Source organism: Mangifera indica, chromosome 19 (genome assembly GCF_011075055.1).
Source record: "Mangifera indica cultivar Alphonso chromosome 19, CATAS_Mindica_2.1, whole genome shotgun sequence".
In the NCBI taxonomy this organism is placed as follows: Eukaryota; Viridiplantae; Streptophyta; class Magnoliopsida; order Sapindales; family Anacardiaceae; genus Mangifera; species Mangifera indica.
The window spans coordinates 8,067,774-8,305,789 of record NC_058155.1 but is presented as its reverse complement, the minus strand read 5'-3'; the positions used below and the strand labels follow the sequence as shown (position 1 = coordinate 8,305,789).

The 238,016-nt window shown below is 31.4% G+C and overlaps 15 protein-coding genes, 1 long non-coding RNA gene and 6 pseudogenes across 24 annotated transcripts; 9 read left to right on the top strand and 13 right to left on the bottom strand.

The window, feature by feature from the left end:
- Window positions 1-1,070: 1,070 nt before the first annotated feature.
- On the top strand, window positions 1,071-4,487 carry LOC123202893 (annotated as a pseudogene).
- A 4,086-nt stretch (window positions 4,488-8,573) lies between these two features.
- On the bottom strand, window positions 8,574-14,838 carry LOC123202998 (probable disease resistance protein At4g27220). The gene is made up of 4 exons (XM_044619155.1): window positions 11,311-14,838; window positions 10,738-11,217; window positions 10,044-10,562; window positions 8,574-9,641 (listed from the first exon to the last, which is right to left on the bottom strand). Exons 1-4 carry the CDS (start codon window positions 14,092-14,094, stop codon window positions 8,868-8,870), a joined length of 4,557 nt encoding a protein of 1,518 aa, XP_044475090.1. The 5' UTR covers window positions 14,095-14,838; the 3' UTR covers window positions 8,574-8,867.
- A 12,880-nt stretch (window positions 14,839-27,718) lies between these two features.
- Window positions 27,719-33,562, top strand: LOC123203308 (chlorophyllide a oxygenase, chloroplastic-like). Of its 2 annotated transcripts, XM_044619631.1 has the most exons (5): window positions 27,719-27,742; window positions 31,688-31,785; window positions 32,465-32,707; window positions 32,977-33,081; window positions 33,284-33,562. In XM_044619631.1, the coding sequence occupies exons 3-5, from the start codon at window positions 32,690-32,692 to the stop codon at window positions 33,551-33,553; spliced, it is 393 nt and encodes a 130-aa protein (XP_044475566.1). In that variant the 5' UTR covers window positions 27,719-27,742; window positions 31,688-31,785; window positions 32,465-32,689; the 3' UTR covers window positions 33,554-33,562. The 2 variants fall into 2 exon arrangements, with proteins under 2 accessions (XP_044475566.1, XP_044475565.1); XM_044619630.1 differs by lacking the exon at window positions 32,465-32,707 and having other exon boundaries at window positions 27,725-27,742.
- Window positions 33,563-35,349: 1,787 nt separating this feature from the next.
- On the bottom strand, window positions 35,350-36,883 carry LOC123202892 (TLC domain-containing protein fld-1-like). The gene is given in 4 exon segments (XM_044619045.1): window positions 35,350-35,737; window positions 35,740-35,887; window positions 36,023-36,257; window positions 36,744-36,883. Coding segments are annotated over 4 exon segments (687 nt in total). The 3' UTR covers window positions 35,350-35,573.
- Window positions 36,884-37,356: 473 nt separating this feature from the next.
- On the bottom strand, window positions 37,357-40,834 carry LOC123202891 (annotated as a pseudogene).
- Window positions 40,835-48,908: 8,074 nt separating this feature from the next.
- LOC123203305 (TLC domain-containing protein 2-like) lies at window positions 48,909-51,014 on the bottom strand. The gene is made up of 3 exons (XM_044619627.1): window positions 50,591-51,014; window positions 49,618-49,895; window positions 48,909-49,482 (listed from the first exon to the last, which is right to left on the bottom strand). Exons 1-3 carry the CDS (start codon window positions 50,841-50,843, stop codon window positions 49,168-49,170), a joined length of 846 nt encoding a protein of 281 aa, XP_044475562.1. The 5' UTR covers window positions 50,844-51,014; the 3' UTR covers window positions 48,909-49,167.
- Window positions 51,015-55,022: 4,008 nt separating this feature from the next.
- On the bottom strand, window positions 55,023-57,902 carry LOC123203302 (putative disease resistance protein At4g19050). The gene is made up of 3 exons (XM_044619625.1): window positions 57,455-57,902; window positions 56,761-57,279; window positions 55,023-56,353 (listed from the first exon to the last, which is right to left on the bottom strand). Exons 1-3 carry the CDS (start codon window positions 57,854-57,856, stop codon window positions 55,580-55,582), a joined length of 1,695 nt encoding a protein of 564 aa, XP_044475560.1. The 5' UTR covers window positions 57,857-57,902; the 3' UTR covers window positions 55,023-55,579.
- On the bottom strand, window positions 57,891-60,790 carry LOC123202890 (disease resistance protein At4g27190-like). Its single transcript, XM_044619043.1, has 2 exons — window positions 58,025-60,790; window positions 57,891-57,920 (listed from the first exon to the last, which is right to left on the bottom strand). The coding sequence occupies exons 1-2, from the start codon at window positions 60,788-60,790 to the stop codon at window positions 57,891-57,893; spliced, it is 2,796 nt and encodes a 931-aa protein (XP_044474978.1).
- A 2,837-nt stretch (window positions 60,791-63,627) lies between these two features.
- LOC123202889 lies at window positions 63,628-76,167 on the top strand (annotated as a pseudogene).
- Window positions 76,168-76,658: 491 nt separating this feature from the next.
- Window positions 76,659-80,691, bottom strand: LOC123202888 (probable disease resistance protein At4g27220). Its single transcript, XM_044619042.1, has 3 exons — window positions 77,926-80,691; window positions 77,359-77,838; window positions 76,659-77,183 (listed from the first exon to the last, which is right to left on the bottom strand). Exons 1-3 carry the CDS (start codon window positions 80,689-80,691, stop codon window positions 76,659-76,661), a joined length of 3,771 nt encoding a protein of 1,256 aa, XP_044474977.1.
- Window positions 80,692-93,600: 12,909 nt separating this feature from the next.
- On the top strand, window positions 93,601-98,158 carry LOC123203301 (annotated as a pseudogene).
- An 8,357-nt stretch (window positions 98,159-106,515) lies between these two features.
- Window positions 106,516-117,502, bottom strand: LOC123203297. The gene is made up of 10 exons (XM_044619617.1): window positions 114,007-117,502; window positions 113,438-113,917; window positions 112,735-113,253; window positions 111,787-112,545; window positions 110,983-111,639; window positions 110,305-110,823; window positions 109,278-110,036; window positions 108,475-109,131; window positions 107,787-108,305; window positions 106,516-107,578 (listed from the first exon to the last, which is right to left on the bottom strand). The coding sequence occupies exons 1-10, from the start codon at window positions 116,776-116,778 to the stop codon at window positions 106,805-106,807; spliced, it is 8,415 nt and encodes a 2,804-aa protein (XP_044475552.1). The 5' UTR covers window positions 116,779-117,502; the 3' UTR covers window positions 106,516-106,804.
- Window positions 117,503-124,915: 7,413 nt separating this feature from the next.
- On the top strand, window positions 124,916-182,484 carry LOC123203307 (chlorophyllide a oxygenase, chloroplastic-like). Of its 5 annotated transcripts, none has more exons than XR_006499274.1 (8): window positions 124,916-125,147; window positions 125,852-126,087; window positions 180,081-180,185; window positions 180,397-180,672; window positions 180,983-181,092; window positions 181,745-181,911; window positions 182,063-182,147; window positions 182,295-182,484. XR_006499274.1 is itself a non-coding variant. In XM_044619629.1 (5 exons), exons 1-5 carry the CDS (start codon window positions 125,099-125,101, stop codon window positions 181,085-181,087), a joined length of 771 nt encoding a protein of 256 aa, XP_044475564.1. In that variant the 5' UTR covers window positions 124,916-125,098; the 3' UTR covers window positions 181,088-181,418. The 5 variants fall into 5 exon arrangements, 1 of the variants encoding a protein (XP_044475564.1); XR_006499273.1 differs by having other exon boundaries at window positions 182,036-182,147; XM_044619629.1 differs by lacking the exons at window positions 181,745-181,911; window positions 182,063-182,147; window positions 182,295-182,484 and having other exon boundaries at window positions 180,983-181,418.
- On the top strand, window positions 128,333-129,348 carry LOC123203310. Its single transcript, XR_006499279.1, has 2 exons — window positions 128,333-128,711; window positions 128,859-129,348. It is a non-coding gene; the product is annotated as an uncharacterized LOC123203310 (long non-coding RNA).
- On the top strand, window positions 135,472-138,775 carry LOC123203304. Its single transcript, XM_044619626.1, has 4 exons — window positions 135,472-135,685; window positions 135,828-136,484; window positions 136,652-137,216; window positions 137,379-138,775. The coding sequence occupies exons 1-3, from the start codon at window positions 135,554-135,556 to the stop codon at window positions 137,174-137,176; spliced, it is 1,314 nt and encodes a 437-aa protein (XP_044475561.1). The 5' UTR covers window positions 135,472-135,553; the 3' UTR covers window positions 137,177-137,216; window positions 137,379-138,775.
- Window positions 144,001-152,500, bottom strand: LOC123203299. Of its 3 annotated transcripts, XM_044619621.1 has the most exons (8): window positions 152,264-152,500; window positions 148,882-151,747; window positions 148,316-148,795; window positions 147,633-148,151; window positions 146,471-147,226; window positions 145,666-146,322; window positions 144,961-145,479; window positions 144,001-144,611 (listed from the first exon to the last, which is right to left on the bottom strand). In XM_044619621.1, the coding sequence occupies exons 2-8, from the start codon at window positions 151,642-151,644 to the stop codon at window positions 144,030-144,032; spliced, it is 6,276 nt and encodes a 2,091-aa protein (XP_044475556.1). In that variant the 5' UTR covers window positions 151,645-151,747; window positions 152,264-152,500; the 3' UTR covers window positions 144,001-144,029. The 3 variants fall into 3 exon arrangements, with proteins under 3 accessions (XP_044475556.1, XP_044475557.1, XP_044475558.1); XM_044619622.1 differs by having other exon boundaries at window positions 147,633-148,097; window positions 148,882-152,500; XM_044619623.1 differs by lacking the exon at window positions 146,471-147,226 and having other exon boundaries at window positions 148,882-152,500.
- LOC123203309 (chlorophyllide a oxygenase, chloroplastic-like) lies at window positions 157,774-159,209 on the top strand. The gene is made up of 2 exons (XM_044619632.1): window positions 157,774-158,403; window positions 158,613-159,209. Exons 1-2 carry the CDS (start codon window positions 158,335-158,337, stop codon window positions 158,907-158,909), a joined length of 366 nt encoding a protein of 121 aa, XP_044475567.1. The 5' UTR covers window positions 157,774-158,334; the 3' UTR covers window positions 158,910-159,209.
- LOC123203298 lies at window positions 163,401-227,570 on the bottom strand. 2 transcript variants are annotated; one of them, XM_044619619.1, is made up of 7 exons: window positions 224,134-227,570; window positions 223,567-224,046; window positions 222,873-223,391; window positions 166,166-166,924; window positions 165,362-166,018; window positions 164,638-165,156; window positions 163,401-164,231 (listed from the first exon to the last, which is right to left on the bottom strand). In XM_044619619.1, the coding sequence occupies exons 1-7, from the start codon at window positions 226,888-226,890 to the stop codon at window positions 163,458-163,460; spliced, it is 6,465 nt and encodes a 2,154-aa protein (XP_044475554.1). In that variant the 5' UTR covers window positions 226,891-227,570; the 3' UTR covers window positions 163,401-163,457. The 2 variants fall into 2 exon arrangements, with proteins under 2 accessions (XP_044475554.1, XP_044475553.1); XM_044619618.1 differs by lacking the exons at window positions 163,401-164,231; window positions 164,638-165,156; window positions 165,362-166,018; window positions 166,166-166,924 and adding exons at window positions 218,460-219,864; window positions 220,271-220,789; window positions 220,956-221,612; window positions 221,707-222,471 and having other exon boundaries at window positions 224,134-227,568.
- LOC123203306 lies at window positions 185,243-187,442 on the bottom strand (annotated as a pseudogene).
- On the bottom strand, window positions 195,000-200,457 carry LOC123203300 (probable disease resistance protein At4g27220). Its single transcript, XM_044619624.1, has 4 exons — window positions 196,890-200,457; window positions 196,320-196,799; window positions 195,626-196,144; window positions 195,000-195,251 (listed from the first exon to the last, which is right to left on the bottom strand). The coding sequence occupies exons 1-3, from the start codon at window positions 199,653-199,655 to the stop codon at window positions 195,710-195,712; spliced, it is 3,681 nt and encodes a 1,226-aa protein (XP_044475559.1). The 5' UTR covers window positions 199,656-200,457; the 3' UTR covers window positions 195,000-195,251; window positions 195,626-195,709.
- LOC123203303 lies at window positions 205,415-231,991 on the top strand (annotated as a pseudogene).
- Window positions 231,992-233,120: 1,129 nt separating this feature from the next.
- LOC123202887 lies at window positions 233,121-233,774 on the bottom strand. Its single transcript, XM_044619041.1, has one exon. It carries the CDS (start codon window positions 233,772-233,774, stop codon window positions 233,121-233,123), a length of 654 nt encoding a protein of 217 aa, XP_044474976.1.
- Between the last annotated feature and the right edge of the window lie 4,242 nt (window positions 233,775-238,016).

Sequence of the window (238,016 nt, the reverse complement as noted above, 5' to 3'; positions counted from 1 at the left end):
TAGACTATGTATTCAAAGTGGACAATATCTTGACAGTGGGTCGGATTATTGGACCAGAGATGTTACAATATGTATATACTTTTCATATAAAAGTTAGATATACAAATAATGTATCATCATGTGATTAAGTGTTATTTTATTTTTAATTCAAAATTATCTAATTATATGATGATATATCATCTGTGTATATAAATTATGTACACTATTGTTACATGATAGAAAAATATCATAAATCAAATATAACATATAATATTAATTATAAAATTTTAAAATATCAATTTGTGATACTTTTTTAGTCATTTTCAACATCACATTCTTTATCAATTTCATTATATTTTAAATTAAAAAAACTCAAATAGTTGAAATGAATTTATTTTTATAGGTTCAATTGAGAAGAAAATGACTCACTATAAACATTATAAAAGAGACTTTATAGGAATAAGTAATGGTAAAATTAGACTTTTTATTCTCATATATCATTTCTAAGATATCTAGGTTCGAAAAATTTAAATGAAGTAGCTAATAATGCCACTTTCTATTTTAAATCTGTTATTCTATATGAATTTTTAATCTATGACATCTTTATAATAATATATGAGAATGAGAGTTTTAACTTAACTCTTGTTTGTTCTTACAGGGGTTCTCTTATTGTGTTTATACTAAGTCATTTTTTTTCATTGCCCATATATAAATGAATTCATCTAAATTATTTATCATATTTTTTTCTTAGAAAATAACAAAATTTTCAAATTTATATTAAAATCATCTCAAAAAACAATCAAAATGATTAGACTCATTTGATTTAAGATTTATTTTGATATGAATGAAACAAATATAATAATTGAAAAATTATATAAGCAAATGAAAATAAATTGAAATAGATATAGGAAATGTTTAATTAAAAAAAAAAGGAGGGCTTGTGGCCGTTGAGATGCTAGCCCTACGTCTATTGGCAGATTAGACGGTAGCTGCTGGGTGTAGAACTACTACACCCAATTTAATATTATTTTTTTAGATTTTTTCTTTTGAACTGTTACATTAACAAACCATGCTAATCTGACTCTTCACTATTCACAGTGCGCACTGTTCAAAAGCCATGAGCGCTATTGCTACTGCCGCTGTTCTGTCTCTTCCAATCTCGCTGTGTAGACCATCCAGGATTAACACTAAAAAGGTTTTTACTCTGTCTTTTTTGATTGGTTTGTTTACATGGGTAGTTTTTATTCTTGGAGAAGAACGTAGTTTTGGCGGTTAATTTGTAAGTTGAATTCGCTGCTTGTTTGAGGTGTTCAACGTTAAAAAGATGTATGTTTGTTTTTATTTGTTTGTGGCTTTCTGGTAATTTTCTTTGTAATCTGGGTAGTTTGGAGAGGAACTTAGTTTGGGCGGCCAATATGATAGTTGAATTCGCTTCTTGCTTTTTGTTGTTGAAAGTCGAAAGATTCGAATTTGATTTGTTTATATGATAGGTTTGTCTAGGTTGCTGCTAGATTTGTTGGAATGTAACTAGATCATAGTATAATGCAGTCTTGATAGGTTTACTTGCTGGTTTTTATTTGGCCATTTGTTGAATCTGGACCAAGGTTAAGCTTATTGAATAGTTGTTGCAGTTGTGGCTTAGAAGTGGCACAACATTGGAAACGTATGAATCCCTCCTTTTGCTCTTGCTTTTGTCCTATTAAGTTATATGCATTATTGCGAGGCCTCAAGAAAAATGCCCTGCTTATGTTTTTGAGCAAATCATGCATTTATCAAAAAGAGAAAGGAGCTTTCATAATTTTATTAGCTTAAATTTTACCATAATAAGAGAAAATCTCTATGTTTGCTGATAGAGTTCTTATGCGGTTACTTGGAAATAACATTTTTTGTTTTCTTATATTAAAATTGGTGCGGGTTTATAGTGCGTTCAAGGAGGATTCAGGGTATTAGCTGTAATTGGGGAGGACAGTGGCTTAGTAGATAAGAAGAATGGATGGAGCACACTCTTCGATGTGGAGGATCCAAGGTGTAAAGTCCCTCAATGTAAAGGAAGTTTTTGCATGTGAATCAAGTGCTTGAAGTTGCTAGGTAAAATATTCAGTACTGTGATTGGAAGGCTCGACAAGATGTGCTCACAATTATGCTTCTCCATGAGAAAGTCTCTGCTATTCCTGGCCTTTCTTGACTAATTAGAGTTTTTCTATTTCTGTTTGATTCTTAAAATTGTGAGGGCATTATATTTCTTCATCATCGTAAATTATGGATATTAGCATTACATCTGAATGATCTAGACAAACAAAAGCAGCATATTTTCAGAACTAGAATAACAGTGATAGCTGGGCTGATTTTGTCCTGGCATTGTAATGAACATTTGGGAGTTCTGATTGCTTCCTTAGGATGATATGCACTTTTATTGACAATGATGTAGGTTGTTGAAGTTCTAAATCCTTCAGCACGTGATTACAAGTCCATTGGCACAATGAGGAAAGAGCTTGCTGAGTTGCAAGAAGAACTATCTCTGGCTCATAATCAGGTCTTGAAAGTTAGCAATTGCTGATATATCATGTGACTTAAATATACTCTATTAATCTAAATTCTGTGATTTGGGCAGACTGAAATTCTTTCATTTCATTAATCATGACCTAGATGAAACAATTAAAGGCTAAAATACACCCAATATATGTGGAACTTATAACTGCCATCTCATAGCCGATATTCCATGAACAAAAACAGGTTCATATATCTGAAGCAAGGGCTGCCACTGCTTTGGATAAACAAGTTCACATGGAAGCATTGGTTAATGATAGGCTGTTACAAGATAGTAACACCTCAGACTCTGATCAATGTTGCTGTCTGCTTGTACTTCTATGTAATCGCTGGATACCATTAAAGCTAAGTTGCCCCAGAAAAGCTTGAATGTCTCCGGTCCAGTTCAATCATATCATCCCCAATTGAAAAACATCTGGTATCCAATATATTGATGTGCTTTAACAAATTTCATACTTGATGCTTTTGAATGCAGGCAGGGTGGTTGTGATGTAATGTCCAAAACTTTTACCTGCGGATATTTTGACATGTATCTTACCATCTCTGTTTCAGATTCCAATTGAATGTTTTGAGGAACCATGGGTTATCTTTTGCGGCAAAGATGGGAAACCTGGTTGTGTCCAGGATACATGTGCACATAGAGTATGCCCTCATCACCTTGGTTCACTAAATGAGGGTCGCGTTCAATGTCCAAACCATGGTTAGTTAGAACTATTAAAGATACTTGAATATTATGCACAGTTTTTATTATGGACTTTATGTGTCTATAGTGACTGATACAGCTAGAAAATGAATATTGCTGACTCTTGAAAAAATGTTTTGCTAGTAATTATCAGGGTGGAAATACACGACAGATGGAAAATGTGAGAAAATGCCATCTACAAGATTGCTTAATTTGAAGATAAAATCAATGCCATGTTTCGAAAAAGAGGGAATGGTATGGATTTGGCCAGGTGATGATGCTCCAACAGCCAACCTTAATTCTTTATTACCTCTTTCAGGATTTGAAATTCATGCGAGGTATGCTTTAATGGAATTGAAATTGTTTCATATGTTGTGGTTACAAGATTTACATCAATCATGCTTGCATGATCTCTTATAACAGTTTGTATCTTCTGTTATCTCTCATGTCCTTGAATGACAGATTGTTATGGAACTTCCAATTGAATACGGGCTACTTCTGGATAACCTTTTAGATCTAGCACATGCTCCATTTACCCACACTTCTACCTTTGCCAAGGGTTGGAGTGTTCCCAGGTTAGTTCTTTTAAATTTAAATTAAATGATCTTCAATTTGATTTTAAAATTGTTATAAAAAAGTTTATTCATTTGGAGATATATGCCCAAATTTCTGAACTTACTCTCTTGCTTTTATGTCATCCATGGCATTGGATGCATTTTCAGCTTGGTGAAGTTTTTAACACCTGCATCTGGCCTCCAAGGATACTGGGACCCTTACCCAAATAGATACGGAATTTCGACCTCCATGTATGGTGCTATCAACCATTGGGATATCAAAACCTGGAAAATTGGAAGGACGGAGTAACAGATAGTGTTCAACACTTTTTCATCATCTTCACGTCTGCTTACCTTCATCAACGAAGAAAACTAGGTTGTTATATAGAATGTCACTGGACTTCGCTTCTGTTTTAAAGCACATCCCCTTACTGCAATACTTGTGGATGCATTTCGCAGAACAGGTAAAAACTTTCCTTTTGTGGCCTATCCTGTCGCCCGGGGTTTTGGGATGGTTTAACAAGAATAAAACTCACCCACATGTATTTGGATAGTGATTGACTAATTTCTTGATATGTACGTAAAAACAGGTGTTGAATGAGGATCTAAGGCTAAAATCATTAATTATCAACAAAGCCATCTCAAGAATGAATATATATATATACATACACACACACACACACACATTGAAGAAAAACACTAATCGGTTCTGGAAACGGAAGTGACAGGTAGGGGGAAGAAGAGAGACAGCGGTATTAACAAAGAGAGGGTTCCGAGAGACCGCAAATCGGACGACCCAGTTGGACAATTGGAAAAAGCAAGCACCATAAACGGTCCACAGCAGCTCTTTGCGCTTGTTGAACACTATTTCGAACAAAATGGAGACCATCCACAGAAGCAGAGTGGCCAAAAAGAAGACACCAGCCTTGTTGTTATGACTTTGATTGTAGCTCGTTCTTGCCATTGAAAAACCTCTCCAATCTAACCAAAATTAAGAAAGGGAACACCTGATAGTTAATGGTGGCTTTTATTCGAATCTGTTGGGAAGGGATGGGAGTTATAGTGAGAAGACGAGCGTTGGCAGGATAGATTTATTTTTCCTTATTTTGAACTCTGGTCTGTTGGTCGCCCGTAAAGTTATACCCACCCGTGAATTATGATGGATCCGAACCGAATGTATCAGAATCCGTTTTGATCCGGAGAAAAATTATATTTCTGAAGAAAAGCATAACTCAAAAGATAATATTTGTTTATTCTTTTCTTGCAGCTCAAAGGGGCTCAAAGATAAAATTTATGTTTAATGTTTTCCGTTTTCGAAAAACAATATTTGAAAATAATAACAGTAAAAAATGTGTTTATTATTATTTGAAAATAATGACAATCATAATATATAAATTTCATAGTTTTAAAAATTAGATTAGATTAATCGATCTAATCAATTGAAGTGTTAATTGTTAATTGATTAGAGCATATATAAAATAAGGTTTGATTCAGTCAATATTAAAAATTAATTATCTTTTTCAAAAATTCATTATAAAAATTTGAACCAAAACTTTATTTATCATATTTGAATATATGTATGATCAAACTAAACATATTTTAATGTTAAATAAATTAAATTATATAATTAATTATAAGTTATATAATTTTTTAATATTATTTTTAAATAGTTAACCAATCTAATCACCGATTAACTGATCCAATCATAGATTAGACCAGATTGTCTTCTTCACCAAAGCCATACCCGATCCGGTTGTAAAAATATTGACATATATTTTTTATATTTTATGTTTTTAATATCTTAGTTTTTTATGAGATTTTTGGTTGTTTTAATTGTATTGGAAAATAAAAATAATGTGAATAAGTATTACAAATTTTTACAAAATGAAATAGAATAAAAACTTTAGGTGAACAACATATCGTAAATGAATTGAAATCATTTAGTACTCAAATTTTAGTTTTGGTTTTTACCTTAAATCAATTAACCTAAGTTAAATAATCCAAGGGTTGTTGAAACACATTTAATTAATATTCCTCATGACAAGCTCTTATACTCCAACACCAAAATAAAAATTTTGAGTATTTAAGATTGTTATCAACTAAAAAGCACGAAAACATTAGTAGAAGATGGTTTTCAGGTTTTTGAAAGATTTCAGAAACGAAACGCACCAACACTTGTACAAAACATGTTGGGCTTGTTTTCAAAAATATATAAAATTTTGAAGTGTGTTTCTTCGAATTGAAAAAGAAAACTAGAACATTTTTCTTTTCCAATATATGTTATCTTTTCTAATTATGCCACACACTTTCCTTTACAATTTCTTGGATTTCCACTTCTTTCAAGATCATTTCTTCAAATATTATAGGTATTTTGTTAAACCCTTTTTTATGAACTTTTTAGAGACGTTTGGTTCAAGTACTCAAAATTTTTTTTAATATTCTATCTTTTATTATTGATATTACTTTTGTTGATTTATTAGATAATAAAAATAATGTGAGGGTTACTATAATGAATAATCTTATTTTATTATAATTTTATCCAAATTTATTAATTTTTAGGATAAAAGTACTTTAATTCTCACTTAATATAACAATAACTATGAAAAATATTTTTGAATAATTATACTCAAAAATATTTAAGAAAAATAATAATTTTGTATTTTTTATTAAGTCAAACAAAACACAATAATTATTTATATCAAATATAATAATAATTTATATTCAATAATATTTTAAATAACCTATTTTTATGATAATATTTTACTTTTTATATATTGACAAAGTTTTACATGCTAAATTTTGACCCAAATATCCACCCTGAGCTATTATTGTTAGCTAGGGTTTAAATGACTGATTTACCCTTTCTTAGTGTAATAACTAAAAATACCATCATTAATTAATTTAGTTAAAAGTATTAATTTCAACTATTTAATTTAGTAATTGAATGTAAATTACTGATTTACCATTAATAATGTAACGTCCAAATTATAGAAAGGGACTCAACATTGTGTTATTTTCTTAAATTCATTATCCCAAGTGATAGCTGAAATCAAGTGAGCAGAACACCAGACGAAATAAGCTAACAAGAACACAACAGTAGCATGTAAATGCTTCTGTGCATAATCTATAAATTAAAACATTATATATGTACTTATCACAACAAAACCAAACTATGGGAAGTGTTGTGTTTTGATGCAGCAGAATTGATTTTGATTTGGAAGGGAATTTGAAAGGGCTTTGGATGTGGTACGAAAGTTGGTGGGAGATTTTATTTTGATTCAGAAATAAAAATTTTAAATTTTAAATTTTGAAAGGTAATGAGATTTGTATTATAATAATATACATTAAAAATTATATTTTTATTATTGTATAAATTATTGATTTTACACGGATAGGTATTTGAATTTTTAAAATTTAACAAATAAAATTTTGTTAATACATCAAACCTTGCGAGGATAAGTCTTTATGGCCTATTTTTTATGATAAAAGATTTTTCAAACCAATCTAACCCTTAATCTATAAAAAAGAAAAAAAAGTCCTACTTCCTTTGATGAGGAAGTTGGTGTAGAGAGGTGGTGGGGTTACATAAGATCACAGGCGAACTCTCCATTTCTTCTTGCTTGACCTTCAATTCCTCTTGCATGTGTTTACTTATTCAGGCAGCTGTAAAATTCTTCACAAATATGAGTGTCTGATTTTATTTATTTTTTAATTAAATTTATTTCTGTATCTTTATAGATATATTTATGTCAAATTACTCATCATGTTTTATTTTAAATTAATTTAATAATTAATATAAAAGATCACATGCGTGTGAAAATATTAAGTGGACAATTTCAAGTCTCACAATCCTTTCAGAAGAAAATATGTCATCTGAAAGAACCTCTTAACCATTCAAAGCCCTAACTTATTCTTGGTGAACTAAGTTAGTAAGAATTTTACCTCACATATTAAAGTCACATTTCCCATCAAATCTTTCAATATAAATCCTTGTTTGACCCATTGTTTCAATCATAATAATATATAAATTCTTTTCTAAAAGCAAAGAAACCAAGATAACAAAGAAAACAAGAAATGACATAATAACAAAAAAAGAAAATATCCGAAATTATTATGGTACCATTTGTTGGTTTCTTTAAAGATCAATAATTTCATATTCTAGCAATTACATCATGCAAAAATTTATTTAAATCATAAAGAAATATTGCACAAAGGATATTTAGTTAGTTCAAAATTTTTAAACAAAGTCCTACATCCAAGACATAGGAGATCTTCTAATTGAATCTACAAAAAAAAACAAAATAATATAATTTATAGTATAAGAAAACATAAAATTTTCTGATAACACAACAAGCCCTAGTCAATGTTATTGAAATTTATAGTATAAGTAAACATAAAATTTTCTAATAAGTAAACAATTGGTTAGAATTTTATCTTATTGAAATTTTAGTGCAAGATTTGGTGAATCAAACAACTTTAATAAGATAATAACACAAATCAGAACACAACAATATTTATTTGGTTTAGATTTCACAAATGAAATCCTATATCCAAGGTAGAGATATTTCTCTTGTCAAGCCTCCAATATAATGTCTAAGTATAAAGTTTTATACATTAGTTTATCCAAATCAACAAGATTAATAAGCCATTAACCCTCATATAGAAGGAACTAGTAAAGAGAAGTCAGAAATTTCTCATCAAACAAACCAAAATCAACAAACCGAAAAACCAAACAAAACTCTAACAACAGCTTGAGAGATGACTAAACTCAAAAGAGAAGATCTTATTGAATGCACAAAAAGCAAAATACCTAAGGTAAAACATTACTTTTATATACTTGGTTAAAAATATCATAATCGAGAATGTCAATGACTTATTCACAATATTACAAGACCGCCATTAAAGTCAAAAGGACTCATTTACCCTCAAAATGTCTCAAACAATACACTTAACATATCAAAATCCACCTACTCAAACAACTTTGGTTTTTTAATACTCAAGGTTAGAAAAATATCTAAGCCACCAAATGACTATTTTGACCCCACCAAGAAATGAAATATCAACCCTATTTTAATGAATTGCGATTATGCCCTTCAAGTAAAAGTTTAAGACATACAAATCCCGCACATGTGTTGGATAATGGAATTAAGGTCACCCTTCCAAATATATTTTGCATCAATAATCTCTGTTAGTTGTACCTTCTCCAATTTTGGTGTGCTTAAACCTCCATTAGAAAAAATCTTCAAATTGGGACATTGACTCACAATCACTTGTTCTAAGCATGGGAATCGAAAAGCGTAATTGGCAGAGCAAAAGCATGTGAGACTATTTAAACAATGAAGCTCCAACATTTCCAATTGGTTGAAAACAATCTCCTCTTCTATTGTCTCTATCTCAGACTCAGTTGCTATCACCTCTGTTACCAACTCACATTCTCTGATTCTGATTGTTGTGATTTGGGCAAGAGTTTTTGCTGCTGAGCATGCTAGTATATTTGCCAATCCATTACAACGGTTGACTTCCAAATGCTTTATGTTTTTGAAGTAAATGTATGAGGATGACATCAAAGATGTTAAACAATGACATCTGTCTATAATCAAAGCTTCAAGATTTTGGAGAAACGTTTTCATCTGAGAATTTTCTTTCCTTGTACATCCTTCATATGGGAGTAGTTCTTGGAATGTACAATCAAATAGAATGAGTGATTCCAAATTTTGCAATTTTTTAAGGAGATTAAACTGAAATCCAACCGAATAATCATCAAAGCTTTCCAGTCTAAGAAATTTAAGTTTCCCAAACCTCCTAGCGGGAATATGGTCAAGACATGAAGATGTTATGCTATCGGCATTTAAACCCAAGTTTTCCAAATTGGGTACGACCTGAAAATGGATGAACAAGTAAATACAAGTGACCAACAAGCAGTAGTCTGTTTCATTAGTTACTTTATATGAAATCATAAGCGGTTGAAATTAACAATTTGAAATGCTATGAAATTTAAAAATATAGGGCATAATATCCTATCTACTTTTAAAGAAGAAAGGTGACACTTTTAACCATTTATCTTTTTCCAATTAATTATATATATGCCTTTTAATAAATGTAATTTTGCAATCTGACTGTAAATATGACAAATTACAACTCCGTTATTAATTAACAAAAATTATTTTTCATTGAGACATGACAAATTTCCATCGGACTGATTTAAAGAGAAATAAAAAACTTAAACAAATTAAACGTAATGACTATGCTGCAGTTTTTTGTGTCAATCGAAGAAGTCATACCTTTTCAAACGAAAATGGGGCAAGTTGGCTCTCTCCATCTAAAGCATATACTTTTATCTTCCCACATTTGTACACAAGCAATTCCTTAAGCATTGGCCACTCTGCTGTATAGGACCCCATGTAGAAATGTTTGAGCTCTGGTAAATTGTCAAGATAGAGCCTCGTTAATTGAGGAAACAAAAATTCTGGAGTCCCATCTACTTCCTGCTCACCAACAATTATCTCCAGACCACAGGAGATTAGCTCAAGTGTTTTGAGTTGCAAAAGACCAATAGCTATGGAAACTGGAAAGAGACTTTTTATATTCCAACAGTTACCAACAGTTAATATTTCTAGATTCTGAAAGGTAAGAAATCCTTGAGTACTATTAGATGGAACAATAGTCACCAAATTTTCACAGAATTCAACTCTCACTTCTTTTAATTTGCAAAAGGAATCTCCACGGAGTTGATTGTGCCAGATCAGCTGCAAGTTATCCAAGTGTAAGAGTATCAGCTTCTCCAAGCCTGACAAATCAACCTACAAAAAAAGCAAGGAATCTAATAATAATTATACTGATAATGATAATTACAATTATAGTTTTAAGACAATTATTGGTAATTAAATGCATATAATGGTCACACTAATAGCTATAAAGAATGTTAAAAGTTTGAAATTGACAGGCCACGAAAATTTCAATAAGAAATTAGTTCACCTTGTCATCAAACAGGGGCTCTATATTAGTAGTAAGAATGTTCTCCAAGCTCACTTCTACACTAGAAGAATTGGGGAAGAATGTCTTTAAACTAGAGCAACTCTCAATGTGAAGTTCATTCAAGGCAGGGAATTGAACTAGATTTCCAATACCAAATCTTGTGAGTTTTGGAAGCCCTTGTAGCTTCAAGTAGAATAGTTTAGGAAAATTCATTTGAATTATCTTATCTGCTCCTTCTAATTCTTCTGACTCAAATATCACTGCCTCCATTGACTTGCAGTTGCATATCACAAGCTTTTGGAGTTGCAAAAAACTTTTGACCATAGAAGATGAAAACAGAAACTTCAAACCGTTACACTCTTCCACTGTTAAGCTTTTTAAGCACTGAATGTAGGAAGACGTTGGTTGGAGTAGATCAACCCATATGTTCTCAATCTTAATTGAGGACAGTTTCAAGTTCTCCAATCTTGGTAACGCAACCTGTAGACACAAATATTATTCCTTCATAAACAACTTATATATTAAAAGAAAATAGTTGAAAAAAGAAAAAAAAAAAAGCAAAGAGATACAGACCTCCAAGCCAAATCTTATGAGCTGCGGTAGGCCTTGTAGTACTACGGAGTGCAATTGTTTAAACCCAATCTTACAAACCTTTTTGTTTTCATCAGCATGGTCTTCGCTTTCTTCACCAAAAATCTCCTTTAGCGTCTTGCAATTAGTTACATTAATTTCTTCAAGCAGCAGTATGTTTTTGGCCATCGAGGATGAGAAGAGATACCTCAACTTGTCACAATCAGCTACTTTTATTATTCTTAATTGGCTGAAAGACTTTGCATTATCTAGGCGGCAACATATCTTCTCCATATCACTTAGATTAGTAAGAAAAATTGACTCTAAGATTGGAAAGGCATCACTAGGATGAGTGTACTCCATTGAGTTGACAACATACAAAATTTCAGAACTATTTTGTACCGAGAGATGCTTTAATTCTGGGAAACCTTCTCTGTCAAGTTCCCAAGGCATATCCTTGACACCATCCAGCTGATCTAGATAGAGGTATTTTGCTTTCTCCATCAAAATTTCGATCCCATGCCTCATATGAGGCCTTCCATTGAACTTCAGTTTCAATGTTCTCGAGGGTTCATATGCATAAGACCAGTCCCATACATCTCCAATATGTACATCATACTTTTCTAACTTCACTGGAATAAAGTCTTGCTGTATCATCTGCACATTCGGGATATGTATCCTTAAAGTATTCAATTCAGGCAATGCATTCAACTCTGCAAGACTAGCGTTATTTTGTCCTTCAACTTCCCATCGATCAAAGCTATTATATATATATAGCTCTTCCAATTGAGACAAGCTGGCTATGACATTTGGTGGGATTACTTTAAGCTTTGGACAATCGTTCAATACTAATACCTTTAGTCCCATCAATTGTTTAAAACTTGCAGGCACCTTCTCAAGATCACAATATAATAAGCCAAGAAACACTAAATTCCTTAGCTCTCCTATCATTGTTATGTCTCCCAAAGAGCAATTCATGAGACACAACGCATTAAGGTTTGTTAGGCAAACAAATGATGGTGGTGGTGGTAATAAATGAACTCCTTTCAATTCTAGTACTTTGAGTTCTTTCACTTCTTCAAAAAAGAGGTCTGGAATTTTTGAACGAAGATCTTTTATATTATTATAAATAAATGACTTTAGTTTTGGAAACTCTAGCCTCTCAGGAAGCTCATGAATGTCTCCAGAAGACACAGAAATTGCAATCGAATCTTTGTACGAAGATCTTCTCTCCATCAAGATCTCTTTAATGCCCTTGAAATCTCGAATAGCAAACATACATTTCTCTCTGGCAATTGATACAATAACAGTATGAATGACATCATGCATTTTGACTGTCTCCTTATCGATACCTTTCAACAACAAACACGAATCTTGGAGATAATCAATCAACGACTTTATTCTATTCCTTCCATCATTAATTGAGTTAACATGTTCAAACAAACCCAAACCCATAGCACGGATCAAGAGCCAAGAGATATGTCCACCATCAAATAGAGCACAAAGTAGAAGTAGTGATTGGGCTTCTTCACTGTTCAACAATTTGTAACTCAGTACAATAGTTGAGTGTAAAGTGTTATCCATTTCTGGAACGCATCTATGATTATAATTTTTTAACTGAAGTAGGGCATCCTTCCAGACATGATCACCTTTACCTTTCAAAGCATTTGCAATTGTTGTAATTGCAAGTGGTGACCCCGCACATTTTTCTACTACTTCCGCTGCTATACTGCATTTCTCTGATAAATCACCAACGATTTTCCAAAAAAAACTCCTTGCATCATTAGTAGCTAAAGGCTCGACAGATATATTCTTTTGAGTTTTCATTTGATTTAAGACAGCTAACATTCTAGCTGTTAACAATATTGCGCACCGCTCTTGCTCATCATTGCTTTCGTTCCTGTGTTCCGTCATGCTACCTTTATTATCATAGCTTAAAGGAATTCCAACATCCTTCAGGTCAAGCTTCTTCCAGATATTATCTACTATTACAAGGATTCTCTTGGACTTCTTCAACCGCTGACGTAATTGATCAGCTCTTCCAAACGGACTCTCCTGGTCCCTAAATACCATGCCCAATTGACCAGCAATGTCGGCTTGAATTTTTTTAAGATCCGGAGTTTGTGTTACCTCAGCAATCACCACCTCATCAAATAACTTATCTTCCTTGGCCTTCCAAGCAACTTTTTTGACCAGTGTGGTTTTACCCACACCACCCATCCCGTGCACTCCAATCATATTAACAGTAGAATCTTTCAATGCATCCATAATTTCCTGGAAATTTGACTCTCTTGAGTCAAAGTGTTCGTAGTCCTTACCGACGAATATGGATTCCGTCCTCCGTAGAAGGGGTGGGTGTGAAATTCTACTGAAATCTCCTTTTTCCAAGGCATTGGCACCTGCCTCCTCGACCTCCTCTGCTTCTTTGCTGAGCCTGTAACGTTTAATCAAATCAGGACACAACCCTTTGAAACAGCGCTTCTTTGCTTTATCTTCATCATCAACGAGCTTTGCTACCCGTTCCATGAACTCTTCCACACTCTTCAACCACTTAGTAACTTCATCAATAATCTCTTCACCTTGTCTTTCAGCTAATTTTACTTGTACTTCCATAACTTTTCTTCTACTTTTGAGCTTCTCAGCTTGCTCCTTCAGCTTTTTCATGTAGCTCCGGTACTTAAACACATAGTTAATCTGCCGACAACCGAATTCGCACACTGTCTCTGTAACTGTCTCTGCTGCTTTGGAAACAACAGCAGTAGCAGTAGCAGTAGCCAGTTCAGCCATTACGTATTTCTTGCAATTTACCTTTTTTATCTGTTCCTTCTTTTTGGTTTAAAGAAGTAAAGCCACTGACAAACTCTCAAAGAACAAAATCTAGCGACCAGAGAACTACAGGAGTAATTCTTGGATAATTAAAACTAGAAATATGAGAAACAATAAGATCAAAACACAATTTAGGAGAACTCTTTTTTTTTTTTTAACAATAAGGTGAAAAAAGTGTTTTTTTTTTTTTTTTTATTGTCTAAAAGCTGAATATACAAGAGAGAGCTTTAAGGAAACGGAGAAGAAAAAGGAAAAACACAGACAACAAAGAACTGCAGGAGACTAATCTTTGGATAATTAAAATAAGGGGGAAAAAAGGTGTTTTTTTTTTTTTTTTTTGTGTGGGTGGGGTGGTTTAAAGAAGTAACTCTAGCTGAGCAAATATAAAAGAGAAAAAGCTGAACGATAAAAAATCTAGCGTCTTGCAAACAGATAAAAGATAGAAATAGGAGGAATAAAAATCAAAGCAAAGCTAATAAAATATCAGAAAATTAATTATATTGAAACAGCAGAAAATTAAGAGACTGAAAATGAAAACAATAGGAAGTGGTTATGGAAGGCTTAGAACAAGTGAACCTGAATCGCTATCTTTCTGAGACTTGTTTTGGAGAAGCAGAGAGCTGTAATGGCTTTTCTTCTGCTTGAGGAAGATTGGCCCAACAATTATTAAAGTGTTTGACTGCAAACGAGAAAGAAAGCGTGCGTTCTCCGCTAAGAAAAGAAAGCCTATATTCCCCACTAAGCAAAGAAAATCTATATTCCCCACTAAGCTCAATCATGCTTTCGTCCTTAATAATGCGATATCTGTGCATAGAACAAATTAAAGAGTTAAAGAATGAGACCAAATTGATATTCAAAATACTTTACGTTCACAATGCATCAATAAAACAATATTTATGCATTGCAATGTACGTTGGTACATGCAGAGACTATAATAATAATTTATCATAGTAAGCCCCCTATTTTGCTGTCCACCGTCTCCACCCCTTGTCATTGCCTGGTAGCTTTTGCTAATTTTATTTTTTTTATTTTTATTAAAAATAAAATAATAATAATTTAATAAATTTATGTTTAATATTTACACTCCCACACCTTTATCTGTCAAAATGCAATTAACTTCCACTAAAAAAAATAGATTTCAAGTATAAAAAAGGAGTATTCGAAGCTTATAATATTTCAAAATTGAAGTCATGGTTTAAATGAGACAATGATTGTGGGTTGATTATTGAAATCATAATTTTATCTGTTCGATATAGTCAATTTGCCTCTTAAAAACCTGACTATGGAATTAGCAATGGTGGCCAGGGCAATAAAACAAATTCTGTTTCTTCCTATATAGTTTTTCTGTTTCTGTTTACACTTCTTAAGCTTTTGATCTTAACCCTTCGCCTTCACAGGCAGTGTACTCCCTCCGTGAATGACTATTTTTGCAGATTTTTTATTATTTTTTCTGGAAAAAAATAGAAAAAAAAAGTTGTTCTTGGTTCAATCTTTTTATGGGTGTTAATTTCTTTTTGCATTCTGATAAATCTTGGTTCATGCTTTTGTTTAAGTTGTTCTTCTGGATTCTTATAGTTTGATGCAAAATTGTTGCATTTTTTCAGTTTCAGTTGCTTTTGTGTGAAAACTTCATTTAAAAAAAAAAAATTCAAGGATAAAATATTAAAAAAAATTTTAATTAGTTAAACCCTTATTTCCAGAACCCTCCCATCCAAACTCATAACCTTAAAACTCTTTCAACACAAGTCCAAACTCATCGGAAGCATCATTCATCCAAATCCAAACCCATCAAAACCATTTGTAAGGAAAAAAAGAATGAAAGTGAAAGAAGAAAAAAGGAGTAAAAGTGACAAATTTAATAAGTAAAGAACTATATTAGAATTTTATTAATTTTGAGCGATATATTAATTTTGAGAAATAAAATAATTATTGTAATATAATAATTTAACATTTTAATAAAATATTATGATTTATTTTTAAATGAGATTATGTTTTTGGTTGTGATTTATGTATTTAATAGTGGGAAAAAGTTTTTAAGTAAATCACTACATATATAAATTAAAAGTAGTGTTACATGTATAAAAAATGTGTATAATTTTATATATAAATAATGACATGTTATTATATGATTTAATAGTTTTAAATTAAAGGTAAAGTAACACTCAATCATATAATGATATATCATTGTTTGTGTATAAAGTTATATACATTATTTATATATATAATTTTATTGATAAATTAAATGTAATACATGTTGATGCGATTTCTCACCACCAACCAATGTACACCATTTAGAATATTGCATAAAATAGACTACGATAGCAACGATTAGAGCTTGAAAAAAGTCGAATAAGCCTATTACGGGTGTTTGGAAATTCTTAGAGAAGTTTATATGTGTAAATAGAGTCAAGAAGAAATATTGAGACAAATATTTTTTTCCTTTGTTTGGTTGGATAATTAGAATGTCTATATTGAAATGTTCACACTAGTTTGTTGTTTTGCACAAAAATAATACAATGGTTCTTTCTCTTCTTGTGCACTTTTTTTCCCAGTTCTTCCTCTCTTCAAAATTAAACAGTGGTTTTGAATTTAAATGGATTGTTTATACATATATTAACTATATTTTCACTTATGTGTTGTTAACATCTTTATTGGAAGACGTTTGTAATGTAAGATGCCTAAAACTACGATATTTTCACTAATTTGTGATTTTGTACAAAACTATTACAATTGTTCCTAGAGGTGTCAACAAATCATGCTTAGCCCGCTACAATGTAGCTTTAGTAGATCGGGCCAACCTGCTACCAAATGAAGGCTCATAACATGGCTCAACAGTAATTGGACCATATTGTGTCAAACCCTTGACAAGTCGGTCTCAATGCTTTTGGTGGGCAGTTCACAAAATAAAATTTTCTATTTTCAAAATATGTAAAATTAATTGTATATTTCTATTACTTATATTCGTATTCGAATTAAACAAAACTTTATATTACAAAAAAAGAATTTTTAATAAGAGAAAATTTTTTCTATTCCTGTCATTAATACATTTAACAACAGTTGATAATAAGGTTTTTTTCATTACATTTAACGATGAGAAATGTACTTTTAATAACAAAAAATATACTTTTCACGACTATTTTCTTATCATTAAAATCATAAATTTCTTTAGTTTTAATGAGTAAATAAATAATTGGTTTCTAAGATCATAAAAAAAGTTACTCATAATAATAGGATATTATCCTTTTGTTATTGGTACTCTCACTAATTTTTTTTGTAGTACAAAAATTTTATTTAAAAAACCTCACTTATGATTGAGATAAGACCAATCCTATATACATATTTTAGTACACAAAATAGATATACAAAATAGATACACAAATAATATATCATAATATACATATTTTATTTTTAATTTAAAATCATTCAATTATATGATAATGTATAATTTGTGTATATAAATTATCTACGCCATTGTTATATTATATAAAAAAACATAAATCAAACATAATATAAAACATTAATTATGAAATTTTAAAGTATCAAAATATCAACGGTTGATTTTCTTTTTTTAGTTATCTTCGATATCACATTCTCTATCAATTTCTTCGTATTTTATATGAAAAAAATGTTCAGACTGTTGAAAAATTATTAAAGTATTTGACTGCAAACGAGAAAAAAAGCGTGTATTCCTCACTGAGCTCAATAATGCAAAGAAAGCGTGTATTCCCCACTAAACTCAATCATGTTTCAACAATTTTGAGTCTCCTATAAATTAAACTAAAGTTAACATTGATTTTGAATCTTAGCAGACTCTGATAATATCTGTGCAAAGAACAAGTTAAAAGGTTAAAAAATGAAACCAAATTTTTTAACAATATTTATCAATAAAATAATATTTATCTATTGGCCAAAAAACTTGTTCCCATCTAAGGTATATTGAAATCCTAAGATGATCATCTCTAATTTTTAAAAACTCAAATACCCATTTATAAAGAAAATTCAGTTAAAAAACTTAGTTAAAGTTAAGGGTAAAAACGTTATTTAACAAAAAATTTTAAAACATAAAATTCATTATATTTTCCCTTATAAGTTTTAAAAACTAATAACTTCACTCTTACCTAAAATTTTTAAACTGTGAAAAGTAGCATCCCCCCCACCAAACTTAGGGTTTTTTTCCTTCCTACTTCAACCACCGACGATGATACTTTCAACCTTAATCTGTAGACAAAAGTTTGACCATCTCTACCTAAGCCACAACATCATTTGAACTCATCTAGAGATGCCTTCGTCATTCAAATTAAGCTTAGTCTGGATGACATGCATCAGCAAGTGACTTTTCATCTGGGCAATAATGCATCTAGACGATTCATCTGGACATTATCATCCAAATGAAAATTGTCTAGATTTTCATATAGAAATCATCTAGATTTCTAGATGATTTTCATCGATTTATGGCCAGAGAGAAGAAGGAGAGAGGTCAAAAGGGAGGATAACTGACTGTTAGAGACGGCGGATCGTCACTAGAGAAAAGAGAAAAATCCAAGGAAAAAATTGTCACTTTTCAAACTTTTAAAAAAAATTTGGAAGGAAGAATTGTGAGATCTTTAATTTGGGAAAAAATATTATAAAAGTTTAGTTTTTAAAAAATTTGTTAAATAATAGTTTTACCTTTAATCCTAATTAAAATTTTTAACTAAAATTATTTTATAGATAGGTATTTGAATTTTTTCAAGATTGAAAGTAAGTCTTTAGATTTTTACTATAACTTTAGTGGGATTAATTCTTTTGGCCTCATATATTGCAATGTAGGTTCGTATATGCAGAGACTATAATAATTATTTATCATAGTATTTTTTCTTATAAAAAGGCCCCTATTTCGCTGGCCACCGACTCTACCCGTTGTCATTGCCAGGTAACTTTTGCTAATTCTAAATTTTTTAAACTTCTGGTAAAAATTAAATAATAATAATTTAATAAATGCCCGTGTATTTAATATTTACACTTCTCCACCTTCAGCTGTCAAAATGCAATTAATTTCATCCAAAAAGATTGGATTTCAAGTAGACGAGAGTAAATATTTAAATTCTATAATATTTTAAAATTAAAGTCTTGATTTAAAAATAATTGTAGGATTGATTATTAAAATCAAAATTTTATCTATTTGATGTAATCTATTTACACCTTAAAAACCTTAGTATGGAATTGGCAATAGTGGGCAAGAAAATAAAATAATTTCTATTTCTTCCTAGATCTTAATTTTCTGTGTTTCTCTTTTCAATTCTTAAGCTTTCCGATCTTAATATCTTCTCGTTCACAAAATAAAATTTTCTATTTTCAAAATATGTAAAATTATTTATATAGTTTTATTACTTATGTTCTTATTCGAATTAAATGAAACTCTAGAATTTTATTGAAAAAACTTCACTTATGATAGAGATAAAAACAATATTATGTGTATATATTTTTTATATAAAAGTTATATATACAAATAATATATCATTATGTGATTGAGTATTATTTTATTTTTAATTCAAAATTATTTAATTATATGGTGACATATAATTTATATACATAAATTGTATATATCATTATTACATGATACAAAAATGGTACAAATCAAATATAATATATAATATTAATCATAAAATTTTAAAGTATTAAAATATCAATCTATGATACTTTTTTATCCATTTTCAACATCACATTTTTTATCAATTTCATTATATTTTAAATTAAAAAAGTCAAATAATTGAAATGAATTTATTTTTATAGGGTCAAGTGAGAAGAAAATGAGTCACTATAAACATTGTAAAAGAGACTTCATATAAATAAGTAATAGTAAAATTAAACCTTTCATTCTCATATATCATTTCTAAGATGTCTTAGTTTAATAAATCTAAATGAAATACCAAATAAAGCAAAAGAGAATAATGTCACTTTTCACTTTTGCTTAATCTATTACTCTACTTAAATTTTTTAAATCATGAAATTTTTGTAATGGAATATGAGAATGAGAGTTTTGACTTTACTCTCGCTTGTTTTTATATGGTTTCTTTTATCATATTTATACTGAGTCTTTTTTTTTTTTTCATTGCGCATACATAAATGTATTCGTTTCAATTATTTATCATATTTTTCCTTTAGAAAATGATAAATTTTTCAAATTTGTATTAAACATCATTTCAATAATTAAACTCATATAATTTCAGATTTATTTTTATATGAATAAAATAAATATAATAATTGAGAAAATATAGAAGCAAATGAAAAGAAATTGAAGTAGATATAGGGAATGTTTAAATTAAAAAAAAAAAGGGCTAGAGGCCGTTGGGATGCTAGCCCTATGGCTACTGGCACATCAGACGGTAGCCGTTTGGGTGTAGAACTACTACACCAAATTTAAATTTTTTTTTTTAAGATTTTTTTTTGAAGTGTTACAATAACGGGCCACGCTAGTCTCACTCACCATGAGCCAAGTCTTGGGCTGACGCATGTCTCCTCTAATCCACTCACTTGACAGGATGACCATTCTTTGACATGAATTGGCCTATGACTTCTTTTTATAGCAGCCCAAAATTTTTCAAATTTATGTTCATATAATTGTGTTAAAACTGATAATTTTTATAAATACGAGAATAAAAAAAGATATAAAAAAGATATAAAAATTATATAAATATAATATAATATAATAAATAATTAAAAATATGTTTATAAAAAAATAGTTGTACAAATTTAATATTAAATGTATATATACAGATTTAATATGACATATCATCAATAATATATTTTTCAAAGTATGATAATATTAATTATAATTTTAATATTTTTTATAGATTTTCTTATTAAAATTAATATAATAATTTAAATGTAAAATATATAATTGATTATTAAAAAAAAAAATATAATATATAATTAAGATTCTTTTATCACAATAAATATATCATTTCATAAATTTTTATCAAATATAAAATATTTAATTGACTATTAAACAAACTTTAAATTATTAGTTTATAAATTTTTTATCAAATTATTATTAAAATATTACGATTTGTTAATGTTTGAGCTAAAAAAATAAAACATGTATGAGATATCCATAAAATACTTTTATAGTGCCAATAAAAATGTAAAATATATAATAGAGGTTTGAATGATAAAAATTTAATTTTTTTTATTTTATATAGTTATGATATTATAATAATTAATTGAAAATATAAAAAATATTTTGATAATTTAAAATTTTATATAAAAATAAAAACTTATAAAATAACAAAAATATATATTTAATATGAAAAACATATAAAATACGTATTTAATATGTTTTAAATTTAAAAATTTAGAATAACATATTTAAACACGAATTAAATAGAAACACAAATAATTCACGTCTTTACTTATATTTTTACCATATAAGAATATCTAAGCAATTTAAGCCATCAATCTACCATCAGAATCATCAATTTCATAAAAAATTAAGTGGTGGATAAGATTTTTTTCCATAAATCAAAAAAGAGAACACCGCTCAAAACCAAGTTTCACAGTCCAACAAAGCGATAGACAAAGATTTCTCAATAATCCGAGGTGGCAAGAATTCAGATATCTGGGACCCGCAAGTTTGGAGATACTCCGAGGCAGCATGTGGATGTCCAACAAGACACGTGTTCGACCGACGTGTCCACGCTTGTCCACGTGGCATACGATGGCAGGCCAACTGCGATCGCGGGCAACACCAACCTCTTATCAGCAAATTTGCTGGCATTTTTTTCCGGGATATTAAAATTTTTGCCACTTTTTTATTCCGTGTATACAAAAATACCACATATCTTAAAACTTTAACAAATATAACACAACAGTACTCACCTTCCCCAAAATACCCCTCTTTGATCTTTCATACACAAATTCTCTCTCTTCTTCTCTATAACTTTTTTCTCTCTTCTTCCTCTTCTTTCAAAGTGATAAAGGAATCACTCTCTCTTCTTCCTCATCTTCATAAACAAAAACATGAAGAAAAAAACTAAATTCTTTAGATTAAAAATTCTTCAAAGTAAAGATATAAAAAAAAAAATAATTCATAAAAACTCAACTATATCCACTTTATATCTTAAAAAAAATAATGATCGAAGAAGACCATTTAGTAGGATTTAATTGAAAAAAAAATTAGCATTTAAAGATTTGAACTGAAAAAAAAAATTTATGTTTAACTGAAAAAAACATAAAAAAAAAAACTTAAAACTGGGAACAGTGAGGGTTAGCGTTGACGCCAACCTTTTTTGCCCTTTTATATATATATATATATATATATATATATATATATATATATATATATATACTGTGACCTTTTTATTGATATGGGTTCCATCTCTTTATAAAAGATATAATACAAGGATTTACATGTGTACCATTTTATGAAATAAAATAAAATAAAGGGTTGATCACCCTTTTATTAATATATTATAATATTAAATATTATATTAATATATTATAATATATATTATATTATTATATATTATATAAAATATATTATATTATATATAATATATATTACTAAGGGTTGGTGGCATCGCCAACCCCTGGTTATTATATATATATTATATATATAATATATAATATTATATATTATATTATTAATATATATAATTAAAATATTAAAATTATATATTATATATAATATTATAATATATATTAATATATTACTACATATTATAATATATAATATAATATTATAATATATTAATATTATATTATAATATATTTATATATATATTATAATAATATAAAAAAAAAGAGTGTTGGCGTTGATCCTGTTTTTTTAATTAATTTTTTTTATTCTCAACGCCAACCCTCTTTTTTTTTAATTAAATTTTTTTTTAGAACGCAACCCTTTTTTTTAATTAAATTTTTTTGTTTAAAAAATATGAACACCTACCCTTTTTAATTTTTTAAATTAAATTTTTATTTAATTCAAATTTAAATTAATTTGATTTGGTTGGATTAATTTGAAATTTGATCCAATTTTAAATTAATGCAATAAAAAACAGAAGAAAATGATACTCTTCCAGAAGAAAATTAATTTAATTAATTTAAATATATATAATTATATATTAATATATTATTATATATTATAATATTATATATAATATATTATAATATGTAACTATAATATTTTAATTATATATATTATATAATATATAATATATTATAATATATAATTATATATATTAATAATATATATAATTAAAATATTATAGTTACATATTATAATATATTATATATAATATTATAATATATAATTATATATATTTAAATTAATTAAATTAATTTTCTTCTGGAAGAGTATCATTTTCTTCTGTTTTTTATTGCATTAATTTAAATTTGAATTAAATTAAAATTTAATTTAAAAAATTAAAAAGGTAGGTGTTCATATTTTTTAAACAAAAAAATTTAATTAAAAAAATAAAAAGGGTTGCCTTCTATTCAAAAAAAAAATTTAATTTAAAAAAAAAAAGAGGAACGCCAACCCTTTTGGCACCAAGTAGACCTGGCCACGGTTCATGAACCGTCGGTTTCGGTTTGAAACCACCGGTTCACGGTTCGAAAATATAAGAACCCTGAACCGAAACCGTAACAGGACGGTTCGTCTACGATTCGAAACCGTCGGTTCCGGTTCATGGCCCGGTTTGGAACCGACAGTTTCGATTCGAAACCGATATTGAACCGTCAATTCTAATACATGATCTTAATTTAATTTTTAAATTATTAATTACAATAATTGAAATTTAAAAGAAAGACTTGGACTTAATTTTTCAATTAAGCTTTCTACGTATCTTCTTGGGGTTTAGAAGAATCAAAGTCTACGTAGTTCTCTTACCTTTGCATATCTAATAGCTGGCAGTACCCCCTTACCTTATCATTCACCTCCACTATCTTGAGTATTATTTCCCGTCGTAATCGAACTATCCGTAGTTAAATCAAGCGATTCTTCATTGATGTCCACTTTCGTTTCTTGTTGTCGTAATTCGACTCTTGTCCAATCGTCCACGCATACTTGAGCTTCAATAGATTCGGGAGCCAAACTTGATCGTCTCTCATCCAATATATTACCCCCTTGACTAAAAGCTTGTTCTACTGCGACAGTTGATACCGGTGCTACTAGAACTTGTTTAGCAATAGCTGTCAATATTGGAAAAGTTGATGCGTGTCGACTCCACCATTCTAAAACTGGAAAGTCTTTACCTATATTGTTGTCACCAAACTCAAAAATAGTAGTTAAATAAATATCAAGCTCCGAGGTGGAGCCTAATGTTCCTCTTGGTCTTTTGCCCCTTTGCATCATAATACGATCCCCATAGCTCATATTTTGGGTTGATGATGGGGCAATAGGTGGTAGAGAGGAAGAAGAACCACCATAAATTAATGCATATTCAGCATAAATTTCTTTAATTAAATTCATAATATTAGTTATAGTTAATGGAATATTAACTTCAAACATTCATAATATAATGTCAAATAATCTGTGACACCATCTAATTTAAATCTAGGATCAAAAAAACATACAACAAGAAAAAGTTCTGGAATTATTTTATAGTAATTTAACCATTTTGTTTTCATTAAAGAAACAGCTTCTTGTAAAATAATATCTTGTTCGGCTTCTTGTAAAGCTCCAATAATATTAACAGCTTCATTTAAAAATAAATGAGAAGTGGGATAATAAACCCCACTTAAAGTATATGTTGCATTATTAAAATTTTTTAATACATTTAAAATTTTTGAACAAATATCCCAATGTTGGGGATATAATATAATTTGTGGCACATTTTGTGAAATAAATGAGCATAATAAATCCTTATAATCAAATGACTCGTTGAGTAATTCATATGTTGAATTCCAACGAGTCGGCACATCTTTAGGAAATCTTTTTGGTCTTTTATTATGTTGTTTACAAAATTTACCCCATTCTTTCATAATTTGGGGATGTGTCCATAAATATGAAATTGCTATTTTTATTGGACTAATAAAATTATTAAGACATTCTAAATCATCTTGTACACATAAATTTATCACATGATATGCACATCTAATATGAAAAAATATACCACTTAAATTAGGTCTACAAATATCAATTAAATTATTTATTGAGGAAGTATTTGAACGTGCATTATCAAATGAAATTGAAAAAATTTTATAAAATAATTTATATTCTTCTAATATTCCTTTAATTATTCTATAAATATTATCAGCCGTATGTCGTTCATCAAACACCCTAAATGATAAAATTCTTTTTTGTAATAGAAAATCATCATCTATCCAATGACAAGTTATACCCATATAAGAGTGAACTTGCCAATGGGCACTCCAAACATCACTACATAGAGATACACGTCCATTAAAATTTGTAAAAAATTGAATTAACTCTTTTTTTTGTTTTTTATATAAACTAAATAATGTTCTTTTTAATGTATTTCTTGGAATAGTTTTATATGCAGGATTTAATGCAGTTTTACAATAATTATTAAAACCTAAATTTTCACCAAAACTAAATGCTAAGTGATCTATTACTACCATTTTTGCAAATTCTTCTTCACTTTTATTATCACTATACATAAATAAAGATTTGTGTGTAGAAGAACCATACCGGGTTATTTGTGTTTGGCCTCGGCTTTGTCTCATTTTTTCCGGATGTTTTGACTCCAAGTGCCTTTTGAATGTCCCGTATCCACCTCCTTGTTTGAATTTGTAAATTTGCCTACAATAATTGCAAGCAACATCAAAATTACCATCTTCCTTTTGTATTTTCTTGAAATGAATTTTGAAAATATCGGATGTAGGAATTTTTTGAGATTGTTGTTCCATCTCCATCTGTTGTTGATGTTGTTGTTGTTGCTCCACCTCTTCATATTGGTTTTCACTTTCTTGTGAATGAAAATCATCTATAAATTGATTTTCATTCACATTTGATATATGTGAATATTGACCAAATCTTCGTGAACCGGAAGAATTTCCACTACTTGCCATTTTTTAATAATAAATGAAATTAATTATATAAATAAATTAAATGATTAATTATAAAAGATAATAAAAAAATAATAAATAAAATTAATCATAGAAATAAATTCTATAATTAATTATGAATTGTATAAAAAAAATTGAAATTGAAATTAATAAAAAATTAAGAAAGAATTTAATTAAATTTAAGAAAATTTAATTGAATTGAAAGATTGAGAGAATATTAAGAGTTTAAAGAATGAGAATGAGAGTTTGAAGGATTGAGTGAGAGAGTAGAGAGAGATTGAGATTTGAGAGAATAGAATTTAAAGTGATATATATAGAAAAAAACTTTTTTTAAAAAAATTAGAAATAGGGGGGGTGAATGAAATTCCAAAAAATTGCAGGGGACCAACGGTCCCCTGCAAATTTCCTTCAAAAGGCAACGGTTCCCTGCGCAGGGAACCGTTGCCTTTTTTAATAAAATTAAAACAAAAATAAAAAAATTTTCAAATTTTTTTTGGTTCAGCACAGTAAACCGTCGGTTCATAAACCGGTTTGAACCGACGGTTCCACGGTTTCAATTTATGTGAACCGGAACCGAACCGTAGAGCCACGGTTTCAGTTCCGATTTAGCCCGGTTCCGGGTCTGTCGGTTCCGGTTCCGGGTTTAGCCAGGCCGGTTTCGATCCGGTTCACGGGCCAAACCGGCCCGTGGCCAGGTCTAGCACCAAGGGTTGGCGTCCTGCCAACCCAACGCCAACCCTCTTTTTTAATTAAATGCCAACCTGCATATATATACATATGCATATATATTATATTATATATATATATAATATAATATAATATATTATATATATAAAATATAATATATTATATTATATATATAATATAATATAATATTATAATATATATAATATTATAATAATATATATAATATAAATATGTTTATACGTAAATATATTATAATATTATAATATATTATATTATATATATATTATTATATATTATAAAATTATTATAATAATACTATATTATAATATAATATAATATTATTATATTATAAAAGGTTGGCATTAATATTTATGGGTTGGCGTTACGCTAACCCTTGGCGTTAACGCCAACCTTTAAAAATTAAAAAAATGCTAATTTTTTTCAGTTAAATATTTAATTTTTTTTCACTTTAATTTTTAAATACTAATTTTTTATTTTTTTCTAGTTAGATACTACTATATCGTATTCTCCGGTCGTCATTTCTTACAAGATATATACAGTGAATATGTTTGAGTTTTTGTGAGTTGCTTTTTTTTTTTAAATCCTTACTTTGAAAAATTCTTAATATGAAGAATTCAGTTTTTTCCTTCTTGTTTTTGTTTTTGAAGATGAGAAAGAAATGAGAGTGATTCTTTTATCACTTTGGAAGAGAGGAAGAAGAGAAAAAAAAGTTGCAGAAAAGAAGAGAGAGAATTTATGCATGAAAGATTAAAGAGGGGTATTTTGGGAAAGATGATTACTGTTGTGGTATATTTGTTAAAGCTTTAGGATATGTGACAATTTTGTATACACGGAATAAAAAAGTGGTAAAAATTTCAATTTCCCTTTTTTTCCTCTCCCTCTCTCACTATTCACAGTGCGCACCTAAGAAGCACGGAAACGCACAGCAGTGTGCGTTTCCACGAATCTGAAATGTTTCAGTTTCCGAAACGGCCCGAAACTGGTACGAAACGTTTCGGGGCCGTTTCGGTAATTTTAAATAAAAGGGAAACGCGTTTCTTAACCTAAAGAGTTTCCTATACATACCAGAATTCTGAAAGTGCATCCTAAATGGATTCTAAAAAGATTTTCAAAATAAATAACAAAAATAGTTTTCTGTATATAATAGTCTTCTGGGCGTCTTCTCTTCTTTGCTGTGAATCTCCTTTGCCGTCAATCTGTTGGACGTCTTCTTCTTCTGCTGGGGGTCTTTTTCTCTTCTTTGCTGTCCAGGCGTTTTCTTCTTCTCTGAAACACTGGCTGGAAGAAACAAATCTCTATGAAAAAAGTAAGAGTTTTTTTGCCCTTCTATGATATAAATTAATTTATACAGATTTGAATTTAATGCATCTCTGGGCCAAGATTTTAATTCTGCTGCGTCTTCCAGATTTTGTTAGCTTTCCAAGATTTGTTAGTTTCCCAACACTTTTATTTTATTATAAAACATATATTAAATTATTATATATACTAGCCTGCCTTTTGCTCAAAGTAAATTAGACTCCATTAGCCTTTGCCGTCAATGCATGCTTTCTTCCAGATGTGTCAACCTCAACCTTGGAATTCTAATTTAATATAAAATATATTTTAAAACATTAAATTATTTGCTCTATTCCCCCTATATATATATATATATATATATATATATATATATATATATATATATATATATATATATATATATATATATATATATATATATATATATATATGCCATGAATATAATTTGTAATTATAATTCATAATTTATTTTATTAATAATTATTGAATATTTGATTTTATATAATTTAATCGAATAATTTTATAGTTTGTAATTTAGTTATTTTTGTTTAATTTGAATATTATTTATAGATAAAAGTTTTCCTATAATTAAATTGATTTATTTATGTTTCCAATTTGTGCTTTTATTTCAGTTGTGTAGTAAACTGCCAAGAAGAATAGTCGGTGATTTATGTGATTTGGTTGATTTTTTTGATAAATTCTAGCAAATTGTTGGTGATACTGAATTTGAGTTAATCATTAATGGATTCTGCTACTGGTAAGGAAAATTCAAATTCTAAAAGTAGTACTAGTAGTGTGGGTTCTGCAAAAAAGAATAATGATGAAGACCAAAATCCATTGTGGAAATATGTCACAAAAATTGAGAAACTTGGAGAATCAGGGGGTACATGCAAATGGGTTTGTAATTTTTGTCAGAAAGAAAGGCAAGGGACTTATACTAGAGTTAAAGCTCACCTATTAAAAATTACGGGGAAAGGAATCGGTGCTTGTTCTAAAGTGAAATTTGAAGATTTAGTAGAAATGAGAAAATTAGATGATGAAGCTACCAATAAGGTTTATAATTCTCAATCTAAGGAAGTGTCATTGCCTAGTAGTACTACTAATGTAAATCAATCATAGTCTTTATCCTTACCGTTATCGAGTGGGTTAAATCTTTTTTTAAAGAAGAGAAAAGTTGATGATTCTCCTATTGCTAAATCTTTTGACATACAAACTAGAGCTCAATTAGATGAGAAAATTGCTAGAATGTTTTACACTGGTGGTCTCCCTTTTAATTTTGCTAGGAATCCAAACTATATTAGTGCCTTTTCATTTTCAGCTAATCATTCATTGGGTGGTTATGTGCCTCCTGGGTACAATAAATTAAGAACTACACTTCTTCAGCAAGAGAAAACAAATGTGGAAAGGTTATTGGAACCTATTAAAAGCACTTGGATGGAAAAAGGGGTTAGTATTGTTAGTGATGGATGAAGTGACCCACAAATGAGACCTTTAATTAACTTCATGGTAGTTTGTGAATCAGGTCCGATGTTTATTAAAGCTGTTAATTGTGCAGGTGAAGTTAAAGATAAATATTTCATTGCTAATTTATTGAAGGAGATAATTGATGAGGTTGGTCATCAAAAAGTAGTTCAAGTAATAACTGATAATGCTAAAAATTGTAAAGGTGCTGGGGAAATCATTGAAGGTATGTTTCCACATATTTATTGGACTCCATGTGTTGTGCATACTTTGAATCTAGCTTTGAAAAATATATGTGCAACTAAAAATGTGGAATCTAATCAAGAGACATATGATGAATGTCATTGGATAACTGATGTTTATGGTGATGTTCTGGTAATTAAAAACTTCATAATGAACCATTCAATGCGATTGACTATGTTTAATCGATTTAGTCCTTTGAAATTACTTTCAGTTGCAGACACTCGTTTTGCTTCTGTTGTTGTTATGCTCAAAAGATTTAAATTAATTAAGGGTGCTCTAGAATCAATGATTGTAAGTGAACAATGGGGACAATATAGAGAAAATGATCAAGGCAAAGCAAGATTTGTTCGTGATAAGGTGTTGGATGAGAATTGGTGGGCGAAGGTCAATTACATTCTTGCTTTTACTGCACCGATTTATGATATGATTCGAATGTGTGATACAAATAAGTCATGTCTTCATTTGATTTATGAGAATTGGGATTCTATGATTGAAAAAGTTAAATCAGTTATTTATGAACATGAAGGAAAGTTTTCTACCCAAGATTCTCCTTTCTATTCAGTGATCTATAGTATTCTTTATGATCGTTGGGCAAAAAGTAATACTCCACTCCATTGTCTAGCTCATTCATTGAATCCAAGGTAAATATTTAATTGAATTATATATTTCTTTCATACTTATTTGATATATTTATTTATTAAATTGGGTATTAATTTGTTAACTATTTGATATATTTATTATTTGTGAAGGTTTTATAGTGAACAATGGCTTGAAGGAGTTGAAGGTAGAGTGTCTCCTCATATGGATGAGGAAGTATCTATTGAGAGGAACAAATGTTTTAGAAGGATCTTTTCTGAAGATGAGCGTTTTAAAGCATTGGATGAGTATGCTAACTTCTCTCTCAAAAGTGGACCGTTTGAAGATCCTGATTCAATTGGTGGTAGATTTAATACAGAACCGATGAAGTGGTGGGCATGTTTTGGTTCAAATGCTCCATTGCTTCAAAAGTTAGCATTCAGAGTACTTGGACAACCTAGTTCCTCCTCTTGTTGTGAAAGAAATTGGAGTACTTATTCTTTCATTCATTCAATTAGAAGGAATAAATTAATTCCAAAACGTGCAAAAGATTTGGTTTTTGTTCATAACAATCTTCGTTTATTGTCAAGGGTTAACTCTAAGTATTATGATGGTAAGGAGAAGATGTGGGATGTTGGTGGAGATGACTTTGGGAGTATGGAAGATGTGAGAGTTCTTCAATTAGCCAACCTATCATTAGATGAACCAGAATTGGAGTCTGTTTTTTTCGATAAAGATGCAAATGACATAATGGATAAGGAGAATGATCAAATAGAGAAAATGCAATAAATATTTTACTATTTTTTAAATTTTTTATTATATTTTATTTGATGACTTTGATATTAACCCTTGGAAATTATTATTTTGATGAAATAATATTGAGTTTGTAGGTTGATTTATTTACATTGTGATAAAATATATTGATTTATATACATGTTTATTTTCCATTTTAAAAGATGAATATATAAGTGTTGATTTAATTTATACATACATGTTTCAAGAACTTGAATTTGTAATTTATTTTTGGTACAAAATTATTTTGTTATATGTTATTTTAAATTGGTTGGAAAAAATCAATTGTTGTATTTTTTTAATTAAAATATAGGTTATTATATTTTTTATAAAAAGTTCATATTTATAAAAAAAACCTTATATTTTTTATATTTACACGTTTCCCCACGTTTCCGTTTCCTACTTTTTTAAGGAAATACGTTTCCACGTTTCCGTTTCCACGTTTCCACGTTTCCGTTTCCGTGCTACCTAGGTGCGCACTGTTCAAAAGCCATGAGCACTATTGCTACCGCTGCTGTTCTGTCTCTTCCAATCTCGCTGTGTAGACCATCCAAGATTAACACTAAAAAGGTTTTTACTTTGTCTTTTTTTATTGGTTTGTTTACATGGGTAGTTTTTATTCTTGGAGAAGAACGTAGTTTTGGTGGTAAATTTGTTAGTTGAATTCGCTGCTTGTTTGAGGTGTTCAACGGTAAAAAGAAGTATGTTTGTTTTTATTTGTTTGTGGCTTTCTGGTAATTTTCTTTTTTAATCTGGGTAGTTTGGAGAGGAACTTAGTTTGGGCGGCCAATATGATAGTTGAATTCGCTGCTTACTTTTTGATGTTGAAAGTCAAAAGATTCGATTTTGATTTGTTTATATGATAGGTTTTTCTAGGTTGCTGCTAGAATTGTTGGAATGTAACTAGATCATAGTATAATGCAGTCTTGATAGGTTTACTTGCTGGTTTTTATTTGGCCATTTGTTGAATCTGGACCAAGATTAAGCTTATTGAATAGTTGTTTCAGTTGTGGCTTAGAAGTGGCACAACATTGGAAACGTATGAATCCGTCCTTTTGCTCTTGCTTTTGTTCTATTAAGTTATATGCATTATTGCGAGGCCTAAAGAGAAATGCACCGTTTATGTTTTTGAGCAAATCATGCATTTATCGAAAAGAGAAAGGAGCTAAATCTGTGTGTTTGCTGACAGAGTTCCTATGCGGTTACTGGAAATAACATTTTTTGTTTGCTTATATTAAAATTGGTGCAGGTTTATAGTGCGTTCAAGGAGGATTCAGGGTATTAGCTGTTATTGGGAGGGCAATGGCTTGGTAGATAAAAGAATGGGTGGAGCACACTCTTTGATGTGGAGGATCCAAGGTCTAAAGTTCCTCAACGTAAAGGAAAGTTTTTGCATGTGAACCAAGCGCTTAAAGTTGCTAGGTACGATATTCAGTACTGTGATTGAAAGGCTCGACAAGATGTGCTCACAATTATGCTTCTCCATAAGAAGGTCTCTGCTATTCCTGGCCTTTCTTGACTAATTAAGTTTTTCTATTTCTGTTTGATTCTGAACATTGTGCGGGCATTATATTTCTTTATCATCGTAAATTATGGATATAAGCATTACATCTGAATGATCTAGACAAACAAAATGAGCATATTTTCAGAACGAGAATAACAGTGATAGCTGGGCTGATTTTGTCCTGGCACTGTAATGAACATTTGGGAGTTCTGATTGCTTCCTTAAGATGATATGCGCTTTTATTGACAATGTTGTAGGTTGTTGAAGTTCTAAATCCTTTAGCACGTGATTACAAGTCCATTGGCACAAGGAGGAAAGAGCTTGCTGAGTTGCAAGAAGAACTATCTCTGGCTCATAATCAGGTCTTGAAAGTTAGCAATTGCTGATATATCATGTGACTTAAATATACTCTCTATTAATCTAAATTCTGTGATTTGGGTAGATTGAAATTCTTTAATTTTATTGATCAAGATCTAGATGAAAAAATTTAAGGCTAAAATACACCCAATATATATGGAATTTATAACTGCCATCTTATAGCCAATTTTCCATGAACAAAAACAGGTTCATATATCTGAAGCAACTGCTGTCACTGCTTTGGATAAACTAGCTCACATGGAAGCATTGGTTAATGATTGGCTGTTACAAGATAGTAACACCTCAGACTCCAATCAAAGTTGCTTGTCAGCTTGTACTTCTACGCAATCGCTGGATACCATTAAAGCTAAGTTGCCCCAGAAAAGCTTGAATGTCTCCGGTCCAGTTCAATCATATCATCCCCAATTGAAAAACTTCTGGTACCCAGTTGCTTTCAAAAATATTATAAAAACTTGAACCAGAACATTATTTATCATACATGTATATATATATATCATCAAATTAAACTTATTTTAATATTAAATAAGTCAAATTATATAATTAATTATAAGTTATATAATTTTTTAATATAATTTTTGAATAATTAATCGATTTAATCATGAATTAATTGATCTGATTATTAATTGAATTAGATTGTCTTCTCCACCAGATCAATATCCAATCCAATTCTAAAAATATTGGTAAATTTTTTCTATATTTTATGTTTTTAATTGTATTAGAAAATAAAAATAATGTGAATAAGTATTACATATTTTTACAAATTGAAATAGAATTAAAACTTTGGGTGAACAACATACCGTAAAGGAATTGAAATCATTTAGTGTTCAAATTTTAGTTTTGGTTTTTACCTTAAACCAATTAATCCAAGTAACGTTCTAACTCTAATTTTTGTGATAAACAATCTAAGGGTTGTTAAAACACCTTTAATTAATATTCTTTATTGACAAGTTCTTATATTCCAACACTAAAATAGAAATTTTGAATACTTAAGATTGTTGTCAACTAAAAAGCACAAAAACATTATTAGGGGATGGTTTCGAGGTTTTTGAAAGATTTTAGAAATAAAAATGCTCCAACACTTGTACAAAACATATTGGGAATGTTTCAAAAAATATATAAAATTTTGAAGCGTTTTTTTGTTTTAGAAACATATTTCTTCGAGTTGAAAAAAACTAGAACATTTTTCTTTCCCAATATATGTTATCTTCTCTAATTATGTCACACACTTTTCTTTACAATTTCTTGGATTTCCACTTCTTTCAAGATCTTTTCTTTGAATATTATAGATACGTTGTTAAACCCCTTTTTACCAACTTCTTAGGGATGTTTGATTCAAATACTCAAAAATTTCTTCAGTATTCTATATTTTATTATTAACATTAACTTTGTTTGATTTACTAGATAATAAAAATGATGTGACGGCTAATATAAAAAATAATTTGATTAACATCTTTATATGAGATTAAAAAATTATCATGATAATCTTATTTTATTATAATTTTATCTGAATTTATCAATTTTTAAAACAAAAATGCTTTAATTTTCATTTAATATAACAATAAATATGAAGAATATTTTAGAATAATTATACTCAATGACATTTAAGTAAAAAAATAATTTAGTATTATTTTATTAAGTCAAACAAAACACAACAATTTTTTATATATATTTTTAAAATAGAGTAAAAACTTATATCCAATAATTTTTTAAATAATTTATTTTTATGATAATTTTTTGTTTTTGATGTATTAACAAAACCTATCCGAAAAACCTTTTTGGCCATATATATATATATATATATATATATATATATATATATATATATAACGAAAAACCTATCCGAATTAGATAGTTCTTAATCACAATAAACAAATTCAACTTCAGATATAATAATTAGTTTTCCTATCATTATTTTAAATAAATGAAAATTTTAATTTTAAAATACCCTATAAGAGATTTAAACCTATATCTTTTTATGCGTGTAACTTAAACTCCTCCATTGTCACTCTCAAACAACTCCTTGCAGGCCATTTCTATTAGTATGGATTAAACAATGAATCCACCCTGATCGTTAGAATTGGTTATCATTACAGGATAGACAGCACTCATTATATTTTCAATTTACTAAGTAGAGGGCCGTTGCATCCTCCAGTCATCTTAGATAGCAACTGCCTGCTAAAATATAAAAGATAATTTGGTATGTAATGAAGGTCAAAAGCTAGTAATAAGAGGTGTGAGCTTAAGTAACACAATTTTGTTGTCAAGACAGGTTTTACAATATATTTATCACCATCTGTATAAACTAAATTGTCTGATATAAATCAATATATTCATGGCTAATGACTTCCTGTTATTTTACAGAGCACTATTCCTTTCACCATAAGCTGAAGTGTTTTTCCTGTACAAAAAACAATGAAAAAAATGGAATATCTATGATACAGTTACAAACTCTTTTTTGGGGCCTTCATTGTATCAGTCAATCAGCATGATGATTATTCATCTGTGCTGGTGTTCTCTCCTTCCTGAAAGCCTTGAAGAGATCAATGGCAAGGAAAAAATTAAGCAAGTTCATGCCAAACATCCCAAACAAAGCAAGTGGCAACTCAATGCCCTTTTCAAACTTGGAAGCATCTTTAATAGCTTGACAGTGATCAGAACATGAGATGCAAACCTCGCAAGAACAAACATGGTCCAACTGAGAATCCACTCCACCCTAACAATTCTACTCTTGGCATCACGAATCCCAGCCATCCGTCTTACTTTCCTCACATGTAAAAATATGGAATGTAGCTGTATAGACATAATGAGTTCATCATCAGTGTAATACATAACTGGCAGCTAATGCAAGAACAAAAAGTAGGATTTAAACAAGCAGAAAGATAAAACTGCAGATGGAAACAACTTCGGGAAGACACTGAAACGCACCTCACAAATGAGAGTAAGAATAAGATAGTTGATAGTAATATTTCGGTATAAAGCAAGAGTGAAGCAAACCAATAGCGACAGATGATGCACAAGGATGGAAGGAATCAATCCACTGTATAACCGGTAGTGCAGCATATCCCACTGATCGTATGCAAAGTAACCACATGAAAAGCATAAAGCTGGGTATGCCCACGGCCAAGTACCACCAACCAACCGTGAGTGCTCAAACTTGAGACTGTGTGGATTGAGTTTATTTTATTTACATATTGAGGTATTTTAGCTTACACCTTTTTGTATGCAAATTTGAGTTAGTATAAGCAAACATGCACTTTATTTTGTTGTAATTGATAAAAGTTCAAGTTGTACATATCTCTTTGGATTATATTTTAGATAGGGGTATATGTCATGAGCTAAGAAGCACGGAAACGCACAGCAGTGTGCGTTTCCATGAATCCGAAACGTTTCGGTTTCCGAAACGGCCCGAAACTGGTACGAAACGTTTCAGGGCCGTTTCGGTAATTTTAGATAAAAAGGAAACGCGTTTCTTTACCAGAAACAGTTTCCTATGCTCCGTTTTTTTCCGTTGCAGAAAAGAGAAGAATTTTTGTCTTCTTGTTTTGAAACACATGCTGCTGATTTAAGCCTTTTATTATTTTTAGGGGCCAAGTGCCCACCGGAAGGAAGATTCTGAGGCGGGCTTCTTACTTCTTGGTACACTTACCTTCCCCCAGGAATTATTAGTAACTCCCCTTTCATCCAAAGCCACTGCTCAATCTTCCTTTTCTGATTGATTGAAAAAGGAAACACAAGCAAAAACTTTTGAGGCACAAGAAGCAAATATGGAATTGGGTAAAATTTCATGTGATTCTGAAAATAAATAACAAAAATAGTTTCCTATGCGGAATAGTTTTCTGGGCGTCTTCTCTTCTTTGCTGTCAATCTCCTGGGTGTCTTCTTCCTCTCTGAACAGTGGCTGGAAGAAAGAAAACTCTGTGAAAAAAGTGTGCGTTCCTCTGGGTCGGTTCGTCCTGATGTCACAGAGTTTTCTGAAACTGGGTCCTGGTGTCACAGAGTTTTCCAGGAACGGAAACTGCTGGGACTGGAACTGTTTGGCTGTGACATCAGGACGATCGACCCAGAGGAAGTGTGCGTTTTATTGTATTTTTTATAAAAATTTTATATTTATAAAAAAAACCGTATATTTTTTATATTTACACGTTTCCCCACGTTTCCGTTTCCTATTTTTTTAAGAAAATACGTTTCCACGTTTCCGTTTCGACGTTTCGGCGTTTCGACGTTTCCGTTTCCGTGCTACCTAGGTCATGAGAATTGTGTTACAAATCCTCTTTATAAGGTACAAAACCCAATTCCATCTGCCTATCAAGTTATGCAAGCTCATTCTCCATGTTACCTTCGACTACTGCGTCTTCCGTTGCAGGTTCAATAAATGTCACAACAATGTCTTTTCTGAAAGCTAAATAGATAATGGCTAATACATAAATGACCATCAAGGGAAACACTATAATGCTGATGAACACGTTTCCCACTTTGGGCAAATCGTTGTGGATTAGCCAACCTACAAATCCTGTGCTCAAGTAGTACACATTGATGCCTATTATTCCCAGGCCCAAGATCCATGCAAGAACAATTATCTGCATGTGCAGTGTTTCAGAATTATTAGAAGAATATCCAAACATGATTCTCAGAAGATTATGTTTTATACGAATTGATTCAGAAAAAGAGAACAACATCGAAACATGATTTTTAGAAGTTTAAGTTTTACATAAGCCCCAATATGGTTAACTTCAATTGGAAAACTTACCTAGAATAGAAGAAAACCAAAAAAAAAAGAAAAAGAACTTACATAAATAGAGTTCTTGTAGGGTCCCATTTTGTCGCTACTGTTGCTAAATTTTAGAAGCGGGATAAGAGCAAACGGCAGTTCAAATGACAATATCATCTACAATTAAAACTCAGTAAATATTTAGATTTTAATTTGATGCAGACATAATATTATAATTAATAACATATTTTAACGAATTTATTTTATCTAACCGAAGCAATAATGATTAATCTTCCTGCCCCTTGAGCTCCACCAATAATTGAAACAATGAGACTTGGTATAAGTGCCATGCACCTTGTTATCAAATTCCTCAGACATTTTCTCATTTTCATGTCCAGGAAACCCTGAAAATCACACAACAAGAAGCTAAATAAAAATTTTACAAAGAAATTTGTGATTATTGAATTTCAGTTTTTTTTTTTCTTTTTTTTTTTTATATTTCTGTTGACCTGCATAATAAATTGTCCAGCACAAGTTCCTGCGATGGCGGAGCTTTGCCCTGAGGCAAAAGGGCAACGGCATAAACGATGGAGCTCGATTTTCCCAGCACATTCTACACAGAAAGAATCGAGTTTCTGTTAGTATTTACCATATAGATCAAGTTTAATGCTACCAAAATCGATTACCTTGAGGAGGAAAGAAGCAGAGTCTAGTGTAATATTATTGCATTGCTCAATGGCATTTTCTGAGAGATTTGGGGCCGAGCAAACACTGGCGGTTATGGACACCATCGCTACATTAATTAACAATGCTACAAATAGGGGTATTGCATTCTCTATGAGGAAATATCTACACGCATCCTGTATAAAAAAACAAGACAAATAATAGAGATATTACCACCAAAACATTTATATCTAAAAGATGTATATATTTATTCAATGTTGTTAGTGTTTTCCTATGGCTTACGTTTATGGCACGGACAGAATTGGGCACTTTTCTGGTGAGCACAAGAGCTGAGTGCAGAAACAGATTATGCCTGCATTATTATCAGTGGGTTTTGTCAGATTTTTATGATTTTGATGGTCTGAATGTTAAATTTTGAGAATTATGTGAAGTTGGATGGATCATACGGCACGACGGTGGTGCCCAATAGAGCGATGGTGTTGCCTACAGCACCATGGCCACTTAGGTTGGGAATAAACAAGCCCTTGAAGATATCAACTGCATAAGGCTTTACATAACTCATTTCTCCAAAGAAACAGCCGGCCACAACGAGTACAAGTATTGCTATCAACATTTCCAGCTTCCTTATCTAATTTATTTAACCATTCGAAAGGAGGGAGATTAAATATGAGAAACTACCGTTAAGCTCCAAAATATAAAAACAAAACACAAATGGAAATAAATTAAATCAGTTCAAAGAGGGATCAGGGCAAAAATAAATAAATAAATAAATAAGAAGACAAATACCCCTGAAGAGAAACGTAAAATCTGTATAGATGGTTACAGAATGCATACATTCAATAAGTAAAAGGATAAGCTAATGAAAATTTTATAATTTCACCTTATTCAATGTTGATTTTGATGCTTCACCAGTAATAATAAACGAAGGATTGATTAAAAAAATTAAATATGAACTGTTAAAATACCCCATATCTTTGCAGGCCGAGCGACAAGAGAGTGACGAGGCCAGTAAGGAGAACTCCAACCCATACCGGGACATGAAAGAGTATATTTAACGCGAAGGCTGTCCCAATCACTGAGAAGAGGAAAAAAAAAAAAGCAATACAAATGTTAAATAAAGTACTTAGAAGGTTGAAAAAGTTTTCTCTTGGAATTAATGGATTTGCTTTCAGAAAACTAGTTATAGCATGTTATTGTCAGGTTTAGGCTTCTGTCTGGAAGCACTTCCTGCAGAATCACTCCCAAACTAAGACTTCCAGTAGTATTTTCTGAAATGAATTTATCGAATGTAAGGCAATGAATTTTAAGATGATTTAAGAATTATGGCTGCCTTCTGGGATATCAGCGGCTGTGACAGCTGTTTCGGCCAGCAACCACAGGCAGTACTTGACAAATCTTGGGTACTCAGCCTTGCATAATTCTGATAAATGTTTGCCTGAGATTCCAATGAACTAAGTTATTGTTATATACTAAAGAAGAAGTAACCAAGTAGTTGATATTCATCAACATAACTGTACTTGTAAATTTTGGTTAGTTTTGTGACTTACCAGTGCATACACCAAGATTTGCGGCAAGGGACTGGATTATAAGAGCAAAGATCAATCCGACAAGAAGTACCCATAATAGCTGAAAATGACAAACATGTTAGTTTTCTTCTTGCACCTTCAATTTGAAAAAGATAAAAGCTTCTCTTCCTTATTTTCGATATATACACGATATATTTTATTTATATATATATATATATATAGTATTTGAAGAATTTTGTTTCTTATATATACCTCGTATTGGTAAGTAGCTCCTGCTTGCAAATCAATTTCCACTGTAATATGACATCATAGAAAGTTTGTTAGTCACAGACACGGACCCAGAAAGAGAAACACACATTCACAGAGACAGCAGAAAGAGAGGAGCTTACAGTTTCCTGGGTCTATATAAGCCATTGAGATAAGGAAACCAGGGCCTACAAACGCCAAAAACTTTTCCACCCAGGTTTCTAATCATTATCAAAATCAAGTTCAAGAGAACTCCATCAGGCATCGATATCCTCACAACTGTAGGAAGATATCAGTTAATTAACATGGTTACCTCATTTCAGTTCACACGCCCAATTATAAGAAAATTTGTGAATTTTATGCCCAAAAATATTATCATATGTGGTGAATAATAGTTAAGAGAAAATAAACAAACTTAGAGACCTGCTGATCGTCAAAACTTTTGTCATCGTTGTGACTAGTGAAATTGGGAGATGGTGTCCTTCCCTCTACATTGGTAGCGGCCATGCGGTTGCTCCCGCCGCCCCATGATTGAGAAATCTCTGGTTGTTGTTGCTGATTCAGGCTTGCCATATCTCACTTTCTGCTATTTGCATGTATCTTGTTTACCACCAAATTTCTACATTAAAGCACACGAGTGCAACTTTTAATGAAGCTCAACTCCCGTATTTTTATAACAGTGGGTGGTCTGTCTTTAGCGTTCGTTGTTTAGCTTCAAGACACGTCACTTTGTTCTCCTAGAGAGAAAATAACTATATTCAATCATACATCAATAATTATATTTATTTTCAGTCTTCAAATTCTAATTAAGCCTGACAAAAATTGATACAGTCCATTAACTCGATACTATGTGATATAAAAAGAAAATCGAATAGGGTTATAATTTTCAACACATAAAATAGTTTAAATTAGGTTTAGATTAACCCCTGAAAAATTAGATTGTATTTGAATTAATACAAAGTCAACTCAAATAACTCAAACTAACCGAAAAAATAGTGACACTACTATTGAGTTATTATTATCATTGGTAGCATTGGTAGCATTATTATTGAAAACTGATAGTCAAAGCCAATTTAATGTAGCTAAAACACTTGTTTGCACTAGAGATTGATTGCTTAGCAAAGAGTAATGTTACGTGTATATATTTTTACACATAATTTTGGTACAAATATGATATCTTATTATATGATTAAATATTATTTTATTTTTAATTCAAAATCATCCAATCATATATAATATATTATCTGTGTACCAAATTATGTACTAAATGTGTGTATGTATAATTTTATTATTAGTGAAATTGGTAACTCTATTACTGATTTATTATTATTATTATAGTTTCAAATATGATTTACATATTTATTTTTCATAATTTCCTTTTTATGTTAATTCAGAAAATAATAACTTTAATTTGAATGAGTACATAGAGGATATTATTAATACTAATACAAATAAAAAAAAAATTTCAGTAAAGACAATGCTTTTATATTAGGAATTTTTCGGTTAAAACTTAATTTTAGCTTTTTTATTAGCTTAATTATGAAAGTTACTTTAAATTTACTTTTAAATCAATAGTTTTACTCTTTAAAACATTATATAGGTTAACTGGATGTTTACTTGGAAAAGCTAGTTTTAGGCCTTTTGATAGAAATTTATCATCTTTTACTAGAGACATTAATTATATTATAATAACTCTTTTTGATAGACTTTTAAAAATTATTTGTAGTTTATTTGTTTTTTTTTGTTGTTGTGTTGTAAGTATACTAATTTGAACTTATCATATTTGGTATGTCGTGTTCATATACATGTTAATAGTTTTAGTATTTATGATAATAACATTCATCATATTGATTGAAAATTAAATTTCTTAAATATTTAACAATTAGTAATTAATCTCATTGGTTATTGATAACATTATTTTGAAAATAAAGTTGTATATTATTTTTTTTATCTCTATAATTGATCATATAAAAAGACAATAAATAAACTATTAATACTAACCTGAGATACATTAATTTTGTTTTGACAAATTGTTATTTCATGTGGTTTTTTGTAAGAATCATTTTATTCTATGACATATTACAAAGTGTATTGTTTCGCAACAAATCATATCATTACATATTATGTTTTGACATGACTTTATCTATTACATAATTTGGGTTAATGTGGATGAGATTAGGTCAACTTAAAAATATTTAGGTTTGATTTAGAGGTGAAAAATTTTTACGCGGTTCTATATTGATGCGCATATTTGTGGTTATACTACAACATGTGCCTAAAAAATAATGTTTCTCTTGAGTATGACAGTTGTACGATTTATATTATTAAAATTTATATGTACAACAAGTGTCACCAAAATACAGTTTCTTTTGAGTATGATAATTATATGGTTGATTATATTAAAATAAATGTATACAATATGTGTTTCAAGAAGATGGTTCATCTTAAGTCTAACAATTGTATGAGTATGTTTATTTAGATATCTTGAGACAATTTTGGTGAAACATATTGGCTTCATTAGAAGTTGTGGATTTCTCTAGCTTTTATATTAAATATATTGATTTAAGAGAAATCATAATAAGGACCAACAAGTGATGACATATTTTTCTGATCACTTTTATATATTATTCTTGCCACACTTCCAAATCAGTAATTCATGTGATATGGTTGTGAGTAATTGTAATCACGGACGTTATATATTGTTGTGAAATATATAGATTGTCTTGGTTCTGTATTAATAATTATATTGATTGGACTGTTTGGTTGAAGTGTTGTTTATGAATCATGTTTTTTTCTTCTTAAAATGAGTGGCCATTTTAAAAATTAAAATTTCGTTTACTCAAGAAAAAAATGTTTTCTTTTCTTAATAAAAAAATTGATAATCAATGTTGTCTAAATGGAAGAATGTTGAGATTTCTTAAATGTCCATACATTGATTATGCTTTTCTTTTATTAAAATAGAATCATATAGATATATAGTCTAGAATCAGTTTATTGGGCATTGTCTGATTGAATTGTAAATGTGTATTACACTTTATTTAGAGTCTTATAATTTAGGTGACAAATGTAAGTTATTGTAATTTATTGAGTTTTTAATGAAAGGGTCTAATAATTTATTATATAAATGCTAAGTTCCCTTCCCAAAATAGTCAAAAACCATATATATTTACCCATCCACAATTATCGCTTTTGTTCATGGTGTTATTAGAATGAAAGACTAGTTCCACAAATTAACAATTGATTAGATTTAAATTGGTTCTATATCAACCATCAGGTTTGCCTGCATCCCTGAAATTTTTAATTTTATAATTCTATAAACTATATGCATATAATGATTTAATATTTGTCATTGATATTAGATTGATTAGATTATATATGAATATATATGTTAGGATTCATTTGAATCAATCTAACAATTAGGTGACGAACATTAACATGCTAAAGTTTCAAATCAAATATATATTAAATGTTGGTGTTGAGTAAACCTTCCATTTATTTCACACGTATCTCGGGCTTGGAAAACTTGCTTAAGGTACGTGCCTTAAGGTTGCTGCCATTTACATTTGTTTATAAATGAATGACGTCTTTGAAATACACAAATCGTCTGACTTTGCGTCTGATTATTTTGATCAATAATATTCGTTGTTGACTTTGTTTAAATAATATAATAATTGTTGTAACCTGAAGTCCCACATCGCTCCCGTACTGTCCACTGAGCATGTATATAGGCAGGGGTCAGAAACCCTTAACTTGAACGACGCGTTTTCATAAGAGAAACAAAACCGTGCAGACCTGAAGCCTAAAGCGAACAATATCGTTCAGGTTGTTTATAACACGTTATCAGCACGATAGCGATGGGGGGGGGGGGGGGTGTGTTGTAACCTGAAGTCCCACATCGCTCCTGTACAGTCTACTGAGCTTGTATATAAGCAGGGGCCAGAAGCCCTTAATTCAATAGACGCGTTTTAAAATCGTGAGGGCCTGAAGCCCAAAACGGACAATATCTGTTGGCCTGTTTATAACACGTTATCAGCACGATAGCGATGAGGGGTGTGTTGTGACCTGAAGTCTCATATCGCTCCCATACTATTCACTGAGCATATATATAGGCAGGGGCTAGAAGCCCTTAACTTGACGACGTGTTTTCATAAGAGAAACAAAATCGTGCAGGCCTGAAGCCTAAAGTAAACAATATCATTCAGACTGATTGTATCAATAATAATATTGTTGATTCCTCTTAAGATCTGATTTATCATTGGTTAATTGAGTTTTCCAAAGAGTTGCCTTGTTGATAGCGTAGCCTCGATAACAGTTGACCTCTTCATGATTTTGTACGAATGTAAATATGTTAATGAAAATTTTATTTTAAATCAAATAAAGAAATAATTTTGTTAGTAGTGTTCATTAACGATGTCTGCTCTAGTTAATATTGTAAGAATATTTTTTAAATTATACGGTTTCCTATTTTATGTGGATATATACATTTTGATTTGTTATTTTATATTATCACTTTATATATGGTTAAGGTTTTATATAAATTTTGATATCCTATCAACACTTTCATATACAAGAAATACAATTATTCAACTATTTTGCTATGATATCATATCGTTTTAGTGTTAATATAACACCTCATCCAGAAGTACTACAATCGGAATGAAACCATTACTATATTCAATCTTTTTAACATGGCTATAACTTAATTTGAGGAAAATAAAACCTAATTATTAAAATTACTAAAATACCCTTTATTAAAACAACTTAACAAAAACAAATAAAGATGTCAAAAATCAAAATCTGAAAATACAATCATCCAATTATAAAAATGTGTTATACCTAAATTATTATAATTTTTTAGAATATTTTTATAATAAAAAAACTTAATATGTTCTAAATAGAGAAAAATGTAGAAGTAATTGGGATGATTTCACTTTGTAAACTCAATTAACCAGAAACAAAGGCAATATAAACATGATAAGAGAGACCTTCTACAATGTTTATAAGTTTCTCTTATAGTATTTACATTACACCTATTTTAATTTTTATAATTAGATTATTGTATTTTCACATTTTGATTTATGTAAACTTGAGTCGTTGGTTGCTACCTTATGATTGTATTGCTAACGTGCTTCTAGATTATTTATTCCTAGTAACGTATGGAAGCTCAAAGAGAGTGATCATTGTGTTGTTAGAGAATTAATAATAAATAACTATATGAACATTTGTCAAAAGCTCCTTGTCCATTATTTCAACAGGGTTTTTATAATTTCTTTTCTTAAGGTGGAAGTAGAATGTTAGATTTTATCCATATTTGGTCACCACCAAGTTCGCTACTTCTTAATCCAAGTTGATGTTGATGGCTTAGATTCTATTTCCTATTCTTGCTACTACATATCTATATTTTCTAATGCGATCAGGAAACATATCCATTTTTTTCTTCAATTTTGTGTTCTCTCTCTTGATTTTTCCTCTTTTCTCCTAACCAAAAAAAAAAAGGAAATAATAAAATATTTTATAAACCTTAATCTCTACTTAAAATGCAAAAAATGATAACTTTAGACACAAGGAATAGACTTAATTTCTAAGTGCAACATAGGTCACCTAGTAGTACATCTATGCACAATCGAGCCTTCTAGAGTTCATGTTTTGTGTGGATATTGAGGTGCTTCCTTTTCTTTAGGTTCGGGAGTGGTTGTAACCAAGTGTGAAGGTTGTCAAAGTGAAGGAGCTACCAACATAAGTTTGTGCTCTATACTTTTCTTGGTTGTATAATTGTTTATACATATGTATGCCTATATGTTAATCGACTATGTTTGAATCCTATAAGGGTTTATAGGGTGTTTCTATGTGCTCAAAAATTTTAAATTGATTTATGCTACCCTTTAAGCACTCCCCATAACCTAACACTGGTATTAGAGCCACATTCGAGTGATTTTCATATAAAATTTATTATGTATACTTAAATTCAATTGAATAGGTTATCTTCTTATTTTGATTTTGAATTTGTGTTAAATATGTAACAATTGGTCAGCATATTGGCGTATGCTCAGTCAATATAAACAAGGACTAGGACTAGACCCCCATAAGAGTTGCATGTTATGAGCTAAAGAGAGTTTGATTTTGATAATGATTTCGAGCTAGAAAAGAGCTTTGACCTAGACAACCCAAACTTCAACTTAGGGCATATAAAGAGATTTCAAACTAGAAAATAGCTTTGACCTAGACAACCTAAACTTCAACCTGGGGCATAAAAAACAAAATGAAATAATAGGTTGAGATGTGAGCTAAAGTCACTATCTTGAAGAATTTTTACTCTATGAATTAAACAAGTGCCAAGGATTCAACAAGCTCCATCGACAAACTTTCAAGTTTAAGATCAACAAAATAGATTATAAATGTAAAACTTGTAAGGAAATCTTGTACGAAATTGATTTGCATTTATTTTGGTACAAAAATTAAGACTTTTTATAGTTGAAAATAAAGACATTACGCTGTAATAAAAATATATGAATGTTGGTTATGATGAACACACTACTAGTTAGCTCTTAAAAACATTATTTAGTAATATTATCGTTTTCATTGAAACTAAATTCAATGGTGTAACTTCTACCATGAAACATCACATATTTTAGGTAAGCATTTTTTGCAAAAGTATATAAAAATAATAATTAAAATGGTGATATATAAAACAAACTAGACACTATATTTTTTGAGCGCAAGGGGATCCACCAAATTACATATGAATTAGGCTTTCGGCCCAGTTTTCGTTTGCACAAAACCAACCCCTTTTATTTTTTTTTTTATAACCCCACAAAGCAATGATATTTATAAATCACAAGGAGATTACACATATGTGAGACTCAAATCTTTTAAGAATATTTCACATGTATACAACACAAATACCTGTCAACATTATAGCTTAATTATTAGTTTTATCAAGAGCTCATTCTTTGTCCCTTTTTATAGTTAATTTTTTAAATAACTAAAAAATAAGTCATGGATTATCTTCTCTACCTTATACTTGTCAATATTAAATAAGTCAAATTATATAATTAATTATAAGTTATATATTTTTTTAATATTATTTTTGAATAGTTAATCGATTTAATCATGGATTAATTGATCTGACCATTGATTGAATCAGATTGTCTTCTCCATCATATCAATATCCAATCCAATTCTAAAAATATTAGTAAATTTTTTCTATATTTTATGTTTTTAATTGTATTAGAAAATAAAAATAATGTGAATAAGTATTGCATATTTTTACAAAATGAAATAGAATTAAAACTTTGGGTGAACAACATACCGTAAAGGAATTGAAATCATTTAGTGTTCAAATTTTAGTTTTGGTTTTTACCTTAAATCACTTAACCCAAGGTACGTTCTGACTCTAATTTTTGTGATAAACAATCTAAGGGTTGTTAAAACACCTTTAATTAATATTTTTTATTGACAAAGTCTTATACTCCAACACCAAAATAGAAATTTTGAGTACTTAAGATTGTTGTTAACTAAAAAGCACGAAAACATTAGTAGGGGATGGTTTCGAGGTTTTTGAAAGATTTCAGAAATAAAAAGGCTCCAACACTTGTACAAAACATGTTGGGAATGTTTCAAAAAATATATAAAATTTTGAAGCGCTTTTTTGTTTTAGAAACATATTTCTTCGAGTTGAAAAAAACTAGAACATTTTTCTTTTCCAATATATGTTATCTTTTCTAATTATGTCACACACTTTTCTTTACAATTTCTTGGATTTTCACTTCTTTCAAGATCTTTTCTTTGAATTTCATAAGTACGTTGTTAAACCCTTTTTTACCAACTTCTTAAGGATGTTTGATTCAAATGCTCAAAAAGTTTTTTAGTATTCTATATTTTATTATTAACATTAACTTTGTTTGATATACTAGATAATAAAAATGATGTGATGGTTAATATAAAGAATAATTTGATTAACATCTTTATATGAGATTAAAAAATTATTATGATAATCTTATTTTATTATAATTTTATCCGAATTTATTAATTTTTAGAACAAAAATACTTTAATTTTCACTTAATATAACAATAAATATGAACAATATTTAGTAAAAAAATAATTTAGTATTATTTTATTAAGTCAAACAAAACACAACAATTTTTTATGTATATTTTTATCAAATAGAGTAATATTTTATATCTAATAATATTTTAAATAATTTATTTTCATGATAATTTTTTTTTTATGTATTAACAAAACCTATCCAAAAAACCTTTTTGGCCATATATATATATATATATATATGAAAAACCTATCCGAATTAGATAGTCCTTACTCACATTAAACAAATCAAACTTTAGATATAATAATTAGTTTTCCAATCACTGTTTTAAATAAATGAAAATTTTAATTTTAAAATACGCTATAAGAGATTTAAATCTATTGTCACTCTCAAGCAACTCCTTGCAGGCCATTTCTATTAGTATGGATTAAACAATGAATCCACCCTGATCGTTAGAATTGGTTGGTTATCATCACAGGATAGACAGCACTCATTACATTTTCAATTTACTAAGTAGAGGGCCGTTGCATCCTCCAGTCATCTTAGATAGCAGCTGCCTGCTAAAATATAAAAGATAATTTGGTATGTAATGAAGGTCAAAAGCTAGCAATAAGAGGTGTGAGCTTAAGTAACACAATTTTGTTGTCAAGACAGGTTTTACAATATATTTTTCGCCATCTGTATAAACTAAATTGTCTGAAATAAATCAATATATTCATGGCTAATGACTTCCTGTTATTTTACAGAGCACTATTCCTTTCACCATAAGCTGAAGCGTTTTTCCTGTACAAAAAACAATGAAAAAAAGGGAATATCTATGATACAGTTACTAACTCTTTTTTGGGGCCTTCATTGTATCAGTCAATCAGCATGATGATTATTCATCTGTGCTGGTGTTCTCTCCTTCCTGAAAGCCTTGAAGAGATCAATGGTAAGGAAAAAATTAAGCAAGTTCATGCCAAACATCCCAAACAAAGCAAGTGGCAACCCAATGCCCTTTTCAAACTTGGAAGCATCTTTAATCAGCTTGACAGTGATCAGAACATGAGATGCAAACCTCGCAAGAACAAACATGGTCCAATTGAGAATCCACTCCACCCTAACAATTCTACTCTTGGCATGACGAATCCCAGCCATCCGTCTTACTTTCCTCACATGTAAAAATATGGAATGTAGCTGTATAGACATAATGAGTTCATCATCAGTGTAATACATAACTGGCAGCTAATGCAGGAACAAAAAGTAGGATTTAAACAAGCAGAAAGATAAAACTGCAGATGGAAACAACTTCGGGAAGACACTGAAACGCACCTCACAAATGAGAGTAATAATAAGGTAGTTGATAGTCATATTTCGGTATAAAGCAAGAGTGAAGCAAACCAATAGCAACAGATGATGCACAAGGATGGAAGGAATCAATCCACTGTATAACCGGTAGTGCAGCATATCCCACTGATCATATGCAAAGTAACCACATGAGAAGCATAAAGCTGGGTATGCCCACGGCCAAGTACCACCAACCAACTGTGAGTGCTCAAACATTGTTTTTGAACCATTTATTATCCACTGATTAACTAATATCAATACCACTACAGAGGAATTGGAAGCACTTTATGATTAACAACAGGCAACAAGAGTTGAGATGAACAACCTAACAGAAAAATGAGAAAATAATCAGAAAAACTGATTTGAGCCTGCCTTCAAAGAAATTAATAATAGCACAAATCACTTAAACAACCTTAATAATTGTCATTAAACTGCCCAAGGTTATTGAAAGATTTTTTCTTTCCTTTTAATGCCATGCTTTTGTCCTCAAATTGGCCAATTTTCATTCCATTATCATGTGCTTGCATCGTACATCAAACACCAGTAACCGATTTATATAGAATAAAAACATTTTCTTGCTAGATTTGATCAGCACCATCATCCGATCGTCAAGTTCTTCTCAAGTACAATTTCAAACACAAAGGTTGAAAAAAACTCACAGTCATCAGCTCAATCTTCTCTAGTATAACTTCAAATAATTCAATTCTCAACTTCATGTCAATGATAACAACAAGAATATCAAGTACAAGAACTTTATCACCGACAACAAAGCCACGAATTAATAAAAATTCACATTTCCTCAGCCACAAAGATAACTTTATTTCCACAATGACCACTTAAATAAACAATAATAGCCACATCTTTTTAACTTGAGCTAAAATCATTTATTACCAACACAACCATCTCAGTAATGAAAATATTTATATACCATATTGAAAAGCAAAAGTAATATTGCAACCTGAAACGGAAGTGACAGTTGAGTGAAGAAGAGAGACAGCGGTATTAACGAAGAGAGGGTCCCGAGAGACCGCAAATCGAACGAAACAGTTGGACAATTGGAAGAAGCAAGCACCATAGACGATCCACATCAGCTCTCTGCGCTTGTTGAACACTATTTCAAACAAAACGGAGACCATCCACAGGAGCAGAGTGGCCAAAAAGAAGACACCAGCCTTGTTGTTATGACTTTGATTATAGCTCGTTCTTGCCATTGAAAAACCTCTCCAATCTAACCAAAATAAAGAAAGGGAACACCTGATAATTAATTGGAGCTTTTATTCGATTAAGTTGGGATGGAATGAGAGTTACGGCGAGAAGACGAGCGTTGGAAGATGGATTTATTTTTTCTGATTTTTGACCTTCGGCCTGTTAGTCACCCGTAAAGTTGTACCCACCCGTGTATTATGATGGATCTACCCGAATACGTGAGTTTCCGGTTTTTTTTCTTTTACATGAGTGAATATACTACTCAAACCTCGGCATTTTATGAGGGACTTTTTTTGCTTAAGCCAGTCTAACCAATCCTGAGTCACGAGTATCCGGTTTGATGCAAGGAAAAATTTTATTTCTTAAGAAAAGCATAACTCAAAAGATAATATTTGTTTATTCTTTTCTTGCGGCGAAAAAGGGTTCAAAGATAAAATTTATGTTTAATGTTTACCGTTTTCTAAAAACAATATTTGAAAATAATAACAGTGCAAATGTGTTTATTATTATTTTTATCATAAAAATAAAATATTGTAGTATAATAGACAATTATAATATATAAATTTTATGGTTTTAAAAATCAAATCGAATTAATCGATCCAACCGATTAAACCATCAATCGCTAACCAAACTACCTGGAGCATATATAAAATTGGATTTGATTAATTCAATATTAAAAATTGGTTATGAAAACTTGAATCAATACTTTATAATATTTGAATATATATACCGTCAAATTAAATTTATTTTAATATTAAATAAGTCAAATTATATACTTAATAATAAATTCTACAAAAATTTATTGATCAATAACAGGTTGAACGAGTAAGTCATCTCTATTGGATTAATATCCGATCCAATTCTAAAAACAGTGATAAATCCTTTCTATATTTTATGTTTTTGATATATTAGTAATTTATGAGATTTTTGGTTGTTTTAATTGTACTAGAAAATAAAAATAATGTGAATAAGTATTACATATTTTTACATAATGAGATACAATAAAAACTTTCCGCTCCAAGATTGGAATGAGGGGAAGGAATGGAAAGATAAATGGATGGGGAATTCCCCTATGTGCTGAGAATAAGAGGAGCCAACAAACTGAAAGATACCCGCATGAGAGCCTGAAGCCTATGTAATACTATCAACCCTTAGAAGATAGTTTGGCATCACCCTACCGATGAGTCTGGAGGAAAGACTGGTGAATCAGGCAACCCCTCTACCTTGAATTCATAACTTGCAAAACGAATTGCACCCGTGGTCGGATGCCCCTTTCCCCCGCCACCAATCTACGAATGCTCAGGAAGGAGTGAATCAACTAATGCAACCAACCACAATACAATATACCACCCGAGCAACTACCCAACACCCGAAAAGGCGGAATAATACCAGGAAGTGACCAAGCAACTCCAAGTGAATAACCCAACCACGACTATCTAACCAACTACCCATGAACTAATCAACAACCGAACGAGACTGAATCCAAGCGAGTAAATGAACGAGTCAAGGGTTTGTACTATAAAGAAATCGAAATAATTTAGTATTCAAATTTTAAGTTTGGTTCTCACTTAAAACTGATTAACCTAAAGTAGGTTCCAACTTTAATTTTTGTTATAGACAATCTAGAGGTCATTAAAACACCTTTAATTAATACTCCTTGTTGACAAGATTAGGTACTCCAACACCAAAATAGAAATTCTACTCTTTGAAATACCTTTTATAATAATATTTTATTTTTATGTATTGGCAAAATTCTACTCGTTAAGTTTTAAAAACTCAAATATCTATTCGTGAGTTGTTATTGTTAATGTGTTCTATTAATTTAGGGTTTAAATGATAATTTACGCTTTCTTAGAGTAATGACTAAAATACCCTCATTAATTAATTTAGTTAAAAGTATTAATTTCAACTATTTAATTTAGTAATTGAATATAAACTACTAATTTACCCTTAATAATGTAAAATCCAAATTATATAAAGGAACTCAGCATTATGTTATTTTCTTAAAGGCCAAATGACTATAAATTTTGAAAATTCACTTTTCCACCTTGTAACTTTTGAAAATTCAAATACCCAATTTTCTGTCAAATTTCACTGTTATTGTCAAGGAAAAAATCATTATTTAATAAAAATATTTTAAAAACTATAAATTTATCACATTTTATCCCACCAGGTTTAAAACTAAAAATTTTACCCCACTTTTCCCAACCTAATGTTTGAAAAATAAAAATTCCACCTAGGGTTTTTGCAACAACCGTTGGCAACTAGCAACAGTGGCATTCTTTCTCCTTCCTGACTTCTCTTTCAGCCACTGTTCATTTTCAACTATCATCGACTATCATTGGCCGACACATGATGGGTCTTTTTTGTGTTGGTCAGTGACGACTAATAATGGTAAAAAATGGACGATGGTTGAGAGAGAAATTAAGAGGGAGGGAGAATGCATCAGTCGCTATCGTCTCCGATCACCAGCGGTTGCTGAAAAACCCTAGGAGGGAAATTTTGATTTTTCAAATCTTGGGTGGGGAAAGGTGGGTAAAATTGTTAGTTTTTAATCCTAGTTAGATAAAATATTAGTTTTTAAACTTTTTGGGGGTAAAATGTGATGTATTTGTAGTTTTTTAAAATATTTTTATTAAATAACAATTTTGTCTTTGACAATACTAGTTAAATTCAATAGAAAAGTGAGTATTTGGATTTTTGAAAGTTACTGGGTGGGAAAGTGAGTTTGCACCACCTTGGGTGGGAAATAGTCTTTTTGCCTTTCTTAAATCGATTATCCCAAGTGATTTTTCAAATCAAGGGAGCACAACAACAGGTGATGCTTTAACGCAGCGGAATTGATTTTAATATGGACGAGAGTTAGAAAGGCCTTTGGATTTGATAAGAAAGTTGGTGGGAGATTTGATTTTGATTCAGAAATAAAAATTTTAAATTTTGAAAGGCAATGAGATTTGTATTATAATAATATACATTAAAAATTAGATTTTTATTATTGCACAAATTATTTATTTTACTTTTACTCTTAATAAAAATTATTAACAATAACAGTTTACAGATGGGTATTTGAGTTTTTAAAATTTTACGAGTGAAATTTTGTCATTACATCAAACCAGGTGTGGGAATAAGTCTTTATGGCCTATTTTTTATGATAGAAGATTTTTCAAACCAATCTCACCCTTAATCTATAAAAAAGAAAAAAAATAAAAATCCTACTTCCTTTATCAGGAAGTTGGTGTAGAGAGGTGGTGGGGGTAACATAAGATCACAGGCGAACTCTCCGTTTCTTTCTGCTTGACCTTCAATTCCTCTTGCATGTGTTTACATATTCAGGCAGTTGTAAAATTCTTCACAAATATGAGCGTCTGATTTTATTTATTTTTTAATTAAATTTTTATACGTAAGTTTATTTTAGTAACTTTATAGATATAGTTACGTGAAATTACTTATCATGTTTTATTTTGAGTTAATTTAATAATTAATATAAAAGATCATGTGTGTGAAAATACTAAATAGACAATTTTAAGTCTCTCAACCTTCTCAAAAAAAAACATATCATCTGAAAAAGCCTCTTTACAACCCAGAGCTCTAACTTATTCTTGGTGAACTAAGTTAGCATGAATTTTACTTCACATATTAAAGTCACATTTCCCATCAAATCTTTTGATATAAATCCTTGTTTGACTCATTGTTTCAATCATAATAATATGTAAGTTCTTTTCTAAAAGCAAAAGAAACCAAGATAACAAAGAAAATAAGAAATGACATAATACCAAAAAAAGAAAATATTCAAAATGGTTTGTTGGTTTCTTTAAAGATCAATAAATTCATATTCTAGTAATTACATCATGCAAAAAATTATTTAAATCATAAAGAAATATTGCACAAAGGATATTTAGTTAGTTTGAATTTTTTAAATGAAGTCCTACATCTAAGACATAGGAGATCTTCTAATTGAATCTATTAGAAAAACAAAATATTACAACTTATAGTATAAAAAAAACATAAAATTTTCTTGTAACACAACAAACCCTAGTAAAGAAGAATAAGTAAACAATAGGTAGAATTTTATCATATTGAAATTTTAGTGCAAGATTTCTGAATCAAACAACTTTAATAAGATAATAACACGAATCAAAACATAACAGTATTTATTTGGTTTGGATTTGGTAATTGAAATCCTACATTCACAACAGAAATATTTCTTTAGTCAATCTACTAATATAATGTCCAAATACAAAATTTATACAATAGTTTATCCAAATCGACAAGATTAATAAACCATTAACCCTAATAAAGAAAGAACTAATAAAAAGAAGTCAGAAATTTCTCACCAGACAAACTAGAAAAAAACAAACTGAAAAACCAAACAAAACCCTAACAACACTTAAAGAGATGACTAAACTTAAAAGAGAAGAACTTCTCGAATACACAAAAATCAAAATACCTAAGGTAAAACGTTACTTTTATATACTTGGTTAAATATATCATAACCGAGAATGCCCATGACTTATTCACAATATTACAAGACTTCCATTAAAGCCAAAAGGACTCATTTACCCTCAAAATGTTTTAAACAATACACTTAACATATCAAAATCCACTGACTCAAACAACTTTGGTTTTTTAACACAAGGTTAGAAAAATATCTAAGCCACCAAATGACTATTTTTGACTCTACCAGGAAATGAAATATCAACCCTGCTTTAATGAAATATGATTATGCCCTTCTAGTAAAAGTTTAAGACATACAAATCCCACACATGTGTTGGATAGTGGAATTAAGGTCACCCTTCCAGATATATTCAACATCAATAATCTTTGTTAGTTGTACCTTCTTTAGTTTTGGTGTGCTTAAACCTCCATGCGAAAAAATCTTCAAATTGGGGCATTGACTCACAATCACTTGTTCTAAGCATGTAAATCGAAAAGCGTAATTGGCAGAGCAAAAGGATGTGAGGCTTTTCAAGCAATGAAGCTCCAATGTTTCCAGTTGGTTGAAAACAATCTCCTCTTTTGTTGGCTCTATCTCAGACTCAGTTGCTATAACCTCTGTTACCAATTCACATTCTCTGATTTTGATTGTCCTAATTTGGACAAGAGTTCTTGCTGCTGAGTATGCTAGTATATTTGCCAATCCATTACAACAGTTGACTGTCAAATGCTTTATGTTTTTGAAGCAAATGTATGAGGATGACATCAAAGATGTTAAACGATGACATCTCTCTACCCACAAAGTTTGAAGATTTTGGAGAAATGTTTTCATCTGAGAATTTTGTTTCCATGTACATCCTTCAAATGGGAGTAGTTCTTGGAATGTACAATCACATAGATAGAATGTTTGCAAATTGTGCAATTTTTGAAGGAGACCAAACTGAAATCCCACTGAATAATCATCCAAGCTTTGCAGTCCAAGATGCTTAAGTTTCCCAAAGCTCCAAGCTGGAATATGATCAAGACATGAGGATGTTTCGTTATCGGCATTTAAACCCAATGTTTCCAGATTAGGTATGACCTGAAAATTGATGAACAAGTAAATATAAGTGACTAACAAGTAGCAGTCTGTTTCATTAGTTACTTTAAATGAAATCATAAGCGCATGAAAATAACAATTTGAAAAGCTATGAAATGAAAAAATACTAGACAAAAAATCCTATCTACTTTTAAAGAAGAAAGGTGACACTTCTACCCATTTATCTTTTTTCAATTAATTATATATATGTTTTAAATAAATATAATTTACAATTTGACTGTAAACATGACAAATTGCCACTCTATTAATAATTAACAAAGATAAATTATTTTTCATTGAAACATGACAAATTTCAACTTGACTGATTTAAAGAGAAAAGAAAAAACTAAAACAAATTAAACTTAAATGACTATGCTGCAATTTTCAGGGGCAACAGGAGAAGTCAATACCTTTTCAAACCAAAATAGGGCAGGTTGGCTCTTTCCGTCTAAAGCATATACTTTTATCTTCTTACAACCGTACACAAGCAATTCCTTAAGCATTGGCCACTCTGCTGTATAGGACCCCATGTAGAAGTATTTGAGCTCTGGTAACATGGAAAGTTTAAGCCGCGTTAATTGAGGAAACAAAAATCTTGGAGTGCCATCTACTTCCTGCTTGCCAAAAATTTCCTCCAAACCGCAATAGCGTAGCGTGAGTTGTTTGAGTTGCAAAAGATTAGTAGCTATGGAAACTGGAAACAGACTTTTTATATTCCAACAGTTGTCAACAGTTAATGTTTCCAGATTCTGAAAGGTAAAAAGTCTTTGAGTACTACTAGATGGAACAATAGTCACCAAATTTTCACAGAATTCAACTCTGACTTCTTTTAATTTGCAAAAGGAGTCTCCACGGAGTTGATTGTGCCAGATCAACTGTAAGTTATCCAAGTGTAAGAGTATCAGCTTCTCCAAGCCTGGCAAATCAACCTACAAAAAAGGCAACGAATCTAATAATAATTATACTGATAATGATAATTACAATTATAGTTTTAAGACAAGTATTGGTAATTAAATGCATATAATGGTCACACTAATAGCTATAAAGAATGTTAAAAGTTTGACATAGACAGGCCACGAAAATTTCAATAAAAAATTAATTCACCTTTTCATCAAACAGGGGCTCTATATTAGTAGTAAGAATGTTCTCCAAGCTCACTTCTACACTAGAAGAATTGGGGAAGAATGTCTTTAAACTAGAGCAAATCTCAATGTGAAGTTCATTCAAGGTAGGGAATTGAACTAGATTTCCAATACCAAATCTTGTGAGTTTTGGAAGCCCTTGTAGCTTCAAGTAGAATAGTTTAGGAAAATTCATTTGAATTATCTTATCTGCTCCTTCTAATTCTCCTGACTCAAATATCACTGTTTCCATTGACTTGCAGTTGCATATCACAAGCTTTTGGAGTTGCACAAAACTTTTGACCATAGAAGATGAAAACAGAAACTTCAAACCGTTACACTCTTCCACAGTTAAACTTTTTAAGCACTGAATATTGGAAGACATTGGATGGAGTAGATCAACCCATATGTTCTCAATCTTAATTAAGGACAGTGTCAACTTCTCCAATCTTGGTAACACAACCTGTAGACACAAATATTATTCCTCCATAAACAACTTATATATTAAAAGAAAATAAACTAAAAAAGAAAAAAAAGGCAAAGAGATACATACCTCCAAGCCAAATCTTATGAGCTGCGGTAGGCCCTGTAGTACTATGGAGTGCAACTGTTTAAACTCTATCTTACAGACCTTTTTGTTTTCATCAGCATGGTCTTCACTTTCTTCACCAAAAATCTTCTTTAGTGTCTTGCAATTAGTTACATCGATTTCTTCAAGCAGCGGTAAGTTTTTGGCCATGGAGGATGAGAAGAGATACTTCAGATTGTCACAATCAGCTACTTTCAATATTTTTAATTGGCTGAAAGATTTTTCATTATCTAGGCCGTAACATATCTTCTCCATATGACCTAGATTAATAAGAAACATTGATTCTAAGATTGGAAAGGCATCATCAGAATGAATGCACTCTATCGCGTTGACAATATACAAAATTTCGGAACTATTTTGTACAGAGAGATGCTTTAATTCTGGGAAACCTTCTCTGTCAAGTTCCCAAAGTATATCCTTAACACCATCCAGCTGATCTAGATAGAGATATTTTGCTTTCTCTATCAAAATTTTGATCCCGTACCTCATATGACTGCTTCCATTGAACTTTAGCCTCAAAGTTCTCGAGGTTTCATATTCATAAGACCAGTCCCATATATCTCCAATATGTACTTTATACTTTTCTAAGTTCACTGGAATAAAGTCTTGCTGTATCATCTGCACATTCGAAATATGCATGCATAAAGTGTTCAATTGGGGCAATTCCTTCAACTCTGCAAGACTAGCGTTATTTTGTCCTTCAACTTCCCATCGATCAAAGCTATTAATTATATATAGCTCTTCTAATCGATACAAGCTGGCTATGACATTTGGTGGGATTACTTTAAGCTTTGGACAATCTCTCAATTGTAACAACTTAAGTCCCGTCAGTTGTTTAAATCTTTCAGGCAACTGTTCAAAATCACAACTTAGAAATTCAAGAGTCTCTAATTTCCTTAGCTCCCCCAACATTGTTATGTCTCCTAAAGAGCAATCCCAGAGAAACAATCTTTTAAGGTTTGTTAGGCAAACAAATGATGGTGGTGGTGGTAATAAATGAACTCCGTTCAATTCTAGTACTTTGAGTTCTTTCATTCCTTCGAAAAAGTGGTTTGGGATTCGTAAACAAAGATCTTTTTTAATATCGTAAGTAAATAACTTAAGTTTTGGACACTCTACCCTTTCAGGAAGCCCATGAATGTCTTTATTAGACAGAGAAATTGCAATCGAATCTTTGTACATTCTGTTCATCAACACCTCTTCAATGCCCTCGACATCTGGAATATGAAACATATATTTCTCTTTGGCAATTGATACAACAACAGTATGAACGACATCATGCATTTTGACCATCTCATTATTGTTACCTTTTAACAACAAACACGAATCTCGAAGATAATCAATCAATGACTTTATTCTATTCCTTCCATCATTAACTGAGTAAACATTTTCAAAGAAACCCAACCCCATACCTCTGAACAAGAAGTGAGCGACATGGGTATCATTATATAGAGCACAAAGTAGAAGTATCCATTTGGCTTCTTCACTGTTCAACAATTTGTAACTCAATTCAATAGTTGAGTATAAAGTGTTATCCATTTCTGGAACGCATCTATGATTATAACTTTTTAACTGATGTAGGGCATCCTTCCAGACATAATCACTTTTTCCTTTCAAAGCATTTGCAATTGCTGTAATCGCAAGTGGCAACCCTGCACATTTTTCTACTATTTCCGCTGCTATACTGTGTTTTTCTGATAAATCACCAACAATTTTCCCAAACAAACTCCTTGCATCATTAGTGGCTAAAGGCTCAACCGATATATTCTTTTGAGTTTTCATTTGATTTAAGACAGCTAACGTTCTAGTTGTTAACAATATTGCGCACCGCTCTTGCTCATCATTGCTTTCTTTCCTGTGTTCCGTCATGCTACCTTTATTATCATAGCTTAAAGGAATTCCAACATCCTTCAGGTCAAGCTTCTTCCAGATATTATCTACTATTACAAGGATTCTCTTGGACTTCTTCAACCCCTGACGTAATTGATCAGCTCTTCCAAACGGACTCTCCTGGTCCCTAAATACCATGCCCAATTGACCAGCAATGTCGGCTTGAATTTTTTTAAGATCCGGAGTTTGTGTTACCTCAGCAATCACCACCTCATCAAATAACTTATCTTCCTTGGCCTTCCAAGAAACTTTTTTGACCAGTGTGGTTTTACCCACACCACCCATCCCGTGCACTCCAATCATATTAACAGTAGAATCTTTCAATGCATCCATAATTTCCTGGAAATTTGACTCTCTTGAGTCAAAGTGTTCGTACTCCTTACCGACGAATATGGATTCCGTCCTCCGTAGAAGGGGTGGGTGCGAAATTCTACTGAATTTTCCTTGTTCCAAGACCTTGGCACCTGCCTCCGCGACCTCCTCTGCTTCTTTGCTGAGCCTGTAACGTTTAATCAAATCAGGACACAACCCTTTGAAACAGCGCTTCTTTGCTTTATCTTCTTCATCAACGAGCTTTGCTACCCGTTCCATGAACTCTTCCACACTCTTCAGCCACTCCGTAACTTCATTATAAATCTGTTCACCTTGTCTTTCAGCCATTTCTACAGCTTCTTTCACATCTTCTCTTCTAATTTCAAGCTCCTTAACTTGCTCCTTCAGTTTCTTCATGTAGCTCCGGTACTTAAACACATAGTTAATCTGCCGAGAACCGAATTCACACACTGTCTCTGTAACTCTCTCTGCTGCTGTTTCCAAAGCAGCAGTAGCCAGTTCAGCCATTACGTATTTCTTGCAATTTAGTTTTTATCTTGTCCTTCTTTTTGGTTTAAAGAAGTAAAGCCACTGACAAACTCTCAATGAACAAAATCTAGCGACCAGAGAACTACAGGAGTGATTCTTGGATAATTAAAACAAGAAATATGAGAAACAATAAGATCAAAACATAATTTAGGAGAACTCTTTTTTTTTTTTTTTTTTTTTTGGTTTAAAGCTGAATATACAAGAGAGAAAGATTTAAGGAAACAGAGAAGAAAAAGGAAAAAACACAGACAGCAAAGAACTGCAGGAGAGTAATTCTTGGATAATTAAAATAAGGGTCAAAAAGGCTTTTTATTTATTTATTTATTTTGGGTGGGGGGTTTAAAGAAGTCACTCTAGCTAAGCAAATATAAAAGAGAAAAGGCTGAATGATAAAAAATCTAGCTTCAAGGAAACAGATAATTGATAGAAATAGGAGGAATAAAAATCAAAGCAAAGCTAATAAAATACCAGAAAATTAATACTATTGAAACAGCAGAAAATTAAGAGACTGAAAATGAAAACAATAGGAGGAAGTGATTATGGAAGGCTTAGAACAAGTGCACCTGAATCGCTATCTTTCTGAGACTTGTTTTGGAGAACCAGAGAGCTGTAATGGCTTTTCTTCTGCTTGAGGAAGATTGACCCAACAATTATTAAAGTGTTTGACTGCGAACGAGAAAGAAAGTTTGTGTTCCCCACTAAGCTCAATCATGTTGTCCCCCTCAATGATGCAAAGAAAGCGTGTGATCCCCACTAAGCTCATTCATGTTTACGCTCTCAATAATGCGATATCTGTGCACAGAACAAATTATAGAGTTAAAGAATGAGACCAAATTGATATTCAAAATACTTACTCTTCGTTCACAGTCTATCAATAAAACAGTATTTATACAGTGCAATATACGTTGGTACATGCAGAGACTATAATAATAATTTATCATAGTATTTTTCTTATAAAAAAACCCCTATTTTGCTGTCCACTACTCCACCCCTCGTCATTGCCTGGTAACTTTTGCTAATTCTATTTTTTTATTTTTATTAAAAATAAAATAATAATAATTTAATAAATTTATGTTTAATATTTACACTCCCACACCTTTATTAAAAATAAAATAATAATAATTTAATAAATTTATGTTTAATATTTACACTCCCAAACCTTTTTTTGTCAAAATGCAATTAACTTCGACTAAAATTGTGTAACATATATTTTTTAAGAGTAATATTATATGTAATTAAAATAAGTATAAATTTGGATATCAATAGGGACGGATCCAAATTTGGATTTGAAAATTTTAAATTATCCTCTTTCTATAAAAAGTGAGTGTACACTATATAATATAATTGAAGTATCAAAAAAATCCTTAAAATTTCACATAGTCCTTTATTAGATTTTACCATTTCTTAATTAATCATTTATATATTTACTTTCATTCAATTTTGACCTTTTTTATGTTATATCTCTAAGTTTACCATTGAATATCAATGATAATAAATCATTAAGTTATTAGATAATTTTAAATTATAAAAAAATAATACTTAATTATATGATGATATATTATTATTAATAGTAAAATTAATACATATTATAAATATACATAATATTATTCATATCTATTTCATATTTTTGCATTGTCTATGCTTGTTATCAACCAAGTGTAATTAACTGTATCCAAGAAGTGGATTCCAAACACAAAAGTGTAAACGTTAAATCTCTATTAATAATATTTTAATATTAAAATTTTGATTTTTAATAAAATAATTCTAAAATCGGTTATTAAAATTAAAGTTTTAATTATTTGATTGGATCGATCCGCTCTAAAAGAGGATCCAGTTCAAGTAAATTTTATTGTTAAAAAAATAATAAAAAAAATGCTCAAGTTTATTTGGAGCGTTGGTCACCAAAAATCCCATGGGCTTAGCCCTCCGGGGCTGTGGAAACCAGAGGAAGCAGCAGCCTTCATCGGCTGCAGTCCAAGCCAATAAAATAATTTCTATTTCTCCCTAAATAGTTTCTCTATTTCTCTTTTCACTTCTTAAGTTTTTCGGTCTTCATCTCTTTGCTTTCACAGGTAGTGCTCTTATTCTTGGAAGGAAGAAAAAGATGAAGTGAAGGAAGAAAGAGGGTGAAAGTGGTAAATTTAATATGTAAAAAGCTATTTTAAAATTTTGTTAATTAGTAGTAATATGATAATTTTGAAAAATAAAGTAATTATAAATAATATGAAAACTTAACTTTTTAACACAATGTTATGATATTTTATAACTGAGTTTATGTTTTGAATGACAGAATATGATTTATGAATTTAATTGTGGAAAAAAAGTAAATCACTACATAATTAATTGGTTTACACAATTTAAAGATTGTATAAGATAAACTATAATATTATTTCAAGGGTGAATTTTTTATTTATCAAATGCTATGATTATAATGTTGGTTAATAGAACTGAATTTTACTTGTTTAATATGATAGGTTCATTTTAAAAAATGATTTGGTTTAAACAAAATTTTCTTACTCAAAAACAAAAAAGAAAAACTCAAGCTTGTGCTCAGCCACATGATTCGACCAATGGCTTATTTAATATTTTCAGAAGCCGAGATTCCCAAATTTGTGCTCAGCCACATGTAAGTTTCTAAGCATATTCCAATTCATATCTAACCTATTGCAATTTAAGCCATCAATCCCACTCACCATCACAGTCAACAATTTGATCAAAAATTAAGTGACGGATAAAACTTTCTCCATCTAAATTAAAAAAAAAAAAAGAAAAAGAAAAAACTGCTCAAAAACTTCTTTCAGAAGTCCCACAAAGCGATGGAAGAAGATATCTCAATAATCCGAGGTGGCAAGAATTCAGAATCTGGGACCCGCAAGTTTGGTGCTACTCCCTCCAGACCGAGGGCGCATGTGAATGTCCAAGAAGACACTTGTGCCACCGAAGTGTCCATGCTTGTCCACGTGGCATACGATGGCAGGCCAAGTGCGATCGCGGGCTACACAATCCTCTCATCAGCAAATTTGCTTACTTCTCTCCCCCTCTCTCTCTCACACTGCGTACGGTTCAAACGCCATGAGCACTGTTGTTACTGCTGCTTTTCTGTCTATTCCAATCTCGCTGTGTAGACCATCCAAGATTAACACTAAAAAGTAGCCCTGGTCACGGTTCATGAACCGTCGGTTTTGGTTTGGAACCGCTGGTTCACAGTTCAAAAATATAAGGACCCTGAACCGAAACCATAACAGAACGGTTCGAAACCGCCGGTTCCGATTCATGGCCCCGGTTCAGAGCTGACGGTTTCGGTTCGAAACCGATATTGAACCGTCAATTCTAATACATGATCTTGATTTAATTTTTAAATTATTAATTACAATAATTGAAAATTAAAAGAAAGGCTTGGACTTAATTTTTCAGTTAAGCTTCCTACGTATCTTCTTGGGGTTTAGAAGAATCAAAGTCTACGTAGTTCTCTTACCTTTGCATATCTAATAGCTGACAGTACCCCCTTACCTTATCATTCATCTTCACTATCTTGAGTATTATTTCCCGTCGTCATCGAACTATCCGTAGTTAAATCAAGCGATTCTTCATTGAAGTCCACTTTCATTTCTTGTTGGCGTAATTCGGCTCTTGTCCAATCGTCCATGCATACTTGAGCTTCAATAGATTCGGGAGCCAAACTTGATCGTCTCTCATCCAATTTATTACCCCCTTGACTAAAAGCTTGTTCTACTACGACAGTTGATACTGGTGCTGCTAGAACTTGTTTAACAATAGCTGTTAATATTGGAAAAGTTGATACGTGTCGACTCCACCATTCTAAAACTGGAAAGTCTTTACCTATATTGCTGTCACCAAACTCAAAAATAGTAGTTAAATAAATATCAAGCTCCGAAGTGGAGCCTAATGTTTCTCTTGGTCTTTTGCCCCTTTGCATCATAATACGATCACCATAACTCATATTTTGGGTTGATGATGGGGCAATAGGTGATAGAGAGGAAGAAGAACCACCATAAATTAATGCATATTCAGCATAAATTTTTTTAATTAAATTCATAATATTAGTTATAGTTAATGGAATATTAACTTCATCTAATTGCAAACATTCATAATATAATGTCAAATAATCTGTGACACCATCTAATTTAAATCTAGGATAAAAAAACATGCAACAAGAAAAAGTTCTAGAATTATTTTATAGTAATTTAACCATTTTGTTTTCATTAAAGAAACAGTTTCTTGTAGAATAATATCTTGTTCGGCTTCTTGTAAAGCTCCAATAATATTAACAGCTTCATTTAAAAACAAATGAGAAGTGGGATAATAAACCCCACTTAAAGTATATGTTGCATTATTAAAATTTCTTAATACATTTAAAATTTTTTTACAAATATCCCAATGTTGGGGATATAATATAATTTGTGGCATATTTTGTGAAATAAATGAGTATAATAAATCCTTATAATCAAATGACTCGTTAAGTAATTCATATGTTGAATCCAACGAGTCGGCACGTCTTTAGGAAATCTTTTTGGTCTTTTATTATGTTGTTTACAAAATTTACCCCATTCTTTCATAGTTTGGGGATGTGTCCATAAATATGAAATTATTATTTTTATTAAACTAATAAAATTATTAAGACAATGTAAACCACCTTGTACACATAAATTTAATACATGACATGCACATCTAATATGAAAAAATCTATCACTTAAATTAGGTTTACAAATATCAATTAAATCATTTATTGAGACAATATTTGAACGTGCATTATCAAATGAAATTGAAAAAATTTTATAAAGTAATTTATATTCTTCTAATATTCCTTTAATTATTCTATAAATATTATCAGCCGTATGTCGTTCATCAAACACCCTAAATGATAAAATTCTTTTTTGTAATAGAAAATCGTCATCTATCCAATGACAAGTTATACCCATATAAGAGTGAACTTGCCAATGGTCACTCCAAATATCACTACATAGAGATACACGTCCACTAAAATTTGTAAAAAATTGAATTAACTCTTTTTTTTGTTTTTTTATATAAACTAAATAATGTTCTTTTTAATGTATTTCTTGAAATAGTTTTATGTGCAGGATTTAATGCAGTTTTACAATAATTATTAAAACCTAAATTTTCACCAAAACTAAATGCTAAATGATCTATTGCTACCATTTTTGTAAATTCTTCTTTACTTTTATTATCACTATATATAAATAAAGATTTGTGTGTAGAACCATACCCGGTTATTTGTGTTTGGCCTAGGCTTTGCCCCATTTTTTCTGGATGCTTTGACTCCAAGTGCCTTTTGAATGTCCCGTATCCACCTCCTTGTTTGAATTTGTAAATTTGCCTATAATAATTGCAAGCAACATCAAAATTACCATCTTCCTTTTGTATTTTCTTGAAATGAATTTTGAAAATATCGGATGTAGAAATTTTTTGAGATTGTTGTTCCATCTTCATCTGTTGTTGATGTTGTTGTTGTTACTCCACCTCTTCATATTGGTTTTCACTTTCTTGTGAATGAAAATCATCTATAAATTGATTTTCATTCACATTTGATATATGTGAATATTGACCAAATCTCCTATTACCGGAAGAATTTTCACTACTTGCCATTTTTTGATAATAAATAAAATTAATTATATAAATAAATTATATGATTAATTATAAAAGATAATAAATAAATAATAAATAAAATTAATTATAGAAATAAATTCTATAATTAATTATGAATTGTATAAAAAAATTGAAATTGAAATTAATAAAAAATTAAAAAAGAATTTAATTAAATTTAAGAAAATTTGATTGAATTGAAAGATTGAGAGAATATTAAGAGTTTAAAGAATGAGAATGAGAGTTTGAAGGATTGAGTGAGAGAGTAGAGATATTGAGATTTGAGAGAATAGAATTTGAAGGGGTATATATAGAAAAAAACTTTTTTGAAAAAAATTAAAAATAGGGGGGTGAATTGCAATTCTAAAGGTCCCCTGCAACTTCTCTGAAAATTGCAGGGGACCATTAGTCCCCTGCAAATTTTCCTTCAACGCCAACGGTTCCCTGCGCAGGGAACCGTTGGCTTTTTAAATAAAATTAAAAAAAAATTTAAAAAAATTCAAAAAAAATTCAAATTTTTTTCTGTTCAGCATAGTAAACCACCGGTTCATAAACCGGTGTGAACCGGCGGTTTCACGGTTCCAATTTATGTGAACCGGAACCGAACCGTAGAACCACGGTTTCGGTTCTGGTTCAGTCCGGTTCCGGGTCTGCCGGTTCCTGTTTTATCCGGGCCTGTTTCGGTCCGGTTCACGGGCCAAAACGGCCCGTGGCCAGGTCTACTAAAAAGGTTTTTACTTTTGTTTTTTTTATTGGTTTGTTTATATGGGTAGTTTTTTATTTTTGGAGAATAACTTTGTTTTGGTGGTTGATTTGTTAGTTGAATTTGCTGCTTGTTTGATGTGTTCGTCGTTAAAAAGATGTATAAGTGTTTTTATTTGTTTGTAGCTTTCTGGTAATTTTTTTTTTCATCTGGGTAGTTTGGAGAGGAACTTAGTTTGGGTGGTCAATATGATTCGAATTTGATTTGTTTATATGATAGGTTTATCTAGGTTGCTGCTAGATTTGTTGGAATATAGCTTGATCATAGTTTAATGCTGTCTTGATAGGTTTACTTGCTGCTTTTAATTGGTGGTTTATTGATATGGACCAAGGTTAAGCTTATTGAATTGTTGTTTCAATTGTGACTTAGAAGTGGCACAACATTTACAAAGTATAGATCCCTCCTTTTGCTCTTGCTTTTGTTCTAGTAAGTTATATGCATTATTGCAAGGCCTAAAAAAAAATGTGCTGCATATGTTTTTGAGCAAATCATGCATTTATCAAAAAGGGAAAGGAGCTTTTCATAATTCTGTTGGCTTAAAGTTTACCATAATAAGAGAAATCTGTATGTGGTTAAAGTTTATCAAAGAAAGCATGATAGGATTTAGAGGTTTGCTGATAGAAATCCTATGCAGTTACTGGAAATAACATTTTTGTTTACTCTTATTAAAATTGGCGTGGGTTTATAGGGTGTTCAAGGAGGCTTAGTAGATAAGAAAGAATGGATGGAGCACACTATTCAATGTGGAGGATCCAAGGTCTAAAGTCCCTCAATGTAAAGGAAAGTTTTTGGATGTGAACCAAGCGCTTGAAGTAGCTAGGTACGATATTTACTACAGTGATTGGAAGGCTCGACAAGATGTGCTCACAATTATGCTTCTCCATGAGAAGGTCTCTGCTATTCCTGGCTTTTCTTGACTAATTGAAGTTTTTCTAATACTGTTTGATTCTTAAGATTATGTAGGTATTATATTCTTTATCTTCATAAATTATGGATATGAGCTTTACACCTGAACGATATAGACAAACAAAGGCAGCACATTCTCAGAACTTGAAAAGAGAGATAGCTGGGCTGATTTTGTCTTCGCAGTATAATGAACATTTGGGAGTTCTGATTGCTTCCTTAAGATGATACGCACTTTTATCGACAATGATGTAGGTTGTTGAAGTTCTAAACCCTCTGACACATGATTACAAGTCCATTGGCACAATGAGGAAAGAACTTGCTGAGTTGCAAGAAGAACTATCTCTGGCTCATAATAAGGTCTGGAAAGTCAACAATTGCTGATATACCATGTGACTTAAATGTACTTAAACAATTTCTATTAATCTGAATTCTGTGACTTGGGTAGATTGAAATTCTTTCCGTTTTATTAATCAAACCCACATGTGGCAATTAAAGGCTAAAAAAACACCCAATATATTTGGAATTTATAACTGCCATGTCATAGCCAATTTTCCGTGAACAAAAACAGGTTCATCTATCTGAAGCAAGGGTTGCCACTGCTTTGGATAAACTAACTCGCATGGAAACATTGGTTAATGATAGGCTGTTACAAGATAGAAACACCTCAGAATCTGATCAAAGTTGCTCTTCTTCTTATACTTCTACGCAATCGCCGGATACCATTAAAGCAAAGTTGCCTCGGAAAAGCTTGAATGTCTTCGGTCGTTCAATCTTATCATCCCCAATTGAAAAACTTCTGGTATCCTGTTGCTTTCTCCTCCAATCTCAAGGATGATACTATGGTAAATCCTTCAAAATTATGATTTTAAGTGAAAGAAATACTTGATCTGCAAATTTCATGTCCTAAAACTACCAAGATTGTCTTCTAGTGAACTGAAGCAAGTTAAATAACTGCGGTTCCACTGTCTTTGTTTTATTTCATTAGTTATTTAATTTTTTTAATGGCTGTGTTACTTAGCTATCAAATATATTGATGCGCTTTAACAAATTTCATACTTGATGCTTTTGAGCGGGAGCAGGGTGGTTGTGATGTATCGTCCAAAACTTTTGCCTGTGGATATTCTTACATGTATCTTACCATCTCTGTTTCAGATTCCAACTGAATGCTTTGAGGAACCATGGGTTATCTTCCGTGGCAAAGATGGGAAACCTGGATGTGTCCAGGATACATGTGCACATAGAGTCTATAATGACTGATACGGGTAGAAAATGAATATTGCTTACTCTTGAAAAATGTTTTGCTAAAAAATATAAGGGTGGGAATACACGACAGGTGGAAAATGCGAGAAAATGCCATCTACAAGATTGCTTAATGTGAAGATAAAATCAGTCCCATGTTTTGAAAACGAGCGAATGACTTGGATTTGGCCTGGTGATGAGGCTCCAACTGCCAACCTTTCTTCTTTATTACCTCCTTCAGGATTTGAAATTCATGCTGAGGTATGCTTTGATGGAATTGAAATTGTTTCATATATTGTGGTTACAAGATTCACATCAATCATGCTTGCATGGGTTTTCTAAGAGTTTGTATCTTCTCTTATCTCTTACGTTCTTGAATGACAGATTGTTATGAAACTTCCAATTGAACACGGGCTACTCCAGGATAACCTTTTAGAACTAGCTCATGCTCCATTTACCCACTCTTCTACTTTGCCAAGGGATGGAGTGTTCCCAGGTTAGTTCTGTTAAATTTAAATTAAATGATCTTCAATTTGATTTTTAAATTGTTATAAAAAAGTTTATTCATTTGGAGATATATGCCCATATTTCTGAACTTACTTTCTTGCTTTTATGTAATCCATGGCATTGGATGCATTTTCAGCTTGGTGAACTTTTTAACACCCGCATCTGGCCCCCAAGGATACTGGGACCCTTTTCCAATGGATATGGAATTTCGACCTCCATGTATGGTGCTATCAACCGTTGGGATATCAAAACCTGGAAAATTGGAAGGACGGAGTAACAGATAGTGTTCAACACATCTTCATCATATTCACGTCTGCTTACCTTCATCAACGAAGAAAACAAGGTTGTTATATGGAATGTCTCTGGACTTCGCTTCTGTTTTAAAGCACATCCCCTTACTGCAATACTTGTGGAGGCATTTCGCAGAACAGGTAAAAACTTGCTTTTTGTGACCTATCCTGTCGCCCGGGGTTTTGGGTTGGTTTAGCAAGAATAAAACTCACCCACGTGTATCTGGATAGTGATTGACTAATTTCTTGATATGTGCTAAAAACAGGCGTTGAATGAGGGTCTAAGTCTAAAATCATTAATTATCAACAAAACGGAAGTGACAGGAAGGGGGAAGAAAAGAGACAGTGGTATTAACAAAGAAAGGGTTCCGAGAGACCGCAAATCGGACGACCCAGTTGGACAATTGAAAAGCAAGCACCATAGACGGTCCACAGCAGCCCTTTGCGCTTGTTGAACACTATTTTGATCAAAACGGAGACCATCCACAGAAGCAGAGTGGCCGAAATGAAGACACCAGCCTTGTTGTTATGACTTTGATTATAGCTCGTTCTTGCCATTTACAAACCTCTCCAATCTAACCAAAATTAAGAAAGGGAACACCTGATAGTTAATGGTGACTTTTATTCGAATCTGTTGGGATGGGGTCGTAGTAATGGTGAGAAGACGAGCGTCGGAAGATGGATTTATTTTTCCTGATTTTGACCTTTGGTCTGTTAGTCACCCGTAAAGTTATACCCACCCGTGAATTATGATGGATCCGACCCGAATGCATGAGTATCCGTTTTGATCCCGATCAAAATTATATTTCTTAAGAAAAGCATAACTCAAAAGATAATATTTGTTTATTCTTTTTTAGCAGCGAAAAGAGGCTCAGAGATAAAATTTATGTTTAATGTTTTCCGTTTTCGAAAAACAGTATTTGAAAATAATAACAGTAACTATGTGTTTATTATTATTTTTTATAATAAATATAAAATATTGTGGTATAATAGAAAATCATAATGTATAAATTTCATAGTTTTAAAAAATCAGATTGGATCAAAAAATATAAAATATTGTGGTATAATAGACAATCATAATATATAAATTTCATAGTTTTAAAAAATCGGATTAGATCAATAATCTAATCAGTTAAATTGTTAATTACTAATCAAATTGATTGAAGAATATATCAAATTAAGTGTGACTCGGTCAATATTAAAAATTGATTTTTTTTCAAAAATTCATTACAAAAACTTCAACTAAAATTTTATTTATTATATTTAAATATATATACCATCAAACTAAACTTGTATTAACGTTAAGTAAATCAAGTTATATAATTAATTATAAATTATACAAAATTTTTTTAATATTACTTTTAAATAGTTAACCGATTTAATAATTGATTAATTGATCTGATCATGGATTGAACCGGATTGTCATCTCCATTGGATCAACATTTGATCTAGGTCTAAATACATTGATAAAATTTTTTCTATATTTTATGTTTTTAATATCTTAGTAATGAGATTTTTGGTTGTTTTAATTGTATTACCACCTTCATATGGTATTAAAAAATTATTATGATAATCTTATTTTATTATAATTTTATCCGAATTTATTAATTTTTAGAATAAAAATACTTTAATTTTCACTTAATATAACAATAAACATGAAGAATATTTCAGAATAATTATACTAAAAAATATTTAAGTAAAAAATAATTTAGTATTATTTTATTAAGTCAAACAAAACACAACATTTTTTACATATATTTTTATCAAATATAATAATAATTTATACCCAATAATGTTTTAAATAATTTATTTTTATAATAATGTTTTAAATAATCATAATGTTTCACTTGCTAAATTTTGACCCAAATATCTACCTGAGCTGTTACTATTTGTTTAGGGTTTAAATGACTGATTTATCCTTTTTTGTATTGACTAAAATACCCTTATTAATTAATTTAGTTAAAAGCATTGATTTCAACTATTTAATTTAGTAATTGAATTTAAATTACTGATTTACCCTTAATAATGTAATGCCCAAATTATGCAAAGGAACTCAGCATTATGTTATTTTCTTAAATTCATTATCCCGAGTGATTTTTCAAACCAAGTGAGCAGAACAACAGGTGAAATAAGCTAACAAGAACATAACAGTAGCATGTAAAAGCTTCTGTGCATAATCTGCAGCTAAACGAACTCCATGTCCATCGCATATTGCAAAATGCGCACGTCGACAAATTAAAACATTATATATGTACTTATCTCAAACTGCCAGGAGAATCGGTGTAGGCATCTGCTATGAAGCGTCCTCCATAGTGTGACTCGACCCTCTATCTTCGACTGCATCAACTTCTATTTCAATAAACGATCCTGATTTTTCAACTTTTTCGATTGAAGTCGAAGTTACATTTGCGCTTGTGCTGCTGGCTCTGGCTTTCACTCATTCTGGAGTAGTGTTTTCGCTCAATGAAAGAAAAGGTGTATGCGAAATTTATTATTTTCTCGCGAAACAAATGGAGACGATGGGAAATGCGGTGTTTTGATGCAGCGGAATTGATTTTAATATGGACGGGAGTTAGAAAGGGCTTTGGATTTGGTAAGAAAGTTGGAGATTTGATTTTGATTCAGACATAAAAATTTTAAATTTTAAATTTTGAAAGTTAATAAGATTTGTATTATAATAATATACATTAAAAATTAGATTTTTATTATTTTATAAATTGTTTATTTCACCTCTAATTGTAATGCAAATCATAAATAATAACAGTTTATAGATGAATATTTAAATTTTTAAAAATTTAGTGAATAAAGCTTTGTCATTACATCAAACCTTTGGTGAGAATAAGTCTTTATAACCTATTTTTGATGATAAAAGATTTTTCAAACGAACCTCACTCTTAATCTATATAAAAAAAAAAAAATCTTACTTCCTTTGAGCAGGAAGTTGGTGTAGAGAGGCAGTGGGGGTATCATAAGATCACAGGTGAGCTCTCCGTTTCTTCTTGTTTTACTTTCAATTCCTCTTGCATGTGTCTATATATTCAGGCAAATGTAAAATTCTATTTATTTTTTATTACATTTTTATACTTAAGTTTATTTATGTATCTATATAGATATATTTATGTCAAAATACTTATCATGTTTAATTTTTAATTAATTTAATAATTAAATGTAATATTTCTTTGAATTCTTTTATTCACAAATTTGTATATAAATAAATATTTGAATATTTATATAATATAATGAAATTCATAACATCATAAAAATGTGCACAATTTGAAAATACATAACATGGACATGAATTGAAACATGACAATCACTAGTTCCTCGTCATGCATCATCTCAATTGACAGACTCGCTACTCCCCACTCCTCTCTTATTGACAAAATAACATAAAAGAATGTTTATGTGTGAAAACATTAAGTAGACAATTTCAGGTCTCCCAGTCTTCTTCGAAAAAAACATATCATCAGAAAGAATATTTTTACCACCTAGAGCCCTAACACACTCTTGGTGAACCAAGACAACATGAATTTTACTTCTCTTGATATTGAAGTCACATTTCCCATCAAATTTTTCTTATTAATCTTTGTTTGACTCATTGTTTCAACCACAATAATATATGTGTTCTCTTCTAAAAGCAAAGAAATCAAGATAACAAAGAAAACAAGAAATAACAGAATACCAAAAAAAGGAAATATATAAAATGGTTATGATACCATTTGTTGGTTTCTTTAAAGATCAATATATTCAGATTCCAGTAATTATAACACGCAAAAAATTATTAAAAGCATAAAGGAATATTGCACAAAGGATATTTACCTAGTTTGAATTTTTAAACAAAGTCTTACATCCAACACATAAGAGATCTTCTAATTGAATCTATTAAAAAAACAAAATATTATAACTTATAATATAAAAAAGGCCAAAGGACGTATTCCCACCCAAAGTATTCTATTTGCCTAAGTTTTTACCTTTTAATTTTAAAAATCTCAAACACCCACCCATATGCGGTTAAAATGAATGAAACCTTAATTCCTTAAAACTTAATATTCTTTTCCCCTCTAGGCTAAGTTTTGAAAAAATGACATTTCCTCCCCCAAGGCTTAGTTTTCAATCTCCAATGCTAAATTTGGCGATAAAGAGTTCGCGACACATAATCATACTCTGACGATCTCTCTCCCTTTCTCTAAAATTTCAATCGATGAAGATCTCATCTAACAAGATAAGATCTTCATTGGTTAGAGTTCTAAAGAAGGGAGAGAAACCATTGGAGTATGGTGATGCGTTGAAGATTTTTCATCGCCAACGATGGCACCAGATTTGGTGCCAAAAATTGAAAACCAAACCCTAGGGGGGGGGGGGGAATGCCTTTTTTCAAAAACTTGGCTTAGTAGAAAAAAACTTTTAGTTTTTAGGGTTTAAAAAGAGAAAAGAAATTAAATTTTAATTTATTTTTAATATTACATATAAAATAAGGATTTTACCTTTGAAACTAATATACTTAACCCCACATAAGTAAGTATTTGAGATTTTCATAGTTAATGGTAGATATTTAGGAAAACAAAATACTTTGGGTGGGAATAAATCCTTTGGCCTATAAAAAAACATAAAGTTTTCTCACAATACAACAAAACCTAGCAGAGAAGAATAAATAAACAATTGGTAGAATTCTATCTTGTTGAAATTTTAGTGCAAAATTTACTGAATAGAACAACATTAACAATATAATAACAAGAATCAAAACACAACAATATTTATTTGGTTCAGATTTTGTAAATGAAATTTTACATTCAAGACAGAGGTATTTCTCTAGTCGATCAACTAATATAATGTCTAAGTATGAAGTTTATATAATAGGTTATCTAAATTAACTAGATTAATAAACCATTAACCTTAATATAGAAGGAACCAGTACAAAGAAGCCAAAAATTTCTCACTAGATAAATTATAATCAACAAACTAAGAAATCAAAAAAAACCCTAACACGCCTTAGAGAAACGACTAAACTTAAAAGAGAAGAACTTATCAAATGCACAAAAAAGCAAAATAACTATGGTAAAACATTACTTTTATATGTTTGGTTAAAAATATCATAGTTGAGAATACCCATGACTTATTCATAATATTACAAGACAGCAAATAAAACTAAAAAGATTGATTTACCCTCAAATTGTTTAAGACAATACACTTAACATATCAAATTCCACTCATTTAAATAACTCTAGTTTTTTTATACTCAAGGCTAGAAAAATATCTAAGCCATCAAATGACTATTTTTGACCCTACCAGGAAATGAAATATCAACCTCGCTTTAATGAATTGTGATTATGCCCTTCAAGTAAAAGTTTAAGACACACAAATCCCACACATGTGTTGGATAGTGGAATTAAGGTCACCCTTCCAAATATATTCTGCATCAATAATCTTTGTTAGTTGTACCTTCTTTAGTTGTGGTGTGCTTAAACCTCCATGAGAAAAAATCTTCAAATTGGGGCATTGACTCACAATCACTTGTTCTAAGCATGGGAATTGGAAAAAGTAATTGGCAGAGCAAAAGCATGTGAGACTTTTCAAACAATGAAGCTCTAACATTTCCAGTTGGTTGAAAACAATCTTTTCTTTTGTGGTCTCTGTCTCAGACTCAGTTGCTATAACCTCTGTTACCAAGTCACATTCTCTGATTTTGATTGTTGTGATTTGGACAAGAGTTCTTGCTGCTGAGCATGCTAGTATATTTGCCAATCCGTTACAACGTTCAACTTCCAAATGCTTTATATTTTTGAAGCAAATGTATGAGGATGACATCAAAGATGTTAAACGATGACATTCATCTACTATCAAAGTTTGAAGATTTTGGAGAAACGTTTTTATCTGAGAATTTTGTTTCCTTGTACATCCTTCATATGGGAGTAGTTCTTGGAATGTACAATCACATAGATAGAGTACTTCCAAATTGTGCAATTTTTGAAGGAGACAAAACTGAAATCCTATTGAATAATCATTCAAGCTTTGCAGTCCAAGAAATTTAAGTTTCCCAAAGCTCCTAGCTGGAATACGGTCGAGACATGAGAATGTTTCGTTATCGGCATTTAAACCCAACATTTCCAAATTGGGTATGACCTGAAAATCAATGAACAAGTAAATACAAGTGACCAACCAGTAGCAGTCTGTTTCATTAGTTACTTTAAATGAAATCATAAGCGCATGAAATTAACAATTTGAAAAGCTGTGAAATGAAAAAATATGAGGCAAAAAATCATATCTACTTTTAAAGAAGAAAGGTGACACCTCTACCCATTTATCTTTTTTTAATTAATTGTATATATGTTTTAAATAAATATAATTTGTGATTTGACTGTAAACATGACAAATTGCCACTCTATTAATAATTAACAAAGACAAATTATTTTTCATTGAAACATGACAAAATTTAGCTGGACTGGTTTAAAGAGAAAAGAAAAAACTGAAACAAATTAAACTTAAATGACTATGCTGCAGTTTTTAGGGGCAACATGAGAAGTCATACCTTTTCAAACCAAAATAGGGCAGGTTGGCTCTCTCCCTTTAAAGCATATACTTTTATCTTCTTACAACCGTACACAAGTAATTCCTTAAGCATTGGCCACTCTGCTGTATAGGATCCCATGTAGAAATATTTGAGCTCTGGTAACCCGGAAAGTTTAAGCCACGTTAATTGAGGAAACAAAAATCTTGGAGTCCCATCTACTTCCTGCTTGCCAACAATTTCCTCCAAACCGCAAGAGCGTAGCGTGAGCTGTTTGAGTTGCAAAAGACTAGTAGCTATGGAAACTGGAAACAGACTTTTTATATTCCAACAGTTGTCAACAGTTAATGTTTCTAAATTCTGAAAGGTAAGAAGTCCTTGAGTACTATTAGATGGAACAATAGTCATCAAATTTTCACAGAATTCAACTCTCACTTCTTTTAATTTGCAAAAGGAGTCTCCATGGAGTTGATTGTGCCAGATCAGTTGCAAGTTATCCAAGCGTAAGAGTATCAGCTTCTCCAAGCTTGGCAAATCAGCCTACAAAAAAAGCAACTAATCTAATAATAATTATACTGATAATGATAATTACAATTGTAGTTTTAAGACAATTATTGGTAATTAAATGCATATAATGGCCACACTAATAGATATAAAGAATGTTAAAAGTTTGACATTGACAAGCCACGAAAATTTCAATAAGGAATTAGTTCACCTTGTCATCAAACAGGGGCCCTATATTAGTAGTAAGAATGTTCTCCAAGCTCATCCCTACACTAGAAGAATTGGGGGAAAATGTCTTTAAACTAGAGCAACTTTCAATGTGAAGTTCATTCAAGGAAGGGAATTTCACTGGATTTCCAATACCAAATCTTGTGAGTTTTGGAAGCCCTTGTAGCTTCAAGTACAATAGTTTAGGAAATTTCATTTGAAGTATCTTCTCTGTTCCTTCCAATCCTTCTGACTCAAAAATTACTGCTTCCATCGACTTACAGTTGCATATCACAAGCTTTTGGAGTTGCACAAAACTTTTGACCATAAAAGATGAAAACAGAAACTTCAAACTGTTACACTCTTCCACTGTTAAGCTTTTTAAGCACTGAATATAGGAAGACACTGGCTGGAGTAGATTATCCCATATGTTCTCAATCTTAATTGAGGACAGTTTCAAGTTCTCCAATCTTGGTAACACAACCTGTAGACACAAATATTATTCCTCCATAAACAACTTATATATTAAAATAAAATAAGTGAAAAATAAAAAAGACAGAGAGATACATACCTCCAAGCCAAAACTTATGAACCGCAGTAGGCCTTGTAGTACTACGGAGTGCAATTGTTTAAACTCAATCTTAATAACTTTTTTGTTTTCATCAGCATGTTCTTCACTTTCTTCACCAAAAATCTCCTTTAGCATCTTGCAATTAGTTACATCGATTTCTTCAAGCAGCGACATGTTTTTGGCCATGGAGGATGAGAAGAGATACCTCAACTTGTCACAATCAGCTACTTTTATTATTCTTAATTGGCTGAAAGACTTTGCATTATCCAGGCCGCAACATATCTTCTCCATATCACTTAGATTAATAAGAAACATTGACTCTAAGATTGGAAAGGCATCATTAGGATGAGTGTACTCCATTGAGTTGACAATATACAAAATTTCAGAACTATTTTGTACCGAGAGATGCTTTAATTCGGGGAAACCTTCTCTTTCAAGTTCCCAAGGCATATCCTTAACACCATCCACCTGATCTAGGTAGAGGTATTTTGCTTTCTCCATCAAAATTTCGATCCCATGCCTCATATGAGGCCTTCCATTGAACTTCAGCTTCAATGTTCTCGAGGTTTCATATGCATAAGACCAGTCCCATACATCTCCAATATGTACTTCATACTTTTCTAAGTTCACCGGAATAAAGTCTTGTTGTATCATTTGCACATTTGGGATATGTATCCATAAAGTGTTCAATTGAGGCAATGCCTTCAACTCTGCAAGACTAGCGTTATTTTGTCCTTCAACTTCCCATCGATCAAAGCTATTATTTATATATAGATCTTCCAATTGAGACAAGCTGGCTATGACATTTGGTGGGATTACTTTAAGCTTTGGACAATTGCTCAATTGTAATAACTTAAGTCCCGTCAGATGTTTAAATCTTTCAGGCAACTGTTCAAAATCACAACTTAGAAATTCAAGAGTCTCTAATTTCCTTAGCTCTCCCATAATTGTAATATCCCCCAAAGAGCACTTCCAGAAACACAATCCTTTAAGGTTTGTTAGGGAAACAAATGACGGTGGTGGAGGTAATAAATGAACTCCTTTCAATTCTAGTACTTTGAGTTCCTTCATTCCTTCGAAAAAGTGGTCTGAGATTTGTAAACAAAAATCTTTTACAGTATAATAACTAAATAACTGTAGTTTTGGAAACTCTACCCATTCGGGAAGCTCATGAATGTTTGTATAAGACAGAGAAATTGCAATCGAGTCTTTGTACATTCCCCCCATCGACACCTTTTTAATGCCCTTGACATCCCTAATATCAAACATACATTTCTCTTTGGCAATTGATGCAACAACAGTATGAATGACATCATGCATTTTGACTATCTCCTTATCGATACCTTTCAACAACAAACATGAGTCTCGGAGATAATCAATCAGCGAATTCATTCTATTGCTTCCATCATTAATTGAGTAAACATTTTCAAACAAACCCAACCCCATACATCTTGAAAGGAAGTGAGAGACATGTGTATCATTATATAGAGCACAAAGTAGAAGTAGTGATTTGGCTTCTTCACTGTTCAACAATTTGTAACTCAATTCAATAGTTGAGTATAAAGTGTTATCCATTTCTGGAACGCATCTATGATTATAACTTTTTAACTGATGTAGGGTATCCTTCCAGACATAATCACTTTTTCCTTTCAAAGCATTTGCAATTGCTGTAATCGCAAGTGGCAACCCTGCACATTTTTCTACTATTTCCGCTGCTATACTGTGTTTTTCTGATAAATCACCAACAATTTTCCCAAACAAACTCCTTGCATCATTAGTGGCTAAAGGCTCAACCGATATATTCTTTTGAGTTTTCATTTGATTTAAGACAGCTAACGTTCTAGTTGTTAACAATATTGCGCACCGCTCTTGCTCATCATTGCTTTCTTTCCTGTGTTCCGTCATGCTACCTTTATTATCATAGCTTAAAGGAATTCCAACATCCTTCAGGTCAAGCTTCTTCCAGATATTATCTACTATTACAAGGATTCTCTTGGACTTCTTCAACCTGTGATGTAATTGATCAGCTCTTCCAAACGGACTCTCCTGGTCCCTAAATACCATGCCCAATTGACCAGCAATGTCGGCTTGAATTTTTTTAAGATCCGGAGTTTGCGTTACCTCAGCAATCACCACCTCATCAAATAACTTATCTTCCTTGGCCTTCCAAGCAACTTTTTTGACCAGTGTGGTTTTTCCCACACCACCCATCCCGTGCACTCCAATCATATTAACAGTAGAATCTTTCAATGCATCCATAATTTCCTGGAAATTTGACTCTCTTGAGTCAAAGTTTTCGTACTCCTTACCAATGAATATGGATTCCGTCCTCCGTAGAAGGGGTGGGTGCGAAATTCTACTGAATTTTCCTTTTTCCAAGACCTTGGCACCTGCCTCCGCGACCTCCTCTGCTTCTTTGCTGAGCCTGTAACGTTTAATCAAATCAGGACATAACCCTTTGAAACAGCGCTTCTTTGCTTTATCTTCATCATCAACGAGCTTTGCTACCCATTCCATGAACTCTTCCACACTCTTCAGCCACTCGGTAACTTCATTATAAATCTGTTCACCTTGTCTTTCAGCCATTTCTACATCTTCTTTCACATCTTCTCTTCTAATTTCAAGCTCCTTAACTTGCTCCTTCAGCTTCTTCATGTAGCTCCGGTACTTAAACACATAGTTAATCCGCCGAGAACCGAATTCACACACTGTCTCTGTAACTCTCTCTGCTGCTGTTTCCAAAGCAGCAGTAGCCAGTTCAGCCATTACGTATTTCTTGCAATTTACTTTTTATCTTTTCCTTCTTTTTGGTTTAAAGAAGTAAAGCCACTGACAAACTCTGAATGAACAAAATCTAACAACTAGAGAACTACAGGAGTAATTGTTGGATAATTAAAGCTAGAAATATGAGAAACTATAAGATCAAAACGTAATTTAGGAGAAGGTTTATTTTTTTAGCAATAAGATAAAAAATGGTTTTTTTTTTTTTTGTGTTTTGGATTTTTTTTTTTTGGGGTTTAAAGCTGAATATATAAAAGAAAAAGCTCTAAGGAAACAGTGAAGAAAAAGGAAAAATAAAGACAACAAAGAACTGCAGGAGAGTAATTTTTGGATAATTAAGACGAGGGAAAAAGGCTTTTTATGTTTGTTTGTTTTTTAATTTTTTGGGGGGAAGGGGGTGGGTGGTGGGGTTTAAAGAAGTAACTCTTGCTAGGCAAATATAAAAGGGAAAAAGCTGAATGATAAAACATCCAGCTTCAAGCAAACAGATAAACGATAGAAACAGGAGGAATAAAAATCAAAGCAAAACTAATAAAATACCAGAAAATTAATAATATTGAAACAGCAGAAAATTAAGAGGCTGAAAATGAAAACAATAGAGAGTGATTATGGAAGGCTTAGAACAAGTGCACCTGAATCGCTATCTTCCTAGACTTGTTTTGGCGAACTAGAGAGCTGTAATGGCTTTTTCTTCTGTTTGAGGAAGATTGACCCAACAATTATTAAAGTGTTTGACTGCAAACGAGAAAGAAAGCGTGTGTTCCCCACTAAGCTCAATCATTTTGTCGCCCTCCATAATGCGAAGAAAGCTTGCGATCCCCACTAAGCTCAATCATGTTGACGCTCTCAATAATGCGATATCTGTGCATAGAACAAATTAAAGAGTCAAAGAATAGACCAAATTGATATTCAAAATACTTACTCTACGTTCACAATGTATCAATAAAACAATATTTACACATTGCAATGTCCGTTGGTACATGCAGAGACTATAATAATAATTTATCATAGTATTTTTCTCATAAAAAGCCCCCTATTTTGCTGTCTACCGACTGCACCCCTTGTCATTGCCTGGTAACTTTTGCTAATTCTATTTTTTTTATTTTTATTAAAAATAAAATAATAATAATAATTTAATAAATTTATGTTCAATATTTACACTTCCACAACTTTATCTTTCAAAATGCAATTAACATCATCTAAAAAAATAGATTTCAGGTATAAAAGAACAAATATTCAAAGTCTATTAAAGTCTTGATTTAGATTATACAATGATTGTGTATTGATTATTAGAAGTGGAATTTTATCTGTTTAATGTAGTCAATCCACCCCTTAAAAACCTGACTTTGGAATTGGCAATAGTGGCCAAGGTAATAAAACAAATTCTGTTGCTTCCTATATAGTTTTTCTGTTTCTGTTTTCACTTCTTAAGCTTTTGATCTTAATCCCTTCGCTTTCACAGGCAGTGTACTCCCTCCGTGAATGATTATTTTTGCAGAATTTTTTTCTGGAAAAAATAGAAAAAAAAAAGCTGTTCTTGGTTCAATCTTGTTACTTCATTTCTGGGTGTTAATTTCTTTTTGCATTCTGATAAGTCTTGGTTCATGTTTTTGTTTAAGTAGTTCTTCCGGATTCTTATAGTTTGATGCAAGATTGTTTCATTTTTTCGTTTCAGCTGCTTTTGTGTGGAAAATTCATTTAAGAAAAAAACAAACCATTTCAAGGATAAAATATTTAAAAAAATTTTAATTAGTTAAACCCTTATTTCCATGACCACTCCCATTCAAACTCATAACCTTAAAACTCTTTCAACAGAAGTCCAAACTCATCGGAAGCATCATTCATCCAAATCCATACCCATCAAAACCATTTGTAAGGAAAAAGAGAACGAAAGTGAGAGAAGAAAAAAAAAAAAGTAAAAGTGACAAATTTAATATGCAAAAAACTATATTAGAATTTTGTTAATTTGGAGTGATATATTAATTTTGAGAAATAAAGTAGTTAGTGTAATATAATAATTTAACATTTTAACAAAATATTATGATTTATTTTTAAATGAGATTATGTTTTGGTTGTGATTTATGTATTTAATAGTGGGAAAAAGTTTTTAAGTAAATCAGTATTTATATAAATTAAGAGTAGTATTATATACATAAACAATATGTATGATTTTGTATATAAACAATAACGTATCATTATATGATTAAATAATTTTAAATTAAAGTTAAAGTAACACTTATATATATAGTGATATATCATTGTTTGTGTATAAAGTTATACATATAATTTTATTAATAAATTAAATGTAGTACATGTTGATGCGATTTCTTGTCATCAACTAATGTACACTATTTAGATTATTGCATAAAATAGGCCATGATAACAATGATTAGAAGCTTGAAAAGAGTCGGATAAACCTATTATAGACGTTTGAAAATTCTTAGAGAAGTTTGTGTGTGTAAATAGAGTTAAGAAGAAAGATTGAGACAAATATTTTTTTCCTTTGCTTGGCTTGATGGTTAGAATATCTACATTGAAATATTCACACTAGTTTGTTGTTTTGTACAAGAATAATACAATGGTTCTGTAACATCCCCCTAAAAGTACTATCCATTGAAAGAGAAATATTACACATTAATATCTGGAGCGTCTATTTTTTTCTTTTAAAATACTTTAAAATAAACGCATCACTAAAAGTGTTTAGAAAGTATTTTAAGAAAACTGAAAATCTAGAAGCGAACAAAAGATGTATATACTCATATGAAAACTCATCTAAAAGTGTCTGAAAGTAGGGAGTAATCATATATGACTGTACAATCATATCAAAAAGTCAAAAGTCGACAAGAACATGTCACTGTATGCATGTAATATAACCAGAGATAACCTGCTCCAGCCGAATCTACCTACGTTGACCTGACCCTGCCTCGCAGCTACTTCGATCACCTATACCTGCAATCAGGAAAGAAAAGGAAGTGAGTGATAAGAACATTCAGTAAAAGGAAAGAATTAAGTAAACTATTTTCTTCCTGTTCTAACTCACTCTTGGGAACTCAACCTTACTCATGACCCCCATAAGAAATCGAAGGGATAATCTAGTTCATGCTTTACTATTTGGGTCACACTTTGTCCCATCTGATGTCTATTTGATATTTTCTAGAAGCTAACTATAGAGATTTGACACTTTTCTAAGCTTGAGCTCTCTTTCTTTCTTTCATTACACCATTTCTGAATCTGAATTAAGTTTTACTACGAGCAGACCCTACTGGGGGTCTATGTCTTACTATGAACATGTCTTACTGCAGACGTGCCCTACTGCAGACGGTGTAGTGTAAAGTGTCCCCTCATAGTTCATAGCATGCATGCGAGTCTTATATCTTACTGATTTTGTTTTCATCTAAATTTATTCATAACTCACTAGATATTACTCTTAAGACGACCCCTGAATCTTGAGCCCTAAATTCCTTTTGTTGCTTTTCTTTCTTTTCTTCTTCTTTTCTTTTTCTCTCATTTCTTTTCCTTTCCAAAACTGTGAAATATTGTTCACAACCCTATTCATTTGACAGGGCAGCCCTCTTTTTTATACAATTTCACAGTCCAAATGGTTTCTAATTCATACAAGCTGTATATCGTTGAAAAGAGTATTCAAAGAGCTTTTCAACAGGTTACAATAGCACTCATAATTCATTAGATAAGGCAGTCAAAACATAAGATGAATTCAGTGGCAAAAACTGTCTCTTCTGTTTATTTGGTAAAGTAGTCCTTATAGTTTATATAATATTTAACAGTCCAAATGATCCTCAATTCATACAAGCTATATATCATTGAAAAAAGGATTCAAAGAACTTTACAACAAGCTATAATAGCACTCATAATTCAAAACGTGAGATGAAATCAGTGGCAAAACTACCTCCTCTGTTTATTTAGTAAAACAGTCATTATGGTTCATACAATATTTAACAGTTCAAATGATCCTCAATTCATACAAGTTATATATCATTGGAAAGAGAATTCCAAGAGCTTTCCAATAAGATATAATATCACTCATAATTCATCAGGTAAGGTAGCCAAAATGAGGGACAAATCAGTGGTAAAATTGTAAATATTATGTAACTTTCTGTCATGAACAAAATCATACACATAGACATCCCAAATGGCAAAACAACATTTCTCAGCTTCAAAATCATCATTTATAACATAGATCCAAGGAACCAAAAGCCTAAAACATGCAATATATCAAGGATGATACCCCTTACCTTGTTTCAAGTCAAATCTTTACAAGTTGACTTCTTTCTCTTTGTTTTGTTTCCTTTAACACCAAAATTACTTTAAATCAACACCAAAACATACTAACATATTCATATAACATGTATCCAATATATATATAAGCATAGGAAAAGGGAAAAAGAAAGAGATCTTTTGGTTACCAAGCTCCAAAAGTGTTTCCTCTTCTTTTCTTTCCTTACTCTTCTTTCAAACTCTTCCAAGCATCTAATTTCCTTCTAAAAAATGAAGAAAACAAGCATGAAGGGGCTGATTTTTCTGGAAGGGCAAAGGAAATGATGGAAAAATGGTATGAGATGCCTTTTTTGACTTTTCTCTCTATATATCTAAGTTTTATCTCTTTTTTTTTTTTTGTTTTCTATATATATATATATATATATATATATATATATATATATATATATATATATATATATATATATATATATATATATATATATATATATATATCTATATCTAAAAACACACACATATATGTTAATACATATATCTATATTTAAAATTGAAAATATCTCCAAACAGGGTCAAAAAACATAAATACCTCTGAAACGTACCTGAGGATATTACAGGTTCCTTCTCTTCTTATGCACTTTTTTCATTTTTCTCCCTCTCTCTCTTTCCTCTATGTACATAATTTTGGAGGGAAGGGGCCTCCCTCCCCCAACCCACACCCCCCCCCCCTCCCCCCGATTCTTCCTTTCTTCAAAATTAAACCATAATTTTGAATTTAAATGAATTGTTTATACATATATTAACTATATTTTCACTTATGTGTTGTTAGAGGTGTCGATGGGTCGAGTCAGGCTGGCTCTGGCTCAGGCTCATCGAGCTAATGGGTCAGGTCGGACTCAAAACTCAAACAGTAATGGGCTTTCAGGTCGGGTCAACCCATTAATATATAAAGGCTCAACCCATATAAAAATGGGTCGGGCCGGGCTTTAAATATTTAAAAAAATTATTTAAAATTTTTAAACACAAATTATTTTTCAAATTATAAAACATAAATAAATATATACTATGATAATATTCAAATGGATTGAATTCATTTGATGTTTGATCCATTTATAATATTTTGTAATGATAAAATTAAAATAAAAATAAAATTATAAATACAAAAAATTATTATTTATGAATTCAGATATTTTTTGAAAGATAATTGATGAGAGAAAATGAGATTAAAAATATAATGAAATAATTGAGATTGAGAGATTTGTAAATGAAAGTGAAAATGAAGAAAAATTGAATAGGTTCATATAAAAATAAATAAATTAATTAAAATTTTTTTTTTTTAAAATGAAGGCCAAGGCTTCTACTACAAGACAGAAGTCTTGCTTCCCTTTGCCTAACAAGGCTTCTGCCGCAACGCAGAAGGATACACAAGGCAGAAGCCTTGCTTCTGCCAGTAAAAATTTTAAAAAAAATATTTTTAAACAGTATCGCCCCGGGCCAACCCATGAGCTTAATATTAAAGCATGAGGCCCAGCCCAATAGGCCTATGGGCTTAGCCCGACACGCTACAGTATCGAGCCGGGCTTTCTCGTGTCAAGCCTTTATTCGACCCGGCCCAATTGACGTGTCTATATGTTGTTAACATCTTTATTGAGAGACTTTTGTGACGTAAGATGCTTATATTTACGATATTCTCATTAATTTGTGATTTTGTACAAGAATATTACAATTGTTCCTACAGATGTCAACAGGTCATGCCTAGGCCCACTACAGTGCAACACTAGTAGGTTGGACCAACCTACTAGCAGATGAAGGGTCACAACATCGCTCAATGCTAATTGGACCGAATTGTGTTGAACCCTTGACATGCCGGTCTCAATGCTTTTGGTGGGCAATTCATAAAAATAAAATTTTCTATTTTCAAAATATGTAAAATTAATTGTATATTTCTATTATTTACATTCGTATTCAAATTAAATAAAACTTTATATTACATAAAAAAAAGGTTTTAACAAGAGGAAAATTTTTTCTATTTCTGTCGTTAATATATTTAACGATGGTCAATGATGAGATTTTTCTCATTGTTAAAACATTTTAACAACAAGAAATATACTTTTAACGACTATTTTCTCATCATTAAAGTCATAAATTTCTTTGATTTTAACAAGTAAATAAATAATTGATCACTAAAATCATAAAAAAATATTTATAACGACGAGATATAATCCTTTTGTTATTAGTACTCTCGCTAAAGTTAATATTTTTTTGTAGTACTAGAGTTTTACTAAAAAGACCTCACCTATGATTGAGATAAGAGCAATACTATATACACACTTTTAGTGCACAAATTAGATACATAAATAATGTGTCATAATATATACATTTTATCTTTAATTCAAAATCATTCAATTATATGATATTACATAATATGTGTGCATAAATTATCTACACCATTGTTACATCATATAAAAAAAAAATCAAACATAATATATAACATTAATTATAAAATTTTAAAGTATCAAAAAATCCATGTTTCTTTTTTTTTTTTTAAAAATTACCTTCAGTATCACGTTCTTTATCAATTTCTTCGTATTTAATATGAAAAAAATGTTCATAGTATTGAAACAATTAATGTATTTGACTGCAAACGAGAAAGAAAGCGTGTACTCCCCACTAAACTCAATCATGTTTCAATAATGCAACTTTTCATCACCAATTGACGTAGGCAATTTTGAGCCTCGTATAAATTAAACTAAAGTAACATTGATTTTTAATCTGAGTAGACTCTGATCATGTCTATTGATGTGTAATATCTATAAAAAGGACAAGTTAAAGAGCTAAAAAATGAGGCCAAATTTTTTAACAATATTTATCAATAAAATAATATTTATATATTGGTCAAAAGACTTGTTCCCCTCTAAGATATAGTGAAATCCTAAGATGATTATCTCTAACATTTGAAAATTCAAATACCTACCTATAAAGAAAATTCTGTTAAAAAACTCAGTTAAAGTTAATGATAAAAACGTTATTTAACAAAAATATTTTAAAAAATAAAATTCATTATATTTTCCCTCATAAGTTTTAAAAACTAATAACTTTACTCTTATTGAAAGTTTTCAAACTATAAAAAGTAGCATCCCCCCACCAAACTTAGGGTTTTTTCCTTCCCATTTCGACCACCAACAATGATACTTTTAACCTTAATTGTAGAGAAAAGTTTGACCATCTTTGCCTAAGCCACGACATCGTTTGGACTCGTCTAGATGACGTCGTCATCATCCAGATGAAACGTAATCTAGATGACACATATTGACGAGTGACTCTTTGTCTGGACGAGAAAACATCTAGATGATTCATCTAGATGTTGTCGTCCAAATGAAAATCGTTTGGATTTTCATATAAAAATTGTCTAAATTTCTAGACGATTTTCATCGATCTGTGGCCGAAGAGGAGAGGGAGAGAGGTCAGAAGGGAGGACAACTAACTATCAGATATGGCAGATCATCACAAGAGAAAAGAGGAAAACTCAAGGAGAAAAATTATCACTTTTCAAACTTTTAGGAAAAATTTGGGGGGTGAAATTGGAGATTTTTAATTTGGGGAAAAATATTAAAAAAGTTTAGTTTTTAAAATTTTTTTGTTAAATAATAGTTTTACCTCTCATCCTAATTAAAATTTTAACTAAAATTATTTTATAGATAGATATTTAAATTTTTTAAAGATTAAGAGTATAATTCTAGATTTTTACTATACCTTTGTTGGGAATAAAGCCAAAAGTCTTTTGGCTTTATATATTGCAATGTAGGTTCGTTTATGCAGAGACTAACTATAATAATAATTTATCATAGTATTTTTTGGGTAATTAATTAAAATAAGCAAAATTTTAAGCGTTTATACGTTTTTAGGTCACCCTAAACAAGTTTTACCAAAATAAGCAAACCGTATTTTTTTTACCCTTATGTTGAAAAACCCAGTAAAAATATTTTTTCTGAGAATGTGCATTGGTTTATGGTGGTTACAATGGTGGCTAGGGATTTTACACTAAACCCTAAATATGTCGAATTATGTATATGGATGTTTTTGAATATTTCGAACGCTTAAAATAATGTAGTTTCAATGTTAATGGATGTTTGGAAGTGTAGCCGTTAAGAGACAAAAACGCGCAAATTTACAGTGTCACGTAAATTGCGCAAATTTACAGTGTTACGCAAACTGCGCAAATCGCGTAAATACTGTTTACACCGCGCAAACCTATTCACATCTCGCAATCATTGTTTACATCGCGCAAAAGTAGATATTATAGTCTGTAAACGGTATTTTTTGCGCGATTTTGCAAGCAGTTTGCGTGACACTGTTCACAGTTTGCGTTTTTGTCCCTCAACGGCTACACTTCTAGGCATCCATTAACATCGAAACTACATCATTTTAAGCGTTCGAAACATTCAAAAACATCCATATACATTCGACATATTTAGGGTTTTACTGTAAAATCCCTAGCTACCATCGTAACCGCCGTAAACCGACGCATATTCTCAGAAAAAATATTTTTACTGGGTTTTTCAACATAAGGGTAAAAAGGGTAAAAAAAATACGGTTTGCTTATTTTGGTAAAACTTTTCTAGGGTGGCCTAAAAACGTATAACCGCTTAATTTTTTGCCTATTTTAATTAATTACCCGTATTTCTTATAAAAAGCCCCCTATTTCGCTGTCCACCGACTCTACCCGTTGTCATTGCCAGGTAACTTTTGCTAATTCTAACTTTTTTAAACTTTTATTAAAAATTAAATAATAATAATTGAATAAATTCCCGTGTATTTAACATTTACACTTCTCCACCTTCAGCTGTCAAAATGCAATTAATTTCATCCAAAAAGATTGGATTTCAAGTAGACGAGAGTAAATATTTAAATTCTATAATATTTTAAAATTAAAGCCTTGATTTAGATTATACAATAATTGTAAGGTTTATTATGAAAATCAAAATTTTATCTATTCAATATAATTTATTTACCCCTTCAAAACCCGAATATGGAATTGGCAATAGTGGGCAAGGAAATAAAATAATTTCTATTTCTTCCTAGATCTTAATTTTCTCTGTTTCTCTTTTCAATTCTTAAGCTTTCCGATCTTAATCTCTTCTCGTTCACAGGGAGTTAACTCACTCCCTGAATGATTATTTTTGCGGATTTTCTTTTTTTCTGGAAATAATAGAAAAAAAAGAAAAAGTTGTTCTTGGTTCAATCTTGCTACTTCATTTCTGAGTGTTAAAGTCCTTTTGCATTCTGATAATTCTTGGTTCATGTTTTTGTTTAAGTTGTTCTTCTGGATTCTTATAGTTTGATGCAAAATCTTGCATCTTTTGATTTTTTTGTTTTAAATGAGATCATGTTTTGGCTGAGATAATGCGATTTATGTATTTAATAGTGGGAAAAAGTTTTTACGTAAATCACTACATATATAAATTAAAAATAGTGTTATATGTGTAATTTTATGCATAAACAATAACATGTTATCATATAATTGGTAGTTTTAAATTAAAGTTAGATAACACTCAACACATAATGACATATCATTGTTTGTATATAAAATTGAACATATTATTTTCACATATAGTTTTATTATATTTAGTACATGTTAATGTTATTTCTCGTCATTAACTAATATACACCATTTAGAATATTATATAAGATAGAATATAATAGCAATAACTAGACCGTAAAAAGAGTCGGGTAAGTCTATTATGGGTGTTTGGAAATTTTTAAAAAAGTTTGTATGTGTAAATAGCTAGAGTTAAGAAGAAAAATTGATATAAAATTTTTTAATTTGTTTGGCTCAATGGTTAAAACGTCTACGTCAAGAGTGTTTACGTTAGTTTGTTGTTTTGTATATGAACAATACATTAGTTCCTTTTTGTTTTTTATGCACTTTTTTAATTTTTCTCCCTCTCCATCTTTCCTAAACTAATGTGGAGGGAAGAGGTCTCCTCCCAATTCTTCCTCCCTTTGAAATTAAACCATGATTTTAAAATTAAATCAATCGATTTTTTATATATATTAATGATATTTACATGTATTAATGATATTTACATTTATGTGTTGTGAGTAGGGTTAGATTCGAACCAAGTCAGCTTGAGCTCTGCTCAATCGAGCCCAAAACGATCTAGCCTTAGCTGAGCTCGAGCTCGAATTACTCGTCAGATTTTCTAATTAAAATTTTTGATACAAAACAACATCGTTTTGATCAATATATATTAAAAACGATGTCGTTTTAATAACGAAAAATAAGTTGAGCCTAATTCGAGCCTTAGCCGAGTTCGAGCTCGAACTCGAGCCGACTATATATAAATCAAGTCGAACTCGAGGTCAAGCGAGCCGAGCGCTCGAATCCAGCCCTAGTTGTGAGCATCTTTATTAGATGACTTTTGTGACATAAGATGTCTATATCAATCTTGTTCTCGCTAATTTGAAACAACGCTTCTTTGCTTTATCTTCATCATCAACGAGCTTTGCTACCCGTTCCATGAACTCTTCCACACTCTTCAGCCACTTAGTAACTTCATCATAAATCTCTTCACCTTGTCGTTCAGCCAATTTTACTTGTACTTCCATATCTTTTCTTCTACTTTTGAGCTCCTCAGCTTGCTCCTTCAGCTTCTTCATGTAGCTCTGTACTTAAACACATAGTTAATATGCCGACAACCGCATTCGCACACTGTCTCTGTAACTCTCTCTGCAGCTTTGGAAGCAGCAGCGGTAGCCAGTTCGGCTATTACGTATTTCTTGCAATTTACTTTTTATCTTTTCCTTCTTTTTGGTTTGAAGAAGTAAAGCCACTGACAAACTCTCAGTGAACAAAATCTAGCGACCAGAGAACTTCAGGAGTAATTCTTGGATAATTAAAACTAGAAATATGAGAAATAATAAGATCAAAACCTAATTTAGGAGAAGTCTTTTTTTTTTTTTTAAAGCAATAAGATTAAAATTTTATTTATTTTTGGATGTTTTTGCTTTTTTGGTTTTTTTTGGGTTCAAAGCTGAATATACAGGAGAGAAAGCTTTAAGGAACGGAGAAGAAAAAGGAAAAACACAGGCAACAAAGAACTGCAGGAGAGTAATTTTTGGATAATTAAAATAAGGGGAAAAAAGGCTTTTTTTTTTGGTTGTTATTTGGGGGGTTTAAATAAGTAACTCTAGCTAAGCAAATATAAAAGAGAAAAAGCTGAACAATAAAAAATCTAGCTTCAAGCAAAAAGATAAATGATAGAAATAAGAGGAATAATAATTAAAGCACAGCTAATTAAATACCAGAAAATTAAGAGAGTGAAAAAGAAAACAATAGGAAGTGATTATGGAAGGCTTAGAACAAGTGCACCTGAATCGCTATCTTTCTGAGACTTGTATTGGAGAACCAGAGGGCTGTGATGACTTATCTTCTGCGTGAGAGAGATTGACCCAACAAATATTCAGAGTGTTTGACTGCAAACGAGAAAGAAAGCGTGTGTGCTCAACTAACCTCAATAATGTTTTGGTCCTCAACATGCATTGATGCAACTTTTCATCACCAACTAACGAGTGTAATTTTGAGTCTTATATAATCTAAGATAACAACAATTTAGAATCTGAATAGATTCTGATGTCGAGTGATGTATAATTTGTGTGCAAAGATCAAATTAAAAAGTTAAAAATAAGACAAAAAATTCTTAAAAATGAGATAGTATTATGATTTTTTTTAACCGAGACAATGTTTTGGGTGTGAAAACGTGATTTATAAAAACCATTATATATAAAATTTTTAAGTCAAAAAAGTTTTTAAGTAAACCACTATATATAAAATTTTTAAGTAGTGTTATATAGTAAATAGAAAATTGCAAAAAAAAAAAAACAATACGGATATAATATAACAAATAATAAAAATATATGTATAAAAAATCATAAAATTTAGATATAATATATATATATAAGGGTTTAATATAATAGATCATTAGTAATATATTTTTAAAAATACGATAATATTAATCATAATTTTATTATTTTTCATAAATTTTTGTATTAAAATTAATATAATAATTTAAATATAAAATATCTAATTAATTATTAAATATAATATAATATAAAATCACCAAAAATTATTATTTTTTGAATTTTTATTAAATATAAAGTATCTAATTAACTATTAACTGACTTTAAATTATTATTTCATGAATTTTTTATCAAATCATCGTCAAAATATTATGATTTGTTAATGTTTGAGTTAAAAAAATCAATTTTGTATGGGAGATCCATATAATACCTTTATAATACTATTAAAAATGTAAAATATGCATTATAGATTTTATTGAAAAAAATTAATTTTTTTGTTTTATGTAAATATAATATTCTAATAATTAATTAAAAATAACAGAGATATTTATATCTTTAAAAATTTAGTAAAAAAATAAAAATATATAAAATGATAAAAACATGTGTTTAATATAAAAAATATAAAATAAATATTTAATATATTTTAAATTCCAAAATTTAAAACGATATATTTAAACATAAATAATTCATGTTTTTATAAATTTTACCACATAAAAGTATCCAAATATATTCTAATTTATATCCTGCCAATTGCAATTTAAGCCTATGCTTGTATCTAAGCATGTGTTTAGGTATCTGGGATCCGCAAGTCTGGAGATACTCCCTCCCAGACTGACAACGAGACCCGTGTTCGACCGACGTGTCCACGCTTGTCCACGTGGCATACGATGGCAGGCCAACTGAGATTGCGGGCAACACCGACCCCTTAGTCTTATTAGCAAAATCCCAACGATAAACTCTCACTAAATTTGGTGACATTTTTGTCTTTCTCTCTCTCTCTCTCTCTACACTGCTTACAGTTCAAACGCCATGAGCACTGTCGCTTCTGTTGCTGCTTTGTCTCTTCCAACGTCGCTGTGCAGACCATCCAAGTTAACAAAAAAGGTTTATACTTTTTTCTTTTTTGATTGGTTTGTTTATATGGGTATTTTTTTTTTTTTGGAGAGGAACTTAGTTTTGGTGGTTGATTTGTTAGTTGAATTTGCTGCCTGTTTGAGGTGTTCAACGTTAAAAAGGTGAATGTGTATTTTTATTTGCTTGTAGATTTCTGGTAAATTTGTTTTGTTTCATGCGGGTAGTTTTGAGAGGAACTTAGTTTGGGTGGCCCTTATGATAGTTGAATTACCTGCTTGCTTTTTGGTGTTGAAAGTCGAAAGATTCGGATTTGATTTGTTTATGTGATAGGTTTATCTAGGTTGCTGCTAGGTTTGTTGGAATATAAGTTGATCATAGTATAATGCAGTCTTGATAGGTTTATTTGGTGGTTTTTATTTGGCCATTTGTTGAATATGAATCAACGTTAAGCTTATTGAAATGTTGTTTTATTTGTGGCTTAGCAGTGGCACCACATTGGAAACGTATGAATCCCTCCTTTTTCTCTTGCTTTTGTTCTATTAAGTTATATGCATTATTGCAGGACCTAAAGAAAAATGTGCCGCTTATGTTTTTGAGCAAATCATGCATTAATCAAAAAGAGAAGGGAGCTTTCATAATTTTATTAGCTTAAAGTTTACCGTAATAAGAGAAATCTGTATGTGGTTAAAGTTTATCAAAGAGAGCATGATAGATTTAAAAGGTTTGCTGATAGAGTTCCTCTGCGGTTACCTGAAATAACATGTCTTGTTTGCTCATATTAAAATTGGTATGGGTTTATAGGGTGTTAAAGGGGGATTCAGGGTATTAGCTGTAATTGGGGAGGACAGTAGCTTAGTAGATAAGAAGACTGGATGGAGCACACTCTTTGATGTGGAGCATCTGAGGTCTAAAGTCCCTCGATGTAAAGGAAAGTTTTTGGATGTGAACCAAGCACTTGAAATAGCTAGGTACGATATTCAGTACTGTGATCGGAAGGCTCAACCAGATGTGCTCACAATTATGCCATGAGAAGGTCTCTGCTATTCCTGGCCTTTCTTGACTAAATAGAGTTTTTCTACTACTGTTTGATTCTTAACATTGTGCAGGTATTATATTTATTTATCTTCATAAATTATATGGATATGACTAACAAAAGCAGAATATTCTCAGAACTTGAATAACAGTGATAGCTGGGCTGATTTCGTCTTTACACTATCCTGAACATTTGGGAGTTCTGATTGCTTCCTTCAGATGATACGCACTTTTATTGACAATGATGTAGGTTGTTGAAGTTCTAAATCCTCTGGCGCTTGATTACATGTCCATTGGCGAAAGAGCTTACTGAGTTGAAAGAACCATCTCTGGCTCATAATCAGGTCTGGAAAGTCAGCAATTGCTGATATAACATGTGACTTAAATATACTTTAACACTTTCTATTAATCTAATTTCTGTGACTTGGGTAGATTGAAATTCTTTCCATTATTAATCAAGACCTACATGCAACAATTAAAGGCTAAAAGACACCCAATATTTATGGAATTTATAGCTGCCATCTCATAGCCAATTTTCTGTGAACAAAAACAGGTTCATATATCTGAAGCAAGGGTTGCCACTGCTTTGGAGAAACTAGCTCACATGGAAGCATTGGTTAATGATAGGCTGTTACAAGATAGATGCACCTCAAAATCTGATCAAAGTTGCTCTTCTCCTTGTACTTCTACGCAATTGCTGGATACCATTAAAGCAAAGTTGCCCCAGAAAAGTTTGAATGTCTCTGGTCCAATTCAATCTTATCATCCCCTATTGAAAAACTTCTGGTATTCAGTTGCTTTCTCCTCCGATCTCAAGGATGATACCATGGTAAGTCTTTCAAAATTATGATTTTAAGGGAATTAAATATTTGATCTGCAAATTTCTTGTCCTAAAACTCCAAGATTGTCTTCTGGTGAACTGAAGCAAGTTGGATAACTGGGGTTCCACTGTCTTTTTTCTATGTCATCAAATATTTAATTTTTACAGTAGCTGTGTTACTTCACTATCAAATATATTGATGTGCATTAACAAATTTCATACTTGATGCTTTTGAGAGGATCAGGGTGGTTGTGATGTATCGTCGAAAACTTTTACCTGCAAATATTCTTACATGCATCTTACCATCTCTGTTTCAGATTCCGATTGAATGCTTTGAGGAACTATAGTTTATCTTTCGTGGCAAAGATGGGAAGCCTGGATGTGTCCATAACACGTGCACATAGAGCATGCCCTCTTCACCTTGGTTCAGTAAATGAGGGTCGCATTCAATGTCCATACCATGGTTAGTTAGAACTATAAAAGATACTTGAATATTATGCACAATTTTTATTATGGACTTTAAGAGTCTATAGTGCTGATACAGGTAGAAAACGAAGATTGCTGACTCTTGAAAAATTTTTTGTTCATAAATATCAGGGTGGGAATACACGACTGATGGAAAATGTGAGAAAATGCCATCTACAAGATTGCTTAATGTGAAGATAAAGTCAGTGCCATGTTTTGAAAAAGAGGGAATGATATGGATTTGGCCCGGTGATGATGCTCCAACAGCCAACCTTCCTTCTTTGTTACCTCCTTTAGGATTTGAAATCCAAGCCGAGGTGCGCTTTAATGGAATTGAAATTGTTTCATATGTTACAAGATTCACATCAATCATGCTTGCATGATCTTTTATAAGAGTTTGTATCTTCTCTTATCTCTCATGTTCTTGAATGTCAGATTGTTATGGAACTTCCAATTGAACACGGGCTACTTCTGGACAACCTTTTAGATCTAGCACGTGCTCCATTTACCCACACTTCTACCTTTGCCTAGGGCTGGAGTGTTCCTAGGTTAGTTCTTTTAAATTTAAATAAAATGATCTTCAATTTAATTTATAATTTGTTAAAAGTTATAGTTTATTCATTTGGAGATATGTGCCCAAATTGCTTTTTTCTCTTCTTTTTTTTGTGTAAATAACATTTAATTTCTTTTTTTTTTTTTTTTGGGTAGAATGTTTCAAAAGACTGCATATGACAAAAGAACAAACAAAGATCTTGAGTACCAACAAAAAAATAATTTCCAAGATGCCAGTTTTCTGTGTTTGAGGATCTGTCTATATATTCAAATGGTATAGAAACAAGTAATTTGAATGTTAAATCTCTCATTTGATCTGCCTATATTTTAGCATGGGAAAATGTTAGGAAGCATACATTATATTTTATCTGGAGATAATATTACCAAACTTACTTTCTTGCTTATATGTCAATCCATGGCATTGGATGCAATCTCAGCTTGGTGAAGTTTTTAACACCTGCATCTGGCCTCTAAGGATACTGGGACCCTTATCCAATAGATATGGAATTTCGACCCCCCATGTATGGTGCTATCAACCATTGGGATTTCAAAACCTGGAAAATTGGAAGGACAGAGTACCAGCCAGTGTTCAACACATCTTCATCAGCGTCACTTCTGCTTACCTTCAAGGACGATGAAAACAAGGTTGTTATATAGAATGTCACTGGACTTCACATCTGTTTTAAAGCACATCCCCTTAGTGCAATACTTGCAGAGGCATTTTGCAGAACAGGTAAAAAGTTGTTTTCTGTGGCCTATCCGAATAAAATCACCCATATGTATCTAGATAGTGATTGACTAACAAGATTATGTATTAGTTCACAGTATTTCTTCTATAAATTCTTATTAATTTCATGATATCTGGTAAAAACAGGTGTTGAATGAGGATCTAAGGCTTGTCATCGGGCAGCAAAAGTGAATGATAAACGGGGCAAACGTTTGGAATTTGCCAGTAGGCTATGACAAAAATTACCCTTCGGCAAACCAGCATAAAATTAAATTTAACGATGGATTGACTTATCTTGAGATGCTCAAGTGCAACCAAACTCCTAATAGTCTCAACTGCGCTGCACTCTCACGCAGACTTGCAAATAAACCACCAAACCACAGTAGTTTACATTACAACATTGTGCAGTTTAGACTGGATTGGAGAAATACCCAGGAGATCCACCGGAAACTGCCAATTTTTCTGTGGCAGAGAGCTCATAGTCTCCTCATACAAAGCCCCCGTATTTATTGTTTTTGTGTATAGTGCAATGTTTTTTCTTTTGAATTTATTTTCTAGGCTGATGCAGTGATAGTCTGTTATCTCCGTTTTACCGTAAGAAAACTTACAGGGAAATATAACATTTTAAAGGTTAATCTTTCAAAAAATTGTTAGTTTTCTAAACCTCAAGGAAAATAGATAACGTTTCATCATATTACTAGTTAAATAATGATTTTACTCATTTTTAGTGAAATAACCAAAAAACCCTCCAATCTAAATTATTAATTTTATACTCTAATTTTGTAACTAAATGTTAAATACCGATTAACTCCTCACTGTATAATGAAATACATGTTTCATTTGTTTATCTTAATTTCATTTGGGGTAAATAGACGTGGTGAATTGTTTTACAAATTCTGCAGCTTAGGTTTAAATTTCTAGATTTTACTATCGGCGATGTGGTGAATTGATTCGCAAATACGCATACGCAGCTTTGGTTTAAAATTCCAGATTTCATTATTGGCCATTATAGCTAACTAATGTTGTGTTAATGTAACCTGTCTCAGTGCATGAAACTCAAATCAAGCAAAAATCCAGAATTCCAAATGAATCAAATCATGAAATGTAACCTCTGTTAATGTTTCCATCTCCAGAATGGACATGGAAATGCATTAAAAAATCTGGAAATGAATCAAATCATTCCAAAAATCCAGAATGCCAGAATTCATACAATAGACCTACTGAAAACTCAGTATCCAGAAGATGATCCAACAGCAGAAACAAAACCAACTCAAACTCCAACACAGAAAATAAAGTAACTGCAAATCCAACATTACAACCACATTGCAACTCCAACAGAATTAGCTCAAACTGCAGTAATAAACAGTTGTGATATTAAACAGAACAAAGATTATACAAGGCACAAAAATGATTTATATTCAATGGAGAATATGCCACGTCAGGCTCAAAAATCTGGAAATGATTTATATCCAATAGAATCAACTCAGCCGTCCAGTACAACAATTTTTCTGCAGATTTACAAGTGCAATTTTCCAGAGAACTCTCTCACAAGAAACGGCAAAGGAGAGAAGAAATAAACAGACTATAATTGATTTCTTCAACTATGCTTTTGAACCTTGCCAGGACACGTGGCAATAACTTGTTCGCTAACAAGCGAATACAATGTGAATTTCATCACAGATTTTTTTAAAATGAGGGCGAAATGATAAAGGAATACTTCATGTGTCGTATAAGTCAATCTAACCTGATCCATAGCGGTTGATTCTTCACAAAAAATTTGAACCGTCAACCAGGTAGACTTATGGCGCATTAAATAACCAAAGCCCACGCTAGAGCATCCACCTAGATCGATAGCCTTTTAAATATATTAAGTTCGTTTTTATTAAGCACTTAAATTCATTTATAAATTAATATTTAATTATTTAATTATTTGATTTTATAAAATCAAAATATAATTAATGGTAGCTCGTTTCATAAATTTATAACAGTTGGGTCTCAAAGAAGTTCATCATTGGATGGTAAAAAAGCTTAGGAAGAGACCTTTAGATTTCTTTCTGGTGTTTTGTTTATTTACGCATGTTCTCTATGTGTTTATCTGTTACATAGTTTTAAGGCCAAACGACTATTTCCCACCCAAGGTTTGATGTATTCTCAAAAGTCCCCCCTTTAACTATAGAAACACCAAATACCCACCCATGGCCGGTTAGATTTAACCAAACCCTAACGCCTGAAAATTTTATCTCCTTTTGCCCCTCTAAACTTTAAAAACTGAAATTTTTCCCCCGCCTAAGTTTTAAAAAATTGCAGTTTAACCCTAGGGTTTGGTTTTGAAATCTCCGGCGATCTCTCCGGCTCCGTTGCCGACGGCCGCTCCCTCCCGAAGCAACCTCTCCTTCCGACGATCTCTTTCCTCCCATTTGGAGGTCCGATCAGCGCCCGGAGAAGCCGTGGGAGACGAAGAAAGACGAAGTTCTTCGTCTTCCCAGAGGTCCCAGAAGAAGACCTCTGGGAAGACGACCGTCTTCCCTTCGTCTGGGAAGACGATCTTCCCGACGAAGTTCTTCGTCTCCCACGGCGTCTCCGGGCGTCGATCGGACCTCCAAATGAGAGGAAAGAGATCGCCGGAAGGAGAGGTTGTTTCGGGAGGGAGCGGCCGTCGGCAACGGAGCCGGAGAGGTCGCCGGAGATTTCAAAACCAAGCCCTAGGGTGAAACTGTGATTTTTTAAAACTTAGGGTGGGGGAAAATTTTAGTTTTTAAAGTTTAGGGGGGCAAAATTAGATTCTATTTTAGTTTATTTTTAATATTATAGCAAAAATGACGATTTTAGCCCTACCACCGTTAGGGTTTGGTTAAATCTAACCGGCCATAGGTGGGTGTTTGGTGTTTCCATAGTTAAAAGGGGGACTTTTGAGAAAACGCTAAACCTTGGGTGGGAAATAGTCGTTTGGCCTAGTTTTAATGGTAAAATTACAGTGTGGTTCTCTTTCCAGTTGCTGTTACATTTTTAGTGACGTGGTGGTTCATTGAGTTTGTTGATGGTTTCTTCAGTCCAATATATGCAAGGCTTGGCATTGGTAAGCTTCAGAGCAGCAATTGGGTGTTCTTCCTACTCTAAAGTTTGGGTCTAGATTTTACTTCTCAACATTAGTTTATGGGTGAGGAAATCACGATATTGACATGGTTTTCCCTTTTCAAAACAGAGACCAAAAGATGTACCAAGCAAGTGCTAAGTTGTGGGTGTTAGGAAAAATCAGCAGTAAGCTTTTTGTGTAGCTGACATAGTGGAAAGAAGCTTAACTTACTAATTGACTTCGTTTTTGCTTACATATTAGGAATTAAGAGCTACTTGAGCTTTCTAGTGCTATGGAAAATGAGTAATAAAACCATACAAGGAAAATATAGATATAAATTCTGATAGGTTCTACATATATGGGGTAATTTTTCTTTGATATTATACTACAAAGAAGTGTCTGTGAATCACATCTCTTAGTTTTGGTCCCATGATTACCTTGAGGCCTCCATGAATCATACATCTCTGTTATATCTTCCCACTGCTTTCTTTGTTTAAATTATATTTGTTGTGTGCAGGCCTTGGATTTCTTACATCTATACTTTTCATATTCTCTGTTGGTGTATTTGCCTCATCATGGTTGGGTTCCACTGGTGTTCTTGATTGGGGATGGCTTATAAAGAGGATGCCCTTTATGCAGCACATATATTCTGCCTCTCAACAAATTAGCTCTGCCATTTCTCCTGGTAATAGTCAGTAGTACTGCTTTCATGCAAAGTTTTCATTAATTAAATCGCTGAGTACCATCAATCATTATGGGGTAGGTTTTATAATGCCCTTTTTCTTAAAAGTCGTATGTTTCAATAGGGATGACCACACTATTTGGTCCGTTTATTTATTTTTTGGGCATTTTATTCCACGCTATGCTTTTCTTACGTTGGAAGAAGTTTCCTATAGGATTATGAGGAAGGCTTACTTTTCAATTGGTCAGCTAGAAACCAGATTACTTTACCTAGTTACATGCAACGTTGCTTAAAATTCTTTGTGAACAGTAAGCATAACATAAGAAACTAGAAATACGAAAATTATGAATTAGCGCAAATCACATCAAGTCTAAAGTGGGAAATAGTTTATATCAAACTTTGGCAAGTGGAAATATTTTTTTCAACCAACTAAATTTTTTTTTTAACAAAAAGACCCCCCACTTTGCTGTCCACCTTGTTCAGGACATGGAAAATATAATGGAGAGTCATTGCCAGGTAACTTTGGCTAATTCTAATTTTTTAAAATAAACTTATTAAAAATAAAATAATAATCATTTAATAAATTCCCGCATATTTAATATTTAAATTTTTTTTACATTTATCCTTTCTATATTTTTTAGAAATATAGTTTCATATATATTTCGGTGTTTCTGTATTGTCCATGCTTCTTGGGTGTGAGATATAGGTGATAAGCTCCACATTTATCAATCAAATGCAATTAATTTCATCCAAAAGGAGTGGATTTGAGCAATGACTCAAATTCCGTCTAACAATATTTTAAAAGTAAACTTTTGATTTATCCAATATTGTAATTGTGAAATTGGTCGTTGAAACTAGGTTTCACTTAATTGATACGGTTGGTTTGCCCTGAAAAAAATCTGTCACAAATAAAATTTGTTTGTTAAAAAAGAAAAATCAAGTTTGTTTTAAGTGTGCGTAGTAAAAACTCCCATGGACTTAGCCCTCGGGGGGCTGTGGAAACCCGAGGAAGCACTAATGTATAATCAACAGGTTTCTGAAAAGCTGGTAAGTAAACGTGGTTGGAAATATGAATAGCCACATGAACAAATCCTCACAAAGGCTGACTATCGAATTGGTAATAGTGGCCAAGCCAATAAAACAATTTCTATTTCTCCCTAAATAGTGTCTCTGTTTCTCTTTTCACTTCTTAAGTTTTTCGATCTTCATCTCTTCGCTTTCACAGGTAGCGTTCTCGCTCCTTGAATGCTTATTTTTTGAGGATTTAAAATTTTTTTTTTCGAAAAGGAAAAGAAAAAAAAGGAAGAAGTCAATCTTGGTACTTCATTTCTGAGTGTTAAATTCTTTCTGCTTTCTGATAATTCATGTTTTTGTTATGTTCTTTTTCTGGATTCTTATAGTTTGATGCAAAATTGCTAGCCTTCTTTTTTTTTTGTTACTGTTGTGCGAAAACTTTCTTTAAACAAATCATTATAAAGACAAAATATTTTAAATGTTTAAAAATTTTGTAATTAAAGTTAAACCCTAATTTCGACTGTCACCGCCCGTCCAAACCCTTAACCTTAAAACTTCTTCAACATAAGTCCAAACCCATCAGAATCACCATCCCCCCAAATCCAGTCTGCCTAAACCATTTCCAAAGAAGAAAAAGATGAAAGTGAAAAAGGAAGAAGAGGGTGAGAGTGACAAATTTAATAGGCGAAAGACTATTTTAAAATTTTGTTGATTAAAAGTGATATGATAATTTTGAAAAATAAAATAATTATAAGTAATTTAATAATTTAATAAGTTTATGTTTTGGACAAGAAAATGTTATTTATGAATTTAATTATTGGAAAAAGTTTTTAAGTAAACCATTATATATACAAATTAAATATGGTATTCTTTAATGTGATTTCTTGTCATAACAAATTGATGTACACAATTTAATGTACGACATAAGATCGACTTAGAGCTTAAGAATAGTAGAATAAGTCTATTATAGGTGTTTGAAAATTCATAGAGAAGTGTGTAAATAAAGTCAAGAAGAAAAATTAATACAAAGATTTTTTACACTTTATTTGACTTGATAGTTGGAATGTGAATATCTAGAATGATATCACTAGTTTGTGGTTTTATACAAAAAGAATATAATGATTTCTTCTTTTCTTCTCCTCTTTTTTTGTTATTCTCTCTTGTCTTCCTTTCTTTTATATATATATTTTTGGAGGAAAGAGACCTTCCCCTATTCTTTTTCTTTCTAAAATTAAACCACGATTTTGAATTTAAATGAATTGATTTATGCATACATTAACAATATTTACACTTATGTTGTGTTAAACATCTTTATTGAGTGACTATCATTCGTATGATGACTACATCCATTGTGTCCTTACTAATTTGTGATTTTGTATAAGAATATCAAGTACAACAACTTTATCACTATCAACAAAGCCAAGAATTAACAAACATCCACATTTCCCCAGCCACAAAGATAACTTTATTTCCACAATGACCACTTGAAAAAAAAAATAGCCACATCTTTTTAACCTGAGCTAAAATCATTAATTATCAACACAACCATCTCAGGAATGAAAACATATATATACTATAGTGAAGAGCAAAAGTAATTGTAACCTGAAACGGAAGTGACAGTAGAGTGAAGAAGAGAGACAGCGGTATTAAAAAAGAGAGGGTCCCGAGAGACCGCAAATCGGACGACCGAGTTGGACAATTGAAAAAAGCAAGCACAATAGACGATCCACAGCAGCTCTTTGCGCCTGTTGAACACTATTCGAACAAAACGTAGACCATCCACAGTGGCAGAGTGGCCAAAAAGAAGACAGCAGCCTTGTTGTTGGAAGATAGGTTTATACTAACCCATGAATTATCCTTTTTTTCACACTTTAGTTTTGAAAACTGACAATTCTCTCAATCTCTTTTTTTCAGGTTTAAAAACTCACTTTTCCTAATTATGTCACATGCTTACCTTTACAATTTCTTGGATTTCTATTTCTTTCAAGATCTTCCCTCTACATGTCATGGGTATTTTGTTAAACCATTATTTTACCATCCTTTTAAGGGATATTTAATTCAAATATTCAAAAATTGTTTTAGTAATTTATATTTTATTATTATTTTATTTTATTTGTTTTGCTTGATAATAAAATATTTTATTAATCAAATATTACTAATGATGATATAACATGTAATATAGAAAATATTCTCATTATCAAAATAATATTAATTTTATTATAATTTTATCTAAATTTGTTAATTTTTAGGATAAAAACACCATCATTTTCAATTAATATAACAAATAACATCAAAATAATTATACTTAAAAATATTTAAGTAAAATAATAACTTATTATTCTTTTTATTACATAAAATCAAATATAATAATTATTTATATATACTAATTTTTATCAAACATATCAATAATTTATATCTAATAATTTTTTAAGTAATCTATTTTTATAATTTTTTTTTTTTGTGGTAAAAGATTATCCAAACCTAACGTATACTTAATTTATAATAAAAAATCCTACTTCATTTGATCAGGAAGTTGGTGTAGAGAGGTGGTGGGGGCATCATAAGATCACAGGCGAGCTCTTTATTTCTTCTTGCTTGACTTTCAATTCCTCTTGCATGAGTCTACATATTCAAGTAAATGTAAAATTCTCCACAAATATAAATATCTGGTTTTATTTATTTTTTATTAAATTTGTGTACTTAAGTTTATTTCTGTATCTATATAGATATATTTATGTCAAAATGCTTATCATGTTTAATTTTTAATTAATTTAATAATTAAATGTAATATATTTTATTTAAAAATTTATATATAAATGAATATTTATAATATAATATAATATAATGAAATCTATAGCATCATAAAAATGTGCACAATCTGAAAATATGTAACGTTGTCCGAAACTGATTAACATAACATGAATTGAAGCATGACAATCACTAGTCCCTCCTCATGCATCCTCACAACTGATAGACTTGCATCACTCATCTTTGTGTAGAATTTTATGCATAACTTTTATACATAAATAATGATGTGTCATCATATAATTTGATAGTTAAAAATTAAAGATAAAATAATATCTAATTATATGATGACACATCATTGTTTATGTACAAAATTATACACATAATTTTATTATTCATCTTTTACTTACAAAATAACATAAATGAACACATGAATGTGAAAACATTGAGTAAGTAGGCAATTTCAAGTCCCTTAATCTATCAGGAGAAGACATATCACATGTCATATGAAAGAGCCTTTATACCACCTAGAGCCCTGGCACACCTTTGGTGAACCAAGACAACATGAATTTTATTTCTTGACATATTAAAGTCACATTTCCCATCAAATCTTTCGATATTAATGCTTGTTTGGCCTACTGTTTGAGTCATAATAATATATTTGTTCTTTTCTAAAAGCAAAGAAACTGCGACAATAAAGAAAATAACAAATTTTCAAGGAGAAGACATAAATTCGAATTTTTCCTATGCTTGTAAAACCTTAACTTAACTGATATAGTGATTGTAGGCAGTTTACTATACACTAAGTTCACCCATCCAACCAATACGAGCAGGATCCTCGGTTACAAAAAAAAAACAGAATATTGAAAAAAAAAGAAATAGGGTTTGATACCATTTGTTGATTTCTTTAAGGATCAACATATTCGGATTTCAGTAACTATAACATGTAAGAAATTATTAAATGCATAAATAAATATTGCACAAAGGATATTTACCCAATTCAAATTTCTTAAACGAAATCCTACATCCAAAATAGAGATCTTTCAATCGAATATACTAGAAAAGCAAAATATTATAACTTACAATATAAGAAAATAGAACGTTTTCCCACGATACAACAAACCCTAATAGAAAAGAGTAAATAAACAATTGATAGAATTCTATCTTGATGAAATTTTAGCACCAGATTTACCAAATTAGACATTATTAACAAGATAATAACAAGAATAAAAACACAACAATATTTACTTGATTCGGATTTCATAAATGAAATCTTACATCCAAGATAAAAATGTTCTTCTAGTCAGTCTACTAATATAATATCCACGTACAAAATTTATATGATAATTCATTCAAATTAACAAGATTAATAAACTAAAGAACCAGTAAAGAGAAGTCACAAATTTCTCACCAGACAAACCATAATTGACAAATCGAGAAACCAAACAAAACCCTAACAACATTGAGACAAACAACCAAAAGACTAAACTCAAAAGAGAAAAACTTATGAAATGCACAAAAAGCAAAATAACTAGTGTAAAACGTTACTTTTATATCTTTGTTAAAAAAACACATAACCAAGAATGCACATAACTTATTTGCAATATTACAAGACTGCCATTAAAGCTAGAAAGACTTACCCTCAAACCGTTTGAGACACACACTCAATATATCGAATTCCGCCGACTCAAATAACCCTGGTTTTTTATGCTCAAGGACAGTAAAATATCTAAGCCACCTAATGACTATTTTTTACCCTACCAGGGAATGACATATTAACCCCACTTTATTGAATTGCGGTTATGCCCTTCAAGTAAAAGTTTAAGACACACAAGTCCCACATATGTGTTGGATAGTCGAATTCAGGTCACCCTTCCAAAAATATTTTGCATCAATATTCTCTGTTAGTTGTACCTTCTTTAGTCTTGGTGTGCTTAAACCTCCTTTAGAAAAAATCTTCAAATTGGGGCATTGACTCACAATCACTTGTTCTAAGCATGGGAATTGGAAAGCGAAATTAGCAGAGCTAAAGCATGTGATACTTTTCAAACAATGAAGCTCCAACGTTTTCAATTGACTGAAAATAATCTCCTCTTCAGTTGTCTCTATCTCAGACTCAGTTGCTATAACTTCTGTCATTAACTCGCATTCTCTAATTTTGATTGTTGTGATTTGGACAAAAATTCTTGCTATTGAGCATGCTAATATTTTTGCCAATCCATTACAATTGTAGACTTCCAAATGCTTTATGCTTTTGAACCAAATGTATGAGGATGACATCAAATATGTCAAACGATGACAACTCTTTACTCTTAGAGTTTGAAGATTTTGGAAAAATGTTTCCACTTGGGAATCTTGCTTCCTTGCATATCCTTCGTATGGGAGTAGTTCTTGGAAAGTACAATTACATACATCCAGTGATTCCAGATTCTGCAATTTTTGAAGAAGACCAAACTGAAATTCTGCTGAATCATCATCAATGCTAGCCACATGAAGAAATTTAAGGTTTCCAAAGCTATTTGCTGGAATACAATTCACGAATATGGATTTTACATTATCCGCATTTAAACCCAGTGATTCCAAAAGGGGTAGGACCTGAAAGTAGATGAACAAGTAAAAACATGTGACCAACAAGCAGCAGTCTGCTTCATAAGTTACTTTTATATGAAATCATAAGCGACTGAAACAGTTTGAAAAGCCATAAATGAAAATATACTAGGGAGAATATCCATCTACTTTGAAAGAGAAAAGAAAAACTTTCTGACTATGCCGCAGTTTTTAGTGGCAATAAGAGAAGCCATACCTTTTCAAACGAAAATAGGGCAGGTGGGCTCTCTCCATCCAAAGTATATACTTTGATCTTGTTACAATCATACACATACAACTCCTTTAGCAGTGGCCACTCTGTTGTATGTGACCCCAAGTAGAAATGTTTGAGCTCTGGTAAATTCTCTAGTTTGAGCATAGTTAATTGAGGAAACAAAAATCTTGGAGTCCCATCTACTTCTTGCTTGGCAACAATTTCCTCCAGACCACAAGAGTTTACTGTAACTTTTTTTAGTTGCAGAAGACTAGTAGCTACAGAAACTGGTAACAGACTTTTTATATTCCAACAGTTCTCAATGGTTAATGTTTCTAAACTCTGAAAGTTAAGAAGTCCTTGAGTACTATCAGATGGAACAATAGTCACCAAATTTTCACAGAATTCAACTCTCATATCTTTTAATTTGCAAAAAGAATCTCCATGGAGTTTGTTGTGCCATATCAACTGCAACTTACCCAAGTGTAAGAGTATCATCTCCTCCAACCTTGGAAAAGCAACCTGCAAATTAAAATAAATTAAAAAATAAAAAAGAAATATCACTTTCAACTATGCACACATAATAAGCGAATTTCTAATTAGAGTAAATAACAGTAATAATATACCAAATACAAAGGATAATAAAATGCAAAAAAAAAATTCTGAGAAGAAGAGTTTTAAATAAACAAACCTTTTCACAGAAGAGAGGTACAATAGGGTCTGCTTGGTGCATCATATCAGCAAAAACGAATGTCTCAATCTCTGGACATCTGGCTAATCTAATAGTTTTCAACGACGGACAAGCCAAACCATTAATTCCTGAACAGAATCTTGTCAAGTTTAACAATGACTCAAGACTAATGGACTTCAGTTGGGGGATAACAATTTTATCAATCTCTGCTTCATTTTCTCCTTCTTTCCTGATGATTTCTTCTACCAAAACACAGTTTTTGACTTCTATGTCTTGGAGCTGAACAAGGCCTAGGATGATGGAAGGTGTAAATATATATCTCAATCCATTACAATCATGCACTTTAAGAGACTTCAAATTGTTCAAGTTCAGAACATCTTGATGACTTCCCTTTAAAGTATGTCCATCAACATTTAGAGGTCTTCCTGTATCAAACACTTGTGTCAGTGAATCACAATTTCTTACTTCCAGTGTTTCAAGATTTTTTAAGTCGCTTAACACACGAGATGGAATTGCACTTGATGATTCCAAAAATGTGTCCAAAACCAGCGACTTTAAATTATAAAATAAGTCGTCTGGAACTTCAGATTTCCAAATTTTCTCTCTTAATTCAGGGAATTCAGAGAGTTTCAGATCCTCCATGTCGCCGAAACCGACCTACCAAATACGGAATATCAGGTAAGCACTTGTTAAAAGGGACCAAAGTGTAAAAGAAAAAAAACGTATTTTAAGCTTAAAGTATGAATTAATACATAGGTCCCTAAAATTTTAAACGTTTGTAAAAAGAATTTGTGAATAAATACCATATTTGTATGCATATGTTGGATAGTGGAATTAAGGTCATCCTTCCAGAAAGGCTTTGCCTTGATCTTCTTAGTTGGTTGCACCTTGTTTAATTTTGGTGTGCTTAAACCTCCTTGAGAAAAAGTCTTCATATTGGGGCATTGAGTCACAATTATTTTTTCTAAGGATGGGAATCGGAATACATAATTGGCAGAACAGAAGCATGTGAGACTATTTAAACAATGAAGCTTCAACTTTTTTAGCTGGCTAAGAACAATCTCCTCTTCCATGGAATCTACCTCAGTAGCTATAACCTTTGTCATTGACAAACATTCTTTTACTGAGATTGTTGTAAGATGGACAAGAGTTGTTGCCGCTGAGCATGACAATATATTTTTCAATCCATTACAACGATAGACTTTCAAATTCTTAATGTTTTTGAAGCAGGTGACTGAGGATGGCATCAAATATGCCAAATGATGACATTTCCATACTCTCAAAGTTTGAAGATTTTGGAGAAATGTTTCCATTTGGGAACTTTGTTTTTTTGCATATCCTTCATATGGGAGTAGTTCTTGGAATGTACAATCATATAGACCAAGTGTTTCCAAATTGTGCAATTTTTGAAGGAGGTCAAACTGAAATTCTACTGAATAATCATCAAAGCTATCCAGTCCAAGAAATTTAAGTTTCCCAAAGCTCCTAGCTCGAATATGATCGTGACATAAGGATGTTACGTTATCAGCATTTAAACCCAATGTTTTCAAATTGGGTATAACCTGAAAATTAATGAACAAGTAAATACAAGTGACCAACAAGCAGCAATCTGTTCCATAAGTGCCTGAAATTAACAATTTGAAAAACTATGAAATGAAAAATTACAAGGCATAATATCCTATATATATGCTTTAAATAAATATAATTTTGCAATGCGATTGTAAACATGACAAATTTCCACTCTACTGATTTAAAGAGAAATGAAAAACTTATACAAATTAAACTTAATGACTATGCTACAGTTTTTAGTGGCAAAAGGAGAAGTCATACCTTTTCAAACGAAAATAGTGCAGGTTGGCTCTCTCCATCCAAAGCATATACTTGTATCTTCTTACAATCGTACACAAGCAATTCCGTAAGTATTGGCCACCCTGTTGTATAGGACCCCATGTAGAAATGTTTGAGCTCTGGTAAATTGTCAAGTTTGAGCCTCGTTAATTGAGGAAACAAAAATTTTGGGGTCCCACCCACTTCCTGCTCACCAACAATTACCTCCAAACCACAAGAGAATAGCTCAAGGGTTTTGAGTTGCAAAAAACTAGTAGCCATGGAAACTGGAAACAGACTTTTTAAATTCCAACAGTTTTTAACAGTTAATATTTCTAGATTCTGAAAGGTAAGAGGTCCTTGACTACTATTAGGTGGAACAATAGTCATCAAATTTTCACAGAATTCAATTCTCACTTCTTTTAATGTGCAAAAAGAATCTCCATGGAGTTGGTTGTGCCATATCAACTGCAACTTACCCAAGTGTAAGAGTATCATCTCCTCCAATCTTGGAAAAGCAACCTACAAATTAAAATAAATTAAAATTAAAAAACATATCACTTTTAACTATGCACACTTAACAAGTGAATTTCTAATTAGCGTGGATAACAGTAATAATACAAAGGATAATAAAATGCAAAAAAAAAATATTGTGAGAAAAAGAGTTTTAAATAAACAAACCTTTTCACAGAAGAGAGGTGCAATATGGTCTGATTGGTGCATCATATCAACAAAAACGAATGTCTCAATCTCTGGACATCTGGCTACTCTAATAGTTTTCAACGACGGACAGGCCAAACCATTAATTCCTGAACAGAATCTTGTCAAGTTTGGCAATGACTCAAGACAAATGGACTTCAGGTCGGGGATAACAATTTTATCAATCTCTGTTTCATTTTCTCCTTCTTTCCTGATGATTTCTTCTACCAAATCACAGTTTTTGACTTCTATGTCTTGAAGCTGAACAAGGCCTAGGATGATGGACAGTGTAAATATATATCTCAATCCATTACAATCATGCACTTTAAGAGACTTCAAATTGTTCAAGTTCGGAACATCTTGATGACCTCTCTTTGAAGTATGTCCATCAACATTTAGAGGTCTTCCTGTATCAAACACTTGTGTCAGCAAATCACAACTTCTTACTTCCAGTGTTTCAAGATTTTTTAAGTCGCTTAACACACGAAATGGAATTGCACTTGATGATTCCAAAAATGTGTCTAAAACCAGCGACTTTAAATTATAAAATAAGCCGTATGGAACTTCAGATTTCCAAATTTTCTCTTGTAATTCAGGGAATTTGGAGAGTTTCAGATCCTCCATGTTGTCGAAACCGACCTACCAAATACAAAATATCGGGTAAGCACTTGTTAAAAGAGACCAAAGTGTAAAAGAAAAAAAAGGTATTTTAAGCTTAAAGTATGAATTAATATAAAGGTCCCCTAAAATTTTAAACGTTTGTAAAAAGAATTTGTGAATAAATACCATATTTGTAAACATATGTTGGATAGTGGAATTAAGATCATCCTTCCAAAAAGACTCTATCTTGATCTTCTTTGTTAGTTGCACCTTGTTTAATTTTGGTGTGCTTAAACCTCCTTGAGAAAAAGTCTTCATATTAGGGCATTGACTCACAATTACTTGTTCTAAGCATGGGAATCGGAATGCGTAATTGGCAGAGCAGAAGCATGTGAGGCTTTTTAAACAATGAAGCTCTAGAACTTTAAGTTGACTAAAAACAATCTCCTCTTTTGTTGTATCTACTTCAGTTGCTATAAACTTTGTCACTAATTCACATTGTCTTATTGAGATTGTTGCAAGATGGACAAGAGTTGTTGCCGCTGAGCATGACAATATATTTACTAGTCCATTACAACAATTAACTTCCAAATTTTTAATGTTCTTGAAGCAGATGAGTGAGGACGACATTAAATATGTCAAACAATGACATCTCAATACACTCAGAGTTCGAAGATTTTGGAGAAATGTTTCCAACTGGAAATTTTGTTTCCTTGTATATCCTTCATATGGGAGTAGTTCTTGGAAAGTACAATCATATAGACCAAGTTCTTCCAAATTGTGCAATTTTTGAAGGAGATCAAACTGAAATCTGATTGAATCATCATCAAAGCAACCCAACCCAAGAAATTTAAGTTTCCAAAAGCTTCTAGCGGGAATACGATCAAGACATAAGGATGTTACGTTATCAGGATTTAAACCCAATGTTTCCAAATTGGGTATGACCTGAAAATCGTTGAAAGTAAAAACATGTGAACAATAAGCAGTGCAGTCTGTTTCATTAGTTACTTCATATGAAATCATAAGCAGCTGAAACAATTTGAAAAGCTATAAAATGAAAATATACTAGGGAGAATATCCATCTGCTTTAATAGAGAAATATGCAGTTTCTAGTGGCAATAGGAGAAGTCATACCTTTTCAAATGAACATAGGGCAGGTTGGCTCTCTACATCTAAAGCATAGACTTTGAACTTCTTGCATCGGTACACAAACAATTCCTGTAGCATTGACAACTCTGCTGTAAAGGACCCCATGTAGAAATGTTTGAGCTCTGGTAAATTCTCAAGTCTGAGCCTCGTTAATTGCGGAAACAAAAATCTAGGTGCCCCACCTACTTCCCCCTTGGCAACAATTTCCTCCAAACCGCAAGAGAATAGCACAAGTTTTTTGAGTTGCAAAAGGCTAGTAGCTATGGAAACTGGAAACAAACTTTTTATATTCCAACAGTTCTCAACAGTTAATGTTTCTAAATTCTGAAAGGTAAGAAGTTCTTGAGTATGATTAGATGGAACGATAGTCACCAAATTTTCACAGAATTCAACTCTCACTTCTTTTAATTTGCAAAAAGAATCTCCATGGAGTTGGTTGTGCCATATCAACTGCAACTTACCCAAGTGTAAGAGTATCAGCTTCTCCAGGCCTGGCAAATCGGCCTACAAAAAAAAAGACAATGAATGTAATAATAATTATACTGATAATGACAATTACAATTACAATAACAGTTTTAAGACAATTTTTGGTAATTAAATGCATATAATGGTATCAATAATAGTTATAAAGAATGTTAAAAATTTGATGCTAACAGGCCAGGAAAATTTCAATAAGAAATTAGTTCACCTTTTCGTCAAACAGGGGCTCTATGTTAGTAGCAAGAATGTTCTCGAAGCTCACTTCCACACTCAAAGAATTGGGGAAGAATGTCTTTAAACTAGAGCAACTCTCAATGTGAAGTTCATTCAGGGAAGGGAGTTGAACTGGATTTCCAACACCAAATCTTGTGAGTTTTGGAAGCCCTTGTAGCTTCAAGTAGAATAGTTTAGGAAAATTCATTTGAAGTATCTTATCTGCTCCTTCTAATCCTTCTGACTCAAAAATTACTGCTTCCATTGACTTACAGTTGCATATCACAAGCTTTTGGAGTTGCACAAAACTTTTGACCATAGAAGATGAAAACAGAAACTTCAAACCGTTACACTCTTCCACTGTTAAGCTTTTTAAGCACTGAAGATAGGAAGACATTGGTTGGAGTAGATTAACCCATATGTTCTCAATTTTAATTGAGGACAGTTTCAAGTTCTCCAATCTTGGTAACACAACCTGTAGACACAAATATTATTCCTCCATAAACACTTATATATTAAAGAAAATAAATGAAAAAAAATAAAAAAAGACAAGGAGATACATACCTCCAAGCCAAAACTTATGAACTGCGGTAGGTCTTGTAGTACCGTGGAGTGTAATTGTTTAAACTCAATCTTACGAAACTTTTTGTTTTCATCAGCATGGTCTTCACTTTCTTCACCAAAAATCTCCTTTAGCGTCTTGCAATTAGCCACATCAATTTCTTGTAGCAGCAGTATGTTTTTGGCCATGGAGGATGAGAAGAGATACCTCAACTTGTCACAATCAGCTACTTTTAGTATTCTTAATTGGCTAAAAGACATTGTATTATCTAGGCCACAACATATCTTCTCCATATGACTTAGATTAATAAGAAACATTGATTCTAAGATTGGAAAGGCATCATCAGAATGAATGCACTCCATCGAGTTGACAATATACAAAATTTCAGAACTATTTCGTACAGAGAGATGCTTTAATTCTGGGAAACCTTCTCTGTCAAGTTCCCAAAGTATATCCTTAACACCATCCAGCTGATCTAGATAGAGATATTTTGCTTTCTCCATCAAAATTTTGATCCCATACCTCATATGACTGCTTCCATTGAACTTTAGCCTCAAAGTTCTCGAGGTTTCATATTCATAAGACCAGTCCCATACATCTCCAATATGTACTTTATACTTTTCTAAGTTCACTGGAATAAAGTCTTGCTGTATGATCTGCACATTCGGAATATGTATGCATAAAGTGTTCAATTGAGGCAATTCCTTCAACTCTGCAAGACTAGCATTATTTTGTCCTTCAACTTCCCATCGATCAAAGCTATTATTTATATAGAGCTCTTCTAATCGATACAAGCTGGCTATCACATTTGGTGGGATTACTTTAAGCTTTGGACAATCTCTCAATTGTAATAACTTAAGTCCAGTCAGTTGTTTAAATCTTTCAGGCAACTGTTCAAAATCACAACTTAGAAATTCAAGAGTCTCTAATTTCCTTAGTTCCCCCAAAATTGTTATATCTCCCAAAGAGCAATTCCAGAGATACAATCTTTTAACGTTTGTTAGGCAAACAAATGATGGTGGTGGTGGCAATAAATGAACTCCTCCCAATTCTAGTACTCTGAGTTCTTTCATTCCTTCGAAAAAATGATCTGGGATTTGTAAACAAAGATCTTTTTTAATATAGTAAGTAAACAACTTTAGTTTTGGACACTCTACCCTTTCAGGAAGCTCATGAATGTCTCTAATGGACAGAGAAATTGCAATCGAATCTTTGTACATTCTGTTCATCAACACCTCTTCAATGCCCTCAACATCTCGAATATCAAACATACATTTCTCTTTGGCAATTGATACAACAACAGTATGAACGACATCATGCATTTTGACCATCTCTCTATCGTTACCTTTCAACAACAAACACGAATCTCCGAGATAATCAATTAGCGACTTTATTCTATTCCTTCCATCATTAATTGAGTAAACATTTTCAAACAAACCCAACCCCATACCTCTAAACAAGAAGTTAGCGACATGGGTATCATTATCTAGAGCACAAAGTAGAAGTAGCGATTTGGCTTCTTCACTGTTCAACAATTTGTAGCTCAATTCAATAGTTGAGTATAAAGTGTTATCCATTTCTGGAATGCATCTATGATTATAACTTTTTAACTGATGTAGGGCATCCTTCCAGACATAATTACTTTTACCTTTCAAAGCATTTGCAATTGTTGTAATTGCAAGTGGTAAGCCCGCACATTTTTCTACTATTTCTGCTGCTATACCACATTTTTCTGATAAATCACCAACGATTTTCCCAAACAAACTTCTTGCATCATCACCGGCTAAAGGCTCAACTGATATATTCTTCTGAGTATTCATTTTATTTAAGACAGCTAATGTTCTAGCTGTTAACAATATTGCACAACGCTCTTGCTCATTATTGCTTTCTATCCTGTCTTGCGGGATGCTACCTTTATCATCATAGCTTAAAGGAATTCCAACCTTCTTCAGGTCAAGCTTCTCCCAGATATTATCTACTATTACAAGGATTCTTTTGGAAATCTTTAACCTGTGGCGTAATTGATCAGCTCTTCCAGATAGACTTTCCTGGTCCTTAAATACCATGCCCAATTGACCAGCAATCTCGGCTTGAATTTGTTTAAGATCTGGAGTTTGTGTTACCTCAGCAATAACCACCTCATCAAATATCTTATCTTCCTTGGCTTTCCAAGCAACTTTTTTGACCAGTGTGCTTTTACCCACACCACCCATCCCGTGCACGCCAATCATATTAACAGTAGAATCTTTCAATGCATCCATAAGATCCTGGAAATTTGACTCTCTAGAGTCAAAGTGTTCATACTCCTTACCAACGAATATGGATTCCGTCCTCCGTAGAAGGGTCGGGTGTGAAATTCTACTGAATTTTCCTTTTTCCAAGACCTTGACACACACCTCCGCGACCTCCTCTGCTTCTTTGCTGAGCTTGTAACGTTTAATCAAATCAGGACACAACCCTTTGAAACAGCGCTTCTTTGCTTTACCTTCAACATCAATGAGCTTTGCTATCCGTTCCATGAACTCTTCCACACTCTTCAGCCACTCGGTAACTTCATTATAAATCTGTTCACCTTGTCTTTCAGCCATTTCTACATCTTCTTTCACATCTTCTCTTCTAATTTCGAGGTCCTTAACTTGCTCCTTCAGCTTCTTCATGTAGCTCTGGTACTTAAACACATAGTTAATCTGCCGACAACCGAATTCACACACTGTCTCTGTAACTGTCTCTGCTGCTTTGGAAACAACAGCAGTAGCAGTAGCCAGTTCAGCCATTACGTATTTCTTGCAATTTACTTTTTATCTTTTCCTTCTTTTTGGTTTAAAGAAGTAAAGCCACTGACAAACTCTCAATGAACAAAATCTACCGACCAGAGAACTTAAGGATTAATTCTTGGATAATTAAAACAAGACAGAAGAGAAAAAATAAGACCAAAACCTAACTGAGGACAAGGGTTTTTTTTTTTTAACAATAAGATACAAAACGGACTTTTTTTTTTTTTTTGGATTTTTTTGTGATTTTTGGTTTAAAGCTGAATATATGAGACAAAAGGCTTTAAGGAAACAGAGAAGAAAAGGGAAAAATACAGAAAACAAGTAACTGCAGGAGAGTAATTTTTGGATAATTAAAATGGGGAAAAAGGCTTTTTTTTTTTTGGGGTTTAAAGAAGTAACTCTAGGTAAGCAAATATATAACAGAAAAAGCTGAACGATAAAAAATCTAGTTTCCAGCAAACAGATAAATGATAGAAATAGGAGGAATAACAATTAAAGCAAAGCTAATTAAATACTAGAAAATTATGAGACTGAAAAAGAAATAATTAAAAAACCAGAGAGCTGAACTTCAGGATTATGGAAGGCTTAGAACAAATGCACCTGAATCGCTATCTTACTGAGAGTTGTATTGGAGAACCAGAGAGCTGTGATGACTTATTTCCTGTTTGAGACAGACTGACCCAACAAATATTCAGAGTGTTTGACTGCAGACGAGAAAGAGTGTAGTCCTACAGTCAAAGAATGAGAAAAAGAAATCTTTAATCTTTTTTATCTACGTGAAAGAGTATGAATTGTTCTTTTATTATTATTATTATTATTTGAGTTATTTTATTTTACTAAATTGAAATTTATTTTCAAATAAATAGACATATTTGATTACTATTAATAATTATATAAAATTATTTTTAATGAATTTTATATGATTTATGTTTAAAAAATATATTAAATAAATAATTAATATTATTTAAAAAATTTATAATAATTTGATAACAAATTAAATTAATTAATTAAATCAATCTAACCATGACCCAACGAGACACCAATTCGATTATTAATCTGTTTTTAAAACCTTGGCAATTTTGAATGACGGAGCCTTGATGATTTGGATATTCCGAAGAGATGCTTTGAGTTAAAAAAAAAAAAAATCCGGGGGCCACGGAAGCTTGCACGACATAGCATGCTTCTTGGATTTTAATTAAAAAAAAAAAAAGGCTAAACGACTATTTTCCATCCAAATTATGTTGAACCCTTAAAGTTTCTTTATTAATTTAAAAAATTTTATTTATTAACCTATAACAGTTTAAATCTCTTAATTTTAAAAATAAAATTATTATTTTATATTTAATATTAAAAATAAATTTAAATATAATTTTATTTTCCTCCTAAATTTAAAAAACTAAATTTTATCTCCTAAACTAAATTTGAAGAGATCACATTTTATATTATTCTGCTGGCAGGTGGGTTGTTGTTAATTATATACATGAGTATCAGTCTCCCACTTTTCCAAACCAAGTTGTATTAAAATAATAATACTGCATTAGGTGGCTAATAATAACTTTTATAGCCAAGTTGGATTAAAATAATATAGAACTTAACTTTTTGTGATCGTTTTATAAAATAAATTATTAATTTTAATATAATCATTTTCAAATTAAATTACTAATTATTTTTAAATTACAACTTAGAATAATAAATGATTAAGAAAAATATATAATAAAAATGTATTAAATAGTTTTTAGTCCCCATTTCATTTAACTTTCTATTTTATAAATGAAAAGTGGGGAACCGGCCGCCTGAATTAGGTGAATGTTTGTTTTTCTTCTTTTATTCATGTTTAAACTATTCTTTTTCTTTTAGAAAATAAAATGTTTTATAATAGTGATCATTCATAATTCTATATAACAACTTTTTGACATCCATTCTTATAAATCAATTGCACTAAATCAGTCCTGTTTGAGGTGGCCAATAATGCGGTGTTATTTAGTTAAAAAAGACTTAGGCATTGACTCAAACTGAGTCTTCTCCTAATTTGTTATGCTAAATTATTGTGCTTAATAACATTGTTGTTCCCACTAGGTTTTTTTTTTTTACTAATCATATGGCAGGAACTCCCCAAATAGCTCATGATATGATAAAATTCCATTAAAATTACATTTGGAATGATACAATTCACGCAAATTTTCACCATCTTAGATTCTATTTAAATCAAATCGCACCATGATAGAATAATAACATAATTAAAATATTCATATTTGTATTTTATAAACTAGACAATGACATAATTTAAACATTTATGAGTTGCATTTAGTAAGTGAAACAAAATGATGTGATTTATACATTCATGATTTGTAATTTATAAAAGCGATAATAATATATTTAAAATATTCATCTTTACATTTTACAAAGAGAACAATTATATAATTTAAACATTCACAATTTGTATTTAACAAACATATAAACAATATAATTTAAATATTAGTAGTATTGAAATATATCTGAGTAAATTATACTAATAACATGATATGTATATTATACAATAAATTTAAAGAAGAATTGAAATATGAAAGATGGAAATATAATATATTGAAGTGACGGAAATCACTTTTCTCACAAAACTCAAAACACCCCCAAAATATCTTCCAACCTTATATACGAAAGGTTATGTAAAGTGTGCGGGGTGGGAGGCCTATTTATCAAGTATTCCCACCGCCTCAATTGATTTCTTCAAAGCAAAAAACCTATTATTATAATCGGCCAAAAGACTATTTTCCATCCAAATTTTGATGAAATGATAAATATATATTCACGATAAATAAAAAATTTAAATACTTATCATAGTTTTAATCTGTTAAGATACATTCATAAATTTTTTATTAAGATTAAGAGATAAAATAATTATTTACTAATAATAATAAAATAATTAAAATTATATTTCATTTTTCTCTTTTAATTTGAGAAACTAATAATTTTTTTACAAATTAAGTTTTGAAAATTTTATTTTTCCCCGCTAGGATACCAAACCTAAAATCTGACCACTTTCTTTGATGAATGGTGGCCCAATGATGAACAAATAAGATAAAGTCATCTAAAAACGATGATAGTCTAGCAACACGTTTGTTGATCGCCAATGGATGAAATCACTTTTCAAAATTCAAGTATAGAAGTGAAATGTTAATTTTTAAAACCTGAAAGAAAAAATGAGATAAAATGATATATTTTTTAATATTATTATTAAATAACGATTTTATATTCTTATATTTATAAATAAATATTTAAATTTTTTATGTGTCATAAATATATTTTTAAAATTCAGATAAAACTTAAATAAAAAATAATCCTTTGACCGTTATAATCCCACTCTCACTGCCCTAATTTATTTAATTGGCTTAGTGGAAAGCATCATTTCCTGACACTTCAGTTTTTTGTCCCCATTTCATTTAACTTTCCTTTTTATAATGTAAAGTGGGGAACCCGGCCGGCTGAATTAGGTGAGTGATTGTATTTCTTCTTGGATGGTTTCTTCTTGTTCTTTTAGAATATAAAATGTTCTAATATAGTGATCATTGTTAATTATACATATATCAGCTTCTGTTATCCACTTTTACAAATCAAATTGCACTAAATCAGTCCTGTTTAAGGTGGCTAATAACGTGGTATTATTTACATAGAAAGACTTGGGCATTGACTAAAGTAAGTCTTCTTCTAGGGTGTTATACTAAAATATTACGGTTAATTATAACATTGTTTGTATACAGCTATTAACTAGTTGTTCGTATAGATACACACTTTTGTGAACGTAAATGGATATATATATGTATGATATATTATTGTATGATTAAATGATTTTAAATTAAAGATAAAATAACACTTAATCAAATAATAACATATTATATGTATATCTATTTATATTCTCAAAAATATATATACATAACATTTTTCTTTTATTAATCCGTATCAAATGGCATTGTAGTTCCATTTTTATCTCTTTTACTTTGTCTATTATTAATATGACATGTTAATTTTTTATTTTACTTTTTATTATCATAGGGTGAGAATTGGGCAAATAGGATGCTGCAATTCAAGTCAATTTTCACCATCTTAGATACTATTTAGGTCAAATCATACCTTTTCAAATGTAATTTAGCGAAGATCGCACCAAATCAATATTGATTTGGTTATTTATTTTATTTCTTTTTTTTTTTTCAATTAAAGATAAAAATCTAGGTGGCTAATTCCTAAGTTGGTGAAGGAAATTGATTCCTAAGTTGTTATTAACCGTAATATATATATTGTAAAAATAAATTTATATACAATTATAATAAATATTAATGATGAAGAATTATCAAATTATTAGATTATTTTAAATTATAAAAAAATAATATTTAGTTATATAATAATATATTATTATTAGTACCAAAATTATCCAAACTGTGGAAATATAGTTCTGCCAAAGTGAGAAATAGTTTCTATCAAACTTTGGCAAGTGGAAATATATTTTTGAACCAACTAAATTGTGTGTATATATATATATTTTTTACAAAAAGTCCCCTATTCTGCTGTCAGTCCTTGTTCAGGACATGGAAAAGATACTGGACAGTCATTGCCTGGTAACTTTGGCTAATTCTAATTTTTTAAAATAAACTTATTAAAATTAAATAATAATAATTTAATAAATTCCCGTATAATTAATATTTACACTTTTTAACATTTACGTTTTCTATATTTTTTTAGAAATATGGTTCATATCTGTTTCAGTGCTTCTGCATTATCCATGCTTCTTGGGCGTGAGGTATAGGTGATAAACTCCACATGTATCCATCCATCAAGTGCAATTAATTTCTTCCAAGGAGTGGATTCCAGCAAAGGTTCAAATTCCGTCAGAGAGTATTTCAAGAGTAAACTCTTGATTTATATGATATCATGATTGTGAAATTAATCACTAGAATCAAGATTTCACTTATTTGGTATAATCAGTCTGCTCTAAAAAACGATTTACTGAAGAAAAAAATAAGTTTGTTTGGAGTGTGGGTAACCAAAAATCCCGTGGACTTAGCCCTCAGGGGGCTGTGGAAACCAGAGGAAGCACTAATGTATAATCAATAGGCTTCTGAAGAGCTGGTAAGTAAACTTGGTTAGAAATATGGGCAGCTTCTGGGAAGCCAACTTCCAGCCACAAGAACAAATCCTCTTAAAGGCCGACTAACGAATTGGTAATAGTTGCCAAGCAGATAAAACAATTTCTATTTCTTTCTAAATAGTTTCTCTGTTTATCTCTTTCTTTATTTTATATATAAATTTTTGGAGGAAAAGACCCCTCCCATCCCAATTCTCTATTTTAGGTTTTATCTATGATTTTGAATTTAAATGGATTTATTTATTTTATGTACACATGTCAAATAGTTCACAAAATTTTAGCCCAGTCCAACCCAACCTGATATTTTACATAATTTATTCAAAAATTAATAAATAAATAAAATAATAATTATGATATAAAAGATTATTTAAAAAAAAAATTGAAAAAAAAGGCTTGGTCCTAAGTATATAGGGTCGGATCGCAAGCCTTATGTATATTGTTTTGAAATATTCTTATCTTTTTCACTCTGTCCATTATTACCATGCCACATCAATTTTTTTTTTTTTAATTTTTTGTTATCATATGGTGAGAACTAAGCAAGCAACACATGACATGGTGAAATTTGATCAAAATGCAATTCAAGCCAAATTTCGCCATCTTAGATCTTATTCAAGTTAAATCGAACCATTTCAAATACAATCTAATCGAAATTGTGTCTAATCAATATTGTTTTGACTATATAATTTTTTTAATTAAAAATAAAGATCAAACTGGTTAATTCATAAGTGAAGGATACATGATTTGTTTATATGTTAGAATGTAATTGATATTAATTGTATCATATATATATATATATATATATATATATATATATATATAATTATAATAAGCATAAATTTGAATATTAATAGAGACGGATTGATTTGAAAATTTTGAATTAACCCCTTTGTATGAAAAATGAATATACCTCGTTTAGTTTTGAAAAATAACTAGTATAATATAATTATAATATCAAAATAATTCTTAAAATTTCACACGGTTTATTCTTAAATTTCATAATTTCTTAATTAATAATTTATATATTTATTTTTATTCGATTTTAACCCTTATGTATTATATCTTAGGTCTACCACTAGATATCAATGGTAATAAATCACTGAGTTATTAGATAATTTTAAATTATGAAAAAAAATAATACTTAATTACATGGTGATATATTATTATTAATGCTAAAATTAATATTAATTATAGATACACATAATGTTTTTACATTAATATATATGCAAAAATATTTATTCCGATATTTTTGCATTGTCTATGCTTCTTATCAGCCAAGTGCAATTAACTTTGTCCAAAGAGTGGATGGATTCCAAACACAAAATAGTAAAGGTCAAATCTCTTTTAATAATATTTCAAAATTAAACTCTCGATTTTTAACAAAGTAATTGTAAAGTTGATCATTAAAATTAGGATTTTACTTATTTGATGTGATCAATCCATCTTAAAAGAGGATCCAATTTAAGTAAATTTTCTCATTATAAAAATATAAAAAAAAAGCTCAAACTTATTTGGAGCATTGGTAACCAAAAATCCCATGGACTCAGCCCTCGGGGGGGAAAGCAGCAACCTTCGTCGGCTGCAGTCCAAGCCAATAAAATAATTTCTATTTCTCCCTAAATAGTTTTTTGCCTTGGCCTCTGCTTGCTCTGGCCCTGTTTTTTAAACTATTGGTGGGCTGCTGCTTCTCTTTTCACTTCTCAAGTTTTTCGATCTTCATCTCTTCGCTTTCACCGGCAGCGCTCTTATTCTTGGAAGGAAGAAAAGATGGAAGTGAAAGAGGAAGGAAAAGGGTGAAAGTGATAAATTTAATATGCAAAAAACTATTTTAAAATTTTGTTAATTTAATTGTGGGAAAAAGTTTTTAAATAAATCACTGCATATACAAATTAAATGCAATAACTATTGATGCAATCATCATAAGCAATTGATTTACACAATTGAGGGATTGCATAAGATAGACATTTGTGACATAAGATGTTTACATTCACTAATTTGTCATCTTTCTCATTGTTTATTCTTTTTGGCTAATGGATTTATTCCCACTTAAAGATTATACTTTTTTCAAGTTTTTATCATCTATCTTATAAAAATTTAAATATTTACTCATCTATTAAATTTTGTTATTAAAATTAAAGATAAAAATATTATTTAATTAAAAATATTTAAAAAATTAAAAATTTATCATATTAAATTTTAAAATGTGATAATTTTTTTTATTTTAGTTTTAAAATATTAATTTCTTTTCATTTAGTGTTTTCATATTTTTTTCATAAACAGCCGTCTCCCAAATTTTTAAAAATTTTAGTTTACCCTCACTTCAACTTTAGGTTACTCCTCTCTCAGTTTCCATTTACAGTCTTCAACTTCAGAGTTATTTTAAATTTAAATAAATTTATTTATGATATGTAAAGATTAACATAGTTGCCGGATAATTATTGTGACATATGATTTGACCATGACTTTTCCATTGTTTTAAAAAGCCGAGATTCCCAAATTTGATAAAAAATTAAGTAAGGATAAGAAACTACTCAAAAACTTCTTTCAAAGTCCCACAAAGCGATAGATAAAGATATCCCAATAATCCGAGGTGGCAAGAATTCAGATATCTGGGATCCGCAAGTTTGGACGTACTCTCTCCGTAAGGGGTAGGATTAGATTCAAATTGAATAGAGTTTAATTTAAACTCTACTCATTTTACATATAATTAAATTTAAACTCAATTTAAATAAATTTGAACTCAATTTGTTTCAAGCGTGAGCTCAATTTGATTCTATTTGAGTTTGAATTTTTAACAAATTTATTAATAAAATAATATTATTTTAATACATATCGATCAAAATAATAATATTTTATATTAAAATTTTTAATGTATGAGTTGAACGAGCTAAACAATTCAAAGTTTGAGTTTGAAAATATTGAAATTATAGACTTAAACTTAAAATCATTTAAAATTAGTTTATTTTAAATTTATTTAAATCGGGTTTAAACATGATTCGGATCTAATCCTACAAGAGAGTATGTGAATGTCCAACAAGACACTAGTGCCACCGAAGTGTCCATGCCTGTCCACGTGGCATACGATGGCAGGCCAACTGCGATCGCGGCCAACACCAGCCTCTTATCAGCAAATTTGGTTACATTTTTTTTCTCTCCCTCCCTCTTCACTCTGCGTACAGTTCAAACGCCATGAGCACTGCTGCTACTGCTGCTTTTCTGTCTCTTCCAATCTCGCTGTGTAGGCCATCCAAGATTAACACTAGAAAGGCTTTTGCTTTTGTTTTTTTATATTGGTTTGTTCATATGGGTAGTTTTTATTTTTGGAGAATAACTTTGTTTTGGTGGTTGATTTGTTAGTTGAATTTGCTGTTTGTTTGAGGTGTTCATCGTTGAAAAGATGTATAAGGGTTTTTATTTGTTTGTAGCTTTCTGGTAATTTTTTTTTCATCTGGGTAGTTTGGAGAGGAACTTAGTTTGGGTGGTCTATATGATTCGAATTTGATTTGTTTATATGATAGGTTTATCTAGGTTGCTGCTAGATTTGTTGGAATTCTTGATAGGTTTACTCGGTGCTTTTAATTTGGTGGTTTATTGATATGGACCAAGGTTAAGCTTATTGAATTGTTGTTTCAATTGTGACTTAGAAGTGGCACAACATTTACAGAGTATAAATCCCTCCTTTTGCTCTTGCTTTTGTTCTATTAACTTATATGCATTACTGCAAGGCGTAAAAAAAAATGTGCTGCATATGTTTTTGAGCAAATCATGCATTTATCAAAAAGAGAAAGGAGCTTTTCATAATTTTGTTGGCTTAAAGTTTACCATAATAAGAGAAATCTGTATGTGGTTAAAGTTTATCAAAGAAAGCATGATAGAATTCCTATGCAGTTACTGGAAATAACATTTTTGTTTAGTTATATTAAAATTGGCGTGGGTTTATAGGTGTTCAAGGAGGATTCAGGGTATTAGCTGTAATTGTGGGGGACAGTGGCTTAGTAGATAAGAAGAATGGATGGAGCACACTATTCAATCTGGAGGATCCAAGGTCTAAAGTCCCTCAATGTAAAGGAAAGTTTTTGGATGTGAACCAAGCGCTTGAAGTAGCTAAGTATGATATTCAGTACTGTGATTGGAAGGCTCGACAATGTGTGCTCACAATTATGCTTCTCCATGAGAAGGTCTCTGCTATTCCTGGCCATTCTTGATTAATAACATTTTTTCTGCTACTGTTTGATTCTTAAGATTATGGAGGTATTATATTTCTTTATCTTCATAAATTATGGATATGAGCTTTACACCTGAACGGTATGGTCAAACAAAAGCAGCATATTCTCAGAACTTGAATAACAGTGATAGCTCGGTTGATTTTGTCTTCACACTATATTGAACATTTGGGAGTTCTGATTGCTTCCTTAAGATGATATGCACTTTTATAGACCATGATGTAGGTTGTTGAAGTTCTAAACCCTCTGGCACACGATTACAAGTCCATTGGCACAATTAGGAAAGAGCTTGCTGAGTTGCAAGAAGAACTGTCTCTGGTTCATAATGAGGTCTGGAAAGTCAACAATTGTTGATATACCATGTTACTTAAATGTACTTTAACAATTTCTGCTAATCTGAATTCTGTGACTTGGGTAGATTGAAATTCTTTCCATTTAATTAATCAAACCTAGATGTGACAATTAAAGGCTAAAAAGACGCCCAACATATATGGAATTTATAACTGCCATCTCATAGCCAATTTTCCGTGAACAAAAACAGGTTCATATATCTGAAGCAAGGGTTGCCACTGCTTTGGATGAACTAGCTCACATGGAAACATTGGTTAATGATGGGCTGTTACAAGATAGAAACACCTCAGAATTTGATCAAAGTTGCTCTTCTCCTTGTACTTCTATGCAATAGCTGGATATCATTACAGCGAAGTTGCCCCGGAAAAGGTTGAATGTCTCTGGTCCAGTTCAATCTTATCATCCTCAATTGAAAAACTTCTTGTATCATGTTGCTTTTTCCTCCAATCTTAAGGATGATACTATGGTAAGTCCTTCAAAATTATAATTTTAAGTGAAAGAAATACTTGATCTGCAATTTTCATGTCCTAAAACTACCATGATTGTCTTCTAGTGAACTGAAGCAAGTTGAATAACTGCGTGTTAGCACTCATATATACATTTCCCGCAGCAAAAGAGGAAGCAAAAAAGGGAAGACTCTTAGCTCTTGGAAAAGGACCAGGAGACCATTGCTCTAATGCAAAATCAGCCACAGAAAATATGGAGACGTGGCAAAATAAAGGAAAAAGAAAAAGAAGTAACGGTGGAAAAATTTAAAAAGGGAGCAGGTGCCACAGAAGATGCATAGATGCAACATTTAGGGGAAGGTGGGGAGAGAGTGGTTCTCTAGGAAGCTGAGCTTATACAGCGGGGACTCAACTGAGTTTTTGTGAATCTCTTTGTGTGACTAACCTATTACTGGAATTGTAATTTTTGGCTAGCAGTTGTAATCAAACATAGTCTGGGAAAATAGTCATTGTATTGAAGAATTTATTTTGTAAACTCCACCAAGAAATATTCAATACAATACATATTTTCATCATCTGCTTTAATAGTGTTACATTTCTTTTTCTCTATTCCATTGCTTGTATGCCCTTGCTGCTGTTGTGAATGTTTTGCTGGAAATTGTGGAGAGTGCAGAGGAGATTGCCCAGAAAAGGTTCTGCAGTCAGCTTTAGGCCCAGGTATCCATCACTGCAGTTCCACTGTCTTTGTTTTATTTCATTAGTTATTTAATTTTTTTAATAGCTGTGTTACTTCGCTATCAATATATTGATGCACTTTAACAAATTTCATACTTGATGCTTTTGAGCAGGAGCAGGGTGGTTGTGATGTATTGTCCAAAACTTTTACCTGTGGATATTCTTACATGTATCTTACCGTCTATGTTTCAGATTCCAATTGAATGCTTTGAGGAACCATGGGTTATCTTTCATGGCAAAGATGGGAAGCCTGGATTTGTCCAGGATACATGTGCACATAGAGTCTATAGTGACTAATACAGGTAGAAAATGAATATTGCTGACTCTTGAAAAATGTTTTGCTGATAAATGTAAGGGTGGGAATACACGACAGATGGAAAATGTGAGAAAATGCCATCTACAAGATTGCTTCATGTGAAGATAAAATCAGTGCCATGTTTCGAAAAAGAGGAAATGACTCGGGTTTGGCCTGGTGATGAGGCTCCAACTGCCAACCTTTCTTCTTTATTACCTCCTTCAGGATTTGAAATTCATGCTGAGGTGTGCTTTGATGGAATTGAAATTGTTTCATATATTGTGGTTACAAGATTCACATCAATCATGCTTGCATGGTCTTTTATAAGAGTTTGTATCTTCTCTTATCTCTCATGTTCTTGAATGACAGATCGTTATGGAACTTCCAATTGAACACGGGGCTACTTCTGGATAACCTTTTAGATCGTTATGGTATGGATTTGGCCCGGTGATGATGCTCCAATGGCCAACCTTCCTTCTTTATTACCTCCTTCAGGATTTGAAATCCATGCCGAGGTGTACTTTAATGGAATTGAAATTGTTTCATATCTGGTGGTTACAAGTTTCACATCAATCATGCTTGCATGATCTTTTGTGAGAGTTTGTATTTTATCTTTTCTCCCATGTCCTTGGATGACAGATCGTTATGGAACTCTTAATTGAACATGGGCTACTTCTGGATAACCTTTTAGATCTAGCACATGCTCCATTTACCCACACTTCTACCTTTGCCAAGGGCTGGGTTGTTCCCAGGTTAGTTCTTTCAAATTTAAATTGAATGATCTTCAATTTGATTTTAAAATTGTTAAAAAAAAGTTTATGCATTTGGAGATATATGCCCAAATTTCTGAACGAACTTTCTTTATTTTATGTCATCCATGGCATTGGATTCATGTTCAGCTTGGTGAAGTTTTTAACAGCTGCATCTGGCCTCCAAGGATACTGGGACACTCATCCAATGGATATGGAATTTTGACCTCCATGATCAACCATGGGGATTCCAAAACCTGGAAAGTCGGAAGGACAGATTACCAGACAGTGTTCAACACATCTTCATCAACTTCATGTCTGCTTACCTTCATCGAGGAAGAAAACAAGGTTGTCATATAGAATGTCAATGGACTTCGCTTCTGTTTAAAAGCACATCCCCTCAGCTCAATGCTTGTAGGGGCATTTTGCAGAACAGGAAAACATTGTTTTCTCTGGCCTATCCTTTCGCCCAAGTAGGGGTTCTGGGTTGGTTTAACAAGAATAAAACTCACCCATATGTATCCTTTTGCCTAATGTGAAGGTTGGTTGGGTTCTGGGATACTATGATCAGATTTATAGCTACTGTACCAATTACATCAATGTTTCGTTTTATATAGTCTTACTATTTGATTCTAAGTTAATTAATTTAATTTTTTTTTCACACGAGTGAACATATTACTCAAACCTTTGGCATTTTATGAAGGATTCTTTCACTTAATCACTTTAGCTAACCTTTAGAGGCATGAGTATCATGCGAGAAAATTTTCTTAAGAAAAGCACAACTCAAAAGATAATATTTGTTTATTCTTTTCTTGCAGCGAAAAAGGGCTCAAAGATACCATATATGTTTAATGTTTACCGTTTTCTAAAAACAATATTTGAAAATAATAAGAGTAACAATATGTTTAGTATTATTTTTTATAATAAATATGAAATATTGTGGTATAATAGACCATCATAATATATAAATTCTATGGCTTTAAAAATTAGATTAGATCAATTGATCTAATCGGTTAAACCATCAATCGTTAACAAAATTGATTTAATATATATAAAATCAAATTTGATTCGTCAATATTAAAAATTGATTTTTTAAAAAATTTATTATAAAAATTTCAATCAAGATTTTATTTATTATATTTGAATATATATATATATATATAATATCAAACTAAACTTATTTTAATGTTAAATAAGTCGAATTATATATTTAATCATAAGTTATACAAAAATTCATCGATTAATTAATTCGATCACAGATAAAACCAAATCGCCTTCTCTATCAGATTGATATCCAATCCGATTATAAAAACATTGATAAATTCTTTCTATATTTAATGTTTTTAATGTCTTGGTTATTTATTAGATTTATAGTTGTTTTAATTGTATTAGAAAATTAAAATAACGTGAATAAGTATTACATATTTTTACAAAATGAAATATAATAAAAACTTTAGGTGAGCAACATACCATAAAGAAATCGAAATCATTTAATATTCAAATTTTAGTTTTGGTTCTTACCTAAAACCAATTAAGCTAAGGTACATTCCAACTTTAATTTTTGTGATAAACAATCCAAGGGTTGTTGAAACACCTTTAATTAATATTCCTCATTGATAAGGTCTCGACTCCATCACTAAAATAGAAATTTTGAGTACTTAAGATTGTTGTCAACTAAGAAACACGAAAACATTGGCAGGGGATAGCTTCCAAGTTTTTGAAAGATTTCAGAAACGAAAACACTCCAACACTTGTATAAAACATGTTGGGAATGTTTCCAAAAATATATAAAATTTTGAAACTAGTTTTTTTTTCGAAAACACGTCTCTTCTAATTGAACAAGAAAACTAGAAGATTTTTCTTCTTAAATCTGAAATCCCTACCTTTGCAATATATGTTATCTTTTCTAATTATGTAACACGTTTTCCTTTACAACTTCTTAGATTTTCACTTATTTCTAGATCTTTTCTTTGAATTTCATAAGTATTTTATTAAACCCATTTTTACCAACTTCTTAGGGTGCGTTTGATTGACGGTTTTTAAGTTTACCTTGGTAATCTATCTTTTATTCCCTTGTTTGGTTTATCAGTAATAAAATATTACAGTAATCTTCTATTACCAATGCTGACGTGACAGGTAATATAGGTGGTAATCTGATTACCACATTCACCTTAAGTATTTAAAAATTACTGGGGTAATCTTGAGTTTATTATAGAAAAATTATTATTTATTAATTTTTTGAGATAAAAATAAATTTATTTTAAATTAATATAACAAATAATATAAAAAATATTTAAAAATAATTATATTTAAAGGCATTTAAGCAAAATAATTTATTAGTAATATTTTATTACCTTTAACCAAACACAATAATTATTTATACCTATCAAATTTTATCAAACATAGTAATCATTTATACTCAGTAATCTTTTAAGTAATCTATCTTCAAGGTAATCTTTATATTTTAGTAATCAAACATTACCCAAACCAAACACCCCCTTAGGGATGTTTGATTCAAGTACTCAAAAATTATTTTAATATTCTATATTTTATTATTCATATTACTTTGTTTGATTTACCAAATAATAAAATATTTTGGTAATCAAATACTACTAATGGTGATGGGACGATTAATATAAGAAATAATTTGACCACCTCTACTTGATATTAAAATATTACCAATGTAATATGATTTTATTATAATTTTATCTGAACTTATTAATTTTTAAGACAAAAATACCCTAATTTTCATTTAATATAACAAGAAACATAAAAAGTATTTTAGAATAACTATACTTAAGGATATTTAAATAAAATAATAATTTAATATTATTTTATTTTGTCAAATAAAATATAATAATTATTTATACTTATTTTTGTAAAATTAATAATAATTTATACCTAACAATGTTTAAAATAATCTATTTTCGTTATAATCTTTTATTTTCGGGGCCAAAAAGACTTATTCCCACCCAAGGTTTGCTGCATTAACAAAGTTGAATCCGTTAAATTTCAAAAACTCAAATATCCATCCGTGAGCTATTATTGTTAATCTTTTCTGTTATTTTAGGGTTTAAACTACTGATTTATCCTTTCTTAGTGTAATGACTAAAATACCCTCATTAATTAATTTAGTTAAAAGTATTAATTTCAACTATTTAATTTAGTAATTGAATGTAAATTATTGATTTACCCTTAATAATGTAATGTCCAAATTATATAAGGGACTCAGCATTCTTTTATTTTCTTAAATTCATTATCCCAAGTGATTTTTCAAATAAAGTGAGCAGAACAACTGGTGAAATAAGCTAACAAGAACACAACAGTAGTATGTAAATGCTTTTGTGCATAATCTGCAGCTCAACGACCTCCATGTCCATCATATATTGCAAAATGTGTACGTCTACAAAATAAAACATTATGAATGTACTTATCACAACAAAACCAAACTATAAGCAATATAATGAAAAAAAAAAAAAAAGACAAACAAAATCTCAAACTGTCAGGAGAATCGGTGTAGGCCTCTGCCATGACAACCCGAGCGTCCTCCATAGTGTGACTCGACCCTCCATGTTCAACCGCATCAACTTCTATTTCAATAAACGATCCTGAATTTCCAACATTTTCAATTGAAGTTGAAGTTATATTTGCGTTTATGCTGCTGGCTCTCGCTTTCAATCATTTTGGAGTAGTGTTTTCGTTCAATGAAAGAAAAAGGTGTATGCAAACAAAGATGATGGGAAATGTGGTGTTTTGATGCATCGGAATTAATTTTGATTTGGAAGGGAATTTGAAAGGGCTTTGGATTTGGTAAGAAAGTTGGTAGGAGATTTTATTTTGATTCAGAAATAAATTTTAAAATTTTAAAATTTGGAAGTATAACGGTTTGTATTGTAATAATATATATATTAAAAGTTAAATTTTTATTACATTATAAATTATCCATTTTACTATTGCTTCAATTTACAAGTGAGTATTTAAGTTGTCAAAACTTAGCAGATGAAATTTTGTCAATACATCAAACCTTTGGTAAGAATAAATCTTTCCACCTATTTTTTGTGATAAAAGATTATTCGAATCAATCTCACTCTTAATTTATACAAAAAAATAAGACCCTACTTTTGATCAGAAGGTTGGTGTAGAGGTGGTGGGTTCATCGTAAGATAACAGGCGAGCTTTCCAATTCTCCTTGCTTGACCTTCAATTCCTCTTGCATGTGTCTACATATTCAGGCAAATGTAAAATTCTCCATGAATATGAATGTTGGATTTATTTGTTTTGGTTAAATTTTTATCCTTAAGTTTAATTTTGTATCTACATAGATACACAATAAAACTATACGTATATGTTTTTAATATATAATTTAAATATACAGATGATGTATCATTATGTGATTAAAAAATTTTGAATTAAAGATAAAGTAATACTCAATTACATGATGACATATTATTTGTATGAGAAAAAAGATAATTTTCTACCCAAGTTTTAGTCTAAATTTAAAATCATACCCATAACAGATTAAAAACTCAAACACCCACCCATGGGCTAATACAGTCCAAATTTTCAATTAGAAGTAAGGGTAAAATAATAATTTTACCCATAAGCCCTAAAACCTAAAAAATTTATATAATTTTCCCCCTTAGTTTAAAAAACTCACGTTTACCCCTTATGATTAAACTTTGAAAAATTAACTTTTTCTCCTTTCCAAATTTCATCTCCAATGGCTTAGGGAACCAATCGACAATCAAGAAGAAGTGAAGGTCTTCTCTAACGAAGGACAACCCTTTATCGTCCAGATCTAGATGACAAAGTGTCATCCAAATCGGGAAGACTCGACGAAGGATGATGAAGTTTGGATGACACGACGAAGGACGATGCATTGTCGTTGCTTCTGGACGATAATCGTCGTCCTTCATTGAGTCTTTTAGATAAGGAAGGACAACGCTTTGTCATCTTTTGTTGTCTCATGTGGATGATTGTTCTTCGTCATCCTTCGTAGTTAGATTTGGAAGATGGGTAAAAAATACTGATTGTCAATCGAAATGATGGTGGCCGGAGAAGGAAACAAACCCTAGAGGTAAAATCTAAACTTTTCAAACTTTGAGAATTGGGTTAAAGTAATAGTTTTTAAAACCTAGGGAAAATGATATACGTTTCAAAGTTTTAGGGTTTATAGGTAAAGTGATGATTTTACCCGTGCCTCTAACTGAAAATTTGGATGACAATTAATCAATAGGTGGGTGTTTGGGTTTTTTATTTATCGTGGGTATAATTTTAAGATTAGACTAAAATTAGGGTGGAAAATATTCCTTTTCCCTTTGTATAAATAAATTATGCACAAAAAATGTGTACACATAACATTGCTCATAGCTATATTTATGTCAAAATACTTATCAGGTTTAATTTTTAATTAATTTAATAATTAAATGTAATATTTGTTTGAATTCTTTTATTCAAAAATTTATATATAGATAAATATTTAGGAAATTAATTAAATTACCCGAAATTGAGGGATGCAAACAAAATTGCCCAAACTTTTTAACTTTAAACAAAACTGCCTTATTTCATTGTGAAGGCGAAAATACTCTTCATGAAAAAATGAAGAAAATGACAGTTTCGTTCCCAGCCACACGAAATCGCATGCTCTCTAGTCAATTTTCTCGGGCGAATTTGACAACGTTTTTGGCAATGAAAAGATTAGTAAAACAAACTTTGTCATGTTTTAATGCATTTTAGTGTAAGATTTAGTCGATTATATGTGACATTTGGGTGTTTAGAGTTAGGGTTTCGAATTAAAATATTTGTTGAAATTGTTTGATTTGTCAGTGTTTTGACTAATTTTCTTAGGGTTTTTGTGTTAGATTAGTTGTAGAGTTAAGTGTTGATGAAATGGTGTTTGAAAAATGAAATTTGGGAGGTGAAATCTCACTATACAAAATCGACAATCACCACGTGAAGTTTTTGTTCACCACATGAATTCGTGTAGTGATATTTCTTAAAGACGGAGAGATTTTGTGCATTTTTCAAACTTTTTGGATCATACGAATTCGAGTGGTTTAGGGCCAAAGTGTGAGTTTTAAAACAGTGAATTGTGTGGTGGGGTAGAATTGTAATTTTGTAAAATTGGTTGACATGTGAATTCGTGTGGTAGGGTGCAAATTACGATTTTTCAAAGTTTTCCATCACACAAATTTGCGTGGTGGGTGTTAGGGGTAGAATGAAATTTTTTAAAATTTTGGGTGTTTTTTGATATTTTTCATATGAGGGGCAAATTAAAATTTTTTTATTTTAAGATTTTTTTTATATGTAGAATTCGAATTCGAATTCGAATTCTGTTTTTTTTTTCATAATGCATTTATGTTAAGAATTGAATTATTTTTAATATAAAATTGATGTAATTGCAATTTAATTTTTTTTATAGAAAGCTCGACAAAAAAGAAAAAGGGATGAGAGAAAAGGTGAAATGAGATTCCCTATTGAAAAACACTTCAAGGCTTAAGTTATTACGCATGGATATAGAGATGTAAGAACTGTGATTAAGAAAATATTGACAGAGCAACAGTTACAAATGTTTCGGCGTATCTATTTTGGACACCTTCTTGACCTTAAGGATAGTCAATTTAGTAGAGTGTTAATACACTTCTTCATCCTAACAGTGGTAAATAAGACAAACTCGGATGATGAGTTATAGTTTAGAGTTAATAAGGATGACGTCAGGTTCAATCCGTACGAGTTTGCCATTATGACAAACCTTCGATTTAAAAAGTCTCACATGTTTCTGCTCTGCCAATTACGCATTCCAATTCCCATGCTTAGAACTAATAATTGTGAGTCAATGCCCTAATATGAAGACTTTTTCACAGGGAGGTTTAAGAACACCAAAATTAAATAAGGTGCAAAAAACAAAGAAGATCAATGCAGAGTCTTTATGGAAGGATGACGTTAACTCCACAATCCAACACATGTTTACAAATATGGTATTTATTCACAACTGATGTTTAAAATTTCAGGGACCTTGATATTAATTCATATCGTTAAGCTTAAAATACCCTTTTGTTTTTTCATTTTACACTTTTGTCTCCTTTAACACGTGCTAACCCAATATTTTGTGTTTGGTAGGTTGGTTTCGACAACACAGAGGATCTGAAACTCTCTGAATTCCCTGAATTCAAAGAAAAAATTTGGAAATCTGAAGTTCCGGATGGCTTATTTTATAATTTAAAGTCGTTGGTTTTGGACACATTTTTGGAATCATCAAGTGCAATTCCATCTTGTGTGTTAAGTAACTTAAAAAATCTTGAAACACTGGAAGTAAGAAGTTCTGATGCGCTGAAACAAGTGTTTGATACAGAAAGACCACTAAATGTAAATGGACATGCTTTAAAGAGAAGTCATAAAGATGTTTTAAACTTGAACAATTTGAAGTCTCTTAAAGTGCACAATTGTAATGGACTGAGATATATATTTACACCGTCCATCATCCTAGGCCTTGTTCAACTTCAGGATATAGAAGTAAAAAACTGTGCTTTGATTGAAGAAATCATCAGGAAAGGAAGAGAAAATTATGCAGAGATTGATAAAATTTTTATCCCCCAACTGAACTCCATCAGTCTTGAGTCATTGCCAAGCTTGACAAGATTCTGTTCAGGAATTAATAGTTTGGCTTGTCCGTCCTTGAAAAGTATTAGAGTAGCCAGATGTCCAGAGATTGAGACATTCGTTTTTGCTGATATGAAGCACCAATCAGACCATATTGCACCTCTCTTCTGTGAAAAGGCTTGTTTATTAGAAACTCTTTTCCTCACAATTTTATTTTTTCGCATTTTATTATCTTTTGTATTTACTATATTATTACTGTTATCTACGCTAATTAGATATTCACTTGTTATGTATGCATAGTTGAAAGTGATAGTTTTTTTATTTTAATATATGTTAATTTGCAGGTTGCTTTTCCAAGGGTGGAGGAGATAATACTCTTACACTTGGGTAAGTTGCAGTTGATCTGGCACAACCAACTCCATGGAGATTCTTTTTGCAAATTAAAAGAAGTGAGGGTTGAATTTTGTGAAAATTTGGTGACTATTATTCCATCTAATAGTACTCAAAGACTTCTTACCTTTCAGAATCTAGAAACATTAACTGTTGAGAACTGTTGGAATATAAAAAGTTTGTTTCCAGTTTCCATAGCTACTAGTCTTTTGCAACTCAAAAGACTTATGCTATACTCTTGCAGTTTGGAGGAAATTGTATCGAAGGGGAAAGTTGGTTTGGCACCTAGATTTTTGTTTCCTCAATTAACGTGTCTAAAACTTGACAATTTACCAGAGCTCAAACATTTCTACATGGGGTCTTATACAGCAGAGTGGTCAATGCTAAAGGAATTGCTTGTATACCAATGTGAGAAGTTAAAAGCATATGCTTTACATGGAGAGAGCCAACCTGCCCTATTTTCGTTTGAAAAGATATAACTTCTCTTATTGCCACTAAAACTATTGCATAGTCAAGAAGGTTTTTCTTTTCTCTCTTAAAGTAGACAGATATTCTCCCTAGTATATTTTCATTTTATAGCTTTTCAATTTGTTTCAACCACTTATGATTTCATATGAAGTAACTAATGAAACAGACTGCTGCTTGTTGGTCACATGTTTTCACTTGTTTATCGATTTTCAGGTCATAACCAATTTGGAAGCATTGGGTTTAAATGCTGATAACGTTACATCCTCATGTCTTGACCGTATTCTAGCTAGGAGCTTTGGGAAACTTAAATTTCTTGGACTTGGTCGTTTAGGTGATGATTCAGTAGGATTACAGTTTGGTCTCCTTCAAAAATTGCACAATTTGGTAGAACTCGGTCTATCTGATTGTACATTCCAAGAACTACTCCCATATGAAAGATGTACAAGGAAACAAAATTCCCAGATTGAAACATTTTTCCAAAATCTTCAAACTTTGAGTGTATGGAGATGTCATCATTTGACATATTTGATGTCATCCTCATACACTTGCTTAAAAAACATAAGGCATTTGGAAGTCTATAGTTGTAATAGATTGGTAAATATACTAGCATGCTCAGCAACAAGAACTCTTGTCCAAATCACAACAATCAAGATCAAAGAATGCGAGTTAGTAATAGAGGTTATAGCAACTGAGTCTGAGATAGAGACAACAAAAGAGAAGATTGTTTTTGGCAAATTGGAAACATTGAAGCTTCATTGTTTGAAAAGCCTAACATGCTTTTGCTCTACCAAATATGCTTTCCAATTTCCATGCATAGAACAAGTGATTGTGACTCAATGCCCTAGTTTGAAGATTTTTTCTCGTGGAGGTTTAAGCACACCAAAACTAAAGAAGGTACAACGACTAGAGATTATTGATGTAGAATATTTTTGGAAGGGTGACCTTAATTCCACTATCCAACACGTGTGGGATTTGTGTGTCTTAAACTTTTACTTGAAGGGCATAATTGTAATTTATTAAAGCAGGGTTAATATTCATTTCTTGGTAAGGTAAAAAATATTCATCTAGAGGCTTAGATATTTCTCCAACTTTGTATATAAAAAACCAGAGTTATTTGAATCAGTGAAATTCGATATGTTGAGTGTATCTTAAGTATTTTGAGGGTAAATGAGTCTTTTTGGCTTTAAAGCCGGTCTTGTAATATTGTGAATAAGTCATGGGCATTATTGGTTCTGATATTTTTAGCCAAACATATAAAAGTAGTGTTTTATTTTAGTTATTTTGCTTTTTGCGCATTCGATAAGTTCTTCTATTTCTAGTTTAGTCGTCTCTTTAGGTTTTGTTTGGTTTTTCAATTTGTTGATTCCAGTTTGTTTGGTAAGAAATTTTTGGCTTCTCTTTATTGGTTCCTTCTTTGTTAGGGTTAATGGTTTACTAATCTTGTTGATTTGGATAAATTATTATATAAACTTTGTACTTGGACATTATATTAGTGGATTGATTAGAGGAATACCTCTGTTTTGGATGTAGAATTTCGTTTATGAAATCCAAACTAAGTAAATATTGTTGTGTTTTGATTCTTGTTATGAACTTATTAATATTGTTTGATTTGGTAAATCTTGCACTAAAATTTCAACAAGATAGAATTCTACTAATTGTTTATTTATTCTTCTTTGGTAGCGTTTGTGGTATTGTGAGAAAACTATATGTTTTCTTATATTGGATGTTGTAATATTTTGTTTTTTTAGTTGATTCGATGAGAAGATCTTCTTTGTTTTGGATGTAAGACTTTGTTTAAAAAATTCGAACTAAGTAAATATCTTTTGTGCAATATTTCTTTATGCTTTTAATAATTTTTTGCATGTTATAATTACTGAATTTATTAATTTTAAAAGAAACCAACAAATGGTATCATAATTTATCCAAAAAAAAATGTAGATATTTCTTTTTTTCGGTATTTTGTTTTTTCTTGTGTTCTTTGTTGTCTTGATTTCTTTGCTTTTGGAAAAGAACATATATATTATTATGATTAAAACAATGGGTTAAACAACGGTTAATTCAAAAGATTTGATGGAAAATGTGACTTTAATATGTGGAGAAATAAAATTTATATTGTCTTAGTTCACAAAAAGTGTGTTAGGGCTCTAGATGGTAAAGAGACTCTTTCATATAACATGTTTTCTTCTGCGAAGATTGGGAGACTTGAAATCACCTACTTAATGTTTTCGCACGCATGCCTTCTTTTATGTTATTTTGTAAGTAAAAGATAAGTGATGTGGGGGACTAATGAGTCCGTCAACTGGGATGATGCATGAGGAGGGACTAGTGATTGTCATGTTTTAATTCTTATCCATGCCATGTATTTTCATATATAGTGCACATTTTATGATGATATGGATTTCATTATATTATAAACATTTAGGGAAATTAATTAAATTACCCATATTTCATGGGTTATAAAAAGTTTACTTATAATTTTGTGGCTTAAACGAAAATATCCAGATTTTAAAGGATTTAAACAAAAATGTCTTAAATATCCAAAAAAAATACTAAAACTACCATTTCTTTATTTTATATAAATTATATCTTTTCCTTTATCCATTAACATATACAATTTTACTCATTTTCAGAGAAAGATTTTTAAAGAGAGAAAAAGTTTGTGATCGTGATTTTGAGCAAAAAGAAAAAAGTTCGTAATATCAAGGTATTTATATGTATTATAATTTCAATCATTAATATTTTTATTGATAATGCAATTATATGTGGTGTTTTATATAATAACTTAGAGTTGTGTGTAAAAATTAAAATGATAAAAAATTATTGGGGGTATTTTGTAATTATAATAGTAAGGGGTGAAATGATATTTTATAATAAAAAGTATTAAAGATATTAGATAATATTTAGGGGTAAAATGATATATTACAACAAAGGGTGTTTGAGATATTAGATAATATTTGGGGATAAAGTAATATTTTCAAAAATTAGTATCAAATTATTCAAAGTATGTTCACAATATGTACTAGAATTATGGAATAGGTGTAATTGTACAATAAAAATAAAATCACAAAAATAGAACTTATTAATAAAGTAATATAACTAGAGGTGTCGATGGACCGAGCTAGGCTGGCTCAGGCTCGGCCAATTGGGCTAATCAACTGGGCCGGGCCCAAAGCCCAAACAATAATAGGCTTTTGGGTCAGACCGACCCATTAATATATAAAGGCCCAAGGCCCGACCTATATAAAAATGAGTTTTAAATGGGCCGGGCCAGACTTTAAATATTTTTAAAAAATTATTTAAAATTTTTAAACACAAATTATTTTTCAAATTATAAAACATAAATAAATATATACTATGATAATATTCAAACGGATTGAATTCATTCAATACTTGATCTATTTGTAATATTTTATAATAACTAAATTAAAATAAAAATAAAATTATAAACACAAAGAATTATTATTTATGAATTTAGATATTTTCTGAAAGATAATTAATGAGAGAAAATGAGGTTGAAAATATAATGAAATAATTGAGATTGAGAGATTTGTAAATGAAAGTGAAAATGAAAAAAAATTGAATAGGTTTATATAAAAAAAATTAATTAAAATTTTTTTTTTAAAAAATGAAGGCCAAGGCTTCTATTAGCTCTCTTCTATCTAACAAGGCTTTTGCCGCAACGCAAAAAGATACACAAGGTAGAGCTTCTGCCAGCAAAAATAAAAAAATATATTTTTAAACAGTATCGTGTCGGGTCGGGCCAACCCATGGGTCTAATATTAAAGCTCTAAGCCCAGCCTAACACTCTACAATGTCGATTGGGTTTTATCATGCCCGAGCTTTTTTTCGTGATTTGGGCCAGACCTCTATTTGGCCCGCCCAATTGACGTGTCTAAATGTAACACAAATTTTTAAATAGTATTTTTGGTTATATTATTTATGTTGATTATATATTTCATTGTAGGATTAATCCAAATGACGAGATATGCTTCAATTAGATAGGGGGAATGGATAGAAATGGGTGACAACGTAATAAAATATGTTAGAGGTAATAAGAAATTGATTAAAATTTCAGAGCACACGATATTCAAGAAATTAATCCAAATGGTGAACGAAAAGTGTAACATAGATTGGAGGGTAAAAAACATTCAGATAAGTATGAAACCAAGACATCTTGACAACAACATCCTTATTAAAATTTCAAATGATGAAGATGTTGAGGTTTTTAATAGTCTATCTAACCTCTTTAAAGAATATGTTCCAATTTTTGTAATAACTACACTTAATGATGATAGCTATGAGGTTCAACAAGCAAATGCAGGTTTACAAGATGATGAGTCAAACAGTTATCCACAAGATCATGAGATTGGTTTAGGAGTTCAAACTATCAAAATCAATCCAAAACAAGAATTTTTTGAGGAAAACTTTACATACTTAAATGATGTTCATATTGATGTATTATATAGTGTAAAGAATTTGTTCGTGGCAACAAAGAAATTTTTTTAGATTTGAGTGAATCTGATAGGAAGGTTTGCATGATATTCCCATTAAGGAACCGAAATTCGAAGAGAAGACACATGATAATGAAGATATTAGAGGTACAAGTAGTTTCTCGCAAACAAATCTTGATGACGAGAATGTTTGTATTGATATATTTCATTGGTTACCCAAATTTTATGAGCAGCCATCCGTATCCACATTCACAAGCCAAGGAGTGCAAAGAGATGGTAATTCTCTAAAAATTGGTACATTGTTTCTAAGTAAACAACATGTCATTGATGTAGTAACTCGAGATGCTTTTAAGAAAATATATCAGTTTAAAGTGCACAAGTCAAACACAACCAGATGAGAGGTTAAATGTCATAATCAACAATGCAATTGGCGTGCATAGGCAAACGAGGTGGGAGAAAGTGACAGTTTCAAACTATGTCATTTGGATAGCTAGCACACATGTTCTAGAGGTCAAATATTACCTCATCATAGGCAAACAGACTCTGAGCTTTAAGACAAATTTTGAGGACAAGATTTATATTAGTTGATCATGTGTATTGACTAAAGAGATCACTGTATATATCGTCGACCGATATAAAATTGATATATCATATGCACAAGTATGATAAGCGAGAAATTGGACACTTTAATCATTCAGGGACACACTAGTAGAGTTATTTATGTTACTGCCAAAATATTGTTATAATTTAGTAAGTTGTAATCCGAGGACTGTGACACATATACTAACAGATAAGCAAAAACAATTCAAATACTTTTACATGATATTGGGTTGTAGTATCCGTACATTCTAATAATATATTTGTTCAGTCATTTGTATTGATGTTACCTTCTTAAATGGTAGATATTTAGACCAATTATTTATCGTTGTTGCATTAGATGGTAATAATAAGATATATCCATTAGGTTTTGACATTTGTCCCAAAAAAGATCATGACACATGGTATCGGTTTTTAATAAAGTTGAAGAATTGTTTGGGTGAGGTATCTCATTTAGCAATAATTTCAGATCGATATGTTAGTATTTTCTTTGTAATGGTTGAAGTCTTCCTAGGTGTTCCTGGTGACTCTTGTTGTCATCACCTTCATTGTAACATGCGATCTAAGTACAAAAAGAATGCAAAAGTCGTGTAGTTGTATTGAAAAGTAGCTAAGGCATATACAGAGTATAAATTTTGAGAGATAATGAAGTCATTGTCCCCATATGCACCTTATCCTTTGTACAAGTCAATCGATATAAGATAAGATTGTCTCATCGAGCCAATGTATCATCAAAATAACGAATGGAGAAATCTAATCCAGTGACAAGCAAATCGTCTGATGTGCGCTTTGTGGCGAAGGGCACAACAGATGGCTTTGATGATATGCGTTTGATGGCAAAGGTCGTAACAAGAGGGCGTTGACAAGGGTGGGCTCAATGACAATAGGTTGAACAAGAGTCTTGATATGAGGTAAAACAACGACTAAAGAAGCAATATCAAGAAGAGTCGATGATGCTTCTTCTGACAACGATGGGGAGGATGTTGATGAAGAAGACTATCAATCTGACATTCCTATGTATCAAACAATGTCGTCAAACTAGTCTGTGACTTTTTCCACCGTAGTTAAAACTAACAGGAAATTAACATCATCCTGCAAATTTAGTTTAAGCAAATTTTGTTATTATACTTTATTCATATTTTAATCAATAACAAATTATTATTTACTGCATCTCTAGTGAAGATAGTTGAGATAACATCCCATCCCAAAATGTCTTTCGTGTGCCACCTTAACATCCAAGTAGATCTTGAAACTGACATGATATCCACCTATCGATGTAGTGTGTCTAGCGTCTTGTATATCTAAAACTATAATTTCAACTTAAATCTGTTACTTTATAAAATTACAATCGTATTAAATCAATTCTATTTTAATCACAATTTTTTTTAAGTTAATAAATGATACAATTACTTGGAAAGCTAGCTAGAACCCCATGATACTATATTATTTCATAAGTTTTTCCTTTTTCTTTATAAGGTCGGAATCCATACAAATTTGAAAAATATTGTCACAAATCGATCGATACATCATCTACCATACTCGTACTCCCTATGGGTATGCATTGAACCCATCAATTGTAATATATTTAGAGATATTGTTTTTCTCAAAATCATTCCTTGATAACCCCATGTAAAGATAATACAACAGGGTCAACTTTACTACATCAGTGTTGTCCTCCCCTTAAGGCCTCTGTTGGAAAATGTAACCCAGATCAACATATGTAACTGATTTATGTCTGTGAAAATATGTATGTTGGATCTGATCTATGACCTTTGATGGAATATATATGTCAATATCTAACATTCGATTAAATGCCCTAATATGAAGTCTTCATATTAGGGCATTGACTCACAATATATATGTCAATATCTAACGTTTTCAGTTGGCTAAAAACAATCTCCTCTTCGGCTGTATCTACCTTAGTAGCTATAATCTCTGTCAGTGACTCACATTCTCTTACTGAGATTGTTGTGAGATGGACAAGAGTTGTTGCCGCTGAGCATGGCAATATATTTTCCAATCCATTACAACAGTTGACTTCCAAATTTTTAATGTTTTTGAAGCAGATGGCTGAGGATGGCATCAAATATGTCAAACAATGAGAACTCCATACTATCAGAGTTTGAAGATTTTGGAGAAATGTTTCCATTTGGGAATTTTGTTTCCTTTCATATCCTTCATATGGGAGAAGTTCTTGGAACGTACAAGTCAATAGACTGAGTGTTTCCAAATTGTGCAATTTTTGAAGGAGACCAAACAAAAATCCTACTGAATAATCATCAAAGCTATCCAGTCCAAGATATTTAAGTTTCCCAAAGCTCCTAGCTGGAATACGATCGAGACATGAGGATGTAATGTTATCGGCATTTAAAATCAATGCTTCCAAATTTGGTATGACCTGAAAATCGACGAACAAGTAAATACAAGTGACCAACAAGTAGTAGTTTGTTTCATTAGTTACTTTATATGAAACCATAAGCTACTGAAATTAACAATTAGAAAAGCTATGAAATGAAAAATACAAGGCATAATATCCTATCTACTTTAAAAGAAGGAAGGTGAAACTTTTAACTTTTTATCTTTTTCCAATTAATTATATATATTCTTTAAATAAATATAAGTTTGCAATTTGATTGTAAACATGACAAATTTCCACTCGACTGATTTAAACAGAAAAGAAAAAACTTAAACAAATTAAACTTAAATGACTATGCTGCAGTTTTTAGCAGCAATAGGAGAAGTCATACCTTTTCAAATGAAAATAGGGCAAGCTGGCTCTCTCCATCTGAAGTGTATACTTTGATCTTGTTACAATCAGACACATACAACTCCTTTAGCGTTGGCCACTCTGCTGTATGGGACCCCATATAAAAATGTTTGAGCTCTGGTAAATTGCAGAGCATGAGCCACGTTAATTGAGGAAACAAAAATTTTGGAGTTCCATCTACTTCTTGCTTGGATACAATTTCCTCCAATCCGCAAGACAATAGTGTAAGTTTTTTGAGTTGCAAAAGACCAGTAGCTATGGAAACTGGAAACAGACTTTTTATACTCCAACAGTTCTCAACAGTTAATGTTTCTAGATTCTGAAAGGTAAGAAGTCCTTGAGTAATAACAGATGGAACAATAGTCACCAAATTTTCACAAAATTCAACCCTCAATTCTTTTAATTTGCGAAAAGAATCTCTATGGAGTTGGTTGTGCCAGATCAACTGCAACTTACGCAAGTGCAAGAGTATCATCTCCTCCAACCTTGGAAAAGCAACCTGCAAATTAATATGAATTAAGATAAATAAACATATCACTTTCAACTATCACATAACAAGTGAATTTCTGATTAGTGTAGATAACAACAATAATATAATAATAAAATGCAAAAATTATATATTTATATATATATATATATATATATATATATATATTCTGAGAAAAAAAGTTTCAAATAAACAAACCTTTTCACAGAAGAGAGGTGCAATATGGTCTGATTGGTGCTTCATATCAGCAGAAATGAATGTCTCAATCTCTGGACATCTGGCTACTCTAATACTTTTCAAGGAGGGACAAGCCAAACTATTAATTCCTGAACAGAATCTTGTCAAGTTTGGCAATGCTTCAAGACTAATGGAGTTGAGTTGGGGGATAAAAATTTTATCAATCTCTGCATCATTTTCGCCTTCTTTCCTGATGATTTCTTCTATCAAACCACAGTCTTTCACTTCTATATCTTGGAGTTGAACAAGGCCTAGGATGAGAGTCGCTGTAAATATATATCTCAATCCATTACAATTGTGCACTCTAATAGACTTCAAATTGTTTAAGTTTAAAACATCTTGATGACTTCTCTTCGAAGTATGTCCACCTAATTTTGGCAGTGTTTCTGTATCAAACACTTGTTTCAGCGAATCACAATTTCTTACTTCCAGTGTTTCAAGATTTTCTAAGTCGCTCAGCACAAAAGATGGAATTGTAGTTGATGATTCCAAAAATGCGTCCAAAACCAACGATTTTAAATTATATAATAACCCCTCTGGAACTTCACATTTCCAAATTTTTTCTTTTAATTCAGGGAATTCAGAGAGTTTGAGATCCTCCATGTTGCTGAAACCAAGCTACCAAACACAAAAACTTAGGTTAGCACATGTTAAAACAGACCAAAGTGTAAAATAAAAAGAAAGGTATTTTAAGCCTAATGATATGAATTAATATCAAGGTCCCAGAAATTTTAAACATCTGTAAAAAGAATTTGTGTATAAGTACCATATTTGAAAACATCTGCTCGATAGTGGAATTAAGGTCATCCTTCCAAAAAGACTCTGCATTGATCTTTTCTGTTAGTTGCACCTCGTTTAATTTTGGTGTGCTCAAACCTCCTTGAGAAAAAGTCTTCATATTGGGGCAATGACTCACAATTACTTGTTCTAAGCATGGGAATCGAAATGCGTAATTGGCAGAGCAGAAGCATGTGAGGCTTTTTAAACAATGAAGTTCCAACAATTTCAGTTGATTAAAAACAATCTTCTCTTTTGTTGTATTTACCTCAATCGCTATAACCTCTGTCATTGACTCACATTCTCTTACTGAGATTGTTGTGAGATGGACAAGAGTTGTTATCGCTAAGCATACTAATATATTTTTCAATCCATTACAATGGTAGACTACCAAATTCTTAATGTTCTTGAAGCAGATGACCGATGGCATCAAATATGTCAAACAATGACATCTCCATACCTTCAGAGTTTCAAGAGTTTGGAGAAAGGTTTCCATTTGGGAATTTTGTTTCCTTGCATATCCTTCATTCGGGAAGAGTTCTTGGAATGTACAATCAACTAGATCAAGTGTTTCTAAATTGTGCAATTTTTTAAGGAGACCGAACTGTAATCCTACTGAATAATCATCAAACCTATGCAGTGCAAGATGCTTAAGTTTCCCAAAGCTCCTAGTTGGAATACGGTCAAGACATGAGGATGTTATGTTATCAGCATTTAAGCGCAATGATTCCAAATTGGGTATGACCTGAAAATCGATGAACAAATAAATACAAGTGACCAACAAGCAACAATCTGTTTCATTAGTTACTTTGTATGAAATCATAAGCGACTGCAATTAACAATTAGAAAAGCTATGAAATGAAAAAATACGAGGCATAATATCCTATCTACTTTTAAAGAAGAAAGGTGAAACTTTTAACCATTCATCTTTTTTCAATTAATTGTCTATATGTTTTAAATAAATATAATTTTACAATTTTATTGTTCAACATGACAAATGGCACTCCATTACAAATTAACAAAGACAAATTATTTTTCATTGAAACATGACAAATTTCCACTCGATTGATTTAAACAAAAATGAAAAAACTTATGCAAACTAAATTTAATGACTATGTTGTAGTTTTTAGTGACAATAGGAGAAATCATACCTTTTCAAATGAAAATAGGGCAGGTTGGCTCTCTCCATTTAAAGCATATACTTTTATCTTCTTACAATCGTACACAAACAATTCCTTTAGCATTGACCACTCTGCTGTATAGGACCCCATGTAGAAATGTTTGAGCTCTGGTAAATAAGCAAGTTCCAACGTCGTTAATTGAGGAAACAAAAATCTAGGTGCCCCACCTACTTCCTGCTTGGCAACAATTTCCTCCAAACCGCAAGAGAATAGCTCAAGTTTTTTGAGCTGCAAAAGACTAGTAGCTATGGAAACTGGAAACAGACATTTTATATTCCAACAGTTCTCAACAGTTAATGCTTCTAGATTCTGAAAGGTAACAAGTCCTTGAGGACTATTAGATGGAACAATAGTCACCAAATTTTCACAGAATTCAACTCTCAATTCTCTCAATTTGCAAAAAGAATCTCTATGAAGTTGGTTGTGCCAGATCAGCTGCAAGTTATCCAAGTGTAAGAGTATCAGTTTCTCCAAGCCTGGCAAATCAGCCTACAAAAAAAGGACAATGAATACTGGTAATGATAATTACAATAATAATTTTACGAAAATTTTTGGTAATTAAATGCATAAAATGGTCACAATAATGGCTATAAAGAATGCTAATAAGTTTGATGTTGACAGGCCACGAAAATTTCCATAAGAAATTAGTTCACCTTGTCATCAAACAGGGGCTCTATATTAGTAGTAAGAATGTTCTCCAAGCTCACTTCTACACTAGAAGAATTACGGAAGAATGTCTTCAAACTAGAGCAACTCTCAATGTGAAGTTCATTCAAGGTAGGGAATTGAACTAGATTTCCAATACCAAATCTTTTGAGTTTTGGAAGCCCTTGTAGCTTCAAGTAGAATAGTTTAGGAAAATTCATTTGAATTATCTTATCTGCTTCTTCTAATCCTTCTGACTCAAATATTACTGCTTCCATTGACTTACAGTTGCATATCACAAGCTTTTGGAGTTGCACAAAACTTTTGACCATAGAAGAGGAAAACAGAAACTTCAAACCGTTACAATCTTCCACTGTTAAGCATTTTAAGCACTGAGTATGCGTAAACATTGGTTTGAGTAGATTAACCCATATGTTCTCAACCTTAATTGAGGACAGTTTTAGGTTCTCCAATCTTGATAACACAACCTGCAGACAAAAATTTTATTCCTCCATAAACAACATATATATTAAAAGAAAATAAATGAAAAAAAAAAAAAGACAGAGATACATACCTCCAAGCCAAAACTTATGAACTGTGGTAGGCCTTGTAGTACTATGGAGTGCAATTGTTTAAACTCAGTCCTACAAACCTTTATGTTTTCATCAACATGGTCTTCACTTTCTTCACTAAAAATCTCCTTTAGCAACTTGCAATTAGTTACATCGATTTCTTCAAGCAGCAGTATGTTTTTGGCCATGGAGGATGAGAAGAGATACTTCAACTTGTCACAATCAGCTACTTTTATTATTCTTAATTGGCTGAAAGACTTTGCATTATCTAGGCCACAACATATCTTCTCCATATGACATAGATTAATAAGAAACATTGATTCTAAGATTGGAAAAGCATCATTAGAATGAATGCACTCCATCGAGTTGACAATATACAAAATTTCAGAACTATTTTGTACAGAGAGAAGCTTTAGTTCTGGGAAACCTTCACTATCAAGTTCCCAAAGTATATCTTTAACACCATCCAGCTGATCTAGATAGAGATACTCTGCTTTCTCCACCAAAATTTCGATCCCATACCTCATATGACGGCTTCCATTGAACTTTAGTTTCAATGTTCTTGAGTATTCATAATCATGAGGCCAGTCCCATACATCTCCAATATGTACTTCATACTTTTCTAAGTTCACTGGAATAAAATCTTGCTGTATGATCTGCTCATTCGGGATATCTATACATAAAGTGTTCAATTGAGACAATTCCTTCAACTCTGCAAGACTAGTGTTATTTTGTCCTTCAACTTCCCATCGATCAAAGCTGTTATATATATATAGCTCTTCTAATAGAGATAAGCTGGCGATGACATTTGGTGGGATTACTTTAAGCTTTGGACAATTGGTCAATTGTAAAAACTTTAGTCCTGTCAGTTGTTTAAATCTTTCAGGCAACTGTTCAAAATCACAAAATAGAAATTCAAGAGTCTCTAATTTCCTTAGCTCTCCCATCATTGTTATATCTCCCAAAGAGCAATTCCCGAGATATAATCTTTTAAGGTTTGTTAGGCAAACTAACGATGGTGGTGGTGGTAATAAATCAACTCCTCCCAATTCTAGTGCTTTGAGTTCTTTCATTCCTTCGAAAAGGTTGTCTGGGATTTGTAAACAAAGATCTTCTACAATATGATAAGTAAATAACTCTAGTTTTGGAAACTCTACCCTTTCAGGAAGCTCATGAATGTCTGTATAAGACAGATGAATTGCAATCGAATCTTTGTACATTCTCTTCATCAACACCTCTTTAATGCCTTTGACATCTTGAATACCAAACATACATTTCTCTTGGGCAATTGATATAACAGCAGTATGAACGACATCATGCATTTTGACCTTCACGTTATCACTACCTTTCAACAACAAACACGAATCCCGGAGATAATCAATCAACGACTTTATTCTATTCCTTCCATCATTAATTGAGTAGACATTTTGAAACAATCCCAACCCCATACCATTGAACAAGGGGAAATCAACATGTGGATATTCAGATAGGGCACAAAGTAGAAGTAGTAACTTGGCTTCTTCACTGTTCAACAATTGGTAACTCAATTTAAAAATTGAGTATAAAGTGTTATCCATTTCTGGAACACATCTATGATTATGACTTTTTAACTGATTTAGGGCATCCTTCCAGGCATAATCACTTTTACCTTTCAAAGCATTTGCTATTATTGTAATTGCAAGTGGTAACCCTGAACATTTTTCTACTATTTCCGCTGCTATGCCACGTTTTTCTGATAAATCACCAACGATTTTCTCAAACAAACTCCTGGCATCATCACCGGCTAAAGGCTCAACCGATATATTCTTCTGAGTTTTCATCTGATTTAAGACATCTAATTTTCTAGCTGTTAACAATATTGTGCACCGCTCTTGCTCATCATTGCTTTCTTTCCTGTCTTGTGGGATGCTACCTTTATCATCATAGCTTAAAGGAATTCCAACATCCTTCAGGTCAAGCTTCTCCCAGATATTATCTACTATTACAACGATTCTCTTGGACTTCATCCTGTGACGTAATTGATCAGCTCTTCCAAATAGACTCTCCTGGTCCCTAAATACCATGCTCAATTGACCAGCAATGTCGGCTTGAATTTGTTTAAGATCCGGCGTATGTGTTATCTCAGCAATCACCACCTCATCAAATAACCTATCTTCCTTGGCTTTCCAAGCAACTTTTTTGACCAGTGTGGTTTTTCCCACACCACCCATACCGTGCACTCCAATCACATTAACAGTAGAATCTTTCAATGCATCCATAATATCCTGGAAATTTGACTCTCTTGAGTCAAAGTGTTCGTACTCCTTACCCACAAATATGGATTCCGTCCTCTGTAGAAGGGGTGGGTGTGAAATTCTACTGAATTTTCCTTTTTCCAAGACCTTGGCACCAGCCTCCGCCACCTCCTCTGCCTCTTTGCTGAGTCTGTAATGTTTAATCAAATCAGGACACAACCCTTTGAAACAACGCTTCTTTGCTTTATCTTCATCGTCAACAAGCTTTGCTACCCGTTCCATGAACTCTTCCACACCCTTCAGCCACTCAGTAACTTCATTATAAATCTCTTCACCTTGTCTTTCAGCCACTTTTACATCTTCTTCCACATCTCCTTTTCTAATGTCGAGCTCCTTAACTTGCTCCTTCAGCTTCTTCATGTAGCTCTGGTACTTAAACACATAGTTAATCTGCCGACAACCGAATTCACACACTGTCTCTGTAACTCTCTCTGCAGCTTTGGAAGCAGCAGCAGTAGCCAGTTCAGCCATTACGTATTTCTTGCAATTTACTTTTTATCTTTTCCTTCTTTTTGGTTTAAAGAAGTAAAGCCACTGACAAACTCTCAATGAACAAAATCTAGCGACCAGAGAACTGCAGGAGTAATTCTTGGATAATTAAAACTAGAAATATGAGAAACAATAAGATCAAAAACATAATTTAGGAGAACTCTTTTTTTTTTTTAAACAATAAGATGAACAAAGTGTTTTTTTTTAATTTATTTTTTATTTTTTTGGTTTAAAGCTGAATATACAAGAGTGAAAGCTTTAAGGAAATGGAGAAGAAAAAGGAAAAAACACAGACAACTAAGAACTGCAGGAGAGTAAGTAATTTTTGGATTGTTAAAATAAGGGGGAAAGGGGCTTTTTTTTTTTTTTTTTGGGGTGGGTTTAAAGAGGTAACTCTAGCTAAGCAAATATAAAACAGAAAAGCTGAACGATAAAAAATCTAGCTTCTAGCAAACAGATAAAAGATGGAAATAGGAGGAATAAAAATCAAAGCAAAGCTAATAAAATACCAGAAAATTAATTATATTGAAACAGCAGAAAATTAAAAGACCGAAAAAGAAAACAATAGGAAGTGATTGTGGAAGGCTTAGAACAAGAGCACCTGAATCGCTATCTTTCTGAGACTTGTATTAGAGAACCAGAGAGCTGTGATGACTTATCTTCCGCGTGAGAGAGATTGACCCAACAAATATTCAGAGTGTTTGACTGCAAACGAGAAAGAAAGCGTGTATGAAGGATGTTCATTGCGAACCACATTTCCTTCAACTCTTTACACATGATCTAATGAGGCATAGTAATTGATTTCAGACTTGGGTTTTTCCGAGTCCCACCCACCAATGTGTCAAACTCAAAACTCAGCCCACTTACTTTCCTAATCTTCTATTCTCATTCCACCTGAATTTCTCTTCTCACCTACCAAGTGTTTTAAAAACCAGCTCAAATCTATTGGTTTGATTGGTTGAATCATCAATCTTCAAAAAGGAAAATAACTTCAAGTTATTTGAAAACCGCTTTTAGAGTTTAATCATATTAAATCAGATAATTCAAACAATTAACTCTTATAAAAATCAAAATTCGATTAGGTCAACATGAAAATTTTTTACAAACTTCGCTATTAAAAATGAGACAAAATTCTTAACATGAATAAGCTGAATAGTATTATGATTTTTTTTGGGAAATTATAATAAATGGCCAAAATTAAGGGGGTCTAAGCGAAATTATTCAAAACAATCAGGTTGAAGAAAAATATCCAACTTTTGTGAAATAACCAAACTGCCCCTATATATAAACAAAGAAAATTTCCTTCTTTCCCACGGTAATCTTCCATGTTTTTCACTGTACAAATTCAAAGAAAATTCGCACTCGACGATCATCCCACGATCGAAGAGATTTTCAGTGATTTTTGTGCTTTCCGATGATAAAAAATGGCAAAGAAGGCTAGTATATCTTCCCTAATCTTGTTTGAATCAAGTTATTGTTCATATTATTGAGATTTGAGTGAGATTTTACGGTTTGAAACTTTAGGGTTTCGATTTTGAATAATGTTTAAAATGTTTTGATTTTTGGTTATTTTCGTTGAATTTGTTGAAAGGTTTTGTATTATAGTCTATGTAAATTTGATTTATGTTGAAATTGGAGGCTGAAATGACTAATTTTTAGTCGAAAAATGTGTCCGAAGTGATCGGCAATCCGACCGTGGGAACAGTGTATCCCACGGTCAGGAGAGACTAACCGTGGATTAGGGGGTCAAGTAGTGTTTTCAAAACATTAGGGAGTTGACAGAGACTAGTTAGTCCACAGAAGGTGTTTTTGAAATTTACCATGTAACAGTGGGCTAACGCAGTGAATACCGTGGGTTGGAGAGAAAATTTACTTTTTTGAAACTGTAGAGATGCTAATTAGAGATGGCAATTTGGACCCGATTTTAGGGGCCCCGACCCTCCCCGACCCTAACGGGGAGGGGATTCCCCGATAAAAACGGGGAAAGGGGCGGGGATGGGGATGAAAAAAATCTCCGTAGTCGGGGACGGGTCGGGGACGGGGATACATATTTCCCCGCCCCGCCCCGCCCCTCCCCTCCCCTCCCCGCCCCGCCCCGCCCCGCCCCGCCCCCCCCTCCCCTCCCCTCCCCTCCCCTCCCCGCCCGGCCCGGCCCATCCCCTCCCCACCCCACCCCTTCCCACCCCTTAAATCTAATATATTAATATAATAATTTCTAAACTATTAAATTCTATAAATTTTTACATTATGATTTATTAAAACTATAACTTTAATTTTACTAATTTTTGAATTATCAATTATCAGCTTTTACTAATTTCTGAACTATTAATCTAATATATTAAAAAGACCCCAGAATCTCATTATCATAAAATGCAAATGCACCAAATTAATTTTATTTCAACTTCAAAACTTAGTTAGTCAATTCACCAGGTTTTACAAAAAAAAAAACAAATTATAAACTTGATAAAATCAATTGAAGTGAATGAAAAGTGTTAAATTTAATGTTATTATAAAATTATCCTAAATCACATACATGAAGAGCTACTAATGAAGAGATTGATTATTGCATATTGTTAGATTTTATGAAAACTTTATATTTGAACTAAAATAATAATGAATATTTTGTAGCTCTTGTAGCAAGTGATATTTTGGGAGAATATGATTTATTTTATTTATTGAAATACATAAAGGAATTAAAATTTATATTTACGGGTATTGGGAGGGGATTTTTCCCCGCGGGGATGGGGCGGGGATGGGGAGGGGATTTTTCCCCACGGGGACGGGGCGGGGATGGGGAGGGGATTTTTCCCCGCGGGGACGGGGAGGGGATGGGGAGGGGATTTTCCTTCGCGGGGAGGGGACGGGGATTATTTTTTATCCCCGTAACGGGGACGGGGCAGGGACGGGGATTGATATCCCCTACGGGGACGGGGACGGGGATTGATATCCCCTCCCCGCCCCTCCCCATTGCCATCCCTAATGCTAATAGATTAGAAAATTACTGAGACGGCAAGGGATAAATATTGGACCTGTTTGAAGTAGAAATTTTCTTAGGGGGTAAATTGATATTTTTCATATCTAAGGTTTCTTGACGTGTAGTTTTCAAATTTAAAATTCGGTTTTTTGATTTTTGTGTTTTTTTTACACATTTTACAATGTAATGACGTAATTTCTGTTCAATATTTCGATTTTTTCATTTATAAGATATATCGATTCGTATTTTTGAATTTCAGTTTCGTTTTTTCGAATTTCATCATTTTATCATATATCAACTCGTATTTTTCAGATTTTCGAACTATTTTTTGATTAGTGACATTCTTACGTATTTCAACTAATAGAGTTCGAATTTCAATTCCGTTTTCTCGATTTTCGTCGTTTTAGAATAAATCGAGTCTTTTTTTCAGATTTTCTAACGATTTTTCGATTGTTCACATTTTATGGTATTTCAATGTATAGAATTTGAATTTCAGTTCCGTTTTTTCAAATTTCGCCGTTTATGATATATTAACTTGTATTTTTCAGATTTTTGAATGATTTTTTGATTGTTGACATTTTATGGTATTTCAATATTTAGAATTCGAATTTCACTGTTTTAGGATATATCGACTCATATTTTGAAGATTTTTGAACGATTTTTTCATTATTGACATTTTATGGTATTAATTTCAGTTCCGTTTTTTCTTAACCTATTATTTAAATCCTTCGTGTATTATGTAATTTCAAAATACCCCTTATGTTTTTTTAATATTATTTTTTGCCCCTTATAATTCCCTGACATTGCATTTACCATCCTTATATATTGTCTCATATCAAAATACATCTATCTATTCTTAAAATTTCATTTATAATGTTCTTACAATGTTTAATATCAAAATGCCCCTCATATCTTTATAACATTTCATTTGATCCCTCATAATTATCTAATACTACATTTAACACTCTTGTATGTTGTCTTGTATCAAAATATACCTATCTAGTCTTAACATGTTATTTAAATCCTTTATATATTTTATAATATCAAAATACCCCATATATTATTATCTACTATTCAAGTATCCCCTTTACATAACATATAAACTGGATTTAACAAATAAAATTAAGTTTTTAGGTTAAGATTCGTATAAATACTTTTTTTTCACGAATAGCCTTTTTTCAATTCGAATTCAAAAATACAAACTTTTTTCATCCGAACAAACTTGTACTAATTGATATTGAGTAAAAATGAGAGTGAAAGTGAGTGTTTCAGTGAGATGAGAAGTATGTGTAATAAGAGTGAGAGAGAGGGTTTATATAGATATGGTGAAGGGTAATTTTGATATTTTAAAAAAAGTTTAGGGCATTTTTGCTTAGAAATAGGAAAATTGGGCTTTTTTGCTTATGAATAGGGAAATTGGACATTTTTGCTTAATGTATGGGTAATTAGGCTAAAATTAATAATTTCTCTTTTTTTTAAACCAAGATTATGTTTTGGGTGAGAGAAGGTGATTTATATATCTAAGTTTTTAAGTAAATCATTATATATAAAAATTAAAAGTAATGTTATATGTATAATTTTATGTATAAATAATAATATATTATTATTTAATTAAATAATTTTAAATTAAAATTAAATAAAATTCAATTATATAAATATATATTATTATTTATATATACAATTGTATCTACTGCTCTCGTTAGCTTCTTGTTTTGTACAAGAACAAAGCAATAGCTCCTTATCTTCATATTCAATTTTTTCGTTTCTCTCTCTTTCTCCTCTGTTTACTTAATTTTGGAGGGAAGAGGCCCCTCCCAATTCTGACATATGATTCGGCCTATGACTTCATTTTATAACAGCCCAAAATTTTTCAAATTTGTGTCCGTATTATTGTCCTAGAACTGATAATTTTTACCATATATAGTAAAAAGAAAAATGCAAAAAAAAATATATAGGGAAATGATATGAATATAATATAATAAACAATAAAAAATATATTTATAAAAAAAATTATAAAATTTAGATATAAACTATATATATAAAAGTTTAATATGGCAAATCATTAGTAATATTTTTTAAAAAATATGATAATATTAATCATAATTTTAATACTTTTTATAAATTTTTATGTTAAAATTAATATAATAATTTAAATATAAAATATTTAATCAATTATTAAATATAATATAATATAATATAAAATCTAGATGCAATTATCATCGAAAATTATTATTTTATAATTTTTTTATCAAATCATCATAAAAATATTATGATTTGTTAATATTTGAGTTAAGAAAATTAATTGTGCATGAAAGATACATATAATACCTTCATAGTAGCATGAGCACTGTCGCTACTGTTGCTGCTTTGTCTCTTCCAACGTCGCTGTGTAGACCATCCAAGTTTAAAAAAAAGGTTTGTACTATTTTCTTTTTTGACTGGTTTGTTTATATGGGTGGTTTTTATTTTTGGAGAGGAACTTAGTTTTGGTGGTTGATTTGTTAGTTGAATTTGCTGCCTGTTTGAGGTGTTCAACGTTAAAAAGGTGAATGTGTATTTTTATTTGTTTGTAGATTTCTGGTAAATTTGTTTTGTTTCATACGGGTAGTTTGGAGAGGAACTTAGTTTTGGTGGCCTTATGATATTTGAATTACCTGCTTGCATTTTGGTGTTGAAAGTCGAAAGATTCGAATTTGATTTGTTTATGTGATGGGTTTATCTAGGTTGCTGCTAGGTTTGTTGGAATATACTTAATCGTTGTATAATGTAGTCTTGATAGGTTTATTTGGTGGTTTTTATTTGGCCATTTGTAGAATATGGATCAAGTTTATTGAAATGTTGTTTCAGTTGTGGATTAGAAGTGGCACCACATTGGAAACGTATGAATCCCTCCTTTTGCTCTTGCTTTTGTTCTGTTAAGTTATTTGCATTATTGCAGGGCCTAAAGAAAAATGTGCCGCTTATGTTTTTGAGCAAATCATGCATTAATCAAAAAGAGAAGGGAGCTTTCATAATTTTCTTAAAGAGCCTAAAGTTTACCGTAATAAGAGAAATCTGTATGTGGTTAAAGTTTATCAAAGAGAGCATGATAGATTTAAAAGGTTTGCTGATAGAGTTCCTCTGCGTTTACCGGAAATAACATGTCCTGTTTTCTCATATTAAAATTGGTGTGGGTTTATAGCGTGTTAAAGGAGTATTCAGGGTATTAGCTGTAATTGGGGAGGACAGTAACTTAGGAGATAAGAAGACTGGATGGAGCACACGCTTTGATGTGGAGGATCCGAGGTCTAAAGTCCCTCAATGTAAAGGAAAGTTTTCGGATGTGAACCAAGCGCTTGAAGTAGCTAGGTACGATATTCAGTACTGTGATCAGAAGGCTCAACAAGATGTGCTCTCAATTATGCCATGAGAAGGTCTCTGCTATTCCTGGCCTTTCTTGACTAAATAGAGTTTTTCTACTACCGTTTGATTCTTAACATTGTGCAGGTATTACATTTATTTATCTTCATAAATTATGTGGATATGACTAACAAAAGCAGAATATTCTCAGAACTTGAATAACAGTGATAACTGGGCTGATTTTGTCTTGGCACTATCCTGAACATTTGGGAGTTCTGATTGCTTCCTTCAGATAATACGCACTTTTTTTGACAATTATGTAGGTTGTTAAAGTTCTAAATCCTCAGGCACGTGATTACATGTCCATTGGCACAATGAGGAAAGAGCTTGCTGAGTTACAAGAAGAACTATCTCTGGCTCATAATCAGGTCTGGAAAGTCAGCAATTGCTGATATAACATGTGACTTAAATGTACTTTAACACTATCTATTAATCTAGATTCTGTGACTTGGGTAGATTGAAATTCTTTCCATTTTTAATCAAGACCTACATGCAACATTTAAAGGCTAAAAGACACCCAATATTCATGGAATTTATAACTGCCATCTCATAGCCAATTTTCTGTGAACAAAAACAGGTTCATATATCTGAAGCAAGGGTTGCCACTGCTTTGGAGAAACTAGCTCACATGGAAGCATTGGTTAATGATAGGCTGTTACAAGATAGATACACCTCAGAATCTGATCAAAGTTACTGTTGTGCTTGTACTTCTATGCAATTGCTGGATACCACTATAGCAAAGTTGCCCCAGAAAAGGTTGAATGTCTCCGGTCCAGTTCAATCTTATCATTCCCTATTGAAAAACTTCTGGTATGCAGTTGCTTTCTCCTCCGATCTCAAGGATGATACCACGGCAAGTCTTTCAAAATTATGATTTTAAGGGAATTAAATATTTGATCTGCGAATTTCATATCCTAAAACTACCAAGATCGTCTTCTGCTGAACTGAAGCAAGTTGAATGACTGGGGTTCCACTTTCTTTGTTTTATGTCATCAAATATTTAATTTTTACAATAGCTGCGTTACTGAACTGAAGCAAGATTTGATCTGGAGATAGATCCGACCCGCCCGTGAATATGAGGGTCTATTAGTCGCCTAAAAAGTTATACCCACTCGTGAATTATGTAGATCCGACCCGAACACCTGAGTATCCGTTTTGATCCGGAGAAAAATTTTATTTCTTAAGAAAAGCATAACTCAAAAGATAATACTTGTTTATTCTTTTCTTGCAGCGAAAAAGGGCTCAAAGCAAAATTTATGTTTAATGTTTACCGTTGTCTAAAAACAATCTTTGAAAATAATAACAGTAAAAATGTGTTTATTATTGAATTTTAAGATAAATATGAAATATTGTGGTGTAATAGACAATCATAATATATAAATTCCATGGTTTTAAAAATCATATCGAACCGATTAATCTGACTGATTGAATCGTCAATTACTTATTAAATTGATTAGATCGTATATAAAATCGGGTTTGACTCTATTAATATTAAAAATTGATTTTTTTTTTCAAAATTTATTATAAAAATGTGAACCAAATTTTATTTATCATATTTGAATACATATATCATCAAATTAAACTCATTTTAATGTTAAATAAATCAAATTATACATTTAATTATAGGTTATACAAAAATTCACTGATCAATCGATCCAATCATGATTTTGGACCAGATCGTTTTTTCCATCAGATTGATATCCGATCTGGTTCTAAAAATATTGGTAAATTTTTTTTATATTTTATTTTTTTAATATCTTAGTTATTTATGAGATTTTTGGTTGCTTTAATTATATTAGAAAATAAAAATAATGCGAATAAGTATTACATATTTTTACAAAATGAAATAGAATAAAAACTTTGGGTGAGCGACATATTATAAAGGAATCGAAATCATTTAGTACTCCAATTTTAATTTTAGTTTTCACTTAAAACCAATTAACTTAAAGCAGGTTCCAACTCTAATTTTTGTGGTAGACAACTAAGAGGTTATTGAAACACCTTTAATTAATATTCCTCATTGAGGAGGTCTGGTACTCCAACAACATAGTAGAAGTTTTGAGTACTTATTATTATTGTCAACTACGAAGGGCAAAAACATTGGTAGGGGATGGTTTCCAAGTTTTTGAGAGATCCAAAAAACGAAGACACTCCAACACTTGTACAAAACATGTTGGGAATGTTTCCAAAAATATATAAAATTTTGAAACGCATTTTTGTTTCAAAAACACTTTTCTTCATATTGAACAAGAAAACTAGAACATTTCTTCTCAAATATGAAATCCCTACCTTACAATATATGTTATCTTTTCTAATCATACCACACACTTTACAATTTCTTGGATTTCCACTTCTTTCAAGATCTTTCATTTGAATTTCATGAGTATTTTATTAAACCCCTTTTTACAAAGTTTTTAGAGACATTTGTTTTTTTTTTAATTTATTGATATTATTTTGTTTGATTTATCAGATAATAAAATATTTATATAATCAAATATTATCGACAGTAATATGATGATTAATATAATGAGTAATCAGATTATTATCTATACTTAGTATTAAAATATTTTCAAAGTAATATTTTTTTATTACAATTCTATCTAAACTTATTAATTTTTAGAACAAAAATACCCTAATTTTCACTTAATGTAACAAGAAACATGAAAAGTATTTCAGAATAATTATACTTAAGAACATTTAAATAAAATAATAATTTAGTATTATTTTATTAAATCTAATAAAATACAATAATTATTTATACATATTTTTATCAAATATAATAATAATTTATACTTAATAATATTTTAAATAATATTTTATTTTTGAGGTCAATAGACTTATTCCCACCCAAGGTTTGATATATTAAAAAAGTTTTATCCACTTCGTTTTGAGAATCCAAATATCTATTTGTGAACTGTTACTGCTAATCTTTTCTGTTAGTTTAGGGTTCAAATAACTAATTCTCTTTCTTAGTGTAATGACTAAAATGCCCTCATTAATTAATTTAGTTGAAAGATGAATTTCAACTATTTAATTTAGTAATAGAATTTAAATTACTGATTTACCCTTAATATTGTAATATCCAAATTATATAAACGGACTCAGCATTATGTTATTTTCTTAAATTCATTATCCCGAGTGATTTTTCAAATCAAGTGAGCAGAACAACAGGTGAAATAAGCTAAAAAGAACATAACAGTAGCATGTAAAAGCTTCTGTGCATAATCTACAGCTAAACGAAATGAAAACATTTTATATGTACTTATCACAACAAAACCAAACTACGGGAGATGCGGCGTTTTGATGCAGCGGAATTGATTTTGATTTGGGAAGGGAATTTGAAGGGGCTTTGGATTTGGTAAGAAAGTTGGTGGGAGATTTGATTTTGACTGAGAAATAAAAATTTTAAATTTTAAAAGCTAAAGGGATTGTATTATAATAATAAGTATTAAAAGTTAGATTTTTGTTATCATATAAATTTCTATTTTACCTTGATTTCTTATAAAAATATTAACTATAATAGTTTATGTATAGATATTTAAGTTTTCAAAACTTAGCTGATAAAACTTTGTCAATACAATCAACCTTGGATGGGAAAAAGTCTTTTTCACCTATTTCGGTGATAAAAGATTATTCGAACCGGCTTCACCCTTAATCTATAAAAAAATCTTGCTTCTTTTGATAGGAAAGCTGATGTAGAGAGGTGGTGGGGGCATCATAAGATCACAAGTGAGCTCTCCATTATGAGTAGTTGAACACTAAAACCATTGATAATCAAATTATTAAAAATTTTATTTCATCTTCTACAGGAACATGTACCTCAATAGTAAAAAAAAATATAAACTCACAATTAAAGATCTATATGAATATTAATAACAATAAATTTGACATGTGATAAAGAAACGTCATTATTAAAAACACACAAAAAAAAAAAATAGAGGAAAAACAAAAACACATCTGCTTTTTGCTTTCTTGAAGATGCTCACTGTAGTAAAAAATGGGACCCAAATTCTTCTTTTTTAAAAAAAAAAATGATTTAAAATAAGTTTTTTATACCAAATCCAAACCCAAATGATGTTTTCGTACGTTGTTGAGAATAAATTTGAGATGTCTTCTGTACGTATTCTAGCCTATATGTATTCTTATTCCAAGCCAAGCGAGGGTGGGCCTTTATATATATTCAAAAAAATTTTAGATAGGTTTACATAGAGACTTTCAGGTTTTTAAAATTTTAGGGTGGGTCTTGACCTACCCTCAATATAAGCCCAGTCCGCCCCTGCCTTTATGTGTTCTTGCTTGACCTTCAATTCCTCTTGCATGTATCTACATATTCAGGCAAATGTAAAATTCTCCCGGAATATGAATGTCTGATTTTATTAAAATTTTAAATTCTCCATTGTTTCAGTCAAAATAATATATGTTCTTTTCTAAAAGCGAACAAAACCCAAAAAACAAGGCAAACAAGAAATAATAGAATACCAAATAAAAAAAGATACATCCAAAATAGTTATGATACCATTTGTTGGTTTCTTTAAGAATCAATATATTCATAATCCAATAATCATAACAAAGGATATTTATTTAGTTCGAATTTTTTTAAACAAAGTCCTATATCCAAAATATAGGAAATCTTCCAATTGAATCTACTAAAAAATAAACTATTACAACTTACAGTATAAGAAAACATAAAAATTTCTCATAATAAAATAAATTGTAGCAGAGAAGAATAAGTAAACAACCAATAGAATTCTATGTTGTTGAAATTTTAGCGCAAGATTTACTAAATTAAACAACATTAACAATATAATAACAAACATCAAAACACAACAGTATTTACTTAGTTTGGATTTCATAAATGAAATCCTACGTCCAAAACAAAGATATTTCTCTGGTCAACCTACTAAAATAATGTATAAATACAAAGTTTATACAATAATTTATCAAAATCGACAAGATTAATAAACCATTAACCTTAACAGGGAAGAAACTAAAAAAAATAAGCCAGAAATTTATCATTAGAGAAACCAAAATCAACAAACTAAGAAACCAAACAAAACCCTAACAACCTAGAGAGACAACTAAACTCAAACGAGAAAAACTTTTCGAATGTACAAAAAGCAAAATAACTAAGGTAAAACTCTACTTTTATATGTTTAGTTAAATATATCATGACCAAGAATGTCCATGATTTAATCACAATATTACAAAACCGTCATTAAAGCCAAAAAAACTCATTTACCCTCAAATTATTTAGGACAACACACTTAACATATCAAATTCCACCAACTCAAATAACTTTGGTTTTTTTATAATCAAGGATAAAAAAAAATCTAAGCCACCAAATGACTATTTTTAACCCTACCAAGAAATGAAATATCAACCCCGCTTTAATGAATTACGATTATGCCCTTCAAGTAAAAGTTTAAGACAAACAAATCCCACACATGTGTTGGATAGTGGAATTAAGATCACCCTTCCAAATAAATTTTGTATCAATAATCTCTGTTAGTTGTACCTTCTTTAGTTTTGGTGTGCTTAAACCTCCATGAGAAAAATTCTTCAAATTGGGGCATTGACTCACAACCACTTGTTCTAAGCAGGGGAATCGAAAAGTGTAACTGGCAAAGCAAAAGCACATGAGACTTTTCAAACAATGAAGCTCCAACTTTTCCAATTTATTGAAAACAATCTCCTCTTCTGTTGTCTCTATCTTAGACTCAGTTGTTATAACCTCTGTTATCAACTCACATTCTTTGATTTTGATTGTTGTGATTTGGACAAGAGTTCTTGCCGCTGAGCATGTTAGTATACTTGCTAATCCATTACAACAATCGACTTCCAAATGCTTTATGTTTTTGAAGCAAATGTATGAGGATGACATCAAATATGTTAAATGATGACATTTGTCTGCCGTCAGCGTTTGAAGATTTTGGAGAAATGTTTCCATCTGGGAATTTTGTTTCCTTGTACATCCTTCATATGGGAGTAGTTCCTGGAATGTACAATCATATAGATCGAGTTCTTCCAAATTGTGCAATTTTTTAAGGAGACCAAACTGAAATCCTATTGAATAATCATCAAAGCTTTGCAATCCGAGAAATTTAAGTTTTCCAAAGCTCCTAGCTGGAATACGGCTGAACCATGAGGACGTTACGTTATCGGCATTTAAACCCAATGTTTCCAAATTGGGTATGACCTGAAAATCCATGAACAAGTAAATACAAGTGATCAACAAGCAGCAGTCTGTTTCAATAGTTACTTTATATGAAATCATAGAAATTAACAGTTTCAAAAGCTATGAAATTTAAAAATACAAGGCATAATATCCTATCTACTTTTAAAGAAGAAAGGTGAAACTTCCAACCATTTATCTTTTTCCAATTAATTACATATATGCATTAAATAAATATAATTTTGCAATTAGCTTGTAAACATGACAAATTGCCACTCTAATATTAATCAACAAATGCAAATTATTTGTCACTGAAACATGACAAATTTCCACTACTGTTTAAACAGAAAGGAAAAACTTACACAAGTTAAACTTAATGACTATACTACAGTTTATGCTACAGATTTAGTGGCAAAAAGAGAAATCATACCTTTTCAAACGAAAATATGGCAGGCTGGCTCTCTCCATCTAAAGCATATACATTTATCTTTTTACAATCGTACACAAGCAATTCCTTGAGCATTGGCCACTCTGTTGTATAGGACCCCATGTAGAAATGTTTGAGCTCTGGTAAATTCTCAAGTTTGACCCACGTTAATTGAGGAAACAAAAATCTAGGTGCCCCAACTACTTCACCCTTGGATACAATTTCCTCCAATCCGCAAGAGAATAGCGTAAGTCCTTTGAGTTGCAAAAGACAAGCAGCTATGGAAACTGGAAACAGACTTTTTATATTCCAGCAGTTCTCGACAGTCAATGTTTCTAGATTTTGTAAGGTAAAATATCTTTGAGTCCTATCACATGGAACAATAGTCACCAAATTTTCACAGAATTCAACCCTCACTTCTTTCAATTTAGAAAAAGAATCTCCGTGAATTTGGTTGTGCCAGATCAGCCGCAAGTTATCCAAGTGTAACAGTATCATCTCCTCCAACCTTGGAAAAGCAACCTGCAAATTCATGCAAAATCAGAATAAAAAAACGTATCACTTTCAACTATGCATACATAACAAGTTTTTTACTTGTTAGCCTAGATAACGTTAATAATATAGTAAATCAAAAGAATAATAAAATGCAATATATATATATATATATATATATATATATATTTATTTATTTATTTATTGTGAGAAAAATTGTTTCAATTAGACAAACCTTTTCACAAAAGAGAGGTGCAATATGGTCTGATTGGTGCTTTATATCAGCCAAAACGAATGTCTTTATCTCTGGACATCTGGCTACTCTAATTCTTTTCAAGGATGGACAAGCCAAACTGTTAATTCCAGAACAGAATCTTGTCAAGGCTGGCAATAACTCAAGATTAATGGAGTTGAGTTTTGGGAAAAAAATTTTATCAATCTCCACATCATTTTCTCCTTTTTTCCTGATGATTTCTTCTATCAAAACACAGTTTATTATATCTATAACTTGGAGTTGAACAAGGCCTAGGATGACAGACGGTGTAAATATGTATCTCAATCCATTACAATTGTGCACTTTCAGAGACTTCAGATTGTTCAAGTTTAAAACATCTTGGAGACTTCTCTTTGAAGTGTGTCCATCAACATGTCGCGGCCTTTCTGTATCAAACACTTGTTTCAACGAATCACAACTTCTTACTTCCAGTGTTTCAAGATTTTTTAAGTTGATTAACACACGAGACGGAATTGCAGTTGATGATTCCAAAACAGCGTCTAAAACCAACGACCTTAAATTACAAAAAACGTTGTTTGGAATATCATATTTCCAAATTTTTTCATTAAATTCAGGGAATTCAGAGAGTTTCAAAACCTCTATGTTGTCGAAACCGACCTACCAAACACAAAATATTGGGTTAGCATGTGTTAAAAGAGAAAAAATGTAAAAGAGAAAAAAAGGTATTTTAAGCTTAAAGATTTGTATAAACATAAAGATCCCTGAAATTTTAAACATTTGTAAAAAGAATTTGTGAAAAAATACCATATTTGTAAACATGTGTTGGATTGTGAAATTAAGATCATCCTTCCACAAAGACCCTGTTTTGATCTGCTTTGTTTGCTGCACCTTTTTTAATTTTGGTGTGCTTAAACCACCCTGAGAAAAAGTCTTCATATTGGGGCATTGGCTCACAATTACTTCCTCTAAGCATGGGAATCGGAATGTGTAATTGGTAGAACAGAAACAAGTGAGACTTTTTAACCAATGAAGCTCCAACGTTTTCAATTGACTAAAAACAATCTCCTCTTCTATTGTATCTACCTCAGTAGCTATAACCTTTGTCAATGATTGACATTCTGTTATTGAGATTGTTGTGAGGTTTACTAGAGTTGTTGCTGCTAAGCATGACAATATACTTTCCAATCCATTACAATTGTGAACTTCCAAATTCTTAATGTTTTTGAGGCATATGACTGAGGATGACATCAAATATGTCAAACGATGACATCTCCATACACCCAGAGTTTGAAGATTTTGGAGAAATGTTTCCATTTGAGAATTTTCTGTCCTTGTATATCGTTCATGTGGGAGTAGTTCTTGGAAGGTACAATCATATAGATAGAGTTTTTTCAAATTGTGCAATTTTTGAAGGAGACCAAACTGAAATCTGACTGAATTATCATCAAAGCATCCCAACCCAAGAAATTTAAGTTTCCAAAAGCTTCTAACCGGAATACGATCGAGACATAAGGATGTTATGTTATCGGGATTTAAGCCCAATGCTTCCAAATTCGGTATGACCTGAAAATCAATGAACAAGTAAAAACAGGTGACCAAAAAGCAGCGGTCTCTTTCGTTAGTTACTTCATATGAAATCGTAAGTGGCTGAAGCTATCTAAAAAGCTATAAAATGAAAATATACTGGGGAGAATATCCATCAACTTAAGTGAGAAAAGAAAAAACCTACCTGACTGTGGTGCAGTTTTTAGTGGCAAGAGGGGAAGTCATACCTTTTCAAATGAAAATAGGGCAGGTTGGCTCTCTCCATCTAAAGCATATACATTTATCTTGTTACATCGGTACACGTAAAATTCCTTAAGCATTGGCCACTCTGTCGTATAGGACCCCATGTAGAAATGTTTGAGCTCTGGTAAATTCTCAAGTTTGACCCACGTTAATTGAGGAAAAAAAAATCTTGTTGCCCCACCTACTTCACCCTTGGATACAATTTCCTCCAATCCGCAAGAGAATAGCCTGAGTCTTTTGAGTTGCGAAAGACTAGCAGCTATGGAAACAGGAAACAGACTTTTTATATTCCAACAATTCTCAACAGTTAATGTTTCTAGATTTTGAAAGATAAGAAGTCTTCCAGTACTATCAGATGGAACAATAGTCACCAAATTTTTACATAATTCAACTCTCACTTCTTTTAATTTAGAAAAAGAATCTCCATGAAGTTGGTTGTGCCAGATCAGCTGCAAGTTATCCAAGTGTAAGAGTAGCAGCTTCTCCAAGCCTGGCAAATCAGCCTAAAAAAAAAAAACAATGAATCTAATAATAATTATAATGATAATTACAATAATAGTTTTAAGACAATTATTGGTAATTAAATGCATATAATGGTCACAATAATAGCTATAAAGAATGTTAAAAGTTCCACGCTGACAGGCCAAGAAAATTTCAAAAAGAAATTAGTTCACCTTTTCATCAAACAGAGGCTCTATGATAGTGGTAGGATTGTTCTCCAAGCTCACTTCTACAGTAGAAGAATTGGGGAAGAATGTCTTTAAACTAGAGCAACTCTCAATGTGAAGTTCATTCAAGGAAGGGAATTGAACTGAATTTCCAATACCAAATCTTGTGAGATTTGGAAGCCCTTGTAGCTTCAAGTAGAATAGTTTAGGAAAATTCATTTGAATTATCTTATCTGCTCCTTCTAATCCTTCTGACTCAAATATTACCGCTTCCATTGACTTACAATTGCTTATCATAAGCTTTTGAAGTTGCACAAAACTTTTGATCATAGAAGATGAAAACAGGAACTTCAAACCATTACACTCTTCCACTGTTAAGCTTTTTAAGCACTGAATATAGGAAGACATTGGCTGGAGTAGATTAACCCATATGTTATCAATCTTGATTGAGGACAGTTTCAAGTTCTCCAATCTTGGTAACACAACCTGTAGACACAAATATTATTCCTCCACAAACAACTTATAAATTGAAGGAAAATAAATTAAAAAAAAAAAAAAAGACAAAGAGATGCCTACCTTCAAGCCAAAACTTATGAACTGCGGTAGGCCTTGTAGTACTACCAAGTGCAATTGTTTAAACTCAATTTTACAAACCTTTTTGTTTTCATAAGCATGGTCTTCACTTTCTTCACCAAAAATCTCCTTTAGCATCTTGCAATTAGTTATATCGATTTCTTCAAGCAGCAGCATGTTTTTGGCCACGGAGGATGAGAAGAGATACCTCAACTTGTCACAATCAGCTACTTTTATTATTCTTAATTGGCTGAAAGACATTGCATTATCTAGGCCACAACATATCTTCTCCATTTGACTTAGATTAACAAGAGACATTGATTCTAAGATTTGAAAGGCATCATCAGAATGAATGCACTCCATCGAGTTGACAATATACAAAATTTCAGAACTATTTTGTACTGAGAGATGCTTTAATTCTGGGAAACCTTCTCTGTCAAGTTCCCAAAGAATATCTTTAACACCATCCAGCTGATCTAGATAGAGATATTTTGCTTTCTTCATCAAAATTTCAATCCCATACCTTATATGACAGCTTCCATTCAACTTTAGTCTCAAAGTTCTTGAGGTTTCATATTCATAAGACCAGTCCCATACGTCTCCAATATGTACTTCATACTTTTCTAAGTTCACTGGAACAAAGTCTTGCTGTATGATCTGCACATTCGGGATATTTATGCATAAAGTGTTCAATTGAGGCAATTCCTTCAACTCTGCAAGACTAGCATTTTTTTGTCCTTCAACTTCCCATCGATCAAAGCTATTATCTATATATAGCTCTTCTAATCGAGACAAGCTGGCTATGACATTTGGTGGGATTAATTTAAGCTTTGGACAATCGCTCAATTGTAATAACTTAAGTCCCGTCGGTTGTTTAAATCTTTCAGGCAACTGCTCAAAATCACAACTTAGAAATTCAAGAGTCTCTAATTTCCTTAGCTCTCCCATCATTGTTATATCCCCTAAAGAGCACTCGCAGAAACACAATCCTTTAAGGTTTGTTAGGGAAACAAATGACGGTGGTGGAGGTAATAAATGAACTCCTTCCAATTCTAGTGCTTTGAGTTCTTTCATTCCTTCGAAAAAGTGGTCTGGGATTTGTAAACAAAGATCTTTTATAGTATAATAACCAAATAACTTTAGTTTTGGAAACTCTACCCTTTCAGGAAGCTCATGAATGTCTGTATAAGACAGAGAAATTGCAATCGAGTCTTTGTACATTCTCTCCATCAACACCTCTTTAATGCCCTTGACATCTCTAATATCAAACATACATTTCTCTTTGGCAATTGATACAACAACAGTATGAATAACATCATGCATTTTGATTGTCTCATTATCGTTACCTTTCAACAACAAACACGAATCTCGGAGATAATCAATCAGTGAATTTATTCTATTGCTTCCATCATTAATTGAGTAAACATTTTCAAACAAACCCAACCCCATACCTCTTGAAAAGAATTGAGAGACATGCGCACCATTATATAGAGCACAAAGTAGAAGTAATGACTTGGCTTCTTCACTGTTCAACAATTTGTAACTCAATTCAATAGTTGAGTATAATGTGTTATCCATTTCTGGAATGCATCTATGATTATTACTTTTTAACTGATGCAGGGCATCCTTCCAGACATAATTACTTTTACCTTTCAAAGCATTTGCAATGGTTGTAATTGCAAGTGGTAAGCCCGCACATTTTTCTATTATTTCCGCTGCTATACCACATTTTTCTGATAAATCACCAACGATTTTCCCAAACAAACTTCTTGCATCATCACCAGCTAAAGGCTCAACTGACATATTCTTCTGAGTATTCATTTTATTTAAGACAGCTAATGTTCTAGCTGTTAACAATATTGCACACCGCTCTTGCTCATTATTGCTTTCTTTCCTGTCTTGCGGGATGCTACCTTTATCATCATAGCTTAAAGGAATTCCAACCTTCTTCAGGTCAAGCTTCTCCCAGATATTATCTACTATTACAAGGATTCTCTTGGAAATCTTTAACCTGTGGCGTAACTGATCAGCTCTTCCAGATAGACTTTCCTGGTCATTAAATACCATGCCCAATTGACCAGCAATCTCGGCTTGAATTTGTTTAAGATCTGGAGTTTGTGTTACCTCAGCAATAACCACCTCATCAAATATCTTATCTTCCTTGGCTTTCCAAGCAACTTTTTTGACCAGTGTGGTTTTACCCACACCACCCATCCCGTGCACGCCAATCATATTAACAGTAGAATCTTTCAATGCATCCATAAGATCCTGGAAGTTTGACTCTCTTGAGTCAAAGTGTTCGTACTCCTTACCGACGAATATGGAGTCCGTCCTCTGCAGAAGGGGTGGGTGTGAAATTCTATTGAAGTTTCCTTTTTCCAAGACCTTGGCACCTGCCTCCGCGACCTCCTCTGCTTCTTTGCTGAGCCTGTAACGTTTAATCAAATCAGGACATAAGATAAAAAATGGTTTTTTTTTTGTTTTTTGGATTTTTTGTTTTTTGGGTTTAAAGCTGAATATATAAGAGAAAAAGCTCTAAGTAAACAGAGAAGAAAAAGGGAAAATACAGACAACAAAGAACTGCAGGAGAGTAATTTTTGGATAATTAAGACAAGGGAAAAAGGCTTTTTATGTTTTTTTTTTTTATTTTTTGCGTCGTGGTGGTGATTTAAAAGAAGTAACTCTTGCTAGGCAAATATAAAAGAGAAAAGGCTGAATGATAAAAAATCTAGCTTCAAGCAAAAAGATAAATGATAAAAATAGGAGGAATAATAATTAAAGCAAAGCTAATTAAATACCAGAAGATTAAGAGAGTGAACAAGAAAACAACAGGAAGTGATTATGGAAGGCTTAAAACAAGTGCACCTGAATCGCTATCTTTCTGAGACTTGTTTTGGAGAACCAGAGAGCTGTAATGGCTTTTCTTCTGCTTGAGGAAGATTGAACCAACAACCATTAAAGTGTTTGACTGCAAACGAGAAAGAAAGAGTTAGTTTTTCTTTAACTTGAGTTAGTTTAGCTCCATGCATCGATATAATAGTATTTTTAAATGAACTGAATTTGACCAACTTTTACATATTTTTAGTTTTTCCACGTTCTAACAATATTAGACAATAATTATCTCCATTTTCATGTGATTAGCCAATGTCCAATCGTCTCTCTCTTTAATCTTGCATTTTTTAAAAAAAATTTCTTAAATTTGTCTTTTTTTTAATTTAATTTTATATATATTAATGTATTTATTATTTTAAAATAATTTTTAATTAATAATAAAATAATATTTAATCATATAATAATATAATATTATTTATAAAAAAAATCATATTTATTATTTATATATATAATATTATTAACATATTAATACATTATTTTATAAAAATTTAAAAAATCAAAATTTAGGCTTAAAATATCAGTTTAAAATAGAAAACTCAATACCTGAATTGCTTTCACTCCTTCAATTCTATTCTATCATAAAGGAAGTTGTGGAAATCATAATAAAGTACAATTTTTGTCCTTGCACAACTCACCCGTCTTTACATTGATTAAAATTTATGTTAAATTATAATTATATTATATTTTTAGAGGTAATGAAAATGATAAAATAATAATATTTGATGACCATGATAAAGATGAAGAGTGATTGGAGTCTCTATTAAAATTTTAATTAAATTAACAATAAAATTTATAATTAATGTTTTTGCCTATGTATTGGACTATGAGTTGTTTTTAATCTTTTTTTTTTAAGTTATTTTATTTTACTAAATTGAAATTTATTTTCAAGAAATAGATATACTCGATTATTATTAATAATTGTATAAAATTATTTTTAATAAATTTTATATGATTTATGTTTAAAAAATATATTAAATAATTAATATTATTTTAAAATTTTATAATAATTTAATAATAAATTAATCTTATTGATTAAATCAATCAAACCATGACCTAATGAGATACCGATCCCATAATTAATCTGGTTTTAAAACCTTAGCAATTTTGAATGGCGGGTCTTGATGACTTGGATAATCCAAAGAGATGCTTTTAGTTTTAAAAAAAAAAAAAAATCGGGGGCCAGAGAATATCGCGTAGCATAGCATGCTTCTCGGATTTTGATAAAAATATTATTCTGATGGCAAGTGGGTCGGTCGTTGTTAATTATATACATGAATATCAGTCCCCCACTTTTCCAAACCAAATTGTATTAAAATAATAATGCATTAGGTGGCTAATAATAACTTTTATAGCCAAGTTGTAATCAAGTTGCACTAAATCAATCCTATTTAAGGTGGCTAATTATGTAGTATTATTTGTATAGAAAGACTTGGGTATCGACTCAAAATGAGTCTTCTTCTAAGTTATTATACTAAAATATTGTGGTTAATAATATCATTATTTGTATATAGTTATCAACTAATTATTTGTATAGATACACACTTTTGTGATTTTAAATGGATATATATATATATATATATATATATATATATATATATATATATATATATATATATATATATATATATATATATATATATATATATATATATATATATATATATATATATTTATATTATATTATATGTAATTAAATGATTTTGAATTAAAAATAAAATAATATTTAATTAGATAATAACATATTATGTATATATTTATTTATATTTTCAAAAATATATACATATAACATTGTTAATCCGTATTATATAACATTGTAATTCCATTTTTATCTCTTTTAGTTTGTCCATTCTTAATATGAGATGTTAATTTTTTATTTTATTTTTTGTAATCATAGGGTGAGAATTGGGCAAATAGAATGCTGCCATTCAAGCCAATTTTCACCATCTTAGATACTATTTAGGTCAAATCATGCCATTTCAAATATGATCTAGTTAAGATAGTACCTAATCAATATTGTGTTGGTTATTTATTTATTTTCTTTTATTTTTCAATTAAAGGTAAAAATCTAAGTGGCTAATTCCGAAGTTGGTGAAGGAAAGTGGTTTGTTTGTATCTTAGGATGAAATTGTTATTAACCGTATAATATATATTTTGTAAAACTAATCTTATATGTAATTATAATAAATATCAATAATGAAGGGTCATCTAGTTATTAAATAATTTAATAAATTCCCGTATAATTGATATTTACATTTTTTAACATTTATTCTTTCTATATTTTTTAGAAATATGGTTCATATCTGTTTCGGTTTTTTTGCATTATCCATGCTTCTTGGGCGTGAGGTATAGGTGATAAGCTCCACATTTATCCCTTAAATGCAATTAATTTCTTTCAAAGAGTGGATTCGAGCAAAGGTTCAAATTTTGTTTAAAAGTATTTTAAGAGTAAACTCTTGATTTATATAATATCATGAGTGTGAGATTAATTACTGGAATCGGCATATCACTTGTTTGGTATAATCAGTCCGCTCTGAAAAACAATCTACTCAAATAAAATTTCCTCCTTAAACGGAAAAAAAAAAAAAAAAACGTATGTTTGGAGTGTGGGTAACCAAAAATCCCATAGACTTAGCCCTCAGGGGGCTGTGGAAACCAGAGGAAGCACTAATGTATAATCAATAGGTTTCCGAAGGGCTGGTAAATAAACGTGGTTAGAAATATAAGCAGCTTCTGGGAAGCCACAAGAACAAATCCTCTTAAAGGCCGACTAACGAATTGGTAATAGTGGCCAAGCAGATAAAACAATTTCTATTTCTTTCTGAATAGTTTCTCTGTTTATCTCTTTCTTTATTTTATATATAAAGAAAGACCTCCCCCAATTCTCTATCTTGGGTTTTATCTATCATTTTGAATTTAAATGGATTTATTTATTTTATGTACACATGTCAAATGAGTTATGTCGCCCGGAGCTTAACCGAATGATAAAATTTTTGTTCAGTCCAATTCAATTTGATATTATGTATAATTTATTTAATAAAATAATAATTATAATATAAACATTATTTTTTAAAAAAAATTAACAGAAAAGGCTTGGTCCTAAATATATAGGGTTGGATCGCAAGCCTTATGTATATTCTTTTTAAGTATTCTTATCTTTTTCACTCTGTCCATTATTAATATGCCACATCAATTTTTTTATTTTTTATTTTTTGTTATCATATGGTGAGAACTAGGCAAACAACACATGATATGGCAAAATTCGATCAAAATGAAATTAAAGCCAATTTCTGCCATCTTAGATGTTATTCAAGTTAAATTGAACCATTTCAAGTACAATCTAATCGAGATTGTATCTAATCAATTTTGTTTTGATTATATAAATTATTTTAATTAAAAATAAAGATCTAAGTGATTAATTCCTAAGTGATGGATATATAATTTGTTTATATGTTAGAATGTAATTGATATTAATTATATAATATATATTTTTTAATATATTATATGTAATTATAATAAGTATAAATTTGGATATCAATAGGGACAAACCCAAACTTGGATTTGAAAATTTTGAATTACCCTTTTTATATGAAAAATGAGTATACCTCATTTAGTCTTGCAAAATGACTAATATAATATAATTAAAGTATCAAAATAATCTTCAAAAATTTACCCTTTTTTTTTTAGATTTTATCTTATCTTAATTAGTAATTTATATATTTACTTTTATTTAATTTTAACCCTTATGTACTATATCTCTTGGTCTATCATTAGATATTAATAATAATAAATCACCAAGTTATTAAATAATTTTAAATTATGAAAAAAAATAACACCTAATTACATGATAACATATTATTATTAATACTAAAATTAATATATATTATAGATACGCATAATATTATTCATTCTCCAAACTTTCAAAACATAGATTTGCCATTAACACTAAGTGGGAAATAGTTCGTTTTTTTTCAAACTTAGCGAGTGGAAATATATTTTTCCACCAACCAAATTGTATTTTCTTATAAAAAGCCCGCTATTTTGCTGTCCACCCGTTGCTCTAATTCAAACTTAAAAAAAAAATTTGGCTAATTTTTTTATTTTATAAAAAATTAATATAATAATAATTTAATAAATTCCTGTATATTTAATATTTATACTTTTTCAACGTTTATGTTTTCTACATTTTAAAAAAATATGATTTCATACCTATGTCAACGTTTTTGCATTGTCTATACTTCTTATCAGCCAAGTGTAATTAACTTCGTCTAAGGAGTGGATTCCAAACACAAAAGAGTAAAGGTCAAATCTCTTTTAATAATATTTTAAAATTAAATTTTTTATTTTTAATACAGTAATTATAAAATTGGTTATTAAAATTAAAATTTTACTTATTTAATATGATCGATTCATCCTAAAAGAGGATCCAATTCAAGTAAATTTCCTCATTCAAAAAATATAAAAAAGGCTCAGGTTTATTTGGAGCGTTGGTAACCAAAAATCCCATGGACTTAGCCCTCTGGGGCTGTGGAACCAGAGGAAGCAGCAACCTTCATTGGCTGCAGTCCAAACGAGTGTATGATCAATAGGTTTCTGAAGAGCTGGTAAGTAAACGCGGTTAGAAATATGAGCAGCTTCTGGTATATATAGAAGAAGCCACCTGCCCAGCCACAAGAACAAATCCTCTTAAAGACCCACTATCGAATTGGCAATAGTGGCCAAGCCAATAAAATTATTTCTGTTTCTCCCTAGATAGTTTCTCCGCTTCTCTTTTCACTTCTTGAGTTTTTCGGTCTCCATCTCTTCACTTTCACGGATCGTGCTCTTATTCTTGGAAGGAAGAAAAAAATGCAAAATAAAGAGGAAGAAAGAGGGTGAAAGTGACAAATTTAACATGCAAAAAGCTATTTTAAAATTTTGTTAATTAGGAGTGATATGATAATTTTGAAAAGTAAAGTAATTGTAAATTATATGATAATTTAATTTTTTTGACACAATGTTGTGATTTTTTATAATGAGTTCATGTTTTGAATGACAAAATATGATTTATGAATTTAATTGTGAGAAAAAGTTTTCAAGTAAATCACTAGATATACAAATTAAGTGCAATACCTATTGATGCAATAGTCATAACCCATTGATTTACACAATTTAGAGATTACATAAGATAGATAATAATAATATTTCGAAGACAAATTTTTAATTTATCTAATATCATGATTGTGAGGATGGTTAATGAAATTGGGTTTCACCTGTTTGATATGATTGACCCATTCGTAAAAACAATATGACTCAAATAAAATTTTCTCGTTAAAGAAAAAACTCAAAAAAAAAAAGAACTCAAGTTTGTTTGGTCTGTGGGTAACCAAAAATCCCACGGACCTCGCCCTCAGGGGCCTAATGTATAATCGGTAGGTTTCTGAAGAGCTGGTAAGTAAACGTGGTTGGAAATATGGACAGCTTCTTGTATAGAAGAAGCCACCTGCCCAGCCACAGGAACAAATCCTCTTAAAGATCGACTATCGAATTGGTAATAGTGGCCAAGCCAATAAAACAATTTCTATTTCTTTCTAGATAGTTTTTCTGTTTCTCTTTTCATTTCTGAAGTTTTTCAATCTTCATTTTTTCGCTTTCACAGGTAGTGTTCTCACTCCTTGATTGCTTATTTTTTGCTGATTTTTTTTTTTTTCTGGAAAAAGAAAAGTCAATATTGGTACTTCCTTTCTGGGCGTTAAATTCTCTTTGCATTCTGATAAATCTTGGTTCATGTTTCTGTTTAAGTCGTTGTTCCTCTGTATTCTTGTAGTTTGATGCAAAATTGCTGCATTTTTTGTTCCAGTGGCGCTTGTGTGAAAACTTTATTATAAAAAAATAACATTACCAAGGACAAAATAATTTACATGTAATGCAAGTTAAACCTGATTTCCACAACCAATACCTATTCAAACCCTTAACCTTAAAAATCCTTCAACATAAGTCCAAACCCATTGGAATCGCCATTCACTCAAATCTAAACTCACCAAAACCATTTGCTAGGAAAAAGAGAATGAAAGTGAGACAGGAAGAAGAGGGCAAAAATGACAAATTTAATATGCAAGAAACTATTATAAAATTTTGTTAATACAAAGTGATACCAAAAATTTGAAAAATGAAATAGTTATGAGTATATAATAATGTAATTTTGTGACACATTGTTGTTATTTTTTCCGATAATGAGATTATGTAATTGATATACATAATTTAGTGTCTTATATAACATAACCTATGATAGCAACAAAGTGTGTGTAAATATGGTTAAGAAAAAAGACTAAGAAAAAAATTTCTTATTTTGCTTGGTCTAATGAAGGAATGTCTACATCTATAGTATTCTTGCTAATTTGTAGTTTTGTACAAGAATAACACAATGGTTTCATCTCTTTTTCTACTCTTTTTACTTTTTTCACCCCTTATTCCCATCTTTTATATACATATTTTTGGAAGGAGGAGGTCTCTCCAAATTCTTCCTCTCTCCAAAATTAAATCGTGATTTTAAATTTAAATTGATTGATTTATGTATATATTAATGGTACTTACACTTATGTGGTGTTTACTATTTATGTCTTTATTGGATGACATTTGTGGCATAAGATATCTGCATTCACAGTCTATTCACTAATTTATCATCTTCTTCTTGTTTTTTCTTTTTTAGTTGAAAAATTTATTCTCACCTAAAGATTATACTTTTCTCAAGTTTTAACCATTTATTTTTTAAAAACTTAAATACTCATACAACTATTAAATTTGGTTATTAATGTTAAAACTAAAAATATCATTTAACTAAAAATATTTAAAAAAACTAAAAATTTATTATATTTCTCTTCTTAAATTAAAAAATATGATAATTTCCTCTAATTTTAGTTTTAAAATATTACTTTTTTATCATTTAGTGTTTTCATCTTTTCCCATTAACATCACCCTAAACTTTTAAAAATTTTTATTTACCCTCTCTTCAACTTCATATTACTCCTCTCCCGGTTCCCATCTAGGGTCTTCAACTACAGATTTATTTAAATTTATGCTATGTAATGACTGACGGTTACCGGATAATTATTGTGACATATGATTCGACCAATGACTTTTTTATATTTTTCGAAGCCGAGATTCCCAAATTTGTGCCCAGCCACATAAAAGTATCTAAGCATATTCCAATTCATATCTAACCAATTGCAATTTAAGCCATCAATTCCACTCACAATCAGAGCCAACAATTTGATCAACAATTAAGTGACAGAGATATCTCAATAATCAGAGGTGGCAAGAATTCAGATATCTGGAACCCGCAAGTTTGGAGGTACTCCCTCCCAGACCGAGGGCGTATGTGAATGTCCAACAAGACACTTGTGCCACCGAAGTGTCCATGCTTGTCCACGTGGCATAGATGGCAGGCCAACTGCGATCGCGGGCAACACCAACCTCTTATCAGCAAATTTGCTCACATTTTTTTCTCTCTCCCTCTCTCTCTCTTCACACTGCGTACAGTTAAACGCCATGAGCACTGTTGCTACTGCTGCTTTTCTGTCTCTTCCAATCTCGCTGTGTAGACCAGCCAAGATTAACACTAAAAAGGTTTTTACTTTTGTATTTTTTTTTTATTGGTTTGTTTATTTGGGTAGTTTTTATTTTTGGAGAATATATTTGTTTTGGTGGTTGATTTTTTAGTTGAATTTGCTGCTTGTTTGAGGTGTTCGTCGTTAAAAAGATGTATAAGTGTTTTTATTTGTTTGTAGCTTTCTGGTAATTTTTTTTTTTCATCTGGGTAGTTTGGAGAGGAACTTAGTTTGGGTGGTCAATATGATTCGAATTTGATTTGTTTATATGATGGGTTTATCTAGGTTGCTGCTAGATTTGTTGGAATATAGCTTGATCATAGTTTAATGCTGTCTTGATAGGTTTACTTGCTGCTTTTAATTTGGTGGTTTATTGATATGGACCAAGGTTAAGCTTATTGAATTGTTGTTTCAATTGTGACTTAGAAGTGGCACAACATTTACAAAGTATAAATCCCTCCTTTTGCTCTTGCTTTTGTTCTATTAAGTTATATGCATTATTGCAAGGCCTAAAAAAAAATGTGCTGCATATGTTTTTGAGCAAACCATGCATTTATCAAAAAGAGAAAGGAGCTTTTCATAATTTTGTTGGCTTAAAGTTTACCATAATAAGAGAAATCTGTATGTGGTTAAAGTTTATCAAAGAGAGCATGATAGGATTAAGAGGTTTGCTGATAGAATTCCTATGCTGTTACTGGAAATAACATTTTTGTTTACTCTTATTAACATTGGCGTGGGTTTATAGGGTGTTCAAGGAGGCTTAGTAGATAAGAAAGAATGGATGGAGCACACTATTCAATGTGGAGGATCCAAGGTCTAAAGTCCCTCAATGTAAAGGAAAGTTTTTGGATGTGAACCAAGCGCTTGAAGTAGCTAAGTACGATATTCAGTACTGTGATTGGAAGGCTCGACAAGATGTGCTCGCAATTATGCTTCTCCCTGAGAAGGTCTCTGCTATTCCTGGCCTTTCTTGACTAATTGAAGTTTTTCTAATGTTGTTTGATTCTTAAGATTATGTAGGTATTATATTCTTTATCTTCACAAATTATGGATATGAGCTTTACACCTGAATGATATAGACAAACAAAGGCAGCATATTCTCAGAGCTTGAAAAGAGTGATAGCTGGGCTGATTTTGTCCTTGCAGTATAATGAACATTTGGGAGTTCTGATTGCTTCCTTAAGATGATACGCACTTTTATTGACAATGATGTAGGTTGTTGAAGTTCTAAACCCTCTGACACATGATTACAAGTCCATTGGCACAATGAGGAAAGAGCTTGCTGAGTTGCAAGAAGAACTATCTCTGGCTCATAATAAGGTCTGGAAAGTCAACAATTGCTGATATACCATGTGACTTAAATGTACCTTAACAATTTCTATTAATCTGAATTCTGTGACTTGGGTAGATTGAAAATCTTTCCGTTTTATTAATCAAACCCACATGTGACAATTAAAGGCTAAAAAGACACCCGATATATTTGGAATTTATAACTGCCATCTCATAGCCAATTTTCCGTGAACAAAAATAGGTTCATATATCTGAAGCAAGGGTTGCCACTGCTTTGGATAAACTAACTCACATGGAAACATTGGTTAATGATAGGCTGTTACAAGATAGAAACACCTCAGAATCTGATCAAAGTTGCTATTCTCCTTATACTTCTACGCAATCGCTGGATACCATTAAAGCAAAGTTGCCTCGGAAAAGCTTGAATGTCTTCGGTCCAGTTCAATCTTATCATCCCCAATTGAAAAACTTCTGGTATCCTGTTGCTTTCTCCTCCAATCTCAAGGATGATACAATGGTAAATCCTTCAAAATTATGATTTTAAGTGAAAGAAATACTTGATCTACAAATTTCATGTCCTAAAACTACCAAGATTGTCTTCTAGTGAACTGAAGCAAGTTGAATAACTGCGGTTCCACTGTCTTTGTTTTATTTCATTAGTTATTTAATTTTTTTAATGGTTGTGTTACTTAGCTATCAAATATATTGATGCGCTTTAACAAATTTCATACTTGATGCTTTTGAGCGGGAGCAGGGTGGTTGTGATGTATCGTCCAAAACTTTTACCCGCGGATATTCTTACATGTATCTTACCATCTCTGTTTCAGATTCCAACTGAATGCTTTGAGGAACCATGGGTTATCTTTCGTGGCAAAGATGGGAAACCTGGATGTGTCCAGGATACATGTGCACATAGAGTCTATAGTGACTGATACAAGTAGAAAATGAATATTGCTGACTCCTGAAAAATGTTTTGCTAATAAATATAAGGGTGGGAATACACGTGATGGATACCTGGCTGGCTTCTCGTTCCCTCAGACTACAGCTCTGAGATTCCTACCACACCCCGTTACAGCTACACCCCTTTCTGCATCCCGCAGCTCCTTCATCTTATTCCTCAACCATCAATATTTTCCAGCACAAGCAACAACACAATAATACACACAGGCAAAGCAATGTAACAGTGCAAGCAATGAACAGCAATAATGTATTTATGTATTCATTAATCACTATCAAGGATTACATTGAATCTTCATTACAAAATATGATTCCATTCTTTCCAGAATCTGGACTCTGAATACAGAATACTGAGTACAAAAGTCACAAACAGTAACAAAACATCCTACACAGCATTCGAGAGGCTGTACTCTCCTTCACTTCCTGACTGTCAAATCTCTACTTGCCTCTCTACCTTGCCTGCCTCCTTTTTCTCTCCTTCCTCAGTTCTTACCAACTCTCTGCCACACCTCATTCTTTCTGTTGGAGCCTCATTGTCAAGGTGGACTGCTTCCAGAGCCACTTGTCTTTTGCCAGGCTGGCTATGTTTTTTCCTACGTGTGACATACACATTAGCTCTAACAACACGACAGATGGAAAATGTGAGAAAATGCCATCTACAAGATTGCTTAATGTGAATATAAAATCAGTGCCATGTTTTGAAAACGAGGGAATGACTTGGATTTGGCCTGGTGATGAGGCTCCAACTGCCAACCTTCCTTCTTTATTACCTCCTTCAGAATTTGAAATTCATGCTGAGGTATGCTTTGATGGAATTGAAATTGTTTCATATATTGTGGTTACAAGATTCACATCAATCATGCTTGCATGGTCTTTTCTAAGAGTTTGTATCTTCTCTTATCTCTTACGTTCTTGAATGACAGATTGTTATGAAACTTCCAATTGAACAGGGGCTACTTCAGGATAACCTTTTAGAACTAGCTCATGCTCCATTTACCCACTCTTCTACTTTGCCAAGGGATGGAGTGTTCCCAGGTTAGTTCTGTTAAATTTAAATTAAATGATCTTCAATTTGATTTTTAAATTGTTATAAAAAAGTTTATTCATTTGGAGATATATGCCCACATTTCTGAACTTACTTTCTTGCTTTTATGTAATCCATGGCATTGGATGCATTTTCAGCTTGGTGAACTTTTTAACACCTGCATCTGGCCCCCAAGGATACTGGGACCCTTATCCAATGGATATGGAATTTCGACCTCCATGTATGGTGCTATCAACCGTTGGGATATCAAAACCTGGAAAATTGGAAGGACGGAGTAACAGATAGTGTTCAACACGTCTTCATCATCTTCACGTCTGCTTACCTTCATCAACGAAGAAAACAAGGTTGTTATATGGAATGTCTCTGGACTTCGCTTCTGTTTTAAAGCACAACCCCTTAGTGCAATACTTGTGGAGGCATTCGCAGAACAGGTAAAAACTTGCTTTTTGTGACCTATCCTGTCGCCCGGGGTTTTGGGTTGGTTTAGCAAGAATAAAACTCACCCACGTGTATCTGGATAGTGATTGACTAATTTCTTGATATGTGCTAAAAACAGGTGTTTAATGAGGATGTAAGGCTAAAATCATTAATTATCAACAAAACGAAAGTGACAGGTAGGGGGAAGAAGAGAGACAGCGGTATTAACAAAGAGAGGGTTCCGAGAGACCGCAAATCGGACGACCCAGTTGGACAATTGAAAAGCAAGCACCATAGACGGTCCACAGCAGCCCTTTGATCTTGTTGAACTCTATTTCGAACAAAACGGAAACCATCCACAGAAGCAGAGTGGCCGAAAAGAAGACACCAGCCTTGTTGTTATGACTTTGATTTTAACTCGTTCTTGCCATTGAAAAACCTCTCCAATCTAACCAAAATTAAGAAAAGGGAACACCTGATAGTTAATGGTGGGATGGGGTGGTAGTTATGGTGAGAAGACTAGCGTTGGAAGATGGATTTATTTTTTCTGATTTTGACCTTTGGTCTGTTAGTCACCCGTAAAGTTATACCCACCCGTGAATTATGATGGATCCGACCCGAATGCATGAGTATCCGTTTTGATCCCGATCAAAATTATATTTCTTAAGAAAAGCATAACTCAAAAGATAATATTTGTTTATTCTGTTTTTTGCAGCGAAAAGAGGCTCAGAGATAAAATTTATGTTTAATGTTTTCCGTTTTCGAAAAACAGTATTTGAAAATAATAACAGTAAACATGCGTTTAATATTATTTGTTATAATAAATATAAAATATTGTGGTATAATAGACAATCATAATATATAAATTTTATAGTTTTAAAAAATTGGATTGGATCAATCGATCCAATCAGTTAAATTGTTAATTACTATTCAAACTGATTGGAGAATATATCAAATTAAGTGTGACTCGGTCAATATTAAAAATTGAATTTATTTTTTAAGAATTCATTACAAAAACTTGAACCAAAATTTTATTTATTATATTTGAATATATACACCATCAAACTAAACTTATTTTAACATTAAATAAATCAAATTATATAATTAATTATAAATTGTACAAAAGTTTTTTAATATTATTTTTAAATAATTAACCATTCCAATCATTGATTAATTGATCCAATCATGGATTGAATCGGACTGTCTTTTTCATTGGATCAATATTTAATCTAGGTCTAAAAACATTTATAAATTTTTTCTATATTTTATGTTTTTAATATCTTAGTTATGAGATTTTTGGCTGTTTTAATTGTATTAAAAAATAAAAATAATGTGAATCAGTATTACATATTTTTACAGGATGAAATAGAATAAAAACTTTGGGTGATCAACATATCACAAAGGAATTGAAATCATTTAATATTCAAATTTTAGTTTTGGTTTTTATTTGAAACCAATTAAACTAGGGTTGTGGTAAATAATCCAGGGGTTATGGAAAAACATTCAATTAATATTCCTTGTTAACAAAGTCTTGTACTCTGACACCAAAATAGAAATTTTGAGTGCTTAAAATTGTTATCAACTAAGAAGCACGAAATTATTAGTAGGGGATGACTTCCAGGTTTTTGAAAGATTTCAGAAACAAAAACAGTCCAACACTTATACAATGCATGCTGGGAATGTTTCCGAAAAATATATAAAATTTTAAAGCGCATTTTTGTTTGAGAAACACGTTTCTTCAAATTAAAAAAGAAAATTAGAACATTTTTCTTTTCCAATATATGTTACCTTTTCTAATTATGTCACACACTTTTCTTTACAATTTCTTGGATTTTCACTTCTTTCAAGATCTTTTTTTTGAATTTCATAGATACGTTGTTAAACCCCTTTCTACTAACTTCTTAGGGATGCTTGATTCAAATACTTAAAAATTTCTTCAGTATTCTATATTTTATTATTAACATTAACTTTGTTTGATTTACTAGATAATAAAAATGATATGACGGTTAATATAAAAAATAATTTGATTAACATCTTTATATGAGATTAAAAAATTATCATGATAATTTTATTTTATTATAATTTTATCTGAATTTATTAATTTTTAGAACAAAAATATTTTAATTTTCACTTAATATAAAAATAAAAATGAAGAATATTTTAAAATAATTATAATCAAAGACATTAAGTAAAAAAATAATTTAGTATTATTTTATTAAGTCAAACAAAACACAATAATTTTTTATATATATTTTTATCAAATAGAGTAATAACTTATATTCGATAATATTTTAAATAATTTATTTTCTTGATAATATTTTATTTTTGATGTATTAACAAAACCTATCCAAAAAACTTTTTTGGCCATATATATATATATATATATATATATATATATATATATATATATATATATATATATTTTAATGAAAAACCTATCCGAATTAGATAGTCCTTACTCACATTAAACAAATCAAACCTCAGATATAATAATTAGTTTTCCAATCACTGTTTTAAATAAATGAAAATTTTAATTTTAAAATACCCTATAAGAGATTTAAATTTATATCTCCTTATGCGTATAATTTAAACTCCTCTATTGTCACTCTCAAACAACTCCTTGCAGGCCATTTCTATTAGTATGGATTAAACAATGAATCCACCCTGATCGTTAGAATTGGCTATCATTACAGGATAGACAGCACTCATTACATTTTCAATTTACTAAGTAGAGGGCCGTTGCATCCTTCATTCATCTTAGATAGCAACTGCCTGCTAAAATATAAAAGATAATTTGGTATGTAATGAAGGTCAAAAGCTAGCAACAAGAGGTGTGAGCTTAAGTAACACAATTTTGTTGCCAAGACAGGTTTTACAATATATTTTTCGCCATCTGTATAAACTAAATTTTCTGAAATAAATCAATGTATTCATCGGTAATGACTTCCTGTTATTATACAGAGCACTATTCCTTTCACCATAAGCTGAATTGTTCTTCCTGTACAAAAAACAATGAAAAAAATGGAATATCTATGATACAGTTACTTACTGTTTTTTGGGGCCTTCATTGTATCAGTCAATCAGTATGATGATTATTCATCTGTGCTGGTGTTTTCTCCTTCCTGAAAGCCTTGAAGAGATCAATGGCAAGGAAAAAATTAAGCAAGTTCATGCCAAACATCCCAAACAAAGCAAGTGGCAACTCAATGCCCTTTTCAAACTTGGAAGCTTAATCAGCTTGACAGTGATCAGAACATGAGATGCAAACCTCGCAAGAACAAACATGGTCCAATTGAGAATCCACTCCACCCTAACAATTCTACTCTTGGCATCACGAATCCCAGCCATCCGTCTTACTTTCCTCATATGTAAAAATATGGAATGTAGCTGTATAGACATAATGAGTTCATCATCAGTGTAGTACATAACTGGCAGCTAATGCAAGAACAAAAAGTAGGATTTAAACAAGCAGAAAGATAAAACTGCAGATGGAAACAACTTCAGGAAGACACTGAAACGCACCTCACAAATGAGAGTAAGAATAAGGTAGTTGATAGTAATATTTCGGTATAAAGCAAAAGTGAAGCAAACCAATAGCAACAGATGATGCACAAGGATGGAAGGAATCAATCCACTGTATAACCGGTGGTGCAGCATATCCCACTGATCATATGCAAAGTAACCACATGAGAAGCATAAAGCTGGGTATGCCCACGGCCAAGTACCACCAACCAACTGTGAGTGCTCAAACATTGTTTTTGAACCATTTCTTATCCACTGATTAACTGAAATCAATACCACTGCAGAGGAAATGGAAGCACTTTATGATTAACAACAGGCAACAAGAGTTGAGATGAACAACTTAACAGAAAAATGAGAAAATAATCAGAAAAAACTGATTTGAGCCTGCCTTCAAAGAAATTAATAATAGGACAAATCACTTTAACAACCTTAATAATTGTCATTAAGCTACCCAAGGTTATTGAAAGATTTTTCCTTTCCTTTTAATGCCATGCTTTTGTCCTCAAATTGGCAAATTTTCATTCCAGTATCATGTGCTTGCATCGCACATCAAACACCAGTAACCGATTTATATATAATAAAAACATTTTCTTGCTAGATTAGATCAACACCATCAGCCGATCGTCAAGTTCTTCTCAAGTACAATTTCAAACACAAAGGTTAAAAAAACTCACACTCATCAACTAAATCTTCCCTAGTATAACTTCAAATAATTCAATTCTCAACTTCATGTCAATGATAACAACAAGAATATCAAGTACAAGAACTTTATCACCAACAACAAAGCCAAGAATTAACAAAAATTCACATTTCCTCAGCCACAAAGATAACTTTATTTCCACAATGACCACTTAAATAAACAATAATAGCCACATCTTTTTAACTTGAGCTAAAATAATTTATTATCAACACTACCATCTCAGTAATGAAAATATTTATATACCATATTGAAAAGCAAAAGAAATATTGCAACCTGAAACGGAAGTGACAGTTGAGTGAAGAAGAGAGACGGCGGTATAAACAAAGAGAGAGTCCCGAGAGACCGCAAATCGAACGACACAGTTGGACAATTGGAAGAAGCAAGCACCATAGACGATCCACATCAGCTCTCTGCGCTTGTTGAACACTATTCGAACAAAACGGAGACCATCCACAGAAGCAGAGTGGCTAAAAAGAAGACACCAACCTTGTTGTTAAGACTTTGATTATAGCTCGTTCTTGCCATTGAAAAACCTCTCCAATCTAACCAAAATTAAGAAAAAAAACACCGGATAATTAATTGTAGCTTTCATTCGATTTAGTTGGGATGGAATGAGAGTTAAGGTGAGAGAAGACGAGCGTTGGAAGATGGATTTATTTTTTCCGATTTTGACCTGTGGTCTGTTAGTCACCCGTAAAGTCGTACCCACCCGTGTATTATGATGGATCCTACCCGAATACGTGAGTTTCCGGTTTTATTTTTTTTACATGAGTGAATATTTACTACTCAAACCTCGGCATTTTATGAGGGACACTTTTTGCTTAAACGACTCTAACTAATCCTGAGTTACGAGTATTTGTTTATTATGATGCAAGGAAAAATTATGTTGCTTAAGAAAAGCATAACTGAAAAGATAATCTTTGTTTATTCTTTTCTTGCAGCAAAAAAGGTTCAAAGATAAAATTTATGTTTAATGTTTACCGTTTTCTAAAAACAATATTTGAAAATAATGACACCGAAAATGTGTTTATTATTATTTTTTATCATAAAAATGAAATATTGTATTATAATAGATAATTATAATATATAAATTTTATAGTTTTAAAAATCAGATCAGATCAATTGAACTGACTAGTTAAACCATTAATCACTAATGAAATTGATTGGAGTATATAAAAAACCAAATTTAATTAAGTCAATATTAAAAATTGTTTATGAAAACTTGCATCAATAGTTTATTTATCATATTTGAATATATATATATACACACATACACACACCCCATCCAATTAAACTTATTTTAATATTAAATAAGTTAAATTATATATTTAATAATAAATTATATAAAAATTCAACGATTAATAATAGGTTAGACGAGATAGTCCCCTCTATCCATTGATATCCGATCTGATTTTAAAAATATTAATAAATTCTTTCTATATTTTATGCTTTTAATAAATTAGTAATTTACAAGATTTTTGGTTGTTTTAATTGTACTAGAAAATAAAAATAATCTGAATAACTGTTACATATTTTTACAAAATGAAATAGAATAAAAACTTTGGGTGAGCAATATGTTATAAAGGAATAAAAATGTTTTAGTACTCAAATTTTAGTTTTGGTTTTTACTTGAAACCGATTATCGTAAGATAGATTTTAACTCTAATTTTTTTAACAAACAATCTAAAGGCCGTTGAAACACCTTTAATTAATACTCCTCATTCACAAGGTCTTTTACCCTAACACCAAAATAGAAATTTTAAGTACTTAAGATTGTTGTCAACTAAGAAGCATGAAAACATTGATAGGGGATGGTTTCCAAGTTTTTGAAAGATTCCATAACAAAAACACTCCAACATTTATACAAAATGTGTTGGGAATGTTTAAAAAAATTTATAAAATTTTGAAAGGCATTTTTGTTTCGAAAACATGTTTCTTTGTATCGAAAAAGAAAAATAGAACATTTTTTTTCTCAAATCTAAAATCCCTACCTTGTAATATATGTTATCTTTTTTAATTATGCCACACACTTACCTTTACAATTTCTTAGATTTCCACTTCTTTTACGGGTATTTTGTTAAACTCCTTTTTACTAATTTCTTAGGAACTTTTGGTTTAAGCACTTAAAAATTATTTTGATATTATATTTTTTTATTATTAACATCACTTTTTTTATTTATCAAATAATAAAAATGATGTGATGGTTAATAAATAATCTAATTATCACCTCCATTTGGTATTAAAAAATTACCATGGACTTAATATAATAAAAAACATGAAAAGTATTTTAGAATAATTATATTCAATAATATTTAAATAAAATAATAATTTAGTATTCAAACAAAATATAATAATTATTTTTATATATTTTTATCAAATTAATAATAATTTATACCTAATAATGTTTTAAATAATCTATCTTTTGTAATTATCTTTTATTTTTTATGTACTAACAAAATTCTACTCGATAAATTTAAAAAATTCAAATATCTACTCGTGAGTTATTATTATTAATGTGTTATGTTAGTTTAGGGTTTAAATGACTGATTTACCCTTTCTTAGTGTAATGACTAAAATACCCTCATTAATTAATTTAGTTAAAAGTATCAATTTCAACTATTTAATTTAGTAATTGAATTTAAATTACTGATTTAACCTTAATAATGTAATGCCCAAATCATGCAAAGGAACTCAGCATTATGTTATTTTCTTAAATTCATTATCCCGAGTGATTTTTCAAATCAAGTGAGCAGAACAACAGGTGAAATAAGCTAACAAGAACATAACAGTAGCATGTAAAAGCTTCTGTGCATAATCTGCAGCTAAACGAACTCCGTGTCCATCGTATATTGCAAAATGCACACGCCTACAAATTAAAACATTATATATGTACTTATCTCAAACTGTCAGGAGAATCGGTGTAGGCATCTGCTATGAAGCTTCCTCCATAGTGTGACTCGACCCTTTATCTTCGACTGCATCAACTTCTATTTCAATAAACAATCCTGATTTTTCAACTTTTTCCATTGAAGTCGAAGTTACATTCGCGCTTGTGCTGCTGGCTCTGGCTTTCACTCATTCTGGAATAGTGTTTTCGTTCAACGAAAGAAAAGGTGTATGCGAAATTTATTATTTTCTTGCAAAACAAACGGAGATGATGGGAAATGTGATTTGATGCAGGGGAATTGATTTTAATTTGGCCTTTGAATTTGGTAAGAAAGTTGGTGGGAGATTTGATTTTGATTCAGAAATAAAAATTTTAAATTTTATTATTTTATAATAATTTACATTAAAAATTAGATTTTTATTATTTTATAAATGGCTTATTTTACATTTGTATTTATATATATGTATTTAAATTTTTAAAATTTAACAGACAAACCTTTGTTAATACCCAAACCTTGGGTGGGGAAAAGTCTTCATGGACTACTTTTCATGATAAAAGATTTTTCAAACCAACCTCACCCTAAAATTAAAAAAAAAATCCTACTTACTTTGATCAGAAAGTTGGCGTAGGGAGGCGGTGGGGGTATCATAAGATCACAGGCGAGCTCTCCATTTCTTCTTGCTTGAGCTTCAATTCCTCTTGCATGTGTCTACATATTCAGGTATCTATAAAATTCTCCGCCAATATGAGTGTCTGAGTTTATTTATTTTTTATTAAATTTTTATACTTAAGTTTATTTTTGTATCTTTGTAGATATATTTATGTCAGATTACTTGTCACATTTTATTTTAAATTAATTTAATAATTAACATAAAAAATCGCATACGTGCGAAAACAATAAGTAGACAATTTAAGTCCCTCAATCCTCTTAAAAGAAAACATGTCATCTAAAAGTGTCTCTTCACCACCCAGAGCCCTAACTTATTCTTGATGAACTAAGTTAGCATAAATTTTACTTCATATATTAAAGTTACATTTTCCATCAAATCTTTCGATATTAATCCTTGTTTGACCTATTGTTTCAATCATAATAATATATATATTCTTATCCAAAAGCAAAGAAACTAAGATAATAAAAAAAAACAAGAAATGACATAATACCGGAAAAAGAAAATACCCGAAATGGTTATGGTACCATTTGTTGGTTTCTTTAAAGATCAATAAATTCATATTCTAGTAATTACAACATGCAAAAAATTATTTAAATCATAAAGAAATATTGAACAAAGGATATTTACTCAGTTCAAATTTTTTAAACGAAGTCTTGCATCCAAGACATGAGAGATCTTTTAATTGAATCTACTAGAAAAACAAAATATTACAATTTATAGAATAAGAAAACATAAAGTTTTCTCACAATACAAGAAATCCTACTAGAAAAAAATAGGTAAACAATTCGTAGAATTCTATCTTGTTGAAATTTTAGCGCAAGATTTATCGAATCGAACAACATTAACAATATAATAACAAAAATCAAAATGCAATAGTATTTACTTGGTTCAGATTTCATAAATGAAATCCTACATCCAAGGCAAAGATATTCCTCTAGTCAATCCATTAAAATAATGTTCAAGTACAAAGCTTATAAAATAGTTTATCCAAATTGACAAGATTAATAAATCATTAACCCTAACAAAAAAGAAACTAGTAAAAATAAGCCAGAAATTTCTCACCAGAAAAACCAGAATCAACAAACTGAGAAATCAAACAAAACCCTAATAACACCTAGAGAGACAACTAAACTCAAATGAGAAGATCTTATCAAATGTGCAAAAAACAAAATAACTAGGATAAAACTCTACTTTTATATGTTTGGTTAAAATATCATAACCAAGAATGCCTATGACTTATTCACAATATTACAAGACTACCATTAAAGCCAAAAAGACTCATTTACCCTCAAATTGTTTAAGACAACACACTTTAACATATCAAATTCCATCGACTCAAATAACTCTGGTTCTTTTATAATCAAGGATAGAAAAATATCTAAGCCAGCAAACGACTATTTTTAACCCTACTAGGAAATAAAATGTCAACCCCGCTTTAATGAATTGCGATTATGCCCTTCAAGTAAAAGTTTAAGACACACAAATCCCATACATGTGTTGGATAGTGGAATTAAGGTCACCCTTCCAAATATATTCTGTATCAATAATCTTTGTTAGTTGTACCTCCTTTAGTTTTGGTGTGCTTAAACCTCCATGAGAAAAAATCTTCAAATTGGGACATTGACTCACAATCACTTGTTCTAAGCATGGGAATAGAAAAACATAATTGGCAAGGCAAAAACATGTGAGGCTTTTCAAACAATGAAGCTCCAATGTTTTCAATTGGTTGAAAACAATCTCCTTTTCTATTGTCTCTATCTCAGACTCAGTAGCTATAACCTCTGTTATCAACTCACATTCACTGATTTTGATTGTTGTGATCTGGACAAGAGTTCTTGCTGCTGAGCATGCTAGTATATTTGCCAATCCATTACAACGTTCGACTTCCAAATGCTTTATGTTTTTGAACCAAATGTATGAGGATGACATCAAATATGTTAAACGATGACATTTGTCTACCATCAAAGTTTTAAGATTTTGGAGAAACATTTTCATTTGAGAATTTTGTTTCCTTGTACATCCTTCATATGGGAGTAGTTCTTGGAATGTACAATCACATAGATAGAGTTCTTCCAAATTGTGCAATTTTTGAAGGAGACCAAACTGAAATCCTACTGAATAATCATCCAAGCTTTGCAGTCCAAGAAATTTAAGTTTCCCAAAGCTCTTAGCTGGAATACAGTCAAGACATGAGAATGTTTCGTTATCAACATTTAAACCCAATATTTCCAAATTGGGTATGACCTGAAAATCGATGAACAAGTAAATATAAGTGCCAATAAGTAGCAGTCTATTCCATTAGTTACTTTAAATGAAATCATAAGCGCATGAAATTAACAATTTGAAAAGCCATGAAATGAAAAAATACGAAGCAAAAAATCCTATCTACTTTTAAAGAAGAAAGGTGACAATTCTACCCATTTATCTTTTTTCAATTAATTATATATATGTTTTAAATAAATATAATTTGCAATTTAACTGTAAACATGACAAATTGCCACTCTATTAATAATTAACAAAGATAAATTATTTTTCAATCAAACATGACAAATTTCCACTCGACTGATTTAAAGAGAAAAGAAAAAACTTAAACAAATTAAACTTAAATGACTATGTTGCAGTTTTTAGGGGCAACAAGAGAAGTCATACCTTTTCAAACCAAAATAGGGCAGGTTGGCTCTCTCCCTCTAAAGCATATACTTTTATCATCTTACAACCGTACACAAGCAATTCCTTAAGCTTTGGCCACTTTATTGTATAGGACCCCATGTAGAAATGTTTGAGCTCTGGTAAATTGGAAAGTTTAAGCCACGTTAATTGAGGAAACAAAAATCTTGGAGTCCCATCTACTTCCTGCTTAGCAACAATTTCCTCCAAACTGCAATAGCGTAGCGTGAGTTCTTTGAGTTGCAAAAGGCTGGTAGCTATGGAAACTGGAAACAGACTTTTTATATTCCAACAGTTATCAACAGTTAATGTTTCCAGATTCTGAAAGGTAAGAAGTCCTTGAGTACTATTAGATGGAACAATAGTCACCAAATTTTCACAGAATGCAACTCTCACTTCTTTTAATTTGCAAAAAGAATCTCCATGGAGTTGGTTGTGCCATATCAACTGCACCTTACCCAAGTGTAAGAGTATCATCTCCTCCAACCTTGGAAAAGCAACCTACAAATTAACATAATTAAAATAAAAAACATATCACTTTCAACTATGCATACATAACAAGTAAATTTCTAACTAGCGTAGATAACCATAATAATATAATAATTACAATGGATAATAAAATGCAAAAAAAGTTATTCTGAGAAAAAGAGTTTCAACTAATCAAACCTTTTCACAGAACAGAGGTGCAATATGGTCTGATTTGTGCTTCATATCAGCAAAAACGAATGTCTCAATCTCTGGACATCTGGCTACTCTAATACTTTTCAAGGATGGACAAGCCAAACTATTAATTCCCGAACAGAATCTCGTCAAGTTTGGCAATGACTCAAGACTAATGGAGTTGAGTTGTGGGATAAATATTTTATCAGTCTCTGCATCATTTTCTCCTTTCCTGATGATTTCTTCTATCAAAGCACAATTTTTAACTTCTATATCTTGGAGTTGAACAAGGCCTAGGATGACGGACGGTGTAAATATATATCTCAATCCATTACAATCGTGCACTTTAAGAGACTTCAAATTCTTCAAGTTTAAAACATCTTGATGGCTTCTCTTTGAAGCATGTCCATCAACATTTAGCGAACTTTCTGTATCAAACAGCTGTGTCAATGAATCACGACTTCTTACTTCAAGTATTTCAAGATTTTTTAAGCCGCTTAACACACGAGATGGAATTGCACTTGATGATTCCAAAAATGCGTCCAATACCAGTGACTTTAAGTTACAGAATAAGCCATCCGAAACTTTAGATTTCCAAATTTTTTCTTCAAATTCGGGGAATTCAGAGAGTTTTAGATTCTCTATGTTGCTGAAACCAAGCTACCAAACACAAAATAATGAGTTAGCACGCGCTAAAAGATACCAAAGTGTAAAAGAAAAAAAATATTTTAAACTTAAAGATATGAATAAATATTAAGGCTGCTGAAATTTTGAATAACTGTAAAAAGAATTTGTGAATAAATACCATATTTGTAAACATGTGCTGAATAGTGGAATTAAGGTCATCTTTCCAAAAAGGTTCTGCATTGATTGTCTCTGTTAGTTGCACCTTCTTTAATTTTGGTGTGCTTAATCCTCCTTGAGAAAAAGTCTTCATATTGGGGCATTGACTCACAGTGACTTGTTCTAAGCATGGGAATTGGAAAACGTAATTGGCCGAGCAAAAGCATGTGAGACTTTTCAAACAATGAAGCTCCAACGTTTCCAATTGGTTGAAAACAATCTCCTTTTCTATTGTTTCTTTCTTATACTTAGATGTTATAACCTCTGTTACCAACTCGCAATATTCGATTTTGATTGTTGTGATTTGGATAAGAGTGCTCGCTGCTGAGCATGCTAATATTTTTGTCAATCCATTACACCTATAGACTTCCAAATGTTTTATGTTTTTGAACCAAACGTGTGAGGATGACATCAAATGTCTCAAATGATGACAATTCCATATTCTCAGAGTTTGAAGATTTTGGAGAAATGTTTCCATCTGTAAACTTTGTTTCCTTAAATATCCTTCATATGGGAGTAGTTCTTGGAATGTACAATCATATAGACCGAGTGTTTTCAAATTTCGCAATTTTTTAAGGAGATCAAACTGAAATCTAATCAAATAATCATCAAAGCTTTCTAGTCCAAGAAATTTCAGTTTCTCAAACCTCCTAGAGGGAATATGGTCGAGACATGAGGATGTTACGTTATTGGCATTTAAACCCAATTCTTCCAAATTGGGTACAACCTGAAAATGGATGAACAAGTAAATACAAGTGACCAACAAGCAGCAGTCTGTTTTATTAGTTACTTTAAATGAAATCATAAGCAGTTGAAATTAACAATTTGAAAAGCTATGAAATTTAAAAATACAAGGCAAAAAGATACTTTTAACCATTTATCTTTTTACAATTAATTATATATATGCTTTTTAATAAATATAATTTTGTAATCTGACTGTAAATATGACAAATTACAACTCCATTATTAATTAACGAATTTTTTTTTTCATTGAGACATGACAAATTTCCACCGGACTGATTGAAAGAGAAAGAAAAAACTTAAACAGATTAAACGTAATGACTATGCTGCAGTTTTTAGTGTCAATCGAAGAGGTCATACCTTTTCAAATGAAAATAGGGCAGATTGGCTTCCTCCATCTAAGGCATATACTTCTATCTTCTTACATTTGTACACAAGCAATTCCTAAAGCATTAGCCACTCTGCTGTATAGGACCCCATGTAGAAATGTTTGAGCTCTGTTAAATTGTCAAGATGGAGCCTCGTTAATTGAGGAAACAAAAATTTTGGAGTCCCATCTACTTCCTGCTTTCCAATAATTATCTCCAAACCACAAGAGATTAGCTTTAGTGTTTTCAGTTGCAAAAGACTAGTAGCTGTGGAAACTGGAAACAGACATTTTAAATTCCAACAGTTCGTAACAGTCAATTTTTCTAGATTCTGAAAGGTAAGAAGTCCTTGAGTACTATTAGATGGAACAATAGTCACCAAATTTTCACAGAATTCAACTCTCACTTCTTTTAATTTGCAAAAGGAGTCTCCTCGGAGTTGACTGTGCCAGATCAACTGCAAGTTATCCAAGTGTAAGAGTATCAGCTTCTCCAAGCCTGGCAAATCAGCCTACAAAAAAAGCAACGAATCTAATAATAATTATAGTGATAATGATAATTACAATTATAGTTTTAAGACAATTATTGGAAATTAAATGCATATAATGATCACACTAATAGCTATAAAGAATGTTAAAAGTTTGACAATGACAGGCCACGAAAATTTCAATAAGAAATTAGTTCACCTTGTCATCAAACAGGGGCTCTATATTAGTAGTAAGAATGTTCTCCAAGCTCACTTCTACACTAGAAGAATTGGGGAAGAATGTCTTTAAACTAGAGCAACTCTCAATGTGAAGTTCATTCAAGGTAGGGAATTGAACTAGATTTTCAATACCAAATCTTGTGAGTTTTGGAAGCCCTTGTAGCTTCAAGTAGAATAGTTTAGGAAAATTCATTTGAATTATCTTATCTGCTCCTTCTAATTCTCCTGACTCAAATATCACTGCTTCCATTGACTTGCAGTTGCATATCACAAGCTTTTGGAGTTGCACAAAACTTTTGACCATAGAAGATGAAAACAGAAACTTCAAACCGTTACACTCTTCCACTGTTAAGCTTTTTAAGCACTGAATGTAGGAAGACAATGGTTGGAGTAGATTAACCCATATGTTCTCAATCTTAATTGAGGACAGTTTCAAGTTCTCCAATCTTGGTAACACAACCTGTAGACACAAATATTATTCCTCCATAAACAACTTATATATTAAAAGAAAATAATTGAAAAAAGAAAAAAAAAGCGAAGAGATACAGACCTCCAAGCCAAATCTTATGAGCTGCGGTAGGCCTTGTAGTACTACGGAGTGCAATTGTTTAAACTCAATCTTACAAACCTTTTTGTTTTCATCAGCATGGTCTTCACTTTCTTCACCAAAAATCTCCTTTAGTGTCTTGCAATTAGTTACATCGATTTCTTCAAGCAGCAGTAAGTTTTTGGCCATGGAGGATGAGAAGAGATACCTCAGATTGTCACAATCAGCTACTTTTATTATTTTTAATTGGCTGAAAGATTTTTCATTATCTAAGCCGCAACATAGCTTCTCCATATGACTTAGATTAATAAGAAACATTGATTCTAAGATTGGAAAGGCATCATCAGAATGAATGCACTCCATCGAGTTGACAACATACAAAATTTCAGAACTATTTTGTACAGAGAGATGCTTTAATTTTGGGAAACCTTCTCTGTCAAGTTCCCAAAGTATATCCTTGACGCCATCCATCTGATCTAGATAGAGAGATTTTGCTTTCTCCATCAAAATTTCAATCCCATGCCTCATATGAAGGCTTCCATTGAACTTCAGTTTCAATGTTCTCGTGGTTTCATATTCATAACACCAGTCCCATTCATCTCCAATTTGTACTTTATACTTTTCTAAGTTCACTGGAATAAAGTCTTGTTGTATCATCTGCACATTCGGGATATTTATCCATAAACTGTTCAATTGAGGCAATTGCTTCAACTCTGCAAGACAAGCATTATTTTGTCCTTCAACTTCCCATTGATCAAAGCTATTATATATATATAGCTCTTCTAATCGAGACAAGCTGGCTATGACATTTGGTGGGATTACTTTAAGCTTTGGACAATCGCTCAATTGTAAAAACTTCAGTCCCGTCAGTTGTTTAAATCTTTCAGGCAACTGTTCAAAATCACAACTTAGAAATACAAGAATCTCTAATTTCCTTAGCTCTCCCATAATTGTTATATCCCCCAAAGAGCAGTCCCAAAGACGCAATCCTTTAAGGTTTGTTAGGGAAACAAATGATGGTGGTGGAGGTAATAAATAAACTCCATTCAATTCTAGTGCTTTGAGTTCTTTCATTCCTTCGAAAAAGTGGTATGGGATTTGTAAACAAAGATCTCTTATAGTATAATAACTAAATAACTTCAGTTTTGGAAACTTTACCCTTTCAGAAAGCTCATGAATGTCTGTATAAGACAGAGAAATTGCAATCGAGTCTTTGTACATTCTCTCCATCAACACCTCTTTAATGCCCTTGACATCTCTGATATCAAACATACATTTCTCTTTGGCAATTGATACAACAACAGTATGAATGACATCATGCATTTGGACTATCTCCTTATCGACACCTTTCAACAACAAACATGAATCTCGGAGATAATCAATCAACGAATTGATTCTATTGCTTCCATCATTAATTGAGTAAACATTTTCAAACAAACCCAACCCCATACCTCTTAAACGGAAGTGAGAGACATGTTCACCATTATATAGAGCACAAAGTAGAAGTAGTGATTTGGCTTCTTCACTGTTCAACAATTTGTAACTCGATTCAATAGTTGAGTATAAAGTGTTATCTATTTCTGGAACGCATCTATGATTATAACTTTTTAACTGACGTAGGGCGTCCTTCCAGACAGAGTCACTTTTTCCTTTCAAAGCATTTGCAATTGTTGTAATCGCAAGTGGTAACCCTGCACATTTTTCTACTATTTCCACTGCTATACTGTGTTTTTCTGATAAATCACCAACATTTTTCCCAAACAAACTCCTTGCATCATTAGTAGCCAAAGGCTCAACCGATATATTCTTTTGAGTTTTCATTTGATTTAAGACAGCTAACGTTCTAGCTGTTAACAATATTGTGCACCGCTCTTGCTCATCATTGCTTTCTTTCCTGTGTTGCGTGATGCTACCTTTATCATCATAGCTTAAAGGAATTCCAAGCTTCTTTAGGTCAAGCTTCTCCCAGATATTATCTACTATTACAAGGATTCTCTTGGAAATCTTTAACCTGTGGCGTAATTGATCAGCTCTTCCACATAGACTTTCCTGGTCCTTAAATACCATGCCCAATTGACCAGCAATCTCGGCTTGAATTTGTTTAAGATCTGGAGTTTGTGTTACCTCAGCAAGAACCACCTCATCAAATATCTTATCTTCCTTGGCTTTCCAAGCAACTTTTTTGACCAGTGTGGTTTTACCCACACCACCCATCCCGTGCACGCCAATCATATTAACAGTAGAATCTTTCAATGCATCCATAAGATCCTGGAAATTTGACTCTCTAGAGTCAAAGTGTTCGTACTCCTTACCGACGAACATGGATTCCGTCCTCCGTAGAAGGGGTGGGTGTGAAATTCTACTGAATTTTCCTTTTTCCAAGACCTTGACACACGCCTCCGCGACCTCCTCTGCTTCTTTGCTGAGCCTGTAACGTTTAATCAAATCAGGACACAACCCTTTGAAACAGCGCTTCTTTGCTTCATCTTCATCATCAACGAGCTTTGCTACCCGTTCCATGAACTCTTCCACACTCTTCAGCCACTCAGTAACTTCATTATAAATCTCTTCACCCTGTGTTTCAGCCACTTTTACATCTTCTTCCACATCTTTTCTTCTAATTTCGAGCTCCCTAACTTGCTTCTTCAGCTTCTTCATGCAGCTCTGGTACTTGAACACATGGTTAATATGCCGACAACCGAATTCACACACTGTCTCTGTGACTCTCTCTGCAGCTTTGGAAGCAGCAGCAGTAGCCAGTTCGGCCATTGCGTATTTCTTGCAATTTACTTTTTATCTTTTCCTTCTTTTTGGTTTGAAGAAGTAAAGCCACCGACAAACTCTCAATGAACAAAATCTAGCGACCAGAGAACTTCAGGAATAATTCTTGGATAATTAAAACTAGAAATATGAGAAACAATAAGATCAAAACATAATGAGGAGAACTCTTTTTTTTTTTTAACAATAAGATGAACAAAGTATTTTTTTTTTTTTTTTTTTGGTTTAAAGCTGAATATACAAGAGAGAAAGCTTTAAGGAAACAGAGAAGAAAAAGGAAAAACACAGACAGCAAAGAACTGCAGGAGAGTAATTTTTGGATAATTAAAATAAGGGTCAAAAAGGCTTTTTATTTATTTATTTTTTTGGGTGGGGGTTTTAAAGAAGTAACTCTAGCTAAGCAAATATAAAAGAGAAAAGGCTGAATGATAAAAAATCTAGCTTCAAGCAAACAGATAATTGATAGAAATAGGAGGAATAAAAATCAAAGCAAAGCTAATAAAATACCAGAAAATTAATTTTATTGAAACAGCAGAAAATTAAGAGACTGAAAATGAAAACAATAGGAGGAAGTGATTATGGAAGGCTTAGAACAAGTGCACCTGAATCGCTATCTTTCTGAGACTTGTATTGGAGAACCAGAGGGCTGTGATGACTTATCTTCTGCGTGAGAGAGATTGACCCAACAAATATTCAGAGTGTTTGACTGCAAACGAGAAAGAAAGCGTGTGATCCCCACTAAGCTCAGTCACGTTGACGCTCTCAATAATGCGATATCTGTGCATAGAACAAATTAAAAAGTTAAAGAATGAGGCCAAGTTGATATTCAAAATACCTAGTCTACGTTCACGATGTATCAATAAAACAATATTTATCATAGTATTTTTCTTATAAAAAGCCCCCTATTTTGCTGTCCACCGACTCCATCCCTTGTCATTGCCAGGTAACTCTTGCTAATTCTATTTTTTTTATTTTTATTAAAAATAAAATAATAATAATTTAATAAATTTATGTTTAATATTTACACTTCCACACCTTTATCTGTCAAAATGCAATTAACCTCATCTAAAAAGAATAGATTTCAAGTATAAAAGGGTAAATATTCGAAGCTTATAATATTTCAAAATTAAAGTTGTAATTTAGATGATACAGTGATTGTGCATTGATTATTGAAATTAAAATTTTATCTATTTAATGTAGCCAATCCACCCCTTAAAAACCCGACTTTGGCATTGGCAATAGTGGCCAAGGCAATAAAACAAATTCTGTTTCTTCCTATATAGTTTTTCTGTTTCTGTTTTCACTTCTTAGGCCTTTGATCTTAATCCCTTCACTTTCACAGGCAGTGTACTCCCTCCCTGAATGATTATTTTTGCAATTTCTTTTCTGGGAAAAATAGAGAAAAAATAGTTGTTCTTGGTTCAATCTTGTTACTTCATTTCTGGGTGTTAATTTCTTTTTGCATTCTGATAAATCTTGGTTCATGTTTTGGTTTAAGTTGTTCTCCTGGATTCTTACAGTTTGATGCAAAATTGTTGCATTTTTTTATTTTTTTTTATTTTTAAATGAGATCATGTTTTGGCTGAGAGAATGTGCTTTATGTATTTAATAGTGGGAAAAAGTTTTTAAGTAAATCACTACATATATAAATTAAAAGTAGTGTTATATCCATAATTTTATGTACAAACAATAATATATTACCATATAATTAAATAGTTTTAAATTAAAGTTAAATAACAATCAATCACATGATAACATATTATTATTTGTATATAAAATTTAACATATTATTTGTATATATAGTTTTATTATATGTAATACTCGTTAATACGATTTCTCGTCACCAACCAATATACATCTTTTAGATTATTATATAAAATAAACTATAATAATAATGATTAGAGAAGTTTATCATTAAAGAGTAGATAAGTCTATTATTGGTGTTTGAAAATTCTTAAAGAAGTTTGTGTGTGTCAATAGCTAGAGTTAAAGAAGAAAGATTGAGACAAAATTTTTTTACTTTGTTTGGTTCAATGGTTGGAATGGTTACAATGAGGGGTTGTTTGGTTTCAGTTTTTAAAGATTACCTTAGTAATCTATCTTTTATTCTCTTGTTTGGTTTATCAGTAATAAAAAATTACAGTAATCTTCTATTATCAATAATGACGTAACAGATAATATAAGTGGTAATCAGATTACCACCTTCACCTTAGGTATTTAAAGATTACCAAGATAATCTTGATTTTATTATAATTATATTATTATTTATTTATTTTTTGAGACAAAAATAATTTTTTTAAATTAATATGACAAATAATATAAAAAATATTTAAAAATAATTATATTCAAGGGCGTTTAAGTAAAATAATTTATTAGTAATTTTTTATTACCTTTAACCAAACACAATAATTATTTATACTTATCAAATTTTATCAAACATAGTAATCATTTATACCCAGTAATCTTTTAAGTAATCTATCTTCAAGATAATCTTTCTATTTTGGTAATAAAATATTATTCAAACCAAACGTCCATTGAGAGTGTTCACATTAGTTTGTTGTTTTGTACAAAACATAATACAATAATTCCTCCTCTTTTTATGCGATTTTTGCATTTTTCTCCCTCTCTATCTTTTCTCTATATACATAATTTGGAGGAAAGAGGTATCCTCCCAATTCTTCCTTGTTTTGAAATTAAACTGTAATTTTAAAATTAAATGTATTGATATATATATATATATATGATATTTACACATATTAATGATATTTAGATTTATGTGTTGCTAGTGCCTTTACTGGGTAGCTTTTGTAACATAAAATTTCTGTATTTATAGGGTTTTTACTAATTTGTGATTTCATACAAAAAAAAAATATTATAGTTGTTTTTAGAGGTGTCAATAGATTATGCCTAGACTTGCTATAGTGCAATCTTAGTAGGGTATGTCAAACACTAATTGGATCGTATTGTATAGAGCCTTTGACAGGCCGATCTTAATGCTTTTGGGGAGCTAGTTCACAAAATAAAATTTTTTATTTTCAAAATATGTAAAATTAATTATATAATTTTATTACTTACGTTCTTATTCGAATTAAATGAAACTTCAAAATTTTATTGAAAAAACTTCATTTATGATAAGAATAACACTATATATATACATTTTTTATACAAAAGTTAGATATACAAATAATGTATTATTATGTGATTGGGTGTTATTTTATTTTTAATTCAAAATTATCTAATTATATAATAATATATCATCTGTGTATATAAATTATGTATACCGTTGTTACATAATAGAAAAATAGCATAAATCAAATATAATATATAATATTAATCATAAAATTTTAAAGTATTAAAATATCAATCTGTGATATTTTTTTAGTTATTTTCAACATCACATTCTTTATCAATTTCATTATATTTTAAATTTTAAAAAAGTCAAATAATTGAAATGGATTTATTTTTTTATAGGCTCAAATGAGAAGAAAATGTCTCATTATAAACTTTATAAAAGAAACATTATAGGAATAAGTAGTAGTAAAATTAGATATTTTATTCTCATATATCATTTATAAGATGTCCTATTTCAAGAAATCTAAATGAAATAGTAAATAAAGCAAAATAGAATAATGTCACTTTCTACTTTTTCTTAATCTCTTATTCTATCTGAATTTTTTAAACTATAACATTTTTGTAATGGTATATGAGAATGAGAGTTTTGACTTCACTCTTGTTTGTTCTTACAAGGTTTCTCTTATCGTGTTTATATTGAGTCATTTTTTCCATTGAGCATATATAAATGAATTCATCTCAATTATTTATCATATTTTTCCATTAGAAAATGATAAAATTTTCAAATTTATATTAAACATCATCTCAGAAAATAATCAAAATGATTAAACTCATTTGATTTCAGATTTATTTTAATATGAATGAAACAAATATAATAACTGAAAAAATATAGAAGCAAATGAAAGGAAATTGAAGTAGATATAGGAAATGTTTAATTATAAAAAAAAAAAAAGGCTGCAACTGGGAACTGGTTGCCTGATGATCTTAACAAGGGGAGATTGGACTACTTCTATTACTTTGTTGCAGCATTAGGGGTTTTAAATTTGGGCTGTTTCATAGTGTGTGCAAGGTGGTACAAGTATAAAGGAAGTGGTGCTAATCCCCCCCACGATTATGGCAATGGAAAACTAGAGTCTGAAAAACCTCCAGTTTAAATCATAAATTTGTACAAATTTATTCAATAAGAAAAACGAAGATAGCAAGAATCCGTTGCCATCATTTTCTTGGCTTGTAACCAATCTATCCATGAAAAAAGAGATTCAAACCTTTCGATAATTATGTATCAGTGTAATGGATACTTACTAGAGCTTGAAGTCAAAAAGTTATCCTTTTGTTTTCTCCAATGGTCACACTCTTTTCCACAAGTATTAACTTATGAATGGACCAGTCCCTGATGGATGTCCATTAAAACCGCTGCAAAACTGTACCAAGAATAAATAGCCATCTTAATCCTAAACAACCATAAATTAATTGTTAAAATGTTTTTGGTTCTTAAATCTTACAACTAAAATAGAATTACTTATACAAACTATGCAACCTATCTAACACGCCAAAAAACCATAATAAAACATATATATAAAAAGCTTCGAAAATCTCTTAAATAAAATTAACTTTTGAATACAAAATTTTTCAACTATAAAAACATTAGAATAAAAAAGTCTTTAAACTAAATCATACAACCAAATAGTTATTAATCAATATAATAATTTAAATATAAAATATATAATTAATTATTAAATCAAATATAATATAATATATAATTAAGATTCAATTACCATAAAAAATATATCATCTCATAATTTTTTTATTAAATATAAAACATCTAATCGACTATTAAACAAATTTTAAATTATTATTTTATAAGTTTTTTATCAAATTATTATTAAAATATTATAATTTGTTAAAGTTTGAGTTAAAATAATTAAACATGTATAAGAGATCTATGATATACCTTCATAGTACTATTAAAAATGTAAAATACATATTAGAGATTTAGATGATAGAAATTTGAATTTTTTGTTTCATATAATTATGGTATTACAATAATTAATTAAAAATATAAAAGATATTTTTGTATTTTAAAAATTTATAAAAAACTAAAAATTTATAAAAAACTAAAAACATATAAAATAACAAAAATATTTATTTAATATGGAAAACATATAAACTATTTATTTGGCATGTTTTGAACTCAAAAATTCATAATAATATATTTAAACATGAATAATTTATGTTTTTACTTATATTTTTACCATGTAAAATTATCTAAGCATATTCGAATTCACATCCAACCAATTGCAATTTGAGCCATCCACACATTCACCATCACAATCAACAACTTGATCAAAAATTAAGCGGCGGATAAGATTTTTTTACATAAATTAAAAAAACAGAACACCGCTCAAAACCCTGTTTCAAAGTCCAACAGAGCGACAGATAAAGACTTCGCAGTAATCCGAGGTGGCAAGAATTCAGATATCTAGGACCCGCAAGTTTGGAGATACTCCGATGGAGCATGTGGATGTCCAACAAGACACGTGTTCGAGCGACGTGTCCACGTGGCATACGATGGCGGGCCAACTGCGATCGCGGGCAACACCAACCTCCCACCAGCAAGTTTGCTTGCATTTTTTCCTTCTTCCTCTCTCACTATTCACAGTGCGCACTGTTCAAAAGCCATGAGCAGTGTTGCTACTGCTGCTGTTCTGTCTCTTCCAATCTCGCTGTGTAGACCATCCAAGTTTAACACTAAAAAGGTTTTTACTTTGTCTTTTTTGATTGGTTTGTTTACATGGCTAGTTTTTATTCTTGGAGAAGAACGTAGTTTTGGTGGTTAATTTGTTAGTTGAATTCGCTGCTTTTTTGAGATGTTCAACGTTAAAAAGATGTATGTTTGTTTTTATTTGTTTGTGGCTTTCTGGTAATTTTCTTTTTTAATCTGGGTAGTTTGTAGAGGAACTTAGTTTGGGCGGCCAATATGATAGTTGAATTCGCTGCTTGCTTTTTGGTGTTGAAAGTCAAAAGATTCGAATTTGATTTGTTTATATGATAGGTTTATCTAGGTTGCTGCTAGATTTGTTGGAATTTAACTAGATCATAGCATAATGCAGTCTTGATAGGTTTACTTGCTGGTTTTTATTTGGCCATTTGTTGAATCTGGACCAAGGTTAAGCTTATTGAATAGTTGTTTCAGTTGTGGCTTAGAAGTGGCACAACATTGGAAACGTATGAATCCGTCCTTTTGCTCTTGCTTTTGTTCTATTAAGTTATATGCATTATTGCGAGGCCTAAAGAAAAATGCCCTGCTTATGTTTTTGAGCAAATCATGCATTTATCAAAAAGAGAAAGGAGCTTTCATAATTTTATTAGCTTCAAGTTTCCCATAATAAGAGAAATCTCTATGTTTGCGGATAGAGTTCCTATGCGGTTACTGGAAATAACATTTTTTGTTTGCTTATATTAAAATTGGTGCGGGTTTAAGTGCGTTCAAGGAGGATTCAGGGTATTAGCTGTAACTGGGGAGGACAGTGGCTTAGTAGATAAGAAGAATGGATGGAGCACACTCTTTGATGTGGAGGATCCAAGGTGTAAAGTCCCTCAATGTAATGGAAAGTTTTTGCATGTGAACCGACTGCTTGAAGTTGCTAGGTACGATATTCAGTACTGTGATTGGAAGGCTCAACAAGATGTGCTCACAATTATGCTTCTCCACCAGAAGGTCTCTGCTATTCCTGACCTTTCTTGACTACTTAGAGTTTTTCTATTTCTGTTTGATTCTTAACATTGTGCGGGCATTAGATTTCTTAATCATCGTAAATTATGGATATAAGCATTACATCTGAATGATCTAGACAAACAAAAGCAGCATATTTTCAGAACGAGAATAACAGTGATAGCTGGGCTGATTTTGTCCTGGCACTGTAATGAACATTTGGGAGTTCTGATTACTTCCTTCAGATGATATGCACTTTTATTGACAATGATGTAGGTTGTTGAAGTTCTAAATCCTTTAGCACGTGATTACAAGTCCAGTGGCACAATGAGGAAAGAGCTTGCTGAGTTGCAATAAGAACTATCTCTGGCTCATAATCAGGTCTTGAAAGTTAGCAGTTGCTGATATACCATGTGACTTATATATACTCTCTATTAATCTAAATTCTGTGATTAGGGTAGATTGAAATTCTTTCGATTTGTTAATCAAGATCTAGATGAAACAATCAAAGACTAAAATACACCCAATAAATATGGAATTTATAACTGCCATCTCACAGCCAATTTTCCATGAACAAAAACAGGTTCATACATCTGAAGCAAAGGCTGCCACTGCTTTGGATAAACTAGCTCACATGGAAGCATTGGTTAATGATAGGCTGTTACAAGATTGTAACACCTTGGACTCTGATCAAAGTTGCTCGTCTGCTTGTACTTCTATGCAGTCGCTGGATACCATTAAAGCTAAGTTGCCCTGGAAAAGCTTGAATGTCTCCGGTCCAGTTCAATCATATCATCCCCAATTGAAAAACTTCTGGTATCCAGTTGCTTTCTCTTCCGATCTCAGGGATGATACCATGGTAAGTCCTTCAAAATTATGATTTTAAGGGAATTAAATACTTGATCTGCAAATTTCATGTCCTAAAACTACCAAGATTGTCTTCTAGTGAACTGAGGCAAGTTGAATAACTGGGGTTCCACTGTCTTTGTTTTATTTCATTAACAGTTTAATTTTTACAGCAGCTGTGTTTCTTCACTATCAAATATATTGATGTGCTTTAACAAATTTCATACTTGATGCTTTTGAACAGGGGCAGGGTGGTTTTGATGTATCGTCCAAAACTTTAACTGCGGATATTTTGACATGTATCTTACCATCTCTGTTTCAGATTCCGGTTGAATGTTTTGAGGAACCATGGGTTATCTTTCGTGACAAATATAGGAAACATGGTTGTGTCCAGGATACATGTGCACATAGAGCATGCCTTCTTCACCTTGGTTCACTAAATGATGGTCGCATTCAATGTCCATACCATGGTTAGTTAGAACTATTAAAGATACTTGAATACTATGCACAGTTTTTATTATGGACTTTATGTGTCTATAGTGACAGATACAGCTAGAAAATGAATATTGCTGACTCTTGAAAAAATGTTTTGCTAGTAAATATCAGGGTGGAAATACATGACAGATGGAAAATGTGAGAAAATGCCATGTACAAGATTGCTTAATTTGAAGATAAAATCGGTGCCATGTTTCGAAAAAGAGGGAATGATATGGATTTGGCCCGGTGATGATGCTCCAACAGCCAACCTTAATGCTTTATTACCTCCTTCAGGATTTGAAATTCATGCCGAGGTACGCTTTAATGGAATTGGAATTGTTTCATATATTGTGGTTCCAAGATTTACACCAATCATGCTTGCATGATCTTTTATAAGAGTTTGTATCTTCTCTTATCTCTCATGTCCTTGAATGACAGATTGTTATGGAACTTCCAATTGAATACGGGCTACTTCTGGATAACCTTTCAGATCTAGCACATGCTCCGTTTACCCACACTTCTACCTTTGCCAAGGGATGGTGTGTTCCCAGGCTAGTTCTTTTAAATTTAAATTAAATGATCTTCAATTGAAAAAAAAGTTTATTCATTTGGAGATATATGCCCAAATTTCTGAACTTACTCATTTGCTTTTATGTCATCCATGGCATTGGATGCATTTTCTGCTTGGTGAAGTTTTTAACACCTGCATCCTAGGTAGCACGGAAACGGAAACGTGGAAACGTCGAAACGTGGAAACGGAAACGTGGAAACGTATTTCCTTAAAAAAAAAAGAAACGGAAACGTGGGGAAACGTGTAAATATAAAAAATATAGGGTTTTTTATAAATATAAAATTTTTATAAAAAATACAGTAAAACGCACACTTCCTCTGGGTCGTTCGTCCTGATGTCACAGCCAAACAGTTCCAGTCCCAGCAGTTTCCGTTCCTGGAAAACTCTGTGACATCAGGACCCAGTTCCAGAAAGCTCTGTGACATCAGGACGAACCGACCCAGAGGAACGCACACTTTTTTCACAGAGTTTTCTTTCTTCCAGCCACTGTTCAGAGAGGAAGAAGACGCCCAGGAGATTGACAACAAAGAAGAGAAGACGCCCAGAAGACTATTCCGCATAAGAAACTATTTTTGTTATTTATTTTCAGAATCACATGAAATTTTACCCAATTACATATTTGCTTCTTGTGCCTGAAAAGTTTTTGCTTGTGTTTCCTTTTTCAATCAATCAGAAAAGGAAGATTGAGTAGAGGCTTTCGATGAAAGGGGAGTTACTAATAATTCCTGGGGGAAGGTAAGTGTACCAAGAAGTAAGAAGCCCGCCTCAGAATCTTCCTTCCGGTGGGCACTTGGCCCCTAAAAATAATAAAAGGTTTAAATCAGCAGACAAGTGTTTCAAAACAAGAAGACAAAAATTCTTCTCTTTTCTGCAATGGAAAAAAACGGAGCGTAGGAAACTGTTTCTGGTAAAGAAACGCGTTTCCTTTTTATTTAAAATTACCGAAACGGCCCCGAAACGTTTCGTACCAGTTTCGGGCCGTTTCGGAAACCGAAACGTTTCGGATTCGTGGAAACTCACACTGCTATGCGTTTCCGTGCTTCTTAGCCTGCATCTGGCCTCCAAGGATACTGGGACCCTTACCCAAATAGATATGGAATTTCGACCTCCATGTATGGTGCTATCAACCATTGGGATATCAAAACCTGGAAAATTGGAAGGACCGAGTAACAGATAGTGTTCAACACTTATATATGGTATATTGAAGAGAAAAACTAATTGGTTCCTGAAACGGAAGTGACAGGTAGGGGGAAGAAGAGAGACAGCGGTGTTAACAAAGAGAGGGTCCCGAGAGACTGCAAATCGGACAACTCAGTTGGAAAATTGGAAAAAGCAAGCACCATAGACGATCCAAAGCAGCTCTATGCGCTTGTTGAACACTATTTCGAACAAAACGGAGACCATCCTCAGAAGCAGAGTGGCCAAAAAGAAGACACCAGCCTTGTTGTTATGACTATGATTATAGCTCGTTCTTGCCATTGAAAAACCTCTCCAATCTAACCAAAATTAAGGAAGGGAGCACCTGATAGTTAATGGTGGCTTTTATTCGAATCTGTTGGGAAGGGATGGGAGTCTGTTAGTAGCCCGTAAAGTTATACCCACCCATGCATTATGATTGATCCGACTCGGACACCTGAGCGTCCATTGGAAAAATTATATTTCTGAAGAAAAGCATAACTCAAAAGACTATTTGTTTATTCTTTTCTTGCAGCGAAAGGGGGCTCAAAGATAAAATTTATGTTTAATGTTTTCCAATTTCGAAAAACAATATTTGAAAATAACAACAGTAAAAATGTGTTTATTATTATTTTTCATAAGAAATACTATAGTAAATAGACAATTATAATATATAAATTTCATAATTTTAAAAATCAAATTGGACCAATCAATCCAACCAGTTGAACTATCGATTATTAACCAAATTGATTAGAGCATATATAAAATCGGGTTTAATTCGGTCAATATTAAAAATTAATTTTTTTTTCAAAAAATTATTATAAAAACTTGAACCAGAACATTATTTATCATATATGAATATATATATATCATTGAATTAAACTTATTTTAATATTAAATAAGTCAAATTATATAATTAATTATAAGTTATATAATTTTTGTAATATTATTTTTGAATAATTAATCAATTTAACCATAAATTAATTGATCTGATCATAGATTTAATCAGATTGTCTTCTCCACTAGATCAATATCCAATCCAATTCTAAAAATATTGATAAATTTTTTATATATTTTATATTTTTAATATCTTAGTTATTTATGAGATTTTTGATAGTTTTAATTGTATTAGGAAATAAAAATAATTTGAATAAGTATTACATATTTTTACAAAATGAAATTGAATAAAAACTTTGGGTGAACAACCTACGGTAAAGGAATTGAAATCATTTAGTACTCAAATTTTAGTTTTGGCTTTTACCTTAAACCAATTAACCCAAGGCAGGTTCTGACTTTAATTTTTGTGATAAACAATCTAAGGGTTTTTAAAACACCTTTAATTAATATTCTTTATTGACAAGGTCCTATATCCAACATTAAAATAGAAATTTTGAGTACTTAAGATTGTTGTCAACTAAGAAGCACGAAAATATTAGTAGGGGATGGTTTCCAGGTTTTAGAAAGATTTCAAAAATGAAAAGGCTCCAACACTTGTACAAAATATGTTGGGAATGTTTCAAAAAATATATAAAATTTTGAAGCGCCTTTTTGTTTTAGAAACATGTTTCTTAGAGTTGAAAAAAACTACAAAATTTTTCTTTTCCAATATATGTTATCTTTTCTAATTATGCCATGCACTTTTTTTTACAATTTCTTGGATTTCCACTTCTTTCAAGATCTTTTCTTTGAATTTTATAGGTACAGTGTTAAACCCTTTTTTACCAACTTCTTAGGGATGTTTGATTCAAATACTCAAAAATTTCTTCAGTACTCTATATTTTATTATTAACATTACTTTTGTTTGATTTACTAGATAATAATTATACTTAAGGATATTTAAGTAAAAAAATAATTTAGTATTATTTTATTAAGTCAAACAAAACAAAACAATTTTTTATATATATTTTTATCAAATAAAGTAATAACTTATATCTAATAATATTTTAAATAATTTATTTTTATGATAATATTTTATTTTTGATGTATTAACAAAACCTATCTGAAAAACCTTTTTGGCCATATATAAATATAATGAAAAACCTATCCGAATTAGATAGTCCTTAATCACATTGAACAAATCAAACTTTAGATATAATAATTAGTTTCCCAATCACTGTTTTAAATAAGTGAAAATTTTAATTTTAAAATACCCTATAAGAGATTTAAATATCTTCTTGTGCATAGAACTTAAACTCCTCCATTGTCACTCTCAAACAACTCCTTGCAGGCCATTTCTATTAGTATGGATTAAACAATGAATCCACCCTGATCGTTAGAATTGGTTATCATTACAGGATAGACAGCACTCATTACATTTTCAATTTACTAAGTAGCAATAAGAGGTGTGAGCTCAAGTAACACAATTTTGTTGTCAAGATAGGTTTTACAATATATTTTTCGCCATCTGTATAAACTAAAGTTTCTGAAATAAATCAATATATTCATGGGTAATGACTTCCTGTTATTATACAGAACACTATTCCTTTCACCATAAGCTGAAGTGTTCTTCCTGTACAAAAAACATTGAAAAAAATGGAATACCTATGATACAGTTGTTAACTCTTTTATGGGGCCCTCATTGTATCAGTCAATCAGCATGATGATTATTCATCTGTGATGGTGTTTTCTCCTTCCTGAAAGCCTTGAAGAGATCAATGCCAAGGAAAAAATTAAGCAAGTTCATGCCAAACATCCCAAACAAAGCAAGTGGCAACTCAATGCCCTTTTCAAACTTGGAAGCATCTTTAATCAGCTTGACAGTGATCAGAACATGAGATGCAAACCTCGCAAGAACAAACAGGGTCCAATTGAGAATTTACTCCACCCTAACAATTCTACTCTTAGCATCACGAATCCCAGCCATTCGTCTTACTTTCCTCACATGTAAAAATATGGAATATAGCTGTATAGACATAATGAGTTCATCATCAGTGTAATACATAACTGGCAGCCAATGCAAGAACAAAAAGTAGGATTTAAACAAGCAGAAAGATAAAACTGCAGATGGAAACAACTTCGGGAAGACACCGAAACGCACCTCACAGATGAGAGTAAGAAGAAGGTAGTTGATAGTAATATTTCGGTATAAAGCAAGAGTGAAGCAAACCAATAGCAACAGATGATGCACAAGGATGGAAGGAATCAATCCACCGTATAACCGGTAGTGCAGCATATCCCACTGATCATATGCAAAGTAACCACATGAGAAGCATAAAGCTGCGTATGCCCACGGCCAAGTACCACCAACCAACTGTGAGTGCTCAAACATTGTTTTTGAACCATTTCTTATCCACTGATTAACTAAAATCAATACCACTGCAGAGGAAATGGAAGCACTTTATGATTAACAACAGGCAACAAGAGTTGAGATGAACTACTTAACAGAAAAATGAGAAATTAATCAGAAAAAACTGATTTGAGCCTGCCTTCAAAGAAATTAATAATAGGACAAATCACCCTGCCTTCAAAGAAATTAATAATAGGACAAATCACTTTAACAACCTTAATAATTGTCATTAAACTGCCCAGGGTCATTGAAAGATTTTTTCTTCCCGTTTAATGCCATGCTTTTGTCCTCAAATTGGCAAATTTTCATTCCAGTATCATGTGCTTGCATCGCACATCAAACACCAGTAACCGATTTATATAGAATAAAAACATTTTCTTGCTAGATTTGATCAGCACCATCATCCGATCGTCAAGTTCTTCTCAAGTACAATTTCAAACACAAAGGTTAAAAAAACTCACACTCATCAACTCAATCTTCCCTACTATAACTTCAAATAATTCAATTCTCGACTTCATGTCAATGATAACAACAAGAATATCAAGTACAAGAACTTTATCACCAAAAACAAAGCCAAGAATTAATAAAAATTCACATTTTCTCAGCCACAGAGATAACTTTATTTCCACAATGACCACTTAAATAAACAATAATAGCCACATCTTTTTAACTTAAGCTAAAATCATTTATTATCAACAAAACCATCTCAGTAATGAAAATATTTATATACCATATTGAAAAGCAAAAGTAATATTGCAACCTGAAACGGAAGTGACAGTTGAGTGAAGAAGAGAGACAGCAAATCGAACGACACAGTTGGACAATTGGAAGAGCAAGCACCATAGACGATCCACATCAGCTCTCTGCGCTTGTTGAACACTATTTCGAACAAAACGGAGACCATCCACAGAAGCAGAGTGGCCAAAAAGAAGACACCAGCCTTGTTGTTATGACTTTGATTATAGCTCGTTCTTGCCATTGAAAAACCTCTCCAATCTAACCAAAATAAAGAAAGGGAACACCTGATAATTAATTGGAGCTTTTATTCGATTAAGTTGGGATGGTGGACTGAGAGTTATGGTGAGAAGACGAGCATTGGAAGATGGATTTATTTTTTCTGATTTTGACCTTTGGTCTGTTAGTCACCCGTAAAGTTGTACCCACCCGTGAATTATGATGGATCCTACCCGAATACGTGAGTTTCCGGTTTTATGTTTTTTTACTCAAACCTCGGCATTTTATGAGGGACTTTTTTTCCTTAAACCAGTCTAACCAATCCTGAGTCACGAGTATCCGGTTTGATGCAAGGAAAAATTATATTACTTAAGAAAAGCATAACTCAAAAGATAATATTTGTTTATTCTTTTCTTGCAGCGAAAAAGGGTTCAAAGATAAAATTTATGTTTAATGTTTACCGTTTTCTAAAATCAATATCTGAAAATAATAACAGTGCAAATGTGTTTATTATTATTTTTATCATAAAAATAAAATATTGTGGTATAATAGACAATTATAATATATAAATTTTATGGTTTTAAAAATTGGATCAGATTGATCAATCTAACCGGTTAAACCATCAATTGCTAATCAAACTGATTGGAGCATATATAAAATTGGATTTGATTAATTTAATATTAAAAATTGGTTACGAAAGTTTGAATCAATACTTTATTTATCATATTTAAATATATATACCGTCAAATTAAACTTATTTTAATATTAAATAAGTCAAATTATATATTTAATCATAAGTTCTACAAAAATTTATTGATCAATAACAGGTTGGACAAGATAGTCCTCTCTATTGGATTAATATCCGATCCGATCCGATTCTAAAAATATTAATAAATCCTTTCTATATTCTATGTTTTTAATATATTAGTAATTTATGAGATTTTTGATTGTTTTAATTGTATTAGAAAATAAAAATAATGTAAATAAGTATTACATATTTTTACAAAATGAAATAGGATAAAAACTTTCTGCTCCAGGATTGGAATGAGGGGAAGGAACGGAAAGATAAATGGATGGGGAATCCCCCTATGTGCTAAGAATAAGAGGAGCCAACAAACTGAAAGATACCTGCATGAGAGCCTCCAGCCTATGTAATGGTATCAACCCTTAGAAGATAGTTTAGCATCACCCTACCGATGAGTCTGGAGGAAAGACTGGTGAATCAGGTAACCCCTCTACCTTGAATTCATAACTTGCAAAACGAATTGCATCGACATCGTTGCCGTGGTCGAATGCCCCTTTCCCACGCCACCAATCTACGAATGCTGAGGAAGGAGTGAATCAACTAATGCAACCAACCACAATACAATATACCACCCGAGCAACTACCCAACACCCGAAAAGGCGGAATAATATCAGGAAGTGACCAAGCAACTCCAAGTGAATAACCCAACCACGACTATCTAACCAACTACCGATAAACTAATCAACAACCGAACGAGACTGAATCCAAGCGAGTAAATGAACAAGTCAAGGGTTTGTACTATAAAGAAATCGAAATAATTTAGTACTCAAATTTTAAATTTGATTCTCACCTAAAACCGATTAACCTAAGGTAGGTTCCAACTTTAATTTTTGTTATAGACAATCTAGAGGTCATTGAAACACCTTTAATTAATACTCATGGTTGACAAGATCATGTACTCCAACACCAAAATAGAAATTTTGAGTACTTAAGATTGTTGTCAACTAAGAACCATGAAAACATTGGCAAGGGATTGTTTCCAAGTTTTTGAAATATTTCCTAACGAAAACACTCTAACACTTGTATAAAACATGTTGAGAATGTTTAAAAATATATATAAAATTTTGAAAGGCGTTTTTGTTTCAAAAACACGATTCTAATTATGCCACATCTTTACAATTTCTTAGATTTCCACTTCTTTCAAGAACTTTTCTTTGAATTTCATAGTTATTTTGTTAAACTTCTTTTTATCAACTTTTTTAAGACGTTTGGTTTAAGGGCTTAAAAGTTATTTTGGTATTATATATTTTATTATTGACATTACTTTTTTTATTTATCAAATAATAAAAATGATGTGATAGTTAATAAATAATCTAATTACCACCTCTATTTGGTATTAAAAAATTACCATGGACTTAATATGATAAGAAACATAAATAGTATGTTAGAATAATTATACTAAAAATTATTTAAGTAAAATAATAATTTAGTATTCAAACAAAATATAATAATTATTATATCTATTTTGATCAAATATAACAATAATTTATACCTAATAATATTTTAAATAATCTATGTTTTATAATAATATATTATTTTTATGTATTGGAAAAATTCTACTCATTAAGTTTCAAAAACTCAAATATCTATTCGTGAGTTGTTATTGTTAATGTGTTCTATTAATTTAGGGTTTAAATGATAATTTACCCTTTCTTAGAGTAATGACTAAAATACCCTCATTAATTAATTTAGTTAAAAGTATTAATTTCAACTATTTAATTTAGTAATTGAATATAAACTACTAATTTACCCTTAATAATGTAAAATCCAAATTATATAAAGGAACTCAGCATTATGTTATTTTCTTAAAGGCCAAACGACTATTTCCCAACCAAGGTTTGGTGCAAACTCACTTTTCCACCTTGTAACTTTTAAAAATTCAAATACCTAATTTTCTGTTAAATTTCACTGTTATTGTTAAGGACAAAAATCATTATTTAATAAAAATATTTTAAAAACTATAAATTTATCACATTTTATCCCACCAGGTTTAAAAACTAACAATTTTACCTAACTTTTCCTAACCTAATGTTTGAAAAATAAAAATTCCCCCTAGGGTTTTTGCAACAACTGTCGGCAACTAGAGATAATAGCGACAGTGGCATTCTTTCTCCTTTCTGATTTCTCTTTCAGCCACTGTTCATTTTCAACTATCTTCGACTGTCAATTGCCAAAAGCATGATGGGTCTCTTTTGTGTTGGTCAGATGGTCGAAACTGGACGGTGGTTGAGAGAGACACTAGAAGGGAGGGAGAATGCATCAGTCGCTATTGTCTCCAATGACTAGCGGTTGCTGAAAAACCCCAGGAGGGAAATTTTGATTTTTCAAATCTTGGGTGGGGAAAGGTGGGGTAAAATTGTTAGTTTTTAATCCTAATGGGATAAAATATTAGTTTTTAAACTTTGTGGGGGTAAAATGTGATGTATTTGTAGTTTTTTAAAATATTTTTATTAAATAACAATTTTGTCCTTCGCAATACCAGTAAAATTCAACAGAAGAGTGAATATTTGGATTTTTGAAAGTTACTGGGTGGGCAAGTGAGTTTGCACCACCTTGGGTGGGAAATTGTCTTTTTGCCTTTCTTAAATTGATTATCCCAAGTGATTTTTCAAATCAAGTGAGCACAACAACAGGTGAAACTCCATGTCCACCACATATTGCAAAATGCGCACATCTACAAATTAAAACATTATATATTTACTTATCACAACAAAACCAAACTATTTGCAGTATAATAATTAATAAAAAAAAGACAAAAACAATCTCAAACTGGCAGGAGAATCGGTGCAGGCATCTGCTATGAAGCGTCCTCCATAGTGTGACTCGACCCTCTATCTTCGACTGCATCAACTTCTATTTCAATACATTAACCCTTGTGTGAGAATAAGTCTTTATGGCCTATTTTTTATGATCAAAGATTTTTCAAACCAACCTCACCCTTAATCTATAAAAAAAAAAGAACAAAAGCCTTACTTCCTTTGATCAGGAAGTTGGTGTAGAGAGGTGATGGGGGTAACATAAGATCATAGGCGAACTCTCCATTTCTTCTTGCTTGACCTTCAATTCCTCTTGCATGTGTCTACATATATTCAGGTAACTGTAAAATTCTCCACGAATATGAGTGTCTGATTTTATTTATTTTTTATTAAATTTTTATACTTAAGTTTATTTCTGTATCTTTGTAGATATATTTATGTTTAATTACTTATCACGTTTTATTTTAAATTAATTTAATAATTAACATAAAAAATTGCATATGTGCAAAAATATTAATTAGACAATTTTAAGTCCCTCAATCTTCTTAAAAGAAATATATCATCTAAAAGTGCCTCTTCATCACCTAGAGCCCTGACTTATTCTTGATGAACTAAGTTAGCATAAATTTTACTTCACATATTAAAGTTACAATTTCCATCCAATCTTTCGATATTAATCCTTGTTTCACCTATTGTTTCAATCATAATAATATATATGTTCTTTTCTAATAGCAAAGAAACTAAGATAATTAAAAAAACAAGAAATGACATAATACCGAAAAAAGAAAATATCAAAAATGGTTATGGTACCATTTGTTGGATTCTTTAAAGATCAATAAATTCATATTCTAGTAATTACAACATGCAAAAAATTATTTAAATCATAAAGAAATATTACACAAAGGATATTTACTCAGTTCAAATTTTTTAAACAAAGTATTACATCCAAGACATAGGAGATCTTTTAATCGAATCTACTAGAAAAACAAAATATTACAATTTATAGTATAAGAAAATATAAAGTTTTCTCACAATACAAGAAATCCTATTAGAGAACAATTAAGTAAACAATTGGTAAAACTCTATCTTGTCGAAATTTTAGCGCAAGATTTATCGAATCGAACAATATTAACAATATAATAACAAAAATCAAAACGCAATAGTATTTACTTGGTTCGGATTTCATAAATGAAATCCTACATCCAAGGCAAAGATATTCCTCTAGTCAATCCACTAAAATAATGTTCAAGTACAAAGCTTATAAAATAATTTATCCAAATTGACAAGATTAATAAATCATTAATCCTAACAAAAAAGAAACTAGTAAAAATAAGCCAGAAATTTCTCGCCAGAAATTTCTCACCAGAAAAACCAGAATCAACAAACTGAGAAATCAAACAAAACCCTAATAACACCCAGAGAGACAACTAAACTCAAATGAGAAGATCTTATCAAATGTGCAAAAAGCAAAATAACTAGGGTAAAACTCTACTTTTATATGCTTGGTTAAAAATATCATAACCAAAAACGCCTATGACTTATTCACACTATTACAAGACTGCCATTAAAGCCAAAAAGACTCATTTACCCTCAAATTGTTTAAGACAACACACTTAACATATCAAATTCCACCGACTCAAATAACTCTGGTTCTTTTATAATCAAGGATAGAAAAATATCTAAGCCACCAAACGACTATTTTTAACCCTACTAGGAAATGAAATGTCAACCCTGCTTTAATGAATTGCGATTATGCCCTTCAAGTAAAAGTTTAAGACACACAAATCTCATACATGTGTTGGATAGTGGAATTAAGGTCACCCTTCCAAATATATTCTGCATCAATAATCTCTGTTAGTTGTACCTTCTTTAGTTTTGGTGTGCTTAAACCTCCATGAGAAAAAATCTTCAAATTGGGACATTGACTCACAATCACTTGTTCTAAGCATGGGAATAGAAAAACGTAATTGGCAGGGCAAAAACATGTGAGGCTTTTCAAACAATGAAGCTCTAACGTTTTCAATTGGTTGAAAACAATCTCCTTTTCTATTGTCTCTATCTCAAACTCAGTTGCTATAACCTCTGTTATCAACTCACATTCTCTGATTTTGATTGTTGTGATATGGACAAGAGTTCTTGCTGCTGAGCATGCTAGTATATTTGCCAATCCATTACAACCGCTGACTTCCAAATGCTTTATGTTTTTGAACCAAATGTATGAGGATGACATCAAATATGTTAAACGATGACATTTGTCTACCATCAAAGTTTGAAGATTTTGGAGAAACGTTTTCATCTGAGAATTTTGTTTCCTTGTACATCCTTCATATGGGAGTAGTTCTTGGAATGTACAATCACATAGATAGAGTACTTCCAAATTGTGCAATTTTTGAAGGAGACCAAACTGAAATCCTACTGAATAATCATCCAAGCTTTGCAGTCCAAGAAATTTAAGTTTCCCAAAGCTCCTAGCTGGAATACGGTCAAGACATAAGGATGTTTCGTTATCGGCAATTAAACCCAATTTTTCGAAATTGGGTACAACCTGAAAATGGATGAACAAGTAAATACAAGTGACCAATAAGCAGCAGTCTGTTTCATTAGTTACTTTAAATGAAATCATAAGTGTATGAAATTAACAATTTGAAAAGCTATGACATGAAAAAATACGAGGCAAAAAATCCCATCTACTTTTAAAGAAGAAAGGTGACACTTCTACCCATTTATCTTTTTTCAATTAATTATATATATGTTTTAAATAAATATAATTTGCAATTTGACTGTAAACATGACAAATTGCCACTCTATTAATAATTAACAAAGATAAATTATTTTTCAATGAAACATAACAAATTTCCACTCGACTGATTTAAAGAGAAAGGAAAAAACTTAAACAAATTAAACTTAAATGACTATGTTGCAGTTTTTATGGGCAACAGGAGAAGTCATACCTTTTCAAACCAAAATAGGGCAGGTTGGTTCTCTCCCTCTAAAGCATATACTTTTATCTTCTTACAACCGTACACAAGCAATTCCTTAAGCATTGGCCACTCTACCGTATACGACCCCATGTAGAAATGTTTGAGCTCTGGTAAATTGGAAAGTTTAAGCCGCGTTAATTGAGGAAACAAAAATCTTGGAGTCCCATCTACTTCCTGTTTGGCAACAATTTCCTCCAAACCGCAATAGCGCAGCGTGAGTCGTTTGAGTTGCAAAAGACTAGTAGCTATGGAAACTGGAAACAGACTTTTTATATTCCAACAGTTATTAACAATTAATGTTTCCAGATTCTGAAAGGTAAGAAGTCCTTGAGTACTATGAGATGGAACAATAGTCACTAAATTTTCACAGAATTCAACTCTCACTTCTTTTAATTTGCAAAAAGAATCTCTATGGAGTTGGTTGTGCCATATCAACTGCAACTTACCCAAGTGTAAGAGTATCATCTGCTCCAACCTTGGAAAAGCAACCTACAAATTAACATAAATTAAAATAAAAAACATATCACTTTCAACTATGCATACATAACAAGTGAATTTCTAACTAGCGTAGATAACAGTAATAATATAATAATTACAATAGATAATAAAATGCAAAAAAAGTTATTCTGGGAAAAAGAGTTTAAATTAATCAAACCTTTTCACAGAAGAGAGGTGCAATATGGTCTGATTGGTGCTTCATATCAGCAAAAACGAATGTCTCAATCTCTGGACATCTGGCTACTCTAATACTTTTCAAGGATGGACAAGCCAAACTATTAATTCTTGAACAGAATCTCGTCAAGTTTGGCAATGACTCAAGACCAATGGAGTTGAGTTGTGGGATAAAAATTTTATCAATCTCTGCATCATTTTCTCCTTCTTTCCTGATGACTTCTTCTATCAAAGCACAATTTTTAACTTCTATATCTTGGAGTTGAACAAGGCCTAGTATGACAGACGGTGTAAATATATATCTCAATCCATTACAATCGTGCACTTTAAGAGACTTCAAATTCTTCCAGCTTAAAACATCTTGATGACTTCTCTTTGAAGCATGTCCATCAACATTTAGCGGACTTTCTGTATCAAACAGCTGTGTCAACGAATCACGACTTCTTACTTCAAGTATTTCAAGATTTTTTAAGCCGCTTAACACACGAGATGGAATTGCACTTGATGATTCCAAAAATGCGTCCAATACCAGTGACTTTAAGTTATAAAATAAGCCGTCCGAAACTTCAGATTTCCAAATTTTTTCTTCTAATTCGGGGAATTCAGAGAGTTTTAGATTCTCTATGTTGCTGAAACCGAGCTACCAAACACAAAATAATGGATTAGAACGTGTTAAAAGATACCAAAGTGTAAAAGAAAAAAAATATTTTAAGCTTAAAGATATGAATTAATACCATATTTGTAAACATGTGTTGGATAGTGGAATTAAGGTCATCCTCCCAAAAAGACTCTGCATTGATTGTCTTTGTTAGTTGCACCTTCTTTAATTTTGGTGTGCTTAAACCTCCTTGAGAAAAAGTCTTCATATTGGGGCATTGACTTACAATGACTTGTTCTAAGCATGGGAATTGGAAAACGTAATTGGCCGAGCAGAAGCATGTGAGGTTTTTCAAACAATGAAGCTCCAACATTTTCAATTGTTTGAAAACAATCTCCTCTTCTGTTGTCTCTATCTCATACTCAGTTGTTATAACCTCTGTTACCAACTCACAGTTTTTGATTTTGATTGTTGTGATTTGGACAAGAGTTCTCGCTACTGAGCATGCTAATATTTTTGCCAATCCATTACATCTGTAGACTTGCAAATGCTTTATGTTTTTGAACCAAATGTGTGAGGATGACATCAAATATCTCAAATTATGACAATTCCATATTCTCAGAGTTCGAAGATTTTGGAGAAATGTTTTCATCTGTGAACTTTGTTTCCTTAAATATCCTTCATATGGGAGTAGTTCTTGGAATGTACAATTATATAGACCGAGTGTTTTCAAATTTTGCAATTTTTTAAGGAGATCAGACTGAAATCCAACTGAATAATCATCAAAGCTTTGCAGTCCAAGAAATTTAAGTTTCCCAAAGCTCCTAGCTGGAATATGGTCGAGACATGAGGATGTTACGTTATCGGCATTTAAACCCAATATTTCCAAATTGGGTATAACCTAAAAATGGGTGAACAAGTAAATATAAGTGACCAATAAGCAACAACCTATTTCATTAGTTACTTTATATGAAATCATAAGTGGCTGAAATTAACAATCTAAAATGCTATGAAATTTAAAAATACAGGGCATAATATCCTATCTACTTTTTAAAGAAGAAAGGTGACACTTTTAACCATTTATCTTTTTCCAATTAATTATATATATGCTTTTTAATAAATATAATTTTGTATTTTGACTGTAAATATGACAAATCACAACTCCATTATTAATTAACAAAAATTATTTTTCATTGAGACATGACAAATTTCCACCGGACTGATTTAAAGAGAGAAAAAACTTAAACAAATTAAACGTAATGACTATGCTGCAGTTTTTAGTGTCAATCGGAGAAGTCATACCTTTTCAAACGAAAATAGGGCAGGTTGGCTCTCTCCATCTAAAGCATATACGTTTATCTTCCTACATCTGTACACAAGCAATTCCTTAAGCATTGGCCACTCTGCTGTATAGGACCCCATGTAGAAATGTTTGAACTCCGGTAAATTGGCAAGATAGAGCCTCGTTAATTGAGGAAACAAAAATTTTGGAGTCCCATCTACTTCCAGCTCACCAACAATTATCTCCAAACCACAGGAGATTAGCTCAAGTGTTTTGAGTTGCAAAAGACTAGTAGCTATGGAAACTGGAAACAGACTTTTTAAATTCCAACAGTTCTTAACAGTTAATTTTTCTAGATTCTGAAAGGTAAGAAATCCCTGAGTACTATTAGATGGAACAATGGTCACCAAATTTTCACAGAATTCCACTCTCACTTCTTTTAATTTGCAAAAGGAGTCTCCTTGGAGTTGATTGTGCCAAATCAGCTGCAAGTTATCTAAGTGTAAGAGTATCAGCTTCTCCAAGCCTGGCAAATCAGCCTACAAAAAAAGCAATGAATCTAATAATAATTATACTGATAATGATAATTACAATTATAGTTATAAGACAATTATTGGTAATTAAATGCACATAATGGTCTCAATAATAGCTATAAAGAATGTTAAAAGTTTGACATTGAAAGGCCACGAAAATTTCAATAAGAAATTAATTCACCTTGTCGTCAAACAGGGGCTCTATATTAGTAGTAAGAATGTTCTCCAAGCTCACTTCTACACTAGAAGAATTGGGGAAGAATGTCTTCAGACTAGAGCAACTCTCAATGTGAAGTTCTGTCAAGGTAGGGAATTGAACTAGATTTCCAATACCAAATCTTGTGAGTTTTGGAAGTCCTTGTAGCTTCAAGTACAATAGTTCAGGAAAATTCATTTGAATTAACTTATATGCTCCTTCTAATCCTTCTGACTCAAATATTACTGCTTCCATTGACTTACAGTTGCATATCACAAGCTTTTGGAGTTGCACAAAACTTTTGACCATAGAAGATGAAAACAGAAACTTCAAATCATTACACTCTTCCACTGTTAAGCTTTTTAAGCACTGAAGATAGGAAGAGATTGGGTGGAGTAGATTAACCCATATGTTCTCAATCTTAATTAAGGACAGTTTCAAGTTCTCCAATCTTGGTAACACAACCTGTAGACACAAATATTATTCCTCCATAAACAACTTATATATTAAAAGAGAATAAATGAACAAAAAAAAAAGCAAAGAGATACATACCTCCAAGCCAAAACTTATGAACTGCGGTAGGCTTTGTAGTACTACGGAGTGCAATTGTTTAAATTCAATCTTACAAAACTTTTTGTTTTCATCAGCATGGTCTTCACTTTCTTCACCAAAAATCTCCTTTAGCATCTTGCAATTAGTTACATCGATTTCTTCAAGCTGCAGCATGTTTTTGGCCAGAGAGGATGAGAAGAGATACCTCAACTTGTCACAATCGGCTACTTCTATTTTTCTTAATTGGCCAAAAGATTTTGCATTATCTAGGCAACAACATATGTTCTCCATATGACTTAGATTAAAAAGAAACATTGATTCTAAGTTTGGAAAGGCATCATCAGAATGAATGCACTCCACCGAGTTGACAATATACGAAATTTCAGAACTATTTTGTACAGAGAGAAGCTTTAATTCTGGGAAACCTTCCCTGTCAAGTTCCCAGAGTATATCTTTAACACCATCCAGCCGATCTAGATAGAGAGATTTTGCTTTCTCCATCAAAAATTTGATCCCATACCTCATATGACAGCTTCCATTGAACTTTAGTCTCAATGTGCACGAGATCTCATATTCACAAGACCAGTCCCATACACCTCCGATATGTACTTCATACTTTTCTAAGTTCACTGGAATAAAGTCTTGCTGTATGATCTGCACATTTGGGATATGTATGCATAAAGTGTTCAAGTGAGACAATGCCTTCAACTCCGCAAGACTAGCATTATTATTTCCTTTGACTTCCCATTGACCAAAGCTATTATATATATGTAGCTCTTCTAATTGAGACAAGCTGGCTATGACATTTGGTGTGATTGCTTTAAGATTTGGACAATCAGTCAACTTTAATAACTTTAGTCCCGTCAATTGTTTAAAACTTCCAGGCACCTTTTCAAGATCACAATTTACAAACCTAAGCATCTCTAAATTCCTTAGCTCTCCGATCATTGTTATATCTCTCAAAGAGCAATTCCAGAGACACAATATTTTAAGGTTTGTTAGGCAAACAAATGATGGTGGTGGTGGTAATAAATGAACTCTATCCAACTCTAGTACTTCGAGTTCTTTTATTCCTTCGAAAAAGTGGTCTGGGATTTGTAAACAATGATCTTCCATAGTATGATAAGTAAATAACTTTAGTTTTGGAAAGTCTACCCTTTCAGGAAGCTCATGAATGTTTGTATAAAACAAAGAAATTGCAATCGAATCTTTGCTCTTCATGAGTACCTCTTTAATGCCCTTGACATCTTGAATATCAAACATAAATTTCTCTTTGGCAATTGATACAACAACAGTATGAACAACATCATGCATTTTGACCATCTCGCTATCGTTACCTTTCAACAACAAAGATGAATCTTGGAGATGATCAATCAGTGACTTAATTCTATTCCTTCCATCATTAATTGAGTAAACATTTTCAAACGAATCCAATGCCATACCACTGAGCAAGGAAGAGACATGTCTACCATTATATAGAGCACAAAGTAGAAGTAGTTTTTTGGCTTCTTCACTGTTCAGTAATTCATAACTCAATTCAATAGTTGAGTATAAAGTATTATTCATTCCTGGAACGCATCTATGATTATGACTTTTTAACTGAAGTAGGGCATCCTTCCAGGCATAATCACTTTTACGTTTCAAAGCATTTGCAATTAATGTAATCGCAAGTGGTAACCCCGCACATTTCTCTACTATTTCCGCTGCTATACCGTGTTTATCTGATAAATCACCAACGATTTTCTCAAACAAACTCCTTGCATCATCACCGGCTAAAGGCTCAACCAATATATTCTTCTGAGTTTCCATTTGATTTAAGACATCTAATTTTCTAGTTGTTAACAATATTGCACACCGCTCTTTCTCATCATTGCTTTCTTTTCTGTCTTGTGGGATGCCACCTTTATCGTCATAGCTTAAAGGAATTCCAACATCCTTCAGGTCAAGCTTCTCCCAGATATTATCTACTATTACAAGGATTCTCTTGGACTTCTTCAACCTGTGACGTAATTGATTAGCTCTTCCAAATACACTCTCCTGGTCTTTAAATGACATGTCCAAATGACTAGCAATGTTGGCTTGAATTTGTTTAAGATCCGGAGTATGTGTTACCTCAGCAATCACCACCTCATCAAATAACCTATCTTCCTTGGCTTTCCAAGCAACTTTTTTGACCAGTGTGGTTTTACCCACACCACCCATCCCGTGCACTCCAATCATATTAACAGTAGAATCTTTCAATGCATCCATAATTTCCTGGAAATTTGACTCTCTTGAGTCAAAGTGTTCGTACTCTTTACCGACGAATATGGATTCCGTCCTCTGTAGAAAGGGCGGGTGTGAAAATCTACTGAATTTTCCTTTTTCCAAGACCTTGGCACCTGCCTCCGCGACCTCCTCTGCTTCTTTGCTGAGCCTGTAACGTCTAATCAAATCAGGACACAACCCTTTGAAACAGCTCCTCTTTGCTTTATCTTCATCATCAACGACCTTTGCTACCCGTTCCATGAACTCTTCCACACTCTTCAGCCACTCAGTAACTTCATTATAAATCTCTTCACCTTGTCTTTCAACCACTTCTACATGTTCTTTCACACCATCTCTTCTAATTTCGAGCTCCTTAACTTGCTCCTTCAGCTTCTTCATGTAGCTCTGGTACCTAAACACATAGTTAATCTGCCGACAACCGAATTCACACACTGTCTCTGTAACTCTCTCTGCAGCTTTGGAAGCAGCAGCAGTAGCCAGTTCAGCCATTACGTATATCTTGCAATTTACTTTTTATCTTTTCCTTCTTTTTGGTTTAAAGAAGTAAAGCCACTGACAAACTCTCAATGAACAAAATCTAGCGACCAGAGAACTTCAGGAGTAATTCTTGGATAATTAAAACTAGAAATATGAGAAACAATGAGATCAAAAACATAATTTAGGAGAACTCTTTTTTTTTTTTAAACAATAAGATGAACAAAGTGTTTTTTTTTAAATTATTTTTTATTTTTTTGGTTTAAAGCTGAATATACAAGAGAGAAAGCTTTAAGGAAACAGAGAAGAAAAAGGAAAAACTCAGATAGCAAAGAACTGCAGGAGAGTAATTTTTGGATAATTAAAATAAGGGTAAAAAGGGCTTTTTCTTTTGGTGGGGGGTTTAAAGAAATAACTCTAGCTAAGCAAATATAAAAGAGAAAAAGCTGAACGATAAAAAATCTAGCTTCAAGCAAACAGATAAATGATAGAAATAGGAGGAACAAAAATAAAAGCAAAACTAATAAAATACCAGATAATTAATAATATTGAAACAGCAGAAAATTAAGAGAGTGAAAAAGAAAACAATAGGAAGTGATTTTGGAAGGCTTAGAACAAGTGCACCTGAATCGCTATCTTTCTGAGACTTTGTTTTGGAGAAGCAGAGAGCTGTAATGGCTTTTCTTCTGCTTGAGGAAGATTGACCCAACAATTATTAATGTGTTTGACTGCAAACGAGAAAGAAAGCGTGTGGTCCCCACTAAGCTCAACCAATGTTGTCGCCCTCAATAATGCAAAGAAAGCGTGTGGTCCCCACTAAGCTCAATCATGTTTTCGTCCTCAATAATGCAACTTTTCATCACCAGATGACTGTAGGCAATTTTGAGTCTCGTATAAATTAAACTAAAAGTAACATTGATTCTTGAATCTGAATATACTCTGATGTCTATTGATGTGTAATATCTGTGCAAAAAACGAATTCAACAGTTAAAGAATGAGACCAAATTTTTTAACGTTATATTTAAAATACTTACATTCACAATGTATCGATAAAATAATATTTATATATTACAATGTACGTTCGTAGTTTCGTCCGCCGACTCCATCCATACTATAATAATAATTTATTACAGTATTTTTCTTATAAAAAGCCCCTTATTTTGCCGTCCGCCGACTCCATCCGTTGTCATTGCCAGGTAACTTTTGCTAATTCCAATTTTCTTTTAATTTTTATTAAAAATAAAATAATAATAATAATTTAATAAATTCCCGTACGTCAAAATGCAATTATTTTCATCCGAAGGATTGGATTTCAAGCATAAAATAGCAAATATTTAAAATTAAAGTTTTGATTTAAATGATGCAATAATTATGAGATTGATTATTAGAATCATAGTTTTATTCATTTGATATAGTTAATTTGCCTCTTAACAACCCAACTATGGAATTGGCAATAGTAGCCAAGGCAATAAAACAATTTCTATTTCTTTGCAAATAGTTTCTCTGTTTCTCTTTTCATTTGTTAAACTTTTCAATCTTAATCTCTTCGCTTTCACAGGCAGTGTACTTGATTATTTTTGCGGATTTATTTATTTTTTCTGCAAAAAAAAGGAAAAAAAATAAGAAAAAGTTGTTCTTGGTTCAATCTTGTTACTTCATTTCTAGGTGTCAAATTCTTTTTGCATTCTGATAAATCTTGGTTCATGTTTCTGTTTAAGTTCTTCTTCTGGATTCTTATAGTTTGATGCAAAATTGTTGCATTTTTTCGTTTCAGTTGCCTTCGTGTGAAAACTTCATTAAAAAAAAAAAAACCATTTCAAGGACAAAATATTTTACAAGTGTGAAAATTTGTAATTAGTTAAACCCTAATTTCCATAACCACTTCCCATCCAAACTCAAAACCTTAAGACTCTTTCAACGTAAGTCCAAACCCATCGAAAGCATCATTCATCCAAATCCAAATCCACCAAAACCATTTGTAAGTTAAAAAAAAAAAGAAAGATGAAAGTGAAAGAAGAAGAAGGGAGTGGAAGTGACAAATTTAATATGCAAAGTACTTGTTTAGAATTTTATTAATTTGGAATGATATAATAATTTTGAGAAATTAAGTAATTGTTGTAATATAATAATTTAACTTTTTAACATAATATTATGATTTTTTTTTTAAAACAAGATCATGCTTTGGTAATTGAGAGAATGTGATTTATGTATTTTCATCCCTCTCTCTCTTTTCTCTATATACATGCTTTTGGATGGAAGAGGTCTCCCCCCAATTTTTTTCTCTCTTTGAAATTAAATCATGATTTTGAATTTAAATGAATTGGTTTATACATATATTAATGATATTTACACTTATGTGTTATTAATATCTTTATTAGATAACCTTTATGACACAAGATGCCTATATTTACGGTATTGTCATTAATTTATGATTTTACATAAAAATATTACAATTGTTTCTAGAGGTGTTAACAGATTTTGCTTAGGCCCACAAGGCTAGGTTGACCCGCTAATAAATGAAGGCTCATGGCTCAACACTAATTAGATCATGTTGTATTGAGTCTTTCATGAGCTAGCCTCAATGCTTTTGGCAGACCAATTCGCAAAATAAAATTTACTATTTTCAAAATAGGTAAAATTATTGTATATTTATGGAACTTACATTCATATTCAAATTAAACGAAACTCTAAAATTTTACAGAAAAGACCTCACTTATGGTTGAGATAAAAGCAATACTATATGTACACAGGTTTAATACATAAATTAAATACACAGATGATATATCATCATGTAATTGAATTTTATTTTATTTTTAATTTAAAGTTATTCAATCATATAATAATATATCATTTATATATATAAATTATATACAATATAGTGAGATGATAGAAAAATAGAATAAATTAAACATAATATATAATGTTAATCATAAAATTTTAATGTATCAAATATCAGTCGATGATACTTTTTTAGTTATCTTCAACATCACATTCTTTATCAATTTCATCACATTTTAAATTTAAAAAATTGTCAAACGATTAAAATGAATTTATTTTTGTAGGTTCAAATGAGAAGAAAATGGCTAATGTAAACATTGTAAGAAAAACCTTATAAAAACAAGTACTAGTAAAGTCATACATTTCTTTTTCATATATCATTTTAAAAAATGTCATGGTTCGAGATATTTAAATGAAGTAACAAATAAAGCAAAAGAGGATGTTTGGACGAAGATGTTCGACTTTTCATCTTCCTCTAGACGACAACAAATCATTCAAATAAAGGCGATTCATTTGAACGATTTGTTCATCATTTAGATGAACAATTCGTCTACAGACTATCATTCGTCTTCTGACGATGAAGGGCTGGGAGGGAAAGATGGGTGGTAAAGGTTGACCAACTGTCAATTGGAATGGAGGTGATCGGAGAAATGAAGAAAACTTTAGAGGAAAATACTCATTTTTCAAACTTTGGTTGATGAAAGATTGTTATATTTTTAAACCTAAGGAAAAATATAATAAATTTTTAGTTTTTTAATATGTTTTACAAAATAAAATTTTTATCTTTTGACTTTAATAATGAATTTTAATAGAAAGATAAATATTTGAGTTTTTGGTCTTTTATATAAGAAAAGTGGGGAACCGGCCACCTGAACGGTATCTTTTGTTCATGTTTAAACTATTCTTGTTCTTTTAATGTTCTAAAATAGTGATCATTGTTAATTATATATCAGCTTCGGTCGTCCACTTTTATAAATCAAATTGCATTAAATCAATCCCGTTTGCGGTGGCTAATAATGCGGTATTATTTGTAAAAAAAGACTTGGTCATTGACTCAAACTGAGTCTTCTCCTAATTTGTCATACTAAAATATTGTGGTTAATTGCGTCCTTGTTCCAATGCTTTTTTTTTTTTAAAGAATTGTTCTAATACAGTTATCACTTGGTTTTTATTAATACATTTCATATGAAAATGTAGTTTTCGTCAAAGATGAAGACACATGGAAGACAAAGATATTCATCAAGTGTTGGCAAATGTTTTTGTCCAGACAAAGTTTTGTCTTTTTCAATAAAGATGAGATTGGAAGAAAGGAGACAGATGGTCAAAGGCTGCTAGTTGTCAAAAAATGAGATGTTGCCTGAAAAATTGAAATCCTAACAAGGGAAATGCAGTGTTTCAAAAGGACTTATTTCTAACCTGTTAACTTTGAAAATCTCATTTATCCACCCATGAATGGTTAAAATCTTTAAAATTTTATCTCTTCCCCCCCCCCCCCCCCCAAGGGTTTAGTTTTCAATCCCTAACGTCAAATCCGGCACCATCCCCGACGACGAAGCTCTCCAGAGGCATCACCATGCTTTGGCGGTCTCTCTTCCCTCCTTTGGAATGTCGGTCAATCGAGATTTGACCTGGAAAGTTGAAGAGCTTTGTCGGGAGAAGAAGCTCTTCGTCTTACCAGACGAAGATGACGGCCACATCTTCGTCTGGGAAGAAGACGTCTGGGAAGTTTTTAACACCTGCATCTGGCCTTCAACGATACTGGGACCCTTATCCAATAGAAATGGAATTTCGACCTCCATGTATGGTGCTATCAACCATTGGGATTTCAAAACCTGGAAAAATTGGAAGGACAGAGTATCAGACACTGTTCAACACATCTTCAACAACTTCATGTCTGCTTACCTTCATCGACAAAGAAAACAAGGTTGTTATATAGAATGTCACTGGACTTCGCTTCTGTTTTAAAGCACATCCCCTTAGTTCAATTCTTGCGGAGGCATTTTGCTGAACAGGTAAAAACTTGTTTTTTATGGCCTATTCTCTCGCCCAAATGGGGGTTTTCGGTTGGTTTAACAGGAATAAAACTCTCCCACATGTATCTAGATTGTGATTGACTATATTTTGTCTCTTAAATTCTTACTAATTTCTTGATTTGTGGTAAAAACAGGTGTTGAATGAGGATCTACGGCTTGTCATTCGGCAGCAAGAGCAAATGACAAACGGGGCAAACATTTGGAATTTGCCAGTAGGCTACGACAAACTAGGGGTAAGATACAGACTGTGGAGAGATACTTTGGAGCGAGGAGCTATGAAATTACCCTTCAGCAAACCAACATAAAATTAAATTTGACAATCGATTGACCGACTTATCTTAAGATGCTCAAGTTCAACCAAACTCCTGGTACTCTCAACCGCACTCTCAGGCAGACTAGCAAATAATCCACCAAACTAAAGTAGCTTACAACATTATGCAGTTTGGATTGGATTCGTGCTATCAGAAAATTACCCAGGAGAAACCCGGAAAGTGTGCTTTTTTTTTTAGGCAGACAGCTTATAGTCTCCTCATACAAAACCTCGTATTTATTGTTTTCGTGCATAGTGCAATTTTTTTTTCTTTTGCATTTATTTTTAAGGCTGATGCAGTGAGGATCTTTGATCTCTGTTTTATGATAAGCATCAATGACATTATGATAAATGAAAATCCAAGATTTGCCACTACTCTGATATCGTCTAATGATACAATTTGTAAACTCAAACATTAATATCTAAAGCTATAACTTTCCCATGAATTCTCGGAAATTGTAGTTTCCAGGAAATTTTAATTTCTAACTCAAATTCGTTTCAGAGATTTACGCAAAGCTGGCAACAGATATAGATACTTGATCTTTTTTTTTTTAAAAAAAAAAAACCATCTTAAATTTTCCTGGAAACTACAATCAAGCTGAGTGTTTAAATTTTTTTTAAAAATTGTTTACTATTTTTTAATCTATTTTGATTTTGGATAAGAAAATTAGACAAATCTTGGAAGAAAAATTGTGATATGTTGGTTAAGTAATTTAGTGTTAAACCAATTACGTAAGATCTAGTACCATATGGTTGGGAGTGCTAGACATTATGAAATAAACTCATTCCAGGCATAATACCATTAATAAATCCTATTAAATTAATTTGTTTATTCTCCTTAACTAAAAACCTTTTAAATTTGTGGAGATTCTAGTATGGTGTCAACTAATTTTTTTTTTTTAAATTGACACAAGAATTCCTTCAAACTCTAAGAATAATAAAGATTATTATTAATCTAACTGCTATTTAAACAAAAACAAGAAACAAAAATTGCCCAGGGTAATCTAAAGGTCAAAACAAGGGGTATATTTTGAAAACACAAAACCAAACTCGTAAATTTTTTTTTTTTTGTAATAAGGAATTTTGTTCAAATTAAACTATTCTTTTGGAGCGAACCAATCACATCAAGTAGCCGAATTCTTGTAACTTGTCGGCAACCGGTACCTGCACAAGGGGCACATATTACTAATTTCCAGCCACTTGATAATGCAGCCTTCATGATAAACATGGCCGCAAGGCATCTGCACAATCTGATTGAGGCCATCATTCGCACAAAACTTTTCAGAACAAATTGTGCAATCCCTCATTGACTCCGAAATAGCTAGAAAGCTCGCTTTTTCCAAATTTTGAATAGCTTCTTTACTGGCTGGAATAGGCCTTGGAAAATCTTCCATTGACTCTTCTAGTATTTCAGAATCAGAGTCTGTGTTCGGAGAATAGTGAAGTAATATCCTAATTGTGAGAATTTCTTCAGGAGCATCGTTTTTCGCTGACTCTCTCGCTATTCTCATAATTTGAGATATTCCAGATTCGATCACTTCTGGTTGCAGTCCCATTGTAGATAGTTTTTCGGATATGAATCTAGGACCTTCTGGATCCATTATTAACTGTTTTTGGGTGAACCTGAAAGTTTGGTTTAACTCTAGATGGTCGTCTGTTGGCATTGTATTCAAAGGGCAAGGCGATACAGGACAATGGCAATAGTAAATTTTGATATGGAAAACGGCATCGGGCGAGGTAATATCAGAGGATGGGAGGACATTGGAAGGGTTAGCCATATGACCGTGAGAGAATTATGATGTTAATATAGAAAGAGAGGTAATTAAATACGAATTCAATTGAAATTCCTATTCCTAAAATTGCACGGACGGATTTTGGAATTTTGCAAAGAATCTGTTCAAATTTAGTCATTAATGAAAATTAAACTCCTAAAGATATTTACAAGAGTGATAGGCCTTGCAAACGGGTAGGTTGGACTAAGTGCAAGTAAAATAGATATAGATTGAAACGAATCGAATTATATGAATAATAATTTCTAAATCTCGTACTTAGCCCTACGAATATAGGTCAACTCATGGGCTAGCTACTAAAATTAATTTGTCATTATTTATCTTTTATTTTTATTATTTTAATATATTCATTTTGTAATTTTTAATTTTTTCTCTTTAAATACATAAAAATTATGTGAAGAAACAAAAATTTAACTCAAATTATAAAAAAGTTTTCTATTGATGTGAAGAAGTTTAAAATTGAACACAAAATAAAATTTATAACAAAATGTTTGGTGTTTATATTGTTTAAATTTGTTTTTAACACAATAAATTTATTAGTTTTATGGTAGATTTGAGTTTATTTTATGTCAAGAGGAGAAAATACATCAAATTTGTCTTGGGTGTGTCATGAGTTTGATGTTAAAAAGAAGAAGAAAAATCCCTAATCTAGTAAACACATGAATTATATTAGTGTTGATTCAATGACAATCCCCCACAACAAAGCTAAAAATTTGTTGCATTTTGGTCAAAAGATATCAATACTATAGTGATCAAGAACCAACTACTATTTCATTTCGTAGTCTAAATTAGTTAGAGAATCCGATTTATGTTAAGACAATGTTAACTAATGTGACTAGAATTCCTACTATTATTATAATACTAACTAATGCAACTCTACTACAATTTACTAAAATTGAATATCAAACATGTCTAGAGGTCACGATTTCTTTGACAATCCCACACAAACTTGTAGCTAATCGTGTATGCTCTTTTTAACTTGTGATGTGTTGATGGTTAGATATCCTATCTCACCCTAATTCTCCTCTCAATATTAACTAAGTTTGTGAGCATTAAATGAGTATCTACTCTCGTAGTACTCAGTTAATACAAACCCTTTAAGTTTTGTAACTCCAATGATTTCACAAGGATTTGATCTATCTCTAACATTAAGGATTTAGATCTAATAGATACATGAACTAATTTCGCATCTACGTTTTTATAGTCTACATGAACCTATTAACATGCGTAAAGTTGAGCACTTGACTCAACACAAGACATTATACAATCATATGTTAAGTCATAAATCAACAAATTTTATTAAAAATAATAACATATAAAAATACTACAAGTTTATGGGGATCGAATGATCCCTCTTAATTCATAAAATAAAGAAATTAGTCACTCATTACTTTTACAAGATCACAATTGCAAATGCCGAAACTCATAATGATAAATCCAAGAGTAAATAAGAAAGTTCTCAGTAATTGTGCATATTGATGCTTGGATTGTTGCATCTATCGTCGTCGAGCTTACTATTGTTACTTGCAATATGTATTGAATTCATCTCCTTGTGGCACTATCAAGATTGTGGAAAGGTGAACTATCTCCCTTACGTCTAACTGGTCCTTTTATATCTAAATGTCAACGTTTGTGTGGTTGTAGGAACTCTAGATCCATCTGGATTAGGAATATCGTCTTATATCATCTACTTTCCTCTTTCATGATCGCATATGTCTCCTAATTGGATTTTTATTCCTTTCTGTGCATAGAATATGATCAGAATTTTGATAATTTGTCAATTTTTAACGCTTTTGCCCCCTTTGTTTTTAAATATTTTCCTACAAAATAGAAAATAATATTAAAATATAAAAATTACGCAAAATAATGTAAAAATAAATGCTAGACCTAAACCTAAATAATTCTATATAAATACTCCTAAATCTACAAATTTAGACAAAAAAATGGATGTAAAAATTAAGTGTCACAAACTTGAAATTCTTTTCACTTAGGGCAAATGATTCTAAAATGGTTAGGGTTTCCTTTATTAATAGTTACTTCTAAAGTGTTATGTTATTAGTGATTATGAATATACATGACTTAATCTCCACTATAAAGGATAAATGTTACATATAAATCACCTATCATTGTTATTATTAAATATTTTTACCTATTATTATTATTATTTTTTTGTAAAATAGAAATTGAATCTTGTGTTTGAAAGTATTGTGACTATAATTTGAAAATGGATTATATATAGTGTTATATTAAGTCTAATGATTAATTAAATACTTTAATTTGAAATATTCTATTCAACCAAATTCTTACGACTGTATTTTTACAACTATATTTTTGGTAGGATATTTACTATATAGGTTAACCAACTAAACTAAAAAGATCTAGTGATGTATGGTCGGGAGTGCTAGACATTACAAAACAAACTCATTCGAGGGATAATATCATTAATAAATTCTATTAAATTAATTTGGTTATTCTCTTTAAATAAAAGCCTACTAAATTTTTGGGGATTTTGACATGGTGTGAACTAATTTACAAAAGGGCAAAGGTAGACCTGGCCACGGTTCATGAACCGTCGGTTTCGGTTTGAAACCGTCGGTTCACGGTTCGAAAATATAAGGATTCTGAACCGAAACCGTAATAAGACGGCTCGTCCACGGTTCGGAACCGCCGGTTCCGGTTCATGGCCCCGGTTCGGAACCGACGGTTTCGGTTCGAAACCGATATTGAACAGTCAATTCTAATACATGATCTTGATTTAATTTTTAAATTATTAATTACAATAATTGAAAATTAAAATAAAGGCTTAGACTTAATTACAATAAATAAAATTAATTATATAAATAAATTATATGATTAATTATAAAAGATAATAAATAAATAATAAATAAAATTAATTATAGAAATAAATTCTATAATTAATTATGAATTGTATAAAAAAAATTAAAATTGAAATTGAAATTAATAAAAATTTAAGAAAGAATTTAATTAAATTTAAGAAAATTTGATTGAATTGAAAGATTGAGAGAGTATTAAGAGTTTAAAGAATGAGAATGAGAGTTTGAAGGATTGAGTGAGAGAGTAGAAAGATTGAAATTTGAGAGAATGAAATTTGGAGAAGTATATATAGAAAAAAACTTTTTTGAAAAAAAATTAAAAATAGGGGGGGTGAATTGAGATTCAGAGAAATTGCAGGGGACCAAGTTCCCTGCATTTTCTCTGAAAATTGCAGGGGATCCCCCTGCAATTTTTCCTTCAAAAGGCAACGGTTCCCTGCACAGGGAATCGTTGCCTTTTTAAATAAAATTAAAAAAAAATCAAAAAAATTTCATAAAAATTTCAAATTTTTTTCAGTTTAGCACAGTAAACAGCCGGTTCATAAACCGGTGTGAACCGGCGATTCCACGGTTCTAATTTATATGAACCGAAACCGAACCGTAGAGCCACGGTTTTGGTTCTGGTTCAATCCGATTTCGAGTCTACCGATTCTGGTTTCAGGTTTATCCGGGCCGATTTCGGTTCGGTTCACTAGCCAAATCGGCCCGTGGCCAGGTCTAGGCAAAGGACTACTCCTTACCCTAGGTTTGGAGTAAACATAATTTTTTTATTGGTTAATTATTAAAAATTTAAATAATCACTTATTTATTAAATTTTATTATTATTTTTAAGATAAAATTATTATTTAAAAATTTTATTTAAATTTATATTTTAAATTACTTTAAAATTTTAAAATATTTCATATTTTTCAGGTTAAAAAATGGTTTTTTTTGTTTTTTCATCAAATCTATGTAAACCCTCATTTTTTTAATTTTCCTAAACCCCCCAACTTATTAAAAAATTTCGTGACACCCCTTATCCCTCCCTCGCGCCTTCCCTCTCGCTCCCAGCCACTCTCCCTCCCCTCTCCGGCACCACGAAACGAAACTTGTAACTTGCCCTAATTCTAGTAACACGGCAACCAGTACCGACACAAGGGGCACACCTTACTAATTTTCAGCCACTGGACAATGCAGCCTTCATGATAAACATGGCCGCAAGGCATCTGCACAATATTATTGAGGTGATCATTTTCATAAAAATTTTCAGAACAAATTGCGCACACCCTAGCTGGCTCTGAAATAGCTTGAAAGCTCACTTTTTCCAAATTTTGAATCGCTTCTTTACTGGCCGGAATACGCCTTCGAACAGCTCGCATGGACGGCTCCTGTTGTATTTCAGAGTCTGTGATCGAAG

Bases quoted from the DNA above. Each gene is read 5' to 3' on its own strand.
- LOC123202998 (XM_044619155.1), bottom strand. From the start codon at position 14,094: ATGGCTGAACTGGCTACTGCTACTGCTACTGCTGTTGTTTCCAAAGCA. The intron at 11,218-11,310 runs GTCTGTATCTCT...TTGTGTCTACAG, and splicing joins TCATAAGATTTGGCTTGGAG to GTTGCGTTACCAAGATTGGA. The intron at 10,563-10,737 runs GTGAACTAATTT...CTTTTTTTGTAG, and splicing joins AGCCCCTGTTTGATGACAAG to GTTGATTTGTCAGGCTTGGA.
- LOC123203308 (XM_044619630.1), top strand. From the start codon at position 31,708: ATGAGCACTATTGCTACCGCTGCTGTTCTGTCTCTTCCAATCTCGCTG. The intron at 31,786-32,976 runs GTTTTTACTTTG...ACAATGTTGTAG, and splicing joins CCAAGATTAACACTAAAAAG to GTTGTTGAAGTTCTAAATCC. The intron at 33,082-33,283 runs GTCTTGAAAGTT...GAACAAAAACAG, and splicing joins TATCTCTGGCTCATAATCAG to GTTCATATATCTGAAGCAAC.
- LOC123203305 (XM_044619627.1), bottom strand. From the start codon at position 50,843: ATGGCAAGAACGAGCTATAATCAAAGTCATAACAACAAGGCTGGTGTC. The intron at 49,896-50,590 runs GTTGCAATATTA...ATTCCTCTGTAG, and splicing joins AACTGTCACTTCCGTTTCAG to TGGTATTGATATTAGTTAAT. The intron at 49,483-49,617 runs GTGCGTTTCAGT...ATGTCTATACAG, and splicing joins TTATTACTCTCATTTGTGAG to CTACATTCCATATTTTTACA.
- LOC123203302 (XM_044619625.1), bottom strand. From the start codon at position 57,856: ATGTCTTCCAATATTCAGTGCTTAAAAAGTTTAACTGTGGAAGAGTGT. The intron at 57,280-57,454 runs GTGAATTAATTT...CCTTTTTTGTAG, and splicing joins AGCCCCTGTTTGATGAAAAG to GTTGATTTGCCAGGCTTGGA. The intron at 56,354-56,760 runs GTATTGACTTCT...ATCAATTTTCAG, and splicing joins CCCTATTTTGGTTTGAAAAG to GTCATACCTAATCTGGAAAC.
- LOC123202890 (XM_044619043.1), bottom strand. From the start codon at position 60,790: ATGGCTGAACTGGCTACTGCTGCTTTGGAAACAGCAGCAGAGAGAGTT. The intron at 57,921-58,024 runs GTATGTATCTCT...TGTGTTACCAAG, and splicing joins TCATAAGATTTGGCTTGGAG to ATTGGAGAAGTTGACACTGT.
- LOC123202888 (XM_044619042.1), bottom strand. From the start codon at position 80,691: ATGGCTGAACTGGCTACTGCTGCTTTGGAAACAGCAGCAGAGAGAGTT. The intron at 77,839-77,925 runs GTATGTATCTCT...TTGTGTCTACAG, and splicing joins TCATAAGTTTTGGCTTGGAG to GTTGTGTTACCAAGATTGGA. The intron at 77,184-77,358 runs GTGAACTAATTC...CTTTTTTTGTAG, and splicing joins GGCCCCTGTTTGATGACAAG to GCTGATTTGCCAAGCTTGGA.
- LOC123203297 (XM_044619617.1), bottom strand. From the start codon at position 116,778: ATGGCTGAACTGGCTACTGCTACTGCTGTTGTTTCCAAAGCAGCAGAG. The intron at 110,824-110,982 runs GTTTGTTTATTT...TTTAATTTGTAG, and splicing joins CACCTCTCTTCTGTGAAAAG to GTTGCTTTTCCAAGATTGGA. The intron at 109,132-109,277 runs GTATTTATTCAC...CGTATTTGGTAG, and splicing joins AACATATGCATACAAATATG to GTCGGTTTCGGCGACATGGA.
- LOC123203307 (XM_044619629.1), top strand. From the start codon at position 125,099: ATGAGCACTGCTGCTACTGCTGCTTTTCTGTCTCTTCCAATCTCGCTG. The intron at 126,088-180,080 runs GTCTCTGCTATT...ACAATGATGTAG, and splicing joins TTATGCTTCTCCATGAGAAG to GTTGTTGAAGTTCTAAACCC. The intron at 180,186-180,396 runs GTCTGGAAAGTC...GAACAAAAATAG, and splicing joins TATCTCTGGCTCATAATAAG to GTTCATATATCTGAAGCAAG.
- LOC123203304 (XM_044619626.1), top strand. From the start codon at position 135,554: ATGAAGACTTTTTCACAGGGAGGTTTAAGAACACCAAAATTAAATAAG. The intron at 135,686-135,827 runs GTATTTATTCAC...TGTGTTTGGTAG, and splicing joins AACACATGTTTACAAATATG to GTTGGTTTCGACAACACAGA. The intron at 136,485-136,651 runs GCTTGTTTATTA...GTTAATTTGCAG, and splicing joins CACCTCTCTTCTGTGAAAAG to GTTGCTTTTCCAAGGGTGGA.
- LOC123203299 (XM_044619621.1), bottom strand. From the start codon at position 151,644: ATGGCTGAACTGGCTACTGCTGCTGCTTCCAAAGCTGCAGAGAGAGTT. The intron at 148,796-148,881 runs GTATGTATCTCT...TTTTGTCTGCAG, and splicing joins TCATAAGTTTTGGCTTGGAG to GTTGTGTTATCAAGATTGGA. The intron at 148,152-148,315 runs GTGAACTAATTT...CTTTTTTTGTAG, and splicing joins AGCCCCTGTTTGATGACAAG to GCTGATTTGCCAGGCTTGGA.
- LOC123203309 (XM_044619632.1), top strand. From the start codon at position 158,335: ATGTCCATTGGCACAATGAGGAAAGAGCTTGCTGAGTTACAAGAAGAA. The intron at 158,404-158,612 runs GTCTGGAAAGTC...GAACAAAAACAG, and splicing joins TATCTCTGGCTCATAATCAG to GTTCATATATCTGAAGCAAG.
- LOC123203300 (XM_044619624.1), bottom strand. From the start codon at position 199,655: ATGGCCGAACTGGCTACTGCTGCTGCTTCCAAAGCTGCAGAGAGAGTC. The intron at 196,800-196,889 runs GTCTGTATCTCT...TTGTGTCTACAG, and splicing joins TCATAAGATTTGGCTTGGAG to GTTGTGTTACCAAGATTGGA. The intron at 196,145-196,319 runs GTGAACTAATTT...CTTTTTTTGTAG, and splicing joins AGCCCCTGTTTGATGACAAG to GCTGATTTGCCAGGCTTGGA.
- LOC123203298 (XM_044619618.1), bottom strand. From the start codon at position 226,890: ATGGCTGAACTGGCTACTGCTGCTGCTTCCAAAGCTGCAGAGAGAGTT. The intron at 224,047-224,133 runs GTATGTATCTCT...TTGTGTCTACAG, and splicing joins TCATAAGTTTTGGCTTGGAG to GTTGTGTTACCAAGATTGGA. The intron at 220,790-220,955 runs GTTTGATTAATT...GTTAATTTGTAG, and splicing joins CACCTCTCTTCTGTGAAAAG to GTTGCTTTTCCAAGGTTGGA.
- LOC123202887 (XM_044619041.1), bottom strand. From the start codon at position 233,774: ATGGCTAACCCTTCCAATGTCCTCCCATCCTCTGATATTACCTCGCCC.